This window comes from Scyliorhinus canicula, chromosome 6, assembly GCF_902713615.1.
Source record: "Scyliorhinus canicula chromosome 6, sScyCan1.1, whole genome shotgun sequence".
NCBI classification, from domain to species: Eukaryota; Metazoa; Chordata; class Chondrichthyes; order Carcharhiniformes; family Scyliorhinidae; genus Scyliorhinus; species Scyliorhinus canicula.
The window spans coordinates 37,065,141-37,353,498 of record NC_052151.1 but is presented as its reverse complement, the minus strand read 5'-3'; the positions used below and the strand labels follow the sequence as shown (position 1 = coordinate 37,353,498).

Genomic DNA, 288,358 nt, shown 5'->3' with positions numbered 1-288,358 from the left:
TACTTTATAACGTGTGCTGGGGTGTGACAGCTGCACAGAGTCCTTCTCCTAATATTCCCCTTGGCTGTCTGTTAGGAAGTGGTTCCCTTTGTCTTTATAGAGCTGCTTATCACATATCTTTTCAGAATCTATAGAGAGGAGCCTGACAGCAGGTCAATGGAAATGCTGGCAGCCAGTCCATAGTTCTCCCGCGCTCTCCCAGCATTTAGAGCTCCGGAATGGGGGAAATAGATATTGTGGGGATATACACTGGGGGTGGGTGAGGAAGGGGAGGCTTATGGATGTTGTCAGGAAAGTTATTAAGGGTCATATATAGAGTACTGTATCTGTGGTGGGTATTTGTGTTGGTAGTTGATAAAATGTTTACTGTGTGTTTATAAAATGTTAACTGAATTCATAGAATAAACATTGTGTTGTTTAAAAATAATTAAGGTCTCTGTTGCATAACACCTGTAAAGTGGGCCCTTGTGCTCCCCATAACCAAAATCTATTAAAAGTTGTAGGTCAGGTAAACTCCATGATATACTCTCTAAACCCTGGTCCATAACACAGTGCAGACTTGATGGGCCATATGGCCTCCTTCTGTACTGTAAATTCTATGAATCTATGTAATTTCCGGCCGGAGGACCGGAGATTCCTGAGGGCCTGGAGGATCTGGTGCCGGGCTGGCTAAGTGGATGGAAACTCAGATGGGTCATTAGGGCTCATTTGCATCCATTAGGGTCCTCCCACTGATGTGGTGCCGTGAGCCCCATCCCACCGCCAGCGAGGACCCTTGCATTGTGGTCAGTTCGATGCCTGACACGAACCTCGATTTCAGCCGGAAGCCCGATTCGCTGCCCAATCCCAATCCGCATTGGCGGCGTCGCGGGGCGGAGAATCCATCCCAATATTTTAACCCATTCCTGCCCGATGGGAGCTGGGTGAATGACAATTATCCGGATAATTGAAGCTGAAGACAACGTGACTGTTCCAATTTTTACTTGTTCTGCCCGACAGGTGGCAAAGAAGAGCAGCCAAAATTACCAGCGGGGCACAGCTGCCATTTTATAAGTGTCCCGTGCAAGGATACCTGTTCAAAGGATGGCCACCCAGCTTCTCAGAGGCTGGATCTTGGTTGTGCATTCTATTTCTCATTGCCAGATAATAATAAATAAATAATCGCTTGTTGTCACAAGTAGGCTTCAATGAAATACTGTGAAAAACCCCTAGTCGCCACATTCCGGCGCCTGTTTGGGGAGGCCGGTAGAGGAATTGAACCTGCGCTGCTGGCATTATTCTGCATTACAAGCCAGCTGTTTAGCCCACTGTGCAAAACTAGCCCCTGTAAACCAGATCTTACAGGATGGGAGAGTTCGGAGTGAGTTGCGGCAGGTTCATGGACCTGAAATCTAACATAAAATTGAACATTTGGAACAAAGAACAAAAAACAATACAGCACAGGAACAGGCCCTTCAGCCCACCAAGACTGTACCGGTCTTGATATCAACCTTTGCCAAAACCCTCAGCACTTCTTTGTGCCGTATCCCTCTATACCCTTCCTAACCATGTATTTGTCGAGATGCGTTTTGAACGCCGTTAATGTATCTGCTTCTACAACTTTCCCGGCAACACGGTCCAGGCACTCACCACCCTCTGCATGAAAAAACTTGCCTCACCCATCTCCTCTAAACGTTGCCTCATGGACCTTAAACCTACACTGACCCCTCCACCCTGGGAAAGCCTGCCCATCCACTCTATCCACGCCCCTCATAATCTTGTAGACCTCTATCAGGTCACCCCTCAACCTCCGTCTCTCCGATGAAAACAGTCCGAGTCTATTCAGCCTCTCCGCATAGCTAACACCCACCAGACCAGGCAACGTCCTGGCAAACCTCTCCTGTACCCTCTCCAAAGTTTCCACATCCTTCTGGTAGTGTGGCGACCAGAATTGTGCGCAATATTCCAAGTGCAGCCTTACCGAAGTTCTATGCAACTGTAGCATGACTTGCCAGTTTTTATACTTGATGCCCCTTCCGATGAAGGCATGCATTCCGTATGCTTTCTTGACTACCTTGTCCACTTGTGTTGCCACCTTCAAAGATCTGGGGACCTGCGCGCCCAGATCTCTCGGATTTCCTATATTCCTAAGAGTTTTGCCACTTACGGCATATTTCCCCTCTATGTTAGACCTACCAAAATGCATTACCGAAAGGCTCATTTTGAATTTTGAGGGTCTGATGTAAGGTTATTGGCCTGAAACTCTTATTGTTTCTCCGTGGATTCTGCCTCCCCCATTAAAGCCTTTTCAGTTTGCTTTGCGGATTTTCAGCCTCTGCATTATTTCCTTCAGTTTCGGAAGCGTAGGGGTGCTTACCACAGAAGCAAAAAACGTCAGGAGCAGTGTCGACATCTGCCAGCAAGAAATCTCTCGCAAATCTGTACAACAAATGCTCATTTCGCATTTTAAAGGAGAAAAAAGTGACAACAACTTGCATTTTTATAGCATCTTTAACTTAGTAAAGCCTCCCAATGTGGTAGACAGGAGCCTTGTAAAGCAAACTGTGATACAGAACCGTATGAGGTGATATTGGAGTCAATGACCAGAAGCTTGGTCAATGCAGTAGGTTTTAAGTGGTATTATGCAGAAAGAAAGCTAGGCAGTGAGGTTTAGGGAGGGATTTCTCGAGCTCTGGGCCTTGGCAGCTGGGAGCATAGTCACCAGTGGTCGAGCGATTGAAATCAGGGATGTGTCAGAAGTCAGGATTGGAGGAGCGCCGAGATCTCAGAGGATTGGGAGTGGTGAGGCTGCGCAGGGATTTAAAACCAAGAGCGCAAATTTTTAAATGAAGGATTTGTGTAATGGGAGGGGATGGAAAGCTTACCTTTGTCATAGTCGCATTGGGTGTCATTTATAGCTCTGTTCCGCATTTTTTTAGTATAGTGGCAGGAACGGAAACCTCGGCCAGAATTCCGCGGCCATTAGGATTCTTTTCCCATCGCCAGCCTACAGCCGTCCACGATAAGTGGCGGGAGTAGAGAATCCCGCTGCCAGCGAACGGCACGCCGTCGAGAATCACGCGGCTGGGGAACACAGAATCCAGTCCCTGATTGGTGGGATTCCGATCTGGCGTTCTGGGAAAGATGGGCACGGATTCGGGAGAAAATCATACACTCAAGGACATTGGAGGACATCAGAGAATAAGGTTATGGATGGGGCAGTCGTTGGGCAGCACGGTAGCACAGTGGTTAGCACTGTTGCTTCACAGCTGCAGGGTCCCAGGGTCAATTCCCGGCTCTGTCTGTGCGGAGTTTGCACGTTCTCCCCGTGTCTGCGTGGGTTTCCCCCAGGTGCTCCGGTTTCCTCCCACAGTCCAAAGATGTGCCGGTTAGGTGGATTGGCCATGCAAAATTGTCCTTAGTGTCCAAAAAAAGGTTAGATGGGGTTACTGGGTTACGGGAATAGGGTGGAGGTGTGGGCTGAGGTATGATGCTCTTTCCAAGGGTAGGTGCAGACTCGCTGGGCCGGGTGGCCTCCTGCTGCACTGCAAATTCTATTATTCAACAGGATGGGGTTTGCTGAATTCTGGTATTCGCACAGGGGGCAAAATATTGTGGCCCCACCCACTGCAAGAATCGTCACGGGCGGCACGGAGAATTTGATGGACAGGCTAAAGGTCCGTTGATCTCAGGCGGAAATTTCCAATCCAGGACGGGCAAGATCGGAAACTCCCGCGCAGCATCTTGAGGCAGGGCTGAAAAGAGATTCTTAGACCCCATTATTTACAGGGAGAAGGCTGAGAATGGCCAAAGGGCCGGCAAGGATCTCGGGAGCCACAGGTTTTGCTGAACTTGGCAGCAGGGACTCCTTATCATTTTATCCCCTTTTACTCCTGGCAAACTTAATGGGGAAAACGATTACAGATTCTGTAAATCTAGAATCTCCAGTGCGTGGCTCCCTGAAGCCCCACCCCCCCCTCAGTACCGCATCATTCCTATTTGACAGTGGCACAGTGGTTATGTCGACGGACTAATAATCCAGAAACTCAGGTTAATGCTCTGGGAACCTGGATTCAAATCCTGCCATAGCAGATGGTGAAATTTGAATTCAGTGGGAAAAAAATGAAATTAAAAGTCTAAAGGTGACCATGAAACCATTATCGATTGTCGTAAAAATCCATTTGGTTCACCCTTTGAGAAGGAAATCTGCCGTCCTTACCTGGTCTGGCCTATATGTGACTCCAGACCCACAGCAATGTGGTTGGCTCTTAAATGCTCTCAGGGATGGGCAATAAATACTGGCCCAGCCAGCGATGCCCAAATTCCAGGGACGAATAAAAAAGTGTTAAATCCAGTTTGTACACATTGAAAGCTCAACAGAGATGGCCAAGCAGACATTTATTACGCATTATTTTACCTGTAATACCTATGATGTTTAACATATCTAATCTTTATTAAACAAATTGGTTTACATTGCCCGCACTTTTTGAAGTCCCAGGCGAAGGAAGCGTTACCCTTAGAGAACCCATTAAGGACAATTACAGGCTCCAGCAAAGATAAACTCACAATAGACACAGGATGCTTTGTGTGTTACAGGTCAGGACAGGGAGATGCAGCTTTGGCACTAACAGCGCTTGATTATAGTGTTGCTGTGTGAAAAACCAACTGGATAACAACATTAGTAATTTGCCTCCATCAGAATTGCACACAAGTCAATGCTGTGCAACATTTGATTATATACCGAGCAGGTTTCGCTGTGGATAATCTGGATTTGTTTAAGGAAGGGCTGCTATCTTGCAAACCTGTAATTGCATTTGCTGAGCCAACAAACACACCAAACAACAACCCATTCATTCAAACCCAGGGCCACGTGAGTAATTGCTGCCGATTTCACACAGGGAATTAAAAACTGCTGAAATCTCTCCTCTAGTTGATTGGCTTGCCTTCAGCTTTCACATAACAACTGCAATTATTGCCCACACTAACCCCCCTCCCCCAGCAGCAGCAACAGCTTGTAAAAATTGTCATCAGCAACTGCGGAGCAGTAGCCAAGTCCCATTAATTATACAGTAGGAAGAGACTCTTTTGACCCAAGTGATAATGAACAACAACATTCTTTCATCCGCAAAATGATGTTGCGTTGGGAATTTCTCGACAATGCGCGCACTGTGATGTGGTTTTGAGGCAGCATTGTGTGCAGTGCCAGGCAATCACTCTGTGAAGTATTCATTATGTCCTGCCTGACATGTCTCATACCCAGCACAGTCCAGGGTAGTTATTCTAACACCGGGGTACACTTTCCGCTTTGAGCGAAAGCGGGGATATTGAATCCAAAACCAGATCTGAAATTCCAGCGGTTGTACTCGTGTTCGAATTCACATTTATTTGCAGAATAACAGATGTAAAGTCTTCAATGAGTCCGCACAATTATAATAATAATCTTTATTGTCACAAGTCGGCTTACATTACCACTGCAATAGAACATAGAACTTAGAATGTACAGCACAGAACAGGCCTTTCGGCCCTCGATGTTGTGCCGAGCAATGATCACCCTACTCAAACCCACGTATCCACCCGTAACCCAACAACTCCCCCCCTTAACCTTACTATTAGGACACTACGGGCAATTTAGCATGGCCAATCCACCTAACCCGCACATCTTTGGACTGTGGGAGGAAACCGGAGCACCCGGAGGAAACCCACGCACACAAGGGGAGGACGTGCAGACTCCACACAGACAGTGACCCAGCCGGGAATCGAACCTGGGACCCTGGAGCTGTGAAGCATTTATGCTAACCACCATGCTACCGTGCTGCCCCTGAAGTTACTGTGAAAATCCCCCAGTCACCACATTGCGGCGCCTGTACACAGGTACACAGAGGGAGAATTCAGAATGTCCAAATTACCTAACAGCAAGTCTTTCGGGACTTGTGGGAGGAAACCGGAGCATCCGGAGGAAACCCACGCAGACACGGGGAGAACGTGCAGACTCCACACAGACAGTGATGGGCAGCATGATAGAATGTGATTGTTTCTTTTCCTCTTTCCTGGAAAAATCGATCAATGAAACTGACTTTCAAAAATGATACTGAATCACTTCATTCCGTTGTGGACACTGGTCAGATTCTTAGTAAATCAACTTTTTTTTGATACAGAGGAATTGTGACACCATGTCTAATAGCGTCTGTGCTCCTCCAGAAAATGAGTGGCATTTGGAGAGCTTTCTCGAACCAATGCATCCTGTGGGATCTCGCAATGCCAGCCTGTGGGATCTCGCAATGCCAGCCTGTGGGATCTCGCAATGCCAGCCTGTGGGATCTCGCAATGCCAGCCTTTGGGTGTGGACAGTTTACTGGGCAGGGCCCAATTCAACTACAATGAACCGTGTAATGGCGTAAAAGATTGCAGGAAACACAAACATAATTGGCTTGGGGAGTAACTAGTATCCATTTTAAAGCTCCCAAATACTTGCACTCATTCAGCCCCTAGATTGTGCTGATAGTACTCGCAGAATCTTAACCCTAACAGTGTTTAGTCCTCCTTCAGCTACCATGACCTTAGAGGGTGTTGGTGACTGATGTGTTAGGCAGGTTGGTAAGAAGTTGACTGTAACTGGATGCAGGGAAGCTAGAAACAAATGTCTGACACAGGAGATGATCCAACACTGTTTTATTTAACTAGTGGACTGCTGTACATGTTCAGCTGTGGGTTGACACTCTACTAATCCAACTGATGACCTCTTACTGGCTTGACCAGACTTACTCGCTACCACATGGTGATAGTGCTCACTAGCTTGTGCACTCTGACTGTCTCAGTAGCTGGGTCCTGAGAGAGGGAGAGTCTTAATGCCCTGTGGGCTTTATAGTGGTGGTGTCCTGTCTGGTGATTGGTTGTTCTGTGTTGTGTGTTCATTGGTCATCCTGTGTGTCAATCACTGCCTATCTGCATCTCATTATATTCATGAATGGATATTATGACAGTGACCATGGATTTCCACTGAGTTGGTCCATGATTATGCTTGGTGAGGTACTGCACTGACTTGCTATTACCTTGTCAAGTGTGGCTGACCAGGAAACACTCCCTTTCTTACCTCCTGCCATCAAGCACATTGGAAGGACTTACAAGCTAATAATCAGCCTGTTTGTCCATGATATGAACCACCTTCCATGGCCAGAAACCCAAAGTTTCTGCCCCAGAGATAGGGACACTACCCACTGCACCACAAGACCGCATGGTGTTTAATAAACAGGTAATTCCTCACAGATTCTCTGGCAGTTGACACATTTACTGACGTTTTCGGGCTAGAGGGGGACAAGACTGAAGGAATTTACCCACCAGTTTGTTTCCTTTGTAGTGCATTGTCTTGAGTGGTCTAATGATGTTTCTCTGAGGGCTCAGTTAGATGTGCTCTTGTTAACTAAGGTGTGCTCACCTTGCAGATCCCGGCTTCAATCTGTGGCCTGTGGTCAGTTGACCGATATTAGCTACAGTTTGCCTGAAGGTAGAGAGGGAACAGGAATCAGCCACAGATGCTGCTTTTGATTGTACCCCTAACTCTGACTGGACACTGGGTGAGGTCTGCCTCAGCCACAGTGAAGCGGCCCACACTGTTCAAGGTCTAATCTCAGAAATAGAGAATTTCATCTTAAACAAAGTACCGGGGGTGCCTGGCAACCAGAAAACCCCATCAGCCAACACCTTCAGAATGGAAAAGAAGATAAATATGTTTAACTTACACATGTAGTAGTGGGGGAGGGGGAAACGTTTCTCAATAAAGAAAGCAAGAGCTGGTATTTATGTAGCATTTTACACACCCTCAGAACAAGGCAAAGGTGTTCACAGCCCATGAAGCACTATTGAAGTAATGTTGGAATGTTGGAATTGTGACAGGCAATTTGCTCGTAAAACTGTGATAATGATCAGATAATCTGTTTTTGTGATGTTGGTCAAGGGAATAACAACTGGCGAGGAAAATTACAGAAAATCCGCCTCTCCTTCTGGGATGATGCACGTTCACAGACTTCATTGGAAACACAAAATGTATTTATTAATAAGAAAAACTGTTCACAGGCCAGCGGCCACACAGTTGCCCTCGAGCAGCCTACCGACTGTCCCAGCTCCGACATGTCTTTTGCTGATGAGCAGATTCCCTGCTCCTCTCACCCCGGGTGACTACCTACTCTCTGTCCCAATTGGTCCCCCAAGCCAGGTGACCATCTTCTGCTGTGTTGCCCTTAAAGAGACAATCACCACAAATCACCACACTTCCTCTAACAGGACCTGGGATCTTTAATACCCACCCGACAGGGAAGATGGACATTAGGGACATTAAACTAATGCTCATCTGAAGGATGACACCTCCGACAGTGCAGCACTCCCTCAGCACTGCACTGAGAGCACCGACCTGGATTTTTGAGTTTAAATTAGTGGAGTAGAACTTTAAACTACAACCTATTGACTCAGAGGGAAGTGTGTTACAAACCGAACCATAGCTGACACAATGGGCGGAACATTACGGCCCTGTCGAGGCAGAGGGCAGGGCTGGAAAATACGGTAAGCCACCCAAAAGTCCATTGTATTTGGCAGGACTGGAAAACCCTGCCACTGGGAGGAACCTTAAAATTCTGCCCAATCTAAGTCATAATTGAGTATGCACCGAAGGCTTGGAGCTGAATCTCAACTCACAGATAGGGGGTTCTGTCAGAGGATAATATTTAGAACATATCGAACATTTAGAACAGGAACCAAATGCATCTTACACAGAGAAGAAGATGGTGTGCGGCAGTCCAGGTGGTGTAGGTGCACCCAAATGCTGTTTTGAGGGAGTTACAGGATTTTGACCCAGTACCACTGAAGGAATAACGATATAGTTATAAGCAGCTTCGAGGAGAGTGGGATGCACCCGATACAAAACTCCGAGACTTGGGGGTTATAAGGTCCTGGACTCAAAATCCTATATGGAGTTTTTGTAAATGGAGACTGCATAGCGAGAGCTTCAGACCAGAAGGATCGGGCTTCGTAAAAAACAGAACTGACAGCCTGACAGTTCTGATTTTTTTTTAAAGCCAGTCTTTCAGTTTTGTTTCACTGAGTTGCTGTGCTGCTGCATCCGACATCCAGGCAACTTCTTAGTTCCGATATTTTTTAAGCCAGTCCAAAGCTGGCCAAAGGTCAAATGATGATTGGTGAACAGGGAAGATGGAGCTATTCCTCCAATGGTGACAGATCCTGCTTGACCTCTAAAACTCTCCCAATAACCTTCAGAGAATATAGATTTTTTTTTTAAAACCAATTACTTCAGAATTTCCGCATTCAGCTCATGGATAATAAGGAAACAAGGATCATCAGAAGAGGAGGATGTGCTTATAGTTATGGTCAGGCCAAGGGTGAGGGGGATTGTGGGCTGTGGTAGCTGGAGAGAGAGCAAGAGGGAGAGTTTGGAAATAAAGCTTCCACCTTGATGTACCATCAATTGAACGCGAGACGAGTTGCCGAACAAAAGTATGGCTTTAATCTACTAGATGTTAGCCCTGAGGTCGGTTACAGTAGAAGGACGACCGCCGGGATTACTGGGTATTTATACCCCGCCCTGGAGGCGGGGTTAACTCAGCCTCTCGACCAATCGGGGAGCCGTCACATGACTGGTCTCAACCAACCGGTCGAGAGGCACATGACCGACCAGGGCCAATGGTAAGCCGGTGTTCTGCACCAATGGCAGGCAGCTATGCTAATCATACCACCACATTCACCCCTTGCGGAGAAAGAAGCCTGGGGGGGGGGGGGGGGGTTGTCAACGAGAGCTGGGGGGTAGGGGGGGGAACTGGTGCTATGAGTAGTAAGGAGAGAAGGAAAAAAAATGTATCCTTGGCTTCCCACTGGCCCAAACATTTAACAACAGTACATAGTGTCCATACAAGGTCCATGGTGGTGTTGAAGTTAAATGGACTCGATCAGCCTTTTCGTTGCCCGTGACGTCCTGGCAGACCGACGCAGTGGAGTTGGTGACGTTGGTTCAGCCGATGGTAGTGGTTCAGCTGATGTCCTGGACTCCGGGAGCGATGGTCCTTGACTTGCCTCTGTAACCTGGGCTGGTGGTGGAGACGCCATGGATGGGGGAGGGGTGGCCTGGGTGGGGCGCTGGAGGAAAAGGGACAGGGGGGGTCTGTGGTGAAGGAGGGGAAGGCTGTACGCCGGTGGGTGCCAGGTCCCGGAGGGAGACCATGTCCTGCCGACCGTCGGGGTACTCCACGTACGCATACTGGACTTGTTCCACCAACGGGTCGGACTTGTGCACAAGGTGGGTCCGGGGGCGGCCAGCCACGTCGGAAGAGGGGATCCGGAGGACGACTTCCTGGGGAAAACCAGAAGACGTTCATGAGGTGTCTGATTAATTGTGGTACAGAGGAGGGAGCGGATAGAATGTAGGGCATCGGGGATAACCTCTTGCCATCGGGAAATACGGAGATCTCTGGACCGGAGGGCCACTAGTATGGTGTTCCAGATGGTACCATTCTCCCGCTCGACCTGTCCGTTACCCCGAGGGTTATAGCTGGTCGTCCTGCGAGAGGCAATGCCCCTGCTGAGCAGGAATTGACGCAGCTCGTAGCTCATAAATGAGGACCCCCGATCGCTGTGTATGTACGCGGGGTAGCCGAACAGGGAGAAGATGGAGAGGAGGGCCTTAATAACGGTCGATGTGGTCATGTCGGGGCAGGGAATGGCGAAGGGGAAGCGGGAGTATTCATCGATCACCGTCAGGAAGTAAATGTTGCGGTTGTTAGAGGGAAGGGGCCCCTTGAAGTCTATGCTGAGACGTTCGAAGGGGCGGGATGCTTTGATCAGGTGTGCGCGCTCAGGGCGGTAGAAGTGCGGTTTGCACTCTGCGCAGATGTGGCAGTCACGGGTTACTGTCCTGACTTCTTCGATGGAGTAGGGCAAGTTGCGGGTCTTTATGAAATGATAGAAACGGGTCACCCTGGATGGCAGAGGTCCGCGTGGAGGGAGCGGAGGCGGTCTATCTGCGCGCTGCGCAGGTACCGCGGGACAGGGCATCAGGAGGCTCATTGTGCTTCCCAGGACGATACAAGATATCGTAGTTGTACGTGGACAACTCGATCCGCCACTGCAAGATCTTGTCGTTCTTAATCATGCCCCTCTGTGCATTATCAAACATGAAGGTTACTTACCATTGGTCTGTGAGGAGGGTAAACTTCCTGCCGGCCAATTAGTGTCTCCAATGTCGCACAGCTTCGACTGTGGCCTGGGCTTCCTTTTCCACTGAGGAGTGGCGGAGTTCGGAAGCCTGGAGGGTTCTGGAGAAGAAGGCCATGGGTCTGCCTGCTTGGTTCAGGGTGGCCGCCAGAGCTACTTCTGATGCGTCACTCTCGACCTGGAAGGGGAGGGACTCGTCGATGGCGCGCATCGTGGCCTTTGCGATGTCCGCTTTGATGCGGCTAAAGGCCTGGCAGGCCTCTGACGACGGCGGGAAGGTCGTGGACTGAATGAGGGGACGGGCCTTGTCGGCGTAATTGGGAACCCATTGGGCGTAGTAAGCGAAGAAACCCAGGCAGTGTTTAAGGGATTTGAGGGTATTGGTGAGAGGGAGCATGCGTTCGGGGTCGGGGCCTATCACTCCGTTACGCACTACGTAGCCGAGGATGGCTAGACGGTCGGTGCTAAACACGCACTTATCCTTATTGTAAGTTAGGTTAAGGAGTTTTGCGGTTTGGAGGAATTTTCGGAGGTTGGTGTCATGGTCCTGCTGGTCGCAGATGGTGACATTATCGAGATACGGGAAGGTAGCCCGTAATCCGTACTTGTCGACCATTCGGTCCATCTCCCGTTGGAAGACCGAGACCCCATTTGCGACACCGAATGGAACCCTGAGGAAGTGGTAGAGGCGCCCATCCGCCTCGAACGCGGTGTACTTGCGGTCACTCACGCGGATGGGGAGCTGGTGATAAGCGGACTTGAGGTCCACCGTGGAGAAGACTGTATTTCGCAATCTCGTTTACCATGGCGGAAATACGGGGAAGAGGATACGCGTCCAGTTGCGTAAACCGGTTGATGGTCTGGCTGTAGTCGATGACCATCCGGTTTTTCTCCCCAGTCCGGACCACCAGCACTTGGGCTCGGCAGGGACTGTTGCTGGCCTCGATGACCCCTTCCTTCAGCAACCTCTGGACGTCGGACCTGATGAAGGTCCGGTCCTGGGCGCTGTACCGTCTGCTCCAGGTCACGACGGGTTTGCAATCGGGGGTGAGATTAGCAAACAAGGAGGGGGGGTCCACATTGAGGGACGCGAGGCTGCAGACAGTGAGGGGAGGTATAGGGCCGCTGAATTGGAAGGTCAAGCTCTGCAGGTTGCACTGGAAGTCCAGTCCTAGGAGTGCCGGTGCGCAAAGGTCGGGGAGGATAAGGAGTTTATCATTTTTTAAAACCTTCCCCTGGACCGTGAGGTCCGCGATGCAGCACCCGGTGATGTGGACGGAGTGCGAATCTGAGGCACAGCAGCGACCGATTTGGCCTGGCAGACCAGCGAAAAATGGCCCTTCTTCCCGCAGCTCTTACAAAGGGCGGAACGGGCCGGGCAGCGCGGGCGAGGGTGTTTGGCAAACCCACAGAAATAGCAGTGGGGCCCCGTGGACTTGTCGGGGCGTCCCGCGGCGCAGGCATGAGGGGGGTCGGGAGCGGCGGATGGCGGTGGGGAAGCGTGCCAGGAGGCTCAGGGCGCTGCAGGGCGGCTGGGGACATAGGCGCGGGCGTTTAAGTCGGCAACCTCCAGGGAGGTGGAGAGAGTCCGTGCCTCAGTTAGGCTGAGGTCGTCTTTTTCCAGCATCCGCTGGCGGATAGCGGCGGACTGCATCCCAGCCACGTAAGCATCTCTGATCAAAAGTTCCATGTGCTCAGTGGCTGAAACTTGGAGGCAGGCGCAATTCCTCCCCAGGACAGCGAGGGCCTGGTAAAAATTGTCTAAGGACTCACCAGGGAACTGTTGTCTGGTAGCCAGCAGATGTCGGGCGAACACTCGGTTTACCGGCTTAAGAAATTGTCCTTTTAGCTTGTCCATGGCCACGTCATATTCCTTTCCTTCCTCTATCATCGCGTAGGCCGCCATGCCCACGCTGGAATGGAGAATATGAAGCTTCTGTGCCATGGTGGGGGGATTGCTTGCGGTCGCCAGATAGCTATCGAAACACACCAGCCAATGCTTGAAGATTTACGATGTGTTCGGAGTTTGCGGGCTGATGTGGAGGCATTCGGGCTTGATCCGGAGCTCCATCTTCAAATTTCTAGTAGATTAAATTGATGTACCATCAATTGAACGCGAGACGAGTTGCTGAACAAAAGTATGGCTTTAATCTACTGGATGTTAGCCCTGAGGTCGATTACAGTAGAAGGACGACCGCCGGGAGTACTGGGTATTTATACCCCACCCTGGAGGCGGGGTTAACTCAGCCTCTCGACCAATCGGGGAGCTGTCACATGACTGGTCTCAACCAACCGGTCGAGAGGCACATGACCGACCAGGGCCAATGGTAAGCCGGTGTTCTGCACCAAGGGCAGGCAGCTATGCTAATCATACCACCACACACCTTTAATCACATTGGCCGTGGTGAGCAGAGGTGGATGGGGGTTAATGTGAAAGTACATGTGGATAAGAGGCGGGCAACAAAGATTTCTTGAACTCTCAGATTTTGCAGGGTTTTTTTGTGGGTGGAGGGTGATTAAAACAATGGAATCGAAACAAGTCTGTTTATAGTTTCAGGGGAATCAGATATTCAAGTTTTTCAAATTAAAAATACATTAAAACAAAACTGATATTCTTGAGTGACCAGCACCAGGGAAATCTGCAGAACGGCAATTCTGTTGGGATAAGTAATTATCTGGACACCGACTATAAATCATTAGCTTTTTCAACAGAATCACATTCATCGGCCCAAAAGGTTATGGTTACCATCTTTACCGAGTCTTTCCAGCTGCACTGAACAATTTTTACCAGGCTCTGGGGAAGTATACCCAGGGGAGCAGGCCTGGGGGAGCAGGCCTGGGGGAGCAGGCGCAGACCCAGGGGAGCAGGCCTGGGGGAGCAGGCCTGGGGAAGCAGCCGCAGACCCGGGGAGCAGGCCTGGGGGAGCAGGCGCAGACCCAGGGGAGCAGGCCTGGGGGAGCAGGCCTGGGGGAGCAGGCGCAGACCCAGGCGAGCAGGCCTGGGAGAGCAGGCCTGGGGGAGCAGGCGCAGACCCAGGGATGCAGGACTGGGGAAGTAGACCCAGGGGAGCAGGCCTGGGGGAGCAGGCCTGGGGGAGCAGGCGCAGACCCAGGGGAGCAGGCCTGGGTGAGCAGGCGCAGACCCAGGGGAGCAGGCCTGGGGGAGCAGGCCTGGGGAAGCAGGCGCAGACCCAGGGGAGCAGGCCTGGGGGACCAGGCGCAGACCCAGGGGAGCAGGCCTGGGGGAGCAGGCCTGGGGGAGCAGGCGCAGACCCAGGGGAGCGGGGCCTGGGGGTGCAGGCGTAGACCCAGGGGAGTAGGCCTGGGGGAGCAGGCCTGGGGGAGCAGGCGCAGACCCAGGGGAGCAGGCCTGGGGGAGCAGGCGCAGACCGAGGGGATGCAGGCCTGGGGAAGTAGACCCAGGGGAGCAGGCCTGGGGGAGCAGGCGCAGACCCGGGGGAGCAGGCCTGGGGGAGCAGGCGCAGATCCAGGGATGCAGGACTGGGGAAGAAGACCCAGGGGAGCAGGTCTGGGGGAGCAGGCCTGGGGAGCAGGTCTGGGAGAGCTGGCGCAGACCCAGGGGAGCAGGTCTGGGGGAGCAGGCCTGGGGGAGCAGGCCTGGGGGAGCAGGCACAGACCCGGGGATGCAGGCCTCGGGGAGTAGGCCTGGGGGAGCAGGCACAGGCCCGGGGATGCAGGCCTGGGGGAGCAGGCCTGGGGGAGCAGGCCCAGATCCAGGGAAGCAGGCCTGGGGGAGCAGGCCTGGGGGAGCAGGCGCAGACCCGGGGTTGCAGGCCTCAGGGAGTAGGCCTGGGGGAGCAGGCACAGACCCAGGGGAGCAGGCCTGGGGGAGCAGGCCCAGACCCAGGGGAGCAGGCGCAGACCCGGGGATGCAGGCCTCAGGGAGTAAGCCTGGGGAAGCAGGCGCAGACTCAGGGATGCAGGCCTGGGGAAGTAGACCCAGGGGAGCAGGCCTGGGGGAGCAGGCCTGGGGGAGCAGGCGCAGACCCGGGGGAGCATGCCTGGGGGAGGAGGCCTGGGGGAGCAGGCCCAGACCCAGGGGAGCAGGCCAGGGGGAGCAGGCCTGGGGGAGCAGGCACAGACCCAGGGGAGCATGCCTGGGGGAGCAGGCCTGGGGGAGCAGGCCTGGGGGAGCAGGCACAGACCCAGGGGAGCAGGCCTGGGGGAGCAGGCCTGGGGGAGCAGGCGCAGACCCGGGGATGCAGGCCTGGGGAAGTAGACCCAGGGGAGCAGGCCTGGGGGAGCAGGCACAGACCCAGGGGAGCAGGCCTGGGGGAGCAGGCCTGGGGGAGCAGGCACAGACCCAGGGATGCAGGCCTGGGGAAGTAGACCCAGGGGAGCAGGCCTGGAGGAGCAGGTGCAGACCGAGGGGATGCAGGCCTGGGGGAGCAGGCCTGAGGGAACAGATCTGGGGAATAGGCCCAGGAGAGTAGGCCAAGGGTAGCAGCAGGGCAGGGGGGCAGGCCTCGGGGAGGAGGCTCAGGGGAACAGGCACAGGGGAGGTATCACTCTGCCTCGCAGCATGCTGGACCCAACTGTCGTCTGCGAGTGCGGCACGAGCCTCTCCCATTGGCACTTTGCTTTTGGCGATACTGAGTCATCTTGAGTGAGGTGATTAAGTGTCATGTCAGTATGTCCAGGAGAGAGGAGGGAACTTAGGCTGCAGCAAGTGAATGGGGCAGTCCTCTCTCCTTGCCCCTATCCCCTTCCCTCTTTGCTCTCTGTGGGCGGCACGGTAGCACAGTGGTTAGTACTGTTGCTTCACAGCACCAGAGTCTCAGGTTTGATTCCCAGCTTGGGTCACTGTCTGTGCGGAATCTGCACGTTCTCTCTGTGACTGTGTGGGTTTCCTCCGGGTGCTCCGGTTTCCTCCCACAAGTCCCGAAAGACGTGCTGTTAGATAATTTGGACCCGAACAGGCGCCATAGTGTGGCGACTAGAGGATTTTCACTGCATTGCAGTGTTAATGAAGCCTACTTGTGACAATAATAAAGATTATAATTATTCTACTGTCCAACAATGAAACGATGTGAGCAACAGCATGGAGGAGGTCTTTCTTTTCTATACAAAACAGGGAGTCAAAATATACAAAACAAAAGGTTTTCTTACAAGTATTGAATGTTTCCCCCAGATGTGAATTTACTGTCACTGTGTTTATTTGGTGCAATGTGCAGCACATATTAATGAAGGTTGAGTCACTCACTGGAATCAGTATTATCACCTGCACACTGTTATAAATAACTAAAGGGGCATTTTCCTGTCAAAATAGCAATTTTGCTTGATGCAGACAAATGAACGTTTATAATCTCAGGTTTGTTTCATAGTCATGGCGCATCATTGCATTAAAATATTGCTGCTCTTAATATTAATGACTCGAGTTGCTTATATACCGGAACTTATATAACCAGCTGGCAACAATGGGAGTTATCATTTTCAGTGATTGTTTGGTGAATTGGTTGATGAATTTTGAAATGTCATGCACGAGTGAGGGTGGGGGTCAAAGGAAGGAGAGGGGATGAGAGGCCCGGAAGCAGGAGGAGCCTATGGTTTCTTTCCCTGGCCCAGAATGTTGTGCGGCTTGGAGGGGAACTTGGATGGTGTTCCCATGATTCTGTTGCCCTTGACCTTCTGGATGGTCGAGGTTGCTGATTTGGAAGATGCTGTTGGAAGAGTGGTGGTGAGCTGCTGCGGTGCATCTTATGGGTTATACACACTGCTGCCACTGTGCACCAATAGTGGGGGGACTGAATGTTTAAGGTGGTTGGGGTACCAATCAAGCAAGCTGCTTTATCCTGGGTGGAGTCAGGCTTCTTGAGCGTTGTGGAGCTGTACTCACCCAGGCAAGTGGGGAACAGTAGTCCATCATACTTGTGCCTCATAGATAATGGACAGGCTTTGGGAAGTCAGGAGATGAATTATTCATAACCGGATTCTCAGTCTCTGACCTGCTCTGGTAGCCACAGTATTTATATGGCTAGTCCAGTTCAGTTTCTGATCAATGGTAATCACAAGGATGTTGATGGTGGGGGATTCAGCAATGATGCTGCCATTGAATGTCAAGGGGCGATGGTTAGATCCTCTCTTGTTGGAGATGGTCATTGCCTGGCATTTGTGTGACGCAAATGTAACTTGCCACATGTCAGCCCAAGCCTGGTTATTGTCCAGGTCTTGCTGCATTTGGACATGGACTGCTTCAGTACCTCAGGAGTTGTGAATAATGCTGAACATTGTGCAGTCATCCGCAAACATCCCCACGTATGATTTAATGATGGAGGAAAGATCACTGATGAAACAGCTGAAGAGGTAGGGTCTAGGATCTACCCCGAGGAACACCTGCAGTGATATCCCAGGACTGAGATGATTGACCTCCAACAACCACAACAATCTTCCTTTGTGCCAGGAATGACCCCAAACAGTGCAGAGTTTCCCCCTGATTCCCATTGACCCCAGTTTTGCTGGGGCTCCTTGATGCCACACTCGGTCAGATGTTGCCTTGAGGTCAAGGGCCATCACTCTGACCTCACATACTTAAATATTAGCTATTGGCTATTTAAATATTATAATGAGACTCCATGCCTTCATGTTAATAGTCATTCTATTTTAACCACAAGCAACTGGGATTTCTAGACCGTGACAAATTCAACAGCTGACAGAAAGTGGGAGGGGCTAATTTATTGCACTGCTTGTGGGTTAGAAGGAGCACATGTGTGTTTCTTTCAGGAAGTAGAAGCTAACCTATGTAAACCACAATAATGATCAACTTTGTTAGTTTATTTGGCTTGATACAAGAACATTGAGGAGGGTTGTTTACTGTTTACCCATTTAGTCACCATTGATTTTACATTCAGGGCCCCAGCAATTCCTTAATTTTCTATTCATGAAATGAGTGAAGTTAAAATACAGCCAATTGCAATTAAGTGTGATTTATCCCAGTGAAAGCACAATGACCGCGATTTAATGTTAAAAACAGAGTCCCATTTTGGGCACGTATAGTAGGGGTGTTTCTCGGCACCTGCAGTGTTGAGATTGACCCCGCTATCTTTGCCATTTTTTATGGCCTTGGGCTTCACCCTGCCAAGAGCTCATCAGATGTGCAGTACAAGGGGATGTTTTGGGTTCAGCAGGAGAATGGAGTTGGTCTAAAGCTGATTCTTGGACACCATGGTAACAAACAGAAAAAGCTGGGAAAGGTTGTGAACAAATCTGTCGAGCAGCAAAGGAATATAGGGCGGTTATCATGGGGCATTTGGACTGCTCAACCATTAGTGATCTGATGTGAGCAGCCAACTGCAGATCGAGGCCACACAGAGTTACTCTAAATGATTGTTCCTTTATTCAATACATGAGGGAGTGTACTAAAGAGCAAAACCTATTTACTTTACTACTTGGTGATCCAGAGATAATTGGGCTCATTTCCTGATGGAGCACTTGGGGAAATGCTCCTCCACTAGTAATACATGAATCGTACGGAATTGTAAAGGTAAGGCGCAGCACGACTTGGGACTCAAAGGATTCTGCCAGAGAAGACTTTCAATGCGTTATCACCTCATTACGTATTACAAAATTATTTAAATTGATGCAGTGTTACCACAGTAGACTCCTTCACTCTCTTCTGCAGTACAGCTCCTGATTAAAACAGACAGAGGCACGTTAGTAAACTGTTATTGCAGGAATTCCTTAAAACTCATTTGACATGCATGGGCGCGGTTCTCCGCAAATGCGGAGAGTCGTGAAGGCTGCCGTGAAACTGGCCGTGTTTCACGGCAGCCTCCGCGCCCCCTCCCGGGACCCGATTCTGCTCTCCGGTCGGGGCTAGCAGCGGGGTCCCGTGAACCTCGGCATCGCAGGCTTAGCGAACTTCGCTAAGCCCGTGCGCCAAGGGTAACGGCGGCTGACGCGCACGATGATGTCAGCCGCGCATGCGCGGATTGGACGGCTCCAACCCGTGCATGCGCGGATGACGTCATCACGCATATGCGTGAAACCCACGCATGCGCGGGCCGTTATGCCCCTCAGCCGCCCCGCGGACTGATCCAGCGGGGCGGCTGAGGAACAAAGAGTGCGCGGGGTTCGAACCCGCTGCCCGCGATCGGTGGGCACCGATCGCGGGCCCATGCCACCCTTGGCATGACCGTGGTGCGGCCATGCCAATCGGTGCCATGGTTCTCGAGAACGGCACTTTGCGGCCGTTTTCACGAACGGTGAGAGCAAGTGTGTTGGAGTTCGTGAAAACGGCCGTAAAGGCCTGGGAACTCGGCCCATCGGATAGGGGAGAATCGCTGCTCGCCGTAAAAAAACGGCGAGCAGCGATTCGTGTCGTGGGGCGGCCGTGGGGGAGGGGGGGGGGAGAATAGCGGGAGGTCGGGAAAAATGTCGGGAAGGCCCTCCCGCTATTCTCCAACCTGTCGTGGGGGGCGGAGAATCGCGCCCGTACTAGGACTTAGATTTTCCCTTATGTTTTTTGACTTGGCAAATAGAGGGTGCAATTCTCCGGCTCGCTACAACACTTCTGGAAAATCTGGAAAATTAGGGGCTGGTTTAGCACAGTGGGCCAAAAAGCTGGCTTGTAACACAGAACAAAGCCAGCAGCATGGGTTCAATTCCCGTACCGGCCTTCCCGGACAGGCGCCGGAATGTGGCGACTAGGGGCTTTTCACAGTAACCTCATGGAAGCCTACTTGTGACTATAAGCGATTATCATTATTATTAAATCGCACCTCAAATCTCGTGCATGTTAACTACAATTAAGAAAGATACAGCTGAAGAAGATAGGACATGGCCATAAGTGTTAATCCACAATAATAATTAGTAGTTTGCATATTTAACTTCTTGTCGGTGTTTTAGTCAGTGCGGGCTCAGTAAAGGAGAGCCCCTTTTCCATTCTTGAATGGTAGTTTAGATCAAGTATTTCGAAAAGTGGGGAAATTCGCAGAACTTCAGTTACAAAGAGAAATAGAATTGAATAAATTAGAAATCAGAAAAGAGAGAGGGAATGAGAAGAAAGAGAGAGCTTTGGAAATGCAGACGTTAGCAATGGCAGAAAGGGAAAAGGGTAAAACAAAGGTAATTAAAATGCAGCAAACTGCGGCAGGCACAACAGAGCTGGATGAGGAAGGCAATAATTCTAGACATGAACCGAGTGGAGGGGTGTTTAGATTTGCACAGACCCTTCCAAACTTTGGGGATAAGGATATACAAACATTCTTTATATCTTTTGAAAAGATCGCTAAGCAATTAAAATGGCCACAAGAGAATTGGTCAGTACTATTACAGACTACATTTGTAGATAAGGCTGCTGAAATATATACATATTTGGATGAAGAGAGGCCAAAGGGCTGAGACAGTCAAACTAACTAACTAACTGAGGCATACAGGCAGGAAGTTGAAACACAAGTAATCAGCATGGATAAACCCATCTTGAATGAGAGAGACTAAAGAAAAACTAATTTGATCATTGGATACAGGTGAAATAGTGCCCCCCCCCCCCTCGGTCGGCTCGCATGCCCCGGATCGCTGCACCACAGTGCCCCCAGCCCCGAATATAGCCACCCCTGCCCGCGGATCGGCCTTCCCCCGACTGTGCCGGCACTGGACTGAGTCCGCAGCCGCTACGCTGGGTTCCCGACGGTCAGTGGCGTGCAGAGGGGGGGGCCGACGGTGCATTGGCCCCGGGCATCCATTGGATGGGGGCATCCAATCAGAGAAGGAAAAAAAAAAATTTTTTTTTAAAAAAAATTTTTTTTTTTTTAATTTTTAAAAAAAAATTTAGATTACCCAATTATTTTTTTCAATTAAGGGGCAATTTAGCGTGGCCAATCCACCTACTCTGCACATTTTTTGGGTTGTGGGGGCGAAACCAACGCAGACACGGGGAGAATGTGCAAACTCCACACGGACATTGACCCAGAGCCGGGATCGAACCTGGGACCTCAGTTCCGTGAGGCGGTTGTGCTAACCACTAGGCCACCGTGCTGCCCCAGAGAAGGAAATAAGATAGTAATTTTAAAATTTCAGCGGTGATAAATCAATTTTTGGAGGCTCACCACACTGCAGAGGCAGTTGTTAGCCCTTTATTCCTTTAACATGGTGTACCCTTTCTGTCTAGAGAAAATGGTCCTTCTCCCCATCCCCCCACATGCATGCGGATGATGTACGTGGTGCAACCATCAAAAGCAACAAGCAGACATGGCTGTTCGTTCCTGCGTTTCCTCGAGTCATAACTCGTCTTTTCTTCAGCTTTTTGTGCATCTAGATTAGTTCTTTTACCTACTCATGTCAGTGAATAGCTCTAGAACAGGTGTAACTACGGTTTTTATAGGTTTTTTGGCGATATTCAATGAAATATTTACGTGGGATGTAGTAAGAGTGAAGCCTGGATGATCAGAGGACTGCTATGGCATTTAATCGCGGAATAGGAGACATTTATTCCTTAACATGCTAATATTCGAATACAGATACCACTAATTTGCAAGTCTATGATATAAATTGCACAAAATTATCAGTGGAGAATCAGTGTGAAATAATTTGATACGAAGGAACAAAGAAATGAAATATGGTTTATCCGTCTGCAACTGATCGATTGTTTACCATTTTCTTCCCATTTTCTCATGCGTCTTACGGTTTTTGAGATAGAAAATGAAATGTTACGAGTATTTCGTGTACAACCGAGTGGAGCACAGAACAGGGAAAAAAAGAGGGCCAGAGTCGAAGAAGAGTCCCATCAAAGAGGGGCATTAGATGCATGGATAAAAAGAAGTAAAGAAGTAGGAGAACCTGGAGAAGTAAAAGATGATGTGGGTGCAGAGAAGGATTTTTCTGATACGGATTCAGCTCGGTCAGAACATAATACTCTCTCTCCTCAGTCTCGTTGTCAGGATGATGATCCATGTGAAGAAAATAAAGAAGATTTTTGCATATTTTTGCAAAGAAGCGATTTTGGCTGTTTGAAGAAACCGATTCCAGATCATTTGAAGATGACAATATTACAACATGGCCCTGAAAGATATCAGAATAAAAGTGGTCCATTTGCTGAGAAGGATGGGAGATCATTTTCCAAACAGTGGTTTGATAAAGTTTCCACAAACGGAGAAATTGTGGAGAGAAAATGGTTGTTATACTCTCCATATCGGAAAGCATGCTACTGTTTTGTTTGCTTTTTGTTTTCAAAGGAGCATTTGTCGTCTGTGTTAAACTTTGGAAAGGAAGACGGTTTCTCCACTTGGAGAAAATTAAATCAAACAGTACCTGACCATGAAAAAAGCCCTTCTCATAGAGCTCACATGAGGGAATACCTGAACCTCGTAGTTCGACTCCATCATTCAACTACGATAGATGCTGAACTTCAACAGCAAATGTCTGCTGAAAAGAAAAGATGGAAAGCTATAACTGAACGGATTGTCGAGGTTATATCCTTTCTGGCAAAACAGAATCTGGCCTATCGTGGACATCGAGGAGAAGGAATATCTGGGTTATCAGAGCCAGGGGAGACAGTCAGTGAAAATACAGGAAACTTTCTAGCAACAATCAGACTTTTGGCCAAATATGATGACATCTTAGCAAAACACTTGCAGAGAGGGAAAGAGAAACCAAAAAGTGTCACCTACTTGTCCAACAGAATTCAAAACGAAATAATCAATCTTCTTGGTGAAACTGTCAAGAAAAATATAATTTCCGAAATTAAGGACGCAAAATATTTTAGCATAATGCTGGATTCAACTCCAGATATTGCCCATGAAGATCAGGTTTCTGAAATTCTGCGTTACGTTCATATTGATGAAAACAGAAAAGTAGAAATAAAGGAGACATTTCTGGGATTTTTTTCAAGTCAACAAGAAAGATGCAGTCAGCCTGGTAAATAAAATTCAGGAAAAATTGGAAGAAGACAAAATTTCCATGAATGACTGTCGTGGTCAAGCATATGATAACGCAGCAGTTATGGCTGGAGTGAGAGGAGGTGTTCAACAAAAAATTCTTGAAGTTAACCCAAAAGCTGTGTTTGTGAACTGCGAGAACCACAGCCTCAATTTGTCCTGTGTCCATGCAAGTGAGGTGCAACCTGTTGTTGTTACATTTTTTGGCATTCTAGAAAAACTCTTTACTTTTTTTTCTTCATCTACTTCTCGTTGGGAAGTGTTAAAATCATTTGTCACTCGGACTGTGAAAAGACAGTGTGACACAAGATGGAGTTCCAGCCATGATGCTGTGCAAGTAATCCACGAAGAGTGTGACAACGTTATTGCAAGCCTTCAACACCTGCTGGAAGGAGAATTTTCAAGGGAAACTAAATCTGATGCAGGATCGCTACTGAACTCTATTCAACAGTTCCCGTTTATAGCTTTATTAAATTTTTGGTACTCAGTTTTATCATCAGTGGATAAAGTCTCAAAACGTTTGCAGGATCCGAAAATGGGGTTCCATGAAGCTTCTTGTGATCTGAGAGGACTTATTCATATCTTGAATTTGAAGAATGACGAAATTATCCACAATGCAATAGATTTAGCCAATGAATATTGTCAAAATTGGGGAATACCAATTGCACGAACAAGGAGAAGAAGAAGAATGCCTGGAGAGTCAGCAAGAGATAGTGTACTGACGGCACAAGAAGAAATGAATAGAGTAATGGTAGAGATTGTGAACAGATTAAAAACTGAAATTGAAGACCGCAGTGTCCGTCTTCAAAGACTCAGTGACCGATTTTCTTTTCTTCTGAACTTGAATTCAGGAGTGATTGAAGATGAACAAGAAAGAGAGAAATTAAAAAAGGAATGTTCAGACTTTGCAAATTATTATGACAATGATGTGGTTGCAATTCAGTTATATGGCAAAATTATTGATTTTGTGATGCTCTTTCGAGCTGGAGGGAATAGAGTTCCCCCTGATCCTAAAGATGCTCTGGAGTCTTTACTGCAGTATGGGAGGGATGTCTTTCCGACGCTGTGTGTTTCATACAGATTACTGCTTACAATCGCATTTTCAGTCGCAAGCTGTGAAAGGTCATTTTCAAAACTGAAATTAATAAAAACATATCTGAGGTCTTCTATGTCACAGGAGCGACTGACCAACCTGGCTTTAATAAGCATTGAAAAAGAATTTCTCACAGCTGATGTAAAAAGTGAAGTAGTTCAGGTGTTTTGTGACAGGAGGTATCATTTGGGGAAAAGAACTTAATAAATTTGATTGATTTATATTAAAATCGAATAAAGCATTTATTTCATGTTTCATCTGTGTTTATATATTCAAAATGTTTTCCTTTCTCATAATATTTCTCAGCATATTAGGCCTTATACTTGAGTCTTTGGGGCATACACTCAAGATTTGCCCCGGGCATCACCAGACCTCTGCACGCCACTGCCGACGGTTGAGACCACACGTGTCCCACGTCGTCGGGAACTCGGCCGGTCGGGGACGGAGCATCAGAAAATGGCCTGAGGCAGCCTGAGGCTGTGGATATGTGGCCCGACGTACTCTGCAAGTACGCCGCTTTGGAGGGAACGGCACATCGCGGAAGTGGCGGCGCCCGAGGTTCTGTTGGGAATTTGGATTCTCCGACCCATCGTCGAACGCAATTTCGGTGTCAGCAACCGAAGAATCCAGCCCCACTAGTCACAGCCATCCATTCAAAAAAGCACCATCCCATTGCCACCCTCTGTCATCTATGACCGAGCCAGTTCTGTATCCATATCGCCAGCTCACCTCGGATCCTGTGAGACTTCACCTTGGATTGGATTGGATTGGATTTGTTTATTGTCACGTGTACCGAGGTACAGTGAAAAGTATTTTTCTGCAAGCAGCTCAACAGATCATTCAGTACATGGGAAGAAAAGGGAATTGAACAGAATTCAAGAAAATACATGAGAATACATAATAGGGCAACACAAGATATACAATGTAACTACATAAGCATTGGCATCGGATGAAGCAGACAGGGTGTAGTGTTAATGAGGACAGTCCATAAAAGGGTCATTTAGGAGTCTGGTGACAGTGGGGAAGAAGCTGTTTTTGAGTCTGTTCGTCCGTGTTCTCAGACTTCTGAATCTCCTGCCCGATGGAAGAAGTTGGAAAAGTGAGTAAGCCGGGTGGGAGGGATCCTTGATTATGCTGCCTGCTTTCCCCCGGCAGCGGGAGGTGTAGATGGAATCAATGGATGGGAGGCAGGTTCGTGTGATGGACTGGGCGGTATTCACGACTCTCTGAAGTTCTTTGCGGTCCTGGGCCGAGCAGTTGCCATACCAGGCTGTGATGCAGCCCGAGAGGATGCTCTCTATAGTGCATCTGTAAAAGTTGGTAAGGGTTAATGTGGACATGCCAAATTTCCTTAGTTTCCTGAGGAAGTAAAGGCGCTGTTGTGCTTTCTTGGTGATAGCATCGACATGAGTGGACCAGGATAGATTTTTGGTGATGTGCACCCCTAGGAATTTGAAACTGCTCACCATCTCTACCTCGGCTCCGTTGATGCTGACAGGGGTGTGTACAGTACTACGCTTCCTGAAGTCGATGACCAGCTCTTTAGTTTTGCTGGCATTAAGGGAGAGATTGTTGTCGTTGCACCACTCCACTAAGTTCTCTATCTCCCTCCTGTATTCAGACTCGTCGTTGTTCGAGATCCGGCCCACTATGTACCAGTCTGCCATGCGGCACCTTGTCAAAGGCCTTCCTGAAGTCCATGTAGACAACATCCACTGCCCTACCTTCATCAATCACCTTCGTCACTTCCTCGAAAAACCAGATCAAGTTAGTAAGACACAACCTCCCCTTGACAAAACCATGTTGCTTCTCACTGAAGGTCCACTTCCTTCCAAATGGGAATAAATCAAGGAATCCTCTCCAATAATTTCTCTACCACTGACGTAAAGCTCACAAGCCTATAATTTCCTGGATTATCTTTGTTCCCCTTCTTAAACAAGAGAATAGCACTGGCTATTCTCCAGTCCTCTGCCAGTGAGGAAACAAAGTTTTCTGTCAACCTTTTTCTATAATTCATTTAAATCAGAAAAATGTAGAAAATGGGAAGGTGCAAGAAAAGGCAGCGAAGGCAGGGGAAAATTAAATCAGAGGCTGGGGAATGAGAAAAGCAAGTAAGATGTTTGCGTAGAGTGAGTGAGTACCCAGTGGAGATGAACATGTGTGCACAAATTATATCGGGTCAAAGTGACCAGCTGGTAGCGGATGTCTGCAAGGATTTTGTGTATGTTGGAAAAGATTTTCCATGTGGACAGGATAGAATGGGGAATGACATTAAAATTCTGAGAGAAACAGGGGCAAGTCAATCCTTAATGTTGTGGTATAAAGATATGTGTTGCCCGAAAAGAATGATAAAAGAAGTTCTGATCACAAGCATTCATGGGGAAAACAGAAAAATTCCTCTGGCGAAGATCAACTCAAGGAGCAGTTTTAAGACGGAAGAAGTAACTGTCGGATTGGTAGAGAAATTACCAATGGATGGCACGGTAGCACGGTGGTTAGCACTGTTGCTTTACAGCATCAGGGAACCGAGTTCGATTCCCAGCTTGCCTCACTGCCTGTGCGGAGTCTGTATGTTCTCCCCCTGTTAGCATGGGTTTCCTCCAGTTTCCTCATACAAGTCCTAAAAGACGTGCTTGTTAGGTGAATTGGACATTCTGAATTCTCCACCAGTGTAACCGAACAGACCCCTGAATGTGGCAACTAGGGTCTTTTCACAATAACTTCATTGCAGTGTTAAAATGCGCCTGCTTGCGATACTAATAAAGATTATTATTCCCTATTGCAAGGGTTCAATTTAGTTTGGAGAATGATTTGGCAGTCGTGGTCATGCCCACAGAAGTTGAGCAGTCTGCATACAACACAGTCTGCGTAGCTACACAGTCTGCATACAACACAGTCTGCGTAGCGACATAGTCTGCATACAACACAGTCTGCGTAGCTACATAGTCTGCATACAACACAGTCTGTGTAGCTACACAGTCTGCATACAACACAGTCTGTGTAGCTGCACAGTCTGCATACAACACAGTCTGCGTAGCTACATAGTCTGCATATAACAGTCTGCATACAACACAGTCTGCATACAACACAGTCTGCATAGCTACACAGTCTGCATATAACAGTCTGCATAGCTACACAGTCTGCATACAACAGCAGCAGGGTAGCATGGTGGTTAGCATAAATGCTTCACAGCTCCAGGGTCCCAGGTTCGATTCCCGGCTGGGTCACTGTCTGTGTGGAGTCTGCACGTCCTCCCCCTGTGTGCGTGGGTTTCCTCCGGGTGCTCCGGTTTCCTCCCACAGTCCAAAGATGTGCGGGTTAGGTGGATTGGCCATGCTAAATTGCCCGTAGTGTTCTAATAAAAGTAAGGTTATGGGGGGGTTGTTGGGTTACGGGTATAGGGTGGATACGTGGGTTTGAGTAGGGTGATCATTGCTCGGCACAACATTGAGGGCCGAAGGTCCTGTTCTGTGCTGTACTGTTCTATGTTCTATAACACAGTGTGCGTAGCTACACAGTCCTCACAAAAATAATTTCCTGGAATGTTCCCAGATTGTGTAGTGATCAGATCACAGGCATACAAAACCTAAAGAACAGGCAGAATTTCAGATGGAGGATGAGGCCAAGGAGATTAGCTTCTCCGATACGATTTTCCACAAATTGACTGCAGAGGGAGCAATTCAAAATAAAGAGACAGATGTGTTTTCTTCAAACAGTTTGATTGAGCTCGAGCACAATGATTCCAAACTGTGCCAAGTTTATCAAACAGCCTATTCAACACTGGAAGCATACTGAATTGCTGAAGTTATTATGTCTAGGATAAGGTCCTGATGAGAAAGTGCTGAGCAGCTAACGTGGGCACTAATGATGCATGTGCAGAAGAACGTCAGATTGTACTACCTCCTGGCTATAGGAATAGCGCATGAGATACCATGAGGGAACATTTGGGGATAAGGAAAACCAAAAGAAGAAACTAAAACATTTCTACTGACCTGGATTAACACAGAGGTGTAGTTAATTTCTGTAAAACTTGTCGCAGTTGCCAGGTAGTGGGGAAACCACAAGCTGTAATTAAACCAGCATCTTTAATCCCAATCCCAGGTTTTGAAGAAGCTTTTTCACGAGTTCTTGTTAATTGTGTGGGTCTCTTACTGACGATATGCAATGCCTGGGAACCGGGTTCGATCCTGCCGCTGGGTCACTGCTTTTGCGGAGATTAAACTTTCTCCCTGTGTCTGTGTGGGTTTCCTCCGGGTGCCCCGGTTTCCTTCCACAGTCCAAACTGTGCAGGTTAGGTGGATTGGTTATGCTAAATTGTCCCTTTGTGTCCAGGGTTGTGTGACAGGATTACGGGGAGTGGGCTTTGGGAGGTTGCTCGGTCTAGGCACGCAGTAGTGCTCAACAGGTACAGCAGTGACCAGACACATACAGCAAATGCCCCTCAGACAAACAAAGCAATGTCTGGGTATCAATCTACTATTGTAAAAAAATGAGACTTGCAAAATGTTGCCCCTATTATCTTGTTAATTTATTTGGCTCAATTGAAGCGATGATTTGGGCAATCATTCCTCTGAATTTATTTCAGAGGGAGCCCCCATACATCAATCCTATATCAGACAGCATGGGTAACACATCCTGATAGGTGTTGGATTGATTAATAAAACGGAGGCAGAAATAGTGCACCTCGGTTCAGAAAGGAAGATTGTCTCTCCCATGTTTGCAGCCTCATTCCTTTTAGTAGGAAGAAATATCGCTGAAAATATTCAGAACAAAGCTGTAAAAAGAAAACCTGATGATGTGTTGAAAAACCCTGACTGATGAAGCTTGTATCCCAGAAATATTAGTGTTGTGAGTTATTTCTGAAAAAAATAAACTTTTTATCGAAGCTTTTTGTTTTGCACTCATCAGAACAATTCGCAAGGAAACCAAATGTAAAGGGAACAATATTTAATGCAGTACAGATGGCTGTTCCCTTTACATTTGGTGTTCTTGCAAATTGACCTGGTGAGCGAAGACCAAAAGCTTCAACAAAAAAGTTTTGCAAAGCTTAAGTTCTGTGCTACCAAATGATTATTAATATTAGTTTCCTCTCAGTGAAGAAAATCACTCAGATCCATTACAGATTTGATTTGTGCAATAAATAATTTGTGCTCCTTATGCCGACTTAACTCATTTTTACTGGTTGGTTTCCGACAGAGGGATTAGGCAGCAGAATTCCATTTGGCTGTGTGTCTGCCTCCTTGCAAATGGTTTCCGTTAATCTTTGCTGATTGTTGATTTTATCTCAGCCACATCCACTCTGTTGAATTTGAGAAGCGCAGCGAAGGGGGATCTTAGTGCTGGACTCATTCTGTGGTCCGGTGCTTCCAGCGCAGAGAGGGCTGGTTAATATATCACTGACCAACCTGATTGTCTGCGTTGAAATCGATGGGATGATTGATGGGTGAAGTTAGGGTCGCTTTCCCTGGAACAGAGGACGCTGAGGGATGACATGATTGAGGTATACAAAATAGTGACGGGGAGAGATGGAATAGACAGGAGGAGCTTGTTTGCTTCCCTTGGCAGAGAGTTCAAAAACCAGGGGGGTCATAGATTCAAGCTAAGTGGCAGAAGGATTAGAGGGGACATAAGCAAAAAGTTGTTTTGGGTGGTGGGTGTCTGGAATTTGCTGCCCGAGTTAGTGGTGGAGGCAGAGACCCTAAACTCTTTTTAAAAGTACCTGGTCTGCATCTTAAGAGCTGTAAGATGCAGGGCTATGGACCGGGTGCAGGAAGAAGGGATTCAAAAGGGCCTGGGTGTCTTTGGGTTGGCATGAACAAGATGGGCCGAATGGCTCCCTTGTGTGCTGTATTATGTTTATGGTCAGTCACAGGGGGTCTGTAATTTCCTGGCCAGGTCTTCCTGCCAGTGTCCAGCCAGTGGAATCAACCCGAGAGTGTTTGTCATGACTGGAACTGATATGGTAGCGCACAGGAAAGCAATGAGAAAACTGCAGCATCTTTAAGCCAGAGCATGCTGTTAATTTTCATCACAGGCAGACAGTCCACATTCTCAGCTGTCCAAATGCCCTAGTTTCTCTCTGGTCTCTATCTCACCCTACATTCATGACTGGTTCCAGGATCACTTCTTCTCTTTTTCAAAACCCTATGTGGTTTCTCTCGCCACCTGTGTGAACCCTCTGCAGTTCGGGCACAGGTTTTAATTCTTCGCTCGTTGCCGTTAATTTATCATCCAGTCACAAAAATCAGGCTTCCCAGGAGCAACCGTCAGTTCAGCAGCAACTCGAGCCAAGATCTAGGTGTCAGCAGGCAGCTTGTGGAGTGTGGGCGGCCAATCACCTCCTGTGATCCTGGCCCTCGGAACCAAGAACAAGCAGGAAAATAAGTGTCAGCGCCTCAAAGATCGATTGGCCCTGGTTTTAACTCCCTCTTACCCAGTGGGATGCTGCATGCAAGGAGTTAAAATATAAACCATTAAGGAAGGTAATGCTTGAGCAGAGTCGGGGAGAGGGGGGGCTGGCGCTGCCAAATTTTAGTCACTATTACTGGGCGGCGAATATGGCCATGATCAGGAAGTGGGTGGTGGGGGAGGGGTCGGCATGGGACCACATGGAGGTGGCTTCATGCAAGGGCGCCAGTTTGGGGGTGTTGGTAACTGCGCCTCTGCCGTTCCCGCTGGCACAGTACTCCACCCCGTGGTGGTGGCGGCCCTGAGAGTTTGGGGCCAATGGAGGAGACATGTGGGAGCAGAGGGAGCATCGATCTGGTCCCCAATCTGTAATAATCACAGGTTTGCCCCGGGAAGTATGGATGGGGGCTTCCGGATATGGCGGAGAGCAGGGATTGAGAGGATGTGGGCTATGTTTATAATGGGGAGTTTTCCGAGTATGAGGGCGCTGGAGGAGAAGTTTGGGTTGGTGAGGGGAAACAAATTCAGGTACCTGCAGGTGCTGGACTTCCTACACAGGCAGGTTTCAGCCTTCCCGCTCCTACCACCAAGGGGAATACAGGACAGGGTAGTTTCCAGGGGGGTGGGTGGGAGACGGGAGGGTTTCTGACATTTACAAGGAACTAATGGGGTCAGAGGAGACGCAGACCGAGGAGCTGAAGCGCAAATGGCAGGAGCTGGAAGGAGAGATAGAGGATGGTCTATGGGCGGACGCGTTGAGTCGAGTCAACGCGCCCGCAACATGTGCCAGGCTCCGCCTGATACAATTTAAGGTCGTTCACCGGGCTCACATGACAGTGGCCCGGATGAGCAGATTCTTTGGGGTGGAAGACAGGTGTGTAAAATGTGCGGGAGGACCAGCGAACCATGTCCACATGTTCTGGACATGTCCAAAGCTTAGGGGATTCTGGCAGGGGTTTGCAGATGTCATGTTCATGGTGTTAAAAACAAGGGTGGCACCGAGTCCAGAGGTGGCGATTTTCAGGGTGTCAGAAGACCCGGGAATCCAGGAGGAGAAAGAGGCAGACGTTCTGGCCTTTGCTTCCCTGGTAGCTCGGAGATGGATACTATTAGCTTGGAGGGAGTCAATGTCGCCGAAGTCGGACTGAGTGTATCGGTTCGCTTTCGGGTGGCTGCTAGAAGTGACCATGGCATGATCCTGCTTTGGCTAAGGCGTCTGCCTTTACATTACTGGGTGGGGAGGAGCAATGATGGCTTCGGACTTTAATACCGTATGTGCAGTCTGAGGCTGTCTTGAGAATGTACTTTAACAACAGGGCAGAGGGGTTTTCCATCGGCTGTAAAAAAAACCTCGAGATTCCCACAGGTGCAGGAATTCTGTTAAGCTGTTGCACAGGTACAGGCTGTCCGAGTGTATGTCTGCGGGAGTTGGAAAAGAGTCGGAGTGCTGAATTACATAGGCTATGGCTGCTGGTACTGCTGCTTGTGAACCTAGGTGGCCGGGCAATTGTAAAGAGATCTCTTCCAGTGGGCATCCCTGCACGTCTTCCACGTAAATTACACATTCTAACTCCATTTTCCATTGTTGAAGAATCATAATTTTTTAAGTATCCCCTGTGGTTTGGGAATCCTGTGTCTTACTGCCTGCTCGTTGGTGTAGTGACTTTGGGATGAAGGGTCCTGTGTGGTGTTGGGCTGCTATGATCTGGCACTCATGAGGGGTCCCTGCATATTGGAGATTATCGGCCAGAAATGTGTGGGTTTTAGTGCGTTTTACCGTAATGCCGTCGCCTTGTAACAATAGTGTCCAGCGAGCTGCTCTGATTTGGCTGACTGAACCTTTAATCTACTATCTAGTAATAGATGAGTGGGGGTGTGCTCGGTCAAGATCGTGACTGGGTTGAGGCCTGTGATGTTCGCAAAGTACTGTACTGCCCAAAAGACTGCCAGCAAGTGCCGTTCGCAAACTGAGAATCCTTGCTCTATGGGGTCTAGGCTACGGGTCCTAAGTGAGCGTGTTGTTCTTGCAGGAGCACTGCTGATAGGGTTCGGTCAATGGTTGCTATTTCTATGGCATAGGGCAAGTCTGGATCTGGAACTTGTAAAGCGGGGGCTGTGCCTAAATCGTCAATTGCATCTGTGTGCTGCGGAAGCCATTCCCATGGGGCGTTCTTTTTAAGGAGCTCTGAGAGTGGGGCTGCTTTAGTGGGAAAACCATCTATATGATTTCTGCAATATACTACCAAACCTAGGAATGACTGGAGTGCAGTGACATTTTGGGGCAGGAGCAATTTAACAACAGACTCGGTCCGCTTTTGCTCAATTTCTCTCGTCCACTGGGTGATGATGATCCCTAAATAAAGAACCTATTCCTTTAAAATCTGGGCCTTTTTGGGGTTTACCTCACATCCGATGGATTGCAGTAGGCCTAGTAATTCAGATAAAAGCTCCACGTGTTCCTCTTTTGTGTCAGTTTGCAAGAGCAGATCGTCTACATATTGTTTTCGGCATTCGGGTCAGGAAAATTTAGAAAGTCTGTTGGCCAATTGTCGGTGGAAAATTGAGGGGTAGTTATCGAATCCTTGTGGGAGGCATGTCCACGTGTACTGCTGCCCTTGAAATGTAAATGCAAATTTATACTGGCGAGCCCTGTCTAACAGGATGGACCAAAAGCCATTGCTGATGTCCAGCACTGTGGAGCATTTTGCCTGTACTCCCTGTTTGAGCATGGTCGCGGGACTCGTGGCAACAGTGGGGGCTACTAAAGGGGTTACCTTATTAAGTTCTTGGTAGATCTTTAGTCGCCATGAACCATCAGGCTTTTTTACGGGCCAAATTGGGGCATTAATTGTGGAAGCTACTCGTCGAATAACTCCTTGATCTAACAAATTGTTAATAACCTTTGAAATCTCACCCTCGGCTTGCTGTGGGAAACCGTATTGCTTTTGCAGCTTTGGATCAGGATCTGAAACCTTTACCGTACCTGGGATCTTCCTAGAGTCATATTTGTGTTGTGCGAATGAATCTTTGTGCTTTATGAGGACCTCGCTAAACGTCTATTATTACTAATAGCACTAATTGTTTGCGGATTAAACCAATAGTCCCCTACTGAGCAAATCCTGTTTTCATAATCCCCTACTGTGAGCGTAGTGGGAGCCCTAGCTGTTTTGGCCATTCGCCAGACACATTTGTTTACTGGGTCAAACAAAAGATTCTGGGAGCTCATGAAATCAATGCCTAAAATGTGCTCTGCTGTTTGGGGTAAGTCAACTAAAACAACGGGGTGTTTGGTGCTAATGTTCCCTATCTGGATGGGTACGGGAGCTGTGATATATCCTTGTTGCATGTGGCCTGTGAATCCACTCAGGGTGATGGTGTCTGGGGTGGGCCATTTGTCCTGTTGAAACATGGTGGAGGAGTTCACAGGTGCAGGATCCTCCTGTGTCCCAAAGGAAATTGACTGTATGTCCCCGGACTGTGCCTGTAACTACTGGTCTGCCTGATTAGTCCCAGCGTGTGTCACAGACCCAAGTTGGGGAGTCCGAACACCATCAATCTAGGGAGTTAAACGCTACGTCGTCTGAACGGGTGCTAACATTATGCATGGGCCTAACATTGTTCCTAGGTAGGGGGGGGGGTTTGATTGTTGGTATTGTTGCTGGATCGGGGGTTTTGTTGGCAATCACGGGCGTAATGTCCTCTGTGGCCATAATTGTAACAACCTCATGGTGCCTGGGGTGCCCTGGGCTGCTGTCCCTCGTATCTACCCTGGTTTATCCATGCTGGGTCCTGGCTAGTCCTGACTGGGTGCATGTTTGCTTCCATATCATCCTGATCTGTCTGTCAGTGTAGGGTTTGTTCCCGTGCTCTAGAAAGTTGTTTCAATACCCAAACTTCATTGTGTGTGTGGTCTGCGGGGGCCTATTGACCTGCGTCTGTGGCATGCCAGACTAAGGTGTTGGACCATTTCATGGTGCCCTCCTCATTTAGGTGTGCGCGGTTCAATTGTCCGTAAACTGCCATAAAATTAATCCATAGGCGACCAGCACATGTAGTCGGATGTTCTCCCTTCCTTTGCCTGCAGTGATTTAAACTCTTGACTGGGTCTCCTTTGTTATACATGATGGCATCTAATATGGCTGTTTTCATTTTCTGTAGGGTTCCTCCTGCTACGTTTTGGGGTTCTGGCAAAGCTGACCTTACTGGCTAAGGCTCATAACTATTAGCTTTACTTTTGGCCGTACATAACGTTTTGTTGGCGCACCGCTTCAAAGAAGCTGTGCGGGTCTGCGGTGGGCTGGAATGGACTCATTTTCATGCAAGCTTCTCTTAATTAGGTTATGGATAGTGGGGTGGTGTAAACGATATCAGGCTCATCCTGATCCGATGACTTGTGTTGTGTGGTAACCGGATTCATGGGGGTCGAATTGTGAGTGGGGGTGTGTGCTGCCTGTGCAGTCGGTGCTGTGGGTGCTTTTCTGTTTAGGGCGTGGGGGGTTCAATTTTGATTTCCCATTTCCTCTACGTATTTTTGGGCGCTTTCGTTTAACTCTTGCCAATCGGGAGCATCTTCCTCATCTAAATCCTGCCCGAAAGTGTACCTGAAGCCATTCTGTACTGAGAGTAACAACTGTAACTTTTCTATCTTCTGTCAGCATTTAGCATGGTCAACGGTACTCTGCCTCTGTTCCTTGGTGGAGTTGTGGAGCGCTCTTAAAGCTGCTTTTAAATCTGTGCATTTGCTAGCTAGCTGGGCGACCTGTTGTTCTGTTTCCTCTCTTACCAGGACTGTGCTCTATGTATCTTGGTAGGCTTTATCATACTGGGTCTGGAAGCTACTAAGGTGAACCAGACAAGATTGATGTGTGCATTTTACATCGGCCATTTCCTTATCCTTAGCTGCTAATTGTTCCCAGTGTTGCTCAATTATCTTCTCGCTTTCGTTACTGTTTTCCTCGTTCTTTTCTTCCTTCTCAATTAACTGCCTATGGAGCGTCGTCACAATCTCCTCTGTGCCTCGCAACTATGCTTGGGTCACTGTCTGTGCGGAGTGTGGTGGTATGAATGTGAGCACTGCCATTGGTGCAGAGCATTGGTTCCCCATTGGCTCTGGCCGGTCATGTGCCTCTCGTCCGATTGGCTGGGACTAGTCAAGTGGCTGCTCACCAATTGGTCGAGAGGCAAGTAGACCCCGCCTCTGAGGCGGGGTATAAGCACCCAGGTTTCCCGGCGGTTGGCCTTTCTCTGTAGTCGACCACCGGGCTAACAACCAGCTGATTAAAGCCACAGTCTGGATCTTCATTGTGTCTCGAGTCCAATTGATGGTACATCACAGAGTCTGCACGTTCTCCCCGTGTGTGCGTGGGTTTCCTCCGGGTGCTCCGGTTTCCTCCCACAGTCCAAAGATGTGCAGGTTAGGTGGATTGGCCATGATAAATTGCCCTTAGTGTCCAAAATTGCCCTTAGTGTTGGGTGTGGTTACTGGGTTATGGGGATAGGGTGGAGGTGTTAACCTTGGGTAGGGTGCTCTTTCCAAGAGCCGGTGCAGACTCGATGGGCCAAATGGCCTCCTCCTGCACTGTAACTTCTATGACTATGACTATGCCAAACAGGACACTATTGCCATCGGCTTTCTGACTTTCCCTACATTTTTCTTGTGGACCTCGCTTAGGTTCTCTCACCAAGTCTGTCCTACCTTTCCTGGACCTGACGCATCATTAGCGCAAAAATTCGACCAAAGGGGCCACCTTTCCCCTTTATGCATTTCCTTAACTCTTCCTCCCATATGGGCCATTGCTCTGTTCTGTTGGTCGCTGCGATGTCAGGTTCCTATGGATTCATCAATCTTTCCATTGCTTTAGTGGCCATTACTTCTCTTATCTCTTTCTCTCATTTTAATTTGGGACAGGTGAATAAGGCGGCGATTTGAGCAGTGGGTATGGCTTAAGCTATTTTCCGGCTCACAATCCCTCGATAGTTGTACACAATTCTAACGAGTTTACCTTACTTTTCCTGTTAGGTACGCATGTGGGTTAGTACACACTTCCGAAATTCGGTTATTTGGTCAATATGGGACTTGCACTTGTGGTTCCTTCTCTTTCTCGCAATTGGATTCAAAGTTTGTGGGTTCTCTCAGAGAGACAAAGTCACTTCTAATTGAGACCCACCAGAGTCGCCAATAATGTTGCTCTATTTATTTATCTCGGTGAACCACAAGCCTTTCCCTTATATCAATCAAATGACCACACAACCAGTTAGTTAGTTCAAAAGATGGTTTATTTACATACACAAGAGTTATCTCAACATGCAAACACAATATCTACTACGAGTTAAACTACACCAATCAGCTACAATAACCTATACTTTCACCTGGTCCATCTCAGACACTTCCCTTCCCTTCCTTGATATTTCTGTCTCCATTTCCGGTAATAGACTATCCACTAATATCCACTACAAGCCCACTGACTCCCACAGCTATCTGGACTACAGCTCTTCACACCCTACACCCTGTAAGGACTCCATCCCTTTCTCTCAACTCCTTCACCTCCGTCGCATTTGGGGCAGCACGGTAGCATGGTGGTTAGCATAAATGCTTCACAGCTCCAGGGTCCCAGGTTCGATTCCCGGCTGGGTCACTGTCTGTGCGGAGTCTGCACGTCCTCCCCGTGTGTGCGTGGGTTTCCTCCGGGTACTCCGGTTTCCTCCCAAAGTCCAAAGATGTGCGGGTTAGGTGGATTGGCCATGCTAAATTGCCCATAGTGTCCTAAAAAGTAAGGTTAAGGGGGGGTTGTTGGGTTACGGGTATAGGGTGGATACGTGGGTTTGAGTAGGGTGATCATTGCTCGGCACAACATCGAGGGCCGAAGGGCCTGTTCTGTGCTGTACTGTTCTATGTTCTTAACTTCAGGGCGACCGGCACTGTGCAAATGGATAAGGCCTTTATCTGGATTTCACTTTACTGGTTCGAAGGAAGTGACTCTGCCTCTGCTGGGCTCATCCGTCAGGTAGCGATCGTTGGTCTTGAACTTAGCTGGCTGTTCCTGCTGCAATTGGGTGGCACAGGCCGGATCCAAAAGAGACAGAACACATGGCAGTGTTCTCTTTTATCCCCCTGGGATTTTGCGCTCTTTGGGGTGGTCCGTAACCTTGGACCCAATAGTTCAACAGGGCTCTGATCATTCTCTTCGATTTTGGCCAATAAAGGGGCGGGTGCCTTGGTAGCTGGGGGTCCTTAGTGGACATTGACCTTGGCAGTTTTCTGAACAAGGGAGTGGCGCCGATCAGTCTTTGGCTGTACCGGTTGCTTGATTAGAGTTCTATCGTCCTGGGAAAATGGGCCATTATAATGTAAACAAGCGGGGGGTTTCGATCAGGTCTGGTTACCTGTGTTTCAGATACACATAGGCTCTGTATCTGTCTGAGTCCTGGGTTGGCCATAATTCCCATGGTCCTTTGCAGGTGGTTATCTTAGATGGCTACAAAACTCTTTCACTAAGACCCCTGTACACTGCTGTCAGCAATACCCCTTCACAGCCCCCAGCCTTCGATTCTCTCACCTGGGCCTTTCCACTCGCGAATGCAGAAATCGATGGCCGCTGCTTACAGCCGAGACCCATCTGTTACTCAACTCTTGAGCTGCCAATCCACTGAGTCTCTGAGGGACCCGTGGAAAACAATAAAAGCTGTGGAAAAGAGTGGTCAATGAGCTGCTTAACAGGCTCAGCTGGACACCCACTGCTAACCTATGCAGCCTCCAACACTGCTGCCCTGAGAAATTTGGCCCACAGTGGGAAATGTTCTTCCTCCATTTTACATGACCCCCACCTTCAAGCTGGTAAAATTCTGCCCACTCTTTCGCATGCTGCTTGCTCGCAATGTGAGTTGATGTGTTATCATGTAATGGAATGGGCAATAAAGTAATGTCCCTTTGATGGAAAGTGGAGGAGGGAGGTATGATGGTGTTGTCACCGATGTTGTCACACAGCAATTTAAAGTGGTGAATGTGCCCTGCTGATATTTCTTCGAGCAAGAAGCGCTCTAAGCATTGGGATCATTTACTCTGCAGTTCAGAATACCCGCAGAGATCCTAATAGCCTGATTTTACATTTACATTTTTTTCACAGTGTAAGTCAGTATTGGAACTAAAACTAATAACACATGATGCCTTTGGCTGATGGTTTGCTGTTCAGTCCTTTTTCATTACGTGTGTGTACGCACCATCCATCACATTTCGGCAATGATGCTCTCATTTCCAGATAATGCAATAATGAAGAAGAGCCTCATGCAGTGCAGACAATACCTGGGGATATTATTCACCTTTGAGCTTATTGCACGGAGGGACAGTTGTTTTTTCTCTCGCTCTTACTCTTTTTGCAGGCTGCAGTTCGCAAAATGGTATTTTACAAATTACGACTGGTACTTTCGTTGTTACTCTCATCAAATAAGAGGCATCAACTCGTCCCCCAACGTTTTCAACCCATCTTGATTAATACGTTGCGAGGGAAAAATGTCCTGGGGAGGTCTCAGCCCCACCGCCTACTCTGAAGGTGGGTTTCTTTATGTAACGGTGTCCAGCACAACCACAGGGCAACAGGGGCCCTAAATCCTCATTGCATTATATTTAGCTCAGCGGTTAACACTTCCGTGGCAAATTCCTGTGTGCCGTCTATTTATTTTTGTTTTGCATGCGGAATTTTCATGGAGGCACATTAATCAAATCATCAAAATAGCCAAGAAAGGAAATTCACCACCCGGATCCCTGAGCTGCATCTAGCCACACAGCCATTGGGGGCACTTGTGTCCCCAGATCATCTCAATGCATTGTGCTGTGTGCCGTTTAAAAGGTATGTGTGCGACACCAGCTGGCGAAAAACCGCTACTGCACCTTTGTGTTCTGGACATTAAAAAGCCTCCCTGAAGCCTCCTCACTCGTTTGTCTGCAAACATTTCACCAACAAAAACAAAAACCCAGAGTGGAACAAAAATGTCGATTGTACGAATACGTTGCCTTTAGAAATAACCGGGATGTGTTTAGGGACTTTTACAGTAAATTATATGAGTCGGAACCCCTGGCTGGGGTGGAGGGGATGAGGCAGTTTTTGGGCCAGTTGAGGTTCCCGAGGGTAGATGAGGATCTGGTGGAAGGGCTGGAGCCCCAATTGAGATTGAGGAAATAATCAAGGGGCTGGAGGGCATGCAGTCGGGCAAGGCCCCGGGGCAGGACAGCTACCCGGTGGATTTCTATAAGAAGTTTTCAAAGATATTGGGCCCACTGCTGGTGGGGACATTTAATGAAGCAAGAGAGAAGGGAGTTCTCCCCCCAACAATGTCGCAGGCCTCGATTTCATTGATCCTGAAATGGGAGAAGGATCCGGAGCAATGCGGGTCATACAGGCCAATTTCTCTACTGAATGTGGCGCCAAACTGCTGGCTAAGGTATTGGCCACAAGGATAGAGAACAGTGCCCCGGGGGTGATAGGGGAAGATCAGACGGGGTTTGTAAAGGGCAGGCAACTCACAGCCAATGTTCGAAGGCTTTTAAATGTTATTATTCCGGAGGTGGCAGCCGTTCGTTGACCTTCTCGGGGAAAATTAAAATGTCAGCAGATGCAGTATTCCAAAGGGGTGGGGGGGGGGGGGGGGGGGGGGGGGGGAATTGGTGTGTGGTTGAGGTGCGTGAAGATTGGGCTCGGGGTGGGGGGAAATGTTTATTTTACCATGTTGATGTCATTGTTTATGTTACTGTTATCAAAATTTTCAAATACCTCAATAAAATATTATTTTTAAAAAAATGTTATGATGCCCTCAGAAGGAGGGGAGATGGAGGTGATGGGAGCTACGGATGCGGAGAAAGCTTTTGGTCGGGTGGAACGTAATTACCTGTGGGAAGCGCTGGGAAGGTTTGGGTTTGGTGATGACCTCATTGACTGGGTGCGGTTGCTCTATCAGGCACCAGTAGCGAGTGTGCGTATAGCATTGTGGATAGCACAATTGCTTCACAGCTCCAGGGTCCCAGGTTCGATTCCGGCTTGGGTCACTGTCTGTGCGGAGTCTGCACATCCTCCCCGTGTGTGCGTGGGTTTCCTCCGGGTGCTCCAATTTCCTCCCACAGTCCAAAGATGTGCAGGTTAGGTGGATTGGCCATGATAAATTGCCCTTAGTGTCCAAAATTGCCCTTAGTGTTGGGTGGGGTTACTGAGTTATGGGGATAGGGTGGAGGTGTTGACCTCGGGTAGGGTGCTCCTTCCGGGGGCCGGTGCAGACTCGATGGGCCGAATGGCCTCATTCTGCACTGTAAATTCTATGATAATCTATGAACCAGCTGAGGTCGGGGTATTTTAAACTACACCGAGGGACGAGTCAAGGATGCCCCCTCTCCCTGCTACTGTTTGCTTTGGCCACAGAGCCATTGGCCATGGCGTTAACAGCCTCTAGGAACTGGAAGGGGCTGGTTCGGGGTGAGGGGGTGAGGGGGTGAGGGGGGGGGGGGGGGGCACCGGGTCTCGTTTTACGCAGATGACCTGCTCTTGTATATTTCAGACCCGTTGGAGGGGATGGGGGAAGTTATGCGGATCCTCAGGGAATTTGGTAATTTTTCAGGGTATAAATTGAACATGGGAAAAAGCGAGATGTTTGCGATCTCGGCAAGAGGACAGGAGAAGAGACTGAGAGAGCTGCCGTTTAGAATGGTAGGAAAGATCTTTCGATATCTGGGAATCCAGGTGGCCTGGGAATGGGAGGCAATGCAGAAGTTAAACCTATCCCGGTTGGTAGAACAAATGGAAGGGGACTTTGAGAGATTGGACATGCTCCCACTATCACTGGCGGGGAGGGTACAGACCGTGAAAATGACGGTCCTCCTCTGATTTCTGTTTGTCTTTCAGTGCCTCCCCATCTTTTTTTTTTATAAATTTAGATTACCCAATTATTTTTTCCAATTAAGGGGCAATTTAGCGTGGCCAATCCACCTACTCTGCACATTTTTGGGTTGTGGGGGCGAAACCCACGCAGACACGGGGAGAATGTGCAAACTCCACACGGACAGTGACCTAGAGCCGGGATCGAACCTGGGACCTCAGCGCCGTGAGGCAGCTGTGCTAACCACAAGGCCACCGTGCTGCCCTGTGCCTCCCCATCTTCATCCCAAGGGCCTTTTTCAAGCGGGTGAATAAGGTTATTGCGGGCTTTGTGTGGGCAGGTAAAACCCCTCTGAGAATCTGGGGGCAATGGAGGAGATATAAGAGAGTGGAGGGAGCATCAGTTTGGACCCCGATTTATAATAATCATCGGTTTGTACCAGGTAGGCTGTATGGTGGGTTCCGGGGATGGCAAAGGGCAGGAATTGGAAGGATGGGGGATCTATTTATAGATGGGAGCTTCCCCAGCTTGAAAGCTTTGGAGGATAAATTTGAATTGCCAGCAGGCACTGGTTTGAGGTATTTGCAGGTGCGAGACTTCCTGAGAAATCAGATTCCGGCCTTCCTGCTGCTGCCGCCACGGGGGATACAGGAGAGAGTAGTCACCAGTACCTGGGTGGGAGAGGGGAAGGTATCAGATATTCACCAGGAACGTTTGGATGCGGAGGAAACTCCGGTGGAGGAGCTTAAGGACAAGTGGGAAGACGAGCTAGGAGGCGGGATAGAGGCGGGTCTGTGAGCGGATGCCCTAAGCAGGGTTAGTACATCCTCATCATGTACCAGGCTTAGCCTGAAACAGTTCAAGGTAGTCCACCGGGCACACATGGCGGTGGCCCGGATGAGTAAGGTTTTTGGAGTAGAGGACAGGTGTGCGAGGTGCACGGGAAGCCCAGCAAATCATGTCCACATGTTCTGGGCTTGGAGTCTGGAGGTGACGATCTTTGAAGTGTCGGAAGAGCCGGGAGTTCAGGGAGTGAAGGAGGCCGACGTCTTGGCCTTTGCCTCCCTGGTAGCCCGGAGACGGATCTTGTTAATGTGGAACGATGTTGAAGCCCCCGAGTGTGGAGTCCTGGGTTAGTGACATGGCTGGGTTTCTCAGTCTCGAGAAAATAAAGTTTGCCTTAAGAGGGTCAATGGTCGGGTTCACCCGGAGGTGGCAGCCGTTTGACGACTTACTCAGGGAAAAATAAAATGTCAGCAGAAGCAGAATTCCAAAGGCGGGGGGGGGGGATGGTTGTTTCATGGTTGGGGGGGTGTGAAGATTGAGATTGGGGGGGGGGGGAATGTTTACTGTACCATGTTCATGGCATTATTATTGTTATTATCATAAAAACGTGCAAATACCCTAATAAAAATATTTTTAAAAACAGAAATAACCGGGATGAAGGAAAGCATAAACCAATATCGCTCTGCTCGAGGAGGTTGTGGGGACTCCCCACCCACCCTTCAACGTAAACTGGATGGATGTGGCTGACAGGCAGAACTCTGTCTCCCAAAACCAGCAACAAGCAAGAGAGAAATCTGCAGTTCTCAGAAGGGTTGCCGTGGTGGCGGGAATTAAACCTTGGACGGGATTCTCCATTTGCCAAAACTGAAATTGCGAAACGCGACTGGGGGGAGAATAGATTCCGACGCCAAAATCCTAGTGGCCGCCGATTTGACACCAATTCACGATTCTCCGTCACCTCGAAAGTGGCGTCAATGCGTTTCAGAAAGCATGTATAGTAAACACCGTTTGAATATCATTACCGGGCCCGATCCGGCATTCTCCGGGGCCTCCGTGATTCTCCTCTTCAAATGGGCCGAGTTCCCGATGGCACGGTGCATTTGTGCTTTCGTAAAAACATGAGACCAGCGTGGAGACTGATGGAGGAGAAGTGGGGTAGGACACAGAGAAGGGCTGCTGGGTCGGACACTGGATGGGCTGACTGGGGTAGGGGATCCCTGCCAGGGCCGGTGGGGGGAGATGATGGGGTGTACAGGCCAAGTGGCCGGGGATGACCCCCCAGGGGACTGGGTCTATGCCCAGGCACGGACCACCATTACCGTGGCCATCTTGCTGCACACCACTGACCACCCACCTTGGTCCCTGGTTCTGCAGAGTGACACGGGCCATATGGGTGCCCCACCCCCGTACTCCACCCCAGCCTCCGTCACCCCCCCTGCCACACCAACCCCCCACTGGCGGCCCACCCGGGCCAACATCCACAGTAGCCCCTATGGATGCTGCGGTGCATATCCTTGGTGGGGCAGTGCCAGCCGACAGTATCCCTGGCATTAGGGACAGGCACCAGGGCCAGAGGACTCAATGGTGCCGGCCACTGACGGGGCCAGGGGTGCGGGGATGGGGGGATGGACTTGCGGGGGCAGAGTCCCCGGTGCCAACCAGGGCCATCAAGTAGCCCAGTGGACCTCGTTGGGCTGAGGGGTACACACCATTCTAACATGTCAGCCATTTACCTTCTGCAGACAATGGATATTGGAATCCAACCAGCAATGGTGGCCTTCCTGCTGGTCACCGCAGCCCTGGGGGATGCCCTGCGGTTGTACAAGCGAGCACTGCTTGAGGAGGAGGAGGAGGAGGAGGAAGCTGCAGCAGTAGAGCATGCAGCAGCGGTGCGTGCAGCAGAGAGACAAATGGAAACCGGCCTGGATGGAGAGTGAGCCGCCCAACAGGCCGAGGATGAGGAGGTGCCAAGGAGGGGCTGCTTGAGGCCTCCTTTGTACCGGCACCATCTGCCATTCGAGGATCTGTCGAATTGTAGAAAAGCAATAGTTGTCGGGGATTCAATAGTCAGGGGCACTGATAGACACTTCTGTGGCTGCGAAATGGACTCCAGGATGGTAGTTTGCCTCCCTGGTGCCTGGGTCCTGGATGTAGAAAGCATCCTAAAACAGGGGGGAAATCAGACAGAGGTCATTGTCCACATTTGCACGAATGACAAAGGTAGAAAGAGTGAACTGCAACGGCAATTTAGAGAGTTAGGCAGGAGATGAAAAAGCAGGACCTCTAGGGTAGTAACCTAAGGATTACTCCCCGTGCCACGTGCTATCGAGGCTGGCAACAGGGATATAGTGCAGTTCAACATGTAGCTGAAGAGCTGGTGAAGGAGGGAGGGCTTCAGTTTTTTAGGATCATAGAATTTACAGTGCAGAAGGAGCCCATTCGGCCCATCGAGTCTGCACCAGCCCTTGGAAGGGCAGTCTACTTAAGCCCACACCTCCACCCCATCCCCACAACCCACCCAACCTTTGTTGGACACTAAGGGCAATTGATCGTGGCCAATCCACCTGACCTACACATCTTTGGACTGTGGGAGGAAACCGGAGCACCCGGAGGAAACCCACGCACACACGGGGAGAACGTGCAGACTCTGCACAGACAGTGACCCAAGCCGGGAATCGAACCTGGGACCCTGGAGGTGTGAAGCAACGGTGCTAACTACTGTGCTACAGTGCCCCGTGCATCACTGGTTTGTCTTCCAGGGAAGGTGGGGCCTGTACAAGAAGGACGGGTTACACCTGAACTGGAGGGGCACCAATATCCTGGCTGGGAGGTCTGCTAGTGTGGTTCGGGTGGGTTAAACTAATGTGGCTGGGGGGGTGGGAATCAGAACAGTAAGCCAGCAAGTGTAGAGACTGGGGATAAGCATGGAACCAGGGCCAGGCTGGGTCAGAGGAAGGGCAGGCTGGGGGAGGTCAAACATAGTGGGCCGGGAGGTCTGGAGTGTATCTGCTTCAATACACGGAGCATAACGGGTAAAACAGATGAACTTAGAGCCTTGATTCATGCACGGATCTTGGATGTGGCTGCTGCAATGGAGACTTCGTTAAAAAAAGGACAGGACTGGCAGCTGTATATTCCGGGATACAGGTGTTTTAGGCAAGGCAGGGAGGAAGGTAAAAGAGGTGGAGAAGTTGCAATACTGGTTAGAGAACATATTACAGTTGTACAGAGGGATGATACCATGGAAGAATCAAGTAACGAGGCACTGTGGATAGAGCTCAGAAACAGGAAGAGGGCATGATGTGTGCGTACTACGGGCCTCCCAACAGCCCAAGAACAGATATGTAAGCAGATTCTGGATAGATGTAGAAATAATAGGGTTGCTGTCGGGGAGACTTTAGTTTTCCTCATAGTGACTGGAAATCCCTTAGGGCTAGGGGTCTGGATGGTGAGCAATTTGTTAAGTGTGTCCAAGAAGGGTTTTTGGAACAATATGTGGATAGTCCGACTAGAGAGGGGGCGATACTGGACCTTGTACAAGGGAACGAGCCCGGCCAGGTCATCAAAGTTAGTGGGGGAACATGTGGCGAACAGTGACCACAATTCCATAAGCCTGGGCAGCACAGTAGCACAACTGTGGCTTCACAGCGCCAGGGTCCCAGGTTCGATTCCCCGCTAGGTCACTGTCTGTGCCGAGTCTGCACATTCTCCGCGTGTCTGCGTGGGTTTCCTCTGGGTGCTCCGGTTTCCTCCCTCAGTCAAAGACGTGCAGGTTCGGTGGATTGGCCATGCTAAATTGCCCTTAGTGTCCAAAAGTGTTAGGAGGGGTTATTGGGTTATGGGGATATGGTGGAAGTGAGGGCTTAAGTGGTCGGTGCAGACTCGATGGGCTGAATGGCCTCCTTCTGCAATTATGTTCTATGAGTATGACAATATGAGTATTGTCCTCGGGTTAAGGTGCTAAATTGGGGGAAGGCTAACTACAACCAGATTAGGCAGGATATGGAGGCTGTTGTTTGGGGAGACTGGTTGAAGGTAAATCCACATTTGGCTTGTGGGAGTCTTTTCAGGAGCAGTTGATGGGAGTGCAGGACAGGCATGTGCCGGTAAAAAGGAAAGGCAGGATTCAGGAACCGTGGATGACCAGGGAAATTGCGAGTCTAGTCAAAAAGAAAAAAGATGCATATGTGAAGTCTAGGCAACTAAAAACTGATGAAGCACTTGAAGAATACAAGGAAAGTAGAAAAGAGCTCGAGCAGGGAGTTAGGAGGGCAAAAAGGGGTCATGGAATGTCCTTGGCAGACAAGGTGAAGGAGAATCTCAAGGCATTTTATACATATATTGGAAACAAGAGAAAGAGTTTGTTCACTCAAGGACAGAGGAGGGAAATTATTGTGAAACCAAAGGAAGTAGTGAGATCCTGAATAAGTATTTTGCTTCGATATTCATGACCAACCTGTGTGAGTCCAGGTCCGGTATCTTCCCCAGCATCCTCTTTATAAACTCCACATCATCCCAATTTGGCGCATACACATTTATTTATACCACCTGCACCCCCTCCAGTTTCCCACTGACCATAATGTACCGACCTCACACATCCAAAACTATTCTACCCGCCTCAAACACCACCCGCTTATTGATCAGGAAGCCTCTGGCACTGAAGCAAGTGTGTCATCTATCACAACTGCTTCATAAATTATTCTTTGTGCGACATGTTTTTTCACTTTTGCCACAGACTACAGTTTGTCCGTCTGTTCCTGCCTGCTCCATCAGAAGGCTCCTTTGCAGGATGAAGTTGCGCTAAATGCAGCAGGAAACAATTACTTTGGGAGCCTTGCCAGGCTATATTGTATTCTTCGTAAGAACATACAAAATAGGAGCAGAGGTAAACCTTACATCGCCATGAGCCTGCTCCCCTGTCACCCACCCAGCCCTGGCAGGCCCCCCCACCCCTCACCCCAGCCAGCCTGGCCAGTGCCAGGACCTGCAACCCATGGTCACGCCTTTCCATGTCCTACCTCCTCTCTCTCCCTCATCAGCCACGTGCCTGTTTCACTATTTTTAAAAGCACGGACTTCCGGTGGTGGCGATGTGCCGAGCCGACGCACATCAAGTGGGCTCTCCTCCCAGCTGGACCTCTCAGCGACCCGAATGGCGGAGCAGGAAACAACATCCCCCCCCCCCCCCCCCCCCCCCTCCCCCTCCCCCCCTACACAGGGAGCGGACGGAGGAACGTTTTGAAAAAGGAATTGACCGCGATGAAGGAAGCGATCAAAATGGAATTCCAGGTGGTGGTGAAGGAGGTGGTGACGGAAGCGATAGCCACCTTCAGCGCACGATAGAAGGCCTGGGACAGAAGGTGGAGGCCCAGGAGAAGACGATCCTGGACCTGGAGAAGGTGTCAACAGACCAGAGTGACAGGATCGTGGCTCTGGAGGCCGAGGTGAAGAAGTTGGTGGTGGCGCAGAGGAACCTGAAAGGGAAGATCGAGGACCAGGAGGAAAAATGTCCGCATCGTGGGCCTGCCAGAAGGGATTAAGGGGAGGGACGCAACGGGCTACATCGTCCAAATGCTGAGCAAATTAGTTGGGAGGGAAGGCTGTCCAAACCCCTGAGAAATGGACAGGGCACACAGGTCACTCCAGCCTAAACTGGGGAGCAGCCGAGGGCAATAATTGCAAAGCTGCAGCTGTTCCAGGACTGGGAAAAAATCCTGAGGCAGGCCTGACAGACGAAGTCATGCTTGTGGGAAGGGCACAGAATCAGGCTGTACAAGGACATTGGGGCGGACTTGGCAAAAAAGAGGGCCAAATTCAACAGAGCGAAATCGCCGCTTGACAAAAAAGGGGTGCGATTCGGCATGCTATTCATGGCCAGACTCTGGGCGATATAGACCATAGAACATAGAACAGTACAGCACAGTACAGGCCCTTCGGCCCACAATGTTACGCCGACCATTTATCCTAATCTAAGATCAACCTAACCTACACCCCTTCAATTTACAGCTGTCCATGTGCCTGTCTGAGAGTCGCTTAAATGTCTCTAATGACTCTGACTCCACCACCTCTGCTGGCATTCCACACATCCACCACTCTCTGTGTAAAGAACCTACCTCTGACATCTCCCCTATACCTTCCCTCCAATCACCTTAAAATTATGTCCCCTCGTGACAGCCATTTCCACCCTGGGGAAAAGTCTCTGGCTATCCACTCTATCCATGCCTCTCACCACCTTGTACATCTCTATCAAGTCACCTCTCTGCCTCCTTCACTCCAGTGAGAAAAGCCCTCGCTCCCTCAATCTTTCTTCATAAGACATGCCCTCCAGTCTGGGCAGCATTCTGGTGAATCTCCTCTGTACCCTCTCCAAAACATCCACATCCTTCCTATAATGAGGTGACCAGAACTGGACACAATATTCCAGAGGAAAGAACATTACTTCGGCACCCCGGCGGAGGCCGAGGAGTTCGTAAAAACGAACAACCTGGAGGGAGAGCAGACACGGCAGGGGTGAAAGTGGCAGAGACAGAGGAAGAAAGGGAATGAGAGTGGAGGACGGACCAAAAACAAAGACTGTAACATGGACTATGTTTTTGCGCGGGACTGTGCTGCCTCATTTTCGTCTTCGTCTCTTTTCTCAGTTTGAAGATGGGAAACAGGGGAGAGGAAGCGAGAATAGAGGAAGCAGGTATGGGGGTAAAACAGGGCCAGGACTTGGCCAGCATGGGGAGGGGAGCACCGTATGAGCGAGGAGAGTTAGCACGGGAAGACAGGCAGTGAGGGAGGCTGCTCTCAGGGGAGAGGGACCGTCTGGCCAAAAGGTGGGGGTGGGGGAACAGGGAAGAAGGTGTTGAGAGAACACAAGGGGGGAACAGAGCGATGGGGACAAGGGGGGACAACAGGGGGAGAGGGGAACGGAGACGGGGAGGACGTGCAGAACAGAAAGGGGAAAGAAAGACCGATAAGGCGAGGCAACGAGACAGACACAGGCCTCGGCAGGCATGGAGCAGGGTGAGGAACCAAGATGGCGCCGCAAGTAGCCATTCAGGAGGGCCCCTGGGCAAAGGGAGGCCCTGGAGTGCTGGGGCGCACCCACGTGGCCTACACATAGTTGGCAACCATGCTGGGTGCCCCCTGGGCAAAGGGAAACCCCCATAGCACAGGGACACGACTTCACGGTGAGAGTGGCGACCGTGGCCATTTTGGGTGGACCCCGAACAAAGAAATGCAGGGGCGCGTTCACCAGGTAAATATGGTTAATCCCGCAGAACGAGGGGGGGGGGGGGGGTCAGAAACCCCCCACTAGGATTGTTACCTGGAACGTAAGGGGACTTAACAGCCCAGTGAAAAGATCCAGAGTCTTCGTTCACCTAAGAAGCCTGAAGGCCGACATACTTCATCGACAGGAGACACACCTGAGGGAGAAAGACATTGGGGCGAAGCGCTGAGCAGGGCCAACTCCACCTCCTCCTGCACAAGGCTGAGCCTAATGCAGCTCAAAGTGGTGCACAGAGCGAACCTGACCAGAACCCGAATGAGCAGGTTCTTCCCGGAGGTGGAGGATGAATGTGAGCGGTTCCAGAGGGGCCAGGCCAACCACACCCACATGTTTTGGGCTTGTCCCAAACTTGCTGGGTTCTGGGCAGGCTTCTTCGAGGCAATGTCTGATGCACCATTAATTGGACTCGAGTCGTAGTGAAGTTCCAAACAACAGGCTTTAATACGCTAGATGTGAGCCAGGCAGTGGTCGTACAGAGAAAGGCCGACTGCCAGCCAACACGAGCTCTTATACCGCGCCTTATAGGCAGAGCTACCAACCTCTCAGCCAATTGGTGGGGAGTCACATGACCAGCCACAACCAATTGGCAGAGAGGCACATGACATGCCTGGGCCAATGGGCAGCGAGGCTGCTGTACCAATGGCAGCCTGTTTCTCCGGTAACATGATCTCTCTAGCCATACTACCACAATGTCCAAGGTTGTGGGGGGTGAGGGTGAAGCCATGCCCAATAGTGGCAATCTCCGGGGTACCAGAGCAGCCAGAGCTACACATGGGGAAGAGGGCTGACGGCCTAGCTTTCGCTTCCCTAATGGCACGCCGGGGCTGGGGGTAAGGCGGGAGGGACCATACGCTGAGCCAGAGGGCCGCAGAATGTAAATAGGGGAAATTAAGGGAAGGAAAGGAATAAACACGACCAACAATGTTCATAACTGTTTATAAATTTTGAATACGCAAAATAAAAAGATTTAAAAAACAAAAACATTTTTAAAAGCACAAGTGAACCTCGCCATTGGGAATTCGCCCCAGTGGAGGCAGAGAATTGCCGAGGCCCCGAGAATACCGGGTCAGACCCGCTAATGAGATGCTAACGGTGTTTACTGTACGTGCGGAGTGGAATGCATTGATGCCGCTGTTGAGGTGATGGAGAATTGTGCATTGGCATGAAACCACGCCACGATCTTGGCATCAAAAATGATCCTCCGCCCAATCACGGTTCCCGATTCCGGCATCAGCCGACGGAGAATCCAGCCCCATGCCTTTGGTTCAGACTGATACAATGGGCTGGATTCTCCGATTTGCAGACTAAGTGCTGATGCCAGCGTGGGACAGTGGTGTTTTACGCCAGAACAAATGGCGTAACGGCTGGACAGTTCCTCCGTCTGATGAGGGGCTAGCAGCCACGCAGCGTAAAGCCCCCCCCCCCCCCCCCCCGACTTTACCTGCGGATACGGTTGGAGAATGGCCGGGTCTGTTGCCGCGCATGCACATGGCAGCCACGCTGTGCAACATGGCACCGGCCTGCGCAGACCCGGCCTACCAGATAATGCCCCCCTCGCCACCCCCCAGACTTCCCCTCCCCCAGCAGTCCCCCCAGCCATCCCCAAAGAATCCGCGGCCAGCGGCAAGGCTCCCCCCCCCTCCCCCGACTGAACCCCTTGGCCCATCGGGGGCGGAGCATCGGGGGAGGGCGTCCTGAGGCCGCCTATACTGCTTGAGGGCTATTCTTCTTGTGCGCCGTTTTTGAGTGTGCGGAGCATCACAAAAGCGATGCCGCCCCCAATTTCAGCGCAAACGGGGATTCTCCATCTGATCGCCGAACGCGATTTCGGCATCGACAACTGGATCCCACCCAATATCCCCCAGCAGTCTTCACCCAGAGCTAACACTGAGAAGGGTATCTGACTAAATCTTGCAGCTGGAAGTGGTGGTTCTTGTAATTCATTCCCAATTGTCACTTTACTGGTTAATAATTGAATATTTTATTGAAAATATCGAACACATTTGTTAAATTCCCAACTCCTCACCACATCCAGTTCTTATTGGTGACCCCAATATCCTGTCTCAGACAATCCGGGGAGTAATCAGGAAACCAGCTTTGGCATCCGGCCCCTGGGTGAACAATGATGTGGACAGGAACTGACTGCGATACATAGGATGGGAATGTCAGAAAAATAACTTTGGAATGGACAAAAGATCATGGTAAACAACAGGTGATAGGATGCGGTTAAATTTTACTGGATAATATAAAGTGACAGCTCCAAGGATTGGATCAAGTTCAACTGGGCTGGGCTATTGATTTTTGGAAAATCCTATAATTGGTGTGTTTTTATCAGTGTTAGCCAGATTGATCTTCGCATTCATCCAGATCTCTCTCTCCTGTACATGAAACCAAGCTTGGAATAATAAAGCTGTCTTAACCAGGTTCTTGTGCATCTGCTGAGCTGTCTATTAAGCTGAGCCATAACTAAAAGGGAAGTACCCCACATAAAAGCTGGCTCAATACTCAGGCCTTGGAAATGCTCCTACAAGCTATTAGCTGGATTACTCATAAAGGTCACAATAGGCATTTACAGAATCACCTCTGCCAATGTGTTGTTTATTTCGACACAAAAGTTGCCATAATCGAGAGCTGGTTCAGTGTCTTGGTGTTTACAGTTTGGGCTGACATCTCATTTTAGCGACATAGTCCCACACCAGTTGAGCAGCTTCCTTCGCCGTTCCCCAGTGGAAGGAAACCCCAGACCCCCCGTGACCGTAATTGTGCACCAGGCGCATCTGACGGCCGTCACGTTTCAGCTTCTCCTTTTCCAGCCTCAACGCTGCCCTTGTAGGCCTCAGACCCACTCCTTCAAATAACCTACGAGAGAGCTTGAGACTTGGTTCATAAAGACAGCACTCCTCAAAAATTGCCTTGCTGTCACATGGGTCAACAGACCTGCACCAATCGTCTTTCTGCCATGTTCCACCCAAGGTAACGCTGGTGATTCCTGGGAAGATGTAAGTGTCTCCGCCGTGAATACAGACAAAATGTTTCAGCCAAGGAGCATGAACTTTCTGGATTTGGCCCCTGACTGGATATAATTTCATATCTCCAGTAAGCGCCCTGGCTCCAATACCTGAACAGTTCACAATGATGTCAAACGTTCCGTCGAGTTCCCAGAAATCCCTGATCTTCGCAGACCGTAATCGGCCGCCAGCATTCTTTAACCTGAAATTAATAATTCAAACTTCATCAACACACAAACAGAATTCTACAGTCAGTAATAGTCAATAGATCAGTGGATAAAGAGGAAAGGATCACACAGGTTTCCCTCTCTAGTCTGTAAAGCCTATCAGGGATTACATTACTTGTCACTTGACTGACAGGGATTTATGCCTCTTCCCACTTGACTTTCTTCCCCAACCTTCTTCCACCCCTTCCCTGCAGCTACTGATATTCCTCCATTACTTCCCTGCCTGTTATCAACTACAAGCACTGGGTGAAAGTGACATTTGGAAAAATAATGGTCGACAAGCACAGTCAAAGATGATCTCAAATGAGCTAAATAGCATCAGAACCAGAAAAGGATCAGAGGTGGGTCAAACCCAGGCATTCAAGTGTTTGAAATTTGAAGCCTGCCTTAGATATTCTCAAGGGTACAGTGGTGACTCCTCTCAGTATCATGTGAGAGTTCCTTTAAGAAATGGGTATTTAAGAAATGTCCCTTTAAGAAATGGGTATTATCAGTGATGTCAGAGTGTGGGTGGAGTTGGGCTGTCTGTCAGCTTTTTACTTTCGTTTTTGAGCAGGCTGCAGGGTGTGCTTTCGTTTCGTTTTCAGTGTTGGAGCTGAACCCAGACAGAGCAGGTGCACTGCTGTTCTCTCTGCCATGAAAAGACTGTCTCTTTATCATTTGGTGAATTCTGAATTATAAATATTCTTAGTAAATGTAAACCTAATGTGCTTCTGTTGAAAGGTGTTTCTTCAGTCTTCTGGATGTTGTTTGGGAAGTTATTAAGGATTACTTAGTGTTGTATTCTTTGGGGGTTGCATTTGAATTGATGGTTGCTGAGATGTTCACTATGTTTTAAAAAGGTTAACTAGAGTTCATAGAATAAACATTGTTTTGCTTTAAAAAATACTTTTCCATTTCTGCTGTTCCACACCTGTAGAGTGGGCCGTGTATTCCCCACACCACAATCTATTAAAAGTTGTGGGTCAGGGGAACTCCATTACACACTTCGGGGTTCTCTAAACCCTGGCGCATAACAAATTGGGGGCTCGTCTGGGATAAAAGTCGATCTATTGGATTGGCTGAGTGAACTTAAAAACAGTGAGGGGTGAGCATATTGAGGTTGCTTATCGGGTGTGGTATTCCAGTTTAAGTAGGGAGTGTGTTGTGGACAATGGCTCTTTCAAAGGCTCAGACGTTTTTGGGGTGGAGACGGTCACACGCAGTACCTCGCGGACAGAGACTAAAAGCAGACTGTTAGATTCGGCAAAAACATTGCAGTTTACATTACCTGACAAAATGCGAAAAGATGAGGTAATTACGGCGGTGGCTAAGCATTTAAAGTTGCATGAGATACAGTTTGACTCATTGGAAATGGCAAAAATTCAGTTACAACTTAAACAAATGGAACATGAGAAAGAATTAAAGCAGCTTGAATACGAAAGAGAGAGAGAGGAAAAAGAAAGAGAGCGAGAAAGTGACAGAGAGGAAAAAGAAAGAGAGAGAGGAAAAAGAAAAGGAGAGAGAAGAAAGGAGAAAAGAAAGAATAGCCCTAGCAGAACAAAAAGAAAGAGAAAGGTAGATACAGACCAGGGGAAAAGATAAAGAGAGAGAGTTTGAATTTCAGAAAATGGCCATGAAACATGACAGTCAGTTAAAATTGGCAGACGTAAAGGGAAACGTACAGTTGGATGATAGTGATGAGGATAGTGAGAAAGAGCATCATAGTCGAAGGCGTGGTGGGGATCTTTTTAAATATGTCCAAGCATTGCCAAGCTTTGATGAGAAGGAGGTCGAAGGCTTTTTCATTTCATTTGAGAAGGTAGCTAAAGAAATGAAATGGCCACAGGACATGTGGGTATTACTGATTCAAACAAAGCTGGTAGGTAGAGATAGTGAACTGTTTGCATCACTACCGGAGGAGGTATCTGGGATGTATGAGGAGGTGAAAAATCCATCTTAGGTGGTTATGAACTGGTGCCTGAATCCAAAGTTTTAGAAATTTAAGAAAAGAATTTGGTCAAACATACATGGAGTTTAAAAGGCTCAAACAGAGTAATTTTAATAAGTGGATAAGGGCTTTGAAAATAGACCAAACCGTGGGCAGCACGATAGCACAAGTGGATAGTACTGTGGCTTCAGGGTCCCAGGTTCGATTCCCCGCTGGGTCACTGTCTATGCGAAGTCTGGACGTTCCCCCCGTGCCTGGGTGGGTTTTCTCCGGGTGCTCTGATTTCCTCCCACAGTCCAAAGACGTGCAGGTTAGGTGGATTGGCCATGATAAATTGCCCTTAGTGACCAAAAAGGTTAGGAGGGGTTATTGGGTTACGGGGATAAGGTGGAAGTGAGGGCTTAAGTGGGTCGGTGCAGACTCGATGAGTCGAATGGCCTCCTTCTGCACTGCATGTTTTATGTTCTATCTATGAAGCTCTCAGAGAAATTATGCTTTTGGAGGAGTTTAAAAATTCAATTCCTGATATAGTGAGAACTCATGTGGAAGAACAGAGGGTTAAAACTGCAAGATTAGCAGCAGAAATGGCAGATGATTATGAATTAGTTCATAAATCAAAGCTTAGTTTCCGACATCAGTTTCAGCCTGTGAGGGATAGAAACTGGGGACATGAGAAATATTCAAGCGATAAAGGTAAAGGTGATCTGATGGGAGATAATAAGGAGAGTGTACCTCAGATTAAAAAAGAAATCCAGGAGGGTGGAAAAGAAATGAAAAATTTCAAATGTTTTCACTGTAATAGACTAGGCCATGTAAAGTCACAGTGTTGGTGGTTGAAGAAAAACACTGTGAAGGCTGATGTGGTAAAACAGCAAAAGATTGTACATCCTGATCAAGAGGTGATTGATAAGAAGGTGCCAGATCTCTTTAAAGAATTTACTTTTGTGGGTAAAGTTTACTCATGTGTATCAGGAGGAAGAGGTAAATAAGTCACAATTTTAAGATATACGGCAGCTAGTCAATCTTTAATGGTAAGAGATGAGGTGTTTTGTAGTTTGGGAAGAATGTTGCGAGAAAAGGTGGTAATATGTGGAATTCAGGGTGAGAGGGGTAGTGTTCCATTATATAAGGTAAGGTTGGAAAGTCCAGTGAAGAATGGTGAAGTGGTAGTAAGAGTAATAGAGAAACTATCTTGTCCAGGAATACAGTTTATCTTGGGTAGTGATATAGCTGGATCGCAGGTGAGAGTGATGCATACTGTGGTTGATAAGCCAGTGGAAAATCAGACAACTGAAGTGTTAAAGAACAAATATCCTGGGATTTTTCCGGATTGTGTTGTAACAAGGTCGCAAAGTCACAGGTTAAGACAAGAGGAGAAATCAAAGAGTGAAGATGATGTTGAAGTGCAATTATCAGAAACGATTTTTGATCAGATGGTTGATAAAAAACAAGAACAGGTGGAGGATGAGGCGGACAATTTTAGTTAAGGAAAATTGGCAGAGTTACAACAAAAAGATGTAGAAATAAAACGGATGTATCAGAAAGCATACACAGAAGAGAAATCTGAGTGGATACCAGAGTGTTACCATAAAAGTGATGTCTTGATGAGAAAATGGAGACCTTTACATCTGCAGACAGATGAAAAGTGGGCAGAAGTTCATCAAGTAGTATTGCCGGTAGGGTATAGAAAGGAGGTGTTGCGAGTTGCATGTGAGGTACTAGTGGGACGAAAAGGAAAATGCTGGAAAATCTCAGCAAGTCTGGCAGCATCTGTAGGGAGAGAAAAGAGCTAAAGTTTCGAGTCCGATGACTCTTTGTCAAACCTAACAGACAGACAGAGTGGGAAAGATTTATACTGTGGAGTAAGAATGAAAGATGAGTCATAGCCACAGAAACCAAGGGAAACTGGGTGCTAATGGACACAGATACCAAGGAGAAAGAGTGTTAATGGCAGTCCCCAGAGAGGACAAAAGATGTGAAAGGTCAAACAGCAGGGAAACTAACATCAGAGGATGAACTGTAGGTGTGGGGGGAGGGGAAGGTGGAAGCAAAGAGGAGAAAGGTGCAGGAAAGGTGGATAAGATTGGGGAGGATAAATTAAATGTATATTAAGAAAGAAAGAAATGGTAAAAGACAGTTAAAATGAAATGAAAACAAATGGGTTGAGGTGGGGCTGATCATCTGAAGTTGTTGAATTCGATGTTCAGGCCGGATGGCTGTAGTGTGCCGAACCGGAAGATGAGATGCTGTTCCTCCAGTTTGCGTTGAGCTTCACTGGAACATTGCAGCAGGCCAAGGACAGACATGTGGGCATGGGAGCAGGGTCTTTTGTTAAAATGGCAAGCAATGGGAAGGCCAGGATCCTGAATACGCACAGGCCGAAGGTGCACAGCAAAGCGATCACCCAGTCTGCGTTTGGTCTCTCCGATATAGGGGAGACCACATTGGGAGCAGCGAATGCAATAGACCAAATTGAAAGAGGTGCAAGTGAAACGCTGCTTAACCTGGAATGAGTGTATTGGGCCTGGAATGTTAAGCATGGAAGAGGTAAAGGGGCAGGTGTTACGCCTTATGCGATTGCATGGGAAGGTGCCATGGGTGATGGGAGAGGTACTGGGTATGGTGGAGGAGTGGACTAGATTATCCTGAAGGGAACGGTCTCTGCGGAATGCTGACAGAGGGAGTGAAGGGAAGATGTGTTTGGTGGTGGCATCACGCTGGAGTTGGCAAAATGGCTTTGCATACGGAGGCTGGTGGGATGAAATGTGAGAACGAGGGGGACTCTATTCTTGTTCTGGGAGGGAGTGGAGGGGATGAGGGTAGTGGCACGGGAGATGGACCGCACACTGTTGAGGGCCCTGTCCACAACTGTAGGTGGGAAATCACGGTCGAGGAAGAAGGAACACATTTTCGAAGCACCGTTTTGGAAACTGGCATCGTCGGAACAAATAGAACATAGAACATAGAACAGTACAGCACAGAACAGGCCCTTCGGCCCTCGATGTTGTGCCAAGCAATGATCACCCTACTCAAACCCGCGTATCCACCCTATACCCGTAACCCAACAACCCCCGCCCCCCTTAACCTTACTTTTTTAGGACACTACAGGCAATTTAGCATGGCCAATCCACCTAACCCGCACATCTTTGGACTGTGGGAGGAAACCGGAGCACCCGGAGGAAACCCACGCACACACGGGGAGGACGTGCAGACTCCGCACAGACAGTGACCCAGCCGGGAATCGAACCTGGGACCCTGGAGCTGTGAAGCATTTATGCTAACCACCATGCTACCGTGCTGCCCCAAATGCGACGGAGGTGAAGGAGTTGAGAGAAAGGGATGGAGTCCTTACAGGGTGTAGGGTGTGAAGAGCTGTAGTCCAGATAGCTGTGGGAGTCAGTGGGCTTGTAGTAGATATTAGTGGATAATCTATTACCGGAAATGGAGACAGAAATATCAAGGAAGGGAAGGGAAGTGTCTGAGATAGTCCAGGTGAAAGTGATGGAGGGTGGAAACTGGAAGCAAAGTTGATGAATTTTTCCAGGTCTGGGCGAGAGCATGACGCGGCTCCAAAATAGTCATCAATGTGTCGGTAAAGGAGTTGTGGGAGGGGGCCCGGATAGGCCTGGAACAAGGAATGTTCCACATACCCCATAAAAAGGCAAGCATAGCTAGGACCCATGCGGGTACCCATTGCTACACCTTTGATTTGGAGAAAGTGAGATGAGTTAAAGGAGAAGTTGTTGAGAGATAGAACGAGTTCAGCCAGGCGGAGGAGAGTGGTGAACAACCGACCTGAACATCGAATTCAAAAACTTCAGATGATCAGCCCCACCTCGATCCATTTGTTTTCATTTAATTTTAACTGTCTTTTCCAATTTCTTTCTTAATATACATTTAATTGACCCCCCCCCCCCAATCTTATCCACCTTTCCTGCACCTTTCTCCTCTTTGCGTCCCCCTTCCCCTCCTCCCACACCTACAGTTCATCCTGTGATGTTAGTTTCCCAGCTGTTTGACCTTTCACATCTTTTGTCCTCTCTGGGGACTGCCATTAACACTCTTTCCCCTTGGTATCTGTTTCCATTAGCACCCAGTTTCCCGGGTTTCTGTGGCTATGACTCATCTTTCATTATCACTCCACAGTATAAATATTTCCCACTCTCTCTGTCTGTTGGCTTTGACAAAGAGTCATCGGACTCGAAACGTTAGCTCTTTTCTCTCCCTACAGATTCTGCCAGACTTGCTGAGATTTTCCAGCATTTTCCCTTTCGTTTCAGATTCCAGCACTTGCAGTAATTTGCTTTAATTATAGGTACCAGTGGGAGGTCATTTGGGAATAAGGAAAACTCAAACTAAAATCCAGAAACATTTTTATTGGCCTGGACTACATAAAGATGTAGTTAAATTTTGTCAATCATGTCACACATGTCAAGTGATACGGAAACCTCAAGCAGTGATAAAACCAGCGCCCTTAATACCCATTCCAGCATTTGAGGAACCTTTTACTAGGGTCCTAATTGATTGCGTAGGACCGCTTCCTAAAACAAAAAGTGGGAATCAATATCTTTTGACTATCATGGATGTGCCTACTAGGTTTCCAGAGGTCATTCCAGAACCTAATATTACAGGTAAAAAAGATTGTGGAGGAATTACTTAAATTCTTTACTAGGTATGGACTACCCACAGAAATACAATCGGATCATGGATCAAATTTTACCTCGAGGTTATTCAAAGAAGTTATGGATAGCTTAGGAATAAAACAATTTAAATCAACTGCGTACCATCCAGAATCGCAGGGAGAGTGAGAAAGGTGGCATGAGACATTAAAGACAATGTTGAGGGCTTATTGTCACGATTACCCAGAGGATTGGGATAAAGGAATTCCATTCGTATTGTTTGCAATTAGGGATGCACCTAATGAGTCAACCAAATTCAGTCCTTTTGAAGTAATTTTTGGTCATGATGTAAGAGCCTCCTTCTGCACTGTATGTTCTATATAACATCAGTACCGCTTAAACAGATTAAGGTAAAATTGGTGAGTGAGAAATCAGAATTTACATTACGTGTCAGATTTTAGGGAACGATTAAATAGAGCAGGTGAATTGGCGAGACAACATTTAAAAGTTGCACAAAATGTGATGAAACAGGTAGCGGCCAAGAAATCCAAAGTTTGTAGTTTTGCCAGTGGAGATAAAGTTTTAGTATTGTTACCAGTGGTCGGTGAACCTTTAAAAGCTAGGTTTTGTGGATCTTATCAGATTGAAAGGAAATTAAGTGAGGTGAATTATATGGTAAAAACACCAGATAGAAGGAATACTCACCGAGTGTGTCACGTGAATTTGCTTAAAAGGTACTTTGAAAGGGAACGAGAGAAAAAGGAGGTTTTAATGATTCTAACTCAAACTGATGAACCAAATCCAGATGACTATGAATTTGACATACCTCAAATTAAATTGGAAAACGAGGATGTTCTTAAAAATTGGGATAAACTGTTGAGTTACCTTCCAGAGGATTGCATTGAGAAAGTGGGACAATCAGCTTTTAATTCCAAACTGGATTTACTTAAAGGTTACTGGCAGGAACCTTTATCCGAAAGGGTGAAGGAGATTTCAGCTTTTGTGACTCCAGATGGTATATACCAATTTAAAAGTATGCCATTTGGCATGAAAAACGCCCCAGTCACATTTCAACAGTTAACTAACAAAGTCGGTTCAGGATTACTCAATTGTGCGGTATACATCAACGATCTGGTAATTTTCAGCCAGACATGGACAGAACATTTGAAACATATGATGGAGTTATTCGATCGACTTCAGGAGGCGGGTTTGGTGATAAACCAAGCCAAAAGTGAATTTGGAAAAGCCCAAGTCACTTTCCTTGAGGAGTTTCCGATACTCTCAAGACAAAGGGAAATAATTTCTTGGCGTGAGTGGATTTGATTGAACATTTGTGCAAAGGGTATGTAGAGTGATTGCTCCACTGATGGACTTGCTGAAGAAACATCAAAAATTTCAGTGGACAGCAGACTTTCAACAGGCATTTGACGGCCTGAAAGCTGTGATAACCAATGCTCCTGTGTTGGAGAATTGCAAGGGACTTTGTGATCAGATTGAACTAAAGTATCTGACTTTAAAGAGAAATGCCGAGGCGTAGAGAAATGGACGGATCGTGCAGAGACCTTCTTGTTCAAAGAGACTGTCAATCGAGAAAGATTTCAGTTGGAAAAAGAACTGAAAAAAATGGACTATACTATTATACCTGTTTGCGTGTGTTGTTTTTGTTTGAAACAAAAATGTATATTTACTGTGTGCATTTCTTAAAGGATAGTGAAAATGTGAAAAATAAAACCATTTTGAAGTTGATGGTTTATTTTTTTTTCTTGGGGGGAGGTGTCATGTGAGAGTACCTTTAAGAAATGGGTGCTTACTACTGCAGTGATGTCAGAGAGTGGGTGGAGCTGGGCTGTCTGTCAGTTTTTTACTTTCGTTTTAGGCAGTTTGCTGCAGGGTGTGTTTTAGTTTCGTCTTTTGTTTCAGAGCCGAAGCCAGACAGAGCAGGTGTACCGTTGATCTCTCGGCCATGAAAAGACTATCTCTTGATCATTTGGTGAATTCAGAATTATAAATGTTCTCAGTGGTGAATGTAAACCTAATGTTCTTTTGTTAAAACGTGTTCCTTTTGTCTTCTGGATGTTGTTTGGGAAGTTATTAAGGATTACTTAGTGTTGTATTCTTTGGGGGGCTGTATTTGAATTGAGGGTTGCTAAGATGCCCACTGTATGTTTTAAAAAGGTTAACTTGAGTTTATAGAATAAACATTGTTTGAATTAAAAAGTACTGTAAAGCTCTGTTTGCACCACACCTGTCGAATGGACTGCATGCTCCCCATAACCATAATCTATTAAAAGATGTGGGTTAGGTGAACTCCATGATACACTTTGGGGTTCTCTAAACCCTGGCCGATAGTAGTAAGCCTACTTGTGACAATAAAGATTATTATTATTATCCCTCTGTGCTGCAGTTTTCTGCAGTCTTTCTCCATTTAAATATTCAGCTCCTTTATTCTACCTACCCATTTTCCTCCACAATATTACAGCTGCCAAGTTTTTCCCCACTAACCTGTCTATATCACTCTGTGGACAATTTGTATCATCCTCATCACTTGCCTTCTCACCTACTTTTGTGTCAACCGCATGCTTGGAAATAGTACATTGACCTCCCTCGTCCAACTCATTAAATATATTGGTCTGAATTCTCTATTTGGGAAACTGTTCCCTCACCAGAGATGAATCACCTCTGATTTGCGCAAGCATTGGGAGCAGGAATCCAGAGGCGAATCACTTCCCTTGCCATGCAAACTTATGCTTGGCAGGGATTGCGAGGGATTCCATCGTGGGCTGCCAATTTGAGCGGCCCGAAAACAAGGTCTGACGTTTGTCCCCCTTCCCAACATAATAGCAACTACCACCACGGGATTTGCTGGTCACCTCCTCCCCACAGTACAAAGGTGTCCTGCTCCCCCACTAGAGACCCCCACAACAGACCCCCCATTTCAGAGACCCCCACCAGAGACCACCCATAAGAGAGACCACACCAGAGACCCCCATTAGACCCTCCACCAGGGACCCCCATAAGAGAGACCACACCAGAGACCCCCATTAGACCCTCCACCAGAGGCCCCCATCAGAGAGACCACACCAGAGACCCCCATAAGACCCCCACCAGGGACCCCCATAAGAGAGACCACACCAGAGACCCCCATTAGACCCTCCACCAGGGACCCCCATAAGAAAGACCACACCAGAGACCCCCATTAGACCCTCCACCAGAGGCCCCCATCAGAGAGAGACCACCCGAGGAGGGAGTCCCATACAAGGGACCCCCACTCTTTCGATATGTCAGAGGAGGCAGAGGCCTTGGTTAAGGAACACGGTCATGGACTCAGTTAAAGGGGCTCTGTGGAGACCTTTGTGGTTGTGGATGGGATGGGTTTGTTTGGGATGTCTTGTATACTGTATATATTTGTTGTAAATTGGGGTTTGCACATGTCAAATGGGGGGGAAGGGGGGTATTGGGGTCCAATGTGGTTGGGGCAGTGGTGAAAGTAATAGTAATGGAAATACATGGTCCCTGATGGGAAGTTGAGAAATGCAGGGGTATTGGACCTTGTTTTTTGCATTTGTAGCGGGATGGCCGAGGGATTTTATTTTCTATTTGTTCATTTCTATTCACCCTGATGGGGGTTACCTCAGAAGCAGCAAGGTTTTAGCTACGAATAGGAGTGCGGTGGGGAGAGGAGCTGCAGCCAGTTGGACCTGGTTGAATGAGCTTAGCTTGTTTGTTTGCTGGGAAATGGGGTTTGTGAGAAGGGAGCATTGTTCTCTGGGAGCTGATCAATAGGTTCATGGGGGTGTGGAGTGGGATTGGGGGAGGGGCGGGTTAGTTGTCTAACGGTGACCAGAGTTTTTTCTTTGCCTCGTCCTTTGGGAATGGTTGACAGCCATCTTGGGTGGGCCTTAGGCCTAGATGGGCAGCACCACGGTAGCACAGTGGTTAGCACTGTTGCTTTGCAGTGCCAAGGTCCCAGGTTTGATTCCCGGCTTGGCTCACTGTCTGTGCGGAGTCTGCCCATTCTCCCTTGTCTGTGTGGGCTTTCTCTGGGTGCTCCGCTTTCCTCCCACAAGTCCCGAAAGATGTGCTTGTTAGGTGAATTGGACATTCTGAATTCTCCCTCTCTGTACCCGAATAGGCGCTGGAATGTGGCGACTAGGGGCTTTTCACAGTAACTTCATTGCAGTGTTAATGTATCTCCATTGCACTGGTAATGTAAGCCTTCTTGTGACACTAATAAAGATTGTTATTAATATATTTGGTGTAGGTGCGGGATAATCCTTCATGGTGGAAATGGCTGACTCCGGGTTGAGGAGGAGGATGAGAGACTCCCTATCAGGTTCGTCACATGGATTATATTCGGGTGGGTGGGGGTTGGGGGCCCAGTAAAAAGGTCGAGGATTTTTGCTCACCTCAGGAATCTAAAGGCCGATGTGGTGATTATGCAAGAGACTGGCTTGTGAGTGAGGGACCAGACCAGACTCCGGAGGGAATTGGTGAGCTCGATATTTCCCTTGGACTGTGACAGTCGGACCCAGGCGGTGGCAATTTTAGTTTCCAAGTGAGTTTGTTTTTTAGAGGACAGGGGCGTGGCAGACTTGGGTGGCAGGTATGTGATTGTTACTAGGTCATTGGTGGGTAAGTTGGTGGTATTGGTGGATGTATATGCCCCGATTTTGGACAGAGGAGGCATTCATAAGGAAGCTGGTGGTCTTCATTCCTGATTGGAACACCCACGAGCTAATCCTGGGTGGGGAGATTTCAACTGTGTTCTGGAACCAACAGCTTCTAAGCTGAAGCTGTTGGCTCCTCCAGGGTTAGAGAAGGCACTGTTCGCGTTAATGGAAGAGATGGAGAGTGGACCCGTGGTGGTTCATGCATCCAATGGATAAAGAATTCACATTCTTTTCCCCAGTTCATAAGGTACACCCCAGGATAGACTTCTTTCTGATGTAGATTGCTTCTTCCTGGGGTAAGTAAAGCAGAATATTCGGCTATAGTCATTTCAGATCATGCTCCGCACTTGGATGTCTTGGTTTTAGAGGTGGGCCCTATTCAATGTCCGGTGTGGAGGTTGGGGCGGGATTTACCGACTGTTCACACTGGTTTCCCAGCGACGAGGGTTGCTGACAACGGGAAACTACACAGAGAAACACCCGGCGCGCTGGTCGGTGAACCCACCCTCGATATAGGGCTACTGGCTGATATGGAGTTTTGCATTTCTAAGGCTTTAGATGAGTTTCTAGGTTTCAATGGGAAGGGGTCTATCTCTCCCACCACATTGTGGGAGGCCTTGAAAGTGGTTATCAGAGAGGAGATTATATCGCACGAAGTGCACATGGTTAAGGAGGGAAGTGAAGAGCGCTAGAAGCAAGTGGACGATATTCTGGACCATAGGTATTGGGGCAACCCTCCCCCTGAGCTCCTGGTGAGCAGGAAGAAGCTGCAGTTCAATCTGTAGCACACGGCCAGAGGCGGTGTTCGAGGGGGGAGAAGGCCAGCTGTCTTCTGGATCACAGGCTGAAGTGAGCCTCAGGAGATTATTCAAGTCAGGGGCTCGAGCGGCAGGCTGGTGTCCACACCCAGGTAGAGTTAACGGGTCTCATAAGAATCTTTACACTCGGAGCCACCAGTAGGGGGGGGGGGGGGGGGGGGGGGGGTCGGATATGATGGCCTTTTTGGAGGGTTTGCTATTTCCTATGGTGGGGAGGAGGTGCGCGAAGTGCTGGAGCAATGACTAATTCCTGGGGAAGTCTTAGCAGCTTTAGAGCGGGTGCATACAGGTAAGGCTGCAGGGCTGGATGTGTTTCTGGTGGAGTTTTATAAGACGTTTGCCAGTCAGTTGGTCCCATTGCTGGTGGACATGTCTTTGACCTGGAACTCCCTTCCGGTGACACTAATTCAAGCATTCTGTTGAAAAAGGATAAGTATCCTGTGGAATGTGGGTCGTACCGTCATATTGCATTGCTGAATGTTGATGCCAAGTTATTGGCTAAGATGCTAGTGATGAGGTTGGAGCCCTGTCTCCCTGGGTGAGAGGTGAAGATCTGACAGGATTTGTGAAGGGATGGCACCTGTTGTCCAACGCCTGCTGACTGTTTAACGCAGTTCTCTCCCCTCCTGTGGGGCCTGATTCAGAGGTGGTTGCGTTTTTGGATGCCGAAAAGGCGTTTGAAAAGGTGCAGCAAACATAGAACATAGAACATTACAGCGCAGTACAGGCCCTTCGGCCCACGATGTTGCACCGTCCTGTGAAACCCTTCTAACGTCCCTCTACACTATTCCCTTATCGTCCATATGCCTATCCAATGACCATTTGAATGTGTTTAGTGTTGGCGAGTCCACTACTGTTTCACACAGGGCATTCCACGCCCTTACTACTCTCTGAGTAAAGAACCTACCTCTGACATCTGTCCTATATCTATCTCCCCTCAATTTAAAGCTATGTCCCCTCGTGCTGGACATCACCATCCGAGGAAAAAGGCTCTCACTGTCCACCCTATCTAATCCTCTGATCATTTTGTATGCCTCAATTACGTCTCTCTTAACCTTCTTCTCTCTAACAAAAACAGCCTCAAGTCCTTCAGCCTTTCCTCATATGATCTTCCCTCCATACCAGGCAACATTCTTGTAAATCTCCTCTGTACCCTTTCCAATGCTTCCACATCCTTCCTATAATGTGGCGACCAGAACTGCACACAATACTCCAAATGCGGCCGCACCAGAGTTTTGTACAACTGCAAAGGTGCAGCAAACATAGAACATAGAACATGACCTCATGGCTCCGAAACTCAATTCCTCTACCAATAAAAGCTAACACACCGTACGCCTTCTTAACAACCCTCTCAACCTGGGTGGCAACTTTCAGGGATCTATGGACATGGACACCGAGATATCTTTGCTCATCCACACTACCTGTTTACAGCTATGTAGATATTTAGTTTTGGACCAAGTTTGTTTCGTGGATACATCTACTGTATAATGCCCCATCAGCCAACATTTTGCGTTCAGAGTACTTTCAACTGGGTAGGGGAATGAGACAGGGGTGTCCGATGTCTCCCCTCCTATTTGTATTGGCGATTGAGCTTCTGTCTATTGCTTTGAGGGCTTTGAGAAAGTGGAAAGGGATAATTGTAGGGTGGAGCATTGGGCTGTAGGCTGACAACTTTCTGCTTTATGTGACAGACCCAGTCCCCACTATGGATGGTACAAAGGAGCTTCTAAAGAGCTTTGGCTCTTTTCCAGGATAAAAGTTGAATCTGCAAACGAGTATTTCCCGGTGGGTCCCATAGAGAGGGGAGCAAACCCGGGGGTGCTTTCCTTTCACCTTGCCAGATAAAGCTTCAGGTATCTGGGTGTCTGAATGGCCCGGGATAGGGCCCTGTACCATAAATTGAATTATGCCGGGTCGGTGAGTAAGATTAAGTCGGATCTGCAAAGTGGGAAACCTTCCCCTGTCCTTGGTGGGCAAGGTCCAGTCTGTCAAAATGAATATTCTTCCGTGGTTTTTATTTCTTTTTCAATGTCTTCCTCCCTAAATCCTTTTTTGGGAGAATCAATAGGTTGATAGCAGCTTTTATCTGGGCGGGTAAGATTCCTCGAATTAAGAGAATAGTTTTACAAAGTGTTCTGGGCCAGAGTTTAGAAAACTTCAAAGGCGCTTTTTATAAAAAAAAATGCTTCATTCTACAAATTTAGTTAAAATTTTTATAAACACACACAGTAAGAACTTTTTTCAACTACAAACATAAAGACCCATCACAGCTACAGTAAGCTATGTATATTCCCCCTTAACTGTTCCAATTAAATGACAAAACCCAAGTAAAACCAGAAACCCCTTTTCAAAGGTGTAGCCCAGCACATGGCACTCTTACTGGTATAAGACTTGTTATTAATACTCTGTTCCCCTGTCCAAACAACAGGTTCGAATTGCTTCCAGAAAGCAATTATCTCTTTTAAGTTATCAAGCAGTCTGGAAACAACTTTTAAAATGAAGATAGAGAAATACTTCTTTCAGCCTCTGCATTTCAAAACCAGTCCAAATTTCAAAGCGAAAGTAAAACTCAGAGCCACAGCCCAGCTCCACCCACACAATGACATCACTGAAGCCATGTGATAAGACAAAAACATTTCTTAAAGGGACTCTCCCATGACAAAAGGGACAGATAATTGGGGGGGCCTGGCGTTGCCTAATTTGCTTTTTATTATTGGGCGGCCAAGGGTGGAAAAGGTGTTGGGTTGGTTTAGTGACCCAGGGGCCGCTTGGGTGCAGGTCAAGGCAAGGTCATGTAGGGGGTCTGGGTTGGGAGCACTGAGGATGGCTTCGCTCCCATTTTTGTCGATAACATATTGTACTAGTTGGGTGGTCATATCCACCTTGAGGATGTGGAGACAGTTCAGGCAACATTTTAAGGCTGGGTCTCTGTCGAAGTTGGTCCCTCTTTGTGCCAGCCACGTGTTTGAGTCGGCGAGGCTTGCCGCCTTGATTAGGGAGTGGGGAAGGAAATGGCTCCAGGTTCGGAATTTTGACAGGAATGTTTTCCCGACACTCCCCAAGATGCCGCCACCTTTTCTCATGGAAAGGATCCTTTCACGGGCGGCACGGTGGAGCAGTGATTAGCACTCCTTCCTCACGGTGCCAAGGACCCGGGTTTCATCCCGGCCCCAGGTCACTCTCCGTGTGGAATGTGCACATGCTCCCCGTGTCTATGTGGGTTTCAAGCTCACAAACACAAAGTTGTCCAAGGTAGGCGGATTGACCGCGCTAAATTACCCTTTAATTGAAAATTTTTACATAAATCTAGAGAATTGGGTTCATAATTTAGGCCCTAAATGGTCCAAAGCAGCAACCAGCTGAAGTTGCCCTACAGTGCCCCAGGGCCCAGCAGAGGGCAGCAGAGCAGAGCTACTGATCAGCTGTTCTGGGGAAATTTGCATACGTGCAGTGCGGTCAGCCTAAGCTGAAGGTGGTTTGTGGAGGGGCTGTTGTCAAGTGACAGTTAAACCCGAAACACTTTGTCAGTGTTTCCCACCCTACCTCCTCCTCTAACCAAAAAAAACCCCACGGTTGTTGGGAAGTGGGAGCAGGGGCCTGTCGTGAAGGTGAGTGAGTGCCTTTAAATTTGCTTACCTTTCAGCGGGAGCAGGGTTTGAGGGAGATAGAGATAGAGATAGAGAAATACAGCACAGAACAGGCCCTTCGGCCCACGATGTTGCGCCGAACTTTTGTCCTAGGTTAATCATAGAATTTTGGACAATTTGTCATGGCCAATCCACCCAACCTGCACATCTTTGGACTGTGGGAGGAAACCGGAGTACCCGGAGGAAACCCACGCAGTCACGGGGAGGATGTGCAGACTCCACACAGACAGTGACCCAAGTCGAAATCGAACTTGGGACCCTGGAGCTGTGAAGCAATTGTGCTATCCACAATGCTACCGTGCTGCCCTTAAGAAGTTAACCTACACTCCCTTATTCTACCCTAATCCAAGTACCTATCCAATAGCCGCTTGAAGGTCCATAAATTTTCCGACTCAACTACTACCACAGGCAGTGCATTCCATGCCCCCACTACTCTCTGGGTAAAGAACCTACCTCTGACATCCCCTCTATATCTTCCACCATTTATCTTAAATTTATGTCCCCTTGTAATGGTGTGTTCCACCCGGGGAAAAAGTCTCTGACTGTCTACTCTATCTATTCCCCTGATCATCTTATAAACCTCTATCAAGTCGCCCCTCATCCTTCTCCGTTCTAATGAGAAAAGGCCTAGCACGCTCAATCTTTCCTCGTATGACCTACTCTCCATTCCAGGCAACATCCTGGTAAATCTCCTTTGCACCTTTTCCAAAGCTTCCACATCCTTCCTAAAATGAGGTGACCAGAACTGCACACAGTACTCCAAATGTGGCCTGACCAAGGTTTTGTACAGCTGCATCATCACCTCACGGCTCTTAAATTCAATCCCTCTGCTAATGAACGCTAGCACACCATAGGCCTTCTTCACAGCTCTATCCACTTGAGTGGCAACTTTCAAAGAACAATGAACATAGACCCCAAGATCTCTCTGCTCCTCCACATTGCCAAGAACCCTACCATTAACCCTGTATTCCGCATTCAGATTTGTCCTTCCAAAATGGACAACCTCACACTTGTCAGGGTTAAACTCCATCTGCCACTTCTCAGCCCAGCTCTGCATTCTATCTATGTCTCTTTGAAGCCGACAACAGCCCTCCTCACTATCCACAACTCCACCAATCTTCGTATCATCTGCAAATTTACTGACCCACCCTTCAACTCCCTCATCCAAGTCGTTAATGAAAATCACAAACAGCAGAGGACCCAGAACTGATCCCTGCGGTACGCCACTGATAACTGGGCTCCAGGCTGAATATTTGCCATCCACCACAACTCTCTGTCTTCTATCGGTTAGCCAGTTTGTTATCCAACTGGCCAAATTTCCCACTATCCCATGCCTCCTTACTTTCTGCATAAGCCTACCATGGGGAACCTTATCAAATGCCTTACTAAAATCCATGTACACTACATCCACTGCTCTACCTTCATCCACATGCTTGGTCACCTCCTCAAAGAATTCAATAAGACTTGTAAGGCAAGACCTACCCCTCACAAATCCGTGCTGACTATCCCTAATCAAGCAATGCCTTTCCAGATGCTCAGAAATCCTATCCCTCAGTACCCTTTCCATTACTTTGCCTACCACCGAAGTAAGACTAACTGGCCTGTAATTCCCAGGGTTATCCCTATTCCCTTTTTTGAACAGGGGCACGACATTCGCCACTCTCCAATCCTCTGGTACCACCCCTGTTGACAGCGAGGACGAAAAGATCATTGCCAACGGCTCTGCAATTTCATTTCTTGCTTCCCAGAGAATCCTTGGATATATCCCGTCAGGCCCGGGGGACTTGTCTATCCTCAAGTTTTTCAAAACGCGCAACACATCTTCCTTCCTGACAAGTATCTCCTCAAGCTTATCAGTCTGCTTCACGCTGTCCTCTCCAACAATATGGCCCCTCTCATTTGTAAATACTGAAGAAAAATACTTGTTCAAGACCTCTCCTATCTCTTCAGACTCAATACACAATCTCCCGCTACTGTCCTTAATCGGACCTACTCTCACTCTAGTCATTCTCATATTTCTCACGTATGTGTAAAAGGCCTTGGGGTTTTCCTTGATCCTACCCGCCAAAGATTTTTCATGCCCTCTCTTAGCTCTCCTAATCCCTTTCTTCAGTTCCCTCCTGGCTATCTTGTATCCCTCCAGCGCACTGTCTGAACCTTGTTTCTTCAGCCTTACATAAGTCTCCTTCTTCCTCTTAACAAGACATTCAACCTCTCTTGTCAACCATGGTTCCCTCACTCGACCATCTCTTCCCTGCCTGACAGGGACATACATATCAAAGACACGCAGTACCTGATCCTTGAACAAGTTCCACATTTCACTTGTGTCCTTCCCTGACAGCCTATGTTCCCAACTTCTGCACTTCAATTCTTGTCTGACAGCATTGTATTTACCCTTCCCCCAATTATAAACCTTGCCCTGTTGCTCGCACCTATCCCTCTCCATTACTAAAGTGAAAGTCACAGAATTGTGGTCACTACCTCCAAAATGCTCCCCCACTAACAAATCTATCACCTGCCCTGGTTCATTACCAAGTACTAAATCCAATATGGCCTCCCCTCTGGTCGGACAATCTACATACTGTGTTAGAAAAGCTTCCTGGACACACTGCACAAACACTACCCCATCCAAACTATTTGATCTAAAGAGTTTCCACTCAATGTTTGGGAAGTTGAAGTCGCCCATGACTACTACCCTGTGACTTCTGCACCTTTCCAGAATCTGTTTCCCAATCTGTTCCTCCACATCTCTGCTGCTATTGGGGGGCCTATAGAACACTCCCAACAAGGTGACTGCTCCTTTCCTATTTCTAACTTCAACCCATATTACCTCAGTAGGCAGATCCCCCTCGAACTGCCTTTCTGCAGCTGTTATACTATCTCTAATTAACAATGCCACCCCCCCACCTCTTTTACCATCCTCCCTAATCTTGTTGAAACATCTATAACCAGGGACCTCCAACAACCATTTCTGCCCCTCTTCTATCCAAGTTTCCGTGATGGCCACCACATCGTAGTCCCAAGTACCGATCCATGCATTAAGTTCACCCACCTTATTCCTGATGCTTCTTGCATTAAAGTATACACACTTCAACCCATCTCCTTGCCTGCAAGTACTCTCCTTTGTCATTGTTACCTTCCCCACTGCATCACTACGTGCTTTGGCGTCCTGACTATCGTCTACCTTAGTTGCTGGACTACAGATCCGGTTCCCATTCCCCTGCCAAATTAGTTTAAACCCTCCCGAAGAGTACTAGAAAACCTCCCCCCCAGGATATTGGTGCCCCTCTGGTTCAGATGCAACCCGTCCTGCTTGTACAGGTCCCACCTTCCCCAGAATGCGCTCCAATTATCCAAATACCTGAAGCCCTCCCTCCTACACCATTCCTGCAGCCACGTGTTCAACTGCACTCTCTCCCTATTCCTAGCCTCGCTATCACGTGGCACCGGCAACAAACCAGAGATGACAACTCTGTCTGTCCTGGCCCTTAACTTCCAGCCTAACTCCCTAAACTTGTTTATTACCTCCACACCCTTTTTCCTACCTACATCGTTGGTACCAATGTGCACCACGACTTCTGGCTGCTCACCCTCCCCCTTCAGGATCCTGAAGACACGATCAGAGACATCCCTGGCCCTGGCACCCGGGAGGCAACATACCTTTCGGGAGTCTCGCTCGCGACCACAGAATCTCCTATCTATTCCCCTAACCATTGAATCTCCTATTACTATTGCTTTTCTATGCTCCCCCCTTCCCTTCTGAGCCCCAGAGCCAGACTCAGTGCCAGAGACCTGGCCGCTGGGGCCTTCCCCCGGTAGGTCATCCCCCCCAACAGCATCCAAAACGGTATACTTGTTTTGAAGGGGAATGGCCACGAGGGATCCCTGCACTGTCTGCCTGTTAGTTTTCTTTCCCCTGACTGTAACCCAGCTACTCTTGTCCAGTACCTTTGGTGTGGCTACCTCCCTGTAACTCTTCTCTATGACCCCCTCTGCCTCCCGGATGATCCGAAGTTCATCCAGCTCCAGCTCCAGTACCTTAACACGGTCTCTGAGGAGCTGGAGTTGGGTGCACTTCCCGCAGGTATAGTCAGCGGGGACACCAGTGGTATCCCTCACCACCCACATCCTACAGGAGGAGCATGCAACTGCCCTAGCCTCCATCCCCTCTTACTTTACAGAATTAGCTGCCCTGTGGACCAACTGGACCTCCGCCCTTCGACTCTGCTCCCAGTCAGCTGTACTCTAAACTCCTGGTTCCCTTCACGCTCTTTGATAAATATAGGAAATTAAATGAAAGGAGTACCTTACTCCCTCCTCACCTAACTCCCTCAGTCACCAAACTCTCACTGTAGCACTCAAATGCCACAAGCTCAGCACTCCCTCAGTCACCAAACTCTCACTGTAGCACTCAAATGCCACAAGCTCAGCACTCAGTGCAAACAAAGTCTGCACTGTATCTAGCCCCTATTTATACTGTGACTCTAGCTTCTAAAAACTGGCCTAATGCAATTAACTAATTAACAAGCTCCAGCTGCAAGTAAGTCCAAGTAGAACCTTGTTTCAAGCTGATTCAAAATTCACCTTCTTATAGACCAAACAGCAACTTTTAAGTTAATTAACTAAATAAAAGAAATACTAGACTTTAAATAACCCTTATACTCCCTCAGTCACCAAACTCTCACTGTAGCACTCAAATGCCACAAGCTCAGCACTCAGTGCAAACCTATCAGGTATCAGGTATGCTCTTCCTTTCTTTTTCTTTTTCTTGTTTTTTTTTAAATCTAGAGGTGATGTCAGGGAAGGCAGTACAATGCTCCTCCTGCAGAATGTTTGAGGTGAGGGATGCTGTCAGTGCCCCTGCTGATTTCATCTGTGGGAAGTGCACCCAACTCCAGCTCCTCAAAAACCATGTTAGGGACCTGGAGCTTGAGCTGGATGAACTTCGGATCATTCGGGAGGCAGAGGGAGTCACAGATAGAAGCTTCAGGGAGGTAGTTACGCCAAAGAATAAAGATAGATGGGTGACGGTGAGAGGGGCTGGGGGTAAGCAGTCAGTACAGGGATCCCCTGTGGTCGTTCCCCTTAGTAACAGGTATACCGCTTTGGATACTGTTGGGGGGACGACTTACCAGGGGTCAGCCATGGGGTACAGGTCTCTGGCACAGAGTCTGTCCCTGTTGCTCAGAAGGGAAGGGGGGAAAGGAGTAGAACATTAGTCATTGGAGACTCCATAATTAGGGGGATAGATAGGAGATTCTGTGGGAACGAGAGAGACTCGCGGTTGGTGTGTTGCCTCCCAGGTGCCAGGGTCCGCAATGTCTCAGATCGTGTTTTCAGGATCCTTAAGGGGGAGGGGGAGCAGCCTCAAGTCGTGGTCCACATAGGTACCAACGACATAGGTAGGAAAAGGGATAGGGATGTCAGGCAGAAATTCAGGGAGCTAGGGTGGAAACTTAGAGCTAGAACAAACAGAGTTATTATCTCTGGGTTGTTACCCGTGCCACGTGCTAGCGAGTCGAGGAATAGGGAGAGAGAGCAGTTGAACACGTGGCTGCAGGGATGGTGCAGGAGGGAGGGTTTCAGATTCCTGGACAATTGGGGCTCATTCTGGGGTAGGTGGGACCTCTACAAACGGGATGGTCTACACCTGGACCAGAGGGGTATTAATATCCTCGGGGGGAGGTTTGCTAATGCTCTTTGGGAGGGTTTAAACTAGTTCAGCAGGGGATTGGGAACCTGAATTGTAGCTCCAGTACACAAGAAGCTGAGAATAGTGAGATCATGAGTAAGGTTTCAAAGTTGCAGGAGTGTACCGGCAGGAAGGAAGGTGGTCTAAAGTGCGTCTACTTCAATGCCAGGAGCATCCGGAATAAGGTGGGTGAACTTGCGGCATGGGTTAGTACCTGGGACTTCGATGTTGTAGCCATTTCGGAGACATGGATAGAGCAGGGCGAGGAATGGTTGTTGCAGGTGCCGGGGTTTAGATATTTCAGTAAGCTCAGGGAAGGTGGTAAGAGAGGGGGAGAGGTGGCATTGTTAGTCAAGGACAGTATTACGGTGGCTGAGAGGACATTTGATGAGGACTCGAATACTGAGGTAGTATGGGCTGAGTTAAGAAACAGGAAAGGAGAGGTCACCCTGTTAGGGTTTTTCTATAGGCCTCCGAAAAGTTCCAGAGATGTAGAGGAAAGGATTGCAAAGATGATTCTGGATAGGAGCGAAAATAACAGGGCAGTTGTTATGGGGGACTTTAACTTTCCAAATATTGACTGGAAACAATATAGTTCGAGTACTTTAGATGGATCCGTTTTTGTCCAATGTGTGCAGGAGGGTTTCCTGATGCAGTATGTAGATAGGCCAACAAGAGGCGAGGCTATATTGGATTTGGTACTGGGTAATGAACCAGGACAGGTGTTAGATTTGGAGGTAGGTGAGCATTTTGGTGATAGTGACCACAATTCGATTACGTTTACTTTAGCGATGGAAAGGGTTAGGTATAAACTGCAGGGAAAGAGTTATTGCTGTGCGAAAGGCAATTATGATGCGATGAGGCAAGACTTAGGATGCATCGCCTGGAGAGGAAAACTGCAGGGGATGGACACAATGGAAATGTGGAGCATGTTCAAGGAAAAGCTACTGCGTGTCCTTGATAAGTATGTACCTGTTAGGCAGGGAGGAAGTGGTCGAGTGAGGGAACCATGGGTTACTAAAGCAGTTGAATCACTTGTCAAGAGGAAGAAGGAGGCTTATGTGAAGATGAGACGTGATGGTTCAGTTGGGTCGCTTGAGAGTTACAAGTTAGCTAGGAAGGCTCTAAAGAGAGAGCTAAGAAGAGCCAAGCGAGGACATGAGAAGTCTTTGGCAGGTAGGATCAAGGATAACCCTAAAGCTTTCTATAGGTATGTCAGGAATAAAAGAATGACTAAGGTAAGAGTAGGGCCAGTCAAGGACAGTAGTGGGAAGTTGTGCGTAGAGTCCGAGGAGATACGAGAGGCGCTAAATGAGCATTTTTCGTCAGTATTCACACAGGAAAAAGACAAAGTTGTCGAGGAGAATACTGAGATACAGGCTACTAGACTAGAAGGGCTTGAGGTTCATAAGGAGGAGGTGTTAGCGATTCTGGAAAGTGTGAAAATAGATAAGTCCCCTGGGCCGGATGGGATTTATCCTAGGATTCTCTGGGAAGCTAGGGAGGAGATTGCTGAGCCTTTGGCTTTGATCTTTAAGTCATCTTTGTCTACAGGAATAGTGCCAGAGGACTGGAGGAGAGCAAATTTTGTCCCCTTGTACAAGAAGGGGAGTAGAGATAACCCCGGTAACTATAGGCCAGGGAGCCTTACTTCTGTTGTGGGAAAAGTCTTGGAAAGGTTTATAAGAGATAGGATGTATAACCATCTGGAAAGGAATAATTTGATTAGAGATAGTCAACATGGTTTTGTGAAGGGTAGGTCGTGCCTCACAAACCTCATTGAGTTATTTGAGAAGGTGATCAAACAGGTGGATGAGGGTAAAGCAGTTGATGTGGTGTATATGGATTTCAGTAAAGCGTTTGATAAGGTTCCACACGGTAGGCTATTGCAGAAAATACGGAGGCATGGGATTCAGGGTGATTTAACAGTTTGGATCAGAAATTGGCTAGCTGATAGAAGACAAAGAGTGGTGGTTGATGGGAAATGCTCTGACTGGTGTCGTTACTAGTGGTGTGCCACAAGGATCTGTTTTGGGGCCGTTGCTGTTTGTCATTTTTATAAATGACTTGGAGGAGGGCGTAGAAGGATGGGTGAGTAAATTTGCAGATGACACTAAAGTCGGTGGAGTTGTGGACAGTGCAGAAGGATGTTACAAGTTACAGAGGGACATAGATAAGCTGCAGAGCTGGGCTGACAGGTGGCAAATGGAGTTTAATGCAGAAAAATGTGAGGTGATTCATTTTGGAAGGAATAACAGGAGGGCAGAGTACTGGGCTAATGGTAAGATTATTGGTAGTGTGGACGAGCAGAGAGATCTCGGTGTCCATGTCCATAGATCCCTGAAAGTTGCCACCCAGGTTGAGAGGGTTGTTAAGAAGGCGTACGGTGTGTTAGCTTTTATTGGTAGAGGAATTGAGTTTCGGAGCCATGAGCACAAAATATTGGGAGCGAGACAAGTAATGTTAAAAAGACAATATTAAAGGCTTTGTGCCTAAACGCGCGGAGCATTCTCAATAATGTGAATGATCTAACTGCGCAAATAGACTTAAACAGGTGTGATATGATTGGGATTTCAGAGACATGACTGCAGGGTGACCAGGGATGGGCACTGAATTTCCAGGGGTATTCAGTATTTGGGAAGGACAATCAAAAAGGAAAAGGCGGTGGAGTTGCATTGCTGGTTAAGGAGGAAATTAACACAATAGTGAGGATGGATATTATCTTTGATAATGTGGAACCTGTATGGGTAGAGCTGAGAAACACCAAGGGGCAAAAAATATTAGTGGGCATCGTATATAGACCCCCAAACTGCAGTGATGTTGGGAATGGCATTAAACAGGAAATTAGAGAAGCACACGATAAAGGAACATCTGTAATTACGATAATATTAATCTCCATATGGATTGGGCAAATACAATTCGCCATACTACCGTAAAGGAGGAATTCCTGCAGTGTATAAGGGATAGATTTCTGGACCAATACGTTGAGGAACCAACTAGAACAGGCCATCCTACAGTGGGTACTGTGCAAAGAGTATTAATCATTGGCAAGCCAGTTGTGCGAGGCTCCTTGGGGATGAGCGACCATAATATTAGGGCAGCAGGGTAGCATGGTGGTTAGCATAAATGCTTCACAGCTCCAGGATCCCAGGTTCGATTCCCGGCTGGGTCACTGTCTGTGTGGAGTCTGCACGTCCTCCCCCTGTGTGCGTGGGTTTCCTCCGGGTGCTCCGGTTTCCTCCCACAGTCCAAAGATGTGCGGGTTAGGTGGATTGGCCATGCTAAATTGCCCGTAGTGTCCTACAAAAAGTAAGATTAAGGGGGGGTTGTTGGGTTACGGGTATAGGGTGGATACGTGGGTTTGAGTAGGGTGATCATGGCTCGGCACAATATTGAGGGCCGAAGGGCCTGTTCTGTGCTGTACTGTTCTATGTTCTAATATGATAGAATGTTTCATCAAGATGGAGAGTGAAGTCTCCTGGGTGACTCCCCAGGAGGTGCCCAATCATGGACCTCCAATACCGTGGCCACCTTGTTATGCACCAACTGACCACCATCCATGGCCTCTGGTTCTGCAGAGTGACACCGGCCGTATGGGTGCTACCTGCTCCATCAGAAGGCTCCTTTGCAGGATGAAGTTGCACTAAATGCAGCAGGAAACAATTACTTTGGGAGCCTTGCCAGGCTATATTGTATTCTTCGTAAGAACATACCAAATAGGAGCAGAGGTAAACCTTACACCGCTATGAGCCTGCTCCCCTGTCACCCACCCAACCCTGGCAGACCCCACCCCTCACCCCAGCCAGCCTGGCCAGTGCCAGGACCAGCAACCCATGGTCATGCCTCTCCGTGTCCATCTCCTCTCTCTGCCTCATCAGCCACGTGCCTGTTTCCCTATTTTTAAAAGCACAAGTGAACCTCGCCGTTGGGAATTCGCCCCAGTGGAGACAGAGAATCGCCGAGGCCCCGGGAATAACGGTTCAGACCCGCTAATGAGATGCCAACAGTGTTTACTGTACGTGCGGAGTGGAATGCATTGATGCCACTGTTGAGGTGACGGAGAATTGCGATTTGACATGAAACCACGCCACGATCTTGGCATCAAAAATGATTCCACGCCCAATAACGTTTCCCGATTCCGGCATCAGACGACGGAGAATCCAGCCCCATGCCTTTGGTTCAGACTGATACAATATACCCCAGCGGTCTACATCTGAGGCTAACACTGAGTAGGGTATCTGATTAAATCTTGCAGCTGGAAGTGATGGTTCTTGTAATCCATTCACAATTGTCACTTTACTGGTTAATAATTGAATATTTTATTGAAAATATTGAACACATTTGTTAAATTGCCACCTCCTCCTCACCGCATACAAAGCCATGAAAACAAGGTGTGAAGGCAGAAGATACAAATTAGAAATGCATAAGTTCTGACATCAAAGTAAAATAACAATCAGCAATGATTAAATTCAAGAAGCCATCCGCAGAATACGTTTCCAAGCAAATTTGATTTCCAAATTGTAAATTCTGTGATCATTGTGTTTATAATCTATTAGCTGGATTACCCGTAAAGGTCACTACAGGCGTTTAGATTCACCTCTGCCAATGTGTTGTTTATTTTGACACCAAAGTTGCCATAATCGAGAGCTGGTTCAGTGTCTTGGTGTTTACAGTTTGGGCTGACATCTCATTTTTGTTACATATTCCTGCACTAGTTGGGCAGCTTCCTTCGCCGTTCCCCAGTGGAAGGAAACCCCAGCCCCCCCGTGACCGTAATTGTGCACCAGGCGCATCTGACGGCCGTCACGTTTCAGCTTCTCCTTTTCCAGCCTCAATACTGCCCTAGTAGGCCTCAAACCCACTCCTTCAAATAACTTACGAGAGAGCTTGAGACTTGGTTCATAAAGACAGCAGTCCTCGAAAATTGCCTTGCTGTCGTTTGGGTCGGCTGACATGCGCCAATCGTCTTTCTGCCTTGTTCCGCCCAAGGTAACGCTGGTGATTCCTGGATAGATGTAAGTGGTCCCGCCATTTATGCGGACAAAGTGTTTCAGCCAAGGAGCATGAACTTTCTGGATTTGGCCCCTGACTGGATATAATTTCATATCTCCAGTAAGCGCCCTGGCTCCAATACCTGAACAGTTCACAATGATGTCAAACGTTCCATCGAGTTCCCAGAAATCCCTGATCTTCACAGACCATAACCGGCCGCCAGCATTCTTTAACCTGAAATTAATAATTCAAACTTCATCAACACACAAACAGAATTCTACAGTCAGTAATAGTCAATAGATCAGTGGATAAAGAGGAAAGGATCACACAGGTTTCCCTCTCTAGTCTGTAAAGCCTATCAGGGATTACATTACTTGTCACTTGACTGACAGGGATTTGTGCCTCTTCCCACTTGATGTTCTTCCCCAACCTTCTTCCACCCCTTCCCTGCAGCTACTGATATCCCTCCATTACTTCCCTGCCTGTTATCAACTACAAGCACTGGGTGAAAGTGACATTTGGGAAAAATAATGGTCGACAAGCACAGTCAAAGATGATCTCGAATGAGCTAAATAGTATCAGAACCAGAAAAGGATCAGAGGTGGGTCAAACCCAGGCATTCAAGTGTTTGAAATTTCAAGCCTGCCTTAGATATTCTCAAAGGTACAGTGGTGACTCCTGTAAGTGATCCGACATCTTACTGTCAAGGCTGTGTCTGTACTGCTGAATATCTCATCATACAATTAGCATGCCCTGGGGCTGTAACAGTAGTACGCATTTGTAATCTGCACTGGAGATCATCCATGCCTTCATGTATGCTTCTCTCATACAAAATCAAAGTGAAGCAGTTCAGTCAGATGAGGGCAGATAAACACCATTGAGAAGATTTATTTTACAGTGTCATATGAGAGTACCTTTAAGAAATGGGTGTTTATAAAATAGCTGTAGTGGGTGTACCTTTAAGAAATGGGTGTTTATTACTGCAGTGATCTCAGAGTGTGAGTGGAGCTGGGCTGTCTGTCTGCTTTTACTTTCACTTTGGGCTCACAGCTACACGGTGTGTTTAGCTTCATTTTAGATTTGGAAAAGCTGCAATCACAGCAAGATGTGTATGAATCTCTGCAAGCTTATGAATGTTCAGTTGGTGATTTCAAAGTGGTAACTGTTCTTAGTAGTGAAGTTAAACCTGATGTCTTTCTGTAAAAAGGGTTCTTTCTGTCTTATGGATGTTGCAAGGAAAGATTAAGAGTTACTTAGAGAGTACTGTATTCTTTGGGGGATTTATTGGTGTTGATAGTTGTTAAGATGTTTACTATGGGTTTATAAAGTGTTAACTGGTTTCATAAATAAACATTGTTTTAATTTAAAAGTACCGTAGATTTCTGTTGCATTACACCTGCAGAGTGGGCCCGTGTGCTCCCCATAACCACAATCTATTCAAAGTTGTGGGTCAGGTGGACTCCATGATACACTTTGGGGTTCTCTAAACCCTGGCCCATAACAAATTGGGGGCTCAAGGGGGATAAAAGTCGTTATATTGGATTGTCTTCATGAACTTAAAGACAGTGAGGGGTGAGCATATTGTGGGTGCTTTTCAGGTGTGGTATTCCAGTTTAAGTAGGGAGTGTGTTGCGGACAATGGCTCTTCCAGTGGTGCTGAAGTTTTCGGGGGGGTGGAGACGGTCACACGCGGTACCTTACCGACAGAGACTAAAACAGATTTTGCAAAAACATTGAGTTAACATTACATGGCAAAATGTGAAAAGATGAGGTAATTAAGGCGGTGGCTAAGCATTTAAATTTGCCTGAGATACAGTCTGACTCATTGGAATGGAACATGAGAAAGAATTAAAGCAGCTTGAATACGAAAGAGAGAGAGAAGAAAAAGAAAGAGATAGAGAGGAAAAAGAAAAAGAGAAGACAGGAAACAGAAAGAATAGCCCAAGCAGAACAAAAAGAACGAGAAAGGGAGATGTAGATCAGGTAAAAAGAGAGAGAGAAAGAGAGAGAGAGGGGAAAAAAATAGAGAGAGTTTGAAATTCAGAAAATGGCCATGAAACATGACAGTCAGTTAAAATTGGCGGACGTAAAGGGAAACGTACAGTTGGAGGATAGTGATGAGGATAGTGAGAAAGAGCGTCATAGTTGAGGGCTTGGTGGGGATCTATTTAAATATGTCCAAGCATTGGCAAGGTTTGATGAGAAGGAGGTGGAAGCCATTTTTTGAGAAGGTGGCTGAACAAATGAAGTGGCCACTGGATATGTGGGTATTACTGATTCAAACAAAGTTGGTAGCTAGAGCTAGTGAAGTGTTTGCATCACGATGGGAGGAGGTATCTGGGATGTATGAGGAGGTGAAAAAATCCATCTCAGGTGTATATGAACTGGTGCCTGAAGCCTACAGACAAAAGTTTAGAAATTTAAGGAAAGAATTTGGTCAAACATACATGGAGTTTGAAACGATCAAACAGAGTAATTTTGATCGGTGGAAAATAGACCAAACGTATGAACCTCTCAGAGAAATTATACTTTTGGAGGAGTTTAAAAATTCAATTCCTGATGTAGTGAGAACTCATGTTGAAGAGCAGAGGGTTAAAACTGTGAGATTAGCAGCAGGAATGGCAGCTGAATATGAATTAGTTTATAAATCAAAGCTTGGTTTCCGACATCAGTTTTTGCCTGTGAGGGATAGAAACTGGGGAAAAGAGAAATACTCAAGTGGCAGAGGCAAAGTAGATCTGATGGGAGATAATAAGGAGAGTGTACCTCAGATTAAAAAAGAAATCCAGGAGGGTGGAAAAGAAATGAAAAGTTTCAAATGTTTTGACTGTAATAAACTAGGCCATGTAAAGTCACAGTGTTGGTGGCTGATGTGGTAAACAGAACGAGACAGTGGGGTTTGTTAAAGTGGTAAAGGAAAGCCCAAGTGAAGCGAAGGAGGTGCAAAAGGCTGTACAGCCTGATCAAGAGGCGATTGATAAGGAGGTGCCAGATGTCTTTAAAGAATTTACTTGTGTGGGTAAAGTTTACTCATGTGTACCAGAAGGAGCAGTTAAAGAAGTCATAATTTTAAGAGATACGGGAGCTAGTCAATCTTTAATGGTAAGAGATGAGGAGACATGTAGTTTGGGAAGAATGTTGCCAGAAAAGGAGGTAATATGTGGACTTCAGGGTGAGAAGAATGTTCCATTATATAAGGTAAGGTTGAAAAGCCCAGTGAAGAGTGGTGAAGTGGTAGTAGGAGTAATAGAGAAACTATCTTGTCCAGGAATACAGTTTATCTTGGGTAATAAGAATAAAGAACAAAGAACAAAGAAAAGTACAGCACAGGAACAGGCCCTTCGGCCCTCCAAGCCCGTGCCGACCATGCTGCCCGACTAAACTACAAGCTTCTACAATTCCTGGGTCCATATCCCTCTATTCCCATCCTATCCATGTATTTGTCAAGATGCCCCTTAAATGTCACTATCATCCCTGCTTCCACCACCTCCTCCGGCAGCGAGTTCCAGGCACCCACTACCCTCTGTGTAAAAAACTTGCCTCATACATCTCCTCTAAACCTTGCCCTTCGCACCTTAAACCTATTCCCCAGAGTAATGGTGCAGTTGGATCGCAGGTGGGAGTGATGCCGACTGTGCTTGATAAGCCAGTGGAAAATCAGACAACTGAAGTGTTGAAGGAAGAATATCCTGAGATTTTTCCGGATTGTGTCGTAACCTGGTCGCAAAGTCACAGGTTAAGACAAGAGGAGAAATCAAAGAGTGAAGATAAAATTGAAGTGCAATTATCAGAAACGATTTTTGATCAGATGGTTGGAAAAGAACAAGAACAGATGGAGGATAAGGCGGATATTTTTAGTTCAGGAAAATTGGCTGAGTTACAACAGAAAGATATAGAAATAAAATGGATGTATCAGAAAGCATACACAGAAGAGGAATCTGAGTGTATACCAGAGTGTTATTACCGTAAAAATGATGTCTTGATGAGAAAATGGAGACCTTTACATATGCAGGTGGATGAAAAGTGGGCAGAAGTTCATCAAGTAGTATTGCCGGTAGGCTATAGAAAGGAGGTGTTGCGAGTTGCACATGAGGTACCAGCGGGAGGTCATTTGGGAATAAGGAAAACTCAAACTAAAATCCAGAAACATTTTTATTGGCCTGGACTACATAAAGATGTAGTTAAATTTTGTCGATCATGTCACACATGTCAAGTGATAGGGAAACCTCAAGCAGTGATAAAACCAGCGCCCTTAATACCCATTCCAGCATTTGAGGAACCTTTTACAAGGTTCTTCATTGATTGTGTAGGACCGCTTCCTCAAACAAAAAGTGGGAATCAATATCTTTTGACTATCATGGATGTGTCTACTAGGTTTCCAAAGGCCATTCCAGTACGCAATATTACAGCTAAAAAGATTGTGGAGGAGTTACTTAAATTCTTCACTAGATATGAACTATGTGAACCGGGGCTGGTTTAGCTCACTGGGCTAAATGGCTGGCTTTTAAAGCAGACCAAGCAGGCCAGCAGCACGGTTCGATTCCCGTACCAGCCTCCCCGGACAGGCGCCGGAATGTGGCGACTAGGGCCTTTTCACAGTAACTTCATTGAAGCCTACTCGTGATGTTCTTGAAAATTGCTGAGTTACCTTCCAGAGGAAAAACGGACTGACCTGAAAGAGTTATTGATATCACATGGGCAAGTTGTGAAGATAGGTTGGGAGGCACTGAAAACAAAAGTTATTGGGGAGTTTCCAATACCTTCGACATGAAGGGAAATAATCCGATTTCTTGGCATGAGTGGATTTGATCGAACATCTGTGCCAAATTTCTGCAGCGTGGTTGCTCCACTGACGGACTTGCTGAAGAAACATTGAAAATTTCAGTGGACAGCGGAGTTTCAACAGGCATTTGGCTGCCTGAAAGCTGTGATAACCAATGCTCCTGTGTTGGAGAATTACAAGGGACTCTGTGATCAGATTGAACGAAAGTATCTGACTTTAAAGAGAAATGCCGAGGGGTAGAGAAATGGATGGATCGTGCCGTCCAGCCAACTGAGCTAACCTCAGCTGATGAATCAGCACTCCTACATGTTGAACACCACTTGGACGAAGCACTGAAGGTGGTAAATGTTCAAAATGTACTCTAGGTGGGGATTTCAATGACCATCACCAAGAGTGGCTCAGTAACGCTACTACTGACCGAGTTGGCCGGATCCTAAAGGACACAACTGCTAAACTGGATCTGCAACAGGTGGTGAGGGACCAACAAGAGGGAAAAACATACTTGACCTCATCCTCACCAATGTGCCTGCCACAGATGCATCCGTCCATGACAGTACTGGTAGGAGTGACCACCGCACAGTCCTTGTGGAGACTAAGTCCCTGCTTCACATTGAGGATACCTTCCATCGTGTTGTGTGGCACTACCATCTTGCTAAATGGGATAGATTCAGAACAGATCTGGAAACTCTGAGGTGCTGTGGGCCATCAGCAGCAGCAGAATTGTACTCAGCCACAATCTGCAACCTCATGGCCCGGCATATCGCCCACTCTACCATTACCACAAAGTCAAGGGGTCAACCCAGGTTCAATGAAGAGTGCAGGAGGGCATGGCAGGAGCAACAGCAGGTATACCAAAAACTGCTGTGTCAACCTGGTACAACACAGGGCTATATGTGTGCCAAAGAAAATTAGCAGCCAGTGATAGATGGCGATAAGCGATTCCAGAACCAACGCATCAGATCTACTATCTGCCCTCCTGCCGCATTCATCGTGAATGGTGGGGGACAATTAAACAACTCACTAGAGGAGGAGGCTCCACAAATATCCACATCCTCAATGATGGAGGAGTCCAGCACATCTGTGCAAAAGACAAGGCTGAAATCTCTTATGCTGTTTTCAAAACTCTTTTGACTTATTTGTTTTTTAAAAGTTAAATTAAATTTAAATCCAACCAGCTGCCGTGGTGGGATTTGAACCCACACACCCAGAGCATTAACCTGGTGACATTACCACTATGGCACCATCTCCCCAGTTACTTAAATTGCATGTCTCCTTTAAGAGAAATTCTGGTTAAATAGCGAATCTCTCGCTGTTCGGCTAAAAACCCACTGGCAGCTGGAAAATCAGCGCAACGGTTGTGGCTGAGTCCCACAGGTACACCTGCGTAGAATAATTCTGCATACATCACGTGTTTTAGCTACTTGCTGCATCTTGGGCGATGCAGCCTTGACTGAAATTGGGCCTTGGATTTTCAACAACATATTTTCAGCAAACATGCCCACATCACATATTCCAAAATTCTCGACACCATAATTCGGTCGAGCTAATGTTCAGTTTGAAACATGGGCCGGGATTCTCCCCTACCCTGCGGGGCAGGGGGTCCCGACGTAGCGGAGTGGCACCAACCACTCCGGCGTCGGGCCTCCCCAAAGGTGCAGAATTCTCCTCACCTTTAGGGGCTAGGCCCGCGGCAGAGTGGTTGGCACCACGCCGACTGGTGCCAAAACCGGCGCCAACGGCCTTTGACGCCCGCCACCCGGGCTAGCCGAAAGGCCTTCGCTGGTTTGCGCATGCACCGGTGCGTCAGCAGCCGCTGACGTCACCACCGGTGAATGTGCGGTAGGGGTGTCTCTTCCGCCTCCGCCATGGTTAGAGGCCGTGGCGGCGGCGGAAGAAAAAGAGTGCCCCCACAGCACAGGCCCCCCTCCGATCGGTGGGCCCCGATCGTGGGGGCACCCCCCGGGGTCCAATCGCCCCGCGCCCCCCCCAGGACCCCGCTCCCGCCACCAATCCCGCCGGCACCAGATGTGCTCCAATTCCCACCGGCGGGAGAGGCCTGTCAGCGGCGGGACTTTGCCCATCACGGGCTGGAGAATCGGCGCAAGGGGCACGCCGATCGGCGGGGCGTGATTCCCACTCCCACCGATTCCCGGGTGGTGGAGAATTCCGGCCACGGCGGGGGCAGGGATTTACGCCGGCCCCGGGTGATTCCCCGACCCTGCGGGGGGGGTCGGAAATTCCACCCATGACCTCAGATTGGTGCTGATTATGGGGCAGATGATTCAGCTCTCCTCATTCACAACATGTTGCTGATTTTCTGAGCAGCACTTTTGAATTAGTTTTTGCTAATTTCTCAAAAATAATTACAATATTGTTCCATCCACAGGAACATATGACAGTTAAATATTTCCCAGCCAGCAAGGAAAGGAATCATGTGGCCTACCTGAATGGGCTAGAATTGAAGAAAGCACTCTGGGATAAAAGGACAGTGTTCTAATGCATCTCAGCACCGAGGCACATAGTGTCACTATTTACCCTCGTCGGATATAAATCCTGATCCAAAGTTAAATGGGTGACAATGTACCACATGCACGGCAGCACAATGGTTGGCATTGTTGCTTCACAGAGTCAGGGACCTGGGATCGATTCTGGCTTCGGTCACATACATTAACAGATACATTAATGGCGTTCAAAAGGCATCTTGACAAACACATGGATAGGATGGGTATAGGGGAATACGGCACAAGGAAGGGCTGGGGCTTTTTGGCAAAGGTTGGTTTCATGACTTGGCGGGCCGAAGGCCCTGTTCCTGTGCTGTATGGGCCTAGCTTGCTTGTTTGCTGGGGAATGGGGTTTGTGAGGAGGGAGCATTGTTCTCTGGGAGCTGAGCAATAGGTTCATGGGGGAGTGGAGTGGTTCGGGGAGTGGGATTAGGGGAGGGGCGGATTAGTTGTCTAACGGTGACCAGAGATATTTCTTTGCCTCGTCCTTTGAGAATGGTTGACAGCCATCTTGGGTGGGCCTTAGGCCTAGATGGGCAGCACCACGGTAGCAGAGTGGTTAGCACTGTTGCTTCGCAGCGCCAGGGTCCCAGGTTTGATTCCCGGCTTGGCTCACTGTCTGTGCAGAGTCTGTCCATTCTCCCTTGTCTGTGTGGGCTTCTTCTGGGTGCTCCGCTTTCCTCCCACAAGTCCCGAAAGATGTGCTTGTTAGGTAAATGGGATATTCTGAATTCTCCCTCTCTGTACCCGAACAGGCACTGGAATGTGGCGACTAGGGGCTTTTCACAGTAACTTCATTGCAGTGTCAATGTATCTTCATTGCACTGGTAATGTAAGCCTTCTTGTGACAATAATAAAGATTGTTATTAATATATTTGGTGTAGGTGCGGGATAATCCTTCATGGTGGAAATGGCTGACTCCGGGTTGAGGAGGAGGAAGAGAGACTCCCTATCAGGTTCGTCACATGGATTATATTCGGGTGGGTGGGGGTGGGGGGCCCAGTAAAAAGGTCGAGGATTTTTGCTCACCTCAGAAATCTAAAGGCCGATGTGGTGATTATGCAAGAGACTGGCTTGTGAGTGAGGGACCAGACCAGACTCCGGAGGGAGTTGGTGAGCTCGATATTTCCCTTGGACTGTGACAGTCGGACCCAGGGGGTGGCAATTTTAGTTTCCAAGTGAGTTTGTTTTTTAGAGGACAGGGGCGTGGCAGACTTGGGTGGCAGGTATGTGATTGTTACTAGGTCATTGGTGGGTAAATTGGTGGTATTGGTGGATGTATATGCCCCGATTTGGGACAGATGGGGCATTCAGAAGGAAGCTGGTGGTCTTCATTCCTGATTGGAACACACTCGAGCTAATCCTGGGTGGGGAGATTTCAACTGTGTTCTGGAACCGAAATTAGACCATTCTAAGCTGAAGCTGTTGGCTCCTCCAGGGTTAGAGAAGGCACCGTTAGCGTTTATGGAAGAGATGGAGAGTGGACCCGTGGTGGTTCATGCATCAAATGGATAAAGAATTCACATTATTTTCCCCAGTTCATAAGGTACACCCCAGGGTACACTTCTTTCTGATGTAGATTGCTTCTTCCTGGGGTAAGTAAAGCAGAATATTCGGCTGTAGTCATTTCAGATCATGCTCCGCACTTGGATGTCTTGGTTTTAGAGATGGACGCTGTTCAATGTCTGGTGTGGAGGTTGGGGCGGGATTTAACGACTGTCCACACTGGTTTCCCAGCGACGAGGGTTGCTGGCAACGGGAAATTACACAAAAAAAACATCCGGCGCGCTGGTCGGTAAACCCACCCTCGATATAGGGCTACTGGCTGATATGGAGTTTTGCATTTCTCAGGCTATAGATGAGTTTGTAGGTTTCAACAGGAAAGGCTTTTTCCCTCCCACGTTGTGGGAGACCTTGAAAGCAGAGAAGAGATTATATCGCACCAAGTGCACATGGTTAAGGAGGGAAGTGAAGAGCGCTAGAAGCAAGTGGACGATATTCTGGACCATAGGTATTGGGGCGACCCTACCCCTGACCCCTGGTGAGCAGAAAGAAGCTGCAGTTCAATCTGTAGTATATGGCCAGAGGCGGTGTTCGAGGGGGGAGAAGGCCAGCTGTCTTCTGGATCACAGGCTGAGGTGAGCCTCAAGAGATTATTCAAGTCAGGGGCTCGAGCGGCAGGCTGGTGTCCACACCCAGGTAGAGTTAATGGGTCTCATAAGAATCTTTACGCTCGGAGCCACCAGTAGGGGATGGGGGGTCGGATATGATGGCCTTTTTGGAGGGTTTGCTATTTCCTATGGTGGGGAGGAGGTGCGCGAAGTGCTGGAGCAATGACTAATTCCTGGGGAAGTCTTAGCAGCTTTAGAGCGGGTGCATACAGGTAAGGCTGCAGGGCTGGATGTGTTTCTGGTGGAGTTTTATAAGACGTTTGCCAGTCAGTTGGTCCCATTGCTGGTGGACATGTCCTTGACCTGGAACTCCTTTCCGGTGACACTAATTCAAGCATTCTGTTGAAAAAGGATAAGAATGTGGGTCGTACCGTCATATTGCATTGCTGAATGTTGATGCCAAGTTATTGGCTAAGATGCTAGTGATGAGGTTGGAGCCCTGTCTCCCTGGGGTGATAGGCGAAGATCTGACAGGATTTGTGAAGGGATGGCACCTGTTGTCCAACGCCTGCTGACTGTTTAACGCAGTTCTCTCCCCTCCTGTGGGGCCTGATTCAGAGGTGGTTGCGTCTTTGGATGCCGAAAAGGCATTTGAAAAGGTGCAGCAAAGGCACCTGTATACAGCTGTGTATTTAGTTTTGGACCAAAGTTTGTTTCGTGGATATGTCTACTGTCTAATGCCCCATCTGCCAACACTTTGAGTTCAGAGTACTTTCAACTGGGTAGGGGAATGAGACAGGGGTGTCCGATGTCTCCCCTCCTATTTGTATTGGCGATTGAGCTTCTGTCTATTGCTTTGAGGGCTTTGAGAAAGTGGAAAGGGATAATTGTAGGGTGGAGCATTGGGCTGTAGGCTGACAACTTACTGCTTTATGTGACAGATCCAGTCCCCACTATGGATGGTACAAAGGAGCTTCTGAAGAGCTTTGGCTCTTTTCCAGGATAAAAGTTGAATCTGCAAACGAGTATTTCCCGGTGGGTCCCAGAGAGAGGGGAGCAAACCCGGGGGTGCTTTCCTTTCACCTTGCCAGATAAAGCTTCAGGTATCTGGGTGTCCGAATAGGCCGGGATAGGGCCGTGTACCATAAATTGAATTATGCCAGATCGGTGAGTAAGATTAAGTCGGATCTGCAAAGTGGGAAACCTTCCCCTGCCCTTGGTGGGCAGGGTCCAGTCTGTCAAAATGAATATTCTTCCGTGGTTTTTATTTCTTTTTCAATGTCTTCCTCCCTAAATCCTTTTTTAGGAGAGTCAATAGGTTGATAGCACCATTTATCTGGGCGGGTATGATTCCTCGAATTAAGAGAATAGTTTTACAAAGTGTTCTGGGCCAGGGTTCAGAAAACTCCAAACTATATCATGGAGTTCACCTGATGTACAACTGTTTATTGATTTTGGTTACGGTGAGCATAAGAGCTGCCTTTCAGGTGGTATTCAACAGAGTTCTAAGGCACTTTTAATCAAAAAAACAAGCGTTATTCTACAAATTTAGTTAACATTTTTATAAACACACAGTAAGAACTTTTTTCAACTACAAACATAAAGACCCATCACAGTTACAGTAAGCTATGTATATTCCCCCTTAACTGTTCCAATTAAATGACAAAACCCAAGTAAAACCAGAAACCCCTTTTCAAAGGTGTAGCCCAGCACATGGCACTTTTACTGGTATAAGACTTGTTATTAATACTCTGTTCCCCTTTCCAAACAACAGGTTTGAATTGCTTCCAGAAAGCAATTATCTCTTTTAAGTTATCAAGCAGTCTGGAAACAACTTTGAAAATGAAGATAGAGAAACACTTCTTTCAGCCTCTGCATTTCAAAACCAGACCAAACTCAAAATCAAAAGTAAAACTCAGAGCCACAGCCGAGCTCCACCCACACAATGACATCACTGAAGCCATGTGATAAGACAAATATATTTCTTAAAGGGACACTCCCATCACAAAAGGGACAGACAATTGGGGAGGGCCTGGCGTTGCCTAATTTGCTTTTTATTATTGGGCAGACAAGAGTGGAAAAGGTGTTGGGTTGATTTAGTGACCCAGGGGCCGCTTGGGTGCAGGTCGAGGCAAGGTCATGTTGGGGGTCTGGGTTGGGAGCACTGGGGACGGCTTCGCTCCCATTTTTATCGACAAAATATTGTACCAGTCGGGTGGTCATATCCACCTTGAAGATGTGGAGACAGTTCAGGCAACATTTTAAGGCTGGGTCTCTGTCGAAGTCGGTCCCTCTTTTTGCCAGCCACGTGTTTGAGCCGGCGAGGCTTGCCGCTTTGTTTCGGGAGTGGGGAAGGAAGTGGCTGGAGAGACTAGGAGACTTGTTTTTGGAAGGGTGGTTTGCCAGCTTGGAGGAGTTAACGGTGAAATACGGGCTTGCGGAGTCGAATTCATTTAAATATCTCCAGATTCGGAATTTTGTAGGGAATGTTTTCCTGACACACCCCAAGACGCCACCAAAATTTCTTCTGGAAAGGATCCTTTCACGGGCGGCACGGTGGAGCAGTGATTAGCACTCCTTCCTCACGGTGCCAAGGACCCGGGTTTCATCCCGGGCCCGGGTCACTCTCCGTGTGGAATTTGCACATGCTCCCCGTGTCTATGTGGGTTTCAACCCCACAAACTCAAAGATATGCAAGGTAGGCGGATTGACCGCACTAAATTGCCCTTTAATTGAAAATTTTTCTGTAAATCTAGAGAATTGGGTTCATAATTTAGGTCCAGGCTGAGCCTTTTGCTTCATAAAATACTTTGAACCTTTTTCCAATCGTGCTCAGGCCCAACAAAACACCTTTTACGAAAGACAGGAAGTTGTGCACATTTTCCCAGGGTGACTCGCTGCAGTCTTCCTGTTGTGTCTTTTTCCAACGTCCTCAGCCAGCTTATCTAAATGCTCGGCTACCCGCTTGCCCCCAAAAAGCTACCAGTCCCAATGTTTTCCTCTGTGAATATGGGGAATTCATTTAGTGCACTTGTTACACCTCGGGTTTCTTTCAACAGCCCAACCATTTTCCTTTATTTACCTGTAAAAGTATGTTTATAGAAATGTTTGACAGTTCATTTAATATTCTCCATCATCCTATTCTAATTTTCTATTTTAGCTTCTAACTCAGATGCTGTTTTATAACCTTCTTAACTGTGATTTTAAATTAATCTCAGTCCAGGTACTATCCATCCTTCCCTGCTATCCTGTGTGCCCAAACTAATTCCACTGTCCAATACTTCTTCACATCTTCTCCTTCTACACCCGCGATATGTACAGGTCCCGCACTGTTTGTATGGTATTTCCAACAATAATCTTTCTTCTCACACCCTCCCTCACCTCATCCCATCTCATACTCTTCCCTTTCAGCAATCCTTTCCCATTGACTTCCCTGAGCACAGTCAAAGTAAATCCAATTGTTTCCTTCACTGCAAAACTCTGTGAGCTCGTGAAAATAACAAATTATGTTCACTGAAGGCACCAAGCACTGTGAGGAGAATGGTACGGCCAGGTATAAAATCAATGCTGTGATCACATCTGTACTGGGCAGAAGGTTGAAACATGACATTCACAAAGGCGTACAGGGTGATTTACAGACAGTAGTGATAACATTTTCACATTGCTTACAATTGATTTATTAAACCATTACGGATTCAGTCCTGTATGGATTATCCAAGATTGATTACTAGGCACAGTCTTGTTGTTGTAATAAAGGCACAGTTGTTGAAGTAATAAAGGGGATGAGATGTTAAGAAAGCTGTTTATGGCCATTCTACAAGCTTTGAGATTATATGCCTGAAATCTCGTCTGTGGTATTGTTATTTACAGCACTACTCATGGAGTTGATAGAAGGTATTCTTGAGACAGCTTTGTGTTGCTGCAGCACCCTGACTGTCATCAATAGACAGTGCTGCATGTCACTGTGGCTGTTTTAACTACAGAATTACCGGTACCAACGGTGAAGTACATTTTACAGCAATTGTCCACAGCTTCATACTATCAAACTATCCAAACATATTATATTCAGCTACAATAAATCCCCATTTTACCTTTCCCCATTTTAGGTCCTTTCACTTTCAAGCTGGTCATTCAACAGGACCTGTATTCTCGTTTAGCTTCACAAAGTCGGTCCACGCAAAGTGGGGCCACGTTACCTGATTGCCGCCATTTCTAAGTGGCTTCTCTCGCTCCCTGGCCATTTCTCTCGCTACCAGCCCCCCTGGACTCATGGCCTTTGCCGCTTCCTGAACCTCCCTCTAGCCGATCCTCCCTCTCACCACCTCCCTCTCCTGAACGCTGGCTGTGAGTGAGGTCTTCTCCTGCCGGTCAAAGCAGCTCCTCTTGCCTCTCCCCACTCACCTCTAGAGCCCTCACTCACAGCCAAGGCTCAAGAGAGGGAGTTGGGGACTGAGAGGTCCCGTGAGAGGGAGGACTAGCGAGAGGGGGTTGGTGGAAGCTGACAACACAGAGGTTCAGCAGCAAGGCGAGGGGCGGGTAGTCAAGGAGCGGGAGAGGACACAAGCCTGGTGAGTTGGCAGTGAGGAGGGGGGCCACGGAGTGGAATATGTGGTAAACGGGAGGTTCGGGAAACAGGATCAGTAGGAGATAATTAGAAAAAGTTGCATATTTTGTTTACATTTTAAAATTTATTTAATTTACCAATATAGGAATTTAACAACGTGAAGTACTTCAACTCACAAGTACACTATTTGAATTTATTTTCTGATGAGACGTTTCCCGCAGAACCTAACTACAGCTTACATTGGTTTTAATGGGTAAGTTGGATTCGCTTAAAGCCGTTTCACTTAAAGTTGTAGTTTTCAGGATCTCAATTATAACTTTAAGTACTGTATATGGGAAATAAACCATCAGCCAGGGTTCTTGGATCCGTGTGCATTAACAGTTGCAAGGGAGAGAGTTGGCCGGAGTTGCAGAGTACCCTCCTGCTTGACCAACTTCCTGTTTCCTCACTGACTTGCTCCAGCCACAAACAATGGCCAACTGGGTGGGCGAGTTGTCCATAACCGTGTGGAACTGTTACAGCATTCGGCAGGGAGCGAGAGGAGAGAAGAGGAGGAATATTAGCCAGGAAACAGTCCATAAAAGAGCAAGGCTGCTGGAGAATATTAGTGTTTTAATTGTTTCTTTCCTCGAAAATATTTTGAGAGAAATGTTGATGTTGCACTTTTCAAAGCACAGCCTCTCCACCCAAGTCATAAAGAGAGGCTGAGCTGCTAAGGAGCTGGCATTGATGCTGTTCCCCCGTAGACTAAATAATCAGTTTATCAGACTTTCTCAGCAACTGGAAAGCACCGTACCTCCCTTGCCTTGGCAAGTTTTTGATACCGTTTTGGCAATGAACAGCGATAGAGTTACAACTCACACAGGTTACTGGGGAAACAGAATAATGTAAGGCACTGAGACAAACTGTTCTGAGAAGATGTAGTGCATTTTACTCAAATCTGAACATTATACTCAGCCATTCGGCCCATCGAGTCTGCACCGACCCACTTAAACCCTCACTTCCACCCTATCCCCAGAACCCAATAACCCCTCCTAACCTTTTTGGTCACTCAGGGCAATTTATCATGGCCGTTCCACCTAACCTGCACGTCTTTGGACTGTGGGAGGAAACTGGAGCACCCGGAGGAAACCCACGCAGACACGGGAAGAACGTGCAGACTCTGCACAGACAATGACCCAGTGGGGAATCGAACCCGAGACCCTGGCGCTGTGAAGCCACAGTGCTATCCACTTGTGCTACCGTGCTGCCCTAGTAGAATCCATGGTAATGCAGCCTAAATGGTCCACTGCAGGAACCAGCTGAAGCTGCCCTACAGTGCCCCAGGGAAATAGCGGGGTGAGAGGTCGCAGTGTGTGTGGGAGACAGAGTGGTTGGGGAGGGTTTAAACTAAAATGGCAGGGTGTGGGAACCGATGCAAGGAGTCAGAGGAGAAGAAAACAAGGACAAAAACAAAAGACAGAAATGGGAGTAAGAAAAATGATAGGCAGAGAAACCAAGGGCCAGATTCAAACAGGGCCACAGTGAAAAATATTGGGAGCGGGACGAGTAGTGTTAAACAGACAATATTAAAGGCTTTGTGCCTAAATGCGCAGAGCATTCACAATAAAGCCGATGAACTAATTGCGCAAATGGACTTAAACAGGTATGATATGATCGGGATTTCAGAGACATGACTGCAGGGTGACCAGGGATGGGCACTGAATTTCCAGGGGTATTCAGTATTTGGGAAGGACAATCAAAAAGGAAAAGGCGGTGGAGTCGCATTGCTGGTTAAGGAGGAAACGATACGATACGAAAGCAAACGATAAAGGAACATCTGTAATTACGGTAATTTTAATCTCCATATGCATTGGGCAAATCAAATTCGCCATACTACCGTAAAGGAGGAATTCCTGCAGTGTATAAGGGATAGATTTCTGGACCAATACGTAGAGGAACCAACTAGAACAGGCCATCCGACAGTGGGTACTGTGCAAAGAGTATTAATCATTGGCAAGCCAGTTGTGCGAGACTCCTTGGGGATGAGCGACCATAATATGATAGAACGTTTCATCAAGATGGAGAGTGAAGTCTCCTGGGTGACTCCCCAGGAGGTGCCCAATCATGGACCTCCAATACCGTGGCCATCTTGTTATGCACCAACTGACCACCATCCATGGCCTCTGGTTCTGCAGAGTGACACCGGCCGTATGGGTGCTACCTGCTCCATCAGAAGGCTCCTTTGCAGGATGAAGTTGCGCTAAATGCAGCAGGAAACAATTACTTTGGGAGCCTTGCCAGGCTATATTGTATTCTTCGTAAGAACATACAAAATAGGAGCAGAGGTAAACCTTACACCACCATGAGCCTGCTCCCCTGTCACCCACCCAGCCCTGGCAGACCCCACCCCTCACCCCAGCCAGCCTGGCCAGTGCCAGGACCAGCAACCCATGGTCATGCCTCTCCGTGTCCATCTCCTCTCTCTGCCTCATCAGCCACGTGCCTGTTTCCCTATTTTTAAAAGCACAAGTGAACCTCGCCGTTGGGAATTCGCTCCAGTGGAGACAGAGAATCGCCGAGGCCCCGGGAATAACGGTTCAGACCCGCTAATGAGATGCCAACGGTGTTTACTGTACGTGCGGAGTGGAATGCATTGATGCCACTGTTGAGGTGACGGAGAATTGCGATTTGAGATGAAACCACGGCACGATCTTGGCATCAAAAATTATTCTCCGCCCAATCACGTTTCCCGATTCCGTCATCAGCCGACGGAGAATCCAGCCCCATGCCTTTGGTTCAGACTGATACAATATACCCCAGCGGTCTACATCTGAGGCTAACACTGAGTAGGGTATCTGATTAAATCTTGCAGCTGGAAGTGATGGTTCTTGTAATCCATTCACAATTGTCACTTTACTGGTTAATAATTGAATATTTTATTGAAAATATTGAACACATTTGTTAAATTGCCACCTCCTCCTCACCGCATACAAAGCCATTAAAACAAGGTGTGAAGGCAGAAGATACAAATTAGAAATGCATAAGTTCTGACATCAAAGTAAAATAACAATCAGCAATGATTAAATTCAAGAAGCTGACATTTCATTTGGTTTGTAAATTTCCACCTTATTACCCAAATTAATCACAGCACCGAATTACTGTAGAAACATGCACAATGCCATCCGCAGAATACTTTTCCAAGCAAATTTGATTTCCAAATTGTAAATTCTGTGATCATTGTGTTTATAATCTATTAGCTGGATTACCCGTAAAGGTCAAAACAGGCGTTTACAGAATCACCTCTGCCAATGTGTTGTTTATTTTGACACCAAAGATGCCATAATCGAGAGCTGGTTCAGTGTCTTGGTGTTTACAGTTTGGGTTGACATCTCATTTTTGTTACATATTCCTGCACTAGTTGGGCAGCTTCCTTCGCCGTTCCCCAGTGGAATGAAACCCCAGACTTCCCGTGACCGTAATTGTGCACCAGGCGCATCTGACGGCCGTCACGTTCCAGCTTCTCCTTTTCCAGCCTCAATACTGCCCTCGCAGGCCTCAAACCCACTCCTTCAAATAACCTACGAGAGAGCTTGAGACTTGGTTCATAAAGACAGCAGTCCTCGAAAATTGCCTTGCTGTCGTTTGGGTCGGCTGACATGCGCCAATCGTCTTTCTGCCATGTTCCGCCCAAGATAACGCTGGTGATTCCTGGGAAGATGTACGTGGTCCTTCCATTTAAACAGATAAAGTGTTTCAGCCAAGGAGCATGAACTTTCTGGATTTGGCCCCTGACTGGATATAATTTCATATCTCCAGTAAGCGCCCTGGCTCCAATACCTGAACAGTTCACAATGATGTCAAACGTTCCGTCCAGTTCCCAGAAATCCCTGATCTTTGCAGACCGTAATCGGCCGCCAGCATTCTTTAACCTGAAATTAATAATTCAAACTTCATCAACACACAAACAGAATTCTACAGTCAGTAATAGTCAATAGATCAGTGGATAAAGAGGAAAGGATCACACAGGTTTCCCTCTCTAGTCCATGAAGCCTATCAGGGATTACATTACTTGTCACTTGACTGACAGAGATTTGTGCCTCTTCCCACTTGATGTTCTTCCCCAACCTTCTTCCACCCCTTCCCTGCAGCTACTGATATCCCTCCATTACTTTGCTGCCTGTTATCAACTACAAGCACTGGGTGAAAATGACATTTGGAAAAATAATGGTCGACAAGCACAGTCAAAGATGATCTCTAATGAGCTAAATAGCATCAGAACCAGAAAAGGATCAGAGGTGGGTCAAACCCAGGCATTCAAGTGTTTGAAATTTCAAGCCTGCCTTAGATATTCTCAAGGGTACAGTGGTGACTCCTGTATGTGATCCGACATCTTACTGTCAAGGCTGTGTCTGTACTGCTGAATATCTCATCATACAATTAGCATGCCCTGGGGCTGTAACAGTAGTACGCATTTGTAATCTGCACTGGAGATCATCCATGCCTTCATGTATGCTTCTCTCATACAAAAGCAAAGTGAAGCAGTTCAGTCAGATGAGGGCAGATAAAAACCATTGAGAAGCTTCATTTTACAGACAGTAGGTGAATGAATGCAGCAACAGTTGTGATCACCCTGACCTGCCCAATTGCTGCAGTAAAGGTGAGTAATATACAGAGACTGCACCATCCCTGTTTGTCTGAACTTTTCATGGTTAGCCTTCCGATTCTGCAGGATTCAGGTTTGAGGTTGTTCAGATTTCCATTGCTGGGCTTAGCTACCTATACTCGATTGATTGCCTCTGTGTCCATTTGTCTTTCTTCTCTATATTTCTCATTAGCTCTCTGATTCCATGAAATGAAAATTCCAGAGGACCATAGGCTATTCTCCCCTTTTGAGAGAGATCTGACTGGTGGTGGTTTAACTAACCGTCCACCCAACTGAGCTAATCTCAGCTGATGAATCAGCACTCCTCCATATTGAACACCACTTGGACGAAGCACTGAAGGTGGTAAATGTTCAAAATGTACTCTGGGTGGGAGATTTCAATGTCCATCACCAAGAGTGGCTCAGTAACGCTACTACTGACCGAGCTGGCCGGATCCTAAAGGACACAACTGCTAAACTGGATCTGCAACAGGTGGTGAGGGACCAACAAGAGGGAAAAACATACTTGACCCCATCCACAGCAATGTGCCTGCCACAGATGCATCCGTCCATGACAGTACTGGTAGGAGTGACCACCACAGTCCTTGTGGAGACTAAGTCCCTGCTTCACATTGAGGATACCTTCCATCATGTTGTGTGGCACTACCATCTTGCTAAATGAATTGTATCCAACCACAATCTGCAACCTCATGGCCCGGCATATCCCCCACTCTACCATTACCACCAAACCAGGGGGTCAATCCAGGTTCAATGAAGAGTGCAGGAGGGCATGGCAGGAGCAACAGCAGGTATACCGAAAAATGATGTGTCAACCTGGTGAAGCTACAACACAGGTATACTTGCCTGCCAAACAGCATAAGCAGCAAGTGAGAGATGTAGCTAAGCGATTCCACAACCAGCGCTTCAGGTCTAAGCTCTGCAGTCCTGCCGCATTCATCGTGAATGGAGGTGGACAACTAAACAACTCACTGGAGGAGGAGGCTCCACAAATATCCACATCCTCAATGATGGAGGAGCCCAGCACATCTGTGCAAAAGACAAGGCTGAAACATTCACAATAATCTTTCAATCAGAAAATGAAGCAATGGATCCACCACAGCAGAAAAAAGGGAGGAGGAAAACAGAACCAAATGAAGAAGAACAAAGCAGGAACAATACTAAAGGGAATATTCTTGGTACAAGTTCCAGAACAAAGAACAAAAGAACAAAGAAATGTACTGCACAGGAACAGGCTCTTCGGCCTCCAAGGCTGCGCCGGCCATGCTACCCGTCTAAATTAAAATCTTCTACACTTCCGGGGTCCGTATCCCTCTATTCCCAATGCAGTAATGCGAAAGGGAAAGAGGAAATGATGAATAATCTTGATGCAGCTTCCGAGGCGAATGAGAACTGGAGGCTCGATGACGATGATGATGGTGAAGACAAAAATCTACTTCACCAGCAACGGCGTGAAGTAAGCAACTGGGTAATGAGTGATAAAGAGGAAGCCGAGGAAGGGGAAATGGCGCACAGAGCAGGTGAACAGGAGAGTGTGCAGCAATTGGAAACATCACACAGACAGGCAAGGCACTCTCACATGCAGAAGCCCAGTACCTGATGAACCAGAATCAGTAGAAGATGCAAGTGCTTTTCAATCCATACAGCAGAAGATACCTCAGCGAGCCTCTTGCATGTATGGAAGTAATTGTTACAGGAAAAATCCACAACATTTTCAAGAGCTGAGTCACCCTGGTGATACTGATTATGAAGACTCGACGAGTGATGAGAAGGATGATGACAAACCAGTGTGTCCTTTTGGTACAGCTTGCTACAGGAAAAACCCACAACACCAGAAGGAATACAACCACACACACACCCTCCAGAAAATGAGATAAGAAGACCAAAAAGAAAAGTTGATCAAAAAGGTAAAAGTATGTTGAGAGTGACACTGATGGTGAACCCAACCAGTATAATAATCGCTTATTGTCATGAGTACGCTTCAATTAAGTTACTGTGAAAAGCCCCTAGTCGCCACATTCCGGCGCCTGTTCGGGGAGGCCGGTGCGGGAATGACCTGATTGACAGTTTTATTGATGATGAAGAGGATGATTAGGACCCAACTGATGAAGATTCTGATTGGGCGGCAAGTTCAGAGAGCAATGAAGATATTGATACACTTAGAAAAGAAGCCAATAGATTTGTAAAGAATAAAAATTGAGACTGGTCCTTGCATATTTTTAACTTTGAGAACCAATTGATTACATTTTCCTTCTTGTTGCAATGAAAAGGACACTTGTTGGCTTGAGTTTCTTTTACAGTTAAGTATCACACTGTGTCCTCTTAATTTAATCCTAGATATGAATGCACATCATCTCCTTTCAATTTGAAATAATTGTTAGTTCACTGAATGAGACCTGGAAATGTATTTGAGCATGTTTCACGTCATCTGAAGGCTTCTGTGGGCAGGTTCAATTAGGAGAAGAGCAGAAAGTTTTCAACACTTGCTTGTTGCTCGTAAAACATGAACGTTTCAGTATATTGTTACTTTGTCCTCATGCTAGAGAAAACAACGGGCTTATTCCTGAGCCACCTACTTTGCAGTTTTCTCCTCAGTAGCAGGCTAGGTGCTGTAGTACAAGATCCTCGGGATTTGGAAATTTGTTAGTGCAAAGTTTGATTTTTGTGTTAAATTTAAAGAGGACTGCAATAGCACAGTAAGAAAAGAGCAAAAAGAAAAGTAGCACTGGAGTCTTACTGTGCAGTTAATGTCTTCATTTCTGTTGACTGATTCAGGCATGCCCACCAGAATTTAACTAAACTGTTTGCGTGCAGTCATTTTTTAAACATCTTTGTTTTGGAATGGAGAAGCAAGGGAGCTCTACAGCACTAATGCACTTCTGAATGTCTGATGCCTACCACTGTTCTGACAGATGTTCCCTCCTTCCAGACGTAAGTGATAAGAAAATCTTACAAGATAAAATATCTGGGTGTCAACTGATCAAAAATGCCAAATTTCTGATTTGCAGATGATGAGCATCTGAATTAAGAGCAGTGATAGGCCATGAGCCTGTTGTGGTGCGGCTGGAATCCTGGGAATTTGAAAGTGACGCAGCCTAATTTGGCAGAATTGCTTCAAGTAGAAACCGTGCCCTAATAAGCTGAAGGGTCTGATGAAAATTCTGATCTTGGCAGCCATCCCTTCTCGATGGCTGGTGTGGGTCTGAGCCATCCAACCACCTAGGGAACTCCGTATCGAACCTGTATGGGCTCTCTACCCATCTGCAATTAGGAACAACCAAATTCATATGTCGCCAGCAGAACGTACTTGTATAACAGTACTGCTACTGAAGTACAGGCTGTTGCTGGTGATAATGCTATAGGTTAATAGGGCCATAAAACTTATTGAAAAGGTAATTGAAATTCTTAATGTCAATTGGAATTGGCTGCCAGATAGTTGCTATTAATGCTGCCCGATGGAAGAAGTTGGAAGAGTGAATAAGCCGTGTGGGGGGGGGGTTTGATTATGCTTGCCGAATTTCCTTGGTTTCCAGAGGAAGTATAGGCACTGTTGCGATTTCTTGGTCATAGCGTCAACGTGGGTGGACCAGGATAGATTGTTGGTGATGTGCACACCGAGGAATTTGAAGCTGTGAACCATCTTCACCTCGACCCCATTGCTTTTTTAAACAAAATTTATTGTATTACAAACATGTATCAAAACAGGTTACAGCAGATAAACACACCCCAGGAAACGCATGTCCCAGCAATCAACAATACAGTCTGTGCAGATTCCACTCCCCCTCCCAACTCCACTTCCCATTTCTCCTTACCTCAGCCCCATTGATGCAGACAGGGGTGTGTACGATACTTTGCTTCCGGAAATCAATGACTAGCTATTTAGTTTTGCTGACATTGATAGAGAAATTGTTGTTGCTGCACCACTCCACTAGGTTCTCTATCTCCCTTCTGTATTCTGACTCATCATTGTTTGAGATCCGACCTACTACGGTCGTGTCATCAGCAAACCTATAGATGGGGTTGGAGCCAAATTCTGTCACACAGTCGTGTATGTATAGGGAGTATAATACGGGGCTACGTACGCAGCCTTGCGGGGCCCGAGTATTAAGAACTCTCGTGGGGGAGGTGTTACTGTTTATTCTTACTGATTGTGGGTCAGAAAGTCGAGGTTCCAGTTGTAGAGTGAGGAGCCAAGTCCTTGGTTTTGGAGCTTTGATATGACCTTAGCTGGGATTATGGTGTTGAAGGCAGAGCTGTAGTCAATAAATAGGAGTCTGACATAGGTGTCCTTGTTGTCGAGATGCTCCAGGGATGAGTGTAGGTCCATGAAGGGGGTGTCCAGAGATGACATCCCTGAAAACTGAATAGCTAGGACCACACTAGAATAGTTCTACATAAATTAGTTTTTTTTTAAATCATTTTTATTGGAATTTTTTACAGAAAATATAACAACAAACAATGAAATGCAACAAAATAACCCCATAATAACTGTAACACCCCCCAGACCGTATCAACGCATGTATCACATCCCCCCCAACCCCAATGAACAAGAGAACTTAAAAATAAATTAAAATTAAATAAACAGTCATCGTCATCGTCCCCCCTTTTTCCTCCCCTTCCCCTTTTTCCTCCCCCTTCCCCCCTCTTTCCTCCCCCTTCCCCCCTTTTTCCTCCCCCTTCCCCCCTTTTTCCTCCCCCTTCCCCCCCTTTTTCCTCCCCCTTCCCCCCCTTTTTCCTCCCCTTCCCCCCTTCCCCCCCCTTCCCCCCTTTTCCTCCCCCTTCTTCCTCTCCTTCCCCCTTTTTCCTCCCCCTTCCCCCCTTTTTTCTCCCCCTTCCCCCCCTTTTTCCTCCCCCTTCCCCCCCTTTTTCCTCCCCCCTTTTTCCTCCCCCCTCCCCCCTTTTCCTCCCCCCTCCCCCCTTTCTCCTCCCCCTTCCCCCCCTTTCTCCTCCCCCTTCCCCCCCTTTCTCCTCCCCCTTCCCCCCCTTTTTCCTCCCCCCCTTTTTCCTCCCCCCTCCCCCCTTTTTCCTCCCCCCTCCCCCCTTTCTCCTCCCCCTTCCCCCCCTTTCTCCTCCCCCTTCCCCCCCTTTCCCCCCCTTTTTCCTCCCCTTCTCCCCCCTTTTTCCTCCCCTTCCCCCCCCTTTTTCCTCCCCTTCCCCCCCTTGTTCCTCCCCTTCCCCCCCTTTTTCCTCCCCTTCCCCCCCTTTTTCCTCCCCTTCCCCCCCTTTTTCCTCCCCTTCCCCCCCTCGTTGCTGCTGCTACTGTCCCCGTACCCTATCGTTGAGCCAGAAAGTCGAGAAAAGGTTGCCACCGCCTAAAGAACCCTTGTACCGATCCTCTCAGGGCGAATTTGACCCTCTCTAGCTTAATGAAACCCGCCATGTCGTTGATCCAGGTCTCCACGCTTGGGGGCCTCGCATCCTTCCATTGTAGCAAGATTCTTCGCCGGGCTACTAGGGACGCAAAGACCAGCACACCGGCCTCTTTCGCCTCCTGCACTCCCGGCTCCACCCCAACCCCAAAAATCGCGAGTCCCCATCCTGGCTTGACCCTGGATCCCACCACCCTCGACACCGTCCTCGCCACCCCCTTCCAGAACTCCTCCAGTGCCGGGCATGCCCAGAACATATGGGCATGGTTCGCTGGACTCCCCGAACACCTGACACACCTGTCTTTGCCCCCAAAGAACCTACTCATCTTAGACCCAGACACGTGGGCCCGGTGCAGCACCTTGAATTGGATGAGGCTAAGCCGCGCACATGAGGAGGAAGAATTAACCCTCTCCAGGGCATCAGCCCATGTCCCGTCTTCCATCTGTTCCCCCAGTTCCCCCTCCCACTTAGCTTTCAGCTCCTCCACTGATGCCTCCTCCACCTCCTGCATAACCTTGTAGATATCAGATATCTTCCCCTCTCCGACCCAGACCCCCGAAAGTACCCTGTCACTCACCCCTGTCGTGGGAAGCGAAGTGAATCCCTCCACCTGCCGTCTAGCAAACGCCTTTACCTGCAGATACCTGAACATGTTCCCCGAGGGGAGCCCAAATTTCTCCTCCAACTCCCCCAGGCTCGCAAACCTCCTATCAATAAACAGGTCCCTCAGCTGCCTGATGCCCGCTCTGTGCCAACCCTGAAAATGCCCATCAATGTTCCCCGGGACGAACCGATGGTTCCCCCTTAACGGAGCCTCCATCGAGCTCCCCACATCTCCCCTATGTCGCCTCCACTGCCCCCAAATCTTGAGGGTAGCCGCCACCACCGGACTCGTGGTATACCTCGTGGGAGGGAGCGGCCACGGCGCCGTTATCAGGGCCCCCAGGCTTGTATCTCCACAAGACGACATCTCCATCCGTTTCTATGCTGCCCCCTCCACCTCCATCACCCACTTGTGCACCATCGACACATTGGCTGCCCAATAATACCCCAAGAGATTGGGTAACGCCACCCCCCCCCCCCCCCCCCCCCATCTCTACCCCGCTCCAAGAAGACCCTCTTCACCCTCGGGGTCCCATGCGCCCAAACAAAGTTCATGATGCTGCTAGTCACCCTTCTAAAAAAGGCCCTAGGGATAAAGATGGGCAAACACTGAAAGAGGAACAAGAACCTCGGGAGAACCGTCATTTTGACGGACTGCACTCTACCCGCCAACGATAGCGGCACCATGTCCCACCTTTTAAATTCCTCCTCCATCTGTTCCACCAGCCTGGTAAAATTAAGCTTATGGAGAGTCCCCCAACTCCTGGCCACCTGCACCCCAGGTATCTGAAACTCTTCACTGCCCTCTTAAACGGGAGCCTCCCAATTCCCTCCTCCTGATCACCCGGGTGCACTACAAATACCTCACTCTTGCCTAAATTTAACTTATAGCCCGAGAAGCCCCCAAATTCCGCCATCAGCTCCATCACCCCCAGCATTCCCCCTTCTGGGTCCGCCACATACAACAGCGGGTCGTCCGCATACAGCGATACCCGATGTTCCTCCCCACCCCACACCAGACCCCTCCATCTCCCTGACTCCCTCAACGCCATAGCCAAAGGTTCAATCGCCAATGCAAAGAGCAAGGGGGACAGGGGGCACCCCTGCCTGGTCCCACATTAGAGCCTAAAGTACTCCGATCTCCTTCCATTGGTAACTACACTCGCCATCGGAGCCGCGTAGAGCAGCCTCACCCATTTGATGAATCCCTCCCCGAATCCGAACCGCTCCAGCACCTCCCACAAGTACCCCCACTCAACTCTATCAAACGCTTTCTCTGCATCCAGCGCCATCACTATCTCCGCCTCCCTCTCCACTGCCGGCATCATAATAACATTTAGCAATCTCCGCACATTCGTGTTGAGCTGCCGTCCCTTGACAAATCCTGTCTGATCCTCGTGTATCACCCCTGGCACACAGTCCTCTATCCTGGTGGCCAGGATCTTCGCCAGCAACTTAGCATCAACATTCAGGAGCGAGATAGGCCTGTATGATCCACACTGCAAGGGGTCCTTATGCCGCTTCAGGATCAGAGAGATCAGTGCCCGCGACATCGTCGGGGGCAAAGCCCCCCCCTCCCACACCTCATTGAAGGCTCGCACCAACAGGGGGCCCACCAGATCCGCATACTTTTTATAAAATTCCACCGGGAACCCATCCAGCCCCGGCGCCTTACCTGACTGCATTTGTCCAATCCCCCTGACTAGCTCCTCCAACTCTATCTGCGCCCCCAGCCCCTCTACCAGCTCCTCTTGAACCTTTGGGAAACATAGCCTGTTCATGAAGCTCTCCATCCCCCCTCTCCCCATCGGAGGTTCCGACCGGTACAGTTCCTCGTAGAAGTCCCTAAAGACCCCGTTTACTTCTGCCCCCTTCTGCACTACATTCCCACCCTTATCCGTCACTCCACCAATTTCCCTAGCCGCATCCCGCCTACGGAGCTGATGCGCCAACATCCTGCTCGCCTTCTCCCCATACTCATATACCGCGCCCTGCGCCCTCCTCCACTGTGTCTCCGGGCGAATGTTTATGATTGTTAATATTATTGTTATTTTTGGTATTTTACTATGGTGCGTTATTGTTGTATAAATTCAAAATTTTTCAATAAAAATTATTTAAAAAAAAAAACAAGTCAAATTTGGCCTGCAAACTACGCCGTTCCCCCAGCAACCCCTCCTCCAGTGCCTCCGCGTATCTCCTGTCCACATCCAGGAGCTCCCCCACCAGTCTCTCCCTCTCCTTCCTCTCCCTCCTCTCCCTATGGACCCGGATGGAGATCAGCTCCCCCCGGATCACTGCTTTCAGAGCCTCCCAGACCATCCCCAACTGGACCTCCCCCGTATCATTGGTATCAAGATACCCCTCAATACTTCCCCGGACCCTCCTACACACCTCCTCATCAGCCAGCATCCCCACATCCAGGCGCCACAGCGGGCGCTGGTCCCGCGCCTCCCCCATCTCCAGATCAACCCAGTGCGGAGCATGGTCTGAAATTGCTATGGCCGAATACTCGGCATCCTGCACCTTCGGGATCAATCCCCTGCTCAGGACGAAAAAATCTATTCGGGAATAAACCCTATGGACATGAGAGAAAAAGGAATACTCCCGCGCTCTCGGCCTCCCAAACCTCCAGGGATCCACCCCTCCCATCTGGTCCATATACCCCCTCAGCACTTTGGCCGCCGCCGGTCTCCTACCCGTCCTTGAACTGGACCGGTCCAGTGGGGGATCCAGCACTGTGTTAAAGTCTCCCCCCATGATCAGGCCCCCTGCCTCTTGGTCCGGAATGCGGCCCAACAAGCGCCTCATGAAGCCGGCATCATCCCAATTCGGGACATATACATTAACCAGCACCACCTTCTCTCCCTGCAGCCTACCCTTCACCATGATATATCTGCCCTCCTTGTCCGACACCACCTCAGCCGCCTCGAACACCACCCTCTTCCCCACCAGAATCGCCACCCCCCGGTTCTTCGCGTCCAATCCCGAGTGAAAAACCTGCCCCACCCACCCCTTCCTCAGACCAACCTGGTCCGCCACCTTCAAGTGGGTCTCCTGGAGCATAGCCACGTCCGCCTTCAACCCCCTCAGATGAGAAAATACCCTAGTTCTCTTAACCGGCCCATTCAGCCCCCTCACGTTCCAGGTAATCAGCCGGATCAGAGGGCAACCCGCCCCCCTCCCCCGCCGGCTAGCCATAGCTTATCGACTGCTCGCCCCAGGCCAGCACACCCCGCCCGAACCGTTCCCCATGGCGATAATGCCTCTCCTCTACCCCCCCCGGCCCACATCAGCTCTCTCCTGGCCCTTCCAGCAGCAACCCGGTATTTCCCCCCCCCCCCCCCCCCCCCCCAGGCCACGACCCCTCCTAGCCGCGACGCACCCTCCATGGTACTTCCGTGAGTCAGCTGACTTCTGCTGACCCCGGCAACTCCCGCCAAAACCCATCCCCTCCCGGCATGGGGTCATCCCCCTCTTGCCACACCTCCTTGGCACCGCTTCAGCGCGGGAAAGAAAACCAGTAGAGGCCACGCCCCCACCGCCAGCTCCGCCTCCCACGCCCCGCAGCGCGGGAAACCAGAGGAAAGCCCGCGCTTTCATACTGCCACACCCCACCCTTCTGACGCAGCTCCCCAAAATCCAGTTTCACCCCAACCCCCGTACAGAAGAGAACATATAAAACAGAAACCCCCAACATTCCCCACATACCCCACAACCATACCCAACAAACAGACCCACCCGGAAACAGAGCAAAAAGAAAACCAGCATAAAAAACACGTGTCAAAATTGCAGAACAGCAACAGCGAAAACAGCAACGGCCATAGTGTGTCCCCAGACCCTAGTTCGAGTCCAGCTTCTCCGCCTGTACAAAGGCCCACGCCTCCTCCGGGGACTCGAAGTAGTGGTGCCGGTCCTTATATGTCACCCACAGACGCGCAGGCTGCAGCATTCCAAATCTGACCTGCCTGGCATGCAGCACCGCCTTCGTCCGGTTGAACCCGGCCTGCCGCTTAGCCACCTCCGCACTCCAGTCCTGGTAGATTCTCACTACCGAATTCTCCCACTTGCTGCTCCTCTCTTTCTTGGCCCAGCGCAGCACACACTCCCGGTCGCTGAATCGATGGAACCGCACCAGCACCGCCCGCGGGGGCTCATTTGCCTTGGGCCTCCTGGCCAGCACTCTGTGAGCTCCCTCAAGCTCCAGGGGCAAATGGAAGGACCCCGCTCCCATCAACGAGCTCAACATCGTGGTCACATACGACGGGAGATCCGACCCCTCCAGCCCCTCCGCCAGGCCCAGGATCCTCAAATTCTTTCACCTCGTGCGAACGTCCAGCTCCTCCAAGCGGTCTTGCCACATTTTGTGAAGTGCCTCGTGCAACTCCACTTTCCCCACGAGGACCACGGCCTCCTCCTCCCGCTCAGCGGCCTGCTGCTGCAACTCCAGAATGGACACCTCCTAGGCCGCCTGGGTCTCAAGCAGCTTGTTGGTAGTCGCATTCAGGGAGTCCAGCAACTCAGCCTTCAGCTCCGCAAAACAGCGCAGAAGAGAGGCTTGCTGCTCCTGCGCCCACTTCCACCAGTCCTCGGGTGTTCCGCCGGCCGCCATTTTGTCCTTTTTCCCCCGCTTTTCTTGGGGAGCTGCTGCAGCTTTTTCCTTTGCCCCACTCTGGGTGAGCACCATAAATTATGGGGAATGCTCATCTAGACACCTTCCCCCACTGGGATTCATCGAGACAGCGCAGTTTGGGACCCTCAAATAGGCCCAAAAGTCCTTAAGTAGCGGGAGCTGCCGAACGTGCGGCTTAGCTCCGCATAGCCGCAACCGGAAGTCCCTACATAAATTAGTTTATTAAAGATTGAGATTAATCATAGAAAGTATACGCAGTAATCATTATTAACCATTAAACCTATATTTTTAGGACATAGCAGTAATAAGCATTTAAACTCTTGCTACCAACCAGTGGCCACAATGCATGATGGGATTTATGCTGGCTAACTTGCCCATGTTTTTGATGGGATTGTGTGGTCAGCAGATTACTTAGTCAAATTAATAAACAGGTTTTATCAGTGGCCCCAATATCCTCTTTCAAATAATCCATGGAGTAAAGAGGCAACCAGCTTTGGTATCCTGCCCCTGGATAAACTTTTTTTTAAAAATATTTTTTTATTCTCCTTTTTCACATTTTCTCCCAAATTTACACCCACCAACAATAACCAATAATCAGTAACAAATATGTCAATCCCCATATCAATAACAACGATCCCATCCTCCCACCAAACCCCAAACATTAGCCCGCATGTTAACATAAACAAATGACAAAAAGGAATCAGGAATCACCCATAGTCACCATTAACACATCCAGTCCCCCTCCTCCCAACCCTCCCACCAATCCCCCCCAACTAATGTTCGATGTTATCTAGTTCTTGAAAGTGCATGATGAATAATGCCCATGAATTGTAGAACCCCTCCACCCTTCCCCTCAGTTCAAACTTAACCTTCTCAAGAGTCAACAGGTCCCCCCCTCCATGTCAGGGCACAGGGTGGAGAGGCTGCTCTCCAACCCATCAGAATCCGCCTTCGGGCGATCAACGAGGTGAAGGCTACAACATCTGCCTCCGTGCCTGTTTCCAACCCTGGCTGGTCCGACACCCCGAATATGGCCTCCCGGGGGCCCTAGTCGAGTTTCATGTGCACCACTTTAGAATTTACCCTAAAAACCTCCTTCCAGTAATCCTCTAGCTTTGGACAGGACCAAAACATATGAATGTGATTAGCGGGCCCCCCTTCCCGCAACGCTCACACACATCTTCTACTCCTTCAAAGAATCGGCTCATCCTCGCTCTCGTGAGGTGCGCTCTGTATACCACCTTCAGCTGTATCAGCCCTAACCTCGCACATGAGGTGGAGGCGTTCACTCTCCGGCGCACCAGAACCCTTCCTCCATATCCTCGCCCAACTTTTCCTCCCACTTTGCTTTGATCCTTTCCAGTGGTGCCTTCTCCTCTTCCAAAATATCCCTGTAAACCTCTGACACTACCCCCTTCTCCAGTCCCCTTGTCGTCAGCACCTCCTCCAGCAATGTGGAGACCGGCTCCACCGGGAAGCTCTGTATCTCCTTTCCGGCAAAATCTTGAACCTGCATGTATCTAAACATTTCTCCCTGCTCCAGCCCATACTTTGCTTCCAGCTCCTTCAGTCCTGCAAACCGACCCCCAAGAAACAACTCCTTCAGTGCCTTAATCCCTTTCTCCTCCTATTTCTGAAAATTTCCATCCCACCTCCCTGGCTCAAATCTGTGGTTCCCCCGAATCGGCATTTCCCTTGACCCTGCCCCCAACCCGAAGTGTTGGCGAAACTGCCTCCAAATTCTCAATGAAGCTATTATTACCGGACTCTCTGAGTATTTCCCCAGGGCCATCGGGAGCAGCGCTGTTGCTAGTGCTTTCAATCCTGACCCCCTGAACAAACTCTCCTCCATTCTGACCCACTGGGAATCAACCCCTCTAACCCAGCTCCACACCTTCTCCACATTCGCCGCCCAGTAGTAATACATCAGGTTCGGAAGATCCAAATCCCCCTGTCCCCTCTGTAGCAGCACCTTTCTAACTCTGGCCACCTTCACTGCCCATATGAACGACATAATCCTTCCCTCAATCTCTCTGAAAAAAGCCTTTGGCAGGAAAATCGGGAGGCATTGAAAAATAAACAGAAATCACAGCAACATGTTCATTTTAACCGCCTGTACCCGACCCGCCAGTGACAGAGGGAAACCATCCCACTTTGCCAGATCGGCTTTCACTCTCCCCACCAAACTAGTGATGTTATACCTGCGGAGCACGCGCCCCCCCCCCCCCCCCCCCCCCTCCCGGGCAACTTGCACCCCCAGGTACCTAAAGTGAGTCCCTGCCCTACGGAATGGCAGCCCCCCCACCCACCCCTGCCCCCACCCCTGGCCGAGACACCACAAAATACTCACTCTCGTCAAGATTTAGTTTGTACCCCGAGAAAGACCCAAACACTCGAAGCAGCTCCAATATTCCCCCTATCGCCACACTCGGTTCCGACACGTATAACAGCAAGTCATCGGCATATCAGGACATCCTATGCTCTATCCCCCCCCGCACTATTCCTTTCCATACCCCCAAACATCTTAATGCGATGGCCAACGGCTCAATCGCGAGTGCAAATAGCAGGGGGGACATCGGACAGCCCTGCCTTGTCCCACGGTGGAGAGAAAAGTATCTCGAGCTGATGTTTGTGCGGACACTCGCCTTCGGCTCCTTATATAGTAGCTTTACCCAACCCACAAATCTGGGTCCAATCCCAAACCGCTCCAGAACTGCCATCAAGTACCCCCATTCTACGCGGTCAAACGCCTTCTCAGCGTCCAATGCCACAACCACCTCTGTTTCCTTCCCCTCTGCCGGTGCCATAACCACGTTCAATACCATTCTAACGTTTGAAAACAGCTGCTTCCCTTTCGCGAACCCCGTCTGATCCTCACCTATCACCTTCAGGAGGCACTCCTCCAGCCTACCCACCAGTACCTTCGCCAATACTTTTGCGTCCACATTCAGAAGTGATATGGGCCAATACGACCCACACTCTGTCGGATCATTATCTTTTTTTAGCAACAGGGAAATCGATGCCTGCCCCAAGGTTTGTGGCAACACCCCCTTCCCTATCACCTCTTCAAACATCCCCACCATCAGGGGTGCCAGCTTATCCTGGAATTTTTTATAATATTCCACCAGAAACCCATCCGGCCCTGCCACCTTCCCCGACTGCATCCTCCCAATCGCATCCTTTATCTCCTGCTCCACTATTGCTCCTTCTAATGTAGCCCTGTCTCCCTCCCCTAGCCTCTGGTACTCTAACCCATCTAGAAATTCCTGCATCACACGGTCTCCCCTGGGTGGCTCTGACCTGTACAACCTCTCATAAAATTCCTCAAAAACCTTGTTAATCAGATCCGGAGCCACCATCAACTTCCCTGCCCTATCCCTCACCTGCACAATTTCCCTTGCCGCTGCTTTCCTCCGGAGCTGACCTGCTAACATCCTTATCTCCATGTTCATAAACTGCACCCCTTGCTTGTCTCAGTTGGCGCACTGCCTTCCTGGTGGACAGCGGTCGAAGCTCGCCTGCAGTTCCTTCCTCTTTTCCAGCTTCGCTGGATCCTCATCTTCTGCATAACTCCTATCTACTTCAAACATCTCATCTATTACCCTCTGCCGCTCCAACCCCTCTTTGTCCACCCTGGCCGTAAACAAAATTACCTCACCCCTCACCACCGCCTTTAGAGCCTCCCAGACAACTGTCTTCGAAACATCACCCGTACAGTTGAAACCTACATATTCCTTAATTACCTTTTCAATTTTGTCACAGAACACTTGGTTCCCCAAAAGCCCCACATCCAGTTTCCACCCCGGCCTCTGCACTACCCCCTTCTCCAGCACCATATCCACCCAATGTGGAGCGTAATCTGACACTGCAATTGCCAAGTATTCCGACCCCTTAACCCCAGCCAGCAAAGCCTTCCCCACCACAAAAAGTCGATCCGCGAGTATACCTTATGGACTGCTGAGAAAAATGAGTACTCCCGTTCCCTCGGGTGCAGAAACCTCCAAGGGTCCAGCCCTCCCATTTCCAACATTAGCCCAGCTAACGGCATCATCCGCTCCCCCCCCCCCCCCCCCCCCCCCCCCCGATGGGACCAGTGTGCGTGGCCGTGACCTGTCCAACCTTGGCTCCTGCACCAAGTTCCAGTCCCCCCCCCCACTATCAGTTTGTGTGTGTCCAAGTTGGGGATGGCCCCAAACACCTTCTTTGCGAATCCCACATCGTCACAATTGGGGCCGTCTATACTTAACAGCGCCACTAACCTCCCCTCCAGCACCCCTGTCACAATCACATATCTACCCCCCTGATCTGCCACCACCTTCTCCATCTGGAACCGTACTCTTTTGCTGACCAACACCGCTACCCCTTGAGCCCTTCCATCAAATCCAGAGTGAAACACCTGACTAACCCAGCCCTTTTTAAGTCTCTCCTGGTCCTTCACCCTCAAGTGAGCCTCTGCCCCTGGATGAACAATGAGTTGGACAAGAACTGACTATGACACAACATTGGCAATGTCCGAAAAACAACTTTAGAATGGACACAAGATCCTGGTAAACAACAGGTGACAGGATGGGGTTAAATCATGAGCTGATCACAAGTCATTATTTTGTAATTTTACTGGATAATATAAAAGTGACAGCTCCAAGAGTTGGATCAAGTCCAACTGGGTTGTGCTATTGATTTTTGGAAAACGCTCTAATTAATGTGTTTTTATCAGTGATCAATAGATTGATCTTGGCATTTATCCAGATCTATCTCTCATGTACACAAAACCAAGCTTGGGATAATAAAGCCATCTTAACCTGTCTGTGTGTCTGTTCTGTTTATTAAGCTAAGCCATAACAATGAGGGAGGAACCCCATGTAAAGGCTAGCTGACTACGCAGGCCTTGGAAACGCTCCTACAGAAGAACCAAGGGATTGATTAAGAATGGGAAAATAGAGTACAAGAGCAAGTTTGCAGGGAACATAAAAACTGACTTGAAAAGTTTCTATAGGTACGTGAAGAGAAAAAGATTGGTGAAGACAAATGTCTTACAGTCAGAAACTGTGGAATTTCTAATAGGGTACAAATAAATGGCTGAGCAACTAAATGCATATCTTGGTTCTGTCTTCACAAATGAGGACACAAATAGGGTACCAGAAATGTTGGGGAATGCAAGGTTGAGAGAGAAGGAGGAACTGAAGGAGATCAATATTAGTAGAGAAATTATGTTGGGGAAATTAATGGGATTGAAGGCTGATAAATCCCCAGGTCCTGATAATCTACATCCCAGGGTACTGAAGGAGGTGGCTCTGGAAATAGTGGATGCATTGGTGGTCATCTTCCAGGATTCTACCGACTGGAGAACATTCCTGCAGATTGGAGGACGGCTAATGTGACTCCGCAATTTAAAAAGGGAGGAAGAGAGAAAGCAGGGAATTATAGACCAGTCAGCCTGACTTTGTAGTGGGAAAAATTCTAGAATCCATTATCAAAGATTTTATCGCAGAACACTCCGAAAACAATGGCAGGATCGGACAGATTCAGCATGGATTTCTGAAGGGGAAGTCATGCTTGACAAATCTACTGGAATTCTTCGAGGATGTAACCAATGGACTTGATGAAGCGGAGCCAGTGGATGTGGTATATTCGGACTTTCAGAAGGATTTTGACAAAGAGATGCATAAGAGATTATTGTGTAAAACTAAAGCGCATGGGTTTAGGGATAGTGTATTGAGGTGGATAGAAAACTGGTTGGCAGACAGGAATTAATGAGTCTTTTTTAAATTAGCAGGCAGTGATGAGCGGGGTACCACAGGGATCGGTGCTATAACTCCAGCTGTTCACAATATATATTAATGTTTTAGATGAGGGGGCAGAATGTGATATCTCCAGGTTTGCAGATGACACCAGGTTGTGTGGGGATGGTGAGTTTGAGGAGGATGCAGAGATCTTTCAGTGTGATTTGGACAAGTTGAGTTAGTGGGCAAATGAAAGGCAGATACAGTATACTTTGAAGAAATGCGAGGTTATCCACTTTGGTAGCAAAAACGAGATGGCAGACCATTGTCTAAATGGCCATAAATTAGGAGAAAGGACTGTGCAATGAGACCTGGGTGTCCTCGTACACCAGTCACTGAAGGTAAGTATGCAGATACAGCAGGCGGTAAAGAAATCAAATTATACGTTAGCCATCATAGCGAGAGGGTTCGAGTACAGGAGCAGAGATGTCTTGCTGCAATTATACAGGGCCTTGGTGAGGCTACCCACGGAATATTGTCTGCAGTTTTGGTCTCCTCATCTGAGGCAGTGCAGTGAGGGTTTACCAGACTGATTCCTGGGATGGCGGAACTGACATATGAGGAGAAATTGAATTGGTTAGGATTGTAGTCGGAGTTCAGAAGAATGAGGGGGGATCTCATAGATACCTATAAAATTCGAACAGGACTGGACAGGGTAGATACAGGATGGATGTTCCCGATGGTGGCTGTGTCCATGACCAGGGGTCACAGTCTAAAGATATTAGGACAAAAATGAGGAGAAATTTCTTCACCCAGAGAGTGGTCAGACTGTGGAATTTCTTGCCACAGGAAGTAGTTGAGGCCAAAACATTGTATGGTGTCAAGATGCAGTTAGATATAGCCCTTCTGATTTGGATTTGGATTTGTTTATTGTCACGTGTACCGAGGTACGGTGAAAAGTATTTTTCTGCAAGCAGCTCAACAGATCATTCAGTACATGGAAGAAAAGGGAATAAAAGAAAATACATAATAGGGCAACACAAGGTATACAATGTAACTACATAAGCATCGGCATCAGATGAAGCCTACAGGGGTGTAGTGTTAGTGAGGTCAGCCCATAAGAGGGTCATGCTTCGGGGGCTTTGAGTCCCTCCAGGTCAACAGTATTCGTCGCCGGGCTACCAGGGAAGCAAAGGCCAAGACATCGGCCTCCTTCTCCTCCGAGACTCCCGGGTCCTCCGACACCCCAAAGATTGCCACCTCAGGATTCATTACCACCCCAGTTTTCAAAATCTGGGACATGATGTCCGCAAATCCCTGCCAGTAACCCCCGAGTCTAGGGCACGACCAGATCATGTGCACGTGATTAGCCAGCCCACCGGCGCATCTGGAACACGTCCTCCAGCCCGAAGAATTTACTCATCCAGGCCCCCATCATGTGGGCCCGGTGCACAACCTTAAACTGGATCAGACTGAGCCTGGCGCATGTTGCGGTCATGTTTACTCTGCCCAGAGCTTCTGCCCAAATACCGTCCTCCATCTCCCCCCCCCCCCCCCCCCCCCCCCGAGCTCCTCTTCCTACTTAAGCTTCAGGTCCTCAGTCTGTGTATCCTCTGCTCCCATTAGTTCTTTGTAAATATCTGAGACTCTACCCTCACCTACCTCTCCCCTAGAAACTACCCTGTCCTGCCTCCCCTTTGGCGGGAGGTGTGGGAAGGACGGCACCAGTCTGCGCACAAAATCCCGCACCTGTAAGTGTCTAAAGTAATTCCCTCCCGCCAGCCCAAACCTCTCCAACATTAATGTAGGAGTTGAGTACTCTTTCACCAGTTGGGCAGCTTCCTTTGCCGCTCCCCAGTGGAAGGAAACCCCAGCACCCCCGTGACTGTAATTGTGCACCAGGTGCATCTGTCGGCTGTCACGCTCCAGCTTCTCCTATTCCAGCCTCAACGCTGCCCTAGTAGGCCTCAGACCCACTCCTTCAAATAACTTATGAGAGAGCTTGAGACTTGGTTCCCACACACAGTGCTCCTGGAAAATTGCCTTGCTGTCACATGGGCCAACAGACATGTGCCAATTGCCTTTCTGCCATGTTCCACCCAAGGTAACGCTGGTGATTCCTGGGAAGGTGCAAGTGGCCCCGCTGTGTATACGAACAAAGTGTTCCAGCAAAGAAGCATGGACCTTCTGGATTTGGCCCCTTACTGGGGAAGGCAGTGGCACAATGGTATTGTCACTGGACTAGTAATCCAGAGACCCAGGGTAATGCTCTGGGGACATGGGTCGGAAAGCCACCAGGGCATGACGACCATGAAACTATTGTCGATTGTTGTAAAAACCCATCTGCCTCACTAACATCCTTTAGGCAAGGACATTGGGGGGAATCTATGTGTTGAGCCAGAGGAAATGGGTGAGGTACTAAATGAGTATTTTGCATCAGTGTTCACCAAAGAAAGGGACATCATAGAATCATAGAATTTACAGTGCAGAAGGAGGCCAGAAAAATACCTTGTGGAAGATGATTCTTGGGTCGGGTGTGTGGACAGTCTGGATCATGTTAACATCGAAAGGAGGAGGTATTGGGTCTTTTAAAAGACATTAAGGTAGATAAGTCTCCTGGGCCGGATGGCATTTACATCAGAATATTGAGGGAAGCAAGGGAGGAAATTGCTGGGGCCTTAACTGACATCTTTGTGTCCTCATTGACTACAAGTGAGATCCCAGAGGACTGGACAATAGCTAATGTGGTACCGCTGTTTAAGAAAGATAGCAGGGATAATCCTGGAAACAATAGGCCGGTGAACCCCACGTCGGAGTAGGTAAATTATTGGAGAGAATTCTCAGAGACAGGATTTATACCTGTTTGGAAACAAATGGACTCATTAGCGATAGACAGCATGGTTTTGTGAAGGGGAGGTCGTGCGTCACTAACTCGATTGAGTTTTTTGAGGATGTGACGAAGATGATTGATGAGGGGCGGTGGATGTTGTTTACATGGACTTCAGTAAAGCCTTTGACAAAGTGCCTCATGGCAGATTGGTACAAAAGTTGAAGTCACATGGGATCAGAGGTGAGGTGGCAAGATGGATACAGAACTGGCTCAGCCACAGAAGGCAAAGGATAGCAGTCGAAGGGTGTTTTTCTGAATGGAAGGTTGTGACTAGTGGTGTTCCACAGTGATCTGTGCTGGGGCCTCTGTTGTTTGTAGTATACATAAACAATTTGGAGGAAAATGTGAGGTAATGCATTTTGGTAGGTCTAACATAGAGGGAAAATATACCGTAAATGGCAAGACTCTTAGGAATATAGAAATATATTCTTAGGAATATATGGGGTCTCTGTTGTGGGGATTTGTATGGGGGTCTTTAGTGGGGGGCATTGTGAGCCAGAGGGGGCCGTCCGATGGTCACTGGGGACACCAAAGTTATGACATACCCCTTTGGTCCACCGGTTCATCATGCTGGGGCCATGCTGACAAATACCTGCACCAATCCACATCCGTGTGAATCCTGGACCAGAGGGCCGGAGAATCACAGAGGGCCGGAGAATCCGGTGCCCAGCTCGTTAATAGGATGCAAATGAGTCTTTTTTTTTTATTTAAAAAATAAATTTAGAGTACCCAATTCTTTTTTTTCCAATTAAGGGGAATTTAGCATGGCCAATCCACTTAACCTGCACATCTTTGGGTTGTGGGGGTGAGACACGGGGAGAATGTGCAAACTCCACATGGATAGTGACCTGGGGCCGGTATCGAACCTGCGTTTGAATCCATAAACTTCATTTCATTGAAATTAAAATCCATTGAATTTCATTTCATAAGGCAGCACTGCTAACCACTGCGCCACTGTGTCGCCTAGCAAATGAGCCATTTTGATCTATCTGAATCCTCCCGCTGGTACGTGGCGTGAACCTTGATATCACCACCAACAGGGGACCCAAGTATTGGAAATAGATTGGTACCGGGCATTCATCCTGTTTTTTTGACAACATTGGATTGTCTGCCTGATTCTGCCCAGGGTGCTGTTCATCAAGCTGGTGCTGAGCGTCACTGGGACACTGCAGGAGGCCAGAAAGAGGGAATTCCGTATGAGAAAAAGGAGGAAGGTTAACAGTGACCGGCGACTAGGAGCTGTGGGCCACACTTGCAGACTGAAATGAAATGAAATACAAATCACTTATTGTCACAAGTAGGCTTCAAATGAAGTTACTGTGAAAAGCCCCTAGTCACTACATTCCAGTGCCTGTTCGGGGAGGCTGGTACGAGAATTGAACCGTGTTGCTGGCCTGCCTTGGTCTGCTTTAAAAGCCAGCTATTTAGCCCAGTGTGCTAAACCAGCCCCTGAACTGAACTGACTGAACTGAGTTCTGCAAAGCGATTACCCAATGGGCAGCACGGTAGCATTGTGGATAGCACAATCGCTTCACAGCTCCAGGGTCCCAGGTTCGATTCCGGCTTGGGTCACTGTATGTGCGGAGTCTGCACGTTCTCCCCGTGTGTGCGTGGGTTTCTTCCGGGTGCTCCGGTTTTCTCCCACAGTCCAAAGATGTGCAGGTTAGGTGGACTGGCCATGATAAATTGCCCTTAGTGTCCAAAATTCCCCTTAGTGTTAGGTGGGGTTACTGGGTTATGGGGATAGGGTAGAGGTGTTGACCTTGGGTAGGATGCTCTTTCCAAGAGCCGATGCAGACTCGATGGGCCGAATGGCCTCCTTCTGCACTGTAAAATCTATGAAAAAAAAATCTGCATTTGGTCCCCAATATAGAGGAGGCCACATCATAAGCTGCAAATATTGTAACTAAGTTGGAAGAAGGAAATCATTCGGAAGAAGTATTTGGCGTCTTGAAAGGTGAAGAGAGAGGAGGTACAAGAGCAGGTATTGCAGAAAGCTGAAGCGGAAAAGAGAGATAGGTTGTTGGGATAGGTCGACCAGGATGTCGGAGAGGGAACGGTCCCATCAGAGTGCTGAAAGAGGAAAGGTGCATTTGATGGCGATATCACACGAGGTGGCAAAAATGGTGGAAGATGATATGTTGAGTATGGAGGCAGGTGGGATGGAAGGTTAAGATGAGGGGAACGCATCGTGTTCTGGGAAGGAGGATAAGGAAGGAGAAAAAGTGTGGGAAATGGTGAAGCACAGTCAAAGGCCCTGTGAACTACTGTGCGGAGGTTGGGGAGGTGGGTTGTCCTGGGTTATGGAAAGAATATCAGGAATGCTAGTGTCGAAGGTTACATCATCAGACAGATCTGACAGAGATGGAGAAACTGGGAGATTGGAATTGTGTCCTTACTTATTATTATTATTAAAACGACTAGAAGAAATGTGTGAGAAAGTGTGATTGAAGTAGCTGTGGGAGTCAGTGAATATTAGCCTACCTTCAGAAATGGAAGGCACGGGGAGGTGAGAGGTTGAGGGAGGGTAGAGACTAAGATGGACCAGGTGAAAGTGAGGACAGGGTGGAAACTGGAAACAAAGCTGATTGTATTTTCCAGTTGGGATAGTGTAGAAATGGAACTGATCCAACCATCAAGGTACCAGAGAAAGAAGTGAGGGAGGAGGCCCGAGTACAACTGGAACAATGAATGACATACCCCACAAAAAGGCAAGGACAGCTAGGACATGCCAACCCAGTTAACATATTGAAATGGTTAGCTTGAGTCCCTCAATTGTTTTTTTGTTCACAGGATGTGGGCATCGCTGGCTGGGCCAGCATTGTTGCCTATCCCTAATTGCCCTCGGGAAGATGGTGGTCTGCTGTTTTCTTGAACCGTTGCAGTCCATGTGGTGTAGATATACCCGCATTGCTGTTAAGTTCCAGGATTTTGAGCCAGAGACAGTGAAGGAGCGACGATATGTTTCTAAGTCAGGAATGTTTGTGGCTTAGAGGTTTATAAGATGATGAGGGGGATAGATAGAGTGGACGTTCAGAGACTATTTCCTCGGGTAAATATAGCTGTTACAAGGGGGCATAACTATAAGATTCAGGGTGGGAGATATAGGAGGGATGTCCGAGGTAGGTTCTTTACTCAGAGTGGTTAGGGTGTGGAATGGACTGCCTGCTGTGATAGTGGAGTCGGACACTTTAGGAACTTTCAAGCGGTTATTGGATAGGCACATGGAGCACACCAGAATGACAGGGAGTGGGATAGCTCGATCTTGGTTTCGGACATTGCTCGGCACAACATCGAGGGCCGAAGGGCCTGTGCTGTACTGTTCTATGTTCTCTGGAGCTGCTGCCACTGTCCTTCAAGGTTGTGGAAGTTGTGGGATTAGAAGATAATATCGAAGGAGCCTTGATGAGTTGCTGCACTGAATCTTGCAGATAATACAAACAGCTGTAACTGTGCGTTGGTGTTGGGAGTGAATGTTTAAGGTGGTGGATAGGGTGCCAATCAAATGGGCTGCTTTGTCCTGGATGGTGTTGAGCTTCTTGGTGGAGCTGCACCCAGGCAAGTGGAGGGTATTCCATTATCACTCCTGACTTGTGCCCTGTAGAAGGTGGAGAGGCTATGGGGGATTCGGAGGTGAGTTACTCTCTGCAAAATTCACAGCTTCTGACCTGCTCTTGTAGCCACAATATTTATATAGCTAGTCCTTCCTGTTCAGTTTCTGGTTAAGGATAACCCCCAGGATGTTGACATTGAATCACATACAGAATTGCAGAATCAGAAACTTTCTAACCTCAGAAGGCCCACTTCTGTAGAAAAAGCCCCATCAGGTCCATTTTTCACTCCGGGGTGTAGGTTCGTGGCAGGCTCACTGCAGTTTGGAGGTAGTCACAGGGACAGCCGAATGCTTTGGGCAAACTTCATCCTAGTTGTTTGCTCACATGTTAGGCGGTCCAGGCCTCACCCCTTATACCTCATCCCCACTCAACCTCACCCATGCCAATCCATGTCATTCATCTTCCCCACCCACTCCCAATGGCCCCTCTTGCTCTATGTGCCAATTTGGTCAAGCCTCATGAGAGCCCAGACTCCCATAAAAGGATGTGAGTACGTTGACACAGGAGCAGAGAAGATTGACAGCTTAGCGATTTTATAATAGGCTATTTTTTCTGTGATCTCTTTTGTCAATGGCTCTGTGTTTATTTACACACAATAAAGATGTGTCAAGTACTTATAGCTTCTGCTATTGATACTTAAATGGTCCGGCACTGACTGACACTTTTATAGGGTTGTCACAACGGCAGTTTTTTAAAAACAAAATTGTAGAATGATTGTTTTTTAAGCTTATCCACACAAACCGTTGTTACCCTTGGGTTAATTGGTTCAATATAGAATCTCCTCTGATCTTTCGTGGCCAGTAACAATCTTGTGATCATTCACTAATTTCAATAATTTCAATAATCTTTAGTGTAACAAGTAGGCTTACATTAACAGTGCAATGAAGATACTGTGAAATGCCCCTAGTCACCATAGTCTGGTGCCTGTTCGGGTACACAGAGGGAAAATTCAGAATGTCCAAGTTGCCTAACAGCACGTCTTTCAGGAATTGTGGGAGGAAACCGGAGCACGCGGAGGAAACTCACGCAGACACAGGGAGAATGTGTAGGCTCTCCACAGACAGTGACCCATGCAGGAATGGAACCTGAGACCCTGGCAATGTGAAACAACAGCGCTAACCACTGTGTTACCGTGCCGCCCATTGCTCTTAATTGCTCTCAACATATAGCCACTCACCAAATTCATTTATTCCATGGTTTCTTCTCAACAAATACACCTAAGAAAACCTCCTAAATTAAAACAGCTTCAAAAGTAAGCAAATTATATGAACTTCAGGAGCCGGGTCAGGTAGACAGAAACTCACATTGGGGCCATTGATTATAATCAAAAGCCCACCAACATTACACTCCCTGCTGTTTCTAAAGCTCAGTTACCAAAGTAGGCTATTCATGCATTCTTCCAACCAGCACTGACATTTCATCGTATCATTTTAAAACTATTCAACCAACTTTAGAATTACTAACCAGATAATTTGTTACTCTTTGAAAAGTTTTATAATTACCATGCATCGATATTGGCTTTATTTGCTGCTGGGTGGCAGGTCTTCTACAAAGGAACATGATTTACACTGACCTTCCATCATAAACAATGTAGCTTTCCTGCTCTGATTGTCTTGTACACAAATAGCGTGGCAGATTTATTTTGTATTGAAGGTGGCAGCAGTTGAACATAGTCAATGATAAATAGCAAAGTAAATGAAAAATGGTGCATCGAGTTGCAGGAGCAATCGCTACCCATTACAATTTGGCTTTCAAAGTTATAACGAGCTTCCTCAATATATCGCAAGGAATACTGAAGATGTCAATGTCAGTGTAGAAGCCCACTGCTTTCTAATACATCTAATAGGTAAAAGTGATAGTTAAAAGATAGCTATTTAGCATTAAGACCCTGGTCTACTGACCATTTTAAAAACTCACTCATAACCTCAGGTCATTTCAAAACACACATTCAGCATTTCAAAACATAGCTTCAACAGAACACAGCATTATAGATTAAAAACGAGATTCCTATGCAGCTCACAAGATAAAAGTAACCCAAGGACATGGCAAGCTCCATGGCAACAGCATAGAGACCACTGTCCTAACAAGCAAGTCAGCAAGAAACTGGTTCAAGCTGTATGCGATAAGGAAACCGAATCGCATTCCATAGCTCATACAAGAATACATTTAAGTTAATGTTGCATATTAAATGACACGCCAAAACATCGAATCAAACTTATTTGATGTTAACCCAAACCAATTAAGATTACATCGGGGTATAGCTAGATGGCTAAAGTATGATATGATTTAGTATAACTGTGATAGATCGTACGGCCATTTTCCTCTCATGAATCATCTATACTTCGATCTAACTTACTCGCTGTCTCTCTATTTTTCATATTTTCACTTTTCCATTCTGACTCTTGAAGTAAATACAAGCTGTTTTGCCGTAAGCAAGAAAATAATTTCTGTATTATTTGAAAGTTGAATTTTCTACAAAACTGCTTCTCTTTGAGTCCTTTTGCTAGCTGGACTTAGTAGAAGATTTAAATGATTCTCAATTGTAATCGATAGAGACAAATAAAACTATTCATATTTGCACCTGAGAAGTGTTAACTCAAATTTCTACTGAGTTTCAGTGATCGCAAGTGCCACTAGATCCACATGGTAGAATCCTATTCACTGATGGTTCCTCTTTTATTGACAAGGGTATCAGAGAAGCTGGGTGGGCAGTCACAAGCCCATACGAAGTATTAGCTGAAGGAAATTTGCCCCCAGGTACATCAGCTCAGCAGGCCGAATTAAAGGCACTAAGAGAAGCATGTCATGTGGCAAGAGATAAATCTGCTAACATCAATACTGATCCAGATATGGTTTTGGAGTAGCACATGATTTTGGCCATCTGTGGAGAAAAAGAGGATTTCTCACAACAGCGGGTACACTTATCCGAAATGGAAAGGAAGTACGAGATCTTCTCGAAGCTATGGCCTTACCAAAAGAAGTATCAGTTCTAAAATGTAAAGCCCATACTCAATGAGGACACTATGGAAGTAAGAGGAAATGCTCTTGCGGACCAAGCAGCAAAGGAAGCTGCCTCCCTTTCTGCCTCTCAATGGCATCAGGAATCCAGACACATTTACAAATTGGGAGTAACCACCTTATTACATGAGTTACGTGAAATGCAGGAAGTTTGCACAAGAGAAGGAAAATGGACATGGTTAGAATCAGGTATCCAATCGTATGATGATGAAATTCGGAGAGAAGTTCAATCTTGTAAACCAGTCGCACCACAATCACTAATGCCCTTTTTTAGCTCAACAAATTCATTCATTGGGACACATATCACCTCAACAAATGATGGATCGATTTGAGTCCTTTTGCTAGCTGGACTTATTAGAGAATAAGATTGTGGTAGTCACCACTGATGTATATATTAGGTGATTTGTGGTAAGGCCCTGTACTACAGGTACGGGGGTAGTTCCCTGCCTGCTGGCTCCGCCCAGTCGGCGGAGTATAAATATGTGTGCTCCCCGTACAGCAGCCATTTCGCCAGCTGCTGTTGGAGGCCACACATCTTTATTACACATCTGAGTGTAATAAAGCCTTGATTGCATCCAACTCTCGTCTTTGTGTAATTGATCGTGCATCAAAGATTTAAATGATTCTCAATTGTAATCGCTAGTGACAAATAAAACGATTTGCACCTGAGAAGTGTTAACTCAAATTTCTACTGAGTTTTAGTGATCGCAAGTGCCACTTGGTCCGCGTGGTAGATCTCTACAGTCAGGGAACAATGAAGGAGAAAGTTTAGGTTAATTATAGAAGCTATCACAGCAGTGATGGTGAATGTGTGTAAGCAGCATTGCAGGTATAGGGCTGCATTCTCCACTGCCTGACACCGCTGTCTGACGGCAGCAGAGAGTAGCCTGAGGCCAGAATTGAACCGGGGTACCAGGAGCTGTGAGGCAACACTGCTAACCACTGTGCCAGCGTACCGCCCCACGTTTGCCATTTAGCAACATTTCCCGATCCATCATAGCCAGCTCGCACCTCATACCATCATAGTTTCCCTGATTAAGATTCAGGAATTTAGTCTCAGAATCAACTACGTCATACTCCATTCTATCATATTATGGTTGCATGACTAGATTACCAATTATTCCCTTCTCATTACAAAATACCCAGTCTGGGATGGCCTGTTCACCAGTTGGTTCTTCAATGCATTGGTCAGAAAATCATCCCGTTTACACACCAGGAATTTCTCCTCTACGATATTGATACTAATTTGATTTTCCCAATCTATGTGCAGATTAAAGTCGCCCATAATTACAGATGTTTCTTTATTGCATGTGTCTCTAATTTCCTTTTCCACGCTATTCCCAGCATCCCCACTACAGTTTGGAGGTTTATATATAACCACCACGAATGGTTTTTGACCCTTAGTGTTTCACAGCTCTATCCAATCTGATTTCACATTGTCAGAGCGAATGTGCAGGATTCTCCTGCTCTTGGCGCGATGGCCCGACGTCGGTGCCAAGAACGGCGCAACCCACTCCGGCATCGGGCCACCCGGAAGTTGTGGAATCCTCCACACTTCCGGGGGCTAGGCCGGTACCAGAGGGGTTGGCGCAGCGCCAACTGGCGCCGAAGGGCCACCTTGTTCCCGCGCATGCGCAGAACCGGCGGTGTGTTTCCTGCGCATGCGCAGGGGGGTTCTTCTCCGCGCCAGCCATGGCGGAGCCCTAAAGAGGCCGGCGCGTAGGGAAAAAGTGCCTCCACGTCATAGGCCCACACCGTGCGACCCCCCCCGGGGCCAGATCCTTCCCCCACATCCCCCCCCCGCCCCCCCCCCCCCCCCCCCCGCCCCAAGGACCCCGCTTAACGGCTGACAAACCAGGTCCCAACATGGTGGGCCGTGTCCATTTCATGCCGGCAGGACTGGCCACGAACGCACGGCCGCTCGGCCCATCGGGACTCAGAGAATTGCTGGGGGGGGGGGCCGCTGCTAATGGCCCCCAGCCGACATAGAACATTACAGCGCAGTACAGGCTCTTTGGCCCTCAATGTTGCGCCGACCTGTGAAACCACTCTAAAGTCCATCTACACTATTCCATTATCATCCATATGTTTACCCACTGACCATTTAAAGGCCCTTAATATTGGCAAGTCCACTACTGTTGCAGGCAGGGCATTCACGCCCTTACTACTCTGAGTAAAGAACCTACCTCTGATATCTGTCCTATATCAATCTCCCCTCAATTTAAAGCTATGTCCCTTCGTGCTAGACATCACCGTCCGAGGAAAAAGGCTCTCACTGTCCACCCTATCTAATCCTCTGATCATCTTGTATGCCTCAATTAAGTCACCTCTTAACCTTCTTCTCTCTAACCAAAACAGCCTCACGTCCCTCAGCCTTCCCTCATAAGATCTTCCCTCCATACCAGGCAACATTCTGGTAAATCTCCTCTGCACCCTTTCCAATGCTTCCACATCCTTCCTATAATGCGGCGACCAGAATTGCACGCAATACTCCAAATGCGGCCGCACCAGAGTTTTGTACAGCTGCAACATGACCTCATGGCTCCGAAACTCAATCCCTCTATCAATAAAAGCTAACACACCGTACGCCTTCTTAACAACCCTCTCAACCTGGGTGGCAACCTTCAGGGATCTATGTACATGGACACTGAGATCTCTCTGCTCGTCCACACTACCAAGAATCTTACCATTAGCCCAGTACTCTGTCTTCCTGTTATTCCTTCCAAAATGAATCACCTCACACTTTTCTGCATTAAACTCCATTTTCCACCTCTCAGCCCAGCTCTGCGCCTTATCTATGTCCTTCTGTAACTTGTAACATCCTTCCGCACTGTCCACAACTCCACCAACTTTAGTGTCATCTGCAAATTTATTCACCCATCCTTGTACACCCCCCTCCAGGTCATTTAAAAAAATGACAAACAGCAGTGGCCCCAAAACAGATCCTTGTGGTACACTACTAGTAACTGGACTCCAGTCTGAACATTTCCCATCAACCACCACCCTTTGTCTTCTTCCAGCTAGCCAATTTCTGATCCAAACTACTAAATCACCCTGAATCCCATCCCTCCCTATTTTCTGCAAAAGCCTACCGTGGGGAACCTTATCAAACGCTTTACTGAAATCCATATACACCACATCAACTGCTTCACCCTCATCCACCTGTTTGGTCACCTTCTAAAAGAATTCAATAAGGTTTGTGAGGCATGACAAAACCGTGTTGCCTATCTCTAATCATGTTATTCCTTTCCAGATGATTATACATCCTATCTCTTATAAACCTTTCCAAGACTTTTCCCACAACAGAAGTAAGGCTCACTGGTCTATAGTTACCGGGGTTGTCTCTACTCCCCTTCTTGAACAAGGGGACAACATTTGCTATCCTCCAGTCTTCTGGCACTATTCCTGTAGACAAAGATGACTTAAAGGTCAAAGCCAAAGGCTCAGCAATCTCCTCCCTAGCTTCCCAGAGAATCCTCGGATAAATCCCATCCGGCCCAGGGGACTTATCTATTTTCACACTTTCCAGAATTACTAACACCTCCTCTTTATGAACCTCAAGCTCTTCTAGTCTAGTAGCCTGAATCTCAGTATTCTCCTCGACAACATTGTCTTTTTCCTGTGTGAATACTGACGAAAAATACTCATTTAGCACCTCTCATCTCCTCGGAATCCACGCACAACTTCCCACTACTGTCCTTGACTGGCCCTACTCTTGCCCTAGTCATTCTTTTATTCCTGACATATCTATCGAAAGCTTTAGGGTTATCCTTGATCCTACCTGCCAAAGACTTCTCATGTTGCCTCCTGGCTGTTCTTAGCTCTCTCTTTAGATCCTTCCTAGCTAACTTGTAACTCTCGAGCGCCCTAACTGAACCTTCACGTCTCATCTTTACATAAGCCTCCTTCTTCCTCTTAACAAGTGTTTCAACTACTTTAGTAAACCACGGTTCCCTCGCTCGACCACTTCCTCCCTGCCTGACAGGTACATAGTTATCAAGGACACGCAGTAGCTGTTCCTTGAACATGCTCCACATTTCCATTGTGCCCATCCCCTGCAGTTTCCCTCCCCATCCGATGCATCCCAAGTCTTGCCTCATCTCATCATAATTGCCTTTCCCCCAGATATAACTCTTGCTCTCCGGTATATACCTATCCCTTTCCATCACTAAAGTAAACGTAATCGAATTGTGGTCACTATCACCAAAGTACACACCTACCTCCAAATCCCACACCTGTCCTGGTTCATTACCCAGTACCAAATCCAATATGGCCTTGCCTCTCGTTGGCCTATCTACATACTGTGTCAGGAAACCCTCCTGCACACATTGGACAAAAACGGACCCATCTAAAGTACTCGAACTAGAGTGTTTCCAGTTAATATTTGGAGAGTTAAAGTCCCCAATAACAACTACCCTGTTACTTTCGCTCCTATCCAGAATCATCTTTGCAATCCTCCTCTACATCTCTGGAACTTTTCGGAGGCCTATAGAAAAGCCCTAACAGGGTGACCTCTCCTTTCCTGTTTCTAACCTCAGCCCATACTACCTCAGTATTCGAGTCCTCATCAAACATCCTTTCTGCCACCGTAATACTGTCCTTGACTAACAATGCCACCCCTCCCCCTCTTTTATCACTTTCCCTGAGATTACTGAAATATCTAAACCCCGGCACCTGCAACAACCATTCCTGTCCCTGCTCTATCCATGTCTCCGAAATGGCCACAACTTCGAAGTTCCAGGTACCAACCCATGCTGCAAGTTTACCCACCTTATTCCGGATGCTTCTGGCATTGAAGTAGACACACTTTAAACCACCTTCCTGCCTGCTGGTACACTCCTGCACCTTTGAAACCTTACTCATGACCTCACTCCTCTCAACCTCCTGTATACTGGAGCTAAAATTCAGGTTCCCAATCCTCTGCTGAACTAGTTTAAACCCTCCTGAAGAGCATTAGCAAATTTACCCCCCAGGATATTGGTACCCCTCTGGTCCAGGTGTAGACTATCCCGTTTGTAGAGGTCCCACCTACCCCAGGGAAACCATCCCTGCAGCCACGTGTTCAACTGCTCTCTCTCTCCCTATTCCTCGTCTCGCTAGCACGTGGCGCGGGTAACAACCCAGAGATAACTCTGTTTGTCCTAGATCTAAGGTTCCACCCTAGCTCCCTGAATTCCTGCCTTACATCCCTATCCCTTTTCCTATCTCTGTCGTTGGTACCTATGTGGACCACGACTTGGGGCTGCTCCCCCTCCCCCTTAAGGATCCCGAAAACACGATCCGAGACATCACGGACCCTAGCACCTGGGAGGCAACACTCCAACCGCGAGTCTCTCTCGTTCCCACAGAATCTCCCATCTATCCCCCTAACTATGGAGTCTCCAATGACTAATGCTCTACTCTTCTCCCCCCTTCCCTTCTGAGCAACAGAGACAGACTCTGTGCCAGAGACCTGTACCCCATGGCTTACCCCGGGTAAGTCGTCCCCCCCCCCCAAACAGTATCCAAAGCGGTATACTTGTTACTAAGGGGAATGACCACAGGAGATCCCTGTACTGACTGTTTCCTCCCAGCCCCTCTCACCATCACCCATCTATCTTTATTCTTCGGAGTAACTACATAAGAACATAAGAACATAAGAACATAAGAACTAGGAGCAGGAGTAGGCCATCTGGCCCCTCGAGCCTGCTCCGCCATTCAATGAGATCATGGCTGATCTTTTGTGGACTCAGCTCCACTTTCCGGCCCGAACACCATAACCCTTAATCCCTTTATTCTTCAAAAAACTATCTATCTTTACCTTAAAAACATGTAATGAAGGAGCCTCAACTGCTTCACTGGGCAAGGAATTCCATAGATTCACAACCCTTTGGGTGAAGAAGTTCCTCCTAAACTCAGTTCTAAATCTACTTCCCCTTATTTTGAGGCTATGCCCCCTAGTTCTGCTGTCACCCGCCAGTGGAAACAACCTGCCCGCATCTATGCCGCCCTGAAGCTTCTATCTATGACCACCTCTGCCTCCCGAATGATCCGAAGTTCATCCAGCTCCAGCTCCAGTTCCCTAACACGGTTTCTGAGGAGCTGGAGATGGGTGCATTTCTCACAGATAAAATCAGCAGGGACACTGACAGCGTCCCTCACCTCAAACGGCGTAAACCTGACTCCCGCCCGCAAACCGACGGCAGAGAATACGGCAGCCGGCGTCGGAGCGGCGGGATATCCCCCCCCTATCCCCCCCCCCCCCCCCCTCCCCCCGGTGATTCAACAACCCGGCAGGTGGTCGGAGAATCCCGCCAAATATCTTCCCTCTCTATTGCATTAATCTCCTCTGATTTTGTTAAAATCAATCCAACCCCACCATCATTTCCTTTTAGTTTATCCTTTCTGGACACCGAATGCCCTGGGATGTTCAGATCCCATCCCTGGTCGCCACACAGCCGCCACTCCGTAATTCTGACTATATCATATCCATTTATATCTGTTTGTTCAATGAATTCATTCATTTTATTGTGAATGCTTTGCGTATTAAGGCACAAAGCCTTAGAGCTTGTCGTTTGACATTACTTCTCCAGTTCCCCCTATTTTTCACTTCAGGCCCTGTTTGATTCTGGCCCTTGATTTCTTTGCCTATCATTTTTCTTATTACCCTTACAGCCGTTTTAATCTGTCCATGTTTCCCCCTCCTCTGACTCCGTGCATAGGTTCCCAACCCCCTACCACTGTCGCAACTACTCCCCCTAAAGCATCAGTCCCAGCTCTGCTCAGGTGTAACCATCTAGTTTGTATGGTCCCAGCCCTCCGGAACCGATCCCAATGTCCCAGGATTCTGAAACCCTCCCCCTTGCACCATCTCATCAGCCAGATATCCATCAATATATCCTGCTATTTCTACTCTGATGAGCATGTAGCACTGGTAGTAATCCTGAGATCGCCATCTTTCTTCCCAGCTCCCTGTATTCTGCTTTTAGGACCTCATCACTTTTTAAACCAATATCATTTGTACCAATATGCACCACGACCACTGACTGTTCCCTCCCATTTCGGTAATGTCCTGTCACCACTCTGAAATATCCTTAACCCTAGCACCAGGGAGGCAACATATCATTCTCGGAGTCTTTTTTACAGCATCAGGAGCTGCAGCTGGAAACACTTCCTTTTTAAAAATAAATTTAGAGTACCCAATTAATGTTTTCCAATTAAGCGGCAATTTAGAGTGGCCAATCCACCTACGCTGCACATCTTTGGGTTGTGGGGGCGAAACCTACACAAACACGGGGAGAACGTGCAAACTCCACACAGACAGTGCCCCAGAGCCGAGATTGAACCTGGGACCTCGGCGCCGTGAGGCAGCAGGGCTAACCCATTGGAAACACTTCCTGTACCAATGCTGGCCCCAGGAGGTGGAAATAATTCTGGCTTCCCACATAGAGCAGGACGATCACACAACGGCTTTGAGCACTCTGCCTGACTTACCCCTTTGAATTAAATTACACCTTTCGGAAGATACTTAACAACAAATAATATCAATTACTCTCGGGCCCTTCTTCCCTGCACTTTGTTATTACAGAATGTAGCTGTTACAAACAATGAAACACAAAATAACACCTTAAAAACTATAAGTGATAAAAGTATGAAATACTTACCCTACCATACTCACCCAATCAGCTGCTTCCCTACATAACCTATGAATCCCGATGTCACTTCAGAAGATCCAAGCTAACACTCCGCTCACAGTCTCACTCTTTTTGTTGCTCCTTTATCCACCCAGCTCCGCTCTCAGTCTCGCTTTGTCACTTGTTTATCCACCAGGTTTCTCTACCAGTCTCGCTCTTGCTCCTTTATCCTCCCAGCTCCGATCTCTGTCTTTATGTATTTTGTTTACTTTATTACAGTACCTTATTTCACCTTAACTTGATTCAACTTTACTTCCCTATTGCTAGTGTTCCTTACTGAAATTCAAGGAGCAACTTTATATATGTTTTTCTAATTAAAGCTATTTAAACACACTCCCTCACAGCAGCTTCTCACCAACCAAAGAACTTAATGTTTTCCTGTGATGTTACTCACGAGTTTCTTTTTGAAACTCAGCCCGCTGCCACAGTCAGGGTGTCCCTCGCAGGTCCAGCTGTCTCCGCTCCTGGAATGTAAAAGCCTATCGATCTGAGCCGTGAAAATGTTCAAGGACTCAGCTTTCACAGTTTTACAGGTCCTATTTACCAAAGCCACCTCTTGCCTTCCTGAGGAAAGGTAGAAAATGAAAGGATCACTTTGTTCCCTCCTCACCGAACTCCCTCAGTCACCAAACTCCAACTTAAGCACTATATTGTATACCAAAGCAGCACTCCAGTGCAGACATGGCACTGTAAGATGGTCTGCTTTTATACTCTCTGAATCCAGCCTCTGAAAACCAGTTTAAACCGGCTATCTAATTAACTAGCTGTCGTTGCAAGCAAAACCTGCCCGAATCCGATTTTAAACCTGGCCTAAAACTCACCTTCTTCCAACCCAAAGAACAAATTTTAGTTAATTACTAAATTAAAGAAAGACTAGACTTTAGATATAAATTAACCCTTAAATTCCTTCAGTCACCTAATGGGAAAGATGATCAACATTGTGCTCTGATGCATGATGGTAAAAGAGGACAATTGCTAACATAATGCCGTGAGGCATGCTGGTAAAAGAGGCCACCAGATTTGTCGGTGTGAAAAACTGCCTCTCTGCAGAATGAACATCATGGTAACAGACAGAAAGACTACTTGCAACTGGAAATTTCACTGATAACACTTTGTTTTGGAACATCAAGAGCAAGGCACTCTCAAGGATGAATGATGCCTAGAAACTGAATGATTGGTTAACTTAAACCTTATCAAATAGTCGGAACGTCCGAAACTCAACAGTGATAACCTTGAGGATCAACCTTCCCAAGAGCAGACCTGAGTTTGAAAACTCACAACCGTACATCCTTCAGAGCAAGCCTGGCCATTTCTCTCTGTACGGGTCAAATATTTTCATTCAAGTCATGAGTCTTGAAACTAATGCGATTGTTTGAATAAACACATAGCTTAAATTCTGAGTTGGACAATAAACTGTATTAATTCGACGAGCAGTGAGTATTCAATTTTACCTGTCATCAGTTGCTGCCAGCAGAGGGCAACAACACAGCAAACCCTAACTTAAGCAGTCTACTGCAGCCCAAAGCAGCACACGATTCGTGTGAAATACTGCTTGGGCTACCACTCCACTGTAACAGCGAACCTGTTTCCTTTTCCTCAATGTTGAGAAATCTCCTAATAGGTCCCACTTTTGGATCTGAAAAGTGTCCGCTACACTTCAAATTGCCCTGGAATACGGAAGCATCTCAAAACTTTGAACAGGTGAAGTAAGCCAAATCACACTACTACAATGAATGGATAATTTCCATTCATGTTCTGCATACACCTCCTCCACAATAGTCCTCAATACCGGGGCCCCGCAAGGCTGTGTACATAGCCCCCTACTCTACTCCCTGTACACACTCGACTACGTGGCAAAACTTGGTTCCAACTCCATCTACAAGTTTGCTGACGATACGACCATAGTGGGCTGGATCTCGAAAAACGACGAGTCAGAATACAGGAGGGAGATAGAGAACCTAGTGGAGTGGTGCAGCGACAACAATCTCTCCCTCAATGCCAGCAAAACTAAAGAGCTGGTCATTGACTTCAGGAAGCAAAGTACTGTACACACCCCTGTCAGCATCAACGGGGCCAAGGTGGGGATGGTTAGCAGTTTCAAATTCCTAGGGGTACACATCTCCAAAAATCTGACTTGGTCCACCCACGTCGATGCTACCACCAAGAAACCGCAACAGCGCCTATACTTCCTCAGGAAACTAAGGAAATTCGGCATGTCCACATTAACCCTTACCAACTTTTACAGATGCACCATAGAAAGCATCCTATCTGGCTGCATCACAGCCTGGTATGGCAACTGCTCGGCCCAGGACCACAAGAAACTTCAGAGAGTCGTGAATACCGCCCAGTCCATCACACAAACCTGCCTCCCATCCATGGATTCCATCTACACCTCCCGCTGCCTGGGGAAAGCGGGCAGCGTAATCAAGGATCCCTCTCACCCGGCTTACTCACTCTTCCAACTTCTTCCATCGGGCAGGAGATACAGAAGTCTGAGAACACGCACGAACAGACTCAAAAACAGCTTCTTCCCCGTTGTTACCAGACTCCTAAATGGCCCTCTTATGGACTGACCTCATTAACACTACACCGTGTATGCTTCACCCGATGCTGGTGCTATGTAGTTACATTGTATACCTTGTGTTGCCCTATTATGTATTTTCTTTTATTCCCTTTTCTTCCCATGTACTTAATGATCTGTTGAGCTGCTCGCAGAAAAATACTTTTCACTGTACCTCGGTACATGTGACAATAAACAAATCCAATCCAATCCATACCATAAAATTGAGCAATGTCATGTATGAAAGTCAGTGATGGTGCAATGCCAGATTTGTAACCCGTACATCCCAAGGACTGGCTAATCAAATCAATAAGCATGTTCCTTTGGCTGTTTGTAATAGGCAGAGTACAGACCGTACTCAATCAGTCTATGCTGGCAAAACCCAAAATAAAACATCCAATGCTAGATGTCATTCCATGATTGGGCAGCATTTGCTGAACAATCCTGACTGAGCTAATAACTACACTAACAACCAACTAACAAGATAATCAGTCAAGCTTATAAGGTTACGCGTGCCAGTAGAAACTTACATTCATACACACGAACCCTTATCTGCAAACAAAAGGAATATGTTCAAGCCTTATATCTTTTTTGAATTAGTTGGCGGTTTGGGGAACTTATCGATCTCATTGCTTTCTCCATGGCAACAACTTGGTCAATCAGAGGTGACTCAACTTGCCAACCAATCAGTGGGACTTGAACCTGGAATCTTATGGCTCAGAGACATGGGTGCAACCAATTCAAGCACAACTGATAAGGCAGAGAGGGGAGGCCTCCCAAATTCAGGTTGAAAGACTCACCGTTTCTCCAGCCAAGGTAAATAGTGGGTACAATCGCAAAGCAAAGTGGTGTACATCCAGCCAAAGATGGCCTCTGGAAACCTCATCAGCTCAGCATCATTCATAACCCGAAATGCTAGCACACTGTCAGACCAGAATGGGATATGTTCCACAGGAGGTTCTTTAAATATCTCCCATCTGGAAAAGCATAGAAAGAAAACATTTATCATCAGGCAGAACAGCAATGTAATATTTTAATTATCCTGATGTTCCCAAACCTCTCTATCTCTCTCTCCCCCTTCAAGATGCTCTGTAAAACCTACTGTTTTTGTTACTGGTCCTACCAACATACCTCCGAGTCAAATTTAATCATGTGAAGTATCCTGCGATATGGTAGTAAGTTAAAGGTGCTATTGAAATGCAAGTTGGTGTTGTTGGATACTCCAAATTTAAAGAAGACATTGGGCTGGATTCTCCACAGCCCCGCACCACAATCGCGGCCGGTGTGGGGGGGGCGGAGAATCCTCTTTCATGCCGTAATCGGGCCCGGTGCCGGTTCGGCGATTCTCCGGGACCTGAAAATCGGCGATACCGCGGAGTACTCCGCCCCACCAGGGGCACTGCCAGCGGCCCGCCCAGCTCCCGACCGGCCAAATTCCCAACGGCGTGGAACTAACCACCTATTGCCGGTCGGGGTACTGGCGTGGCGGCTGCGGACTCAGTCTGCGGGTGGGGGCTGGGGTGGGGGCTGGGTGGGGGCTGGGGCTGGGGGGGGGGGGGGGGGGGGGAATTGGATACCGGGAGGGGACTTATAGGTGGCTGACGATTAAATGTGCGCGGTTTGAGGCTATGGCACGTGGCCGATTGGGGGGTCATTTTTTTGCGGTGTGGTTCCGCAGTCGAGTCCACAATTGAGCATGGCACGGACTCTGGAGACCGCCGCCATGCGCATGCGCGGACTCCGAACCAGAAGTACGGGGTCCCGTATCCGCAGCAAAAGCTGCGAGTTTCACTCCGGGTCCCTGTAGGCCCCCTGCAGGGCATTGAATTTGTGTAACTTTGTTCTAGGAATTTCAGGAATAAAACACAACTGTTTTTACGCTGGCGTGGGGGACATAGTCTCATTTTGGGAGAGTCCAGCCCAGTTAATTTCAAAGTTGGTGAAAATGAATAATTGTTCTGAAGGTTGGCATTTCCTATTGCCAGTGATATAGAGTTCACAACCCGCCCCACCGGTGTTACAGCGTGGCACCTGTCCCTTGCCATTATTCTTTCAACGTTCCCAATGTGTGCGTGGGTTTCCTCCGGGTGCTCCGGTTTCCTCCCACAGTCCAAAGATGTGCGGGTTAGGTGGATTGGCCATGCTAAATTGCCCGTAGTGTCCTAATAAAAAGTAAGGTTAAGGGGGGGTTGTTGGGTTACGGGTATAGGGTGGATACGTGGGTTTGAGTAGGGTGATCATGGCTCGGCACAACATCGAGGGCCGAAGGGCCTGTTCTGTGCTGTACTGTTCTATGTTCTATGTTCTATGATACGGCAGAGAAAGCTGCCGTTGGGTTTGCAGCTTTAATACTGCTTTTCCAGGCCACCTTTGCCGATATTCCTCCCTCTGATTCTATGATTCAATCAACTGCATACATTTATTGTTTTAAAAGCCTTCCATAAATCCACCTCCCCACAGGCTCCCCCCAAACATTGCTCCCAGTGTTACCAGGGGGCAGTGCCCCAGGACAGCATCCGGGCATCAATTCAAATTTCACAACCTGCCGTTGTGGGATTCGAACCCGGGTCCCCAGAGCATTACCTTTGGTCTCTGGGTTACCAGGCCAGCGATAATACTACAATATCACCGCCTCCCCTTTTACATCAGCATGAAATGCAAGTTGGACGTCTCATGGGATTTTCCACTCCTATCACCGATCTTGCCAATGAAAATAGGAACGGAAACTGCCCCCAAATAAAATAGTTAAAGCACTGAATGAGGCCATTCAGTCCACCCTGTCTGTGCTGGCCCTCAGAAGGAGAAATTCACCTTGTGCCAATGCCTGCCTTTCCCCATATCCTTGCAAATGTTTCCTTTTCAGATAATGATCCAATTCCCTTTTCAATGCCTCGATTGAAAATCCCTCCAGCACCCACTCAGGCTGTGCATTCCTGATCCGAACCACTCGCTGTGTGAAAACACTTTCCTCATGCCTGCTGTTGCTTTTTCTGCCAACTACCGTAAATCTAGCCCCTCAGGTTCCCGATTCTTCCACTAATGGGAACAGTTTACCCCTGCCTACTCAGACCCGGTCTCTCATGATTTTGAATACCTCAATCAAACCTCCGCTAAGCCTTCTCTTCTCCGAGGGGAACAGTCCCAACTTCCCCAATCTATCCACATCACTGAAGTTTCACATTGCTGGAATCATTCTCATTAATCTTTTCTGCATTCGCTCGAATGCCTCCACCTCCTTCTTGAGATGGAGTGCCCAGAACTGGATGAGATATTCCAGTTGAGTCTGAACCAGTGTTGTGTACACATTTTAACATAACTTGCTAACTTTTGTGCTCTACACCCATATTGAGCCCAGGGTGCTGTATGTTTTAATCTCTCCAGACACCTTCAGTGATCTATGCACATACATCCCCAGGTCCATCTGCGCCTGTACCCCCTTCAGAATTGTGTACTTTATTTCTCTGCATTCTTCCTATCAAAATTATGATACATTAAAAACATTTGCTGATTTGCAGAGCATTACCCTTTACGAAGATCATCAGGGAGTGGTAGCACCTTTCACAGGTGGGCTCCCCAAACTCTTTGGCGTTGCTCATTGTGTATTTGCTCCTCACCTTCATCTAGCTCTCACCTGTGGCTCTAAGTAATTGTCAGCATGACAGACGATGGACATGACTTGCACGTGAATAGGGTTAAAGTGAGGGACCCTCACATCCTGAGATCCCTTGGTCCAGCGGCAAGGTGAATCTAGATGGCTGGAGATCGATCCAGATGCAGTGGGTGAACAGGACGTCCTGTGCCTTGTCGAGCTCTACGCAGTCCACAACACCGTGCTGACCCACCGTCAAGGCGATTGGACCTTAGATTGGCAACAACCCAGTAAACTGCATTGATGTTGGGGGAAACCAAGTGAGGGCAGCTATTGGGTCCCCTACCCTCAGTCATAGGGATTTGAACGCTCCGGCATGGGAAGCCTGATTCAGGCGGATTGGGGGAATTAATCTAAATTCCAATAGTCTCGTAGGCAGGATAGCATTGTGTTGTGGAATGCATGGAGCTCGATAAGACACAGAAGATGTCCTGGCCACCCACTATACAGATCTATCTCCAGCTGTCCAGATTCACCTTACCACTGGAATCAAGATAGGTCAGGATGAGAGAGTGAGGCAGACGATGTGCAACTCTCCCTGACTATAATATCATTTAAATACAGGTCTTCGTCACCACTTGCAACCACTGTCATCCATTAGCTATCTGTATCACAACTTCAGTGCGAGGGGCGAGTGATGCAGCAGCAGATGGAGATTCACTGGGAGCTGTAGCTCTGATCCTGCACACAGGTGACTCAGGCCATCCGTTCGTTTCTCAGTCAAAGGAAGTTGAAGGGGAATTCAGCAGCTGTCTGAGTGAGTGAGTAACCCTTTTCAGAACTTCGCTGCTCACCTCCCTAATATGAGGAAGGGACTAGAAACAGTGCCTTAAACATTGTTTGCTTCACCTTCCTGGACAGCAGGCCACAGTCAGCAGGGATCCCATCAATTCAGTCACATCGATATCGAAAAAGAAAGTTAAGGTGACACAGGTAACCACCGGCACATGGAACGTACACATCCTCATGGACAATGCCATAGCCGACAGAACTGAGAGAAGAACTGTGATTGGCTAGGTACACTGCCCTCAGCATTCTACCAGAGGAAGGCCAACTCAAGGAAATCGGCGCAGATTTCACATGGAAAAGAAGAGCTAAGCTGGCGAAGGTGACCTTCAGAGATACAGTGTACTCCACTGTTCTGGAGGCCTTTGGCCCTACCTCTTATTGGCATCAACATTGATTTGATGAAAAAAATGAGGTAATCCAGAAACTATTGTAGGAGAAACCTCTACAGAGTTTACCTCAAAGACAATCATCACTATCCAAGCACAATGCCTACTGAAACATCTGCAGGTTTTGCCCAATGTGAGCTACTTGCCCGAATCTTCAGTCATTCACCGGCTACAAAGACTGGAAGAGATTCTACAATGCTCTGAAATCTGTCTATGGGCCCCTGTCTACTAGCTTATCACCAATCCTCAGTGCTGATTGTTCATCACTGCTCATAGAAGAAAACAAATTCAGAAAGATGGCCAGAGAACTTTAACCAACACACCAATCGGTCTTCATCCACCAATGGAGAAGCAAGCAACAGGCTGCCACAGGCTGCCATCAACTGTCCTCCTGATGACCCTCTCATGCTGTTAGAAATGATCAACGCGGGGCAGCACGGTGGCACAGTGGTTAGCATTGCTGCCTATGGCGCTGAGGACCCGGGTTCGAATCCCGGCCCTGGGGCACTGTCCGTGAGGAGTTTGCACATTCTCCCCATGTCTGCGTGGGTTTCACCCCCACAACCCAAAGATGTGCAGGATAGGTGGATCGGCCACGCTAAATTGCCCCTTAATTGGAAAAAATAATTGGGTACTCTAAATTTTTTTTTTTTTAAAGAAATGATCAACGCAATCAATCTCTTGTCTAACAGCAAACCTCCCGGAGCTTATGCAATTCCAGCTGAGGTTTACAAGGCTGGCGGTCAATACCGGGTCAGGAAACTCACTGAACTCTTTCAGTCTATAAGGGAGCAGCAAGGAACCATCCCATAATAATACAAAGGTGCCTCCATTGTCCATCTGTACAATTTTGCGACAATTATAGAGAAATCACACTCCTCTCCATCACTGGCAAATTCTTTGCCAGAATTCTGAACCAAGATAGTGGAACATTCCGACCAGGAAATACTGTCAGACAGTCAGTGTGGTTTCACAAAAGGTTGAGAAACCATTGATATCGAGTAGGGAGCTAGACAGCTCCAGGAGAAATACCAAGAGCAGAACAACCACCATACTGACCTGACCCTGACCTTGTCAGCCATGAGGGCCTTTGGAAGGTGATAGAGAAATCCGACTTCTCTGGGAAACCCATCACAGCGTTTAACAATTCCATAATGGTATGCTTGCTCCTGACCTGATGATGGGGAGTCTTCTGACCAGTCGCTAATGGAGTGTAGGGTATGCGAGCACCAACCTCCTTCACATTTTATCCTCTCATGCTCGCCAATGCCTTCCATGACGGTGATTGTGGCATCAAAAGCTGATCTTCATGAACAGGAAGCTGCTCAATCAGAACCGAGACCAGGCAAAGAACAAGGTCTCCAAGGACATCCTTCGTGGTTTCCTGTTTGACAATGACGGTGCACATGCTGCCAATTCAGAGCTAGCTGTGCAATTTAGCAAATTGGGCTTGATCTCCAATGCATGCAACAACTTTACGATCAAAGATTTACCTTGGAAAGAGCACACTACTCAAGCCCACACATACACCCTATCCCCATAACCCAATAACCCCATCTAACCTTTTTGGACACTAAGGGGAATTTATTATGGCCACTTCACCTAACCTGCACATCTTTGGACTGTGGGAGGAAACCGGAGCACCCAGAGGAAACCCACTCTGACACGGAGCACAAGCAGACTGCGCACAGACAGTGACCCAAACTGGGAATCGAACCTAGGACCCTGGAGCTGTAAAGCAACAGTGCTAACCACTGTGCTTCCCTGCCGCCTCATCCGAGCCGGTTTACCAAGCATTCACACCATATTCAGACAGTCACACTGAGTTGGGATGGTCATGTAGCCAGATTCACCAAAGTGAATCTTCAAATGAAAATGAAATGGAATGAAAATCGCTTATTGTCACGAGTAGGCTTCAATGAAGTTACTGTGAAAAGCCCCTAGTCACCACATTCCGGCACCCGTTCGGGGAGGCTGGTACGGGAATTGAACCCGCGCTGCTGGCCTGCCTTGGTCTGCTTTAAAAGCCAGCTATTTAGCCCTGTGCTAAACCAGCCTCCATCTTTTATGGAGAGCTTGAGTTTTGAGGTGCTTGTCATGATGGTGAAAGGAAACGCAGCAAGGTAATCTGAAAGCTTCACTTCAGAGATATGATCTTGACTTTGATGCCCTGGGAGAAGCTTGCCCAGGATTGCAGCACCTGGTACAACCATATGAAAAATAAAGGGTGGGCCTCTCGAGAAAACAAACAATTATCAGACGCAGAGAGAAAAGGCAAGCAGAGGAAATCCCAAATCAGAAACTTGTCCAAACCTCGCTCACCTGCCCTATCCTGCCTTATTTGCAGCAGGAACGTCTCGATGTAAATCTGCTTTAGCAGTCACCTACATACCCACCATAACACTGCCAAACACCCCAGAAAATGAACATGGTTATCTTCACCTCAAAGGATGAAAATGAAAATGAAATGAAAATCGCTTATTGTCACGAGTAGGCTTCAATGAAGTTACTGTGAAAAGCCCCTAGTCGCCACATTCCGGCGCCTGTCCGGGGAGGCTGGTACGGGAACATGAACAAGAAAGACAGAGATCTTTTCTAAATCTGTCATATGAATTGTAAGTTTTCAAGCAATTTCCAAAAAGTGCATGACTTTCGGAAATTGTGGGTGTTGGCAATTCCATAACAGAGTTGTCAAAAGGGTTGTGTTCTGTTGTCTTGCGGGTTCAATTCCCGTACCAGCTTACCCGAACAGGCGCCGGAATGTGGCGACTGAGGGCTTTTCACAGTAACTTCATACTTGTGACAATAAAAGGTTATTATTATCACCACATCCCCCTTCCTTTGGAGATGTCAACATTTTATCAGTGTGTTGTGGGTCGTCTGCAGAGACGTCCCATGTCAGCTTCCGAGGGGCTGCGTGGTGGTGGTTAAGTCAGCACCTTCAACGACCAGCTGCAGAGCCTCGCCCTCTGATATCTGGGTAGGATTAGCATCCTCAGCACTGGGCACTGCCCTTTCGTCTTGTGCTTGAGCCCCAGGTGATGGCTCCTCTTCACTTCAGATCACAATGCACACCTCATCTTTTTCAGATAGCCCAGGTGGGGACTCGTCCTCATTGTATGATTGTACATCCAATACCATGGAACTGCATCCAGATTCAGTATCAATTGTCGCTATGGCACTGCATACAGACACAGGCCATGGTTCATCCTGGTCATGGGTTATTATGTACGTATCATCCGTCACCGTGGAACTGCATACGGATGCCATCATTTGTTATTTGAACTCCTCCTGCGGTGGAATGGTCTCACGTCTTGGCGAGTCCATTACCAGAACTTCTTCATAGAATTTACAGTGCAGAAGGAGGCCTTTCGGCCCATCGAATCTGCACCGGCCCTTCGAAAGAGCACCCCACCCAAGCCCACACCCCCACCCCATCCCCATAACCCAGTAACCCCACCCAACACGAAGGACAATTTTGGACACCAAGGGCAATTTAGCATGGCCAATCCACCTAACCTGCACATCTTTGGACAGTGGGAGGAAACCGGAGCACCCGGAGGAAACCCACGCACACACGGGGAGGATGTGCAGACTCCGCACAGACAGTGACCCAGTGGGGAATCGAACCTGGGACCCTGTAGCTGTGAAGCAATTGTGCTAACCACTGTGCCACCATGCTGCACACTTCATGGGGCTGCGATGGTTTCCCTTATGCTTCTGGAGCTAGTTTCTCCAGAATTGGCACAATATTTTCTGTTTACAGTTGGTTCGGAGCTATATCAGTTTGGTCTGAGGTGTCTGCTGATGCAATCTTGCTGTGCATTTCTACGTGTATCATCTCAGAGTATTCGCACCTCTCGGTGTCCGGCACAGGCTGAGTGTCCCTTGTGATCACCTCGTCATTCCCGCCAAACCATCGACATAGCGCTGCAGAGGTCCCTCACCGAGTTTGCCATCTCTTCCGCAAACAGCTTTATTAGCGTTTCATATTAGTCCAGCTCCTGCTCATCATCCAAACCTTTGCTTACTTCTTTGTCTTCATAGTGTTTGTAGGATTCATCAAGGTAATCATCTTCAGAGTCAGTGTCATCAACAAAGACTTTGCCTGTAAAATACGACATTGCACATCGAATGAAGGGTTCGACCAACTTCAAAGTCAGCAGCGAGTCTTGCTGCGGAATATATATTTCACATATCATGCTGCGGACCATTTGGAGGACTGAGGAAGTTAAAGAATGAGTCATTTGGTGCAGTTTTCGTAACCGTTTAGCGAGTACTCCGACCATTTTGCTTCGGCTTCATTTTAATGGTCTTCAGTGTGACATTGTTTCCTTTCTTCCAGTCGATCTGGCTCACAGCGTATCCCGAGATTTCTGGTTCATCACAAAATGAGAAGTCCCACTCGTCAGGCTGAAATTCCAGCTGATAAGTTTTCGTAATTACCTCATTTGTAAAATACTCATTTGGTTCAAACATAAGCTCCAGAGTGAAGCTCGTCGGCTGGGTGCGCTCTGAACATTTAACCTTCGCATATTGTAGATGCTTTAATATGGGCTCACCATGTTCCTGTATCATGCCACTGACTATATATGCCTTCTCGAAGACAGCTAACCAGAAGCCTGGAATTCCCTTTGGCTCTTCCAGCACCTCACTGGGGTGGCACGGTGGCACAGTGGCTAGCACTGTTGCTTCACAGTGCCAGGGTCCCAAGTTCTATTCCCGACTTGGGTCACCCTGTGTGGAGTGTCCGCGTGCTCCGGTTTCCTCCCACAAGTCCCGAAAGTCGTGCTGTTAGGCGAATTGGACATTCTGAATTCTCCCTCAGTGTACCCGAACAGGCGCCGGAGTGTGGCGACTAGGGGCTTTTCACAGTAACTTCATTGCAGTGTTAATGTCAGCCTACTTGTGACAATAAAGATTATTATTATTTGTCATCTTTCGCCTGGACTTGCTTCTCATCGAGTGAGTGAACCAGCATATTTTGTTGCGAGTCGCAGTAACTGTCTGGCCACTTGCTGTCTGAACCATCCAGCCACTCACGACTATTCAGAAGGATTTCTACACTCATTTCGGTTGGACCGCTCTGACCCTTTTCTGAAATTAGATCAATAAAGAACTGCTCTTCTCGAGGCATCTCTTCCACTGTATGAACTGCTCTGATTTGGTCCACTGAAGTTGCGAAAAACATTGTTTTGCAAAGTGATCCGTTCGGTCGCACCAGGAACATACTTTTCCACTTGCTGGACATTACCGTGGGCCATGCCGGTTGCCACATTTCTGGCATAAGATGGCGGACTCAGTCAGCGACTTAAAATGGCCGCCCGCACTGAGTCCACCTTTCTTATTGATCTGCGTCACAGTGCTGATGGCGCTGGCTTCTTCCTCCATGTTGGAGCCAAAATATTTCGAGCTGGGTGTGCTGACTTGCTGGGCAGCTAACTCACTCACATGACAAATCTTAATTGTTTTTTCCAATATCAAATCTTCTTCCCACAGCAATTTCTCACGGAGCTTGTCGTTTGATATGCCAAATACTATTTGGTCGCGGATCATTGGAGATTTGAGATTACTGAATTTGCAGGACTGAGCCTCCAGCTTCAAGTCAGTGACAATACTATCAAAAGATTCGCCTGGTTTCTGGGTACACATGCGAAAAAGAGATCTTTCAAATGTTTCATTCTTTTTTGGGAGAGCAATGCCGATCGGGGTACTCTACCACTTGATCGTATCCCTTGCTTTCCTCTTCACTATCGAAAGCAAATGAATTGTAGATTTTGGTTGCTTGTGTACCTTCCACTCTGAACAGCAACGCAATTCGCCTCTCGTCAGGCTGTGCCTGCAGGCCAAGGGCGGAAACATTGAACTTAAATGGCTAAAATAGATGACAAAGGGTCATCTGGACTCGAAACGTTAGCTCTTTTCTCTCCTTACAGATGCTGCCAGACCTGCTGAGATTTTCTAGCATTTTCTTTTTGGAACTGAAACTGCTGTTCGAAACGCGCCAGTTTTCGTCTACGTTACCCGATACTTGAAGCTGGTGGGGTGCCTTTAAACTCTCCAGGTTGAGCTTTACCATCTTTTATTGCATTGAGTCGCCACAGGCCATAGCTTACCGGGTCGGTTGAAAAACCTTTTTTTTTTGTTTCGTTTTTCAGCCGGCTTTCCTTTGCCTTTTCTGCTGTCTCCTTAAATGTTCAATACACCTGGTACCATGCTGTGTTCTGTTGTCTTACTGTTGCAATGATGCTCACAGAACTACTGATGGCTTTCTTAGAATGATTTATTGATTAACACGTGGAAGGATAACATGGGCAGCACGGTAGCATGGTGGTTAGCATAAATGCTTCACAGCTCCAGGGTCCCAGGTTCGATTCCCGGCTGGGTCACTGTCTGTGCGGAGTCTGCATGTCCTTCCCGTGTGTGCGTGGGTTTCCTCCGGGTGCTCCGGTTTCCTCCCACAGTCCAAAGATGTGCGGGTTAGGTGGATTGGCCATGCTAAATTGCCCTTAGTGTCCTAAAAAGTAAGGTTGGGGGGGGTTGTTGGGTTACGGGTATAGGGTGGATACGTGGGTTTGAGTAGGGTGATCATTGCTCGGCACAACATCGAGGGCCGAAGGGCCTGTTCTGTGCTGTACTGTTCTATGTTCTATACAGACTAGGTTACTCTGGAACTACCCAATGTGCAACTGTCCTTGTGTACGCCTTACTACCAACTGGTGAGTCTGCCACATCACGTGACCAAGGTCTAACGCCACCAGCTGGTTGGAGGTCACATTGCTAACGGAGTACAATCTTATTCACAGACATATCACCACAAGAAGGACTTCCGAAGAGCATAATGGTGGGCATCATGTCTCACCATTACCTGCGAAAGTATAAAAGGTGAAATGCATGTTCAACAAAATCTGAGTACAGTATTCGACAAATGGAATTGGAAAAGGGAAAGTATTCTACCATTTGATCATTATTTACTGCAAATTATCGATCCTGAAAATCGGTGACACCCGTCACCCCCCAACAATCTCCCGTGCTGCTAGACACCCTAAGGTTAATACATTCATGAATTATGTGTGGATGCTCAATGCGATATGGGCACATGTTGACCACCCACCACAGCGCATGCCTGGAATCCAAAATCCACCCCAAGTCTCCGACACAACGGTCAGTGCTGAAGATATTCTCGGAGTGACTTGAGCAGTGTGACTCTGCCCAAAGGATTTTAAACTTCCGCATGTGCGCGAGTTGGGACTTCGTCGGGATTCTGCAGCTGTGAATGTCTCAACATTTGTTTTTTATAAATTTAGAGTACCCAATTCTTTAATTCCCAATTAAGTGGCAATTTAGCGTGGCCAATCCACCTACCCTGCGCATCTTTTTGGGTTGTGGGAGCGAAACCCACGCAAACACGGGGAGAATGTGCAAACTCCACACGGACAGTGACCCAGAGTCGGGATCGAACCTGGGGCCTCGGTGCCGTGAGGCAGCAGTGCTAACCACTGCGCCACCGTGCTGCCCTGTGGATGTCTCAACATGAGCTGCCGTTGCTGTGAGAGGATCTGGGCTGATAAGTCTGTTCCACTCACTCGGAAAATGCTGCCTGTATTGCTGAGGTTTCTGACATTTTCTGCTTTTATTTCTGCTGCCCGCTTACCAACAAAGCAGCTTCACAAATACGCGTGATTATATAGAAGTTAGAGTACTAAATCAGGCCTTTCAATCCAAGTGGTCCAACTCCTCTCATCCTATCAATTCTCATGTCCTTCATTTCTCATGTCCTTATCGTGTGTTCCCTTAAACGTGAAGCAAATGTATTTGTTTTAACAACTCCACGTAGCAGGAACGTCCCTACATTCTAACTACCCTGGTAAAAAATTCTCTCCCAAATTCCTTATTGGCAATTCTCTTAAATTTACTGTCCCAAGTTTCAGAATTTGAGTAGAAGTAGAAGACTTTCAAGTAGAACATAGAACATAGAACAGTACAGCACAGAACAGGCCCTTCGGCCCTCGATGTTGTGCCGAGCAATGATCACCCTACTTAAACCCACGTAACCCGTATCCCAACAATCCCCCCATTAACCTTACACTACGGGCAATTTAGCATGGCCAATCCACCTAACCCGCACATCTTTGGACTGTGGGAGGAAACCGGAGCACCCGGAGGAAACCCACGCACACACGGGGAGGACGTGCAGACTCCACACAGACAGTGACCCAGGCGGGAATCGAACCTGGGACCACTGGAGCTGTGAAGCATTGATGCTAACCACCATGCTACCGTGAGGCCCTAAAGTAGAAACACCTTCTTCATGTCTCCCCATCAAACCTACTCATAATGTTAAATTTCCCTCTAACGAGTCACCCCTCAGCCTCTCTTTTCTGGAGACAATAGCCTCACCCGGTTCAATCTTTACTGACCGGTTATAACTTCTCAGTTCTGGTTTCATCCTTGTGAATCGATGTTGCATCTTCTCAAGTGCCTCTCTTGTTTATTTATTGTGATACACAGTACAGTACAGCAGGTGGCAGAATGCGTATTTACTCTGGATTTATTCCTGAGTTCATTACATAACAGGAATGCAGTGCGATGCTCAGAATGCTGTACAAAGGTAATGAAACTGACAGCATTAGTTGTTATGAAATTGATTCTAGGTGGTGTCATAATACCACTAAACCAGCTAAACCAGCTAAACGAGCTAAACCAGGGGCTGGTTTAGCTCACTGAGTTAAATCGCTGGCTTTTAAAGCAGACCAAGCAGGCCAGCAGCACGGTTCGATTCCCGTACCAGCCTCCCCGAACAGGCGCCGGAATGTGGCGACTAGGGGCTTTTCACAGTAACTTCATTGAAGCCTACTCGTGACAATAAGCGATTTTCATTTCATTTCAATATACATCAGTATATCATGGTGCAGACACACACTGATGGACACACACGGGGACCAATCAACATGGACAAACACCGCAGCCAATCACCAGTTAGAATACGCACACTATAAAGGCAGAGGGCACCACGGTTCCCGCTCATTCTGGGTGCTGCCTCTCAGTGTAACAGGAACTCATCCAGCCCAGCACAGACTCACACCACGTGCTGAGAGAATCAACTGGTTCAGACAAGGCTTAGGTCTCTAGTTAGGGGCTGGTTTAGCTCACTGAGCTAAATCGCTGGCTTTTAAAGCAGGCCAGCAGCACAGTTCGATTCCCGTACCAGCCTCCCTGGACAGATGCCGGAATGTGGAGACTATGGGGCATTTCACAGTAACTTCACTGAAGCCTACTCGTGACAATAAGCGATTTTCATTTCATTTCATTTTTCATTTCGTTAAGTTAGCATCATTTAGACCGACAGTCATCGTGTGTTAGTTAGTTAGAAGTAGTTAATAATTGAGTTGAACCTTCATCAGTGTTGGAAGTGTCTGTTCATCTCTCAAGTCTACACTAGCCAACACTTCAGGTGGGGTTTGATTATAATTACAACCAGTGGTTATAAACAGGTTTCTTGCAATTCACATAATCAGATTGAGATCATAGAATCATAGCCAGTGCAGAAAAAGGCCATTCGACCCAAGGAATCTGCACTGAGCCTCAGGAAGAGCAGCCTATCTCGGCCCACTACCCCGCCCTACCCCCATGACCCACCTAACCGTTGGACACTATGGGGTATTTTAACACGGCCAATCCACCTCACCTGCATGTCTTTGGACTGAGGGAGGAAACTGAAGCACCGGGAGGAAACCCACGCAGACATGGGAAGAACATACAAATTCCACACAGACAATTGCCCAAGGTCGGAATCGAACCGAGGTCAATGGTGCTGTGAGGCACCAGTGCTAACCACTGAGCCACCGTGTTACCCCCAGGTTTAATTGAAATAGCATTTGATAAACAAATGAAGAAATTTGATTTAAAAAGCGAACACTGATGTCTCTGCTTAAAGGTTTTCTGCACAATTTTGGACAGTGCATTACATTTGTATCAATAGTTTTCATTTACAAGCTACTATTTGGTCTGGTTACACTTTATTAAAAGATTAATATCTACTATTTGCTTTCCTGAGACTAATGTCTGTGGTGGGTAGGTTGTCAGAAGGTATTCTGAGAGACAGGATCTACAGGCATTTAGAGCGGCAAGGACTGGTTAGGGACAGTCAGCATGGCTTTGTGATCATATCTCACAAATTTGATTGAGTTTTTTGAAGAGGTAACCAAGAAGGTAGATGAGGGCAGTGCAGTCAACGTAGTCTACATGGACTTTAGCAAGGCCATTGACAAGGTACCTCATGCTGGGTTGTTGCATAAGGGATCCAGGGTGAGATAGCTAATTGGATACAAACTTGGCTTGATAACAGAAGGTGGTTGGAGAGGGTTGTTTTTCAAACTGGAGGCCTGTGACCAGCGGTGTGTCTCCGGGATCGGTACTGGGTCCACTGTTACTTGTTATTTATATTAATGATTTGGATGAGCATTTAGGAGGCATGGTTAGTAAGTTTTCAGAGGACACCAAGATTGGTGGCATACTGGACAGTGAAGAAGGTTATCTAGGATTGCAACGGCTTCTTGATCAATTGGGCCAGTCGGCCGGTGAATGGCAGATGTAGTTTAATTTAGATAAATGTGAGGCGATGCATTTAGATAGGTCGAATTGGAGCAGGACTTACTCAGTTAATGGTAGGGTGTTGGGAGAGTTAGAGAACAAAGAGATCCAGGAGTACAGGTTCATGGCTCCTTGAAAATGGAGTCACAGGTGGACAGAGTGGTGAAGAAGGCATTTGACATGCTTGGTTTCACTGGTCAGAACATTGACTACAGGAGTCGGGATGTCGTGTTGAAGTTGTATAACACCATGTACAGTTCTGGTCATCCTATTAAAGAAAGGATATTATTAAACTGGAAATAGTGCAGAAAGGATTTACTAGGATGCTATCACGACTTGATGGTTTGAGCTGTAAGGTGAGGCTGGATAGACTAGGACTTTTTTTCCCTGGAGTGTAGAAGACTTGGGGGTGACCTTAGAACATAGAACATGCAGTGCAGAAGGAGGCCATTCGGCTCATTGAGTCTGCACCGACCTACTTAAACCGTCACTTCCACCCTATCCCCGTAACCCAATAACCCCGCCTGACCTTTTTTGGTCACTATGGGCAATTTATCATGGCCAATCCACCTAATCTGCACGTCTTTGGACTGTGAAAGGAAACCGGAGCACCCGGAGGAAACCCACGCAGACACAGGGAGAACGTGCAGACTCCGCAGACAGTGACCCAGTGGGGAATCGAACCTGGGACCCTGACTCGATGATAAACAGCAAAATTTCTCGACATACACTATGTAAAACCCCAAGTGTATGTAAAATTTCAACAGGAATATTTAAAGCACAGTGCTCTCCCAGTGTTGAGCCTGCAATCAAAGCCACAAACATGGCTTAACTGTTTATTTATCTTGTTAGATGTGTGCGTGTGAGCTTTGGCACTTGGCTGCATGACAATCGCGATTGCTCAAGAAAAGTGAGTGCTTTGGTAAATAAGATTATGAATGCAAGGTTGTTCGTTTGTTCTTATTTTCCATAGAGGTTCAGGTAGTATATTATAGCAGGAATATCTGTTGTAGTTCAGAGTAGTGAACGCTATTGATTGGATATAATTGAGCAAAAGGGAACCTCGGAGCACATGCCATTTGGATGGCCCATTTCATGCACAACCTTTCGTACTTTACTGAAGATGCATTTGTGTGCGGTGCCTTGTTAGGGTAGGTCAAGAATTTGTTGCAGCATTCAGTTGATCTGGTGAGTAATCAAAGTGGGCAGATGGTAAAGGAGAGCAGCAGAGGGAGAGTATAGGGGAAATTAAGTTGGAATATTGACAGGATGAAAGATTGGAAAGGCCGTGGGGAACGATGCCAGATGTAGTGATAGGATCAGAGCAAATACCTGCTATATTATAGGAGAGACAATTCAGAGGAGGCAGAGTTGGCGGCTGTGTGTAGAGATATCAGGCAGGAGCAGGAATTGCATAAAGAGATATGCTTTTAAGATCTGAGGGTATGAAGGCATCAATTTTGAGAGTTGTTCAGAATATCTAATTTCATATTTCTCGTGCTGTGGAGGCAATACTTTAGTTTACTTTTAGGAGTTGGCAAGATTGCATTTTCTTGCTTTTTGTGTACAAGGCATAACGTTTCACATTGCCGGGTAGATGCCAGCGTTGTAGCTGTACTGGAACAGCCTGACCAGACGTGTGGCAAAGTTCTGGAGCACGTCTTCAGTACTAATGCCAGAATATTGTCAGGCCCACAGCCTTTGCAGTATCCAGTGCCTTCAGACATTTCTTGATATCATGTGGAATGAATCGAATTGGCTAAAGACTGACATCTGTGATGCTGGGGACCACCGGAGGAGACCGAGATGGATCATCCACTCGGCAACTCTGGCTGAAGATTGTTGCAAATGCATCATCCTTGTCTTTTGCATTGATGTACTGGGCTCCCTTGACGACGGGGATAATTATGGAGCCTCCTCCTTCAATTATTTGTTTAATTATCCAGCATTATTCATGGCAGGACTGCAGAGCGTAGATCTAATCTGTTGGCTGTGGGATCATTTCCCTCTAACGCATGCTGTTTTCACTGTTTGGCACGCAGGTAGTCCTGTGTTGAAACTTCATGAGGTTCATTTTTAGATGTTAAAAACAAATTACTGAAACACAAATCTGTGAAGAGAGAAGGGAGCTAACGTTTCGAGCCTGGATGACGGTTTGACCAAGAACCACCCAGACTCAAAACGCTAACTCCCTCTTCACTCCACAGATCCTTTCAGACGTACTGACATTGTCCAGTACTTCCTGTTTTTGTTTCATTTATCGATGTGCTGGTGTTGCTCCTGACATGCCCTCCTTCACTCTTCCTTCAACCAGGGCTGATCCCCATCTTATTAGTAATGGTAAAGTGGGGGATATTCCGGGCCATGAGTTAGATTGGGGTTGAAAACAATTCTGCAGCCCGCAGTGCCGCGAGGATGCCTAGCTTAGATTTGGTCAAGGTGTTTGGTAGTAGAAGATTAGGTTTGTGCATATAGACTGTGTTTCATCTTCAGAAGTTCATGCAAAGAAGAAGGGAGTTGGGAAGAATCACACGAGTCCGATGAATTCGATAGTTGGGCAGAGAATCAATATCCACTTGGAGATGCAAGATTTGATCAGCAATAGTCAGCATGGCTTTGTCAGAGGGCGGTCATGCCCAACAAATTTGATTGACTATTTTGAGGAGGTGAACAGGTGTGCAGATGAGGTAGTTCAGTTGATGTTGTTTGTATGGATTTCAGCAAAGCCTTTGCCAATGTGAGACTTATAAAGAAGGCAAAGCATATGGGATACAGGGTAATTGGATAAGGTAGATTCAAAATTTGCTTAATTGTAGGAGACAGAGGATGATGACAGAAGGCTATTTTAGTGACGGGAAGCTACTGTCCAGTGTCGTACCACAGGATTCTGTGCTGGGTCTCCTATTATTTATCATTTATATAAATTACATAGATGGGCGGCATGTGGCGCAGTGGTTAGCAATGGGACAGCGGCGCTGAGGACCCAGGTTCGAATCCTGGCCCTGGGTCACTGTCTGTGTGGAGTTTGCACATTCTCCCCGTGTCTACGTGGGTTTCACCCCCACAACGCAAAAGATATGCAGGTTCGGTGGATTGGCCACACTAAATTGCCCCTTAATTGGAAAAAAAATAATTGGGTACTCTGGTACCTGGATGAGCACTTGGCATGTCATAGTATTCAAGGCAATGGGCCAAGTGCTGGCAAATGGGATTAGGTAGACAGGTCAAATGTTTTTCATGTGTCGGTGCAGACTCGATGGGCTGAAGTGCCTCTTCTGCACTGTGTTTTTCTGTGATTCTGTAACTGTTATTTGTAAAGCAATTTATTTGTTGCTAACGTGGTTAATCCTGTTTTTAACACAAAAGCTACTGGTCAGTGTTATCGCTCCTGTGGTGCAATCACCTTTCCGCACAGTTTTATTAATTGAAAATAGTTGGGTTCTCATCCGGCATCCTAACATACATCATTGTGGGAGCATAGTTCCCAGACGGATTTGCAGTGGTTCAAAAAGGCCTCAGCCTACATTCCCACGGCAACGAGGGATGTGCATTAACACAACCCTGTTAGCATAATCCTCAGGAAAAATGTTTTAAAAATCTGGCCTGGAGTGTGCCAGCCTCACTTTAGCTGACAATGATGTGAAGAGGAGAAGGAAAATCGAACCAATTAGTGTTTAACTTGATGCTAGAACACTGAGGGGTATGTTCCAGATCTGACACAGTTATATAGGATGATACCATTTCTCATGTTCCTTATGAACATACGTACAAGGAGCAGGATTAGGCTGTTCAACCCCGAGAACCTACTCCGCCATTTAATACGATCATGGCTGATCTGATAGGAACCTCAAATTTACATCCCGCCTTCCCCCGATAATCTATCACCCCCTTGCTTACCAAGAATCTATCTACCCTCCGCCTTAAAAATATTCAAAGACGAAGGCAGCAAGGTGGTGCAGTGGTTCGCACTGCTGCCTCACGGAGCCGAGGTCCCAGGTTCGATCCCGGCTCTGGGTCACTGTCCATGTGGAATTTGCTCATTCTCCCCGTGTTTGCGTGGGTTTCGCCCCCACAACCCAAAAGGTGTGCAGGGTAGGTGAATTTGGCCACACTAAATTTCCCCTAAATTGGAAAGGATGAATTGGGTACTCTAAATTCATTTTTTTTAATTTAAAAAATATATTCAAAGAACAAAGAAAGAACAAAGAAAAATTACAGCACAGGAACGGGCCCTTTGGCACTTCAAGCCTGCACCAATTCAGATCCTCTATCTAAAACTGTCTCCTATTTTCTAAGGATCTGTATCCCTTTGCTCCCTGCCCATTAATTTATCTGTCTAGATACATCATAAATGACACTATTTTGCCCGCCTCTACCACCTTCGCCGGCAATGCATTTCAAAATTCAAAGACTGTTTCCACCACCTTTTGAGGAAGAGAGTAATAATAATAATAATAATAACCTTTTATTGTCACAAGGATGAAGTTACTGTGAAACGCCACTAGTCGCCACATTCCGGCGCCTGTTCGGGTACGCTGGCACGGAAATTGAACCCACGCTGCTGGCCTTGTTCTGCATCACAAACCAGCTGTCTAGCCCACTAAGCTAAACCAGCCCTTCTGAAGAACCAGAGTTCGGAAGGTACAGCCCTCAGAGAAGAAAATTCACCTCATCTCTGTTTTAAATAATCTTTTTTGTCATCTTTATTAGTGTCGCAAGCAGGCTTACATAACACTGCAATGAAGTTACTGTGAAAAGCACTTAGTTGTCTCATTCCGGCACCTGTTCGGTTACACAGAGGGAGAATTCAGAATGCGCAATTCAACTAACAGCATGCCTTCTGGGACTTGTGGGAGGAAACTGGAGCACCCGGAGGAAACCCACGCAGACACGGGGAGAAAGTGCACACTCCGCACAGACAGTGACCCAAGCCCCGGGTCCCTGGGGCTGTGAAGCAACAATCCTACCCACTGTGCTACCATGCCACGCCTTATTTCTAAACAGTGAACATATTTGTCATAGAGTCATAGAGGTTTACAGCATGAAAACAGGCCCCTCGGCCCAACTTGTCCATGCCGCCCAGTTTTTAACCACTAAGCTAGTCCCAATTGCCCATATCCCTCTCTATCCATCTTTCCCATATAACTGTCTAAATGCTTTTTAAAAGACAAAATTATACCCACCTCTACTACGTACTGCCTCTGACACTCACCGCCCTCTGTGTGAAATAATTGCCCTTCTGGACCCTTTTGTATCTCCGCCCCCTCACCTTAAACCTATGCCATCTAGGTTTAGACTTCCCTACCTTTTGGAAAAGATGTTAACTATCTACCTTATCCATACACCTCATTATTTTATAGACCTGGGGCAGCAGGTCTATCGAGTCAAGGTACTGCCTATCTCGGTGCTTTCAATTTTGACTATTGCATTGCCAATTTCAACCATAACCTTGGTCTTTTCCTCAAAATTACAACCAAGAATAACATCTAGATTAGATTAACTATGTCAAGAGGCATGACCAGTGGCTTAAGTAACGTCTGAAAGTCCAAAAGCATCAATCCGAAGCTAAAAAAAAAAGTTTCTTACAGTCACTAGTGCGGAACGTTACCCGTGTGGATGCGAGAGTTGGAAAAGACAAGGAGGATAAGAGGAGAGTAAGCAGCTTCTGACATTTGGGTATGGCGGCGGATGCTCAGAATCAGTTGGATGGACAGAAAGAGAAGTTCATGAATCAAAAGGGCTGAGTGCAATTAGAGAGAGAAAGTCAGACAAATATGGACATTGGTTGGATACGAAGACCTGACAGGTTTGCCCTGGCAACAATTGAAGGAGGTACTGAGGGTAAAATCAGAAGACGACAAATCGGAGTGGTGGAAACCATTGAGATGTGGGCTGAGGGAAGCACAAAGGAAGCCAGAGAAGAAGTAAAACAATATCAACGGTGAAAACAAATAGACAAACCACCGCACAAACAAACAAACATAGAGAAACGAGTTCAGATAACTGGCAAAATGATTCAGGGGAAGAAAAGAGAAAACTTTATTTTTAAACTCAGCAAGTTGTTACCATCTGGAATGCACCACCTGACAGACTGGAGGAAGCAGGTTCAAGAATAACTTTCAAGAGGTTATTGGACATTTATATGAAAATAGTTTATGGCATGGGGGATGGAGCGTAATTGTATGGGAGCCTTGGTACCACTGTACAGGGTGTTGGTGAAGCTAAATTGCTTTTTTTCCCCGATTAAGCGGCAATTTAGCGTGGCCAATCCACCTACCCTGCACATAAGAACATAAGAACTAGGAGCAGGAGTAGGCCATCTGGCCCCTCGAGCCTGCTCCGCCATTCAATTAGATCATGGCTGATCTTTTGTGGACTCAGCTCCCCTTTCCGGCCCGAACACCATAACCCTTAATCCCTTTATTCTTCAAAAAACTATCTATCTTTACCTTAAAAACATGTAATGAAGGAGCCTCAACTGCTTCACTGGGCAAGGAATTCCATAGATTCACAACCCTTTGGGTGAAGAAGTTCCTCCTAAACTCAGTCCTAAATCTACTTCCCCTTATTTTGAGGCTATGTCCCCTAGTTCTGCTGTCACCCGCCAGTGGAAACAACCTGTCCGCATCTATCCTATCTATTCCCTTCATAATTTTAAATGTTTCTATAAGATCCCCCCTCATCCTTCTAAATTCCAACGAGTACAGTCCCAGTCTACTCAACCTCTCCTCATAATCCAACCCCTTCAGCTCTGGGATCTTTGGGTTGTGGGAGTGAGATACGGACAGTGACCCGCGGCTGGGATCGAACCGGGTCCTCGGTGCAGTGAGGCAGGCATGCTAACCACTGCTATGCTGTGCCGCCCCGCAGGCTGAGTACTGTATACAGCTATGACCTCCTTACCTAAGGAAGGATATACTTGCATGAGAAGAAGTTCAGAGAAGGTTCAATAGGCTCATTCCTGGGCGGAAGGCATCTTCTCATGAGGAAAGTTTCACACTCATTGGGGATTAGAAGCATGAGAGGGATATGATTGAAACATATAAGATTCTAAGGGGTCTGGACAGGGTGGTTGCTGAGAGGATATTTTCTCGTGTAAGGGAATCTGGAACAAGGGCACAATTTAAGGGGTCTCCCACGTAGGATGGAGATGAAGAGGAATTTCTATCCTCGTTAGTCTTTGGAACTCTCTTCCACGGATATCACAGATTCCACAGATATTCAAGACCGAGTTGATTGACACGTGATTCCAAGGCTATGGGATAAAGGGAAAGAAGTGGCATTAAGGCCACGATTAGATCAACCATAGTGGGGTGGCTGCAATTGAATCCATCCTTGAAAGAGTCAGGACAGCCACGATACAGCCTCTGTGCTGTAGGGGTCTATGAGAAGACAGATGGGTCAGCATCTAATGTCTCACCTGAAATATTATAACCCAGCAAATTTCACCAATAGGTCAGAGTGCAAAGCTGACTGTAAACAGCAAATCTCTGATCGATAATATGTTGCAATTTGACATATAACAGTAATTGAAAAGTATCCCCTTACCCAGACAAAATCTGTACACCAATATTGGGTGCCTCTGCTGTCTGCACAAGAGAGTAGACATGAGCAAACGTATCTTCGAACCAGCGTTTCTGACGATGAATTGGTGTCTCTGATTTGAACAAGATCGGATAGTTGTAAAAACTAGAATCACTAAAAACTAATCTAAAGTTAATCAGCAACAAACATACACAGCCAGTATACATTTATTAATGCACAGAAAGGATACCAAAAGTAGAACCAACTATTGCACGGTAGCACAGTGGTTAGCACTGTTGCTTCACAGCACCAGGGTCCCAGGTACGATTCCCGGCTTGATAATAATATGAATTATCATGACTAATAATGTTTATTGGTGTCACAAGTAGGCTTACATTGACACTGCAATGAAGTTACTGTGAAAAGCCCCTAGTCGCCACATTCCGCCGCCTGTTCAGGTACGCAGAGGGAGAACTCAGAGTGTCCAATTCACCTAACAAGCACGTCTTTCAGGACCTGTGGGCGGAAACCGGAGCACCCGGAGGAAACCCACGCAGACACGGGGAGAACGTGCAGACTCCACACAGACAACGAGCCAAGCTGGGAATCGAACCTGGGACCCTGGCGCCGTGAAGCAACAGTGCTAACCACTGTGCTACCGTGCCGTCCTTATGGGTGAAAGGGGACTAATAGATACACTTTAAAATCTTATAAATGTAATTCTCTTTTAAAGCAATTATTACTTGAAACTGACTCCTCCGCCCAAAGGCACTGGTTCCCAACCCCTTTGCATGTCCCGGCACATTTTCATACCATAAAAATAATTGCGGCACTGCACCTCTTCTATATTCTCTAACTGAGAAAACGTTTTATCTCTAAAACATCGTAAAAACAGATCAAACCACCATCTAATGCAAAATTCATTAGTTTGACTCAGGCTTTTCCAACCTTTTCGCTCAGGGGCCACATTTGCAAATCTTTCTCACTCAAGGAGCTGAGCAGCAAATTTTAGAAAAGGCAAAGTCTGGAACGAGGTTAAACTGAACTTTTAAAAAATGTTGTGGCTTTAAACAAAGAAACAATTGCTGAGCAAAAGTACAGCAATGACACAGCAATAAATTGTTCAGTTACAAAAGTGATAAGAATGGGCAGTGTGAGAGGATCAGTATATGCCAGTGGGTGTGTGTGTGAGTGGGTGCATGTGTGTGGGGTTGCTGTGTATGGTGGTGAGAGTGGGTGAGAAGTCAGAGACAGAGTGTAGACAGACTCACTTACACACACACAAGGGGCGAAATTCTCCGACCCCACGCAGGGTCGGAGAATAGGCGGGAAGCGGTGTTATTTCCGCTCCCGCAGGTTTTTGAATTCTCCCGCCGGTCATAAATCGGCGTTGTGCAAATCCCGCCGGCAGCCTGTGAAAACAACTGGCGCCGGCGGGATTCCATTTTTTTTAAACTTACCTCAAATCTCCGGCCCGGATGGGCCGAAGTCCCGCCACTGGGAGGCCTTCTCCCGCCGCCGAGGTTTAAACCACCTCTGGAACAGCGGGCTCAGCGGCGCGAGCAGGCCCCCGGGGTCCTGGGGGGGCGGGGGGCGATCGGACCCGGGGGGGGTGCCCCCACGGAGGCCTGGCCCGCGATCGGGGCCCCCCGCTCACTCCGCGGGGCAGTGCCGTGGGGGCACTCTCTCCTTCCGCGCCGCCACGGCCTCCGCCATGGCGGACGCGGAGGAGAACCCCGCATCGCGCATGCGCCGGCAGTGACGTCAGCGGCCAGCTGCCGCTGACGTCACTGCCGGCGCATGCGCCGACCGCCGAAAGCCTTTCGGCCAGCCCCGCTTCCGACGGCGCCGGGTGTTTGCGCCAGTCTTCTGGTGCAAACTGCTCCGGCGCGGGGCTGGCCCCCAAAGGTGGGGAGAATTCCCCACCTTTGGGGAGGCGCGACCCCTGAGTGGTTGGCGCCACTCCCCTACGCCGGCACCCTCCGTCACGCCGGGTAGGGGAGAATCCAGCCCAAGATGTGCAGGTTAGGTGGATTGGCCATGATAAATTGCCCTGAGTGACCAAACAGGTTAGGAGGGGTTATTGGGTTACGGGGATAGGGTGGAAGTGAGGGGCTTAAGTGGGTCGGTGCAGACTCGATGGGCCGAATGGCCTCCTTCTGCACTGTATGTTCTATGTTCGCACACACACACACACACACACACATACATACACACACACACACACACAAAGGGAATAGGCCGGTTAGATCGATAACCCATCGGTGGCTGGCACCGATCCCAATTTCAGCCTCTCCCGTGATCTCACACAGATCCACGCCGGGCGCACCATGGCCGACAGATCGCGCCCGGAGTGTGATCGCGCCTAGATGTGGCGAGAAACCAATAATCACCAATTAAGGCCAATCTCCATATCATTAACGGGACAGTGACCCCCTATCCATCGGCCTCCCATGAATAACCGGCTGCCCAGCGAGCGGTTACGCGGGCGTCTTTTAGCACACCCATTTAATAACGTGAAGCAATGGCTGCTGTGGGGATCAGCGGCGGTGAGTAGCCGTCTTTGAAATGGGGCAATCAGCCTGGGGGCACTGGGGCTGTTATCCCAGGGGGGACGGACCTGGTCGGGAGTGGGGGGGGGGGGGCATCAGCGGTGGGGGGGGGGGGGGGGGGGGGGGGGGCTCGCCCCTGGGCAGGGCTGGGGGGGGACGGGCCTGGTCAGGGGTGGGGGGGGGGGCTCACCCCTGGGCAGGGCTGGGGGGGGGACCTGGTCGGGAGTGGGGGGGGGGGGCATCAGTGGTGGGGGGGGCGGGGCTCACCCCTGGGCAGGGCAGGGGGGGGGGCAGGCTCAGTGCCCAGTGGTCCAACAGACCACCTTTCCCCCCCCTCCCGAATTGTATTTATCCATACCAGGGGCAGCCGATACCTGCCCATCTCCCAAGCACCCTCGGGACAGAGCCCTGTCCGTAGTCATATGGCGAAGGACACTGTAACCCCCTCTGACCGTGGCAACCCCTGGCTGCACAGCTAAAGGCGATTGTCAATAGGGAATTGACAATGTTAGTTACAATGTTGCATGGGCACTTCACAGCTGCCGGCTGTGTTTGCTGCTCGCTCCTGCTGGAGGCTGCAAATGCCTGGAGGCTGCTCTTGCTGTTTCCTTCCTTTTCTGTAGCTGGGAAAAAGGACAGTTTTGCCAAAATACTGGGTCCTCGAACACCAGGCTCAGGGAGATGTACGAGACCAGAAGACAATCCGTTTTGAAGATGCTGCTGGACCTGGTGCGCAACATTGATCCAACTGGGCCATCTGATGATGATGCCGAAGAAATGCATTCACAGATTGCTGTTGCTGGTGTGGTGAGTGCTGCTTGTAACTGGCACATCACTGTGGGTTAAACACACTGGAAGTTAAGGATGGTCAACTGCGCCTTGAACACCAGTGGATGGCAGGATTTGATTCCGATGAGATTGGGCCTGTGGAAGGGTCTGCACAGCTCCGGTTCCTGGACGGAGAATGGCACTAATATGTGGAACAAATAATGCACTGATGGACACATCATTCAATTCCATAGCCTGATCTCGCCTCCCCCCCCCCCCCCCATATCTTTTGATCCCTTGCGCCCCCGTTTGTGTCTGTCATAACGTGACAGGAGGCCCAGAAATCTGCAACATCAGAGTCCCTGCGGCCTCACCTAAATACGATTTACCCAGATGAGGGGGAGGGGCTACCCCCTTTTCCTAGGACTGCTGGGATATAGATATCCCAGCCTGGAGTGTGGGCCGGGGTGTGAGAGACCCTTTGGGAAGTAGGAGGAGTGTATGGCGAGGAGATTAAAACTGAACGTTTCTACAGCCATCGCTTCCGAGTGGTCACTTGCCTGAACTTTACAGTGTCCAGTTCGCTCTTCGTGCCCACTGGGAAAACTCAAAGCCTAAAGGTGAAAATTTATAATGGCAAAACCCTCTCTCAGCTGCAAACCATACTAGGCTTGGGGGTATTTGCTCTGCAATAAGTTGACAAAAGCATTTTGTATTCTGCAAGAGTGACTGCACTTCAAAAGTATTTCAAGACATAGACATAGACATACAACAGTACAGCACAGAACAGGCCCTTCGGCCCTCAATGTTGTGCCGAGCCATGATCACTCTACTCAAACCCACGTATCCACCCTACACCCGTAACCGAACAACCCCCCCCTTAACCTTACTTTTATTAGGACACTACGGGCAATTTAGCATGGCCAATCCACCTAACCCGCACATCTTTGGACTGTGGGAGGAAACCGGAGCACCCGGAGGAAACCCACGCACACAGGGGGAGGACGTGCAGACTCCACACAGACAGTGACACAGCCGGGAATCGAACCTGGGACCCTGGAGCTGTGAAGCATTTATGCTAACCACCATGCTACCCTGCTGTTGTTTTCTTACTCGTTCATGGGACATGGGCGGCTCAGGCTGTACCTGCATTTATTGCCCATCCCTAATTGCCCTTGTGGGGGCAGTTAAGAGTCAACCACATTGCCACGGGTTCAGAGTCACATGTAGACCAGACCAGGTAAGGAGATTTCCTTCCCTAAAGGGCATTAGAGAACGAGATGGCTTTTTATGACAATTGGCAACGGTTTCATAGTCATCACGAGGCTTTTAATCCCAGATATTTTATTGAATTCCAATTCCACCATCTGCAGTGGCAGGGTTTGAACCAGAGTCCCCAGAGCATTACTCTGGGTCTCTAGTCCAGTGACAATACCACAACACCAACGTCTCCCCATTCTGAGACATCCAGACGCGTATTTCTATCACTTTTCCATCAGTTTTCTGATGAACAAATCAAGATATTATTTGGAAATCATTTCATCCGCCATTTCACAGCAGTTGAACATTCTATTATTCTATTCTGAGGCGGGTCTGTGGGAGGATGAGGTGGGAGGGGAGGATGAGGAGGGTCTGTGGGAGGATGAGGTGGGAGGGGAGGATGAGGAGGGTCTGTGGGAGGATGAGGTGGGTCTGTGGGAGGATGAGGTGGGTGGGAGGATGAGGAGGGTCTGTGGGAGGATGAGGTGGGAGGGGAGGATGAGGTGGGAGGGGAGGATGAGGTGGGAGGGGAGGATGAGGAGGGTCTGTGGGAGGATGAGGAGGGTCTGTGGGAGGATGAGGAGGGTCTGTGGGAGGATGGGGAGGGTCTGTGGGAGGATGAGGAGGGTCTGTGGGAGGATGAGGTGGGTCTGTGGGAGGATGAGGTGGGAGGGGAGGATGAGGTGGGAGGGGAGGATGAGGTGGGTCTGTGGGAGGATGAGGTGGGAGGGGAGGATGAGGTGGGAGGGGAGGATGAGGTGGGTCTGTGGGAGGATGAGGTGGGTCTGTGGGAGGATGAGGTGGGTCTGTGGGAGGATGAGGTGGGTCTGTGGGAGGATGAGGAGGGAGGGGAGGATGAGGTGGGAGGGGAGGATGAGGTGGGTCTGTGGGAGGATGAGGTGGGTCTGTGGGAGGATGAGGTGGGTCTGTGGGAGGATGAGGAGGGTCTGTGGGAGGATGAGGAGGGAGGGCAGGATGAGGTGGGTCTGTGGGAGGATGAGGTGGGTCTGTGGGAGGATGAGGTGGGAGGGGAGGATGAGGTGGGTCTGTGGGAGGATGAGGTGGGTCTGTGGGAGGATGAGGTGGGAGGGGAGGATGAGGTGGGTCAGTGGGAGGATGAGGAGGGAGGGGAGGAGGAGGCGGGTCTGTGGGAGGATGAGGTGGGAGGGGAGGATGAGGTGGGCCAATGGGAGGATGAGGAGGGAGGGGAGGAGGAGGCGGGTCTGTGGGAGGATGAGGTGGGAGGGGAGGATGAGGTGGGCCAATGGGAGGATGAGGTGGGTCTGTGGGAGGATGAGGTGGGTCTGTGGGAGGATGAGGCGGGTCTGTGGGAGGATGAGGTGGGTCTGTGGGAGGATTAGGTGGGAGGGGAGGATGAGGAGGGTCTGTGGGAGGATGAGGTGGGAGGGGAGGATGAGGTGGGAGGGGAGGATGAGGTGGGAGGGGAGGATGAGGTGGGTCTGTGGGAGGATGAGGTGGGAGGGGAGGATGAGGAGGGTCTGTGGGAGGATGAGGTGGGAGGGGAGGATGAGGTGGGTCAGTGGGAGGATGAGGAGGGAGGGGAGGAGGAGGCGGGTCTGTGGGAGGATGAGGTGGGAGGGGAGGATGAGGTGGGCCAATGGGAGGATGAGGTGGGTCTGTGGGAGGATGAGGTGGGTCTGTGGGAGGATGAGGCGGGTCTGTGGGAGGATGAGGTGGGTCTGTGGGAGGATGAGGTGGGAGGGGAGGATGAGGAGGGTCTGTGGGAGGATGAGGTGGGAGGGGAGGATGAGGTGGGAGGGGAGGATGAGGTGGGAGGGGAGGATGAGGTGGGTCTGTGGGAGGATGAGGTGGGTCTGTGGGAGGATGAGGTGGGTCTGAGGGAGGATCAGGTGGGTCTGTGGGAGGATCAGGTGGGTCTGTGGGAGGATGAGGTGGGAGGGGAGGATGAGGTGGGTCTGTGGGAGGATGAGGTGGGTCTGTGGGAGGATGTGGTGGGTCTGTGGGAGGATGAGGTGGGAGGGGAGGATGAGGTGGGAGGGGAGGATGAGGTGGGAGGGGAGGATGAGGTGGGAGGGGAGGATGAGGTGGGTCTGTGGGAGGATGAGGTGGGTCTGTGGGAGGATCAGGTGGGTTTGTGGGAGGATGAGGTGGGAGGGGAGGATGAGGTGGGAGGGGAGGATGAGGTGGGTCTGTGGGAGGATGAGGTGGGTCTGTGGGAGGATGAGGTGGGAGGGGAGGATGAGGTGGGAGGGGAGGATGAGGTGGGAGGGGAGGATGAGGTGGGAGGGAGGATGAGGTGGGAGGGGAGGATGAGGTGGGTCTGTGGGAGGATGAGGTGGGAGGGGAGGATGAGGTGGGTCTGAGGGAGGATGAGTTGGGAGGGGAGGATGAGGAGGGTCTGTGGGAGGATGTGGTGGGTCTGTGGGAGGATGAGGTGGGAGGGGAGGATGAGGTGGGTCTGTGGGAGGATGAGGTGGGTCTGTGGGAGGATGAGGTGGGTCTGTGGGAGGATGAGGGGGGTCTGAGGGAGGATGAGGTGGGTCTGTGGGAGGATGAGGAGGGTCTGTGGGAGGATGAGGAGGGTCTGTGGGAGGATGAGGAGGGTCTGTGGGAGGATGAGGTGGGTCTGTGGGAGGATGAGGAGGGTCTGTGGGAGGATGAGGTGGGTCTGTGGGAGGATGAGGTGGGAGGGGGAGGATGAGGTGGGTCTGTGGGAGGATGAGGAGGGAGGGGAGGATGAGGTGGGTCTGTGGGAGGATGAGGTGGGAGGGGAGGATGAGGAGGGTCTGTGGGAGGATGAGGTGGGTCTGTGGGAGGATGAGGTGGGTCTGTGGGAGGATGAGGTGGGTCTGTGGGAGGATGAGGTGGGAGGGGACGATGAGGAGGGTCTGTGGGAGGATGAGGAGGGTCTGTGGGAGGATGAGGTGGGTCTGTGGGAGGATGAGGTGGGAGGGGAGGATGAGGTGGGACGGGAGGATGAGGTGGGTCTGTGGGAGGATGAGGTGGGAGGGGAGGATGAGGTGGGAGGGGAGGATGAGGTGGGTCTGTGGGAGGATGAGGCGGGTCTGTGGGAGGATGAGGTGGATCTGTGGGAGGATGAGGAGGGTCTGTGGGAGGATGAGGTGGGAGGGGAGGATGAGGTGGGAGGGGAGGATGAGGTGGGAGGGGAGGATGAGGTGGGTCTGTGGGAGGATGAGGAGGGAGGGGAGGATGAGGTGGGTCTGTGGGAGGATGAGGTTGGAGGGGAGGATGAGGTGGGTCTGTGGGAGGATGAGGTGGGAGGGGAGGATGAGGTGGGTCTGTGGGAGGATGAGGTGGGAGGGGAGGATGAGGTGGGAGGGGAGGATGAGGTGGGTCTGTGGGAGGATGAGGTGGGTCTGTGGGAGGATGAGGTGGGAGGGGAGGATGAGGTGGGAGGGGAGGATGAGGTGGGTCTGTGGGAGGATGAGGTGGGAGGGGAGGATGAGGTGGGAGGGGAGGATGAGGTGGGAGGGGAGGATGAGGAGGGTCTGTGGGAGGATGAGGTGGGAGGGGAGGATGAGGTGGGAGGGGAGGATGAGGTGGGAGGGGAGGATGAGGTGGGAGGGGAGGATGAGGTGGGTCTTTGGGAGGATGAGGTGGAAGGGGAGGATGAGGAGGGTCTGTGGGAGGATGAGGTGGGTCTGTGGGAGGATGAGGAGGGTCTGTGGGAGGATGAGGTGGGTCTGTGGGAGGATGAGGAGGGTCTGTGGGAGGATGAGGTGGGAGGGGAGGATGAGGTGGGAGGGGAGGATGAGGTGGGTCTGTGGGAGGATGAGGTGGGTCTGTGGGAGGATGAGGTGGGTCTGTGGGAGGATGAGGTGGGTCTGTGGGAGGATGAGGTGGGTCTGTGGGAGGATGAGGTGGGTCTGTGGGAGGATGAGGAGGGTCTGTGGGAGGATGAGGTGGGTCTGTGGGAGGATGAGGTGGGCCTGTGGGAGGATGAGGTGGGAGGGGAGGATGAGGTGGGTCTGTGGGAGGATGAGGTGGGCCTGTGGGAGGATGAGGTGGGAGGGGAGGATGAGGAGGGTCTGTGGGAGGATGAGGTGGGTCTGTGGGAGGATGAGGTGGGAGGGGAGGATGAGGAGGGTCTGTGGGAGGATGAGGTGGGTCTGTGGGAGGATGAGGTGGGAGGGGAGGATGAGGAGGGTCTGTGGGAGGATGAGGTGGGTCTGTGGGAGGATGAGGTGGGTCTGTGGGAGGATGAGGTGGGTCTGTGGGAGGATGAGGTGGGAGGGGAGGATGAGGTGGGAGGGGAGGATGAGGAGGGTCTGTGGGAGGATGCTCTGAGCAGAGTCAACGCGTCCTCATCATGTGCCAGGCTCAGTCTGATACAATTCAAGGTGGTTCACCGGGCACACATGACGGTGGCCCGGATGAGCAGGTTTTTTTTATCCCTTGTATCTAGAAACATTGAACACCTTATTTTGCGCTTCTTTGGTCTCAGTCATGACATTGTATTCCACGTGGCAATCTGTGCCTGTAACTCACCAATCCTATTAACCACTCTTCATGATTACTTGATTACTTTCTCTCTTACTTGACCCCACCTGTCCTGGAGTACCACATATTCTGACATGATTATTAAAGAGTTATAGAGGTATGTTGTAGAGGTATGTTACAGGGGTATGTTACAGAGGTATGTTGTAGAGGTATGTTGTAGAGGTATGTTGTAGAGGTATGTATGTTGTAGAGGTATGTTGTAGAGGTATGTTGTAGAGGTATGTTGTAGAGGTATGTTGTAGAGGTATGTTGTAGAGGTATGTTGTGTGAAGAGACTAAGGCCTCACTCACACTGCATATTTTTAATAAAATACCTGTAGATATGCTCATCGCTATTTCTAAAAATTGTAAACTGAACAAAGATCTGTGAAATGGCTGAACCTATGCCTGTCTGTTGTAACGAAAATATATTTTATAGTTTGTGTTTTTGCACTAATATTATTAAATCCTAGGTAAAAATGCTTCCAGCCAATGGATGTTAAAGCTGTGATTAAAGTGAGGTGATCAGTCATTTTGCAGGGGACGTGTTTTGCTAAGAGATAATAAAAGCCATTTTATCTCTGGCAGATAACGAACTAATTTAACGTTGTAACCGTTTGAGCCTGGCTAAACAAATCAAGGCACATCTTTTAACAAGAGACAAAAGAATGTTGTGTGCTTTGAGTACAGTTGGTCTAGTTAATGGAAGGGGCCAGGTCTGTCTGGAAAAGGAGTTGCTTTCACGGCTCTAAGCTGAGCAAAGGGTTTTCAGCTTGATCCTAAAACAAAATTTCTCTCTCCAAGGACTCTACACCAAGATAATAATAATCTTTTATTGTCACAAGTATGAAGTAACAGTGAAAAGCATGTACGAGGGCCAAAGGGACCCAAAACCATTTCCTCCATTTTTATCAGCAGCAAACAAGGTAAGAGAAAATGGTGGGTCGCGTGGGTCGCTCAGGTCGGCCGGCGTGAGTCGCAAACGTCGGTCGGGTTGGGTCCCGAAGGTTGGCCAGTTGGTAAAAATGGGTCCCCGGAAAAAATGTTTGAAGAACCCTGGTCGAGCCCACTGAGCTAAACCAGGTCTCAGCAAATAAAATCTGATCGTTAACTTTATACATCAGTGGTAGTTGAAATATGCATGTTGCTTAATTGAAATGTAGAGGCAGATTTATAGGAAGCACGTTACGATGTTGTACCTGTTAATTGCAAAGCTATTTATTTGTTGCTAATGCACTTAATTCTGTGCTCAAATTAAACGTAGTTTTAACATAAAACCTGTCTACTGGGCGCTCATGTGGTGCAATAACTTTTTCCAGGTTTTACCAAATGCAAACCAGGATCTTAACCAAAATTGGGGTTCTGGTCCAGACCCATAACACTGTGACCACAAACAAAAGAAGCCACTTGGCAGTTTTAGGAAAAACTCACAACTCAAAGCCTCCCTTTCATAATGGCCGAGATATTTACCAGTCGTTGGAATCCAGGTGACAGATACTTATCATTTATCAAAGATAGTGGAGTTGTGAGGGCAATGTGACATGGGCCTCTGGCTTGTGGAACAAGCAATATTGTCTTGTGGAAATGTATTGTCTCAGTCTGCTGTTTAACATCAAAGCAGGCCACAACAAAGTAATTCTGGCCCAAGTTGGACAATTGGCCCCATCTGCCCTGCTTCTCGGAAGTTCTATTCCATTGCCTACATGACTAATTGAGCTCTGCATGCCTATCTCATCATGTGAAGTCAACACTACTGGAAAAGTATTTATCCAGCATTGGCTTTCAACCCACTGACCTCCATGAAGGAAGATCTCATTGGGCTTTGATTCTGGACTCTGGAGCCCATGTGGAACAATATTTATTTCCTATTTCTTTTCTCGATCCCTCTCTTTACGATCTAAATGCAAAGGGACATTGCAAACCCTCTTTTGCATTTTGAGTGTGTACAAAGAAACCAACCCTTTGAGTTAATCCTATCTCAAGTTTGTTGTGGGGTTATTAATGGAAAATTGGATCGCACCAAACCTTAAGAGTTTGGGGGAATACGCCACCACTTATACAGAAGGAAACAAAACACCTTTCTGATTACAGATGGGCAATGAGAGAAGAAATGAGTTCTGTTTAAATTAATCCCCCCACCCCCATCCATTCCAGTTGTCTTTGGTTGCCGCCACCTGTACAGCACCTCTGTTGACCAGCCTTCAACTTAATCTCCGTGGGAACATTGCAATAGGAGTAGGCCATTTTAATGAGATTGTGGCTGATCTGTGGCCTCAACTCCATATTCCCACCTTTGGCTCAGATCCCTTAATATCTTTGTTTAACAAAAATCTATCTATCTCAGATTTAAAATTAACAACTGTTCTAGCTTCAACTGCTGCTTGTGGGAGAGAGTTCTTGCTAACATCTCTCCTGAATGGTTTAACCCTAATTTTTAGACAATGCCCCCAGTTTTAGAATCTCCAACCAGTGGAACTAGTTTATCTTTATCCACCCTGTCTTTTCCTTCAAAGTATTCTTTGAATACTTCGATCAGACTACCCCTCAACCTTTAAATTCTTGTGGAAACAGGTCTAAACGTCTAATCTCTCCGCATAACTCAATCCCTGTAGTCCAGATGTAACTTTTGTAAACCTACGTTGCACTCCCTCCGAGGCCAAATTGTCCTTCCTAAGGTGCGGTGCCCAGAACTGCTCACAGTACTCCAAGTGGCTTTGTATAGCTGCAGCATAACCTCTGTGTCTTTAAACTTCAATCCTCGAGGTATAACGGCTAGCATTCCAAGAGCATCTTCATTATTTTCTGCACATGTTTGTGGCATTTTAAGGATCTATGCACCTGAACCTCCAATTCTCTTTGGGCTGCCACTGTACCTAATCTCTTTCCGTGTAGAAAGTACTCTGCTTTGTCCTTTTCTGGTCCGAAATGGATAACCTCACACTTACTTACATTGAATTCCATCTGCCACAACTTTGTCCATTCACCAAACTGTTCACAATCTCGGCATCCTATTTTTGACTCTGACCGGAGGTTCTGACGCCACATAAAATAAAAACTTGCATTTATACAACCTTGTTCATGACCAGGGACGTCCCAAAGAGTTTCAGAGCCAATTAAGCTTTGCGCAAGTGAAGGAGACACATCCAGAGTGGGAATTTGGAATTTGGTGCAGTGAGGTAATTCGGTGCAGAGTGGGGGAAGGTGCTTTTTCCCTACTGTTTTTGTTCTCTCTCTTTCTTCTGGCCTGTAACTTTTAATCTGCAGGGAGATAACCAGAATCTGAGAACCTGGGAAGGTAAGTGATTTATTATTCATTTTTATTTTTATTACCTTTTCAAACTGTGTGTGTGGGGGGGGGGGGACTGAAGTGACATCACAGTAATGCTGTGACCTGATTGGCTGGTTGGGAATCTACACTAAATTTAAAAATTAAGCATTGTTAAACTAATTAAACATAATTACTTAATTATAATTTAGAGGGATATCTAAGCCAGAGATCGGAGAGTACTGTATTTAGCGTTCAAATTTATAGTAGAAATCTAGTGCTAGAAAACATACAGTTAACAGTAACTTTTTTAAAAAATTTTATTTACTAATTAATTAAGTGTCAATTAGAGGGGTGCAGTGCTCTGACAGAGATGTGGCAGGCCCGGGAGGCTTTCAGTGTCCCGGATGGCTTCACCTGCAGAAAGTGCACCCAACTGTGGCTCCTCACAGACAGCATGGTTCACTTGGAGCAGCAGTTGGATGCACTTGGGAGCATGCACGTAGCGGAAAGCGTCATAGATAGCAGTTATATAAATGTGGTCACACCCAAGGTGCAGGCAGAGAGATGGGTGACCACCAGAAAGGGCAGGCAGTCAGTGCAGGAATCCCCTGTGGTTGTCCCCCTCTCGAACAGGTCTGGGAGGCTTTCAGTGTCCCCATTGGATACTGTAGAGGGGGACTAGCCTATCAGGGGAAAACAGCAGCAGCCAGAGCAGTGGCACCATGGCTGGCTCTGATATTTAGCAGGGAGGGTCAAAGCGCAGAAGAGCAATAGTCATAGGGGACTCTATAGTCAGGGGCACAGATAAGCGATACTGTGGACGTGAAAGAGACTCCAGGATGGTATGTTGCCCCACTGGTGCCAGGGTCCAGGATGTCTCTGAACGGGTAGTGGGCATCCTGAAGGGGGAAGACAAACAGGCTGAGGTTGTTGTACATAGTGGTACTAACGACATCGGCAGGAAGTGGCATGAGGTCCTGCAGCAGGAGTTCAGGGAGTTAGGCAGAAAGTTTAAAAAACAGGACCTCCAGGGTTGTAATCTCGGGATTACTCCCTGTGCCACGTGCCAGTGAGGCTAGAGATAGGAAGATAGAGCAGCTAAATATGTGGCTAAACAGCTGGTGTAGGAGAGAGGGTTTCCATTATCTGGACCACTGGGAGCTCTTCCGGGGCAGGTGTGACCTGTTTAAGAAGGAGGGTTGCATCTAAACTGGAGAGGCATAAATATCCTGGCCACGAGGTTTGCTAGTGTCACACGGGAGGGTTTAAACTATGATGGCAGGGGGGTGGGTACCGGAGCAATAGGTTAGATGGTGAAAACATTCAGGGAGAACGAGGGAATAGGGCCAGTATGGCTCTGAGGAAGAGCAGACAGGGAGATGTTGCTGGAAACAGCGGGTCTGGTGGCCTGAATTGCATGTGTTTTAATGCAAGAAGTATTACGGGTAAGGCAGATGAACTTGGAGCTTGGATTAATACTTGGAACTATGATGTTGTTGCCATTACAGACACCTGGTTGAGGGAAGGACAAGATTGGCAGCTAAACATTCCAGGATTTAGAGTTTCAGGCGGGATAGAGGGGGATCTAAAAGGGATAGAGGAGTTGCGCTACTGGTTAGGGAGAATATCACAGCTGTAATGCGGGAGGACACGTCAGAGGGCAGCGAGACTATATGGGTAGAGATCAGGAATAAGAAGGGTGCAGTCACAATGTTGGGGGTTTACTACAGGCCTCCCAACAGTCAGCGGGAGATAGTGGAGCAGATAGGTAGACAGATTTTGGAAAGGAGTAAAAGCAACAGGGTTGTTGTGATGGGAGACTTCAACCTCCCCAATATTGACTGGGACTCACTTAGTGCTAGGGGCCTGGACGGGGCAGAGTTTGTAAGGAGAATCCAGGAGGGCTTCTGAAAACAATATGTAGACAGTCCATCTAAAGAATGGGCTATACTGGACCTGGTATTGGGGAATGAGCCTGGCCAGGTAGTAGAAGTTTCAGTGGGGGAGCATTTCGGGAACAGTGACCACAATTCAGCAAGTTTTAAAGTGCTGGTGGACATGGATAAGAGTGGTCCTAGGGTGAATGTGCTAAATTTTGGGAAGGCTAATTATAACAATATTAGGCAGGAACTGAAGAACCTAGATTGGGGGCAGGTGTTTGAGGGTAAATCAACATCTGACATGTGGGAGGCTTTCAAATGTCAGTTGAAAGGAATTCAGGACTGGCATATTCCAGTGAGAAAGAAGGATAAATATGGCACATTTCTGGATCCTTGGATAACGAGAGATATTGTAGGCTTCGTCAAAAAGAAAAAGGAGGCATTTGTCAGGGACAGAAGGCTGGGAACAGACGAAGCCTGTGTGGAATATAAGGAAAGTAGGAAGGAACTTAAGCAAGGAGTCAGGAGGGCTAGAAGGGGTCACGAAAAGTCATTGGCAAATAGGGTTAAGGAAAATCGGCCCACTGAAGGACAGGCGAGGGAATCTATGTGTGGAGCCAGAGGAAACGGGCGAGGTACTAAATTAATACTTTGCATCAGTATTCACCAAAGAGAAGGAAAAGTGGATGTTGAGTCTGGAGAAGGATGTGTAGATAGCCTGGGTCACATTGAGATCTAAAAAGACAAGGTGTTGGGCGTCTTGAAAAATATTAAGGCTGATAAGTCCCCAGGGCCTGATGGGACCTACCCCAGAATACTGAAGGAGGCAAGAGAGGAAATTGCTGAGGCCTTGACAGAAATCTTTGGATCCTTACTGTCTTCAGGTGATGTCCTGGAGGACTGGAGAATAGCCAATGTTGTTCCTTTGTTTAAGAAGGGTAGCAAGGATAATCCAGGGAAATACAGGCCTTACGTCAGCGGTAGGGAAATTACTGGAGAGAATTCTTCGAGACAGGATCTACTCCCATTTGGAAGCAAATGGACGTATTAGTGAGAGGCAGCATAGTTTTGTGAAGGGGAGGTCGTGTCTCAATAACCTGATAGAGTTTTTTTGAAGAGGTCACAAAGATGATTGATGAAGGTAGGACAGTGGATGTTGTCTATATGGACTTCAGTAAGGCCTTTGACAAGGTCCCTCATGATAGACTGGTACAAAAGGTGAAGTCACACGGGATCAGGGGTGAGCTGGCAAGATGGATACAGAACTGGTTAGGTCATAGAAGGCAGAGAGTAGCAATGGAAGGGTGCTTTTCTGATTGGAGGGCTGTGACTCGTGGTGTTCCGCAGGGATCAGTGCTGGGACCTTTGCTGTTCGTAGTATATATAAATGATTTGGAGGAAAATGTAATTGGCCTGATTAGTAAGTTTGCAGATGACACAAAGGTTGGTGGAATTGCGGATAGCGATGAGGACTGTCAGAGGATACAGCAGGATTTAGATTGTTTGGAGACTTGGGCGGAGAGATGGCAGATGGAGTTTAATCCGGAAAAGTGTGAGGTAATGCATTTTGGAAGGTCTAATGTAGGTAGGGAATACACAGTGAATGGTAGAACCCTCAAGAGTATTGAAAGTCAGAGCGATCTAGGTGTACAGGTCCACAGGTCACTGAAAGGGGCAACACAGGTGGAGATGGTAGTCAAGAACGCATACGGCATGCTTGCCTTCATTGGCCGGGGCATTGAGTACAGGAATTGGCAAGTCATGTTGCAGCTGTATAGAACCTTAGTTAGGCCACACTTGGAGTATAGTGTTCAATTCTGGTTGCCACACTACCAGAAGGATGTGGAGGGTTTAGAGAGGGTGCAGAGGAGATTTACCAGGATGATGCCTGGTATGGAGGGCATTAGCTATGAGGAGAGGTTGAATAAACTCAGTTTGTTCTCGCTGGAACGACGGAGATTGAGGGGCGACCTGATAAGAGGTCTACAAAATTATGAGGGGCATAGACAGAGTGGATGGTCAGAGACTTTTTCCCAGGGTAGAGGGGTCAATTACTAGGGGCCATAGATTTAAGGTGCGAGGGGCAAGGATTAGAGGAGATGTACGAGGCAAGGTTTTTTACACAGAGGGTAGTGGGTGCCTGGAACTCGCTGCCGGAGGAGGTGGTGGAAGGAGGGGCAATAGTGACATTTAAGGGGCATCTTGACAGGACTTCCGGTTGCGGCTATGCGGAGCTAAGCCGCACATTCGGCAGCTCCCGCTTTCATAGGACTTGTGGGCTCTTTTAAGGGCCCCAAACGGCGCTGATTCGACGATTGGATAAAGGGGTCTGGAGCAAAACCCCCCGGGATTTATGGATCGGACTCGAAGTGGGGCGAGGAGAAAAACGGCAGCAGCACCCCTGGAAAAGCAGGGAAGGTGGACAAAATGACGGCCGGTGGAGCCCCTGAGGAGTGAAGGCAGTGGGCTGAGGAGCAGCAGGCGGCCCTTCTGCGCTATTTCACGGAGCTGAAAGGGGAGTTGTTGGAATCCCTGAAGGTGACGATGAGTAAGCTGCTGGAGACCCAGACAACCCAGGGTGCAGCGATGCTCGAGTTGCAGCAGCAGGCCTCTGAGCGCGAGGAGGAGGTTTCGGCCCTCGTGGGGAAGGTGGAGATACACGAGGCACTTCATAAAAAGTGGCAAGATCGGTTTGAGGGGATGGAGCTTCGGTCACGGAGGAAGAACCTGCGGATCCTGGGCCTCGAGGAGGGGCTGAAAGGGTCGGACCTGCCGGCCTATGTGGCCGCGATGCTGAACTTGCTGGTGGGGGCAGGATCCTTCCACCTGCCCCTGGAGCTGGAGGGGGCCCATAGAGTGCTGGCCAGGCGGCCTAAGGCGAATGAACCCCCGCGGGCGGTGCTGGTGCGGTTCCATCGGTTCAGCGACCGGGAGTGTGTTCTCCGATGGGCCAAGAAGGTGAGGAGTAGTAAGTGGGAGAATTCGGTAGTGCGTATCTACCAGGACTGGAGTGCGGAGGTGGCCGAGTGGAGAGCCGGGTTTAACCGGACGAAGGCGGTGCTCCATGGAAAGCAGGTGAAGTTCGGCATGCTGCCGCCTGCGTGCCTGTGGGTCACCTACAAGGACCGGCATCACTACTTTGAGTCCCCGGAGGAAGCGTGGGCCTTTGTGCAGGCTGAAAAGTTGGACTCGAACTAGAGATTGGGGGCTGTGGGAGTTTTTCTATTTCTGTATCATTGTTTATGCTGTTGCTGGTTATTCTGTTTGTTTCTGTTTTTTCTCTCACTTTAGGATGATGTTGGTTATGGTTTTGTGTTTTAAGGGGGGTATTGGGGTTTGTGGTTGATCTGTGCCTTTGTTTGTACGGAGCTGGTGGATGGGTTGGGAATGCTGTTTGGGAGCTGCGTTGGTGGGGTGGGGCAGTGTGGAAGCGCGGGCTTTTCTCTGGTTTCCCGTGCTGCGGGACGAGGGGGGTGGGGCCGATGGCGAGGGGCGTGGTTATCAGATCCGTTTTCCCGTGCTGAAGCGGTGCCAAGGAGCTGATGCAGGGGAGGAGGGGGGACCTCATATCGGGAGGGGTCGGAGTTAGAGCGGGAGCTGCCGGGGTCAGCAGAAGTCAGCTGGCTCACGGGAGTACTGTGGAGGGAGCGTCGCGGCTAGGAGGGGTCCTAGCCTTGGGGGGGGGGGGGGGGGGGGGGGGGGGAATACCGGGTTGCCACTGGATTGGCCAGGGAGGAGTTAGTGCAGGTCGGGGGGGGGGGGGTCGGGGTGAGGTTCTATCGCCGTGGGAAACGGGCCAAATGGGTGCTGGCCAGGGGCGACCAGTCGATGGGCTATGGCTAGTCGACGGGGGAGGGGGGTGGGGTGCCCCCTGATCCGGCTGATTACGTGGAACGTGCGGGGGTTGAATGGGCCGGTGAAGCGGGCCCGGGTGTTTTCCCATCTGAGGGGGCTGAAGGCGGACGTGGCATTGCTTCAGGAGACTCACCTGAAGGTGGCGGACCAGGTCCGTCTGAGGAAGGGGTGGGTGGGGCAGGTTTTCCATTCAGGGCTCGACTTGAAGAACCGGGGGGTGGCGATCCTGGTGGGGAAGAGGGAGGCGTTTGAGGCGTCTGAGGTGGTGGCTGATAGTGGCGGCAGATATGTGATGGTGAGCGGTAAGCTGCAGGGGGAGAGGGTGGTGTTGGTAAATGTGTACGCCCCAAACTGGGATGATGCTGGTTTCATGAGGCGTATGTTGGGCCGCATTCCTGACCTGGAGGTGGGTGGCCTGATCATGGGGGGGGACTTCAATACGGTGCTGGATCCCCTACTGGATCGTTCTCGTTCAAGGACAGGCAGGAGGCCGGCGGCGGCCAAGGTGTTGAGGGGGTTTATGGACCAAATGGGAGGAGTGGATCCCTGGATGTTCGGGAGGCCGAGGGCTCGGGAGTACTCTTTTTTTCTCCCATGGACACAGGGTTTATTCCCGCATTGATTTCTTTGTTCTGAGTAGGGGACTGGTCCCGAGGGTGGAGGAGGCCAAGTATTCGACTTGCGATTTCGGACCATGCTCCGCATTGGGTGGATCTGGAGATGGGGGAGGTGCGGGACCAGCGCCCGCTTTGGTGTCTGGACGTGGGGTTGTTGGCTGATGAGGAGGTGTGTAGGAGGGTTCGGGGATGTATCGTGAGGTACCTCGAGGTCAATGATACTGGGGAGGTCCGGGTGGGGATGGTGTGGGAGGCTATGAAGGCAGTGATTAGGGGGGAGCTGATCTCCATCCGAGCCCATAGGGAGAGGGGGGAGAGGAGGGAGAGGGAGAGACTGGTGGGGGAGCTGCTGAGTGTAGATAGGAGATATGCGGAGGCCCCGGAGGAGGGATTGTTGGGGGAGCGACGTAGCTTGCAGGCCAAGTTTGATTTATTGACCACCAGAAAGGCGGAGACACAGTGGAGGAAGGCGCAGGGAGCGGTGTACGAGTATGGAGAGAAGGCAAGCAAGTTGCTGGCACGTCAGCTTCGCAAGCGGGACGTGGCTAGGGAGATTGGTGGAGTGAAGGATAGGGGTGGGAATGTGGTGCGGCAGGGGGCAGAGGTCAATGAGGTCTTTAGGGACTTCTACAGGGAACTGTACCGGTCGGAGCTGCCGGTGGTGGGAGGGGGAATGGAGAGCTTTTTGGACAGGCTGAGATTTCCAAGGGTGCAGGAGGAGCAGGTGGAGGGACTGGGGGCGCCGATCGAGTTGGAGGAGCTGGTCAGAGGGATTGGCCACATGCAGTCGGGGAAGGCGCCGGGACCGGATGGGTTCCCGGTTGAATTTTATAAGAAATACACGGACCTGCTGGGCCCCCTGTTGGTTAGGACCTTCAACGAGGCATGGGAGGGGGGTGTTCTGCCCCCGAAGATGTCTCGGGCACTAATCTCCCTGATCCTGAAGCGTGATAAGGACCCCTTGCAGTGCGGTTCATACAGGCCGATTTCACTGCTGAATGTAGACGCCAAGCTGCTGGCGAAGATCTTGGCCACTAGAATAGAGGACTTGGTGCCGGGGTGGTACATGAAGATCAGACGGGTTTTGTGAAGGGGAGGCAGCTGAACACTAACGTGCGAAGGCTGCTAAATGTGATAATGATGCCGGCGGCAGAAGGAGAAGCGGAGATTGTGGTGGCATTGGATGCGGAGAAGGCCTTTGATGGGTTAAGTGGGGGTACTTGTGGGAGGTGTTGGAGAGGTTTGGGTTTGGGGTAGGGTTTATTAAATGGGTGAGGTTGCTGTACGAGGCCCTGATGGTGAGTGTAGCGACAAATGGGAGGAGGTCCGAGTACTTCAGGCTCTACCGTGGGACGAGGCAGGGGTGCCCCCTGTCCCCCTTGCTTTTTGCGTTGGCAATTGAGCCTCTGGCCATGGCGCTCAGGGAGTCAGGGAGGTGGAGGGGTCTGGTGCGGGGTGGGGAGGAGCACCGAGTGTCGCTGTATGCGGACGACTTGCTGCTGTATGTAGCAGACCCGGTTGGGGGAATGCCTGAGGCAATGGAAATTCTTGCTGAGTTTGGGAGTTTCTCGGGCTATAAATTGTACACCCGGGAGATCAGGAGGAGGGGATTGGTAGGCTCCCGCTAAAGAGGGCAGTGAGGAGTTTTAGGTACCTGGGGGTTCAGGTGGCTAGGAGTTGGGGGACTTTGCATAAGCTTAATTTTACTAGGTTGGTGGAGCAGATGTAGGAGGAGTATAAAAGGTGGGACATGCTGTCGTTGGCGGGTAGAGTACAGTTCGTTAAAATGACGGTGCTCCCGAGGTTTTTGTTTTTGTTTCAGTGCCTCCCCATTTTCATTCCGGGGGCCTTTTTTAGGAGGGTGAACAGCAGCATTCTGGGATTTGTTTGAGCGCACGGGACTCCGAGGGTAAGGAGGGTCTTTTTGGAGCGGGGCAGGGATAGAGGGGGGCTGGCGCTGCCCAACCTCTCTGGGTACTATTGGGCGGCTAACGTCTCGATGGTACGCAAGTGGGTAATGGATGGGGAGGGGGCAGCATGGAAACAGATGGAGATGGCGTCCTGTGGAGGCACGAGCCTGAAGGCACTGATAATGGCGCCGCTGCCGCTCCCTCCAACGAGGTACACTACGAGCCCGGTGGTGGCGGCTGCCCTCAAAATTTGGGGGCAGTGGAGGCGACACAGGGGGGGAAGTGGGGAGCTTGGTCCCAGGGAACATTGATGGCAGGTTCCTGGGGTGGCACAGGGCGGGCATTAGGAAGTTGGGAGACCTGTTCATTGACAGGAGGTTTGCGAGCCTTGGTGAATTGGAGGAGAAGTTTGAGCTCCCCCCGGGGAATATGTTCAGGTACTTTCAGGTCAAGTCATTTGCTAGGCAGCAGGTGGAGGGGTTCCCTTTGCTGACCCCGAAGGGGGTAAGGGATAGGGTGCTTTCCGGGGTGTGTGTCGGGGATGGGAAGGTGTCTGACATCTACCAGGTAATGCAGGAGGTGGAGGAGGCGTCGGTCGAGGAGCTGAAGGCTAAGTGGAAAGTGGAGCTGGGGGAGCAGATTGAGGAGGGGACATGGGCAGATGCCCTGGAGAGGGTGAACTCCTCCTCTTCATGTGCGCGGCTTAGCCTCATCCAGTTTAAGGTGCTGCACCGGGCCCATATGTCCGGGTCTAGGAAGAGTAGGTTCTGTGGGGGCGAAGACAGGTGTGTCAGGTGTTCGGGGAGTCCAGCGAACCATGCCCATATGTTTTGGGCATGCCCGGCACTGGAGGAGTTCTGGAAGGGGGTGGCGAGGACGGTGTCGAGGGTGGTGGGATCCAGGGTCAAGCCAGGCTGGGGACTCGCGATATTTGGGGTTGGGGTGGAGCCGGGAGTGCAGGAGGCGAAAGAGGCCGATGTTCTAGCCTTTGCGTCCCTAGTAGCCCGGCAGAGGATCTTGCTGCAGTGGAAAGATGCGAGACCTCCGAGCGTGGAGACCTGGATTAATGACATGGCGGGATTCATTAAGCTGGAGAGGGTCAAATTCGCCCTGAGGGGGTCGGTACAAGGGTTCTTTAGGAGGTGGCAGCCTTTCCTCGACTTCCTGGCTCAGCGATAAGGAACTAGGTCAGCAGCAGCAGCAACCCGGGGGGGGGTTTAGGGGGATAGTGTTTAAGTTAATTTGTTTATTATTAATTTATTTTGTTATTTATTGGGCTTGGGGGTGTTTATTATTGTTATTGCTATTATTGTTTTGTTGATATTTATTTTTCAAAAATTCCAATAAAAATTATTTTTACAAAAAAAAGGGCATCTTGACAAATACATGAATAGGATGGGAATAGAGGGATACTGACCCGGGAAGTGTAGAAGATTTTAGTTTAGATGGGCAGCACGGTCGGCACGGGCTTGGAGGGCCGAAGGGCCTGTTCCTGTGCTGTACTTTTCTTTGTTCTTTGTTCTTAAGCACAGTTTGAGTGTAGTCACTATTGCAATGTAGTCTCAGTTTTAACCACCAGGGGCTGGTTTAGCACACTGGGCTAAATAACTGGCTTGTAAAGCAGAACAAGGCAGCAGCACAGGTTCAATTCCTGTACCAGCTTCCCTGAACAGGTGGCGGAATGTGGCGACTAGGGGCTTTTCACAGTAACTTCATTGAAGCCTACTCGTGTCAATCGGTGATTATTATTACCTCTCTCTAACATTGCCCATGTTCTCGGCTTCTCAGCTTATCTTGCTGCTGAAACTCTCATCCGGGCTTCTGTCACCTCGACTATCCAATTCTCTTTTGGCTGATCTCCCACCCACCACCCCACATAAACCTCGCCTAATCCATTCTTTCCCTAAATCTCTCCACCTCCCTTTTCTCCTTGAAACCTACCTCTATTGGCCACGCTTGTGGTCACCTGCACTAATATTTGGCTCCAAGTCAATTTAGATGAAGTGCTTTGGGAAGTTTTACTTTGTCAAAGGCATTATTTGGTCATTTTCATTTTGCTGCTTGTGGGAACTGGCTACGTGGAAATTGGCTGCGATGTTTTCCACTTTACAACAGTGACTGTGCTCCAAAAGCACTTCACTGAATGTAAAGTATTTTAAGACACCCAATGGCCCCTATATCAATGAAAATCTTTCATTTTTTTCTTTATAAATGCAAATTGCTGCGGTTGTTACATCCCAATACGGTTGCATTGTTTATTACAGGAATGGAATTTGCAGCTTGACCCCTGCAATAGTTTCTTTGCTGCAAATCTGCATTCAGATATGTGATGCAAACGAATTGACTGCCAGCTCACCTGGAGAGAAGTGTGGACTGAGAACTCCTGCAGCTACATCACTGGTTGTCTGTGGAGAGAATTTTTCTGCAATCACAGTAACGGAGCAATCTGGAATAGACTCCGCTACACACACAGCAGTAGATAATCCAACAACACCAGCTCCAATCACAGCAACTCGGATCTTCTCCATGGTCTGTGTGAGAAAAAAAACAAAAGTCCGAAACAACATATATAATTAATCCCAAGAATGAGAATTATGGTCCCAATAAAGCAGCGGATTCAAATTTGCAAGGATCTTTCTTAATTCATTCATGGGGTGTGGGCATTGCTGGTAAGTCCACCACATTTTGTACATCCCTAACTGACCTCGGGAAAGTTATGGTGTTACTGGAAAAAAGGGAGATTGAAAACTCTAAATACTATGTCCGTTATTACATAAGATCTGGGATTGGACAACATTTTCCAAATAAATCTAAATTACGTTGACAACCAATTTAAGATAGTCAGTCGGGTTCAAAATGTGGCACATTTCCAAGTACTGGAAATTACATATATTAATACACAGGGCCCTGTTCTTTGCAGACAGAAAGAACATGATCACACATTGCACCCGTTTCAGTTAAACAAAATAAGTGACAGCCATTTGCTGGTTCATTCCTCAGGGCAATGCCTTAACCAATGAGAGTCAAGCTGCCTGGTTTAAACTTCAAACAATGCTTGTCAGTTAACATCGACCATGGCAATGCCTCTACCAATTAAAAGTCCACTTGCTAACCAATAAGCACTTTCTTCCCATACAGTATCAATTGTTGAGGGGCTGTTTAGCACAGGGCTAAATCGCTGGCTATGAATGCAGACCAAGCAGGCCAGCAGCGCGGTTCGATTCCCGTAACAGCCTCCCCGAACAGGCGCCGGAATGTGGCGACTAGGGGCTTTTCACAGTAACTTCATTTGAAGACTACTCGTGACAATAAGCGATTTTCATTTCATTTCAATTGTTCTTCCTGTGACATCGATATTCTTGCAAAATGCCCTTTAACATAAAATGTCTCTTTTTTTTAAAGTAATAATCAAGTTCTGTGCACCAAATGACGAAAGTGGAGTTGAGAAGATAAGCTGAGACAGGGAAGATGGGCTATATCACAGAGGTACAACTAGGTGATTGCAAAAGCCGCTATATTACAACAATGCCGAAACTTCAAAAAGTATTTAGTTGGATGTAAAGTGCTTTGTGGTGGTTCATGGCTGTGAAATGTGCTACGTTGTCAGAGGGTAACTAAGAATCAACCATATTGTTTTCATCAAGAAAGTATGTTCCTGGCTCCAGCTGAATTGAACCCCACACAGCAACATTAGGAGGTAATTAAACTTCTTGTAAAGAAGCACTCACTGAAGATGCCATTTTGCTAATTTCCTCACTAATAAAAGGACGGAGAAACAAAGAAATGTTTTTTAATAGCAATAGGATTTTAAAAAGTGTGATTGTGCTCAATAGGGGCTGTTTAGCACAGGGCTAACTCGCTGGCTTTGAAAGCAGACCAAGCAGGCCAGCAGCACGGTTCGATTCCCGTAACAGCCTCCCCGGACAGGTGCCGGAATGTGGCGACTAGGGGCTTTTCACAGTAACTTCATCTGAAGCCTACTCGTGACAATAAGCGATTTTCATTTTTCATTTCATTTCAATTTGACACTTGTCAGAATCCCAAAAGACAACCAATAGTTGCTCATTAGGATATTATAGGCTTAGATTATTTTTTTACATTTACAGCAAACAAAACAAAATTGTGAAATCAGAGGGCAATTTATAGACCATACATTGACATACTATGAAAGGATCCTATATACACATTTACATCTTAACAGGCTTGAAATCCTTTTTTGCAGTCCTTATACTTCCCCCTCTCAGCTATCATCGTTCCTCTTCCCTTAACCCAGAATGAGATTGGAAGGTGATGGTGCAAGAACAATGGTTACTGGCATAGTGGTATTGTCACCGGAGTAGTAATCCAGAGACCCAGGATAATAATCTGGGGACCCGGGTTCCAAACCCACCACTGCTGGTAGTGGAATTTAAACTCAATACAATATCTGGAATTTCTTAAATGCCCTCTGAATCACCCTCGTAAGCCACTCAGCTGTATTCAGCCACTATGAAAACACAAAAAAGGAAAGAAACCAGATGGACCACCCGACATTGACCTGGGAAACATCAACGGCAAACCCAATCTTATTGTCCCTACAAGATCTGTTGAACTGTCTCTCAGACTAGTTAAGCCTGACACAGACATCCGCACAGGATCATGCAATACAGACAATGACCACTATCACCATTCCCGAGTATGTCCTCTCTCACCGGCACAACAGGCCTAACAGAGGTGGTGGCAGCACAGTGATTATAGTTGTGATGGAGTTGCCCTGGGAGTCTTCAACATCGAATCTGAACCCCATGAAGTCTCATGGCTTCAGGTTAAACATGGGCAAGGATATCTCCTGCTGATTACCACGTAACGGCCACCATCAGCTGATGAATCAGTACTCCTCCATGTTGAACACTACTTAGAGGAAGCACTGAGGGTGGCCCAGGCTAAGTCCGAGTGGTTAATGATTTCCCACTGCCTCGACCAGCCTCCTCAGACTAAGTCCGAGTGGTTAATGATTTCCCACTGCCTCGACCAGCCTCCTCAGACTAAGTCCGAGTGGTTAATGATTTCCCACTGCCTCGACCAGCCTCCTCAGACTAAGTCCGAGTGGTTAATGATTTCCCACTGCCTCGACCAGCCTCCCCAGACTAAGTCCGAGTGGTTAATGATTTCCAACCATCTCAGCCAGCCTCCTCAGGCTCAGTCCCAGTGGTTAATGGTTTCTCCACCGTCTCGAGTGGAAAGGGTGTAGACTATGCTCTGGGTAGGGACTTCAATGTCCATCACCAAGAGTGGCTCGGTAATGCCACCACAGACCGAGATGGCCGGTTCCTAAAGGACATAGCTGCTAGACTAGGACTGCAGCAGGTGGTGAGGGAACCAACACGAGGGAAAAATATACTTGACCTCATCCTTACCAACCTGTCTGACTGGATAGTGTCCTAGGCCCAATCATCTTCAGCTGCTTCATCAATGACCTCCCTTCCATCATAAGGTCAGAAGTGGGGATGGCTACACAATGTTCAGCACCATTCATGACTCCTCAGATAATGAAGCAGCCCATGTCCAAATGCAGCAAGACTTGGACAATAACCAGGCTTGGGCTGACAAGTGGCAAGTTACATTTGTGCCACACAAATGCCAGGCAATGACCATCTCCTACAAGAGAGGATCTAACCATCGCCCCTTGACATTCAATGGCAGTATCATCGCTGAATCCTCCACAATCAACATCCCCGATGAACTGCACTGGACCAGCCATATTAATACTGTGGCTACCAGGGCAGGTCAAAGGCTAGAAATCCTACAGCGAGTAACTCACCTCCTAATCCCCCAAAAGCATGTTCACCATCGACAAGGCACAAGTCAAGAATGTAGTGGAATACTCTCCACTTGCCTGGATGAGTTCACCTCCAACAACACTCAGGAAGCTCAACACTATCCAGAACAAAGCAGCCCCCTTCTTTGCTACCACTTCCACAAATATTCCAACCCTCTACCACTGATGAACAGTGGCAGTTGAGTGGACCATCTATAAGAAGCATTGCAGTAACTCGCCAAATTTCCTTAGACAGCACCTGCCAAACCCACAGCCACTGTCATCTAGAAGGACAAGAGCAGCAGATACCTGGGAAGCCCACCACCTGGAGGTTCCCCTCCAAGTCACTCACCACCCTGACTTGGAAATAGATCACCGTTTCTTCACTCTTTTGGGCAAAATGTTGGAACTCCCTCCCTGACCTACACCTCAGAACCTGCAGCGGTTCAAGAAGGCAGCTCACCACCATCTTCTGAAAGGCAACTAGGGATGGCCAATAAATGCTGGCCAGCAACACCTAATCCTGTAAATTAATAAAAAGATGAATTAAAGAATGATTGGCTAATAGTTGTGTGTCGTAATGTTCTGTCTGTTATCTGCTTCCTGGTAGGAAGAATCTAATCTGTGATACTCAATCTTACAGACCGATAATGGGAACATAGAACACTACAGCGCAGTACGGGCCCTTCGGCCCTCGATGTTGCGCCGACCTGTGAAACTATCTGAAGCCTATCTGACCTACACTATTCCATTTTCATCCATATGTCTATCCAGTGATCACTTAAATGCCCTTAAAGTTGGCGAGTCTACTACAGTACTGTTGCAGGCAGGGCGTTCCACACCCCTACTACTCTCTGAGTAAAGAAACTGCCTCTGATATCTGTCCTATATCTATCACCCCTCAATTTAAAGCTACGTCCCCTCGTGTTGGTCATCACCATCCGAGGAAAAAGACTCTCACTGTCCACCCTATCTAACCCTCTGACTATCTTATATGTCTCTATTAAGTCACCTCTCAGCCTTCTCCTCTCTAACGAAAACAACCTCAAGTCCCTGAGCCTTTCCTCGTAAGACCTTCCCTCCATACCAGGCAACATCCTAGTAAATCTCCTCTGAACCCTTTCCAAAGCTTCCACATCCTTCCTATAATGTGGTGACCAGAACTGCACGCAGTACTCCAGGTGTGGCCGCACCAGAGTTATGTACAGCTGCAGCATGACCTTGTGGTTCCGAAACTCAATCCCCCTGCTTATAAAGGCTAGCACACCATATGCCTTCTTAACAGCCCTATTAACCTGGGTGGCAACTTTCAGGGATTTATGTACCTGGATGCCGAGATCTCTCTGTTCATCTACACTACCAAGAATCTTGCCATTAGCCCAGTACTCTGCATTCCTGTTACTCCTTCCAAAGTGAACCACCTCACACTTTTCCGCATTAAACTCCATCTGCCACCTCTCAGCCCAGCTCTGCAGCTTATCTATGTCCCTCTGTATCCTATAACATCCTTCAGCACTATCCACAACTCCACCGACCTTCGTGTCATCTGCAAATTTACTAACCCATCCTTCTACACCCTCTTCCAGGTCATTTATAAAAATGACAAACAGCAGTGGCCCCAAAACAGATCCTTGCGGTACACCACTAGTAACTGAACTCCAGGATGAACATTTGCCATCAACTTTGGGCAGAGTCATGCGGACTTGAAATATTCACTGTGTTTTTACTCTCCCCAAATGTTGCCAAACCTCTGGGCTTGTCCAGCATTTTCTGTTTTTGTTCCAGGTTCCAGCATCCACACAATTTTGCTTTTGTTCTACTAACCGGAGAATTGTGTTTGGTGAAACTCTTACCCCCTCCTCCCAAAATTCACCCCCTCCCTCCCTTAACTCCCCCCATCATTAGTAACCTGGTGAGGGTTATCAAAGATTATTCTTATTTATTATTCTTTATAAATTCATTCAAGGGATGTGGGCATTGTTGCTAGGCCAGCATTTATTACCCATCCCTAACTGGATATTCTTGAACCGCTGCGGGCCATGCACTGTAGGTAGGTACATCCACAGTGCTGTTAGGGAGGGAGCTCAAGGATTTTGACCCAGCGACAGTGAAGGAACAGCGATATATTTCGAAGTCAGGGTGGTGAGTGACTTGGAGGGGAACTTCCAGGTGGTGGTGTTTCCGGGTATCTGCTGCCCTTTTCCTTCTAGATAGCAGTGCTCATGGGTTTGGCAGGTGCTACCTAAGCACCCTTGGTGAGTTCCTGTGCTGCACCTTGTAGATGGTGCACACTGCTGCTACTGTGCATCTGTGGTGGAGGGATTGAATGTTTGTGGATGGGGTGCCTATCAAGCAGCTGCTTTATCGTAGATGGCGCCGAGCTTCTAGAGTGGTGTTGAAGGGGGTCAGTGGAGAGCATTCCATCACACTTCTGACTTGTGCTTTGTAGATAGTCGACAGGCTTTGGGAAGTCAGGAGATGAGTTACTTGCCACAGGGTTCCTCACCTCTGACCTGCTTTTGTATAGCTAAAATATTTATATGGTCAGTCCAGTTCAGTTTCTGGTCAACGGTGACTCCCACGATGTTGAAAGTTGGGTTTCAGCGATGACCATTTAATGTCAAGGGGCAATGATTAGATTCGTTCTTGCTAGAGATGGTCATTGCTTGTCACTTGTGTGGCACAAATGTAACTTACCACTTGTCAGCCCATGCTTGTGCGTTGTCCAGGTCTTGCCGAATTTGGATATGGACTGCTTCAGTACCTGAGAAATTGCAAATGGTTCTGAACACCATGCAACCATGAGAATATATCCTCCACTGCTGACCTTATGATGGAACGAAGGTCATTGATGAGGCAACCGAAGATGGGCCAAGGACACTACCTCAAGGCACACTTGCAGTGGTGTCCTGGAACTGAGATGATTGACCTCCAACAACCAGAATCAGCTTCCTTTGTACCAGGTAAGATTCGGCGTCTTCAGTACTACTGCCAGAATACTGTCAGGGCCCATTGCCTTTCCAGTATCCAGAGCCTTCAGCCATTTCTTTATATCGTAGGTGAGTTCCACTGGCTCCCTGTGTAACATTTATCCCTCAGCAATACAAGCAAAATAAATTGTTATGTCATATCTCACATTTCTGTTTACTGGAGTTTATACTGTGCAAATTGGCTGTTCTAACATTGACTACGTTTCAAAGAGTATTCAATTGGTTCTAAAGTGTTGTCAGGCTGCCCAAACTTGTGAATGAGGAGGGTTTTGCAAGATCAGAAGATAATTGATTGAGAGTAACCAAGCCTCACCCTGGAATTGCAGCCAAGATGCTGACATGACTTGTTCATGAGATCACACACTGATTCCAGATATGGGAACAACTTAACCATTTAATTCATGTGAGGGAGAGCAAGCGGCCACCGATTCGCACCCCCCTCCCCCCCCCCAGCAAATTACCTTGTGTGAAACACAATCATCATCCCCTTCACCAGGTTAATCTACACCTCCTCAGTCGACACATGCAATTTAGTCCAAAATATTCTGGGCAAACCTTTTTATAAACAATCTTATATCTCAGTCTTGCATCACCTCCCAGACACCTCACTTTTAGGATTTTAAAAAACCCACCAGTTTCTTTGATCTTCCCTCGTTGCTCTGACTTTTCTTCCAAGGTTGGGAAAGGGACATTAGGACTTTCTCCGGGCCTCGAGATTTACTCATTGTGAAGCAGGAACAACAGAAAGTTGGAATCTGTGGTCAGGGCTGCCCCTCACTTTGTTAATGCAAATTCTGGAGGTCCTCCTGGAGAGATTCTTGTTCCAGAGGACCATCTGTCTGGAGTGTTGTGGTGGCCTGTGACACTGATTCTAAATCATCTCAAAGTAGCTCTATCTCCTGTGGTAAAGCCCATGCTGGGGCTGTGGCCTATATTGCCCTCCTAACTCGCATCCTTTCCTGCCATCCTCGTACCTGTGGCTCTGCCTCTTCTGTGAAGGATGCTTGCTGTGCCCCATTACCTCGATATAAAATCTGAGAGTCGTGTCTACTTTACACTCACGTGGCTTCCGAATTGTGCCCGTCAGCCTTGCTCTCCCTCCTTGTGTTCCCCTGCAATGCCAGGAGCGTGGCAACAGCTGTGTTGCCCAAGTATGCATAAAATACCCCTCCCCACACTCCCCCTCCCCCCCACACCCCCCTCCCCACACACCCCTCCTCCCCCCACACACACAACCTTAGCAACCTTGATTACACTCATTAGCGGATTGGTCGGTAAAGCCTTTTGAAAAGTGCAATAAATATTTTGTTCCACTGAAGGCGACATGCTGAAATGTACCAGCAGAGGGAGTCAGCACTCAGAAACAAGGCGGGCATGCAGAAATGTACCAGCAGAGGGAGTCAGCACTCGGAAACAAGGCGGGCATGCAGAAATGTACCAGCAGAGGGAGTCAGCACTCAGAAACAAGGCGGGCATGCAGAAATGTACCAGCAGAGGGAGTCAGCACTCGGAAACAAGATTCAGAAGAAGCTGATTAAATAAAAGGAACTACTGTGCTTGAGCCCTTTTAACTCTGGCGCGTTCCAGTCCCTCACACTAGCAATGAAGATAATACAAAATAAGAAGCTGTGGAATTTAGAAGAATGAGAGGTAATCTCATTGAACCATAAAGCTGGATTTTACGGTGCTTGTTCGGGTACACGGAGGGAGAATTCAGAATGTCCAATTCACCTAACAGCACGTCTTTCGGGACTTGTGGGAGGAAACCGGAGCACCCGGAGGAAACCCAGGCAGACACGGGAAGAATGTGCAGACTCCGCACAGACAGTGATCCAAGCCGGGAATCGAACCTAGGACCCCGGCACTGTGAGGCAACAGAGCTAACCACTGTGCTACCGTGCTGCCCATGCATCGTTTTTAAGCATGGTATCAAATTGGAAGAAAAGGCTTACGATGCTGTGAAGACTGGCAGTTGCCCAGAAGATTGGAAAGGTTTTAGAAACCAGCAAAAGATGATGAAAATCATATTAAAGAGAGAGACATTGGCGTTTGAAAGAAAAGTAGCAAGAAATATAAAAGCAAATAGTGAAAGCTTCCACAAGTATATAAAGAATAAAAGAGTGGCTAAAGTCAGTTACTATCCCTTAGAGGTAAGAATGGGGAATTAATAATGGGAAATTGGGACATGGCTTTGAACACATATTTTGTATCTGTATCTTCACAGTAAAAGACACAAAAAGCATCCCAAATAAAGTTAAAAAAAAGAATCAAGAGGCAAATGGGAGGAACTTAAAACAATTGTGATCACTAGAGAAAAAGTAATTAGAATACTGATGGGCTCCAAACTGTACCAGGCCCTGGAACCACTGGCTTGCACCATAGGGTCTTAAAATAAGTTGTTGCAGAATAGAGGATACGTTGGTTGTCGTCTTCCGAAGCTCCTACACTCTGGGATACCTAACAGATTGGAAAGTCTGTTCTGGAGAGGAGGGAGACAGAACACAGGAAACTATAGGCCAGTTTGCCTCACATCTGTCATTGGGAAAAAGTTACAACCCATTATACAACCAGGACATTCAGAAAATCAGAATACAATTAGACAGAGTCAACATGGTTTTGACAAAGGGGTGGAACAATCAAGTTGGATAAAGGGGAACCTGTAGATTTAGTGTATTTGGATTTCCAATAAACACGCGCCGTGTGTACCAAAGAGTTTGAGTCGTTCATGAACTCAAACGGAATTCGGCATGTCCAAACCTTCAAAAAGGCAATGAAGAAACTGGCCACAGGGTCTTGGGAGACGCGACTGGCCCGTTTTCTCTTCAGTTACCGGACAACCCCTCATGCTACCACAGGTGTGGCACCAGCAGAGATGCCGGTGGGGCATCGGCTTAGGGCCCACCTCACCAGAAGCCTCTGACTCCAATTCGGACATGGACACAAGCCTTGGTCGTCCAGCCTCCCTCGATGCCGGCACCATTGCCGGCTACACCACTCCCACCTCAACGCTCCACCCATAAACATCGGTCTCTGGCGCGTCACACACCTCCCGGACACATCCCATCGATGGTGGACCGTCATCAGCTCCCCAAATGAACAAGAGGGTCTCGGCCTGAAGATGTGGATGTTTCTCTGGACGGGGGGGGGGGGGGGGGGGGGGGGGGGGGAGTAGGTGTACCGACCCCTTTGGGGACCAAGGACTGTGTTCTATACAATTCCCCCCCCCCCCCCTCCCTTACACAGCTGAATATGAATTCCCCTGGTAAGTAGGGGCGGGGTTTCCCCTTAACAAGGGGTCTTCATAGCGCCAGGGTCCCAGGGTTCGATTCCCGGCTTGGGTCACTGTCTGTGCGGAGTCAGCACGTTCTCTCCATCTCTGCGTGGGTTTCCTCCGGGTGCTCCGGCTTTCTCCCACAGTCCAAAGATGTGCAGGTTAGGTGGATGGGCCATGATAAATTGCCCTTAGTGTCCAAAAAGGTTAGGAGGGGTTATTGGGTAAGAGGGATAGAATCATAGAACAGTACAGCACAGAACTGGCCCTTCGGCCCTCAATGTTGTGCCGAACAATGATCACCCTACTCAAACCCACGTATCCACCCTATACCGGTAACCCAACAACCCCCACCCTTAACTTTCACTTTTTAGGACACTACGGGCAATTTAGCATGGCCAATCCACCTAACCCGCACATCTTTGGACTGTGGGAGGAAACTGGAGCACCCGGAGGAAACCAACGCACACACGGGGAGGACGTGCAGACTCCGCACAGACAGTGACCCAGCCGGGAATCGAACCTGGGACCCTGGAGCTGTGAAGCATTTATGCTAACCACCATGCTACCGTGTTGCCCCATAGGGTGGAAGTGAGGGCTTAAGTGGGTTGGTGCAGACTCGATGGGCAGAATGGCCTCCTTCTGCACTGTATGTAACACTCTATGAATGTAAATTAAAGAGGAACAGAGAAGTCTTGCTATAAATGTACAGGACATGGTTGATGCCATACCTTGAGTCCTGTGTGCCATTTTGATCACCTTACCCAAGGACTATACTGCAGGAAATTCAGAGCAGGTTCATCCAGCTGATTCCTGCAACCAAGGGCTTCTCTTCAGAGGAAGTGTTGAGCAAATTGGAGTTTAGAAGACTGTGAGGCGATCTTATTGAAACACAAAATTCTGGGGGGGGGGGGGGCTTAACAGTGGAGACGCTAATGGGATGTTGTCTCCTGGGGGATCTGGGGAGGGGGGGTGGGAGCATAGCTTCAAAATAAGGGTCTCTCATTGAATACAGAGATGAGGAGGGGGTTTTCTCTGGAGGATTGTTAAGAGTTTGGAATGCTCTCCCCCCAGACAGCAGTGGAGGCTGGGTCACGGGGTATATTCTGGGGTTAGAGAAGAATTTTTGATGGGGATGGGGGGGGGGGGGGGGTCGCAGGCAGGAGAGGCTCTCATTAGATCGGCCATGAGCGAATTGACTGGAGGAGGTAGGAGGGGCCGAATGGCCTGCTGCTATTTGTCTTGAAGCGGGGGCCCCCAGTCCGAAGCAATGGGGAAGGGTAGGTGTGGACAGACCCGCACAGATTCCCGTGGCGGGGCGGCAGAGGAGAAATGGAGTGACAGCCGGGGACAAACCCCTCCCGGTCTCAGAGTTAGAAAGGTCACTGACCCTGCCGCCTGGTCCCCGGCTCTCCTCCGAGCCTGTCGGTCGCAGCTGCTTGTGAGCATTAGCAACTCGGAACTGGAAAGGTCTGCGTGTCTCCATACAGCCTGCACTGCCACAGCGAGTGGAACAGAAATATCTCCACCCCTGACACCAGGCAGGTGGGGCTCATTCAGCCTCAGGCAAACCTGTCACTCAACACCAACAGCCACCTCAGCATCAACATACTTTACAAAACGTCACATTTCAAACCAGTATTGTTACTTTTCAAAATATGTAAAGAAATGTGCCATATTTGTTTTATTTGTTCATGGTGCAAGGGTGTCACTGGCTTGGGCCAGCGTTTATTGGGCATTTAAGCATCAACCACATTGCTGTGGGTCTGTCTTAGGACACACCGGGGCCGGTAAAGACGGTGATGCACGATCAATTGCACAAAGACTAAGGTTGGGTATAACTGTGGCTTTATTGCAGTCAGATGCGTGCTGCAGCTGGCAAAATGGCTGATCAGGAGGAGGTCACGCATATTTATACAGCTCCTAGTGGGCGGAGCCAGCCGACAGGGGCTACCGGCGAACCCCTAATACAGGTGCACACAGTGGTTCACCACATTCACCCCCTGTTAAAAATGAGTCCGGCGGGGGTGGTGTGGAACTATATACAGCGTTGAGAATTATGTACAGTGTCTTAGATGGCAGCATCCGGAGGTCCTGCGGGGAACAAAATGGCAGCACCCATGGGACGCACATTGCGGGGGCGGTACAAGATGGTGGCGCCCAAGGGCCGCATGTTAGCGGAGCTGGGCAAGATGGCGGCGCCCATGGGTCGCACATGGACTGAGGGGAAGAAGATGGCGGCGCCCACTGGCCGCACCTGGCCCCAGGAGGAGAAGATGGTGGCAGCCATTGTGCGTTTGGCAGGGGGGAGGGGGCGATAGGGGCAACTGTGCGGGCCTGGCACACTGCGGCGAAGTGGCCCTTTTTGTTACAAGACTTGCAAGTGGCGGCGCGGGCTTGGCAGCATTGGCGGGGGTGCTTCTGTTGGTCGCAGAAGTAGCAGTGGGGACCCCCAGGGTACACGGACTGGCGTGTGGCACAGGCGTATTGGCTAGGCAGGGCCCCAGCTTGGGGGGTCATTTGCAGGGTCCAGGAGGGATAGGAGGGGTGGGCCGCATGGCGAGAAGGGTAGGCCTGAACATTACGGGAGGCGACGGTCATGGAGAGCGCTAAAGTTTTTGTCTCTGCTAGGTCGAGCGTGGCCCCTTCCAGCAGTCGTTGCCGGATGGGGTCCGACGCAATCCCCGTTATGAACGCGTCGTGCATGAGGAGATTAGAATGTTAGGTGGCCGTAACAGCCTGACAGTCACAGTCCCGGACGAGTGGGTTTAGGGCCCTCCAGAAGTCTTCGATGGACTCACCAGGGAGTTGAGAGCGAGTGGCGAGTACGTGCCTGGCAAAGAGCGTGTTCGCTTTCTGTGCGTAGTTCTAGGAGTGCCATGGCTTCTGCGTAAGTCGGGGCATCCTGGATCAATGAGAACATGCTTGAGCTCAACCTAGAGTACAGGACCTGTATCTTCTGAGCCTCCGTCGGTGTGGGGTTCGCTGTGTTGATGTGAGCCTCGAAGCAAGGTAGCCAGTGATTAAAGTCCTTTCTGGCGTCGGGAAAGTGCGGATCCAGCTGCAGGCGATCTGGTTTGATTCTGATATCCATGTCTTAGTAAATCTGACTGCAATAAATTGATGCACGATCAATTGCACAAAGACTAAGGTTGGGTACAACTGTGGCTTTATTGCAGTCAGATGCGTGGCCTCCTGCTGCAGCTGGTGAAATGGCTGATCAATGGAGGACACACATATTTATACAGCTCCTACTGGGTGGAGCCAGCCGGCAGGGGCTACCGGCGAACCTGTAGTACAGGCCGTACCTTACATCCCCTAATACAGGCGTACAGTGGTTCACCACAGACGGCAGATTTCCTTCCCTAAAAAGGGACACTTTTTAAACAGCAATTCTTTAACCATCTGCCGTGGTGCGATTCGAACACTGCTCCCCAGAGGTTTACCCTGGGCCCCTGGTTTACCCTGGGTCCCTGGGTCCCTGGATTACCCTGGGCCCCTGGGTCCCTGGATTACCCTGGGTCCCTGGATTACCCTGGGTCCCTGGTTTACCCTGGGTCCCTGGAATACCCTGGGTCCCTGGATTACCCTGGGTCCCTGGAATACCCTGGGTCCCTGGATTACCCTGGGTCCCTGGAATACCCTGGGTCCCTGGATTACCCTGGGTCCCTGGATTACCCTGGGTCCCTGGGTCCCTGGTTTACCCTGGGTCCCTGGATTACCCTGGGTCCCTGGGTCCCTGGATTACCCTGGGTCCCTGGGTCCCTGGATTACCCTGGGTCCCTGGGTCCCTGGATTACCCTGGGTCCCTGGATTTCCCTGGGTCCCTGGATTACCCTGGGTCCCTGGGTCCCTGGATTACCCTGGGTCCCTGGATTACCCTGGGTCCCTGGAATACCCTGGGTCCCTGGATTACCCTGGGTCCCTGGATTACCCTGGGTCCCTGGATTACCCTGGGACCCTGGGTCCCTGGATTACCCTGGGTCCCTGGAATACCCTGGGTCCCTGGATTACCCTGGGTCCCTGGATTACCCTGGGTCCCTGGGTCCCTGGTTTACCCTGGGTCCCTGGATTACCCTGGGTCCCTGGATTACCCTGGGTCCCTGGATTACCCTGGGTCCCTGGATTACCCTGGGTCCCTGGGTCCCTGGATTACCCTGGGTCCCTGGATTACCCTGGGTCCCTGGGTCCCTGGATTACCCTGGGTCCCTGGATTACCCTGGGTCCCTGGGTCCCTGGATTACCCTGGGTCCCTGGATTACCCTGGGTCCCTGGATTACCCTGGGTCCCTGGATTACCCTGGGTCCCTGGGTCCCTGGTTTACCCTGGGTCCCTGGATTACCCTGGGTCCCTGGATTACCCTGGGTCCCTGGGTCCCTGGATTACCCTGGGTCCCTGGATTACCCTGGGTCCCTGGATTACCCTGGGTCCCTGGATTATCCTGGGTCCCTGGATTACCCTGGGTCCCTGGATTACCCTGGGTCCCTGGATTATCCTGGGTCCCTGGATTACCCTGGGTCCCTGGATTACCCTGGGTCCCTGGGTCCCTGGATTACCCTGGATCCCTGGATTACCCTGGGTCCCTGGATTACCCTGGGTCCCTGGATTACCCTGGGTCCCTGGATTATTAGCCGTAACAATACCACTACCCCACTGCTTCCTCCCCCTCTTGTAAGTACAAAATCAAAAATGCTGCCAAAGGTGGAAATCTAAAATGACTACAGAAAATTAACTCCTGAGCAGTTGGACACAGAGAGGGATGGGGTTGTCCTTTCAAATGGTTGAACTGCAGAGTGTATTCCGGAATTTTCTGTTATTACAAATACGCAGTTAAAATATGCACGTAGGCTATGGCCACTCTTGTGTCATTGTGTCATTGTACAGATAGTTCCAAAAAACGGCGCGTGTGAACCCAGGAATGGGAAAGTCACACATGGAGTTGTTCTGCTCCTCTGCTACCTCACAGGAGCTTGACATTGAAATCTGCGCAATGGGGTGAGGTTAATTTACATAGATAGAATTTACAGTGCCGAAGGAGGCCATTTGGCCCATCGAGTCTGTACCACCTCTACCCTATCCCAATAACCCAGGAACTCCACCCAACACTAAGGGCAATTTTTGGACACTAAGGGCAATTTATCATGGCCAATCCACCTAACCCACACATCTTTGGACTGTGGGAGGAAACCGGAGCACCCGGAGGAAACCCACGCACACACGGGGAGAATGTGCAGACTCCACACAGACAGTGACCCAAGCCGGAATCGAACCTGGGATCCTGGTGCTGTGAAGCATTTGTGCTATCCACAATGCTACCGTGCTGTCCTCACCTATACTGTTGCTATACTCACCATTAAATACGCCAGAAAATGTTAGAGCTGACACATTCAGGTGTAAGCGATTATTTAACATGAAGTCACAATTAGTGCGAAACTGTAGAATAATGGGTTAATAGTTATGTTAATGAGATAGTGATGTGGCAGTGACCTCAGCAGTCATGTGCAAGAGACTAGTGAAGATGGAATAGGCTGGGCAAGGGGGGGATGAACTTGCCTCGGAGCTTATTATAGTTTAAATGAAGAAGTTTTTTGAAGAAACATACTGGAGTTAGACCTATGTCACTATAAGTAGTGGGAAACCTTCCCAATCCAGAACAGGCCACAAATGAACCAATGAGAGGTCCAAACAGTATTCAAAGTGGAAACCAAACCAGAAAAAAAACTCTCTGGCACTGAAATGTACTTTTACAAGTCTTCACCCCATCCGTGGCCAGCTAGAGAAGTTAAAGATGGTATCACATTGTGAGAAAAGATATACAATGCTGCAAAGGTTAGTGGTAGGATGGAAGATTGGGAATACTTTAGAAATTGACAAAGGAGATCAGGAGGTGTTGTGGAGCACCGGGTCTCGCTCTACACAGATGACCTGCTCTCGTACATTGCCGACCCGTTGGAGGGGATGGGGAAGTAATGCGAATCTTGTGGGAATTTTGTAATTATTTGGGGTATAAATTGGACATGGGGAAAAGCGAGATGTTTGCAATCCAGGCAAGAGGACAGGAGAAGAGACTGGGAGAGCTGCTGCTTAGAATGGTAGGGAAGAGCTTTCGATATCTGGGAATCCAGGTGGCCCGGGAATGGGAGGCAAAGCAGAAGTTAAACCTATCCCGGTTGGTAGAACAAATGGAAGGGGACTTTAAGAGATGGGACATGCTCCTACTATCACTGACGGGGAGGGTACAGACTGTGAAAATGACAATCCTCCCCAGATTTCTGTTTGTCTTTCAGTGCCTCCCCATCTTCATCCCTGAGGCCTTTTCAAGCGGGTGAATAAGGTTATTTTGGGCTTTGTGTGGGTGGGTAAAACCCCGCGAGTGAAGAAAGTTTTGCTGGAGCACATTCCGGGGGAGCATGGGTTGGCGCTGCCGAACTTCTGCAATTACTACTGAGCGGCTAATATAGCCATGATTAGGAAGTGGGTAGTGGGGGAGGGGTCGGTGTGGGAGCGGGTGGAGGAGGCATCATGTAAAAGACACAAGTTTGGGAGCATTGGTAACGGCACCTCTGCCGTTCTCGCCGGCCCGATACTCCACAAGTCCGGTGGTAGTGGCGGCTCTGGGGATCTGGGGGCAATGGAGGAGATATAAGGGAGTGGAGGGAGCATCAATTTGGACCCCGATTTATAATAACCACAGGTTTGTACCGGGTAAGCTCGATGGCGGGTTCCGGAGTTGGCAGAGGGCAGGAATTAGAAGGATGGGGGATCTGTTTATAGATGGGAGCTTTCCCAGCTTGAAAGCTTTGGAGGATAAATTTGAATTGCCAGCAGGGAATGGGCTTGAGGTATTTGCAGGTGAGAGACTTCCTGAGAAATCAAGTGCCGGCCTTTCCGCTGCTGCCGCCATGGGGGATACAGGACAGGGGATGGTATTGGATATTTACCAGGAGCTTTCGGAGGCGGAGGAAACTCCGGTGGAGGAGCTTAAGGGCAAGTGGGAGGACGAGTTAGGAGGCGGGATAGAGGCGGGTCTGTGAGCCGTTGCCCTAAGCAGGGTTAATCCTCATCATGTACCAGGCTTAGCCTGATCCAATTTAAGGTAGTCCACCAGAGACACATGACAGTGGCCAGGATGAGCAAGGTTTTCGGGGTAGAGGATAGGTGTGCGAGGTGCGCGGGAAGCCCAGCAAACCATGTCCACATGTTTTGGGCATGCCCGAAGCTTAGAGGGTTTTGGCAGGGTTTTGCTGAGACAATGTTCACGGTGCTATAAACACGGGTGGTGCCGAGTCCGGAGGTGGCGATTTTTGGAGTATCGGAAGATCTGGGTGTTCAGGGGGCGAAAGAGGCCGACGTCTTGGCCGTTACCTCCCTGGTAGCCCGGAAGACGGATCTTGTTAATGTGGCAGGTTTCAAAGCCGCCGAGTGTAGAGTCCTGGGTTAGTGACATGGCTGGGTTTCTCAGTCTTGAGAAAATAAAGTTTGCCTTAAGAGGGCCAATGGTCAGGTTCACCCGGAGGTGGCAGCCGTTCGCCGACTTACTCAGGGAAAAATAAAATGTCAGCAGAAGCAGAATTCCAAAGCGGGGGACGGATTGTTGTATGGTTGAGGTGCGTGAAGATTGGGCTGGGGGGGGGGGGGGGGGGGGGATTTTTATTTTACCATGTTGATGTCATTGTTTATGTTACTGTTATAAAAATTTCCAAATACCTTAATAAAATATTATTTTTAAAAAAGAAATTGACAAAGGATGACTTAACAAACTAAAGAGAAATTGGAGCATGGAAGAAAACTAGCAAGAAATATAAAAACAGACAGTAAAAGCCATTAAACTATATAAAGTATATAAAAAGAAAGAGAGTAGCTAAAAAGTGTGTGATGGTAATTTAGAGGATGAGACTGGGAAATTAATAATAATAATCTTTATTGTCACAAGTAGGTTTACATTAACACTGCAATGAAGTTACTGCGAAAAGCCCCTAGTCGCCACACTCCGGCTCCTGTTCGGGTACACAGAGGGCGAATTCAGAATGTCCAAATTACCTAACCGCACGTCTTTCGGGACTTGTGAGAGGAAACCGGAGCACCCGGAGGAAACCCACGAAGACACAGGGAGAACGTGCAGAATCCGCACAGACAGTGACTCAAGCCGGAAATCGAACCTGGGACCCTGGCACTGTGAAGCAACAGTGCTAACCACTGTGTCACCATGCCACCCAAATTAGTCATGAGAAGCAAAGACAAGCCCAGATGGCCTGCCACCTGGGGCCTGCAAAGAAGATAGTGGAAGTATTGGCTATAATCTTGCAAAATTCCCTGGATTCGGGAAAGGTCTCAGCACCCTGCGGAACCACAAATGTAGAACCACTATTCAAGGAGCTGTGAGGAGGATACAAAGAGTTCGCAAAGGGATGTAGGTAAGTTACGTGAGTGGCCAAAATTTGACAGATGGAATATAATATGGGAAAATATGAGTTATCCATTTTGGCAGGAAAAATAGAAAAATGAAATGTTTTAATTAGAAAGAGATTGCGGAATCCTGTGGAACAGAGGGGTGGCCTTGTACATGATTCATAAAAGGTTAGCATGAAGATAAAGGAACTAATGAGGAAGGCAAATGGAATGTTGCGGTTTATTAGAAAGGGGGGTGTAATATAAAGTAGGGAAGTTCAGCTACATCAGAAAGGTACAGCAAGTAATTAAGAAGACAAATAGTATATTGGCCTTTATTACGGAAGGATTTGAGTATAGAAGTAAATATGTCTTCACTGACATTGCATAACGAACATACAAAATAGGAGCAGAACATACAAAATAGGAGCAGAAGTCAGCACTTCAGATCCGCTCCACCATTTAATAAGATGATGATCTGCTTGTATTTCAAGTTCCATGTTTCCAACAACCGCAATAACTTTAGATTATTGTGAGGTAAGAGAACCAATCTCTGCCTTAAAAATATTCACTCACCACCCCCCTCGCCCCAAAATATTCAGTGACCCCCCCCCCACCCGCCCTGCCCCCCCACCCCCTTCACCTCCTTCTGAGGCAGAGTTCCAAGGTCACAGACCCTCTGGGACAAAAGCATTCTCCTCTTTGCTGCCCTATAGGGCGACCCCGATTTTAAAACAATTCCCCCTCGTTCTGGACTCCCCCAGAAGAAGAAACATCCTTTCCACGCCCACTTGGTCAGGACCATTCAGAATCTTGTATACTTCAATCAGTCCAAACCTCACTCTTCGAAACTCCAGTGGAAACTGTTACAACCCCCTAGAGGGACAGAGCTGCATAACATCTGATTCCCCTTCTACACACCTGAGACTGAGCTACTCAAGTGACTAATTGGAGGGGCTCCCCACGGAATATAAAGCCCGACCTGCAAGCAGTTTGGGGAAGGAGCTCCTGCGGGGACTGGAGTGTGGAGAGGAGTGATTATTGTGACTAATGTGGAATAAAGCGAGTTGTACCCTATCAAGCTGGCCTCTCGTGGAGTCCTTGCCTCTGTCCACAACACTGGCAAAGTGGATCCAGTAGAGCTGTTGTAAGAAGCAAGTGCTGTGGCCTCGGATCACATTCACCCACCTCGGGAGGCCGCACTCCGACCTGCAGGCTTGGCCAACATAATTAAACTTCAGCCTTCTGGCGTCGACTCGGACCATTGGGCCTTGTTGAAAGACTCCAACTTCCGCACAAACACCATCATCAGTGACGAGTGACAGGCCACACCTTACTGACCGCCGTTGGCGGACCAACTTATGCGCTAATCTGGGACTTGACTTACCCAGATGGGTTGCCGTTCAACATGCTGATCGACTGGGTGGGCTATGACCGAAATCCACAGCCACAGATTATGGTCGGCAGTACCGGTTCCATACTGCATCGCAGGTGCTGGTGGAGTCCAGAGGAGAATATGTAGTACATTTACGGGAACTCGCTGCCCCCTGCTTCGTTTGCGGACTTTGGGACTGGGAGTGGCAGCAGCGGCTGTTAATGACCATGGAGCTTCCACCGACACAGAGTTCCCGTATGGTAGGTGCCTCTATCAAGCAGGATACCAAGACCAAGAACGAGGCTCTGGTCAATCATGCGAGGCTGTCGTCTTCTGGCGGCGCACAAATCGTCACTTTCCCCCAGGAGGCCGCATGCATTTCCTCGAGAACTTGGACACTGAGGAACCAACCATACTGCTGCTCTGTGTTATTGGCCCCAGAACTGCCCGATCCGGGTGTGCAACTGCTAAACGGACCCCCCCGCCAAGATGGAACTGGACACGGGAGCGACAGTTTGGGTCATCAGTTTACGTATGTTTGCCGCTATCCGTACAGGTCTTCAGCCGCTAGAGCTTCGCAACACGGGGGCCCCGACTGGCCACATAGACTGGGGAGCACTTAGAAATCAAGGGCACCGCCCATGTACCTCAGCTTTTATGTTCATATCATTGTCCTTGTTTAAATTTAGAATACTAGTCTCAGACCCACACTTCACCCTTTCAGACTGCTTGTAAAATCCAATCATATTGTTCTCGCTGTTACCTAGGGGTGCCATTACTCTGAAGTCATTAATTTATCCTGTCACATTACATTGTACCAAGTTTAAAATAACCTGCTAAAATAAAATAAAATAAAAATACTGAAGATGCTAGAAATCTGACATAAATCTGAGCTCTGGTGAAGAGTCATCCAGACTCAAAACATTAACTCTGTTTCTCTCTCCACAGATATTGCCAGAATTTCCTGCGTTTATTTCTAATATAACCTACTCTTTATTTAAGCCAGAAAGTGGTTCTAAGAAACTTAGCTCAAAAGTATTATATGAACTCCTCATCCAAGCTACTACTGCCAGTTTATATGTAAATTAAAATCACCCATGATTATTGCTGTCACTTTATCACAAGCACCCGATATTTCTTCTTGTATACTTTGTGGTTACTGTTAGGGGGGCTGTGGACCAATTCAATGAGGGACTTCTTTCACCTACTATTCTTCATCTCCACCTGAACTGATTCTACATCCTGGTCTCCTGAACCAAATTCATTTCTATCTATTGCACCAATACCATTCTTGATCAACACTGCTACCCCTCCACCTTTACCTAGCTTTCTATTCTTATTGAATGTCATATACCCCTTAACATTCAGGACCCAACTTTGTAGCCACGTCTCCGTAATAGCCGTCAGACCATATTCATTTACTTCAATGTTTGCCATCAGTTCAATTACTTTGATATGACTGCTAGATACAGAGCCTTTAGTTTTGCCTTTTTGTTATCTTTTTATCATCTAGTCTTAACTATTGGTGTATTCTTAGATGTTATCTCTCTGTCCCTTCCTACTATTCTATGGCCCTCACTTCCAATATTACGATTATGTTCTCCTGCCTTGAATAAACCTCTTGATATATTATATCTGCTCAAGCTTGATCCCCCACGCCCCTTCTTTAGAACCCACTCACCATAAGACCATAAGAAATAGGAGCAGAAGAAGGCCATTCAGCCCATCGAGTCTGCTCCACCATTCAATGAGATCATGACTGATCTGATCACAAGAGGAAAGAGCCTCTCAACATCTACCCTGTCAAGCCCCCTAAGATTCCTACATGTCTCAATAAGGTTACCTCTCATTCTTCTAAAATCCAATCAATGATTACAGACCCAACCTACTCAATCCCTCCTCATAAAATAATCCCTCCAAACCCAGAAACAACCTAGTGAACCTTCCCTGGACTGCCTCTAAAGCCGGGATATCATTCCTTAGATAAGGGGACCAAAACTGTTCACAGTATTCCAGATGTGGTCTAACTGGTGCCTTTTATAGCTTTAGCGGGGCTTCCCTATTTTTATACTCCATTCTCTTTGAAATAAAGACCAACATTCCATTTGCCTTCCCTATTACCTGCTGAACTGTCATGGTAGATTTTTGTGATTTATGCATAAGGACTCCCAAATCCCCACTGTGCTAAAGGTTTCTGCAGTCTTTCTCCATTTAAATAATATTCAGTTCCTTTATTCTTCCCACCAAAGTGCATAACTTCACATTTTCCTGCACTATATTCCATCTGCCAAGATTTTGCCCACTCACCTGTCTATATCACACTGTCGACACTTTGTGTCATCCTCACCACTTGCCTTCCCAACTATGTTTCTCCCACACCTGTCTTTGAGCCATGCATGCATCTCTCTGATCTTATTTGCCCTGTGTCAATTTATACGTGACTCGGGTAATAATCCCCTCGAGGCTCTGCTTCTTAATTTGATATCTAGCTTCTCACACTGACTAGGCAGAACTTCTTTCCTTGTCCTGTCCTCTCCCTCCCATTGTAAGTTCCAATCCTGAGCAGACATCCCGAACCTTGGCATTGGGCAAGCAATACAGACAACTGGACTCTCGCTCTTTGCAGGGAACAGTGTCAGTCCCTTTCGCTCTCCCCACTTGTATGGTTTCCTGTACCATGGTGTCGTGACCAGCCTGCTCAAGCAACTTGCAGACCTCGCTTGCGACCACACAGGTTGTCAGCACCTCAAACGTTACATTGAACATTGGAATATTGTGTGCAGGTTTGGTCTCCTTAATCCATTGGAAGGAGTGCAACCAAGATTGATGGGATGGAGGGTTAACCATCAAGGAGCCGGTGGCACGGTGTTAAGCACTTCTACATCACAGAGCCTGCGTCCTGAGTTCAACTCCAGCCTTTGATGACTGTCTGTGAAGAGTTTGCACTTTCCCCCCGTGTCTGCGTGTGTTTCCTCCCACAGTCCAAAGATGTGCAGGTTAGGTGGATTGGTCATGCTAAATTGCCCCTAAAATATGTAGGTTAAGTGGGGTTACAGGGAAATGGTGGGGGAGTGGGCCGAGGTGGGGTGCTCTTTCAGAGGGTCGGTGCATATTTGATGGCCTTCTGTACGATAGAAATTCTATGGTTCGAAAGAAAGATTAAATAGACCAGGCATTTATTTTTAAATAGACTGGGTCTTTATTCCCCGGAGTTTAGAGGAATGAGAGGTGATCTCATTCAAAAATAAAAATTCTTACAGGGCTCGATAGGTAGGTACAGGAAAGATGTTTCCTCTGGCTGGGGGTTTAGAAGCATGGGCACAGTCTGCAAATGAGGGGTAGCTCAGTCAGGACTGAGATGAGGAGGCATTTCTACACTCAGAGGGTGGTGAGTCTTTGGAATTGTCTGCAGTGGAATTGTCTGCAGGGCAGTGGAAGCTCAGTCATTGAGTAGAGATCGATAGATTTCTACATATTCAAAACATCGAGGGATAGGTGGGTGGTGCAGGAAAATGGTGTCAAGGTAGATTGGTAATTGGTGTTGGGTGACATGGTAGCACAGTGGTTAGCACTGTTGCTTCACAGCGCCAGGGACCCGGGTTTGATTCCCGGCTTGGGTCACTGTCTGCGCGTTCTCCCCGTGACTGTGTGCGTTTCCTCCAGGTGCTCCGGTTTCCTCCCACAAGTCCCGAAAGTTAGGTAATTTGGACATTCTGAATTGTCCCTCAGTGTACCCAAACCGGAGCCGGAACGTGGCGACTCGGGGATTTTCACAGTAACTTCACTGCAGCGTTAATGTGAGACGACTTGTGATTCTGTTCCTCAGTGGAAGCTGAGTCATATTCAAGGCTGAGTTCGACAGATCTTTGATCTATGAGGAGGGTTTGTGGGACAAGCAGGAAAGTGGAGCTAAGGCCACATCAGATCAGCCATGTTCTCCTTGAATGACAGAGCAGGGTCAATGGGACAAATAGCTTATTCCTGCTCAGATTTCTTATGAAATCTCAATCATGGCCGCACGTGGGGGGTGCCGGAACAATAGCAGCGATTGAGCGGGCCTGGCACACTGCAGGGAAATGTCCCTACTTGCCACAAACCTTGCAGAGCGCGCTCCACGCCGGGCAGTGCTGCCGGGGGTGTTTTCACTGCCGACAGAAGTAGTATTTGGTTCCCCCGGGGTTGGTTGGCTGCCGCGCGGCACAGGCATGGGGTTGGCTGGGGGCGGTCGCTGATGGGGTCCATGATGGGGTGGCCGCCGGCGGGGTCAATGATGCACAGGGGGGTGGCCGCGAGGTCAAGCGTGGCCCCTTCTAAGAGGCGCTGGCGGATGTAATCAGACCCTGTGCCCGTAACGAACGCGTCTCTCATCAGCAGGTTCAAATGTTCAGTGGCCGAAACAGCCTGGCAGTCACAGTCTCTCACTAGGGCGAGCAGGGCACGCCAGAAATCTTCCACCGAGTCACCGAGAAGTTGGTGCCACATGGACAGAAGGTGCCTGGTGTAGATCCTGTTGGTCGGCTGAGCGTAATTCTCCTTCAGTAGCGCCATGGCCTCTGCGTAGGTAGGCGCGTCCTGGACGAGGGGAAAAACGTTGGAGCTCAGCCGCGTGCACAGAATCTGGAGCTTCTGTGCTTCTGTGATTGTGTCTGGCGCAGACCCGATGTATGCTTCAAAACAGGCTATCCAATGTGCAAAGTCTTTTCTGGCGTTGTTTGCTTGAGGATGCAGCTGAAGGCAATCCGGCTTGATACGGAGGTCCAGCTCTGAAAAAATCTGTGTGTAATAAATTGATGCACTATCAATTACGACGAGACGAGAGTAGAGAGTAATCGAAGCTTTATTACACAGAGATGTGTGGCCTCCTGCAGCAGCTGACGGAATGGCTGCTGTACGGAGAGCATACACATCAGGGGCTGTTTAGCACACTGGGCTAAATCGCTGGCTTTGAAAGCAGACCAAGCAGGCCAGCAGCACGGTTCGATTCCCGTAACAACCTCCCCGAACAGGCGCTGGAATGTGGCGACTAGGGGCTTTTCACAGTAACTTCATTGAAGTCTACTCGTGACAATAAGCGATTTTCATTTTTCATTTCATTTATACTCCGCCTACTGGGCGGAGCCAGCAGGCAGGGATCTACCCCCCTACCTGTAGTACAGGGGCCTTACCGTAAAACCCATATATATACAGTATATACGTCAGTGGTGACTACGACACTCTGACTGCATCTGTGGAGAGAGAAGGGAGCTAACGTTTCGAGTCAGGATGATTCTTTGTCAAAGTTTATTCCTTCACTACGCATTACATTCACCCCCCACCATCTGGCCTGGGCTTGCAATATCCTACCAACTGTCTTGGCTTGAGACAATTCACCCCTCTTTAACCTGGGGTTACCCCTCTCTCTAGTTGCTCCATCTGGACCTGTAAAGACTTAATTACCGGCAAAGACTCGCATTCAAAGTATCGTCTTGCATCAGTGACTTTGTCTATATATATGTTTCTGGACCCCACCTCTTCATTCACCTGAGGAAGGAGCAGTGCTCCGAAAGCTCGTGTTTAAAACAAACCTGTTAGACTTTAACCTGGTGTTGTAAGACTTCTTACTGTGCTCACCCCAGTCCAACGCTGGCATCTCTACATCAATACATCCTTTGGGCCTGACTTTAACCTTAATTCGCAGTATTTGCTGGGATGTTGGCGTGGGACCAGGTTTGAGAGTCACACCATGAATGTCAGGTCCACAAAAGTCAAAATAATGCTTTATCCTCAGGATTAGATGGCACAGTAACTTGGGGCAGGTGGATAATATCAGACACCACAGAAAGATGTCGGGGAAACTGGACTGATGAACCATGAGGGTAACTTAGATTTCCAACAGTTTGATGCATATGTTGAGAATACTACTATAGTAAGCAATGGTTAACTTTGAATTTGGACTTGTATCAACAAACCACAATGTTACAGACAGGGGAAAGAAATGGACTGAAACATCCCATTCCTTTTCCCTTCTATCTGTAATTAGTGTAGTTTGATTTTGATCGGCTGATGCGTACTCCCAAATAAGGTTGTGCGGTCAATTTAACAGTCGCCAGCAGCAGATCTTCATGGATTTAAACAAGGAATGTAATTTATTTACACGATCAGTTTGGAAAGTTGCGTTGCGAAGTTAATCACACAACACATGGCCAAGAAAGATACAATTAAAGACAATGGTGCACTTCACCAAATATTAAAGATAAACTGAATAGTTAGCCGTACAAGTCTGTTTGAGAGTCCAGTGAAGGAGGGAGCTTTTCCCTCTGGGGATTAGAAGTTAAGGCATGTTCAGAAGTCCGGGGTCAAACCCGGATTAACTGCACAGTTCATTCAAAGTAAAGATTGTTCAGGTCATGTAGACTGCTCCTGTTGACTGTTGTAACCGAGGTCCAGTTTCTTACAGACAAATTCAGAGCTGTTCAAAATAGGTCAGAGGAGACTTTTAAAAGTCTCAAGGTCTTTAAAAGACAAGATGACACAGCCTTTGTTTGCCAGCTGTGATATTAATGTTGGTGTTCTGCAGACTGCCTGCTCTCTCTCTCTCTCTCAGTTTTTTGGATTAAAGGATTTTAAAAACAGAAGGCAGTTTCAATCACATGACAAATGTGCCATTGATACATGATTGATGGCAAATAATGGTCTTTCATTGTGGAGGTGGAGTTTTGGTGAAATGGTCAAAAGCCATTGATGTACAATAAAGTGTATGTAGCGGTTTTTAGCAGTATATTATGGATACTCAGTCTCAACAGCTGTCTTAGTTACATGGCAGACCCAGAGCTGGGCGTTTATCATTCCGGCGCTTTTTAAGCAATCATTGACAATAGCAGGTGTCCACAGAAGGGTACTGTCTAGGCAAGTTTATTCAAGGGAGTCCCTGTCCATTATACTCTTAAAATAGGATATGGGCATCGCTGTCTATGCCAGCATTTATTTCCCATCCAAATTGCCATTGAACTGAGGGGCTTGCTAGGTGAATTCAGAGGACAGCTAAAAGTCAATCACATTACTGTGGGACTGGAATCACATATAGACAAGTAGATTTCCTTCTCCAAAGGATATTCAATGGAATTTTACAACAACTGATGATAGTTTCATGGCTCTATTATGAAGACGATCTTTATATTCCAGGAGGTAATCGGAGCACCCGGAGGAAACCCACGCAGACACGGGGAGAAAGTGCAAACTCCACGCAGTCAGCCACCGAAGGCTGGAATTGAACCCGGGTCCCTGGCGCTGTGAGGCAGCAGTGCTAACCACTGTGCTACCATGCCGCCCAAATATGGACACATGCTTTCTATTAAGTTGCCACAGAATACAAAACATGCACTCACAATGAAGACCTGGGATAATATGAGGAAAGTATCCCTAATCAGCTAAACATAGCAGGATCATCGTCCTGATCTTTATAAATGGGGTTTATGATTTTGGCATGCAAAGGAATATCCACCACTGTCTTTCTAATGCTGTTACAAACATTTTAAAAGCCAAATTGTAATCCTCACTTATATAGCGTTTATAGAATTTACAGTGCAGAAGGAGGCCATTCGGCCCATTGAGTCTGCACCGACTCTTGGAAAGAGCACCCTACCCAAGGTCAACACCTCCACCCCATCCCCATAACCCAGTAACCCCACCCGACACTAAGGGCAATTTTGTACACTAAGGGCAATTTATCATGGCCAATCCACCTAACCTGCACATCTTTGGACTGTGGGAGGAAACCGGAGCACCCGGAGGAAACCCACGCACACACAGGGAGAATGTGCAGACTCCGCACAGACAGTGACCCAAGCCGGGAATCGAACCTGGGATCCTGGAAGCCATTGTGTAATCCACAATGCTACCGTGCTGCCCTTATAAGCTGTGACTCAATAGGAACACAAGAAATAGGGTAGGGATACACCACATGGCCCATCGAGCCTGCTCCACTATTCAATACGCTCACGGCTGCTCTGGGGCTTTAGCTGCGTTTTCCTGTCCACTCCCCATATCCCTTAATTCCCCGAGAGACTGAAAATCTGTCGATCTCAGCCTTTATTGTATTCAACCATGGTGCATCCTCAAATCCCTGGGCAGAGAAGTCCGAAGATTCATAACCATTTGAGTGAGGCAATTTCCCCTCATAACAGTCCTAAATGATCAGCCTGATGAGGCTGTGTCCTTGTGTTTTAGATTTTTGAACCAGCAGGAACAATCTCTCAGTGTCTGGCCCATCAGCCCCTTCAGAATTTGTACGTTTCAATGATATCACGTCTCAGTCATCTGAACTCCAGGGGCTGGTTTAGCTCATTGGGCTACATCGCTGGCTTTTAAAGCAGACCAAGCAGGCCAGCAGCACTGTTTGATTCCTGTACCAGCCTCCCCGAACAGGCGCCGGAATGTGGCGACTAGGGGCTTTTCACAGTAACTTGATTGAAGCCTACTCGTGACAATAAGCGATTTTCAATTTCATTTTTAAATTTCAGCTGGTCCCTTTGGCCGGAAGCCAGTGTGTCGGCAGGACGTTCTCTCTCCTACCTTGAAGGCGCGGCATGAATGCAAGTTGTGGCATTGGGGCTGGTGTGGAAAGGGAAGGAAGAGAGAGCTGGCTTGCATTGCCTGCCTGGCCCTTGTCCTGGCTGTGCTGAAAGCAGTGCGCAGCGTTGCAATGTGGAACGGCAGCAGCAGCGTGCCAGCGGCAGGCTGGTGTGAGGTGGGCAGGGCTTGAGTTTGCCCTTGGGGGAGGCGGAGAAGAAGAAAGATAGCGAGGCGGGGATGGCATGAAAGGGAGCGGGTAGCAGGCAAATAGGCTAGAAGAAGCAGGAGAAGGAGGGAAAGAGGAGAAGAAGTAGAAGTAGAAAAAAATGAGAAAAAAAATTGAAAATGTGCGGAAAGAAGAAGTGGCGAGGGTGCTAGGGTGGCAGGCTTGACTAGGCGAGAAGACGGTGCTGCAGATGCCTACGGCCATACTAGTCTGAGAACGCCCGATCTCGTCTGATCTCGGAAGCTAAGCAGATTCAGGCCTGGTTAGTACTTGGATGGGAGACCGCCTGGGAATACCAGGTGCAGTAGGCTTTTGCGGCCAGCAGAGACTGCTGACGCCAAGCACTCTCCACACCAGAGGCAGCCCATCCTTTTGCTGCTCTCTGCGTCCTCGCCATTCCTCCCACCGCTTGCCAGCCGGCTCAACCCAGGCAGGCGCATTGGCGGCTCCATTCAGCTGCTGCAGCTTCGCCCTGCCTTTGCAGCCGAGCACGGTTGGGTGCCTTGTCTTGCTGCACTTTGATCGGTACGCCCGAACAGGCGCCGGAATGTGGCGACTAGGGGCTTTTCACAGTAACTTGATTGAAGCCTACTCGTGACAATAAGCGATTTTCAATTTCAACTCCCAAGACTAGAAAACCAATTTACTCAGTTTATCATAGGACAACCCCCTCATCCCAGGGACCAATTTAGTGAACCTTGACTGTACCCCTTTCAATGTAAGTACATCCCTTCTTAAATGTGGAGACCAAAAACTACATACAGTACTCCAAGTGTGGCTTCAACAAAACCCTGTACAACTGTAGCAAGGCTTCTTTTTTCTTGTACCCCAATACACACTGAAGGAATCATTCTTGCCTCCAAGTTGGAAGGTTGTGGGTGCAGATCCCACTCCAGAGAGTTGAGCACATTATCCAGATGGGCACTTAACCAATACTGATGGAGTACTGGACTGTCAATGGTGGAGTCTTTTGGTGAGTCTCTGCCAACCCTCTTAGCTGGGCACAAATGATCCCACAGCACTATTTGAAAACGAGCAGGGAAGATTGCCACCCCACACACGTCACATCCAATATTTAGTCCTCACCCAATTAAAAAAGAGATGATCTCATTTCCCTGCTGTTTCTGGAAGCTTGCTGTCTGCGAATTGGCTTCTGCCTCATCTACATTACAACAGTAACTGCACTTCAAAGCATACTTCATTAGTCGGAATGCATTTTGGGATGTTCTGAGCTAATGAATGTCACCAAATAAGTGCAAGTGTTAATTTTTTTTAAACAGCTTAGGACAAATCAATAAGCTAAGGCATTACCCAAACTCATTATCATAAAATAGGAAAGTAGGGATTGAGAGAATGCCGTCCAGGCGTGTGAGCTGTCCTTTCTCATGCCTAGATTTGAATGTACCCCAACGATTAGGAGAATTTGATCCAAGCCCCTCACAAGGTTCATAGAATTTACAGTGCAGAAGGAGGCCATTCGGCCCATCGAGTCTGCACCGGCTCTTGGAAAGAGCACCCTACCCAAGGCCAACACCTCCACCCTATCCCCATAACCCAGCAACCCCACCCAACACTAAGGGCAATTTTGGACACTACGGGCAATTTAGCATGGCTAATCCACCTAACCTGCACATCTTTGTGACTGTGGGAGGAAACCGGAGTACCCGGAGGAAACCCACGCACACACGGGGAGGATGTGCAGACTCCACACAGACAGTGACCCAAGCCGGAATCGAACCTGGGACCCTTGTGCTGTGAAGCAATTGTGCTATCCACAATGCTACTGTGCTGCCCCAAAGTTAAAGAGTTAATTTCATGGAAATCTAGCCTTGGTTCTGAAAACATATTTTACAGCAAACATTAGTTTGAGCAAATTACAGAGTGTGCTTTTCACTGTTATCACGCCAAGCTGGCATCATTGCCAGGTCAATATGAGCTAAGGCTAAGATACCAGGACAATAGGAGCATAAATATTTTCAAATTTGAGCTTTTGAATTCCAGCTGCAGATATTTATATACCCTGAGACGAATTGCTGACTTTCAGAATGTTCATACACTTTAGCATTGACTTTGTCTGTAGATCTATGAAACTGCACCTTAATCTCTGAACATTGCTCCGAGTGCTTTTGAGGAAGAAAGGTGGCAAGTACTTCTCAACTGTTCGGAGACCTGAATAAGCTCCTTTCTTTGTTGGATGTCAGCGTGTCTGTAACGTCCTTGGAGTGACTATCAGTATCGGATTGCTTCCCCGCGTCCATTTACTGACGGGCATGAAATTTCTTCCGTGCCTATCTTGCCTGGCCTTTCAGCTGCAGGCCGGGTCAACTGCAGGCCAGGTAAAATCCAGCCAGCATAACTGTGCCCGAAGCCAAGGGTCAAAGGGCAGGAGAGGCGAATTGAAGGAGGACATGGCCCCTTTTTTAAAGAATTAGCTGCCATCAACCAGATAAGTTTTAAATGTCCATTGAAATTGTCAGGCCAGGGAGATGGTAAATATCTAAGTTAAGTGGATAGGATTTTGGGGGAAGGGAATTGGAAGGAGAGGGCAGAAACTGGGGGGTCGGGTGGGAGGTCAGGTCGGGTCAGGCTAGTGGGTGGGTTGGGGTTAGTGATCAGCTCAGGACAGCGGAGGAGGTGGTTTTGGGGGAGGTCGGGTAAATCTGGAGTGGGTGGGTTGGGTAGCCAGAGCTGGGAGGGGTTGGTGAGTGTGGGGGAGGGCCAGACTATACCTAGTTGCCCAGAAATTAGAAGAGGTTTTAATTCTAACTTTTTCTGGGTCACCATTTGTAGAACACAGCCAGAACCATCCCATTTTTGGATGGATCCCAGCTCAGGACAATTGCCCAGAGGAAGTTTGCGCTTCTGGACAATTGCCATGCAAGCCCTTACCTGGGAACTTCCGAGAGGCACGGCAGCACAGTGGTTAGCACTGCTGCCTCACAGCGCCAGGGAGCCGGGTTCGTTTCCGGCCTTGGGTGACTGGCTGTGTGGTGTTTGCACTTTTTCCCCGTGTGTGCGTGGGTTTCCTCCGGGTGCTCTGGTTTCCTCCTACAGTCCAAAGAAGTGCAGGCTGGGTGAATTGGCCATGATAAATTGCCTCTTAGTGTCCAAAGATGCGCAGGTTAGGTGGAGTTACGGGGCTGCAGGGAAGTGGGCCCAGGTAAGGTGCTCTTTCAGAGGGTCGGTGCAGACTCGATAGGCCGAATGGCCTCATGCTGCACTGTAGAAATTCTATAATTCTACGTGAGGGATTTCCCAGTGCATCTCCTGGGATATCTCTGAATTAGCTCTGGCAAGGTCGGATCTTATGTCCTAATATAAATATGCCCCAAAGTTCTGTCAAAACCATTGGAGTGGGTTGATGATGGCAAAGGACAGGTGGCATAATCCACTGTTTGTGATCATCTGGTGAACATCTCTGTCTCCAGCACACTTTCTGTAGAGACAAACGATAGGGAGGGACAGACACATCATAATCAACGTGGTGAGTGGACATGAGCAGCAGACAGGATGGGGAAGAGCGACGTGCTTGAACAACAACACATCATGTTGGAGTGCCACGTATGACAGGGGGTTATACTCAGATGGCCCCACCTTCACATAGGATCTGAAACTGCTGAATGAGTTTCCTGGATCTCACAGAGGAGCAATGTGTAAAGAGACTCATCCTCTCTCACCAGGACCAGGTAGCTGCAGACCCACACCTCCTTGCAGTAAAAACTCCATCATTTCTCTGGGAGTAGCGGCCAAAGTGACCAGCCCTCAATCTTTACGCATCAGGACCCTTCTGGACTGTGGCAGGAGATATGACTGGGCAGGTGGCAGCAGGTGGTTACAGAAAGTTGGGTGATAATTGCTCTCTTTGAGAAGGTAAATCACTTTTCCCTGCGACAAGTCAACATGTCAGAGCAGTGGGATTTACTGCAGTTGCCAGCTTCCCAAAGCCTGCCGTTGACGTCACTCGTGTGAGCCAGGACCTTTCATTCCACTCTCTCAATGCCCAACAGGCAAGTGACCATCCTGCAATAATTCTGATGCCACATAGCCCGGAAACAGCAAAAGCATTCTCATACTGCATCACGCCAACATCTCGGACATCTTTGAAGAAGAGCATCTTCTAGGATACAAGGGCCTTGGCTGAGGACACCATTCCTGCCACCCACGTGAAAGGTGGCACATTAATAACCAGGGTCAGGTGTGGAGGGAGTACATTTGTTTCCAGTGAAACAAAATTCTAAATGAAGTCCTTCACATCTATTCTGCAGAATAGTTCAACATCAGCACCAATCCACATTGCAAAAAACAATTCCTCTGACTAACAGTTCTCAGCTAATATCCATTGCTGGTGAATGAGTATATCTTTGTAATTCCCCGCAACAGACACACTAGCACCATTTACTTGTTAACCTGTTTATTGCCCTCATGCTTTGGCAGACAAAACAGTTACAACCTGATATCATAGAATTTACAGTGCAGAAGGAGGCCATTCGGCCCATCGACTCTGTACCAGCTCTTGGAAAGAGAACCCTACTTAACCCCACCCTCCCCATAACCCTGCAACCCCATCTAACCTAAGGGCAATTTAGCATGCCCAGTGCACCTAACCTGCACATCTTTGGACTGTGGGAGGAAACCGGAGCACCCGGAGGAAACCCACGCAGACACGGGGAGAACGTGCAGACTCCACACCGACAGTGACCCAGCCGGGAATCGAACCTGGGACCCTTGCGCTGTGAAGTCATAGTGCTAACCATATTGTTCCCCCTCGCCATCAGTGACCTTTGTAATTCAGGGCCTTGAAGAGCCATGGGAGTTTGGCTGGTGCAGTTGTCTCCTGGGCACCATTGTGAACATTGGTTGAGGGGATGCTGTGAGAGCTGACGCGCTATCATCCTGAGGGAGGGCAGTAGGTCCCACTCCCATTAAAGAACTGCAACTCTAACGGGCCTGAAGGACCTCAATCCTAATGATATTTGGGAGATCCATTATGTGAAACTAGCATCAAAATGATTCTCCAGCAATTTAAAGCAAGTGGTTATTGAGGAGACCTGAGTCTGTACAGCACCAGAGTGAATGTCTGTCAGTGCTAGTAATACAGACCCTTGTGCAAAGTTCCTGCCCACAACAAGTGGCCCCACTCTCTAAATGAACTGAAGGCAGCTGATTCCAGTGGCTGGAATGGGCCTTCACCAGACACTTAGACATGTTGCTCACCAACAGGCTAAACAATATCTCCAAAACACCCGGTGCATATCAAAGGACCTCCTTCCTGCCCCCTATGACACAGCTAGGGGCCAGAAAAGCATGGCCTAGACCTCCACATGCATCAATGTGCCACGCAGTCTACATCTTCAGATCAGAAGAGAGATGCTAAATATGGGCAACCTGCTGTGGTTGCCTTGTGCCAACGTCACCAATGCCCATCCTTCAGGATCCGTTGCCCACTGGGTGTGTGACTTCCTCGTTCATATGTCTTGGGGAGCGCACAGCTAATCTCTCTCGCGCGCACCGTGCCCCCTTCCTTTGAAGAGCGACTTGTTAAACGTCAGTATTTCTTTTACTATGATTGGCTGTCAAGAGAGAGAAACAAGCAAGTTGTAGAAAGATGTTCAGCGGGATTCTCCGTTCCTGAGACTAAGTGTTGACGGCGGCTCAGGATTCGTGGAGTTCCACGACAGCAAAACTGGCGCTGCAGCTGAACCGATTCAGCGACTGTGGAGGGGCTAGCACCGGCGCCATGTGGAACGCAGTCGATTCCAATGAGGAATGGTGCTGGATTCACCGGGTCCGAGATTGACAGGAAGCTGAGAAGCTGCAGCAGCATCGACACACTTCATTCCCCACATCCCAGTCAACAAGCTGCCAGCGAGGCGAGCAGCAACCCGTTTCACAGGCAGCGAGAGGAGAGCCTCCTGGACACAGTGGAGTTGACGCTGTACCTCTACCTGGGAAGGATGCTGCCAGCCGCCGCCATGCCTGGGTGCAAGTGGCAAAGGTGGTCAGTGCCGTGAACAGTACTGTCCAGACCGGCCAGTAGTGCCATAAAACCTGCACAACCTCCTCAGTGCGGCCAGGGTGAGTAGGCAGCACTGTGCATCTGACACTAACTCACACCCCACACACCCGTAACCCCCCCCACCCGGAGGGCGACTGAGCCCCCACCCTGCATGCCGGCACCCATACTGGCCGCCATGTCCGGGTGCCCAGGACACCAGCTACCCACCCCGTGGGCTGCATGTGTCAGACCATCTAACACTGTTGTTTTTGCCGTTCCTCCCCTGGAGGGGAACCATCAGACCTGTGGCCCCTCACCATGACTGGGCATGGCATAATATACATCAGTATATCATGGTGCAGACACATATACTGATGGACACACACAGGGACCAATCAACATGCACAGGCACCGCAGCCAATCACCAGTCAGAATACACACACTATAAAGGCAGAGGGCACCACGGTTCCCACTCATTCTGGGTGCTGCCTCTCAGTGTAACAGGAACTCATCCAGCCCAGCACAGACTCACACCACGTGCTGAGAGAATCAACTGGTTCGGGCAAGCTCAGGTCTCTAGTTAAAACTAGCATCGTTTAAACCCACAGTTCTCGTATGTCGATTAGTTCATAGTTAGTTAATAAAATAGAGTTGAACCTTCCTCAGTGTTAGTGGTATATATTAACCTCGCAAGTCTACGTTATCCAACACTTCAGGGCAGAGGGCCCTGGACGTGGTCAGCTGTAATCAGGGCCGCCTCTGTTTTGACGCCGGTCAGCCATGCTCCGCCCACTCCGAAATGGCGTCATCGCGTTGCATGTCGGGGGGGGGGGGGGGGGGGCTTCTACGGGAGCTGGGGCAACTAGTGGGAGGTGGCCAGTGGGAGGACTGTGGGGTCGCGGATAGCGGGCTGGGTCCGCGCACGGCTCACGCCGTGCAGCCGTGAACATGTGGGGCCAGGGTCCCGGCCAGGGTCCCGGCCAGTCTCCAGCCGTTTTCGGTCACGGAATCGTTGAGGGTTTCACGCAGATTTTTTGGTCGTAAAAGACCACACCTGCTGCGTTGGCGTCAGCACTTAGCCGCTGAAACAGAGAATCCAGCCCCATAACTCTACAGATTCCACTCTGCTTTTGCACCACCTGCTGCGTTTATTCTGGATTTCCACTATTTCCCTACTGTTATTATTAACTGTAAGTTACACATGCTGGCCACTGTTCTTGCTGTTCATCCCTCCCAACAACAGGTGGCACTGCTGCTCCTCTATGTGCCACCTTTCTCCAAGATTGACTAATTCTATGCTGATTTTATTCTGTAAACCAGCGACAGATCAATGTACTGCTATTATGTAACATGCGATTAACATCGGAGTTGTTTAGTCTTTCTACTATTGACTCTGAAGAGTGACTTGCCTTTTATTTACTATCCCTGGACTTTGCTGCCTGCCCTCACCCTCTGCTGCTGCTGCCCCCACCTTCCACTACCTTCAATAGAACATTGCATGTGGAGTAATATGGGCTGCTCACTTGTCATCAGTTATTGCAGGCTTTGCAATAAGATTTCTTATGTTCTTATTAAGGGTTATGATGTTCGGGCCGGGAAGTGGAGCTGAGTCCACAAAAGATCAGCCATGATCTCATTGAATGGCGGAGCAGGCTCGAGGGGCCAGATGGCCTACTCCTGCTCCTAGTTCTTATGTTCTTGAAGCACAATTGCAACCCATTAACTCCGTGTTGGGGACAACCCATTAACTCCGTGCTGGGACAACCCATTAACTCCGTGTTGGGGACAACCCATTAACTCCGTGCTGGGACAACCCATTAACTCCGTGTTGGGGACAACCCATTAACTCCGTGCTGGGACAACCCATTAACTCCGTGTTGGGGACAACCCGTTAACTCCGTGCTGGGACAACCCATTAACTCCGTGTTGGGGGAAAGTCCTATGTGTGTTGATTGACCTCTCGGCATTTGTCCAAACTGGCCATTCTCTCCTGTAATACTGAGTGGCAGCAACCTGATGAACCGTAGGTACCATCACAGTTAAATCTGTCCACATATCATGGCCATTCACATCTTGCAACAACAAGCTGTATTTATATAGCTTCTTTAATGCAGCAAAATATTCCGAGAGACTTCACAGGAGTGTTATCAAACAAATGCTGGCACTGGACCTGGCACGGGAACAAAGAACAAAGAAGAATACAGCACAGGAACAGGCCCTTCGACCCTCCAAGCCTGTACTGGTTATGATCACCCTTGGCCAAAACCCTCAGCACTTCCTAGTGCCATATCCCATCCTATTCAGGTATTTGTCAAGATGCCTTTTGAACGCCGTTAATGTACCTGCTTCCACAACCTCCCCTGGCAATGCGTTCCAGGCACTCACTATGCTCTGTGTAAAACACCTGCCTCGCACATCTCCTCTAAACTTTGCCCCATGGACCTTAAACCTATGCCACCTGGTGACTGACCCTCCGCCCTGGAAAATGAGTGCCTGCCCATCCACTATACCCATGCCCCTCAGAATCTTGTGGACCTCTATCAGGTCACCCCTCAACCTCCGTCTCTCCGATGAAAACAGTCCGAGTCTATCCACCCTCTCCATGGCTAACACCCTCCAGTGTCCAGGCAACATCCTGGTAAACCTCCTCCGCACTCTCTCCAAAGCCTCCACATCCTTCTGGTAGTGTGGCAACCAGAATTGTGCGCAATATTCCAAGTGCAGCCTTACCAAGGTTCTATACAACTGTAGCATGACTTGCCAGGTTTTAAACTCAATGCCCCATCCAATGAAGACAAACATTCCTTTCTTGACTACCTTGCCCAATTATGGGCAGCACGGTAGCATGGTGGTTAGCATAAATGCTTCATAGCTCCAGGGTCCCAGGTTCGGTTCCCGGCTGGGTCACTGTCTGTGCGGAGTCTGCACGTCCTCCCCGTGTGTGCGTGGGTTTCCTCCGGGTGCTCCGGTTTCCTCCCACAGTCCAAAGATGTGCAGGTTAGGTGGATTGGCCATGCTAAATTGCCCGTAGTGTCCTAAAAAAGTAAGGTTAAGGGTGGGGGGGGGTTGTTGGGTTAAGTGGATAGGTGGGTTTGAGTAGGGTGATCATTGCTCGGCACAACATCGAGGGCCGAAGGGCCTGTTCTGTGCTGTACAGTTCTATGTTCTATGTTCTAATTGTATTGCCACTTTCAAAGATCTGTGGACCTGCACGCCCAGATTTCTATATTCCTAAGAGTTTTGCCATTTACGGTATATTTCCCCTCTATGTTAGACCTGTCAAACTGCATTACCTCACATTTGTCTGGATTAAACTCCCTTTGCCACTTCTCTGCCCAAGTCTCTGACCTATATATGCCCTGCTGTATCCTCTGACAATCCTCAACACTGTCTGCCACTCCGTTGACACAACGTTGGTGTCATCCGCGAACTTATTAATCAGATGAGCTACATTTTCCTCCGAATCGTTTATGTATACTCCAAACAACAGAGACCCCAGCAGAGATCCCTGTGGAACACCACTAGTCACAACCTTCCATTCAGACAAACCTTCTATCGGGGACAGCACAGTGACGCAGTGGTTAGCATTGCTGCCTCACAGCACCGAGGTCCCTGGTTTGATTCTGGGTCACTGTCCGTGTGAAATTTGTACATTCTCCCCGTGTTTGCGTTGGTTTCGCCCCCACAACCCAAAAGATGTGCAGGGTGGGTGGCTTGGCCATGCTAAATTGCCCCTTAATTGGAAAAAATGAATTGTGCACTCGAAATTTAAAAAAATGAAAAACCTTCTATTGCTACACTTTGCCTTACAGCCAGTTCTGTATCCACCTTGCCACCTCACCTCTGATCCCGTGTGACTTCACCTTTTGTACCAGTCTGCCATGAGGCACCTTGTCAAAGGCTTTACTGAAGTCCATGTAAACAACATCCACCACCCTCCCCATATCAATCATCTTTGTCACCTCCTCAAAAAACCCCAATCAAATTAGTGAGGCACGACCTCCCTTTCACAAAACCATGGGGCTGGATTCTCTGCCCCGCCGCACCACATTTCTGTTTCACCCCACCGTCAGGATGCTCCGTAACACTGGCTGGTCAATGGGGTTTCCCATTGTGGGGCAGCCCCATGTCATCAGGAAACCCCTGGGCTGCCGTCAAAACGGAGCATCCCGACGGGAGAATCCAGCCCAAAATGTCTATCATGAATGAGTCCATTTGTTTCCAAATGGGTATAAATCCTGTCACTGAGAATTCTCTCCAATAATTTACCTACAACCAATGTGAGGCTCACCGACCTATAGTGTCCAGGATTATCCCTGCTACCTTTCTTAAACAGCGGTACCACATTAGCTACCCTCCAGTCCTCTGGGATCTCACCTGTAGCCAATAAGGATGCAAAGATGTCAGTCAAGGCCCCAGCAATTTCCTCCCTTGCTTCGCACAGTATTCTGGGGTAAATCCCATCCAGCCCAGGAAACTTATCTTCCTTAATATCTTTTAAAAGACCCAAGTTTTTGGTGTCAACATGCCCAGACTGTCCACACACCCTACCCATGAATCATCTTCCACCAAGTCTTTTTCTTTGGTGAACACTGATGCAAAGTACTCATTACGTACCTCGTCCATTTCCTCTGGTTTAACACATAGATTCCCCCTGTCATGTGAGAGTACCTTTAAGAAATGGGTGTTTCAGAAATGTACCTTTAAGAAATGGGTGTTTATCAGTGATGTCAGAGTGTGGGTGGAGCAGGGCTGTCTGTCAGCTTTTTACTTTTGTTTTAGGCTGTTTGCTGCAGGGTGTGTTTTAGTTTCGTTTTCAGAGCTGGATAGCTGCAGTCACAGCCAGAAGGGGTATTAGTCTCTCCGTAATCTAAAAACTGTAAATCGATCGTTGGTGATTTAAGTCTTATGGATGTTAAAAAGAAAGCTTAAAGGATTACTTAGTGTTGTATTCTTTGGGGGTTGTTTTTGAATTAATGGTTACTAGGGTGTTCACTATATGTTTTAAAAAGGTTAACTTGAGTTCATAGAATAAACATTGTTTTGCTTTAAAAGATACTTTTCCATTTCTGCTGACCACACCTGTAGAGTGGGCCGTGTGCTCCCCATACCACAATCTAGTAAAAGTTGTGGGTCAGGGAAACTCCATGATACACTTTGGGGTTCTCTAAATCCCAGCCCATAACACCCCCACTGTCCTTAATTGGTCCAAGCCTTTCACTGGCCACCCTCTTACTTTTTACATATGAATAAAAAGCTTTGGGATTCACCTTAATCATACTTGCCAAGGACTTGACCCCTCCTAGCCCTCCTAATTTCCCGCTTAAATACTTCATACTTTCTTTATACTCCTCAAGGGTTTCTACTGTCCCCATCCTTCTAGACAGTACAAAAGTCTCCTTTATCTTTTTGATGAGGTTCACAATATCCCTCGTTATCCATGGCTCCCTAAACTTCCCATACTTATCCTTTGTTCTCTCAGGAATGTGACTTTCCTGAATCCTAATCAACTGTCTCTTGAAAGACTCCCACATGTCCGATGTTGCTTTACCCTCCAGCAGCGAAACCCAATCCAAATTCTTCAATTCCTGTCTAATGTTATCGGAATTTGCCTTTCGCCAGTTTAGCACCTTACCCTCGTCCCTATCCAAAGGTACCTTAAAAATACGGAATTACGGTAACTATTCCCAAAATGTTCCCCCCCTACTGAAACCTCAACCACCTGTCCCGGCTCACTCCCCAATACTAGGTGCTGTACTGCCCCTTCCTTTATTGAACTATCTACATATTGAGTCAAGAAGCCTCAGAAACTCTGCCCCATCCAAGCCCCTCGCACTAAGTGAGTCCCAGTCAATATCCCCACCACAACAACCCTGTTCCTTTTGCATCTATCCAAATTCTCTCTACTGATCTGCCCCTCTACCTCTCGCTGGCAGTTGGGGGGCCTGTAATAAAGCCCTCACATTGTGATTGCCCCCTTCCTGTTCCTGAGCTCCACACAGATTGCCTCATTGTATGAGCTCTCCGAGGTGTCCTCCCGCCGAATGGGAATGGCTATAATATTCTCCTCAACCAGTAATGCTACTCCCCCCCACCCCTTTTACATCCCCCTCGATCTCTCCTGAAGGATCTATACCCTCCAACATTCAGCTGCTAATCCTGCCCTTTAACCACGTTTCTGTGATAGCTATAACATTATAGTTCGAAATACTAATCAGTTCATCTGCCCTACCCGCTATACTTCTGCCGTTGAAACAAATTCACTTCAAACCACTGCGTTTGAGCAGACAGGATGATGTTGTTCTCTTATTTTTCTTCTCTATTTCCCCTTCAGTTATTACACCTTCTAAGCTAAAGCTCTGGTTCTCAACAGGACAGGTGACCTGGCCGAAGAGGTGGACTATCAAAGGGAGAGGCAAAGAGATTGAGGGAGCAGGGCCTTCCAGATCTTCAACCCTCAGCAATTGAATGCACCGTGCTTCTACATCACTGGTTAGCAATTGGAAAGGTGAAATCAGAGTCAATCTCATCCGTCCTGTCACTGAGTTCAAGAGGGTAACAGAGTTCAACACGGACTAGCTTCAAATTTTCACACCTGTCTGCATGGGTTCAGCTCTGGAGAGCAACCAGAGCCCCCCCCCCCCCCCCCCCCCCCAAACAAAGTTTATGGATAATAGTTTTGCAGTTCTTCTGTAATTAAACACATCACAAAGCTATAATAAAGTTTTAACGGCAGTATGGCTGAACAGTTTTTCACAAATTCCAAAAAGAAAACAGGTGAACGTGCCTTATTCCAGAGTTTTCCGTTCCTTATTTTGTCAATTGCAAAGGCTGTTGGCGTGGGCTCTGATCAGATCCTTCTTCGACTTCTTCCCACTGCCGTTGCACATGATATTTATATCATTTCCCAGGCTCCCAAGCCAAGATGTAAAAGTATGATTTGCTCCTCCTGTGTTTGAAGGGTAACCTTTGGATCCCAGATCAGATGGTTAAAGACCAATCATCATAATCACCCTCGCTTCTTCACATGATAACAACTGGTAAATGATTTCAGCCTCCAAGTGTGCTGATAATAATTGTTCTTGGTTCTTGATCATTTCCAACTTAAGGCTCCTTTTTTTTTTACTGGTTACTTCAGGGGTTTTAAAAGTCATTGGCTTTTTTGGGGGGGCCTGAAATGGTGATTGAATGGTTGGGAATTGGCAGATCCATCTTTATGACTTAAATCCCACTTGCTATCTCATGCTGCGCCTGATAAACTTGTGTTCATGAACTCTGTACCCATTCAAACGTAACTTCCTTTTATCAAAAGATTTATGCAACAATTGAAAGTTAGCCCACTGTATCCAGGTAATGAGTCAGCCCATTCAGTTAAATAAAGACAGAGGTAATTTGGTTTTGAAAAGATATTAAACCAACAACATGCTGATCAGTACAAAAGGAACAAGCTGTGCAATGTTAGACAGTGCAAATTTGTCTTTGAATGATTACACAATATTTTGCAGTCAAGGACGTGGGTTATCCATGGCGTGAACACTGGATAATTGTTTTCAGTAATTTCAAAACTGTATCCTTTGATATCGTCTTTCCCCTCCCTTGGCTGTGTTGTCTCCATTGGTGAGACAAAGCATAACAAGACAGGAAACTATTCAGGAAAACAGCCAGCCTGTTTCACACACCCCATTAGGTGGAACAAAGGAAGAGCAAAACCATGTCAAAATCAGAAAGTTGGTGACACAAAGCTGGGGTTTTAAAAGCACAATGATTGCCGAGGAAAGGAGAAATTGTAAAGGAATTCCATTAGCGGGATTTTTTGGCACTGCTTTCACGCCAAATCGCTATTCGCCGGTGCCTCGACAGCGGCTCCGCTGCCGTCCGCTCCACGCAGACAGTTAACGCTGCTGCCATATGGTTAGCAAGCCTGACCCAGTATTCTCCAAGGCCTCCACGATTCTCCCCTGCCGATGGGCCGCGTTCCCGACGGCAAGGTTCACTTGTGCATTTAAAAATGGTGACACAGGTGCCATGGCTGATAAGGGAGAAAGAGGAGGTAGGACATGGAGAGGCGCGGGCTGCCAGCCTGACACTGGCCTGGCTGACTGGGGTGAGTGGGACCCTGCCGGGGCCGGCCTGGTGGGGGTGGGGGACCTCCGTCTGGCACTGAGACACATCACGCTGCGACTGTGCCACTACCTACTTGGCTGTGAGCCGGGGTGACCACCCCATGGGACTCTGGCCGGTCCCGGGCACGGACCGCCATTGCCGCAGCCTGGAAGGCAGCCATCTTGCAGTGCACCCCACTGACCACCCACCCTAGCCGCTGGTTCTGCAGAGTGACACCAGATGCATGGATTCCCCCACCCCACCACTCCCACAATCATCCTCCGCCAAACCACCCCCCCCCCACCCACCACCACCACCACCAAAGCAGCTGGCGCCCAGCGGTGGGGTATCATGCAGCCCACTCAAGCATAGCCACCATGTAGCCCATTGGACCTGGTCGAGCATGGGGGCAGCAGTGGAGCCTGCCTCAGAGGAACAGGAAGCAGCCGCTGAGGATGGAGAGTCGGCCGCCCAAAGGCTGAGGAGGAGGAGGTGCAAAGGAAGTGCAACATGAGGCCTTGCGTGCAAAGCCAGTGCCTGTCATTCGAGGACCTACCGGACAGGGCGTGCTGTCAAAGACTCCAGCTGAGCAGAGAGACAGTGCGACATGTCTGCCAGATGATAGCACACCTGGCACCGCAGGGGTGTGAGGGAGGACACCTGCTCCCGGTGGCCATCAACACCCGCTCCCGGTGGCCATCAACACCCGCTCCCGGTGGCCATCAACACCCGCTCCTGGTGGCCATCAACACCCGCTCCCGGTGGCCATCAACACCCGCTCCTGGTGGCCATCAACACCCGCTCCCGGTGGCCATCAACACCCTCTCCTGGTGGCCATCAACACCCGCTCCCGGTGGCCATCAACACCCGCTCCCGGTGGCCATCAAGGTGACGGTCTCCCTGAACGTTTACACCATGACGGTCTTCCAGGTGCCAAGTGGGGACCTGTCCGTGGTCTCTCAGAGTTCAGAGCACAGGTATCATGGAAACCATGTATGCCCGGTCGGCACAAACATCCACCTCAATGTGGACCGAACCCACCAGGATGTCCAGGCAGAGGGGTTTGCCGCAATTGCCGACATACCCCGGTCCAGGGGGGTGACCGACGGATGCAAGTCCCTATGAGAACCTGCAGATGACAGGCTGCTCCACACAAACCCAAAGGGGATCCACACCTGCTGCTGATATGTGAACATCAGGATGCGCACCGTGCACATCTGTGCCCAATACCTGGACATGTGTACACAACGCCTTCATCCTAGCACGTTCGACGATTCACGGCCTCTTTCAGACGCCCCCCTCGCACCACCCCATGCCTGAGCCCCTATCACTAAACTGTGCCCTGCGCCAGTGCCAACTTAACTGCTGTCTACTTTTCTGGCCTCACTGCCCTAACGACAGGTCTAGGTGGATCACCAGACACTACACCAGGAGTGGAGGCAGTCTCTGTGATTCCTGCCCTGCGACCTGGATCCCCGTTGGCAGCCGTCTTCTGGGTCGACTAGGCCTGTATGGGCCCGGTTGTTGTTCGGGTGTCCCATGGGGTGTGCCGCCGTGTTCTGCCCGCTGCCCACCAGATGCACCAGGAATAGGAGAAGGCAGCCCTCTCCTGGGCCTCTGCCACTGCCTACACAGGTTGCTCCAGGCTCTGGACATGCCGATCAAAGGCCAAAACCCTTGACCCCAAGGCCTGCACCGCAGGCTCCAACCGTGGGGCGTTGGCCTGGATGGCACATGTGGCTGGCATATGCCCCCTTGAGGGGGTGTGGGGGTGAGGGTGGTGTGGAGGTGAGGATGGTGTGGGTGTGGTGGGTGTGCGGGTGAGGGGGTGTGGGGGTGAGGGTGGTGTGGGGGTGGCGGGGATGTGGGGGTGAGGGTGGTGTGGGGGTGGGGGGGTGAGGGTGAGGGTGGTGTGGGGGTGGGGTGAGGGTGGTGTGGATGTGTGGGTGTGGGGGTGAGGGTGGTGTGGAGGTGGGGTGGGGTAAGGGTGGTGTGGGGGTGAGGGTGGTGTGGGGGTGTTGGGTGTGCGGGTGAGGGGGTGTGGGGGTGAGGGTGGTGAGGGGGTGGTGGGGTGAGGGTAGTGAGGGGGAGTAGGAGTGTGGGGGTGACGGTGGTGTGGGGGGTGGGGGCAACGGTGATGTGGGGGTGTTGGGGGTGACGGTGGTGTGGGGGGTGGGGGCGATGGTGGTGTGTGGGTGACCGTGGTGTGGGGGGTTGGGGGTGACGGTGGTGTGGGGATGGTGGGGGTGGGGGGGGGCAGGGGTGACGGTGGTGTGGGGGGGGTGGGGGTGACGGTGGTGTGTGGGTGACGGGGTGGTGTGGGGGTGTTGGGGGTGACGGTGGTGTGGGGGGGTGGGGGTGACGGTGGTGTGGGGGGGGGGTGGGGGTGACGGTGGTGTGGGGGTGACGGTGGTGTGGGGGGTGTTGGGGGTGACGGTGGTGTGGGGGGGTGGGGGTGACGGTGGTGTGGGGGGGGTGGGGGTGTGGGTGGTGTGGGGGGGGTGGGGGTGACGGTGGTGTGGGGGTGACAGTGGTGTGGGAGGGTGGGGGTGTGGGTGGTGTTGGGGGTGACGGTGGTGTGGAGGTTGGGGGTGTGGGGGGGGGTGGGGTGAGGGTGGTGTGGGGGGGTTTGGGTGAGGGTGGTGTGGGGGAGGTGGGAGGGTGGGGGTGTGTGGGGGGGTTGGGGTGGTGTGAGGGGGTGGGGGTAATGGTGGTGTGGGGGGGTGACGGTGGTGTGGGGGGGTGGGGGGGTGACGATGGGGGGGGTGGGGGTGACAGTGGTGTGGGGGGGTGGGGGTGACGATGGGGGGTGGGGGTGACGGTGGTGTGGGGGGGGTGGGGGTGACGGTGGTGTGGGGCTGACGGTGGTGGGGGGTGGGTGGGGGTGACGGGTGGTGTGGGGGGGGGGTGGGGGTGACGATGGGGGTGTGGGGGTGACGGTGGTGTGTGGGTGGTGTGGGGGTGACGGTGGTGTGGGTGGGGTGGGGGTGACGGTGGTGTGGGGTGGGGTGGGGGTGACGGTGGTGTGGGTGGGGTGGGGGTGACGGTGGTGTGGGGGTGACGGTGGTGTGGGGGTGGTGTGGGGGTGACGGTGGTGTGTGGTGTGGGGGTGACGGTGGTGTGGGGGTGGTGTGGGCGTGACGGTGGTGTGTGGGTGGGTGTGGGGGTGACGGTGGTGTGGGGGGTGGTGGTGGGGGTGACGGTGGTGTGTGGGTGGTGTGGGGGTGACGGTGGTGTGTGGGTGTGGGGGTGACGGTGGTGTGGGGGTGACGGTGGTGTGGGGGTGGTGTGGGGGTGACGGTGGTGTGGGGGTGGTGTGGGGGTGGTGGTGGGGGTGACGGTGGTGTGGGGGTGGTGTGGGCGTGACGGTGGTGTGGGGGTGGTGTGGGGGTGACGGTGGTGTGTGGGTGTGGGGGTGACGGTGGTGTGGGGGTGACGGTGGTGTGGGGGTGGTGTGGGCGTGACGGTGGTGTGGGGGTGGTGTGGGGGTGACGGTGGTGTGTGGGTGGTGTGGGGGTGGTGTGGGGGGGGTGGGGGTGTGGGGGTGTGTGGGGGGGGGTTGGGGTGGTGTGAGGGGGTGGGGGTAATGGTGGTGTGGGGGGGTTGGGGTGACGGTGGTGTGGGGTGGGTGGGGGTGACGGTGGTGTGGGGGGGTGGGGGTGACGGTGGTGTGGGGGGGGTGGGGGTGATGGTGGTGTGGGGGGGGTGGAGGTGACAGTGGTGTGTGGGTGTTGTGTGTGGGTGTGGGGGTGACGGTGGTGTGGGGGTGGTGTGGGGGTGACGGTGGTGTGTGGGTGTGGGGGTGACGGTGGTGTGGGGGTGGTGTGGGGGTGACGGTGGTGTGTGGGTGTGGGGGTGACGGTGGTGTGTGGGTGTGGGGGTGACGGTGGTGTGGGGGTGGTGTGGGGGGTGACGGTGGTGTGTGGGTGTGGGGGTGACGGTGGTGTGGGGGTGCTGTGGGGGTGACGGTGGTGTGTGGGTGGTGTGGGGGTGGTGGGTGTTGAGGTTGATAACATGGAGTGAGAGGCGTGTAGAAATGTTTAAAAATTATTATCCAGGATGGTTGGCCTCTCTTCCGAGGACAAGTCTTCTCTTGGTACAGGAGAGTGAAGGCCTTTCTAGGGAGCATTTTGAGGCTCCTACAGTTTATCGACAGATTTGCAGGGTATATGTGACCTGAAACCAAGCCTCCTGAGCACAGCTTTGCCAATGGGGAAGTGGTGAAGGGGCAGGTTGGTGAATGGAAGGAGGATCAGGGCTCAAATTCCCACAGTGTCGGACACAGTGAATGGGAGGGACCTTGATGTGACGGAGTCGGTGACTGGTGAGGGAATCCTTGATGTGAAGATGCTGGCGTTAGACTGGGGTGAGCACAGTAAGAAGTCTTACAACACAAAGTTAAAGTCCAACAGGTTTGTTTCAAACACGAGCTTTCGGAGCACTGCTCCTTCACTTGAGGAAGGAGCTGTGCTTTGAAAGCTACTGATTTGAAACAAACCTGTTGGACTTTAACCTGGTGTTGTAAGACTTCTTACTGTGCTAAGGGAATGTTATTAACTTCGAAAAGCCTGCCTGCTCCACGATAGAATACAGAAATACAGGGCTACAGAGTGAATTGGGTTGTTTGAAAATAAATAATTCAAAGAACTTCTCACGAACCCAGGGCAACGTGCTTTCTATTCAGAATACTTATGTTAAGTCCCATTATTTTCTCTTTTGACAGAGAGTAAACCTGGGCATTTCATAGGGTTCTGACAACTTTGGTGGAATAATGGCTCAAAAAATTACATTATCAGATCCGGAGTTCCTCTGGCCTTCTGTCCAAGTTATGATGAAATCCGCATGGACATCCTCCCCAGGATCTCTCCGGCTTTTAGCCATGCCTCAGTTGGTGGTTCTCTGGCCTCTAAGTCACCAGGGCCGCGATTCTCCACTCCCCACGCCTCTCGGAGAATCGCCGCTCGCCGTTTTTCACGGCGACCGCTGATTCTCCGGCCCGGATGGGGAGAGCGGCCTGACGACCCCGACCGGTTCACGCCAGCGGCAACCACACCTGGTCGCTGCCGGCGTGAACATTGCGTGACAGGTAAGTGTGGGGCCTGTGGGGGGGTGGAGAGAGGATCGAGCACCACGGGCGTGCTCATCAGATGTCTGGCCCGCGATCGGTGCCCACCGATCGTTGGGCCGGCGTCTCTCAGAGACAGTCTTTTCCCTCCACCGCCCCGCAAGATCAAGCCGCCACGTCTTGTGGGGCAGCGGACGGGAAGACGGCAACCGCGCATGCGCGAGTTGGAGCCGGCCAACCTACGCATGCGCGGCTGACGTCACTTAGGCGCCGCCGGCCGCGTCATTCTCGGCGCGCCGCCTTCACTCCGGCGTCGGCCTTTTCTCTCCGTTTCGGAGAATCGGCCCCAGTTCCCAGGTTCAAGGACAAAAATCAAAGCTGACACTCCCAGTTTAGACCTGAGGGGGGCATTGCATTGTTCCAGCAGCCACCCTTTGGCTGAGAGATTATAACCAAGATCCCATCCCCCTGCTCGGATGAATGTGAAAGATCCCAGGGCACAATTCCAAAGAAAAGCTGGCGGCCTGGCCAATATTTGTGCATCAAACGATCCCAAAAACCCCGATATTAACATTTTCCAGTTTGTTGGAATATGCTGCGCACACATTGGCTGTTGCTTTTCCTGTATCACGGCCTGACTTCAAAAGCACTTGATCAGTTGTAAAGCACTTGTAGATAACTGTGGTCAGGAAACACACTTTGTCAATGTAAGTCTTCCGTTCCTTTCTCCGGAAGAGAGCTGATGTACCATCGATTGCACGCGAGGCGAGTGATTTACCAAAGTCTGGCTTTAATTAACTAGAACACAGCTCTGCGATCGTCTACAGTGGAAAGGGACGATCGTCAGGCGTTTGAGCATTTATACCTCGTTAATAGAGGCGTGGTTAACTCAGCCTCTCGGCCAATCGGTCGAGAGGCACATGACCGACCAGGGCCAATGGTAAGCCGACGTTCTGGCCCAATGGCAGACGAGTATGCAGATCATATCATCACAAGAGCTAGAAAAGACAAAATGGATTGGTTCTCTGCCACTTTTGCTGCGATGAAGCCAAGTATATGTGAGGTGATGGCGTTTTCACATCACTCTGAGGCAGTTTGACCAGACGTGTAACTTCAGGATGATTGAGGAAGTGAAAATTCAAGGGCTGGATTCTCCAAAAATGGGGCGACGTCCCCACGCTGGCGTTTTACTCCAGACTTTACTGAAAATAATATAGAGCAATTCACTTACCTGCAGGGGGTTCGCAGGGACCCGAGGAGCTTCATGCAGCTTTGGCTGCAGATACGGACCCCCACACTTCCGGTTCCGAGTCCGTGCTTGCGCACAGCAGCGGCCTCCAGCGCCCGCGGCCAACGCCATGGCGAACTCAGACCGTGGACCATCACCGATCGGTCCCGCGCCCCTCCATCGGACCGGCCCGATCGCTGCCTTGATCGTCCATAAGGCCCCCCCCCCCCCCCCCCCCCCCGTGATGGATCCCCCCGCCCCCCACCAGGGTGCCGTGGGTGAGTCCCAACCGGCCCTATGTGGTTAGAACCACACCATTGGGAAATCGGCCCGTCAGGACCAGAGTATTGCTAGGAGGACCTCTGTCATTGCCCCCCCCCCCCCCAGCCACCAGCCACGCAGCGTGATTCGCTGGCGAGCGATTCTCCGGGGCCCGGAAAATCGGTGGAGTGACGCCAAGCCGGATTCGGGCGTAAAAGCCGATTCTCCGCCAAACGTGATTGTGGCGGGGGGCTGTGGAGAGTCCAGCCCCATTTGCCCCTTTAATTAATTTGGAATCTGGTGCCTGCACTCATGTATGTCTCCATAAACCCTGGATTTGGAATGTCAATAAGTGGCCAAATAAATAAATGATTCATCAGGCAGACTTCATGACTTTTTACTTTCCACCTTTGAATACAAGGGTTGAAGCAGCTGCATCTTGACATTCAGGGGCTGTTTTTTACAGGGGCATAGAGCTGGCAAAGATTTGATGGTACAGTAAATACCATAGGTTTTTGTTCCCAATTTGCTATCTCCAGCTTTCCCAGAAATTAAAAATGAGCTCCTCTCTATGTCTCTCCATCAGAACTCTGCATCACACCCAGGCCAAAGCTTCAAAACAACCTTGTACCCATTGTCACACTCAGTACAAGCATGAGGATATTGGTGATGTACCATCAATTGAACGCGAGACGAGTTGTTGGACAAATGTATGGCTTTAATCAGCTAGATGTTAGCCCTGCGGTCGATTACAGTATAAGGACGACCGCCGGGAGTACTGGGTATTTATACTCCGACCTTGTGTGCCAGTCCAGGATGGCGGTGCCCAGGATCTGCACGTGGAGTCGGGGCCCCAAGATGGTGGCGCCCAGGACCCGCACGTGGCGTCCGGGGCCCCAAGATGGCGGCGCCCAGGGCCCGCACATGGCATCCGGGGCCCAAGGTGGCGGCGCCCGCGGGACCCTCGTGGTTGCTGAGGGCAGGGTTAGCGGTGCCGGCGGGCCGATCGGAGCGGCTGAGAGCGGGGGCAGAGAGGCGCGCAGGCCGGGCGCGGGGGCCCGGGGGCGGGGGACGGGTGATTGGCGCGGTGCGCTGGAAGGGCCCGGAAAGGCCCAGAGGAGGAGATCCCTGTTCGCTGTGCGGAACAGCAGCGACCAATTTGGCCTGGCAGACCGACGAAAGATGGCCCTTCTTCCCGCAGCTCTTACAGAGGGCGGAGCGGGCCGGGCCGGGCAGCACGGGCGAGGGTGTTTGGCAAACCCACAGAAATAGCAGCGGGGCCCCGTGGACTTGTCGGGGCGTCCCGCGGCGCAGGCCTGAGGGGAGCCGGGAGCGGCGGATGGCAGTGGGGAAGCGTGCCAGGAGGCCCAGGGCACTGCAGGGCGGCTGGGGACATAGGCGCGGGCGTTTAAGTCTGCGACCTCCAGGGAAGTGGAGAGAGTCCGTGCCTCAGTTAGGCTGAGGTCGTCTTTTTCCAGCATCCGCTGGCGGATAGCGGCGGACTGCATCCCAGCCACGTAAGCATCTCTGATCAGAAGTTCCATGTGCTCAGTGGCTGAAACTTGGAGGCAGGCGCAATTCCTCCCCAGGACAGCGAGGGCCCGGTAAAAATCATCTAAGGACTCACCGGGGAACTCTTGTCTGGTAGCCAGCAGATGTCGGGCGAACACTCGGTTTACCGGCTTAAGAAATTGTCCTTTTAGTTTGTCCATGGCCACGTCATATTCCTTTTCTTCCCCTATCATCGTGTAGGCCGCCATGCCTACGCTGGAATGGAGAATATGAAGCTTCTGTGCCATGATGGGGGGGCTGCTTGCGGACGCCAGGTAGCCATCGAAACACGCCAGCCAATGCTTGAAGATTTCCGATGCGTTCTGAGTTTGCGGGCTGATGCGGAGGCATTCGGGCTTGATCCGGAGCTCCATCTTCAAATTTCTAGTAGATTAAATGGATGTACCATCAATTGAACGCGAGACGAGTTGCTGGACAAAAGTATGGCTTTAATCAGCTAGATGTTAGCCCTGCGGTCGATTACAGTATAAGGATGACCGCCGGGCTAACATCTAGCTGATTAAAGCCATACTTTTGTCCAGCAACTCGACCAATCGGGGAGCCGTCACATGACTGGTCTCAACCAACCGGCCGAGGGGCACGTGACCGACCAGGGCCAATGGTAAGCCGGTGTTCTGCACCAATCGCAGGCAGCTATGCTAATCATACCACCACAATTGGATACTACAGACTGGACTATCATACTTTGTGAAAGTGGCCACAAAACCTGTCAAGATGGCTGAAACTCAACCTGTGACGATAGACATTTAAACTATGGGTAGCATTTAGTTATGTGGCCAATGTTTAGCTTAGCATGGAGCTGAGTAAGGATAGTTCTTTGTTTAAGGATGAACTGGCATTTGAGGAATATGGGCAAGGAGAGTGTCTGAGCTCAAATTGGGGCCCAGAGTCCTCCGGTGGCGTTATGTCGGGGAAGACACGCACAAGGTGCTCCAGTTAGAGTACTGCACTTTTTACCCTTTTCTCTCACAGATAACTGTCTGCTCGGAGTCTGCATGTCCTCCCTGTGTCTGTGTGGGTTTCCTCCGGGTGCTCCGGTTTCCTCCCACAGTCCAAAGATGTGCAGGCTAGGTGGATTGGCCATGATAAATTGCCCTTAGTGTTGGGTGGGGTTACTGGGTTATGGGGATAGGGTGGAGGTGTTGACCTTGGGTAGGGTGCTCTTTCCAAGAGCCGGTGCAGACTCGATGGGCCGAATGGCCTCCTTCTGCACTGTAAATTCTATGATTCTATGATAACTAATGGGATAAGAAGCGAAATGCCCAGAAAGGTCAGGGGAAAGAAGGTGGACAGCGGAAGTTCGTCGACAGAATCAAAGGTCTCTCAGAATTAGTCGGCAGATAAAATGGTGGAGGCAGCCCCTGGGGCTCTGGCCGCTCCACCTGACAGGTGAGGTGCCTTTGAGTACCTTGGCCAAGGAATTTGACAAGCAATGGCGGATTATGCTGGAGGACCTCCGGAAATCAATGGAAGAGGCCTTGGCCCCCATCTGAGAGAAGACCATTGAAAATGTGATAGCCCGTGGAGCAACAATAAAAGAGATGGAAGTGGTCCTCTCATGATCCAGTGATCAGGTTGACTCACTGGAAGCGGAGATATCTTTGTGGCAGAAGCGAATAAACTGTTGAAGGCCAAGGTGAGTGATCCAGAGAATCGGTCCAGGAGGCAAAACATTCTAGTTGTAGGGCTGACAGAGGGGGTGGAAGGAAGGGGGTGTTGAATTCTTGCATGGTTGGGGTTCCATATTTGTTCTTTCATGTTTTCCTGGTCTTGTTGGGGTTGGATCTTTACAGTTTGGGCTTAGATTTAGGGTTTAGTTCTCTGTGGGATTCTGTTCCGTTTGTTACGATAAATTTAGCTCCCTCTTCAGAGCGTAATGGTTTATGGGGTTTTAGTATTTTGTTGGCTGTAACCATTTTTCTTAACTGTAGTTGGGAGCCTCCCTGCGAACTTAAAAGTTAGCTACCGGGGGAGGTTTTGAAGGTTGGCTGCAGGGGTGGTGGGCGGGGGGTGGGGGGGGGGGGGGGGGGGGGGAGTGGATCCTTGATGCTTTCTGCACCCAGGTGACAAAGGCTTTCCATTTTTCTTGCATGTTCATCAGGTATTAGGGCAGCACAGTAGCACAGTGGTTAGCACAATCGCTTCACAGCTCCAGGGTCCCAGGTTCGATTCCGGCTTGGGTCACTGTCTGTGCGGAGTCTGCACGTCCTCCCCGTGTGTGCGTGGGTTTCCTCCGGGTGCTTCGGTTTCCTCCCACAGTCCAAAGATGTGCAGGTTAGGTGATTGGCCATGATAAATTGCCCTTAGTGTCCAAAATTGCCCTTCGTGTTGGGTGGGGGCTACTGGGTTATGGGGTTATGGGGATAGGGTGGAGGTATGGGCTTGGGTAGGGTGCTCTTTCCAAGAGCCGGTGCAGACTCGCACTGTAAATTCTATGTATCTATGTATCCTTGTGGGTTTCTTTGTGGTGGATAGATCTCTCTTCCATTGCCTGATGGTGGCTGGTTACTTTGTGATTTCAGATCATGCCCACACTTTGTTGATTTGTTTCCAGAGCCAGGTCCCTCACAGCATCTGCCATAGAGGTTAGACACAATGGGCTGGATTCTCACCAGACGGATCCTGCAGACATTGCCACAGGATCGGAGAAACCAGCCCGACATTATTACCGGACAAGCAATTTTGGGAATGCATGGCCACTGCCATTGAGGACTATATAAAATGTAATAATAGTGAGTCAATCTAACCTTCCACGCTGTGGGAAGCCCTTAAGGTGATTCTATAAAGCGAACTTGGCGAAGACAGCGAGGGTGGAGCAGCAGAGGCTGGTGGACTCCATTCTTGAGGTGGACCATCAGGCCTCACTTGCCCCAACCCAGATTTATTGGAGAGTATGAAAAAGGTGCAAACATAATTCAAGTTATTCTCGACAGACAGGGCAGTGGGCCGGCTGTCACAGTCAAGGGGCATGCTTTATGAAGATGGGGAGAAGGCCAGTCACCTTTTGACTCACCATCTTAAGCAGCAGATGGTTTCCTGGGAAAACATACAGGTACGCAACTCGAGCGGAGCCTGGTTTCCGCCCTGTTTTAGGTTAATGCGGCTTTGGGATCATTTTATCGGTGTCTTTATAGATCAGAGCCTCCGACGGAGGGATCAGTCATCACTGAATTTCTGGACAGTTTATCCATCCCAGCGGCGAATGGGAGATGAGCGATGAGTTGAAGTTCCCGTTGGGCTCAGATGAAAGTGTAAAATGGCTGGGTTGATGCAGGCTGGCAAAGCCCCTGGCCCGGATGGCCTTCCCATTGAATCCTGTAAGAGGATCGGGGCTGCTCTCAGGGGCCAGTGAACTACATTTATATATTCTGGTATGGTCCGAAGTTGGTAAGCCTCTGGGCCTCTTTCTTTAACATTATGTTGGAAATACTCAATGTTCGTTTGGATCCATGTCCGCTGGTGGCCATTTGTGGGGTATCAGACTCGCCAGTGTTTCAGTCGGGGGTGAAGGGTGATGTCTTCGCCTTCGTCTCGTACATAGCCCACAGGTGAGTTCTGCTTGGGTGGAGGTCACCTGCTCCATCCAGTGCCTCGGCCTGGTTGGGTGACCTCATGTATTTTCTACATTTGGAGAAGGTCAAGTACACCATTAGAGGGTCGGTGGCGGGGTCCTAACTAAGATGGCAGCCGTTCATTTCCTTTTTTTTAAGGAGCTAGTCACTGTTGGCTGTTAGGAGGTTTAGATTAGTTTTTGGATTAAGGATAATATGTGTTTTTGCTTCTTTGTCTCTGTGTATTTCCAGTTAATTGTTTTGGGTGATTTTGTTTGATATAAATTTTTTTAAACATACTATTTTTAAAAAATGTTGGTGCCAAGATAAGAGTGAATGACCACTGTCACCTTCCATTGTATCATGGTGGTCTGGGCTCCAGTAGTGTTAACCCTGAAGTCACGTGACTGAAACTGGTTTTCAGGGACTGCAGTTTAAAATACACTGAACAAATCGAATCCAGCAGAGAAACATCTAAAACACCAGGAACATCAGAAACAGCTGAACCATCATAGCTGAAGGTCTTCTAATGCAACCAAAATACTCTACTTGTTCCAATACCGGGGAGGCACGGTAGCACAGTGGTTAGCACTGCTGCCCTGCCTCACAGCGCCAGGGTCCCAGGTTTGATTCCGGGCTTGGGTCACAGTTTGTACAGAGTCTGCATGTTCTCCCCGTGTCTGTGTAGGTTTCCTCCAGATGCTCCGGTTTCCTCCCACAAGTCCTGAAAGACGTACTGTTATGTGATTTGGACATTCTGAATTCTCCCTCTGTGTACCCGAACAGGCGCCAGAATGTGGCGACTGGGGGATTTTCACAGTAACTTCATTGCTGTGTTAATGTTAGCCTACTTGTGACACTAATAAAGATTATTATTGTTCCAAATTCCACCTGATAACCAACTGTCTAGTTATTCATCTACAACAGGCTTTGCATCTTTATAAGAATACTTTTTGTTTCAAAAAGGCCTGGGGCGGGCAGCACGGTGGCCTAGTGGTTAGCAAAACCGCCTCACTGCGCTGAGGTCCCAGGTTCGATCCCGGCTGTGGGTCACTGTCCATGTGGAGTTTGCACATTCTCCCTGTGTCTGCGTGGGTTTCGCCCCCACACCCCAAAGATGTGCAGAGTAGGTGGATTGGCCACGCTAAATTGCCCCTTAATTGGAAAAAATAATTGGGTAATATAAATTTATTTTAAAAAAAGACCTGGGGCGGGATTCTCCAGCTGCCGACGCCGAAATCGGGTTTGGCAATCAGTCGGAGACTCCCTGTTTGCACCAAAATCAGGGGCAGCTCCGCTTTTGCGATATTCCGCCCCTTCAAAAGCGGCGCAGTAGGGGAGTACGCCGCACGCCGTATGGGCAGCAACAGGACGTCATCTGGGGCCCTCCCACAGTGCTCCGCCCCTGATGGGCCGAGTTCACGGCAGCACAGAACACTTATGGACCCCCCCCCCCCCCCCCATGATGGCTGTGGACTGTGCCCAGCATCGCCACAGTCAGGGGGAGCCATTCTGCTGGCAAGGGGGGCCTTTGGCGGGGGCTGGGGGGACTGGTGGAGGGTGGTCCGGGGGTGGCGAGGGGGGTTACTGCGGGACATTATTTGGCAGGTCGAGTCCGCGTGCCGTTGCCGCGTGTTGCATAGGTTATTGGGCCTTTTTGCTGTGTGGCTGCTGGCCCCCCATCAGACGGAGGATCGATGCAGCTGTTGCGCCGTTTTGTCCAGCATAAAATACCACGCTCACTGTCAGATCAACGCCAGAGCAGCTCTGCAAATCAGAGAATCCAGCCCTTACCTCCAACTAAAGGATCAACTCAACACAGAAAACAACAACCCACCATCGCCACAGATGAATTATAAAATCCATTTTTATAATTATGGCTTTAACTTCATCTGTACCAAACCCTTACGTGCGTGACTGTGTGTGTGTGACAGTGTGCCTGCGACTGTGTGTGTGTGACTGCGTGTGAGTGGCAGTGTGTGTGTGACAGTGTGCCTGTGACTGTGTGAGTGGCAGTGTGTGTGTGACAGTGTGCCTGTGACTGTGTGAGTGGCAGTGTGTGTGTGACAGTGTGCCTGTGACTGTGTATGTGTGACAGTGTGTGTGACAGTGTGCCTGTGACTGTGTATGTGTGACAGTGTGTGTGACAGTGTGCCTGTGACTGTGTATGTGTGACTGTGTGTGAGTGACAGTGTGTGTGTGACAGTGTGCCTGTGACAGTGTGTGTGTGACAGTGTGCCTGTGACTGTGTGTGTGTGACAGTGTGTGTGTGACAGTGTGCCTGTGACAGTGTATATGTGACTGTGTGTGTGTGGCAGTGTGTGTGTGACAGTGTGCCTGTGACTGTGTGTGTGTGTGTGTGACAGTGTGCCTGTGACTGTGTGTGTGTGACAGTGTGTGTGTGACAGTGTGCCTATGACTGTGTATGTGTGACTGTGTGTGTGACAGTGTGCCTGTGACTGTGTATGTGTGACTGTGTGTGAGTGGCAGTGTGTGTGTGTGACAGTGTGCCTGTGACTGTGTATGTGTGACAGTGTGTGTGACAGTGTGCCTGTGACTGTGTATGTGTGACTGTGTGTGAGTGGCAGTGTGTGTGTGTGTGACAGTGTGCCTGTGACTGTGTGTGTGTGGCAGTGTGTGTGACAGTGTGCCTGTGACTGTGTGTGTGTGTGTGACAGTGTGCCTGTGACTGTGTGTGTGTGACAGTGTGTGTGTGACAGTGTGCCTATGACTGTGTATGTGTGACTGTGTGTGTGACAGTGTGCCTGTGACTGTGTATGTGTGACTGTGTGAGTGGCAGTGTGTGTGTGACAGTGTGCCTGTGACAGTGTGTGTGTGACAGTGTGCCTGTGACAGTGTATGTGTGACTGTGTGTGAGTGGCAGTGTGTGTGTGTGACAGTGTGCCTGTGACTGTGTGTGTGTGACAGTGTGTGTGTGACAGTGTGTGTGTGTGACAGTGTGCCTGTGACTGTGTGTGTGTGACTGTGTGTGAGTGGCAGTGTGTGTGTGTGACAGTGTGCCTGTGACTGTGTGTGTGTGACAGTGTGTGTGTGACAGTGTGTGTGTGACAGTGTGCCTGTGACAGTGTATGTGTGACTGTGTGAGTGGCAGTGTGTGTGTGACAGTGTGCCTGTGACAGTGTATGTGTGACTGTGTGTGTGTGGCAGTGTGTGTGTGACAGTGTGCCTGTGACAGTGTATGTGTGACTGTGTGTGTGTGGCAGTGTGTGTGTGACAGTGTGCCTGTGACTGTGTGTGTGTGTGTGACAGTGTGCCTGTGACTGTGTGTGTGTGACAGTGTGTGTGTGACAGTGTGCCTGTGACTGTGTATGTGTGACTGTGTGAGTGGCAGTGTGTGTGTGACAGTGTGCCTGTGACAGTGTATGTGTGACTGTGTGTGTGTGGCAGTGTGTGTGTGACAGTGTGCCTGTGACTGTGTGTGTGTGTGTGACAGTGTGCCTGTGACTGTGTGTGTGTGACAGTGTGTGTGTGACAGTGTGCCTGTGACTGTGTATGTGTGACTGTGTGAGTGGCAGTGTGTGTGTGACAGTGTGCCTGTGACTGTGTATGTGTGACTGTGTGAGTGGCAGTGTGTGTGTGACAGTGTGCCTGTGACTGTGTATGTGTGACTGTGTGAGTGGCAGTGTGTGTGTGACAGTGTGTGTGTGACTGTGTGCCTGTGACTGTGCGTGTGAGATTGTGTGTGAGTGACAGTGTGTGTGTGACAGTGTGCCTGTGACAGTGTGCCTGTGCCTGTGACTGTGCATGTGAGACTGTGTGTGAGTGACAGTGTGTGTGTGACAGTGTGCCTGTGACTGTGTATGTGTGACTGTGTGAGTGGCAGTGTGTGTGTGACAGTGTGCCTGTGACTGTGTGTGTGTGTGTGACTGTGTGCCTGTGACTGTGCGTGTGAGACTGTGTGTGAGTGACAGTGTGTGTGTGACAGTGTGCCTGTGACAGTGTGCCTGTGCCTGTGACTGTGCATGTGAGACTGTGTGTGAGTGACAGTGTGTGTGTGACTGTGCATGTGAGACTGTGTGTGAGTGACAGTGTGTGTGTGACAGTGTGCCTGTGACTGTGCGTGTGAGACTGTGTGTGAGTGACAGTGTGTGTGTGACAGTGTGCCTGTGACTGTGCGTGTGAGACTGTGTGTGAGTGACAGTGTGTGTGTGACAGTGTGCCTGTGACTGTGCGTGTGAGACTGTGTGAGTGACAGTGTGCCTGTTACTGTGCGTGTGACACTGTGAGTGAGTGACAGTGTGTGTGTGTTACAGTGTGCCCGTGACTGTGTGTGAGTGACAGTGTGTGTGTGACAGTGCCTGTGACTGTGCGTGTGAGACTGTGTGTGTGTGACAGTGTGTGTGTGACAGTGTGCCTGTGACTGTGCGTGTGAGACTGTGTGTGAGCGACAGCGAGTGTGTGACAATGCCTGTGACTGTGCGTGTGAGACTGTGTGTGTGACAGTGTGTGTGTGACAGTGTGCCTGTGACTGTGTGTGTGTGACAGTCTGTGTAACAGTGTGCCTGTGACTGTGTGTGTGTGACTGTGTGTGAGTGGCAGTGTGTGTGTGTGACAGTGTGCCTGTGACTGTGTGTGTGTGACAGTGTGTGTGTGACAGTGTGCCTGTGACTGTGTATGTGTGACTGTGTGTGAGTGGCAGTGTGTGTGTGTGACAGTGTGCCTGTGACTGTGTATGTGTGACAGTGTGTGTGACAGTGTGCCTGTGACTGTGTATGTGTGACTGTGTGTGAGTGGCAGTGTGTGTGTGTGTGACAGTGTGCCTGTGACTGTGTGTGTGTGGCAGTGTGTGTGACAGTGTGCCTGTGACTGTGTGTGTGTGTGTGACAGTGTGCCTGTGACTGTGTGTGTGTGACAGTGTGTGTGTGACAGTGTGCCTATGACTGTGTATGTGTGACTGTGTGTGTGACAGTGTGCCTGTGACTGTGTATGTGTGACTGTGTGAGTGGCAGTGTGTGTGTGACAGTGTGCCTGTGACAGTGTGTGTGTGACAGTGTGCCTGTGACAGTGTATGTGTGACTGTGTGTGAGTGGCAGTGTGTGTGTGTGACAGTGTGCCTGTGACTGTGTGTGTGTGACAGTGTGTGTGTGACAGTGTGTGTGTGTGACAGTGTGCCTGTGACTGTGTGTGTGTGACTGTGTGTGAGTGGCAGTGTGTGTGTGTGACAGTGTGCCTGTGACTGTGTGTGTGTGACAGTGTGTGTGTGACAGTGTGTGTGTGACAGTGTGCCTGTGACAGTGTATGTGTGACTGTGTGAGTGGCAGTGTGTGTGTGACAGTGTGCCTGTGACAGTGTATGTGTGACTGTGTGTGTGTGGCAGTGTGTGTGTGACAGTGTGCCTGTGACAGTGTATGTGTGACTGTGTGTGTGTGGCAGTGTGTGTGTGACAGTGTGCCTGTGACTGTGTGTGTGTGTGTGACAGTGTGCCTGTGACTGTGTGTGTGTGACAGTGTGTGTGTGACAGTGTGCCTGTGACTGTGTATGTGTGACTGTGTGAGTGGCAGTGTGTGTGTGACAGTGTGCCTGTGACAGTGTATGTGTGACTGTGTGTGTGTGGCAGTGTGTGTGTGACAGTGTGCCTGTGACTGTGTGTGTGTGTGTGACAGTGTGCCTGTGACTGTGTGTGTGTGACAGTGTGTGTGTGACAGTGTGCCTGTGACTGTGTATGTGTGACTGTGTGAGTGGCAGTGTGTGTGTGACAGTGTGCCTGTGACTGTGTATGTGTGACTGTGTGAGTGGCAGTGTGTGTGTGACAGTGTGTGTGTGACTGTGTGCCTGTGACTGTGCGTGTGAGATTGTGTGTTAGTGACAGTGTGTGTGTGACAGTGTGCCTGTGACAGTGTGCCTGTGCCTGTGACTGTGCATGTGAGACTGTGTGTGAGTGACAGTGTGTGTGTGACAGTGTGCCTGTGACTGTGTATGTGTGACTGTGTGAGTGGCAGTGTGTGTGTGACAGTGTGCCTGTGACTGTGTGTGTGTGTGTGACTGTGTGCCTGTGACTGTGCGTGTGAGACTGTGTGTGAGTGACAGTGTGTGTGTGACAGTGTGCCTGTGACAGTGTGCCTGTGCCTGTGACTGTGCATGTGAGACTGTGTGTGAGTGACAGTGTGTGTGTGACTGTGCATGTGAGACTGTGTGTGAGTGACAGTGTGTGTGTGACAGTGTGCCTGTGACTGTGCGTGTGAGACTGTGTGTGAGTGACAGTGTGTGTGTGACAGTGTGCCTGTGACTGTGCGTGTGAGACTGTGTGTGAGTGACAGTGTGTGTGTGACAGTGTGCCTGTGACTGTGCGTGTGAGACTGTGTGAGTGACAGTGTGCCTGTTACTGTGCGTGTGACACTGTGAGTGAGTGACAGTGTGTGTGTGTTACAGTGTGCCCGTGACTGTGTGTGAGTGACAGTGTGTGTGTGACAGTGCCTGTGACTGTGCGTGTGAGACTGTGTGTGTGTGACAGTGTGTGTGTGACAGTGTGCCTGTGACTGTGCGTGTGAGACTGTGTGTGAGCGACAGCGAGTGTGTGACAATGCCTGTGACTGTGCGTGTGAGACTGTGTGTGTGACAGTGTGTGTGTGACAGTGTGCCTGTGACTGTGTGTGTGTGACAGTCTGTGTAACAGTGTGCCTGTGACTGTGTGTGTGTGACTGTGTGTGAGTGGCAGTGTGTGTGTGTGACAGTGTGCCTGTGACTGTGTGTGTGTGACAGTGTGTGTGTGACAGTGTGCCTGTGACTGTGTATGTGTGACTGTGTGTGAGTGGCAGTGTGTGTGTGACAGTGTGCCTGTGACTGTGTGTGTGTGTGTGTGACTGTGTGCCTGTGACTGTGCGTGTGAGATTGTGTGTGAGTGACTGTGTGTGACCGTGTGCCTGTGCCTGTGACTGTGCATGTGAGACTGTGTGTGAGTGACAGTGTGTGTGTGACTGTGCATGTGAGACTGTGTGTGAGTGATAGTGTGTGTGACAGGGTGCCTGTGACTGTGCGTGTGAGACTGTGTAAGTGACAGTGTGCCTGTTACTGTGCGTGTGACACTGTGAGTGAGTGACAGTGTGTGTGTGACAGTGTGCCCGTGACTGTGTGTGAGTGACAGTGTGTGTGTGACAGTGCCTGTGACTGTGCGTGTGAGACTGTGTGTGTGTGACAGTGTGTGTGTGACAGTGTGCCTGTGACTGTGCATGTGAGACTGTGTGTGTGTGAGTGTGTGTGTGACAGTGTGCCTGTGACTGTGCATGTGAGACTGTGTGTGTGTGACAGTGTGTGTGTGACAGTGTGCCTGTGACTGTGTGTGTGAGACTGTGTGTGAGTGACAGTGTGTGTGTGTGACTGCGTGTGAGACTGTGTGTGAGTGGCAGTGTGTGTGTGACAGTGTGCCTGTGACTGTGCGTCTGAGACTGTGTGTGAGTGACAGTGCCCGTGACTGTGTGTGAGTGACAGTGTGTGTGTGACAGTGCCTGTGACTGTGCGTCTGAGACTGTGTGTGAGTGGCAGTGTGTGTGTGACAGTGCCTGTGACTGTGCGTGTGAGACTGTGTGTGTGACAGTGTGTGTGTGACTGTGCCTGTGACTGTGCGTGTGAGACTGTGTGTGAGTGACAGTGTGTGTGTGACAGTGCCTGTGACTGTGCGTGTGAGACTGTGTGTGTGTGACAGTGTGTGTGTGACAGTGTGCCTGTGACTGTGCATGTGAGACTGTGTGAGTGACAGTGTGTGTGTGACAGTGTGTGAGTGACAGTGTGTGAGTGGATTTATTGGTGTTGATAGTTGTTAAGATGTTTACTGTGGGTTTATAAAGTGTTAACTGGTTTCATAAATAAACATTGTTTTAATTTAAAAGTACTGTAGATTTCTGCTGTCCATACCTGTAAAGTGGGCCGTGTGCTCCCCATACCACAATCTATTAAAAGTTGTGGGTCAGGTGAACTCCATTATACACTTTGGGGTTCTCTGGCTCATGGGGGTTAAGGAGTACTGGCTGAGGACATGGCTGATTACGCTGGTGAGGAGGTCTGAGACCGAGGTGGAGACCCGATACAATGGGACCCACGTTGCCACCCTTGCTGTCATTCAGCGGTGCATCGGGCTACTTCAAGATGCCTTCAAGACACTCTGGCGGTGCCCTGCAGTACACCCCCCAGATGGTTTCCCACTTTGTGGTGGTCTGCTTTGCCCTCCACAATCTGGCACAGCAGCAGGCCGTCATGTTCCTGGAGGAGGGACATGCGACCTTGTCTGAGGAGGAGGTGTACCAGGAGGGGCTGGAGGACAAACCGGAGGAAGAACCAGAGGATGGTGGACAGGCTGCAGTGAGGGTCCACTAATGAGGCCTGTCCACTAATGTCGCCCACCAAGGTGTGTGTCTCCGCAGTGGTGGAAGGTGCGGGTGATAGCTGTGACCCATTGCCTGTGTTATTCCTGAAGCTCTCTTGGGTGGCGTGAGGGCACAATTCCAGATGGCCCGGCTTCATCGGATGGATACAAGACAACGTGGTCAGTGAGAGGGAAGGATAATTTTGTGGGACAGCAACAACTCACTTGAGACAGGTCTTCTGGGTGAAGAGGCAGTGGATCCTCACCACTCTGGTACAGGCCGACCTCGCTGTCAGCCGGAGCTCTCTCATTGGGAAACCCCATGATTTGCAGAGCCTGTTCCTCATAGCGGCTGATGACTCAGATCTTTGGGACTCCTTCCTCACCCCGTCTTCGCCCTTTCCTGCTTATTATGGGCTACCTTCTCCTGTGGGGACAAAGAGAGGACATTGTGAGCCGCACGTTTGATGGGTCAGGGGGTCACCTATAGCAGGTGGCACTACACCTGGAAATGAAGGGGTTGTGCTGGTGGGTGGCAGGTGGTTCTGAGGAACAAGTTTGAAGATCAGATGTGGGGAGGATGCGAGGTTTCAGCCAGTGGGTGGAGGGGGGAGAAGGGGGTTTGAGGATTTAAGGGGTGGCGGACGGAACAGATGCCAGGAGAGAGGTGGTAACTTACCCTTGCAGCTCGGTGGAGGTTGTTTATCTTAGAACAAACAAAGAACAATACAGCACAGGAACAGGCCCTTCGGCCCTCCAAGCCTGTACCGGTCATGATACCAACCTTTGCCAAAACCCTCAGCACTTCCTTGTGCGGTATCCCTCTACACCCACCCTATCCATATATTTGTCAAGATGCCTTTTGAACGCCGTTAATATATCTGCTTCCACAACCTCCCCTGGCAACGTGTTCCAGGCACTCACCACCTTCTTCGTAAAAATCAAAACTTTGCCCCACGGACCTTAAACCTATGCCCCCTGGTGACTGACCCCTCCACCCTGGGAAAGAGTGCCTGCCCATCCACTCTATCCATACCCCTCATAATCTTGTCGACCTCTATCGGGTCGCCCCTCAACCTCCGTCTTTCTCATGAAAACAGTCTGAGTCTATTCAGCCTCTCTACAGAGACAACACCCTCCAGACCAGGCAACATCCTGGTTAACCTTCTGATGACATTACACGACGGTCCTCCTTGTTAAGATGCCCGCACTGACAGCAGCTGCCATTGCCTCCCCGCTGGCATTGTTGACCCCACTGCTGGTTCTCCGACCCCTCGACGGGCGTGAAATACCCCACCAAACGCAAATTTGACTTTTTAGTAAAAAAAAACATAAATTTGTTGGAGGACAGCTTGTGCAGAGGGCTCAGGTGGAAATGTGGTCTGACTTAACAGTTTCAGCCGAAGTAGATTTCAGTCAAGAATTGTTTGCATAGATACAAATAAAACCAATACACTCTGCTTACAAACTGCAGTCAGGGCTGACCAAGGAGGGGGTGTCAAGTGGTGGGGAATGAGGAGCAGGGTGTGAAGTCGCTCCCATGGCAACACCACAATGAAGCTTTGCCAATTTTAATTCCAGAGCCGCATTTTAATTTTTTTGTTCTTTTATTCTTTCATGGAATGTGGGCTTTGCTGACGAGGCCCAATTGGCCTTCCCTAATTGCCCGTGAACTGAGTGGTTGGTTGGGCCATCTCGGGAAGTTAAGGGTCAACCGAATTGCTGTGGATCTGGTGTCACGCGTAGGCCAGACCGGGTAAGGATGGCAGATTTCCTTCCCTGAAGGACATTAGTGAACCAGACAGAGTTTTTTTTTAACGGTAGTTTCATGGTCACCATTACCGAGACTTAATATTCCAGATTTATTAACTGGATTCAGATTCCACCAGTTGCCATGGTGAGATTTGAGTCCATGGCCCCGGAGCATTAGACTGGGTATCTGGCCCAGCGACAATCATTAATTAACGAATATCCAGTGACATTACAGCTATGTTACTGTCTCCCCAGACTGTCAAAACTATTGTCTACAGAAATGGAATACGCAAACTTTACCCGTAAATTCTGGCCGGCCACCAGGCCCATACGCAATGGGAATGTGACTCCTGAAGTGAGATATTTCAACACTTTTTTCAGGCAGGTTTTCACATCCTGCCTTTGGATATCGGTTACATTTTTGCAGAGAAGAGGTGCTCAGAAATGAGTCCGAGGCCATTCGCCTGATTTTCCAATGCCTACCTCCGGATCCTAGTGGAGAACTATGGGGCAGAGGTCAGAGCTCCACAATCCCCCAGACGAGCTTCCCCAAGTCCGGAATCCAGTGGCACTGTAAAGCAGCAGCTGACAGGGCCAGTGTTTCCCTCCTCACCCCCAGGACTGCACGTCAATGAAGGAATAAGTTGAATGACCTCCTAAAGACAGCAAAGGTGTGGACAGTTCTTCACCTTTCCACCTCTCAGCAGCACCCGTATATCATACTTTTACCCCACCCTCCCAGTGTTTTCAACAGTTCCCCCCCCCCCCCCCCCCCCCCCAATCATACCCTTCAACAACAGTTCACTGCAGCACCTCACTTTCACATTCCAAACACACTCACCTCTCCCGTTGCTGGCTTTACACCGCACAATAGCAACGTTCTCTTCTCACAAGCAACTCTTCCCAGCATTCCTTCCTTACTTCATATTCCACACACAGCTTCACGTTTGTCACCTCCTTCATATTCAACGCACACACTCACTAATCCTCTGACTCTTGGTGTCAGAAACAACACTAGCCCAGCATAATGGCCCCTCCACCCCGCTTCTGCATTACCATAACGCCCTGGTTCAATGAAGAGTGCAGGAGGACATGCCAGGAGCATTGCCAGACAAAACTAAAAATGAGGTGTCAACCTGGTAAAGCTACAGGGTTACTTTCAACGCAAGCAACATGAGTTAGACGGAGCCCAGAGACCCCATAAGAAATAGATTGGATTTAAGTTCTGCAGTGCTGCCACATCCAGTTGTGAATGGTGGTGGACAATTAAACAACTAACCCATGAAGCAAACTCCACAAATACCCCCATCCTAGATGATGGGAGAACCCAGCACATCAATGGGAAAGACAAGGCATTTGCAACCACCTTCGGACAGAGGTGCTGAGTGGTTGATCCTTCTCAGCCACCTCCTGTGGTCAGCTAGTTTGATTCACTACACGTGATGTTAAGAAATGGCTGAAGGCAGTAGATACTGAAAATGCTGTGGGCCCTGACAACATTCCAGCAATAGTACTGACGATCTGTGCTCCAGGACTTGCCGCACTCCTTCCCAAGCTGTTCCAGTATAGCTGTACAACTGTTTACTGATTTGCGTTGCGATGAGCACAAGGACCTGCCTTTCGGGTGTTATTCAACAGAGGCCTGAAGTGCTTTTAATCAAAAACAAAGTTTATTCTACAAATTTAGTTAACATATTTATAAACACACACAGTAAGCATTTTGATCAAATACAAACATAAATACCCCAAACAGCTACGGTACTCTATACATAACCCTTAATAAATTCCCCCTTTTGCTGTTCCAATTTAATAACAAGATCCCATAAACCAGAAAACCCTTTGGAAAGGTGTGGCCCAGCACACACAGCACTCAACACCTGGTTTGGATGCACTTGTGCCCTTTCCAAAACAGCAGGTTCGAATTTCTTCCAGAAATCTTTTGATCACTTATTTTTAAGTGATCAAGCAGTCTGGAAACAGCTTTCAAATGCATATGGAGAAAGAAACCCTTATTTTTCAATTTGTGCAGAACAAAACTAGTTCAAACTCAAAGCGAAAGTAAAACCAGCTCAAAAACAAAAGTATAAACCCAGAGCCACAGCCCAGCTCCACCCACACAATGACATCACTGAAGCCATGTGCTAAGACAAAAACATTTCTTAAAGGGACAGAAGGATGAGGCGAAGATGAGTTTTGTGGTGGCATCATGCTGGAGCTGGAGCTGGTGGAAGATGATCCTTTCAATGGTGAGGCAGGTGGAGTGGAAAGTGAGGTCTAGGGGCTCCCTGCCTTGATTCTGGAAGGCAGGGGAAGGGGTGAGGACAGAGGTGTGGGAGATGGATCAGGCATGGTTGAGAGCCCTGGCAACCACAGGTGGGGGGAAACCTCGGGCAAGGAAAAAGGCAGCAATGTCAGAAGCGCCATTTTTGAAGATGATGTCATCAGCACAGACGCGACGGAGAAACTGGGAGAACGGGATGGAATCCTTACTGGAAGCGGGGTGTGAGGAGCTGTCATCGAGATAGCTGTGAGAATCAGTGGGTTTGCAATAAATACTGGAGGGCAGTCTCCACCGGAAATGGAGATAGAGGTCAAGGAAAGGAAGAGAAGTGTCGGAGGTATGTGAAGGTGAGAGAGGAGTGGAAATTGGGCGTAAAAATCCATCACTTTTTCCAGGTCTACATAAGAGCATGAAGCGGCACTGATACAGCCATCAATGTGGCAGATCATTGTGGAATGGGGCCTGAGTAGAACTGGAACAAGGAGTGTTCCACAGAACCCACAACAAGGCAGGCATAACTGGGCCCTTGCAGGTTCCCATAGCCACACCTTTCATTTGCAGGAAATGAGACAAGTTAAAGGAGAAATTATTTAGTGACAGAACAAGCTTAGCCAGGTGGAGGGGAGTGGTGGTGGACAGGGTTTATTCAGGCTTCTGCTCAAGGAAGAAGTGGAGAGCCCTCGGACCCTCCAGATGGTGGATGGAGGTGTAGAGGGATTGGACATCCCTAGTGACGAAGAGGCCGTTAGGGAAATGCAAATTGTTCGAATGATGCAAGGCATCCGAGGAATCACAAATGAGTGCGGGAAGAAACTGGACAAGGAGAGAGAATATGGAGGTAAGATAATGGGGCAGGAGCAGGCTGATATATTGGGTTTACCATGACAGTCATCGGGATGGATTTTGGGAAGGAGGGAGAACTGTACAGCATTGGGGGGGTTATGAGGTTGGAAGCTGTGGAGGGAAGATCACCAGAGCCAATGAGGTCAGTGACAGTCCTTGAAACCAGACTCACCATGTGATCAACTTACCATTCAACCAGTGAGCTAAGAGGCAGGAAGGAGCTGTCAGCATTGCTCTTTATAGGGCTCATCATTGCCTTCCAGCTGGTTGGCTGATTTGTCATTAAATGGTGCTAGTAACTTTTTGCCCTGCTTTCTGGTTGCAAAACAAAAGTAATTCACATCACTGAGGAGAGGGGTTTGCTGCCATTGCTCTGTATATAGCTGCCTTCTAAATGCTTTTATCACAATCAGGGTCAGGTAGAGCTGCCTGGGCCTGGAGCAGGACAGAACTCTGAGGATAGCAGAAAAGACCAGGAACAGTTTGCACAGGTCCGTCGGCCGACGGCAAAATCGGGAAACGCGATTGGGAGGAGAATCGGTTCTGACACCGAAATCGCGGCAGGCGCCGACTTGGTGGCAAATCGCAATTCTCCGCCGCCTCCACAGTGGTGCCAATGCATTCCAGAACGCATGGACAGTAAAAGCCGTTTGCATATCTGATGTACCATTAATTGGACTCGAGACACGATGAAGATCCAAACTGTGGCTTCAATCAGCTAGTTGTTAGCCCGGTGGTCGACCACAGAGAAAGGCCGACCGACGGGAAACCTGGGTACTTATACCCCGCCTCGGAGGCGGGGTCTACTTGCCTCTCGACCAATTGGTGAGCAGTCACATGACCAGTCCCAGCCAATCAACGAGAGGCACATGACCAGCCAGAGCCAATGGGAAACCAATGCTCTGCACCAATGGCAGTGCTCCCACTCGTATCACCACACCATCATTAGCGGACTGGCCCGGTATTCTCCGGGGCCTCCGCCATTCCCCGCCTCCGATGGACCGAGTTCCCAACGCCGCGGTTCACTTGTGTTTTTAAAAATCGTGAAACCAGCATCGTGGCTGATGAAGGAGGGGGGGTGCGGGTTAGGACACGGAGGGGTGCGACTGTGGGCTGCCAGGCTAGACATTGGCCGGGCTGGCTGGGGTGGGGTCGGGCTCTGCCATGGCCAGGGGGGGGGGATGGTGACGGAGGAATGGGCCGAGTGACCCGAGGTGTCCCACTATGGGACTGGGACAGTGTCCAGGTCATTGCTGTGGGCTGCAAGGCAGCCATCTTGCTGCGCACCCCACTGACCACCCAACTTATTATTTTTAATAATACTTTCCTTGGGCCGCCGACCACGTCCAAGGCCCTCTGCTCAGCCACAGTGAGGGGTCACAGGTTTGGCATTCCCCTCCAGTTTTCTCCCACTCCCCGTGGCCTTCTCATGGGGGGAAACAGTAAACGACAGTGTCAGACAATCAGACACATGTAGCCCATGGGTGGGTAGCTGGTGATCTCAGTATAGGTGCCGATATGTGGGGCAGGGTGAGGGTTCATAGAATTTACAGAGCAGAAAGAGAACATTCGGCCCATCGGGTCTGCACCGGCTCTAAGAAAGAGCACCCTACTTTAACCCATATCTCCACCCTATCCACATAGCCCAGTAATCCCACTTAACCTAAGGGCAATTTAGCCTGGCCAATCCACCCAAACTGCGCATCTTTGACTGTGAGAGGAAACCGGAGCACCCGGAGGAAACCCACGCACACACGGGGAGAACCTGCAGAATCCGCACAGACAGTGACCCAGCAGGGAATCGAACCTGGGACCCTGAAGCTGTGAAGCCACAGTGCTAACCATCATGGTACCATGCTGCCCCAGGTTCGTGTCAAGTTCGGTCGCCCTCTGGGCGCGGAGGGGATGTCGAGTTATGGGAGTGTGGGACAGGGATTAGTGCCAGGGGCACTAATCACCCTGGCCGCCCTGAGGAGGTTGTGCAGATTGTGTCCGGCACTGCTGGCCGGTCCAGACGGGGTTGTTGGCGGGGCTGACCCCCCTCTGACACCACTGCACCCAGGAGGATCGCCAGCTTGGCAGCCGTAAATCATGAGGCCATGTGTCTTGCTGCCATCTTGTTGGCTGGATGGTGTGTGTGGGAAATGAAGTGTTTATATGTGGCTGCAGCTTGTCAGCCTCCTGAGTGTCAATCGCGAATCCAACACCGTTTCTCATTGGAACCGATTGTGTTCCAAGTGGCTGCTCGTCCCTTAACGGTAGCGGAATCGGTCCAGCTTTGCTGTCCTGGAACTCCACGAATCCTGGAACTCCATGAATCCTGGAACTCCACGAATCCTGCCCCGGCATCAACAATTAGTTTGAGGAATGGAGAATCCAGCCCACAGTGTTAGGAAAGGGTTAATCACAGAACTGTATTCAACCACAATCTGTAACCTCATGGCCTGCCATATGTCCCCCTCTACTACCACCACCAAGCCAGGGGGTCAACGCTGGTTCAATGGAGGGTGCAGGAGAACATGTCAGGAGCAACATCAGGCATGCCGAACAATGAGGTGTCAACCTGGTGAAGCTACAACACAGGACTATTTGTGTGCCAAACAGCACAAGCAGCAAGTAATAGACAGATAAAAGCAAATTACTACGGATGCTGGAATCTGAAACGAAAGAGAAAATGCTGGAAAATCTCAGCATCTCTGGCAGCATCTGTATGTAGGGAGAGAAAGGAGCTAACGTTTCGAGTCCGATGACTCTTTGTCAAAGCTAACAGACAGAGAAAGTGGGACACATGAGTTCCGCACACATGAGTGCGGCCTCAACCAGGGCCTGGGATTCATGTCGCATTACATTCACCCCTCCCACCATCCGGCCTGGACTTGCGAAATCCTACCAACTGTCCTGGCTTGAGACAATTCACACTTCTATAACCTGGGGTTACCCCTATCTCTGCATCTGTAAAGACTTGATTACCTGCAAATGCTCGCATTCTAAACATTGTCTGGCATCTTTGACTTTGTCTATATATATATTTCTGGAACATACCTCTTCATTCACCTGAGGAAGGAGCAGTGCTCCGAAAGCTAGTGTTTGAAACAAACCTATTGGACTTTAACCTGGTGTAAGACTTCTTACATTGTGTCAGGTGCCAGAGGAGACTGTCACTGAGCTATGTCATTTGCAGTTGTAACTCAAGCCTGTAACCAGGGCATGAACAGCACTGCCTGTGTCTCTCGAGATACTATCCACCTTAACTGGAGCCAAGATATCAGTCACGTCTCCCAGTTGCCAGCCGATTGCTGTATCAGGGAGGTCACTGAAACTTTATAAACCACAAAAAAGACCAACATCTCTTTTCCCATAGAAGCAGGACAATGGGCACGAGAAAATGCACCTGTTTCATTCTACCCCTGAAGCAAGGTTGCCTTCTGTGCTCTCCATCACCAGGAGAGGACAAGCAGGCACCTCTACCATGGAGGTGCCTCAGGTACCTCATGAATCTGCACATTAGAGTGAGACTAGCTGTGTCGCAGATTTATGGGCAGATATGCTAAAACAATATTATGTTGAGTAACAACCTTTAACAATCTGATATGCAGATTTGTCAATAAGTGATTCCGCCCACAATGTAAGAAGTCTTACAACACCAGGTTAAAGTCCAACAGGTTTGTTTCAAACACTAGCTTTCGGAGCACTGCTCCTTCCTCAGGTGAATGAGGAATGAGGTGTGGCGCCAATCAGTCTGTGGCTGTAGTGGCTTCTTGATTGGAGTCCTATTGTTCTGGGGAACGGGCCATTAGAATGCAAACGAACGGGGGTTTCGATCAGGTCTAGCTACCTGTGTTTCAAATACAGAGAAGCTCCGTAAATGTCTGAGTCCTGGGTAGGCCATAATTCCCATGGTCCTTTGCAGGTGGCCATCTCAGATGGCTACATCCCGTCCTCTTGATCCTGAACGCGAAGCGTGGTGGATCACACTATTGATCCCCGTCCATCTTTGGTGTACCGGTCACCCTTGGTCAAGGCTAGGTTCTACTCTATCCGATCCTATGTTTTGGGGCATTTACCTAATATTTATTAACACATACATTAATTAATCTCTAACGGGTCACTATAAAACATTTCACTATTAAACATTTAACTTATCCGTACAGCTGATTACTAACTAACACTATCTAACTAACACTATCTAACTAACACTATCTAACTAACACTATCTAACTAATACTATCTAACTAACACTATCTAAGTTACTCTCATGCTGCTGGCAATTATCAAAAAGAACTTCCGTACAGTACAAACATTTTGAAACAGCAGCATTACATTTCTACTTAATTCTGGTAATGTTTACAGAGGTACATGGTTTTAATTCTTAGCAGCAATTAATACATTTGTTCAGTTTTGTTGAATTCCAAAGAAGGGGGCTGGGAGTATATATATCGGGGAGCGGGAGGCTTTGACTCACCATTTACAGGGTCGGAGTATCTGGATGACACTGCAGATTATTGCAATTACTAAAAGGGCCTCTACTGTGTATGAAAGGGGTTTCCATTTGGCAATGTTTTCCCACCAAGTAGGGGTTTCGGTGTCTGTCTTTGTGTGTGGTGTAGTGTCCAGGCTAGGGGTATCATGTTGTGTGGTAGTGTTCGGGCCTGGCGTGGTGTACATTAAAATAGTCCGTTGCGCGCGCAGTTGCAGAAGTCCAGCGAGGATCCAAACGCATGCCAGCATCCTTGCTTCATCCTGTGTTTACTGCGTAATCCTGGGGGTGCAAGCATAGTATCCAGGGCCGGCTCAAGGTACCGGCAACTCGGGCAGTCGCCCGGGGCGCCATCAAGGAGTGCATGACCGGCGTCATAGACCCGGCTCCACGTAAAAGACTTGGGTCCTGCGCATGCGCAGTTGGGCCGGTGCCAACCAGCGCATGCGCGGTGGCCACCCTCCCCCAAGCCGCCCCGCACAAACATGGCGGATGGATCCAGGCTCGCCGGTGGAAGAAAGGAGGCCTGCCGACAGAGAGACCGGCCCGCCGATCGGTGGGTCCCGATCATGTACCAGGTCACCCCGGCGCCCCCCCCCCCCCCCCCCCCCCGGTGAACGGAGCCCCCCCCCCCCCCTCCGAAGGGCGCCGAAGTTCAGCTTGCCCGGGGCGCCACCAACCCTAGGACCGTTTCTGATAGTATCTGTTATTATCTTTGGTTAATATCTTGTTTCATTTGTCTTTCTCTCCTTACTCCAATTTACCCATTATGATCGTCACCATGTGTGACTCCCTCATTTAAAAAAAAATACTATTTTGAGAGACAGGACATGCCAACTATTTCTTTGTAAGTGCAGAGATTCTCACAGCTGGTGGTCGATGCGGGGAGTGGGCGGACAATTTATCCGTCCAGTCTTTCCTTTACTGCAACCAGTGATGGCTGAGGCTCATCTTAACCAGACAAATTTTAGGGTGGCCAGTTTTATAAAGTTTCTCCATCCCAGAGTCCAGAGGTAGTTTGCGTGTAGCAGCATATGTGGCAACCAAGTGTATCATATGTGTAAATAGCAGGTGGGGAACAACCATAGGGTCGCGGAAGGTAAAGGGATGTACAGACTGTGGCAAAGGACATTCTTTAAACCACAATGTGAGAGCAGAGAAGGGAAAACTAAGACCTGCCAAAGACAGTGAAAAGCGTAAGAACCATTCCAGAGTACTCAAGGTGACGGGAACATGAGGTGCGTGTGGGCCGTGGCAGGGCAAGAACAGGTGGAATCCCCGGGTAGGGCGGTGATCAGTGCCGTTGCTCTACTACCCGAGCTTAACTGACCGGATGCATTTGGGGTCCTCAGGCAGGGCGGGGATTAATGCCATTATTCCCTCCCTGGGTGATCTAATGAGTGGAAAGAATTTGTAGTCATGTGAGATCCAACAATTGTGCCTTTAACATCCATTGGTCAGTAAATTGCGTCTGTGTGTCTGTGAGGAGAGCAACTATGACTGTATCAAGAAATTGGATGTCAGGCTGACATCAATTAAAACCATGTATTGGGAAGAAAAGAAGAAGAAAAAAGGCAGGCAGGCTCCATCAGAAATTAGGACACCGTAATTCATATCATCTGGACACCTCAGGGTTCTGTATCAAACAGCTTTGGAAAAGCATTACTGAAACGAGAGTCAGTATCTGAATCATCACCATCTCCCGGTTGCCAGACCCGTATCTGCCGTTTCTGTTCCATGGCCGCGTGGGCCGTTGGATAATCGGAATCGGCGTGTCTTACCAGTCTACAAGAGTTGCCGCAGTGTCAAAGAGGGGCTTGTTTGGTATGGGGCGGTGGGAGTGGAGGGCAAGTTACTGATGTCGGGCGGTGGCTATGGCAGTGGATGTGGCGGTGGCTGGGGGAGGGCATATAGGGGGCCAAAGGTATCTGAGTCATGGTTCCGGGGGCTGGGGTGGGAAGAGGGATTGCACCAGTGGTCAGGGGCAGTGATCAATTCGGGGAGGCTGTTGCTGTCGTTGGAGTCAAGTTCAACGTGAAAGTCTGTACTTGTGGGCGAGACAAGTTTGGGTCTGTGGGCGTGGACGTGCTGGCATGGCTGGGGGAGGGTTGGCGTAGGGATCGGACTAGGTTGTTGATGGGCGGGGCTTGATCGTCTCCTATTGACAGAGAGATGTGGTGGGAGTGGCTACATTGAGATCCGTAGACTTTGAGTTGGTTGATGTGGAACCAACCAGTTTTGCCATTGGGGTATGTTATCTTGTACACGGAGGGGCTCACTTTGTCCGAAATGGAGTAGGGTCCTGCAAATTTGGGGGAGAGGAAAGAACTGGGGTTGTAAAGGGAAACCATTACTTGCTGACCGACTGTGTACTCTACGGGGTGGATGGTTTTGTCAAAGCAGGCTTTACTCTGCTTCCTTCTAGCGCCTAGTTGGACAGCTGCAGCGAGCTGTTCTGCTTTAATATTCTCTGTGACTTGTTGGACTGTTTTTTTGTGGGTGAGGGCGGTGACTGTGGGGCTTGCCAAATCGAGACCCAATAAATATTCAATTCCCTTCATGGGCCGTCCGGTCATGAGAGTGTGGGGGGTAAATCCTGTGGAACTGGAAACAGTGTTCCGAATAAACATAAGGGCAAATGGGAGAACTGGGTCCCATGTGGTATTATTCTGCTGCACCATCTTTGTAATGGCCGCTTTTAGAGTGCGATTCATTCTCTCGAAAATGCCGCTGGATTAGGGGGTGATAGACTATGTGGAATTTTTGCCTATTTCCAAAAATTGTTAAAACATTTTGCATGACTCTGGCGGTGAAGTGGGAACCTTGGTCTGACTCAATGTGTTGGGAGACCCCAGTGTGTGAATATCTGTTGGATCAAAATCTTAGCGGTGGCCTTTGCTGTGTTTGTCCGTGAGGGAAATGCTTCTACCCATTTAGTAAAGGTGTCGATTACAACCAGCACATATTTGAAACCATTTCTGCCACGGGGGAGGGGGGCACTGAAGTCGAGTTGCAAGTTCTTCATTGAAAATCAAAGGGAGATCATTGTCTGAGAAAATGACCTGCTGTAGCAGTGGGGCAACAATGGGCTCATTGACGTGAACAGTGATGTGTTGTCATCATCCTTTATACAATGAAGGAGCCACAAAACAAAAAGAAAGCTGGCGAGCAGAGATGGTGGGCGAGATTCTCCGGACTCATGACGGGTCGGAGAATAGCGGGCGTCGGAAATTTTTACGGCGACGCTGTTCCGACGCCCTCCCGCTATTCTCCGAACCCCGCAAAATGTCGGAGTCGCCATTCCCGACAAACGCCTCCTTCCCGCCCCTGACACGACCAGAATCGCCACTGATAGCCCCCCCCCGCTATTCACCGGCCCGGATGGGCCGAAGTCCCGACGTCATGGCGCCCTGTTTGCACATCGTGAAACACACCTGCTTTTTAAATTCGTCAACCAGTCGGCCTGGCTGACGACAGCTTGGAGGAGGTCAGGGCACCACTCAGCGCACCGCTCAGCGCACCGCTCAGCGCACCGCTCAGCGCACCGCTCGAGTCTGGCCACAACGGGGAAGGCATCCCTGAGAACGGAAGGGGGTCCAGAGCGGGGGGAGTGTGGGGCGACGGGGGAGGCAGTGGGGGGTGACGGGGGAGGCAGTGGGGGGCGACGGGGGAGGCAGTGGGGGAGACGGGGGAGGCAGTGGGGGGAGACGGGGGAGGCAGTGGGGGGCCACGGGGGAGGCAGTGGGGGAGACGGGGGAGGCAGTGGGGAGCGACGGAGGGGGGGGGGGTTAGGTAGAGAGTGAGCCGTCCAACCCCGTAACAATATGTCTGCCAGCATGCCATGGTGTGCCGGTGACGAGGACACGGTCGCTGGTTCCCCTGTGGCTTCCGGACACAGGCCACTGACGCACCCGTGAGGAGGCCATAGTTTACTGGCCGTTGGATGCAGAAAGTGACCAGGGGTTAGGCTGACCGCGTGTCAGCAGCGCGACCAGGCCACCGGGACACACTGGTATCCCATGGCTGGCGGCTGCCGAGGTGTCGACTAACCTCCGTCTAACATGTCCCGTTTCTCTGCCTCCCACCACCCTTCTGTAGGTTAGCACGATGTATGGGAACAGAACGGCAATGTTCTGCGCAGTGGTTGGGACCGCTCTACTGGATTTGGAGATGCAGCAGCATCCACACCCACAACCCGCAGTGGCTGCAGGGCCAGCTGCAGCAGCAGAGGGAAGGGCCGAGGAGTTGCCAGTCTTCGAGCAGCATGGGGGGGAGGAGGAGGAGGAAGAGGAAGAGGAGAGAGTGAGGGTGCAGCCACGGCGCCAGAGGCGACGACCAAAGCCGAGGGTGTACCGTGTCCGGGTCTCTTTCCTAACAATGCCGGACATCACCTGCAGGAGAAGACTCCGGCTGAGTAGGCAGACGGTGATACATATCTGCCAACTCCTGTCGCACCTCGCCCCACGTGGAACGGGGGGCGGACACGCGATCCCGGTTGCCATCAAGGTGACGGTCGCTCTGAACTTCTATGCTACCGGCTCCTTCCAGTCTCCGGGGACGTCTCCGGGATCTCCCAGTCATCGGTGCACAGGTGCATCCGGGATGTGACCGATGCCCTCTATGCCATCGCGGACCACTACATCACCTTTCCCGAGGACCAAGCAAGTCAAGACTCACGAGCCCGTGGATTTGCCAGTGTGGCCGGGATACCGAGGGTTCAGGGGTCAATCGACTGTGTTCACGTCCCCATGCGCCCGCCTGCTGTGGACAAGGAAGTGTTCACAAACAGGAGGGGGACATACTCCATTAATGTCCAGGTGGTATGCGACCCCCACATGAGGTTCATGAACGTCTCTGCAAGGTTCCCAGGGAGTGGGCATGACTCCTACATACTAGCGCAGTCGTTCATCCCTGCGATGTTTGAGGGACGTCCCCCCCCCGGCTGAGGGGCTGGTTGCTAGGCGACAGGGGTTATCCGCTGAGGTCTTGGCTGATGACGCCTATACGGAGGCCTCAGACCAATGCGGAAACACGATACAACGAGGCCCATGCAGCAACCAGGGGTGTGGTGGAGCGCTGCCTTGGCCTCCTGAAGATGAGATTCAGGTGCCTGGACCGCTCCGGAGGGGCCCTGCAGTACCAGGCCGACAGGGTCGCTCGCATTGTAGTGGTCTGCTGTGCGCTGCACAACATCGCGATGCAGAGGGGAGATGACCTGTTGCAGGAGGAGGAGGGAGAAGCTAGTGGCAGTGGTGCCAGCACAGAGGAGGAGGAGGAGGAGGAGGAGGCAAGGGAGGAGGAGGAGGAGGAGGAGGAGGAGGAGGAGGAGGCTGGCGGAGTGGCGGGCGCAGAACGCAGACACGACCCAGGTGCTGGTGATGTCCAGGAGGCGGCACGACGGACCCGGCAAGGACGGCGGGCACGCGACGCCCTGGTGGCAGCACGGTTCACGCATCGCATGTGACGTCCCCGATGAACACCAAACCACCACCTGCATCGCTAGTCATGCAGAGGGTCACCACACAACTGCCACCACCACAACCCCCCCCCCCCCCCCCTCAGTGTACACTGCTCCACTTCGACATGACGCTTATCACTGGGTGCAGACGGAATGGCACAACATTGATGGCTGTGTCAGCGGGTGTGATCAGTGCCATGTGGAATGATGACAGCCCGCTCTGCGAAGAGCTGTGAGCTCAGAATCGTTAGAGAGAGTCTGACCCATGGCAATAGCTGAACCATCCACCTTGGTGGCCGCAGAGTTCGTCACTGACACTCCATCACGTGCCCGCGTGGGCTAGCTGTGGGAGGGGGTAGGGGCAGGGACTGCACACCCGGCACCGAGGTTTCACCACCCGTCACCCCTAGCGACACTCGGTCACCATCACGATTCCTGTGGCTGTGGAACAATCACACGGTATTACAAGTAAGGTGGAACAGTGCGTTTAATATTAACAATTATTTACAGGTGCCCTAGCCCCTACAACTAAACTGTGCCCTTCACCCGTGCCAACTTACTCAGTGTCTTTCTTAGTTGCGTTACGGGCCCTACCACTACGTCTAAGTGACTCCCCAGATGATACAGCAGGAGTGGAGGAGGATTGCTGCGAATCGCCCCCCTCGACTCGTTTCTCCTTGGCTAAGCGTTTCCTGGGGCGACCAGGCCTTGATGGGCCAGGCTGCTCTGCGGGCGTCTCGGGTGACATTGTGCCACCCTGCTCTGCCTGCTGCCCACCCGATGCACCAGGGATGGGACGGGGGGAGGCCGGGAATTCCGGGACGTCCCGTGATGGAGTTAATGGGACGGACCCCGAAACCTCCTCCTCCCTCGGGGAGCCCGGTGGCCCCCGGGCCTCACTTTGGGACAGAGGTGCGAGCAGGGAGGTGCCCCGTCGCACCACCGACACCTGGCGCTGCCAGTCCTGGAGGCCTGCAACGGTATCCACCAGGATCCGAAGGTTTGCAGAGACGGAGTCCAGGGAGTTAGACATTCCTGCCAGGGACTGTGCGATATCAACCTGTGTGTGCACGACGCCATCCAGCACATGTGTCAGGCGGTTGATGGTCTCCGCGACCGACTGCTGCGACTGGGCCATGACCTGCTGAGACTCGGCCATGGCCCGCAGGGCGCCGGCAATGTCGTTTTGGCTCTGGCACATTGCTGCCTGTGAGAGGGCAACCCTGTCCAGGGCCGAGGATGACGCGTGCACATTAACCCCAACGTGTTGCATAACCTGACCCATTGCCTCCACCGCGGATGCCACCCGTGCGGTGTCGGACTGGGTCTCTGGCATGAGCGGCACCACTCCCTGCTCTTGGACGCGGTTCGACTCCTCTAACAGCGTCTGCAGAGCCAGGAAGGCTGCCCTCCTCCCGCCATTGTTTCCCTGGGTTTCCTGAGGCATCGGCTGTGCGGGTGGGTTGATAAACTCCAGGAACTCAGAAAACGTCTGGGAGCCAGCTGCATCCTGGGCCTGGTCTGGCCTCCGCGAGTCCGGGCCCTCTGTTGCTCCGACCTCCACCTGCTGTACCTGCTCAGCTGTGATGTGCCAACCAGACTGTGCCCCAGGAGACTCATCACTAAATAGGCCAGCCGGGGTGTGTGTCTCTGGGATGATGGATGTGGTGGGAGAAAGCAGTGCCGCAAGCCCGACGCTCTCAATGTTTAGGGCCTCCTCCAGGGTGTGGGGCTGCTCAGCGACAGGAGGGTTGTCCCTGGCCATTTCTGGTGGTGGTGGTGGACTTCGAACCCTCTGTGTGTCCTGGTCCGCAGATTGGGTTGGGGCGGATAGGGCTGCCCGCTGATCGGGCACCCTCTGTTGTGAGGCCCCGGGTGAGGTGGCGGCAGATTCCTGTCTCCGTCTGGAGGCAGACGGCCCTGGTCGTTCGGCATCACGTCCTAGGGAAGAGAATGAGACGGGTTATTTCGATTTGCTCGGCAGGCCGCTGGACGGTTCCAGTGGGCAGGGTGTGAAGGGACAGAGGATGGGGGAGGTATCCCAGTGGGCAGGGTGTGTGAAGGGACAGAGGATGGGGGAGGGGTGAGTGTTTGTCAGGGAGGGTTGTCTCACTTGCTGCAGTTCCGCCAACCTCGCATTGCGTGATATCGCGGGTGGCAGACCCCCCAACAAGGTCCAGGGCCCTCTGTTCAAAGGTGCTGAGGGGGTGCAGGTTGGGCGAACCCCCTCCAGTCTTGTGCCGCTCACGGTGGTTATGAGCGGCCTTGGCCTGTTGGGGGAGGGAACATAGGTAGATCATTACAAAACGGTAGGTATCAGCAGTCCGTTCAGATACTGGCACAGTTTGGGGGGGCAAGTTGTCATAAGACGATTGCATCTCTCCTCGGGGCCAGAGCGCTGGGTCTGTGACAACTTTGTGAACCACCCTCAAATAACTCTGCCCCAATCCCTCTCCCCCCCTCCCGTGCCGGGGTGGGGGTGCTTAAGTTAAGGGGGAGGGATGGTTGTGACTAGGGGGCACCCTCATGGCACTTACCCTGGCAGACCTGGTGAGGTCGTGTAGCTTCTTCCTACATTGCTCTGCTGAGCGAGGGGTCTGCCCCACAGCACTGACGGCAGCAGCCACGTCACGCCAGGCCTGGCGTACCGCGCTGGCAGGTTGGCAATGCCCTCTCCGCGGGCGGATGATGCCCCTCCTCTGCTCCACGGCATCGAGCAGCGCCTCGACGTCAGCATCTACAAAGCGAGGAGCAGCTCTCCTCGGCTCCGACATCCTGCCCGACAGATTCTGTGGTCGCCCGCGCCTTTTTACGGCGTCGGGCGGCGTCACGTGGGCGTGATCGTGTCGTTGTCGCGTTCCGTCGTCATCACGCACGTAATTGACGCGGCCGCGCTACTAGCCCATTTCCAGGAAGTGAATCCGTCGGGAAATGAAGCCTTCGCAACCGTCGTAAAACGCTCCCGATTTTTACGACGGTTTTACGACTTTCCGCGGGTGCGGAGAATTTCGCCCGGTGTTGCTTGATATGGAAGTGGGGATTATGTCGGTGATTAAGGCTGCTGGGGCTCTGGAATTATATTGGGGGCTGAGATGGGTCCAGGGCTGGGTGCATCAAAACTTCCTCATTCTTCTTTGGGGGTGACAGAAGAGAACTCCAGGAACCTGCGAGAGCATCTTTCTAAAGATAAAGCTGATTAACAGCACGGTAGCATTGTGGTTAGCACAATTGCTTCACAGCTCCAGGGTCCCAGGTTCGATTCCTGGCTTGGGTCACTGTCTGTGCGGAGTCTGCACGTTCTCACCGTGTGTGCATGGGTTTCCTCCGGGTGCTCCGGTTTCCTCCCACAGTCCAAAGATGTGCAGGTTAGGTGGATTGGCCATGATAAATTGCCCTTAGTGTCCAAAATTGCCTTTAGTGTTGGGTGGGGTTACTGGGTTATGGGGATAGGGATGAGTTGTTGACCTTGGGTAGGGTGCTCTTTCCAAGAGCCGGTGCAGACTCGATGGGCTGAATGGCCTCCTTCTGCACTGTAAATTCTATGATAATAACACCTCTGCTCTGTTTTCTGTCCCTGAGCCTGCCACTATTGACTAACACCAGCTTCAATGCAGCACGCAATTCCACCTCAAATCCAGCATCCAGTGTCCCCACTTACACCACAGGAACCAGCTTACACCAGTAGCTCACAAGGCTTCTTCCACTTGGCAGAACTGGCCAAAACTGATTAGGGGGCGGGCGGGCGGGGGGGAAGGTGGCGACAGACATTTGCTGTTAATTAAGTGTGATGTGTGGAGGGATTAATTCAGTTTTGCTTGTGTCATACTGCCCTGGTACAGCAGCTATTTTCTGGGATATCTGCCAACATTTCCATAGCAATTTACATCATCCACGCACCCCCACCCCCCTCTCCGTTTCCCCTCCACCCCCACGGCGAGCAGTCAGGAGAGATTATGAGTGATTTTGATATAATTAGAGATAATTACCAATTCATAGTTTACAAGACAGAAACTCCATTTTATTTTTCTGCCTTACTCTTTTCTTTTTGAAAATATTTTATTGTTGCTTCAACTAACAGTTACCGAACACAATACAAAAAAAAAGAAAAGAAGAAGAGCTGGGTTTCTCACGGAGAGTATCACACAACGATAATGAAGAAAACTGTACGGTTTGAAAAACCAGCCCCGAGCCCCTCGTCGTCACCTCGTCCTGACTATTCCGGTTCGATCCAACTATCTGCTTACCACCCAACTAACAACCCCGCCCGGCCGGACGACGCACTCAACCACTTGCGGTGGCACGGTAGCACAGTACTTAGCACTGTTGCTTCACAGCTCCAGGGTCACAGGTTCGATTCCCGGCTTGGGACACTGTCTGTGCGGAGTCTGCACATTCTCCCCGTGTCTGCGTGGGTTTCCTCCGGGTGCTCCGGTTTCCTACCTCAAGTCCCGAAAGACGTGCTGGTGGGTAATTTGGACATTCTGAATTCTCCCTCTGTGTACCCGAACAGGCGCCAGAATGTGGCGACTAGGAGCTTTCCACAGTAACTTGAAAATTAAAATGAAACGAAAATCGCTTATTGTCACGAGTAGGCTTCAATGAAGTTACTGTGAAAAGCCCCTAGTCGCCACATTCCGGCGCCTGTTCGGGGAGGCCGGTACTTCATTGTGGTGTTAATGTAAGCTGGCTTGTGACAATAAAAATTATGACTTATCCCACCCTACCCATCACACTCACCCTTTCACTCATCCATTCATGAACAGGTTGGGCCTTTATTTTTAAACCCCTTATTTTTAAACAGTGACCCCTAGTTCTGGATTCACAAGAAGAAATACCCTCTCCACACCCACCCTGTCAATGGGCGCTATTTATCGAGTAACCTGCCACGAAACCCGCGAAGGCAGGAGGCGGCCCGCTATTGGCCGACAGCGGGATCTTCGGGTCCTGCTGTTATCAATGGGGTTTCCTATTGAATGCACCCCTCGCTGCTGCCAAACCCATGACGCCGTCTGAGAGACCGGAAAATCCTGCCGGAGTGAACGGCGGGAATGTTCCAACCTAATGTTCAATCAAGTGGCCTCTTACCCGCCTCTGCCCAATCTTTCCTCAAAGGGAACTCGCCCATTCCAGGTAAACCTCCTCTGAACTGTTTCCAATACATTTTCATCCTTCCTAAAATAAAGTGACCAATATTGTACACTCCAGATGAGGTCTTACTAGTGTTCAGTGTAACTGAAGCATAGCCTCCCTACTTTTATATTCAATTCCCCTTGCAATAAATTATAACATTCAATTAGCTTTCCTAATCACTTGCTGCACCTCCATACCAGCCTTTTGTGATTCATGCACTAAATCATCCAGATCCCTTTACATCTCAGCCCTCTGCAATCTCTCACCATTCAGATCAAATTATTCTATTCATCCTGCTAAAATTGACAGTTTCACACCTTCCCACATTCTACTCCATTTGTCAGATTTTTGCCTACTCACCTATCTATATCTTTTTGTAGCCCCCTTATGTCCTCTTCACTACTTACTTTCCTACCTATCTTTGTGTCCCCAGCAAATTGGCAACCATCATAGCCTCCCAATGAAGCATTCACCGAAAGTCCTATAAACTCCATTGACTGCAGATGATGTTGGTGTTAGTGGAGGGCAGGATGATTCGAGCTTAGCAATTCCCTGATGTACTATCAATTGCACGAAAGACTCAGATTCGTACAATTGTGGCTTTATTACAGTCAGATGCGTGGCCTCCTGCTGCAGCTGGCGAAATGGCTGACCAGGAGGAGTCATGCCTATTTATATGGCTCCCTGTGGGCGGAGCCAGCCGGCAGGGGCCATCGGCGAACCCGGAGCGTAGGTCCCACTGTACATCCCCTAATACAGGTGCACTCAGTTAACACAGTGGATCACCACATTCACCCCCTGTTAAAAATGAGTCCGGCGGGGGTGACGTGGAACTATATACAGAGTAATTTGCAGAGGGGAGGGGGAGAAAAATGTGTCCATCTTGTAGTCTGGTGCAGCATGGTAGCATGGTGGTTAGCATAAATGCTTCACAGCTCCAGGGTCCCAGGTTCGATTCCCGGCTTGGGTCACTGTCTGTGCGGAGTCTGCACGTCCTCCCCGTGTGTGCGTGGGTTTCCTCCGGGTGCTCCGGTTTCCTCCCACAGTCCAAAGATGTGCGGGTTAGGTGGATTGGCCATGCTAAATTGCCCGTAGTGCCCTAAAAAATAAGGTTAATGGGGGGGGGGGGTTTGTTGGGTTACTGGTATAGGGTGGATACGTTGACTCGAGTAGGGTGATCATTGCTCGGTACAACATCGAGGGCCAAAGGGCCTGTTCTGTGCTGTACTGTTCTATGTTCTATGGTGCCCGTCAGAGGTTAAGCCTGTCCGGTGGTTTGACGGTTCGCTGGGAGCGACATAGCGGTGGTGGCGAAGTCGGTGCTGGCGGTGTCGGCGTCGGCGACGTTGGTGTTGGCCAGTAGTTGGATGACTCCGGGAGCGTGCCGACGTCTTCCTCGTCCTGTAGCGTGGGCAGGGGGAGGAGGGATGGACCTGGTGGGGCTAAAAACACATTCATGGGGTGTGTTATTTGTGGCGGCGCACAGTAGAGACTGGATGGAGTGTAATGCATCCGGGAGGACCTGCTGCCAGCGAGCGGCTGGGAGGTTCCTGGACCATAGGGCCAGCTGGACGGCCCTCCATACCGTCCCGTTCTCCCTCTCTACCTGCCCGTTTCCCCGGGGGTTGTAGCTGGTCGTCCTGCTGGAGGCGATACCCCTGCTGAGCAGGAACTGATGCAGCTCATCGTTCATGAATGAGGATCCCCTGTCGCTGTGGATGTAGTCGGGGAAACCGAACAGAGCGAAGATGGCGGTGAGGGCATTGATGACGGTGGCAGACGTCATATCGGGGCATGGGATGGCGAAGGGGTATTTGGAGAATTCATCGACCACACTGAGGATATAAGTGTTGTGGTCGGTGGAGGGGAGGGGCCCTTTGAAATCCATGCTGAGGCGTTCAAAGGGGCGGGACGCTTTCACCAGGCGCGCACGGTCTGGCCGGTAGAAGTGCGGCTTGCACTCCGCACAGACCTGGCAGTCCCTGGTGACTGTCTGTATTTCCTCAACGGAGTAGGGCAGATTGCGGGCTTTGACGAGGTGGTATAATCGAGTGACCCCTGGGTGACAAAGGCAAGGCCCGGAGTCGGTCTACTTGTGCGCTGGCACATGCACCTCAGGAGAGGGTGTCTGGGGCTCGTTGAGCTTGCCAGGGCGATACAAAATCTCGTAATTGTAGGTGGAGAGCTCGATTCTCCACCGCAAGATTTTATCATTTTTGATCTTGCCCCGCTGCGTGTCGCTGAACATGAAAGCTACCAACCGTTGGTCAGTGAGGAGAGTGAATCTCCTGCCGGCCAAGTCGTAATGCCTCCAATGCCGCACCGCTTCAACGATAGCCTGGGCCTCCTTTTCAACAGAGGAATGTCGAATTTCAGAGGCATGAAGGGTGCGGGAAAAGAATTCCACGGGTCTGTCTGCCTGGTTTAGAGTGGCAGCAAGGGCAATGTCTCGTCCACTGCGTGCATCCCGGCCTTGGCTATGTCTGCTCTAATACAGGGTGAAGGCCTGTTGTGCCTCGGCCATGAGGGGAAATTGAGTGGACTGTATAAGTGGGCGGGCCTTGTCCGCGTAGTTTGGGACCCACTGGGCGTAGTAGGAAAAGAACCCAAGGCAGCGTTTGAGGGCCTGGGGGCAGTGGGGTAGGGGGAGCTCCATGAGGGGGCGCATGCGGTCGGGATCGGGCCCCAGGATCCGTTTTGGACTAGGTAGCCGAGGATGGCTAAGCGGTTGGTACTGAACATGCACTTCTCCTTATTGTAGGTGAGGTTAAGGAGAGTGGCGGTGTGGAGAAATTTGGCAAGGTTGGCATCATGGTCCTGCTGGCCATGGCCGCAGATGGTGACGTTGTCCAGGTACGGAAACGTGGGCCGCAGTCATTACCGGTCAACCATTCGGTTAATTTCTCTTTGGAAGACCGAGACCCCATTAGTGACGCCGAAGGGAACCCTAAGGAATTGATAGAGGCGACCGTCCGCCTCGAAGGCAGTGTAGGGACGGTCCGATTTACGGATGGGGAGCTGGTGGTAGGCAGATTTCAGGTCAATTGTTGAGAAGACCCGGTACTGTGCAATCTGACTGACCATATCAGATATGCGAGGGAGGGGGTACACGTCGAGCTGCGTGTACCGGTTGATGGTCTGGCTGTAGTCCACGACCATCCTGTTTTTCTCCCCAGATTTAACCACCACCACTTGGGCTCTCCAGGGGCTGTTGCTGGCCTCAATAATACCCTCCCTAAGCAGCCGCTGGACTTCGGACCTGATGAAGGTCTTGTCCTGGGCGCTGAACCGTCTGTTCCTGGTGGCGACGGGCTTGCAATCAGCAGTTAGATTGGCAAAGAGGGAGGGGGGTCAACCTTGAAGGTCGTGAAGCCGCAAACGGTGAGTGGGGGTAGGGGCCCGCCGAATTTGAGGGTGAGGCTCTGGAGATTACACTGAAAATCCAGACCCAGCAATAGTGCAGCGCAGAGGTTGGGGAGAACGTAGAGGCGGAAACCACTGAATTCCACACCTTGGACAGTGAGATTGACCACACAGAACCCTCGGATTGGGACAGAGTGGGATCCGGAGGCCAGGGAGATCCGTTGGGAGCAGCGTCTTACCGTGTCCGGGTGGATGAAGCTTTCGGTGCTCCCAGAGTCCAGTAGGCAAGAGGCCGTTGATTTCCACTGTCGTCGAAGCGGTGGCCAGGTTGTGGGGATGGAACTGGTCCAGTGTCATAGAGGCGAGCTGCGGGTGGTCGTCCGAGGATTCAGATGTGGAGCGTCAGCAACCCGGATCCAGCGTTCCAGTCCCGTGGGGAAGACCAAATAGTGGCGATGGCGGCGTCCGGAGAACCTGTGGAGGGGAAGATGGCGGCGCCCACGGGCCGCACGTGGACCTGGGGGGGAGAAGATGCGGCGCCCACTGGTCGCACATGGCCCCGGGAGCAGAGGATGGCGGCACCCATTGTGCGATCGGCTGGGGGAAGTGAGCGAATTCGGGCGCGATAGCGGCAACTGCGCGGGTCTGGCAAGCCGCCGCAAAGTGGCCCTTCTTACCGCAGGATTTGCAAGTGGCGGCGCGGGCTGGGCAGCGCTGGCGGGGGTGCTTCTGCTGGCCACAGAAATAACAGTGGGGACCCCCAGGGTGCGTGGTGTGGCGGACGGCGCAGGCATATTGAGCAGGAGTGGCCACAGCCGGGGGGGCCGTTTGCGTCGTCCAAGAGGAGTAGGAGGGGTGGGCCGCGCGGCGAGCGGGGTAGGATTGGACGTTGTGAGATGCGACCATCATGGAGAGCGCTAAGGCTTTGGTCTCCGCTAGGTCGAGCATGGCCCCTTCCAGCAGTCGTTGTCGGATGGGGTCCGACGCAATCCCCGTCCCGGATGCATCACGCATGAGGAGATTGGAATGTTCAGTGGCCGTGATGGCCTGACAGTCACAGTCACGTATGAGTGGGATAAGAGCCCGCTAGAAGTCTTCGATCGACTCACCAGGTAGTTGTACGCGAGTGGCGAGAATGTGCCGAGCAAAGAGTGTGTTCGTCTTCTGAATGTAGTTCTCTTTAAGGAGAGCCATAGCTTCTGCGTAATTCGGGCCGCCCTGGATTAGCGGAAACACACTGGAGCTCAACCTGGAGTAAAGCACTTGGATCTTCTGAGCTTCCGTCGGCGCGGGGGTCGCAGCGTTGATATAGGCCTCAAAACAAGCCAGCCAGTGAATAAAGTCCTTTCTGGCGTCTGGCGAGTGTGGATCCAGCTGCAGGCGATCTGGTTTGATCCTGATGTCCATAATGTGGAAAATCTGACTGTAATAAATTGATGCACGATCAATTGCACGAAAAAGTCAGATTGGTACAACTGTGGCTTTATTACAGTCAGATGCGTGGCCTCCTACTGCAGCCAGCAGAATGGCCAATCAGGAGGAGTCATGCCTATTTATACGGCCCCCTGTGGGCGGAGCCAGCCGGCAGGGGCCATCGGCGAACCCGGAGCGTAGGTCCCACTGTACATCCCCTAATACAGGTGAACACAGTTAACACAGTGGATCACCACATTCCCTTAGTGCCAATGTACCATTGGATGTTCTGCAGAACAGAAGCTGTCCACCAATCTATTGCAATGGAGATCAATGGCTATACCAAGATGGAGCCCAGCAGCAAAGGAGCAGGAGCCAAGAAGATTTTATTGATTGAACTGTTCACACAGAGCAGGCAGCTTAGGCCCACCTCCTAATATGAATAATGAAGTGTTGGTCACATAGTGAGCGCGCCAGTAGCTGGCACAGGTCCTGCCCCTGTGTGTAAGTAACCCTGGGCTGGATTCTCCGCAGAAATCGCGTTCAGTGACAGGGCGGAGAACCCCCGATGATGCCCAAATCGGGGGCAGCGCGCTTTCGAGATGCTCCGCCCCCTGAAAAGTGCTGTACTCCAGGAGTGCGCCGCACGCCTTATCCACGGCCTCAGGCCATTGCCTGAGGCCCACCCCACGATGCTCCGTCCCCGACTGGCCGAGTTCCCGACAGAGTGGGGCAAGTGTGGTCTCACCCGTCGTGAACTCAGCGTGGCGGCTGCGGACTCAGCCCAGCGCCGCCACAGTCGGGGGAGGGCCGATCCACGGGCAGGGGAGGCTTCAATTGGGACTGGAGGCCCTGTAGGGGGGGGGGGGGGGGGGTCCGGGGTGCACGTGCGGCCGACAGGGGGAACTATTTTTGCAGTCCATGTCCGCGGGCTGCGTCTGCCATGAAGCGCGCGGCACGGCTGCTACAGGACGCCGCCATGCGCATGCGCGGCCATGGACCCGGCGATGCTCGGGCTGGGTCATGACAAGGATAGACGGCTGGACAGCTTCTGTTCTGCAGAACATCCGATGGTACATCGGCACTAAGGGAATTGCTAAGCTTGAATCATCCTGCACCCCCCTCCCCCCCACCACTGACACTAACATCCACATCATCTGCAGTCAGTGGAGTTTATAGGACTTTCAGTGTGTATGCTGATTTTCAATCTTGTTTAATTTGGCCGCGTCACCGGTTGTTTGAAACAATATTTACCGGATCAACCTTCCTTGGACTGTTTACCTAGAACTGCCATCAGGCATTAACAGATGACAGGTTTTCAAAGTCTGATGATGTGTGTTTATGGACACGTCATTAACTTGGTTGTAACTCTCATTTGGAAGACTACAGCATCAATAAATTATCCTTGCACTTACAGCTGGGCTTCTGTTCTTCACTTATGGATAAGAATGTGAAAGCCAGCCTCCTTTTTTTTCCTGCTTAAAAATATACGAGACTGCATCTCAAATATTTATTCGCAGCTAATCTTTATCCCTACAGGGCCCCGATGATACCACAATGCTTAAAACCGATGCCGCCTTTACAGACACTTAAATCCAAGGCGGAAAAAAAGACTTACAGTCACCATGGAAATGTTACAGTCCATTCGGCCCATCGTTGCTACACATTCGTCTTTGTCAGTTAACAGTCCAATTCCATTTTGAATAGCAGCTTATCATGTTTTTCTCACCAAACGTGGCAGTAGACAATAAACGTGGTGTTGAAGCCACCAGGACTAACGGTAGCTTTCTCTGCGATATTATTGAGAACATAGGCCATATCATCAGGTGGACAACTGTCCGCTAGCAAATTAGTTTTTTAACGATCGGGGCATCATCTTTAACAAAGGTTATAATAGACCCCACATCCAACCCTGCAGCATCCCCCCCGCGTAACCCCCACGGCCGCTGTCCCGGTGCAGTGCCCTCTGGCAATGCCAGGGGACAGTGCCAGGGCATTATCCCCTTCCCCCCCCACCGAGCGATGCACCCATCTCAGTTGCAAACAGTGCCGGACATCACCTTGGTTATTAGTGTGGGCGCAGTTAATGTCCGCTGGAAGGAGGCAGGTCACAAAGTCCAAAGTTGTGCAATAATTGGTGCCATCAATGACATTTCGGAGCTCAATAATCCAGTTAATACTCTTAAACTGAACACACGTTGAGCAACTAGAAGGACTCCCCACTATCTCTATTTAAAGAGATCATCAGCTACTTACGTGTCATTTATTCCAGCTGGACAGAGTTGTATAGATTTTTAAAGCTTTCCAATGTTCTTTCCTAATGCACAACCCTACAGAGTGTATCAGATGCCAAAATACTTATTCTCCACAATCCAGTTGCTGCCAGACATTGATGCAATTGTAGACATTCCCCTGTGAATACAGAGACAAAGTAAGAATGAACAGAGGCCATGCTGGAAGAGGGGGGAGGAGAAGCAGGTCCCTCTGCAAGGCGGCTCAGAAACAGTCTGGATATTCAGGCAGAAATTCCCCTATCTGAACCTCAGTTAGGAACATGAGACATTGGTGCTTCAGTAAGGGCACCATCACTAAAAGCTGCCACCAGCCACAGAGCAGGGTAACACCATATTGCCAGTGGCTCTGAAGTAACTGCAGTGATTAACTTTTGTGTGTCTGGGGTCCCTCCAAGCTGGGGCCAGAGATATTTGCAACATCTTGAAATTCGCTGTTGACTCTCCATTCAAAGAGACCTAATCTCCTTCTCTCTTGTCAGAGATCAGAAGGCACAGACCATTGACCTGCTGGAGGTCCCCCACCCCCCCGGGGTCGGACCGATCCCCCCTCCCCCCCACAAGGCCACCCCAGACAGGATGGACGCCGAGGTCCCGCCGGGTAAGACCAGATGTGAATGGCGCCGGCCCATCCCGGGCGGAGAATCGGTAACCAGAGAACCGGCGGACCGGCGTCAGGGCGGCGTCGCACGAATCGCGCCCGGCGATTCTCCGACCCGGCGTGTGCTCAGAGAATCCTGCCCCAGAAATGCCGGAGTTGATGGAGGGTAAGGGGGCCGATGTTGTGGCCTTCGCTTCTCTGATTGCCCGGCAATGGACCTGGCTGAATTTTTTCTTAAATAAATTTAGAGTACCCAATTCATTTTTTCCAATTAAGCGGCAATTTAGCGTGGCTAATCCACCTACCCTGCACATCTTTGGGTTGTGGGGGTGAAACCCACGCAAACACAGGGAGAATGTGCAAACTCCACAGGGACAGTGACCCAGAGCCGGGATCGAACCTGGGACCTCGACGCCGTGAGGCAGCAGAGCTAACCACTGCGCCACCTTGCTGCCCTCGGAGGTCGGATATGCCGCCAGAGCTGGAGGCCTGGCTGGGGGACTTGTGTGACTTTCTATGGTTCACAGCAACTTCATTGTACTGTTCATGTAAGACTGTTGTTGCGTATATTACTGTTTTTTTTGCACATTTGTAATAGAATACATTAAAAAAAGATAAAATCAAGACTTTGCTCAACTGGATGTCGGTCGCTTCTCAGTAACACAACTTAGCTGTGCCCAGTGGTAACGGACTTTGTGTCTGGTTTCAATATTTATCTACACCACTTCAGTATAAGATTAATAAAATAGGACAATTGTAAAGCAAGTGCAACGCTGAACATTTATCCTGCGAGGCAAAGGTTTAAAACAGTTTATTTATAAGACGGTTTATGACCGGTACGTTATTTTGGACCTATTACTATCACTCTTTTGAGCCTCTGGTTTTTCACTTTATAATCTGTAACAACATCAAATTAACATGGGATTCATTTATTCAATTTGAATTGAAGATGGACTTTGGGACAATTCCATTGTGTGGAGTTGTGTTAACTCCACTATTAATGAAGAAGCCCATTTCAGGTTGGAGGAAATCACTCTTTGGGACGACGAGAATCAGCCTTTGGGATGACAAGAAGCAGGCACCATTCTTACCATAAGTGCCGGTAACGACAATGGGCGGGATTCTCCCGTCCGCCAGTTGCATGGTTCTCCGTCGCATGCCATTCGCTGGCGACAGGATTCTATCTTCCTACCCGATGGTATTTCCCATTGTAACCACCCCATACCATCGCGAATCCCGCTGGCGGTGGTCAGCTGCCAGCGGGAAAATTGAATTGCAACGATCAGAAAATTCCAGCCAATGTCAAACAAGAAAAAGTCCAACTACCTGTCTCTAATCTTCAATGAAACTGTCATGTCCCTCATGATAACTACCTTCATTGACCAGAAGCTAAACTAGACAAGGCACATCAACAGTTTGGCCACAAGAGCAAGTAGTTTGTGACAAGAGGCTCACCTCTGACCTCTCAGAATCTCTTCACAATTTAAAAGGTCAAGCCAGGATTGTGCTGCAAGGTTCACTATTCACCTGCGGGATTGATCTATAACAACACGAATCAGAACAAATTAACCTGCTTGACCAGTGGCCATAATCATAATAATCTTTATTATTGTCACAAGTAGGCTTACATTAACACTGCAATGAAGTTGCTGTGAAAAGCCCCTAGTCGCCACATTCCGGCGCCTGTTCGGGTACACTCAGGGAGAATTCAGAATGTCCAAATGATCTAACAGTTCGTCTTTCGGAACTTGTGGGAGGAAACCAGAGCACCCGGAGCAAACCCACGCAGACACGGGGAGAACGTGCAGACTCCGCACAGACAGTGACCCAAGCTGGGAATCGAACCTGGGACCCTGGAACTGTGAAGCAACAGTGCTAACCACTGTGCTACCGCACCGCCCAAAGAGCTGATTTCAAAATATACCCCCTGTACCACGAGTGTCCCTTAGCTGCATGAGATATTCTCAATGAGGTGTGTTATATTTCTCTGGGTGTGATCGATTGGAAAGTTTTGAAGTGTAATTTGTGGCGGGTTTGGTGGGAGTTTCTCCCCACCTCACTGAGTCACCTTCTTAGAGCCTTGGGGATTTTCGGTCCTGGCTAACCCACACTTAGGGCGTGATCATCCGACTGTTCACAACGCCAGCCCACGGGTCCCCGACAACGAGGGGTCTGCAACCCATCTTCAAAATTTCTTGTTGCTACTAACATTCCAGTATCATGCGCTGCTGCCTCACGGCGCCAAGGTCCCGGGTTCAATCCCGGCTCTGGGTCACCGTCCGTATGGAGTTTGCACATTCTCCCCGTGTCTGCATGGGTCTCACCCCCACAACCCAAAGATATGCAGGCTAGGTGGATGGGCCACACTAAATTGCCCCTTAATTGGCAAAAAACGAATTGGGTACTCTGAATTTACAAAAAAACCATTCCAGTATCATGGAACCACTACAGTGGAGATGGAGGCCATTCGGCCCATCAGGTCTGCACCAACACTCTGAAAGAGCACCCTAAACAGGCTTCTACCCTATCCTTGCAACCACACAACTGCACTTAACCCACACATCCCTGGAGGACACTAAGGGGCAATTGATCATGGTCAATCTACCTAACTTGCATATCTTTGGACTGTGGGAGGAAACCACAGCCCCTGGCAGAAACCCACACAGATACGGGGGGAACGTGCAAACTCCACACAGACAGTCACCCAAGGCTGGAATTGAACCCATGTCTCTGGCACTGTGAGGCAGCAGTGATAACCACCATGCCACCCAGTAGCGCAGGGATTAACGATCGTGCAGAGTAAGGAAATTTCAAACATCTACAGCCCACTCTTGAGGGCAGATGTTCAGTTGTGTTGGATTCTGCTCCATTTTCTGATCAGGGTAATCCCTGCAAAGTGACACTTTTTTCTTTGTGAATGGAGGTAGAGCTCTCGTAACCCCAGCCCCATCCTTCCTTTCAGCCACCTTCTTGGTCACATACTGCTGACCAATTCTTTGTCACACAGAAACACCAAGGTTTTGATGGGTTTGCATTTTTAAAATTAAATTGCTCTGAAACATCAGTATTCTGTGCGGGAAAGACTTAAAACGTTGGTGTTTAGCTTTGTTCCAATGGATCCTGAACCCATGACGGCTGTGTCTGAGGGTGAGAGTCTTTCTATTGCAGTGCTTCAGTGAGATCCCTCTTGCTTCTGCGACAGAAGGTTGTGGGTTCAAGGCCCCGTCCTGGAACTTTCTGTAATGGAGGACTTTTTTCTTACATAAGATAATTACATGCTGAATTGCTATTGGCCGGTAGCCCAAGTTGACTGTTCCTGATGGCATTGAGCTTTCCGTGTAATCTGTTAGTACATTCCACAGCAATATCAACAGTCTGAAGGGAGCGGGCTAAATATTAACTTTTAACTGTTTTAGATTATTCTGCTATCTGACTGCTGCTTCAGTTTTAGACTAAACCACAGAAAAAAGCGGGATTGGCGATGGTCTGAGGTGGTTACAATGGGAAATCCCAGATATTGGATCAGAGCATGATGTTATAAATTAAGTGATGTTGTGGATGGTGGGGGGGAAATCTGAGGAGTAATTCTTCTTAAGGGTGGAACCCCTACCCATCCCTTCATATCCATCCATGTAGAGCTCATTTTCCTGACTTGAAACTTAAAGGTTTCGGGGTGGGCTCCTGAGGGCGTTGCCACCATTAAGAGGGTGCATGTGGAGCGACGGAGAGAACTTCCGATAGCTCTGCAGCTGACACAGTCATTTGAAACGGATGTTATAGTGCCACCACTGGTGGTAGGATATAATTACAACGTGACCGGTTTACATTGGTAGCTCTCATTATAAATATGGACATTAAAAATTACAATGGAAAGTGTTGATAGGTTGAAGATCACAATCAACAGCTTGCATTTGTATAGCACCTTTAATGAGGTCCCAAAGTGCTTCACACAATTAGTAAATCTCACATTAAGCCACGTAGGAAGATGACAGAACCATGGAATTGGAGGCCATTTGGCCCATTGTGTCTACACCAGCTCTCCAAATGAGCATTATGCCTCTGTGCCATTCCTCCATACCCTTGCATTTTGTTTTGATTTATTGTTTTATTATTTAAAGTGTCCAATTCTTTTCTTTCCAATTAAGGGGCAATTTATTGTGGCTAATCCACCTCCCCTGCACATCTTTGGGTTGTGGAGGTGAGACCCATGCAGACACGGGGAGAATGTGCAAACGCCACACGGACAGTGACCCATGGCCGGGATCGAACCCGGGTCCTCGGCGCCGTGAGGCTGCAGTGCTAACCACTGCACCACCGAGCCGCCCCTACTGTTTGTATTTAAATAATTATCGAATGCCCTCCTCAATGCCTCAGCTCAACCTGTCTCCAGCACACTTCCAGGCAGTGCATTCCAGACCCGAACTACTCGTTGTGTGAAAATGTTTCTCCTCACATCAAATTTGCCTCTTTTAAAAATCACTTTAAATTTGAGCTCTCTCGTTCTGGATCCTTTTGTCTGCAGAGATGTAAGATTTATATTTTTGTTCTCTCATGAGAATGTGAATGCCATTGAAGGGCATTTGCCTTGAGGGTTTTAAACATCCAACAATATAGTGGATGTTATTTTAAGCAACAAAAAATGAACCTAACCAATTTTGCTGTTGTAAAACTATCTAGCACAGTGGTTAGCACTGTTGCTTCACAGCACCAGGGTCCCAGGTTCAATTCCCCGCTGGGTCACTGTCTGTGTGGAGTCTGCACGTTCTCCCCGTGTCTGCGTGGGTTTCCTCCGGGTGCTCCGGTTTCCTCACAAGTCCTGAAAGACACGGGGCTGGATTCACCGTTTCTGAGACAAAGTGTTGGACGCCAGCGGAGCATGTGCGAACATTCATGACAGAAAAATCGGTGCCACACCTGCGCCGATTCCGATACCTCTAATGGCTAGCACCGGCACCACATGGAACACAATCAATTCTACTAAAAACGGTGCCGGATTCACCGGGTCAGTGATTAACACTCAAGGCTGACAATCCACAGCTGCACATGTTCGATTGTCTCCCCCCCCACACACACACACACACACACACACACACCCACAACGTCCCAGCCAAGATGGCTGCAAGGAGAGCAGCGCCACGGTTCACGGAAGCAGAATTGGAGACCGTCCTGGACGCGGTGGAGGAGAGATGGGTGACCCTGTACCTCGGCCTGGGAGGAAGGGCGTCAGGCCCCACCATCCGCCATGCCTGGGAGCAGATGTCAGAAGCAGTCAGCGCCGTGGCAACGTCGTCCGGACTGGCATGCGGTCCCGGAAGAAATTCCACGACCTCCTCAGGGCGGCCAGAGTGAGTTGTCAGCACTGTGCCCCTGGGCACTATCCCCGCACCTGCACACTCCCGTAGCCTGCCCACTCCTCCTCCTGGGGGACGGGCGGAACCCCATCCTCCCCCACATGTCAGCACCCATACCAGCCGCCATGGCCGGATGTCCTGGCCACGAAAAAGCCATCAGTTACCCCACCCCCTGGGCTGCGTGCATCAGACCGTTGTTGTATGAGTTCCTCCCCCCCCCCCTCAGGAGATGGCTGCGCACAACCACCGGCAGTGGGGGAAGACCGGGAAGGTACCACCAGCCCTGGGGCCCCTCACCCCAGCCAGGCAGAGGGCCCTGAAAGTGTCCGGTAGCCCAGAGGAAACGGTGGAGTGTGGCCACGGGCGAGGAAGTAAGAGCCCGCTGAGTTGCGGTTCCCCATGCGTTGAGACCCCTCCCACACCCCCCACACCCCCATACCACTCTCACCCTCCACCACCAGCCCAACCCAGCCTTTCCCCCCCCACCCACCCACACTACCCCCTTGGCCCGCGGTCTAATCATACATGTCGGCTTGTGTCTTCCAGGAGGGAAGGGTCCATCCAGAGACCCCCACCCCATCCAGTGCCAGAGCCAATGCCCCGGAGACAGCTGAGCACTGACGGGGAGAGCAGTCTGAACAGCACTGGACACCCCGGAGCTCGGGCCGGAGGGGGTCATGGACTTTCTGTCACAGCTCCACTCTCCTCTCTACATACATAGACATAGAATTTACAGTGCAGAAGGAGGCCATTCAGTCCATCAAGTCTGCACCGGCTCCTGGAAAGAGCACCCTACCCAAGGTCAACACCTCCACCCTATCCCCATAACCCAGTAACCCCACCCAACACTAAGGGCAATTTTGGACACTAAGGGCAATTTATCATGGCCAATCCACCTAACCTGCACATCTTTGGACTGTGGGAGGAAACCGGAGCACCCGGAGGAAACCCACGCACACACGGGGAGGATGTGCAGACTCCGCACAGACAGTGACCCAAGCCGGGATCGAACCTGGGACCCTGGAGCTGTGAAGCGATTGTGCTATCCACAATGCTACCATGCTGTTGGGCACTTTAGTGAAGAGGCTCCTGTGACACTCTCTGGCGTGCACCACACAGCCGATCCAGTGCAGCAGGTGGAGGTAGGAGAAGCCGAGTGTCCGGAGGGCGGAGTGCAGGCCGACCTCAGGAACCAGATGGGTCCCAGGTTTCTGGAACATTCAGTCATAACCCAGTACAGGTGCTGTCAGGGAGCCTGGGACTACATCAGGGGATGTCGGTGGGCGTACAGCACCTGCGGGCGCAGGTGGAGGAGTCCAACTATCTGTAGGATCAGGAGGTGGTGCCGACCATGCGTGCCACCCAGACCAAAACCACACGGTTGGCGTCCTTGGTGGAGACATTGGTGGTGACGGTTTTGGCAATGGATCAGCATGACCAAAGCCTGTGGCATTCTGTGCAGGCGGGGCCGAGGCCCAGGACAGGGCTGCCCTCTCACAGGCAGCCATGTGCCAGAGCCACCTGGACATTGCAGCGGCACTCCTCAGCATGGCCCAGTCACAGCAGGCTCTGGCGGGGAGCGTTGGCAGCATTGCCCAGGCACTGCCCAGCATGGCCCAGTCACAGCAGGCTCTGGCGGGGAGCGTTGGCAGCATTGCCCAGGCACTGCCCAGCATGGTCCAGTCACAGCAGGCTCTGGCGGGGAACATTGGCAGCATTGCCCAGGCACTGCCCAGCATGGCCCAGTCACAGCAGGCTCTGGCGGGGAGCGTTGGCAGCATTGCCCAGGCACTGCCCAGCATGGCCCAGTCACAGCAGGCTCTGGCGGGGAACGTTGCCAGCATTGCCCAGGCACTGCCCAGCATGGGGCTGGTTTAGCTCACTTGGCTAAATCGCTGGCATTTAAAGCCGACCAAGCAGGCCAGCAGCACGGTTCAATTCCCGTACCAGCCTTCCCGAACAGGCGCCGGAATGTGGCGACTAGGGGCTTTTCACAGTAACTTCATTGAAGCCTACTTGTGACAATAAGCGATTTTCATTTTCATGGCACAGACACAGAGGGAGGTGGTTCCGACCCAGAGGGAGATGGCGTAGTCACTGGCTGATGTGCCCCAGACCTAGAAGGTGGTGCCACAGTTGCAGCGAGATGCTCCATGGAGTAGCCTGGGGGCCATCGGGCATCCTGAGGGAGGGGAGGGTAATGGGGCCCGTGCCGGTGACTCCCACAGTGGAGGTGCCGGAACAGCGCAGCACCTTGGAATCTCCCCCCTCCTGTCCCTGGCACATCTGGTGGGCAGCGGGCAAAACAGGGCAGCACCACGCCACCTGGGACACGCGAGCAGCAGTCGGACCCATCCAGGCCGGGTCACCCCAGAAGACAGTTGCCAACGGGGACCCTTGTCACCGGGCAGGAGTCACATCAGGCCACCTCCTGCTGTACCATCTGGCGAACCACCCAGGCGTAGTGTTAGGGCCCGTAAGGCCAGAAAGTTGGGCACCAATTAAGTTGTCAGAGGCACAGGGCACAATATAGTCATAGGGGCTAGGACACAGATCTGTCAATATTTGTCCATAATAAACACCTGTTACCACCATTACAACCTGCCTCGTCTCTCTGTCAGATGTATGTGAGGGGTGGGCTGGTCTGGGCAGGCCATGGTGGGGGTGGTGCAGGCTGCGTAGGTAGATCGTGGAAAGTTAGGGGGTGTGGGGTTGGGATGCAATGTCCGTGTCCCCTGCCAGCCCTCCCGCCACCCAGCCGGTGAACATGGAGGCGATCAGAGCATTCCGTGTGCGTTGGTCCTGGCACACATGTCGAGCGGCCTCTGTATCTGCCTGGGCCCCATGTCCTGCTCATCGTCCTTCTCCCTCGCATCCTCCTCGTCATACGCGGCCTGTCCTTCCTCCTCATACTCCTCCTCCAACACATCGCCCCTCTGCTGTACCATGTTGCGAAGGCTGCAGCAGGCCACCAGGATGCGAGTGACCCTCTCAGCATCATACTGGGGGTGAAGGGCCAACACGTTGGCATGGTGCATACTCCCCTGCCCAACCAGGTCTGACAGGCTACACGGTGGGCCCGGTTGGCAGTGTGGGCTCCGCCCCTTCATGTGTTCCCCCCCCCCCCCCCCACTCCCTCACGCGCACCCCATCGGTGGCCTGCGCCCATCTCTGATGCTGGGGGTATCGTTGCCCTCGCTGGGGGCTGCTGTGGGTTTTCCCCTGGGTGGTCCGCTGTTGGGTGTCGGCCGGTTGGGTGGGGAGCTTGGGGCGGGTGGGGAGCTGTATGGCGGGGTGGGTGGGGGGGGTGCAGGAGGAGCACCCATACGGCCAGTGTCACTGTGTTGACCCAGGGTCCAAGGTGGGCAGTCAGTGGGTGCGCAACAAAATGGCCACCGTAATGGCGGTCGGTGCCTGGGCACCACCCCTGTCCAGTGGGGGGGGGTCACCCCATCCGCCCGGCTTCCCCCCCCCACCTCAGCCAGTACGGCCAGTGTCCTGGCCGGCAGCCCGCGGTCGCTTCTCTTGGTGTCCTACCTTCCCTCGCTCTCTCTCTCTCTCTCTCTCTCAGCAGCCAGCACACCAAGGTTCAGAGTTTTGAGAGCACATGTGGACCGGCCCAGTGGAGGTGGAGAATCACTGATGATATGCACAATTCCCGGAATATGATTATCCGCTGACTAAGGACTTGGCCTGCAATTATGTGACAAGAATTGCTGACCCTGATCAAACATTCCTTCAGCTAACTGAGACTGCATAGTTTGTACATTTTGTGATAGTGATAACAATATCGAGGAGGCCAGTCCACATCAGCTCTCTGAGAACAATCCAATTCCAGTCCAAAGACGTGCAGGTTAGGTGGATTGGCCATGATAAATTGCCCTTAGTGAGCAAAAAGCTTCGAAGGGGTTATTGGGTTACAGGGATAGGGTGGAAGTGAGGGCTTAAGTGGGTTGGTGCAGACTCAATGGGCTGAATGGCCTCTTTGTGCACTGTATGTTCTATGTTCGATGTTAATTGAGTCTCATTTCCCTGCTCTATTTATATAGCCCTGCTACTTCACTGTTTATCTATTTCCTTTTCCAATCACTGATTGTCTGCCACTTCTACCATCCTCATAGGCAGTATGTTCCAAATCATTCCCACTCACTGGGAGTAAAGCCCACTACAGCAGAAACATGGGAACACCGCACCTGGAAGTTCACATAAGTCACTCACCATCCTCACTTGGAAATATGTCGCCGATCCTTCACTGCGGCTGGGTGAAAATCCTGGAACTCCCTCCCTAACAGCACAGTGGGAGTGCCTACACCACATGGCCTGCAGCGGTTCAAGAAGTCAGCTCACCACCTCCTTCTCAAGGGCAATTAGGGATGGGCAATAAATGACAGACTAGCCAACGAAGCCCACATCCTGCAGAAATTATTATTTTTTAAATGTGAATTTGTCTGTCAGTGGAAAACAAATATTTTACATAAATATAGAACATAGAACATAGAGAAATACAGCACAGAACAGGCCCTTCGGCCCACGATGTTGTGCCGAACATTTGTCCTAGTTTAATCATAGTGTCCAAAATTCTATGATAATCTAAGGGCAATTTTTATCATAGAATTTACAGTGCAGAAGGAGGCCATTCGGCCCATCGAGTCTGCACCAGCTCTTGGAAAGAGCACCCGACCCAAGGTCAACACCTCCACCCTATCCCCATAACCCAGTAACCCCACCCAACACTAAGGGCAATTTTGGACACTAAGGACAATTTATCATGGCCAAACCACCTAACCTGCACATCTTTGGACTGTGGGAGGAAACCGGAGTACCCGGAGGAAACCCACGCACACACGGGGAGGATGTGCAGACTCCGCACAGACAGTGACCCAGCCGGGAATCGAACCTGGGACCCTGGAGCTGTGAAGCAATTGTGCTAACCACTATGCTACCGTGCTGCTCTTAAGAACAAATTAATCTACACTCCATTATTTTACCATAAAATCTAATTACTGCGGATGCTGGATTCTGAAACAGAAATTGAAAATGCTGGACAATCTCTGCAGGTCCGATAGTGGAGGGTGGTGATAGTGACTGAGATAATATCTAAGAAGGATACTGATAGTGGCACATTAAGGCGCCTCACCACTACTTTCTTAGGGCAATTGGGTAATAAATGCTGACCACATTTCTTGAAGGACTTTAACAAAACCTGCATCTAGATTTTTTTCCAAATCCTTTAATTTTGTCCTGTTCAGTTTGTCAATGACCGTTTTCTTATGTACGCCAAACGTTTGAGTAACATCTACAAACTGTTCCATTAATCTTCTTCACCATCTTGCCTGACACTAAACAAAATCCCTTGCACTTCCCATTAAAGCTTTTTCCAAGTACCTTAGTTTCATTTCTCCTGCATCAGATACACTTACCCTAAAATCACTGGCTAAAGATCACCCAAGTCTTGAATGCTCCTCTCATATATGGAGAGGCTCTTTCAGCTCCGGTGACATCTCTCTGAACAGGGTAAACAGTTGCTTGTTGGGAAATCCTGCTTTGCCTTCTCGCCTATTCCACTGCATCCTGTGTCATAGCAGGGATAAAAGTGAAATAACATCAGAGTCAATTCCACTCCATAACCTCCTCTCTGGTTCCTTTGAGGCTCCACACATGGTGTTGTCCAGGTTAGTCTCCTTCCTCCAGACTCAAGTTACGTCACGCAGTCCCTTTTACAATCCTTTAAAGCTCAGGTTTGGCATCATCAAATAGTTACTTTCTGATCAACCTCAGCTTCTATTTCACTTTTCTTACACTTTGAGCCTTCAACATGACGTAGATAAGGCAGCAGAATGGACAGATCAGGAGAATTTAACACAAGAAAGTGTGAGGTGAGGGGAGAGGCAATGCAGACTCAATGCAGGCACAATTCAAAAGAGTGCGTAGGAATAAAGGGACCCGGGATCTTGGAAGGAGACAGAGTATATTTAGAGGGTGGTTCGCAAAACTTATCGGATCTTAGGATTAATAAATAAAGACATTGTCCGGAATTCTCCGGCCATTCACTCCCGGTGCGATCTTTTGCTCCCGCCGGCAGCGCACTCTCGTCTGTGGGTTTCCCGGCAGCTTGGGGAGGCTTTAATGAGAATTCCCATTGACAGCAGCAGGAGCGGAGAATTCTGACGCCAGTGAATGGCCAGAAACATGCAGCTGGAAGGCTGGAGAATCCTGCCCACTGGGTACAAAGGAAGGAACTGATGCTGTACCTTGATAAAGCCCTGGTTAGGCCCGAGTATTCTGTCCCGTTCTGGTCAGAAAACTGTTTGAGAGGGTGCAGAGGAGATTTACCAGATGGGGGTGGTTTTAGTTACCAGGTTGGTTGGAAATGCTGAGGTTGTTCTGCTCAGAGCGAAGGCAATTGAGGAGAGATTTGACAGAGGTGAACAAGGATATGATGGGCTAAGATAAAGTAGGCAAGGAAAAACTCTTCTCATTATCCGGTGGAACAACGCGGGAGCACTGTTAGTGGTTAGCACTGTTGCTTCACAGCGCCAAGGACCTGGGTTTGATTCCTGGCATGGGTCACTGTCTGTGCCGAGTCTGCACATTCTCTCTGTCTGCATGGGTTTCCTCCGGATGCTCCGGTTTCCTCCCACAAGTCCCAAACGACGTGCTGTTTAGGTGAATTGGACATTCTGAATTCTCCCTCTGTGTACTCGAACAGGTGCCGGACTGTGGCGACTAGGGGATTTTCACAGTAACTTCATTGCAGTGTTAATGTGAGCCTACTTGTGACACTAATAAAGATTACTGTAAGAAAGATTATTCTAAACACTAGTGGACATCGATTTAAGATTTTGGGAATGTGAGGAAGAACTATTTCATGCAGCGAGTGGTATTGACCTGGAACCCGTTGCCCACAAGGGTGGTGGAAGAGGAAACAGTCAATGATTTCAAGGAGAAATTCGATGGGCACTCAATGGCAATGGCTACAGGTTGAGTCAGAGTGTGAGCCTAAATAGATGGCTCCATGGGGAGCCAGTTTGGATTTGACGAGCAGAAAGGTCTCCTTCTGTGCCGTAAATGATTCTATAACCTCGGTTTCTCAGTTACCAGCGCAGCATTAAAATTGCTTTCCAGTAGCTTACCAGCAACTTTAGGTGAATTGCCGGCCAATCTGTGCTATCTTGCTCCAGCATAGTGCCTGCTGGCAGCATATCCTTGGCAGCATAACCATTTTTTTCTATAAATTTAGAGTACCCAATTTTCCAATTAAGGGGCAATTTAGCGGGGCAGCACGGTGGCACAGTGGTTAGCTTTGCTGCCTACGGCGCTGAGGACCCGGGTTCGAATCCCGGCCCTGGGTCACTGTCCGTGTGAAGTTTGCACATTCTCCCTGTGAATGCGTGGGTTTCATCCCCACAACCCAAAGATGTTGCAGGGTAGGTGGATTGGCCATGCTAAATTGCCCCTTAATTGGAAAAAAATAAATGGGTATTCTAAGTTTTTTATAAAAAGGGGCAGTTTAGCGTGGCCAATTCACCTACCCTGCAACATCTTTGGGTTGTGGGGGTGAAACCCACGCAAATACGGGGAGAATGTGCAAACTCCACACGGACAGTGACCCAGGGCTGGGATCGAACCCGGGACCTCGGCGCCATGAGGCAGCAGGGCTAACCCACTGCGCCACTGTGTTGGCAGCATAACCTTGGTGAATGACTCCATTTGTCTCACAGATGGTACAGTAAGCTACATTGATCACATGTACTGAAAATAGCATTCAAGAGCTGAGGAGGCTGGTTGTAGAATGACACGTGGACAAGGGTGAGCCTGAATTCTCCAGGTGAACAATGTGAGAAAGGAGCTGTACCTGCCAACAGTGGCAATCGCCAAAATATTCCCTCCTAAAAGGAGTTGAAGTGAATGTGCCTGAGTTGGAAAATAGTTCTGTGACTGGGAGATGGTTGATTGTGTGAAAGAGTGTGATGTAGCGGGGTCTGAGTGCAATCGCATGGCAGCTGAAAATTGTCACGGCTAACTGAATACACCGGCATTTTTAAAAAGGTTATCTTGAGGTCAGGTTATCTTATACCCTCTTATGACTCACCGAGTAAATCAGCTTTCAGAACATTGCACATTTGGGGAACCTTATGTGAAGGGCCTCGTCATCATAGAGTCAGAGAGTTTTCACAAAAAGAGGTCCTTCGGCCAATGTGTTTGCGCTGGCCTTCAAACACCTATTCCAATCCCATTTTACAGCACTTGTAGCCTTGTATGCTACGGTGTTAACAAGTGCTGATCTAAACGCTTCCTAAATGTTGTGAGGGTTCCCGCCTCCACCTCCCTTTCAGGCAGTGAGTTCCAGATTCCCGCCACCCTCTGGGTGAAAAGGTTTTTCCTTCAAATCCCTTCTAAATTTCCTGCCCCTTACCGTAAATCCATGGTCCCTGGTTATTGATCCCATTACTAAGGGGAAATGTTTCTTCCGATCTACCCTATCCATGTCCTTCATCATTTCGGACACCTCAATCAGGCCCGCATCAGCCTTCTCTGCTCGAAGGAGAACAACCCCAGCCTAACCAGCCTCTATCCATAGCTGAAATGCTCCAGCCGAGGCAATATCCTGATCATTTCCTTCTGCACCCTTTGCAGTCCAATCACATCCTTCCGATAGAACAACGAACAAAGAACAAAGAAAAGTACAGCACAGCAACAGGCCCTTCAGCCCTCCAAGCCCGTGCCGACCACGCTGCCCGACTAAACTACAATCTTCTACACTTCCTGGGTCCGTATCCCTCTATTCCCATCCTATTCATGTATTTATCAAGATGCCCCTTAAATGTCACTATCGTCCCTGCTTCCACTACCTCCTCCAGCAGCGAGTCCCAGGCACACACTACCCCCTGTGTAAAAAAACTTGCCTCGTACATCTACTCTAAACCTTGCCCCTCGCACATTAAACCTATGCCCCCTAGTAATTGACCCCTCTATCCAGGGGAAAAGCCTCTGATGATCCACTCTGTCTATGCCCCTCATAATTTTGTAGACCTCTATCAGGTCACCCCTCAACCTCTGTTGTTCCAGTGAGAACAAACCGAGTTTATTCAACCGCTCCTCATAGCTAATGTCCTCCATACCAGAAAACATTCTGGTAAATCTCTTCTGCACACTCTCTAAATCTTCCACATCCTTCTGGTAGTGTGGCGACCAGAATTGAACACTATACTCCAAGTGTGGCCTAACTAAGGTTCTATACAGCTGCAACATGACTTGCCAATTCTTATACTCAATGCCCTGGCCAATGAAGGCAAGCATGCCATATGCCTTCTTGACTACCTTCTCCACCTGTGTTGCCCCTTTCAGTGACCTGTGGATCTGTACACCTAGATCTCTCCGACTTTCAACACTCTTTAGAGTTCTACCATTCACTGTATATTCCCGACCTGCATTAGACCTTCCAAAATGCATTACCTCACATTTGTCTGGATTAAACTCCATCTGCCATCTCTCCGCTCAAGTCTCCAAACGATCTAAATCCTGCTGTATCCTCTGACAGTCCTCATCGCTATCCGCAATTCCACCAACCTTTGTGTCGTCTGCAAACTTACTAATCAGACCAGTTACATTTTCCTCCAAATTATTTATATATACTATGAACAGCAAAGGTCCCAGCACTGATCCCTGTGGAACACCACTAGTTACAGCCCTCCAATCAGAAAAGCACCCTTCCATTGCTACTCTCTGCCTTCTATGACCTAGCCAGTTCTGTATCCACCTTGCCAGCTCACCCCTGATCCCGTGTGACTTCACCTTTTGTAACAGTCTACCATGAGGGACCTTGTCAAAGGCCTTACTGAAGTCCATATAGACAACATGCACTGCCCTACCTTCATCAATCATCTTTGTGACCTCTTCAAAAAACTCTATCAAGTTAGTGAGACATGACCTCCCCTTCACAAAACCATGCTGCCTCTCACTAATACGTCCATTTGCTTCCAAATGGGAGTAGATCCTGTCTCGAAGAATTCGCTCCAGTAATTTCCCTACCACTTACGTAAGGCTCACCGGCCTGTAGTTCCCTGGATTATCCTTGCTACCCATCAGATCCCATCAGGCCCTAGGGACTTATCTACCTTAATATTTTTCAAGACGCCCAACACCTCGTCTTTTTGGATCTCAATGTGACCCAGGCTATCTACACACTCTTCTCCAGACTCAACATCCACCAATTCCTTCTCTTTGTTGAATACTGATGCAAAGTATTCATTTAATACCTCGCCCATTTCCTCTGGCTCCACACATAGATTCTCTTGCCTATCCTTCAGTGGCCCAACCCTTTCCCTGGCTACCCTCTTGCTATTTATGTACGTGTATAAAGCCGTGGGGATTTTCCTTAAGCCTATTTGCCAATGACATTTTGTGACCCCAACTAGCCCTCCTGACTCCTTGCTTAAGTTCCTTCCTACTTTCCTTATATTCCACACAGGCTTCGTCTGTTCCCAGCCTTCTAGCCCTGACAAATGTCTCCTTTTTCTTTTTGATGAGGCCTACAATATCTCTCGTTAATCAAAAGGTTCCTGAAATTTGCCGTATTTATCCTCCTTCCACACAGGAACATGCCGGTCCTGAATTACTGAATTTCAACTGACACTTGAAAGCCTCCCACATGTCAGATGTTGATTTATCCTCAAACATCCGCCCCTAATCTAGGTTCTTCAGTTCCTGCCTAATATTGTTATAATTAGCCTTCCCCCAATTTAGCACATTCACCCTAGGACCACTCTTATCCTTGTCCACCAGCACTTTAAAACGTACTGAATTATGGTCACTGTTCCCGAAATGCTCCCCTACTGAAACTTCTACCACCTGGCAGGGCTCATTCCCCAATACCAGGCTCAGTATAGCCCCTTCCCTCATTGGACTATCTACATATTGTTTTAAGAAGCCCTCCTGGATGCTCCTTACAAACTCTGCCCCGTCTAAGCCCCTAGCACTAAGTGAGTCCCAGTCAATATTGGGGAAGTTGAAGTCTCCCATCACAACAACCCTGTTGTTTTTACTCTTTTCCAAAATCTGTCTACCTATCTGCTCCTCTATCTCCTGCTGGCTGTTGGGAGGCCTATAGTAAACCCCCAACATTGTGACTGCACCCTTCTTATTCCTGATCTCTACCCATATAGTCTCGCTGCCCTCTGAGGTGTCCTCCCACAGTACAGCTGTGATATTCTCCCTAACCAGTAGCGCAACTCCTCCACCCCTTTTACATCCCCCTCTATCCCGCCTGAAACATCCGAATCCTGGAACGTTTAGCTGCCAATCCTGTCCTTCCCTCAACCAGGTCTCTGTAATGGCAACAACATCATAGTTCCAAGTACTAATCCAAGCTCTAATTTCATCTGCCCTACCCGTAATACTTCTTGCATTAAAACATATGCACTTCAGGCCACCAGACCCGCTGTTTTCAGCAACATCTCCCTGTCTGCTCTGCCTCAGAGCCATACTGGCCCTATTCCCTCGTTCTCCCTCAATGCTTTCACCTTCTGACCTATTGCTCCGGTGCCCATAGTGTAGAGACCAGAGCTGCACACAATACACCATGTGGCCTAAATACCATTTTATACAGCTCCATCACAACTTCCCTGCTCGTAAATTCTATTCCTCAGCTAATGCCAAGTATTCCATAGGACTTCTTTAAAAAAAAAACATTTTATTATGTTTTATAATAATAACGATAACAGCAACATAAACATGGTACATAAAACATTTCCATCCCTATCACGTTCTTTGCACCCCCAACAATGAAACAATAGCCTAACCGCACCAACCGCCCCCATCCTGAGACTTCTGCTTCTGCTGACATTTTAATTTTCCCCGAGAAAGTCGACAATCGGCTGCCACCTCCGGGTGAACCCAACCATTGACCCTCTTAAGGCAAACGTAATGTTCTCGAGACTGAGAAACCCAGCCATGTCACTAACCCAGGTCTCTAATTTCAGGGGCTTCGTGTCCCTCCACATTAACAAAATTCGTCTCCGGGCTACCCGGGCTGCAAAGGCCAAAATGTCAGGGCCGAAGGGCCTGTTCCTGTGCTGTCATTTTCTTTGTTCTTTGTTCTTTGTTCTCTCTTCCCCCTGCACTCACGGCTCTTCCGACACCCCAAAGATTGCCACCTCTGGACTTGGCACCAGTTGTGTTTTAAGTACCGTGGACATGACATCAGCGAAACCTTGCCAAAACCCCCTAAGCTTCGGGCATGCCCAAAACATATGGGCATGGTTTGCTGGACCTCCCGCACATCTCGCAAACCTGTCCTGTACCCCAAAGAACTTCCTCATCCGGGCCTCCATCATGTGTGGCCAGTGAACTACCTTAAACTGTATCAGGCTAAGCCTGTCACATGATGAGGCTGTGTTAACCCTGCTTAAGGCATCCGCCCACTGACCCGCCTCTCTGCCTCGAGCTCATCTTCCCACTTGCCATTTAGTTCCTCTATCTGAGTTTCCTCCAACTCCATAAGTTCTTTGCAGATATCTGATACCTTCCCCTCTCCCACCCATGTTCTGGAAACTACCCTATCCTGTATCCCCCCTGGTGGCAGCAGCGGGAAGGTCGGAACCTGCCTTCTCAGAAAATCCCGTACCTGCAGATACCTAAATCCATTCCCTGCCGGCAGTTCGAATTTCTCCTCCAAATCCTTCAAGCTAGGGAATCTCCCATCTATAAATAGATCTCCATCCTCTTAATTCCTACTCTCTGCCATCTCCGAAACCCTCCATCCAGTCTTCCCGGCGCAAACCGATGGTTGTTGTAAATCGGGGCCCAGAACGATGCTCACCTATATCTCCTCCACTGCCCCCAGACTCTCAGAGCCGCCATCATCACCGGGCTTGTGGAGTATCGGGCCGGCGAGAACGGCAGAGGTGCCGTTATCAGTGCTCCCAAACTTGTGTTCTTACACAATGCCACCTCTAAACGCTCCCACACCGACCACCATTCCCACCCCCCCCCCCCCCCCCCCCCCCACGCTCCCATACCAGTCCCCCCCCCCACTACCCACTTCCTAATCATGGCTATATTAGCTGCTCAGTAGTAGTTACAAAGGTTCGGCAGCGCCAACCCACCCTCCCCCCGACTGTACTCCAACACTTTCTTCACTCGCGGGGTTTTACCCGCCCACACAAAGCCCAAAATCTCCCGTTTTAAAAATGCCCTCAGGATAAAGATGGGGAGACACTGAAAGACAAACAGAAATCTGGGGAGGACCGTCATTTTCACGGTCTGTAACCTCCCCGCCAGTGTCAGCGGGGGCATGTCCCATCTCCTAAAGTCCTCCTTCATTTGTTCTACAAGTCAGAACAAGTGTAACTTGTGCAATGTCTCCCATTCCCGGGCCACCTGGATTCCCA

General features: G+C 49.4%; 1 protein-coding gene and 1 non-coding gene across 8 annotated transcripts; one reads left to right on the top strand and one right to left on the bottom strand.

Moving 5' to 3' along the window:
• Positions 1-52,064: 52,064 nt before the first annotated feature.
• On the bottom strand, positions 52,065-268,540 carry ddo (D-aspartate oxidase). 7 transcript variants are annotated; one of them, XM_038799170.1, is made up of 5 exons: positions 242,233-242,434; positions 179,675-179,849; positions 156,751-156,859; positions 134,586-134,762; positions 52,065-52,713 (listed from the first exon to the last, which is right to left on the bottom strand). In XM_038799170.1, exons 1-5 carry the CDS (start codon positions 242,329-242,331, stop codon positions 52,155-52,157), a joined length of 1,119 nt encoding a protein of 372 aa, XP_038655098.1. In that variant the 5' UTR covers positions 242,332-242,434; the 3' UTR covers positions 52,065-52,154. The 7 variants fall into 7 exon arrangements, with proteins under 7 accessions (XP_038655098.1, XP_038655097.1, XP_038655100.1 ...); XM_038799169.1 differs by lacking the exon at positions 52,065-52,713 and adding an exon at positions 78,418-79,340 and having other exon boundaries at positions 242,233-242,402; XM_038799172.1 differs by lacking the exons at positions 52,065-52,713; positions 242,233-242,434 and adding exons at positions 95,960-96,976; positions 268,343-268,540.
• LOC119968103 lies at positions 208,108-208,226 on the top strand. Its single transcript, XR_005461124.1, has one exon. It is a non-coding gene; the product is annotated as a 5S ribosomal RNA (ribosomal RNA).
• Positions 268,541-288,358: the final 19,818 nt, after the last annotated feature.

Bases quoted from the DNA above. Each gene is read 5' to 3' on its own strand.
- ddo (XM_038799170.1), bottom strand. From the start codon at position 242,331: ATGGGGTTTCCCAATGAGAGAGCTCCGGCTGACAGCGAGGTCGGCCTG. The intron at 156,860-179,674 runs GTGAGCTGGCAG...TGTTCAAATCAG, and splicing joins CAGTCCACACTTCTCTCCAG to AGACACCAATTCATCGTCAG. The intron at 134,763-156,750 runs GTAAGGGGATAC...ATGCTTTTCCAG, and splicing joins GGTGTACAGATTTTGTCTGG to ATGGGAGATATTTAAAGAAC.